General features: G+C 34.4%; 3 pseudogenes across 1 annotated transcript; 2 read left to right on the forward strand and 1 right to left on the reverse strand.

Moving 5' to 3' along the window:
* The first annotated feature begins 157 nt into the window (after window positions 1-157).
* Window positions 158-16,813, forward strand: LOC149547684 (RNA-dependent RNA polymerase 2-like; annotated as a pseudogene).
* A 17,115-nt stretch (window positions 16,814-33,928) lies between these two features.
* LOC149547685 (molybdate transporter 2 pseudogene) lies at window positions 33,929-36,274 on the reverse strand (annotated as a pseudogene). The gene has a single exon (XR_016353906.1). The product of XR_016353906.1 is annotated as a molybdate transporter 2 pseudogene (transcript).
* LOC149547686 (RNA-dependent RNA polymerase 2-like) lies at window positions 35,888-173,585 on the forward strand (annotated as a pseudogene).
* Window positions 173,586-288,358: the final 114,773 nt, after the last annotated feature.

Consider the following 288,358-nt stretch of genomic DNA (forward strand, 5'->3'; position numbering starts at 1 on the left):
ATTCTAGAAGGGACGATGTTATTATTATTAACAATAATGGCCTTTATGTTTGCTTAAGGGCTATTATTTTTCTACCTAAGTGTGAAGTCATTCTTAGCAAGTGCTTTTGGGTTTGGAAGGACAAGAGTGTTCTAGGGAAAACTGCACAGACTGAGAGATGGGTGGCAACCTTATGCGAATTGAGCCCTCCATGATTAAAGAGAATGCTAGGAAGTTGTTGGTGTGGTACATGCTAAAGGAAGGTGGTTTCATTCCGTTTATGGAGGCGTTAAATGGGTACGATGAAAATTGTTCCTTGCAGTTTGTCGATTCTTGGGAGGATCAAAAAGTCATGATTAATGGCATCTCATTTCATCTCTCTGAGGAACTCATCTCTCTAGCGACAAGACTGCCTATGAGGGGAAGGAAATGGCAAAAGGTGACAAGGGTGGCTAACGAAGCAATTTTTCAATGCTTCTTCTTAGAGTGGGAGGAACCTATTCGACACAAAGGTGGATTTATGCGGGAGAAGCTCCCCAAGCCATGAAATGAGGTCTATTTAATATTGATGAAGTACCTAACTCTAGAAGGGAGGTATGGTGTCTTTTATTACTATGACTTTCCTCTCCTAAACCATTTTTTCCACCATGACTTAATTTCCATTCCATTCTTTCTGTTGCATTATTTAGTGGATACGGTTACTAATGTAAAGGAAAAAATGAGGAAGGGTGTTAATTTTACCATTTTACATCAAGGGTTGATGTTTCGGCTGTATCAATTTCACCTTGCTTTGGTCCCCCTTAGGATTGTTGAGATTGATATTCCTACCCATCCCAACCCCCGACCCCAACTGGTCCCCCTTAGGATCATGGGTCCCAGAGCCCCTACCCCACAACCATCGCCTAGCGGGTCCCCTATGGAATTGAAGTCCACCCCATTGGGAAAAAAGGGAGACTGGATAAAGGGAAAGAGAAGTAATTGAAGGAGTTGGAGGATGAGGGGGGAGGAGGTAGGAGGGGGTTGGGGGGATTGCAAAATATAATGCGAAAAGGAAACCGAAAGCTTGGGCCTCGCAAGAGGAGTCAGATTCAGAGGACATGGGACATCTTAAATGAAGAATGAAAGAGAAGGTGTTGAATTTTTGCGAGGGGAGAATGGAGGAGGAAGAGGAGGGCTCAAAATCCTCACGGCCTGGCTCAGTAGAAGAGATTAAGGAGAAGAAGGAGATGACGCATGTTTCAGCCACCATAGGGTTGGGGTGTGTGGACTTGACTCAGGACTAGTTCCTTGAAATTGTGGATAGAGTGCCCTCCCCCATAATGATTTCCTCCCCTATTAGGGTTTCTTCCAAGGATAACGCTAACCCCCCGATTATGTAGGATGTTACTATGGTGTATGCAGATGACTATCTTTGCGACAGGCAGGAGGTCAACATGGTGATCAAGAAGACGGTTGGAAATGATGTATGGGAAAGAAATCATGTGCTAGAAGAAAGAATGTGACTTTTGACAAAGTTTACTATCAAAGTGACACATGCAGCTGCTACCACACTTCACCTACTTAAAGATCAAAAGGGAGACCTACCAAAGGAGGGCACCAAAATGTTATTTGACTTCCTTGCAGAAGATTGGACTAATATCCTCCTGGCGAAGAAGGAGGCTAAGAAGCCTTAAGGGCTCTCTCCTTCTAGTTTTTCATGTTGTTTTTCTATTGGTTGTTGAACTTGGCTGGCTTTAGGGCTTTTATGCCTAAGTTTTATATTTTTGTACCTTTTACAGCTCTAATATAGGCAATATGTATGTCATACCTGTTGATACTCTTTTAGTTAAGTTTCTGAATTATGTTTTTGTATTTTAAAGTGGTAGGGGGTAGTTTTGGTTGTTGGTAATCTATTGGTAGTTCACCAGTTTGACTGTTTAAGGGCCAGCCCCCTAGTTTTGGTATTCAAAAACATTCCAAAAATTGATTGACATATTTCAAAAGTATACGCTCAAAAAACATAACAAATAACTTACCTTGAATTTTTGCATGAATTGTCTCATGCTGTCAAAGATGTTGATGAGGACCCTATTAGTGTAGAAACAATTTTAAATTAATATTGAGAATACCAAAGAAGTTGATGAGGAAAAGAGACATAGAAATCCTTAAAAACAATTTTAAATTAACATGAAGAAAAATTCTCAAACTAAACTTCATCATTCATAATAGAGTTTGTTTTTATAAACAAAGATTAAACAAAATCCATTAAATAAGGAGTAGAAAATAGAAGTTAAAGATTGAATTAGAAATAATAGAGTTTGTTATTATAAATAAAGGCTAAACAAAATCTATTAACCGAGGAGTAGAAATAGGAATTGCCAAAACTAATAATTGTTATCAGAAAATATAAAATCCCACTGACAATTTTTTCATAAAAAATATAAAATTTGGGAGCAAAGCTCTCACATATAAGCCTAGCAACTTAAATATAGAAAATTAAAAATTATATATAGATTTTTGTTTTTTAATAAAGAATGATTTGGATCAAAATTTTAAAAAGTATAGAAAGTATTTGTGCATCTAAATTTTATTTTAATATTTCTTGAAATTAAAATTTAATTTAACTTTACAATATTCATATTTTAGAAACAAATTAATTTACATTAACTATCTAATATGAAATGTTTTAAAGTAAAAAAGACAAATAAAATAGAAAGATTGTTGACATTGTCTATATATCTAGATATTACTTTCTTATTTATTTTAAAATTATAATTACTAATTATAAATTTATTGTAAAATAATTTTATAAGTTTAATCTAATTTATTTTTATTAGATAATTATTATTATTAAATTAATTATTTAACATCGTATAATAAATATTTTATATATTTAAAAAGTTTTAATTTAATTTAAACAGGATTCACCTTAGATTCCAGGTTATCATTGAATTTGAATTAGATAAAATGAATGCTATACAATATGAAGATTATAACATATAAATTTAAAAAAATATCCTCTCTAGAAGTTTTTTTAGGTGCTCAAATCTTTATTAAAACAAAATCTAAAGTTAGATTGTTTTTATTAATCTTTTTAAAAAAAATCTTAAGTTACATTATTTCTATTTGGATGATCACTTTAGTATAATAGATTCTTTCTATTTTCTCTATGTTTCTTAAATTAGAATAAATAACATTATTTCAATTTTTTTTTGTGAGAATTTGTTTTAGAAATAGAAGTTTATGTGGGTTTGTAGAGTTAACAAATTTTAAAATCTCCTTGCAAACTATGAAATTAAATCTATAAAATGATTTTTTCTTATCTAGTTTATCATTGCATCATGATGAACATGAGAAGGCTAAGCAGATTTGTGCAATATTTAAGTAAGCATTTAAAGATTTTTTAAAAATAAGTTATAGTGTTTCTTGTAGACACACATGGTTTCCCTCATGGACTTAATTACTTTGCACTTTGCATTTCTATAACTGATTTCAATAGTACTTTTCAATGAAACTTGAACGCGGATGTTAGGAAACTAATCATAAATAGATGATGTGAATTAAAATGAGTTTTACATAGTATTTTTATTATAATAAAATTATCTTTTTATGAGGAAATTTATATTATATTTATAGATTGTAACTATCCAGAATAAATATGGGCAAGGTACATTATGAAATGGTTAGATATAAACTAACTCATATTTTAAAAATAAAAAATTGTACTCTGATTTAATATTGCAAGGTACCTTGTAACATTCATTTTATTGTATTTAGATGTAATTATTTATAGGAAAAATGATTTGTTATAATTTTTATTTAATATATTTTAGATTTTATTAATTAGTTATAAAAATGTGATATTTTCTATCGGTTGCATGCACGAAAGCATGACTCCTAGTTTACAAATAGTTAAATAAAAAATAACTCCATTAAAAGTAGAGAACATCTCAGACTAGACCTTGTCTGACTCTTGGAATCCATATGGTAAATCATTCGATGGTTTGGCAAGTTATATGACATTATATAACTATTTAACAATTGTCTCAAACTTTCTTGAAACATCTAGAATGAGTGCAATCTTATACGATATCGACCATATGAATTATTTTTTGGGGGATTTTTAATGTCATAAGCAGATATAGATATCTGCAATCTGTGATATATCGATAGATCTCTACAATCTTTGTCGTAGATTGTGATTTTGCCAGAGATTGTGATTTGGGTTGATATTTGGGTATAAACACTATGTTAGCTGCATCAATTAATTCCCCACTGCCTATGCCATCTATAAATATCATTAGTAAACATTGTGAATAGTATCCCACCATCGTTTCCTTTTTAAAGCTTTGTTGGAATTGTTAGTATCATAGCTATTTCTGATCTATCTTTTTCAACCAGGTAGTTCTTTATCTCTTATTCTCAAGTCAATCACTGGGTTTTAATTCGAGAGTAATATTATTGCTAAGTTGTTTTACTATATTTTCCATTTGTCTTTTGTCGGAGTGTGGAACTTGTCCCCCCCCCCACCATCATCTTAATAGTAGAAATTTGTGGCATCCAATAAATCACTCCACCATCCATGGCATCCACCGACAGTAGCAACTTTCTATCATCTTCATCGTCAATATTCAAAAGCATTACTTTCTGCATACAATCTATCTTCTCTGCCAAAAAAAACTATATTTACCCACCCGCTCTCCCAACACTACACAAACGCTTTATAATTCATTGGCGTGATAGCTTGGACAGAAATTGGGGAATGACCTCTACATATAATGTTTAAAATGAATTTGTAATCCATCTCAACTTCATTGTGTAAGGGAAGATCACTTACTTGTGTACTTCCTTTCCTATATATTAACAAACAATCCATTAAGTTACTGTTTATTCAACCTAAGCATCTCCTTCCCTGACTGGTAGTTTTAGTAGCATCAATATATGTTTTGTTTAAATCCAAATCTGGTTTGGTTTTTTCCCCCTTTTTATATATTGTACCTCCTTCGCATTTATTCCATACATCGTTGATACAATAATCCTTGTTCTCCCCTTTTCAGAAAACCTTTGTTCTCCATGAATAATAAATGTAGATTTAGGTTGTAGTAGTTTGGATTGCTGGGAACCTCCTCTATTTGTGGCTTGTGTGAACCTACACTTGTATATATTATTTGTGACCTGGTATTACAATTTAATATTTGAGAATAGATACACTTCATGTATTCCCATCTCCATTTGACCCATCAGACCATGATTTTACTGAAGTTTTCTATCTATTTGTCAAATCTAAAGCACCTTATTTTATAAGTCCCATCAGAGGGGGCTTCTTCGTAGGTATGTTGGTGGGTAAATTATATTACTGTGACTTCTCCACATATCTCTCTATTTTCAGCATCGTTCATTCTTTTGTTTTCCATTGTCTAAGAAAACATTAGTTTTATTCTGGATTATACCATTTTCCTCAAACATAAGTAGCAAAGAGTGTCCACCATGCCTTTTTAATTTGTGACCAAATCATGATCATCCTCATTGTGTTCTTCATGTACTTAAAGGAATATTTATAATTTGTTGAAGCTTGGATCTCTAATTAGAGATGTTCAAGACGTCACAATATGTAATATTATAGGTAAGTTCATTAAACCATATGATAAGTAGTCACATAAATTACTAATTCAAACCCTAGAAGAAAGTAATTAGAATCATTTAAAGTAGTTGATTGATTTTATTTCATCATTTTTTATTCACTTTAGCTTTACAAGGTTGCATGTTCAATCTTTATTTGTTGCAGAGAAAAAGGTAGACCATCTCATTTGATTTGCACAAGTGTCATTTCCTCTTATCGTCTTAGAAAATGGAAGCAATGAATGAGACAACATAATGTAAATCGCGAGTGTTTACTCTGAAGACATTAAGGCAATGAAGAAAGATTGTAATGTGATGCTTGACTTCTACTATAATCAGTTTCCAATCTTTGTATGCCTCTTACAAATTTTATAAAATAAAATTGGATGTAATGGCTCTTTTTTGGTTTGTTGTACTAAGTAATTTCAGCAGATCAGAGGACTGTAAACATTTGCAGTAAAGAAAGTTGAATGATGACTTTTTGTGTGGTGGTTCAGGAAACAGAGAAGTAATAGCTTTATATGTCATGTTGTTATTTTGTGTCTTTTAATATGAACATAGTAGCTGAGTTGGGTAGTGGACTAAGTAATTGATTATTTTTAGTTAGAAACATTATGAGTATTTGTGGCTTTTTAGTTTTACCCAACCATTAATAACTATTATAGATTGCAATAGGTTTTCATATATTAGTCTCTATTTTCTAATTTCTTATGAACATTCACATTTAATAGAATTATAGTTAAAAATATAACTTACAGAGTGGTGCAAGGGATTTAGTTGTATAATAATTTTAATAATTTATTGAATGTTCTCTCTTCATCAATGGAAACTCCTCCCAATCCTGCTGATCTTGTTGAGATTAGCAGTAACAATCCGTTCCCCGCAATACCAGCTCAATCACTGTTGTCAATCAACTGGACTAGCTTTCCTATGAATAGTCTATCAAAGTTTTCAAGTGGAATTGGTGTTACCTGTCTTAACATTCTACAACATGCAAGGAAAACATGTTCAGCAACCCGATGTGTACAAGATAGTGATGGAGGCAACAGTATTAGAGTTTCACGCAACCTGTGACATGCTAACTAGATTTTGTAACTTCCTACGAGATTGCATACAAATGAGTACTATGCCCTCAGTTGTGATCCTACTATCAAAGTTGCATTATTTTAGAAGTACCTAAACAATGTGTAGTACACATTTTATTCCCATGTATATGATATATCATATATAATAAAATAATACATGCCCAGGTGTGCACCTTTTTCTGGTTTCTACTAGAATTAACCCCCTACGAAGAGCTCTGGTCAAGCAAATTATGTTCAGATAATAAGGCTTAATTTCTTGATTCACACCGGACTTTTGTATTGTATGTATGTATGTATACCAATGCACTGGAAATTCGTTCAGTACTACATATACATCTAACTATTGTATGTATATTGACATTGTCCCAGATATAGAATATACAAGTCTTTGTTTACCATTGATAGAGGGCCACACCACCCTTACTCACTCACAATCAAGAAAGCAACAATATGGAGACCAATAAAAAAAATGCTTCATAAGAAATTTTATTATACTTGAAGATCCTTACAACACCCACAAGATGATATCAAATTTCTTCTTTAGCTTCCACTTCTCAAGCTTCTCCTTCTCGAGCTTCTACTCCTCAAGCTTCCCCTTGAGCTTCTCCAAGCTTCCCCTTGAGCTTCCACTTGAGCTTGATTACAAATGATAATAAGCCTTGCTTAAATAGGCACTTCTAACCCAAGACATTACAAACACAACCAATGTGGGATAAAAGGTAAATACAACTACCTTTAAATAAATATTAAATTCTCACCCAAATACAACTAAGCACCCAACAATTATTAAATACATGATTTATCCAAAACTTTCTAGAATTTCCACCTACACCTCGATTAATGGAATGACAACTATTTTTCTTATTTTTCTATTTTATGCCACCTATGCACCTCGAAAATAGAAATACTCTTTTCCTTTCTTTTCTCTTTTTTATTTTTTTATTATTTCTCCTCTAATTTTCGTCACTTTCTCTCTCCAATTTTTTTTTTTTTTTTTTTTTTTTTTTTTTTGCAATTTCTTTTTTTTTTTTCCAATAATTTTTTTATGCAAGATGCTCCTGCATCAGACTCCCCCGGTAGATAGAAAAGTGTGTCCCACACTTTGACGCCAAAAGAAAGATCTACCACCATCTTCATCTTCACCAAAGGCTTCCACCTCAATAGGGACAACAAAACCACCATGCAAATCTTCCACATCTGCATTACTCTATCAAACACTAGAATCTCAACCATCCAATCAACAAGCTCATGCCCAAGAACAAACTGAATGTAATGCTTCATTAGCAAACTCCCATTCACATCAACAACTAGTGCGTCCATACCAGCAATAACAAACTCCACATCAGAATCCACATGTACATTTCCATCAACACATGCCAAACTCTCAACACTAGAAACCTCATTTCTCACAACAAGATGCTCTGCAATACATAACTTACCTCCAACAACAACTGGATCATCCACGACTAAGTGCTCTGCAACATACAAGTCACCACCAACATCAACTAGATCATCCACAACCGAGTGCTCCACAATCTCCTCAACCAATTGATCATGAAAACCAACATCTGTCCCAACATCAATAACATTAGGAATATCTTTAGCAACAACCTCTAGTTGCTCTACAGGTTCTGCATTAGGCTCCACAAACTGATCAGCAAAACCATCCTCTTCCACCTTGACCTTCTTAGCTTTAGCATCCAACCGAGCAAACAGCTTAGAAAAATTCCTCTCCACTATATCATGGATTTTTGCAATCATCTTAGGGTCCAATCCTCTTGGAGCCATCTCCCAAGATCTTCGTAAACCCTCTGCAACAAATCCTTCCTACGCTCCTTATGACAACCTTGAATTGTTTGCAAGTCAAATCGCAACCTGCCACCTCGCACGAATAATCAGGAACCACATCACAAGTCTAGGACAACGGATTTGCAATCCACAAGCTCTGATAAACTTTGCCCAACCAAGGTCCTGGTACAAACTGCCTCACACTTCGGCGATCTACTTGTACACTCAGGATCTCCCGCTCTGATACCACTTGATAGAGGGCCACACCACCCTTACTCACTCACAATCAAGAAAGCAACAATATGGAGACCAATAAAAAAAATGCTTCATAAGAAATTTTATTATACTTGAAGATCCTTACAACACCCACAAGATGATATCAAATTTCTTCTTTAGCTTCCACTTCTCAAGCTTCTCCTTCTCGAGCTTCTACTCCTCAAGCTTCCCCTTGAGCTTCTCCAAGCTTCCCCTTGAGCTTCCACTTGAGCTTGATTACAAATGATAATAAGCCTTGCTTAAATAGGCACTTCTAACCCAAGACATTACAAACACAACCAATGTGGGATAAAAGGTAAATACAACTACCTTTAAATAAATATTAAATTCTCACCCAAATACAACTAAGCACCCAACAATTATTAAATACATGATTTATCCAAAACCTTCTAGAACTTCCACCTACACCTCGATTAATGGAATGACAACTATTTTTTTTATTTTTCTATTTTATGCCACCTATGCACCTCGAAAATAGAAATACTCTTTTCCTTTCTTTTCTCTTTTTTATTTTTTTATTATTTCTCCTCTAATTTTCGTCACTTTCTCTCTCCAATTTTTTTTTTTTTTTTTTTTTTGCAATTTCTTTTTTTTTTTTTCCTGCATCAACCATACTTGTAGTGCACTGATGTCGACAACTATTATGTCTATGGTAACTAATATCATGAATTTGGAGTGATGAGTAAATAATCTAAGTATAGTAAGGTTGATATAGCAGAGCTGATGACTGTCCACTTTCCAGAACTGCTACAACATGGCTGAATGGTTGAAACAACTTGCATTTTCAAGGAAGTTTTCTATATTGTTATTTCATGTATAATCTTTCTATCTTTCAATGAATAATTGAGAATATGTGGGTACTCCTTGTATGGGCCTTAAATTTGGGGGCATTACTGGTTCTTAAACATTGAAGCTTTTTTCCGTAACAAACAACTGAAAACAGTGAGATAGAAAGCTTGATGACAACTTCATCAAGTGACAAACAGAGCTTATGATGAAAAATGCTTGCAGCATGTGCATTTACATTAGATGGCAGTTGGTCTCCATGGATTTCACTGGGGATTTGCCTATGTCAATGAAAAAAACTGATTGCTTCACACTATACATGTTGTCTATTTATAATAATTATTCAAGTCAATGATCCTGACTGATTATTTTTCAGCAATATTCAACATTTTTGTCAACTCTAATTTTCCATTTTAGATAGGATTACAAATTATAGTGTTTGATTTGGATCAACAAAGTTTTGGCAGATATCTTGAACTCACATAATAGTTTTGTTCGGTCTTAAATTAAATCTCCCTTTAAGGCATGTTTTGCTTGCCTACTCTATAAACTTTTTTGTGTGATAATAATACAGCTTGAAAGACGTAAGAATGTGTTTATAATTTCACAAGCTGGAGTTCTCATTGAAATATGAGACATATACACTCACAATAGTAAGTAAGGTTTCTCATCATAAATATTAAGCAATACATGATCACCATTAAATTGATAGTCAATTGCCTTGTCAGTTTTATGTGCAAACTGTTTACAATGGTCAATGAAATTGAAATTGATGATTGAAGGATTCCATTAATATTTAACACCTCTGTATTAATGAAATTAAACTTTAAACTTTAATTTTCTCACTTAAAAGTGAATTCTGGAAGAAAAAAAAAATCCTCAAACACTTTCACTGGCACACATTGAGTTAATTAATTAGATTTGGGTCAAGCTTTTGGTTATTGATATGGTTAGGTCTTGCATCGTTCTTATGTTAAAAAATAGATAAGAGTTATGGTAAGGGTAATATTAAGAATTAGTATCTTCATATTACTATAAAAACATGAATTGAAAATTGAATGTAGAATATTTTATAAAATATAGTTGTAATATTAAGTCAATTTTATATATTATTTGTAACCAATATTATATATATACATAGTTTATTAGTATCTTTGTATTACTAGTAAATTACTTTTATAAATTATTTGTCAAATATATAATATATATATATATATATATTGGTGTGCCAAAAAGTGGCGATGTGAAAAAAATAGAGTTTGAAAATGTCTAAAAGCACTTCAAAATCCACTCTGATTTTTTTTCACCTATACAGATACCAAACCTGGAAAGTAAGGCCCAACCATTATCAGATATCCGATTTGATATCGGATACCTGATAACACTCAAAAATATATAATATGAAATATACATGAAACAATAAATTAGTTATTACATTATATAATTATAAAATAATAAATATATATTATATTATTTATGAAGATTAATATATTTATATTTTGAAAATCATTCACAAATATTAATATAAGTAAAATATAATAATATAGTATAGTATAATATAATAGTATAATATAATATAATTTAGTATAATATAATATTATATTATATTATAATATGATATAATATAATAGTATAATAGTATAGTATAGTATAGTATAGTATAGTATAATATATTATATAATATTATATTATATAATAGTATAATATATTATATTATAATATAATAATTATAATTATACTATACTATAATATTATTATTATTTTATTATAATAGTATAATTATATTATATTATATTATAATAGTATAATATATTATATAATATTATAATATAATAATAATTATTATACTATAATATAAGGGTATGTGCAGGATCATGGTGTGCCAAAAAGTGGCGATGTGAAAAAAAATAGAGTTTGAAGACGTCTACAAGCGCTTCAAAATTCGCTCTAACTTTTTTCCACCTATCTAGGTACCAAACCTGGAAGAAAAGGCCGAGCTTTATTAGATATCCGATTTGACATCGGATATCCGATCATATATCGGATATCCAATAATCAATGGCTTATAACATTATTATTATTATATTATAATAATATAAAAATATTATATTATCATAGTATAATATATTATTTAATAATATATAATATAATATTATAATAATAATAATTATTATACTATAATATAATAATAATATTATATTATAATGTATTATATTATAATAATATAATATAATATTTAATATTATAATATATAGTAATGTAATATAATATATATATAATATAATATAATATAATACATTATAATAATATAATAGAATAATATTATTATTATATAATATAATAATAATATTATATGATAATAATATAATAATATAAGATTTTATTTTATATTATAATATATATTAATGTAATATAATAAATATAAAATATAATATAATATAATATAAAATATAATAATTAAAAAGTAATATATTATAATATAATATATAATAAAAAAATAAAAATATATTATAAATTATAATAATATAATAATATATTATATTATAATAATATAATATAATATAATATAAAATATAATGTAATATATTATGTATAAAATATCATATAAAATATAAGATACATGTTATATGTTATATATGTTATATCTTATATAAAATATAATATGTCATTTGTATTGGATATCCGATATTGAATCGGATATCCGATATAATATCGGATATCCGATATCTGTAACATTACATAAAGAAAATCAGACCCGCGAGCCCTTATTTCGCATATTTGGAGGCCAGTAATTGCACCGTAATTGGATATCGGATATCAAAGTTTTTTTTATAGTTTTTTTAACTCATTTTTAACCTAAATTCAACATATTTTAGTATGATTTTGTTTGTTTTAGTTGAATCTAGGGTTTTTATGAAAAAAATGGTTAAAATTAAGGTTTTTTTAAAAATATATATTACGTTTTGCAATTCAATAGGAATGGCTGATCAGAATGATGACACTGAGGCAAGGAATAATATTCTTCGTAACCCCCCACCAAACGATCTAGTACCCCCACAAAACTGTCCACCAAATGATCTTCTACCCCCTCAAAACCCTCCTCGAATCGAGGATTTGATAAATGAAAATCTCACCGAGTTGAGAGGTTTGCATAGAACATATAATAATGTACCAGCATTGGCTCCTATGTTATCCACGTTAAACACCATAGTGGATAACATTGAAACCCTTATGAACCAACAAAATGTCGATCTTCATTGGCGTGATGAAATGCACGAGATGTTTGATGATGGTTTGGACTATGATGAGGTTGTGGCCCTCAACATAACCAAAGATGATTTGGCTAGCCTTTTTACAAACTCGAAAATAGGTTTACCAGTCGACCCAAAAAAATCCAAACTATCGATTAAATGGTGCACAAATGATGCCATACGTGCAAACTTTTGGAATTGTTGGTGGATGGTCTTTGATATCCCTCCACATGGAAATTTAGACATACCATTTTATTTCCTTAGAAAATTATATGCAGAATTTGTGTTGAAACTTAAAGTGAACTATTGGAGCATGAAGCCCAACATGGGCTTAGGACTAGGAGCTCCTCAAGATAGACCCTCTTCCTAGTGGAAGAAAGCTGGCACTTTTGTCCCCCCCATTGATATCTCCCCTCCTCCTCAAGTGCAGCATCCAGATATTATGACAGAGGCTAGCTCTCAGACCATCAGAGTCATTCATAGGTTGAGTAGCCTAATGATATCTCAGGCTAGGTCAGTCTTGCCTCCTCGTGTTGATGATGTTGGTGCCAGTTCATCATCGGCTAGCTCATCACACGTTTGTGTGTCTCACACTTGCATTACATGCAAGAATATTTGTCTGGGTCCCATAGGTGATCTTCCTGAGTATCATTTTGTATTAGATGAGGATACACCAGACACACGTGTAGAGGCTACAGAACCTGATGTGAGAGACGAGGGGAATGCAGAGGCATGGACTCCTTCGGTGTTGGTACGTGTATACATTTTTTTGTTATGACATGCGATTTAAAGTTAATTTTTATAATAGAGTAATTTTAATTTTTAAGCCATATTGACTTTTATGTGTATGTGATCTTCATTCATGTTTAGTTGATGACCGAGGAGGAGCTCAGACAGATTGATGATGCCATGCTCTCGGCCATTTCATTTGGCCTTGAGACATCTACGGTACATTATGTTGTGTTTGCATTTTTTTTCTATTTGATATTGTAGCATATATGGTTGCTAAACTTTCTTTTATCTTGCAGGTACCACCTATCCTAGGGGCACAAAGTGCAGGGGGTGAGCTAGCGCACATTGACAAAGGAAAGGTAATTAGGTGCTTTCTATTTGATTAAATATCGATGCATTCTTGTAACATGTTTGTGGTAATCCCATTTAATTACATTCTTTATTTTATATAGGGCGTGGCTATTGGCGATGAGCATGTACAGATTTTGCGTCGTAGACCATCAGGGATTTCCATTTGCATTGAAAGCCCCATTGTATGTATAAGTATCATTTATTTTTTATTATCCTTATCTTCATTAATAAATTCAAAACTGATTTCCATGATATTAACAACTACTATTTTGTATCTCATAGGAGACTCCTAGTGCACATGAGGTCCGACGAGAGAGTTATGTAGATTTGATGACACGACCACTCTTTCCTAAGGAGGAGCCTACAATAGTAAGTTGTAGTTTGAATTTATGATTAAATATGTTATAAATTTAGCATGCTATGAATTATAATGTTATAGTTTAAATTGTATATTCATCTAACAAACATATTTGAACATATACAACCCACAATCAGAGAGGTAGAAGCATTGCCGAGGGCATATGAGAGGACTCCTAACCAGCGCAGGAGGTCGATGAGAGAGGTATTTATTATAAAATTTTGATAGTATAAATCTTCATTACAAAAAAGATTATTATGCATTTGAGTAATTCAATGTTAGATACAAAGAATCATATAAATTTAGTAGTCTAACTTTGGGTTTTCCATTTTTGTTTATGTAGGATGCATTTGATCCACCTAGTGCAGCGAAGAGGCTACATTTTGATCATCCACCAACACCCTAGGATATTATAGTTGTCGTAGGATGCATCATGAGACATTTTGAGATGGCATATACCACATTGTATATTTCTAAACATTGATATTATACACATTCTGATGGCATGATCAACCACATTTTGTATATGGATCTATGTATTTTGATATATATATTTGAGTACTTTGTTTATGGATAAACTGGTCTATTTTGATATGTTAATTATTAATAAATGGTATATTATAGTTCAAATTTGTATTATTGATTCATATTATATAAGTAGTGGTTTGTATAGATTTATGACTTATAAAAATGTATGGTCTATTTAGCACTTATTGCATTCTGGTAATGCTAATATAGATGACAAAACTTCTTAAAAATCTCCATCCTTGCACTACTCTAACTCAAAACCTATTTAACCATAAAAATTTCAAGATCAAAATCAGTCAGTTCACTAACCCATTTAAAAATTATTATCATATGAATTCAATATTTATTCTCAACATCCCTGGCACTGGAAAAGTCTTATTCTGAGTGGTTGAGCTAACCAAATGCTTTTAACATATATTTTGTCTTTTAAACTAAACTGTAATAACATAAAAAAGATGTGTGACTTATACAGATAATAATAGGAATAGAAGACATATAAGTAATTTTTGTAACATTAAATACTAACACATGATGCTAGATTCTTGAAGAAGCACCTCAACCTTCTTACTTATTGTTTGTTGCTTAACCCTTTTCTAAGCATACTTACATGCTAACTTTCTATCACACCCACCTTTGATAACTAAGCATTTTTTCAATGAGGAAAAGGCAATTGCTATCACAAACTATAAAAAAGGTATACAATTTCTAAGGGATATCAAATTTTGCTGCTCAGACAAGGTTTTAAATTCACCTCCTATTTCACACGCAATTGTCTTTTTATAAAAAATATTATGGTGCTTACAGACTTGGAGTAGAATGCTAATAAAGTTAACATGTGATGTTTTTTTTTTTCGCAATGGCAGTTTGGTCCAAGAATTTTTAAGAAGGTTGCAGTGCAGAGATCATGTTTGATAGTTAACCAGGATCCTTACAAATTTTGCAAAGAGGACATTGAGATTATCTGGTGTAGGACAATAGATTTCTTAGCATTTTGTAACATTGGATAGTCAAATGCATTTTGTCTGAAACTTCCTGATGGTATCGAGCTTACTAAAATCATTGAAAGCTTGCCTCTGCATAGAGCAATGACAGAGCAACTTATTCTAGAAAATGGCATTTCATTTTCTCCCTTTCCACGTATGGTTCCAACTGTTAATGTTCCAAAGGGTGTTAATCTATCTTATGAGATACTATTTCAAATCAACTCTCTTATTCATCATGGGATACTCAGTTGCCCAACACTAAATTGCCACTTTTTTGATTTGTTAAATAATGAGAAGAAATCAGCTTTGCACATATGTCTGGCCTTAATAGAACTGCATAAATTGAAGTCGACATGTTTTGACCCAAAAACATGGCTTCAAAATCAAGTAAAGAAGCTGCAAACTAGTCAAAATTAGTTGAAGTCTCTAACAATTTCTGGACATAATGACACATTGAAATTCCATTGGGCCCCAGTTACTCTAACTAGGGTCTACTTTTTGGGCCCCGACTTGAATATTTCAAGTTGAGTGACAAGGCATTTTTCAAAGTATGTTGATGATTTCCTCAAAGTCTCTTTTGTGGAGGAGGACTTCAATAAGCTTCATTCAATTGCTTTGACTACAAAAACTGAATATGGTTTTAATGCAAGACCACAAAGATCACAAGTATATGATAGAATATTGTCAATTTTGAAGGAAGGCATTACAATAGCCAACAAAAGGTTTGAATTCCTTGGCTTCTTGGCCAGTCAATTGAGGGAAAATTTAGTCTAGATGTTTGCCTCAAATGATGAAGTTATTGCCGAGTCCATCAGAAAATGGATGCGAGATTTCCACTGTAAAAATGATTTAACCATACATGCCACGAAAATGGGTCAACCATCTAACTCTTTGAGGTAAATATTAAATGTTTGAGATCATGAAGTTTCCCTTATTTTTGATAGTTACGTTCGTATAGATGGTATCAACTACTAATATTCAGATGGAATTGGGAAGATTTCTGTACGTCTGGCAAAGCAGATAGCTCATATTTGTCGATTGAGTATGCCTCCTCCTTCAGTGTTCCAGATCGATGTGCCAAATCCAAACGGAATGTGATCTCTTGAAAATGAGATGGGTTATTTTAGGCCTCAGCATCACCATCGTGTAGCATTTGATAGTTCATTGATAGCCGTCATGAGCTCTGAGTTATGACCCTCGAAAGATTGACCTCAAAATGCACTTAGAGAACCTTGGGGACTCCTCAGTACGGGGTGGTTGCGGACGATGGATGGTCTCCATGGCTAGAACAAGGGTGTCACTAGGGTTCACTCACCCACCCAGAGCTAATGGCACTGACAATTCGATGCCAAGATCACCAGTTTCAAAGTTGCATTGTGGTGCACCTATGAACTGAGGCACACTACAAGTTTTGGCATCGAGCGAGATCATTGTGCCGAATCCAAACAGAATGTGATCAATTGAAAATGAGATGGGTTATTTTATGTCTCAGCATCACCATCCTATAGCATTTGACAATTGATTGATATCCTCACGAGCTCCAAGTTATGACCCTCGGAAGATCGACCTTGAAATGCACTTAAAGCACCTTGGAGACTCCTCGATACAGGGTGGCCGCAAATGATGGATGGTCTCCGTGGCTGGAACAAGGGTGTGACTAGGGTTCACCTGCCCATCTGGAGCTAATGGCACTAACAATTCGATGCCAAGATCATTAGTTTCCAAGTTACGCTGTGGTGCACCTATGAACTGAGGCACACTGCGAGTTTTGGCATCGAGTGAGATCATTGTGCCGAATCCAAACGAAATGTGATCTCTCAAAAATGAGATAGGTTATTTTAGGCCTCAACATCACCATCCTGTAGAATTTGACAGTTCATTGATAACCTTCACGAGCTCCAAATTATGACCCTCGAAAGATCGACCTCAAAATGCACTTAGAGAACCTTGGGAACTCCTCGGTACGGGGTGGCCACAGACGATGGATGGTCTCCGTGGCTAGAAAAAGGGTGTCACTAGAGTTCACTCACCCACTTGAAGCTAATGGCACTGATGATTCAATGCCAAGATCAGGGATTTCAAAGTTGCGCTACGATGCACCTATGAACTGAGGCGCACTATGATTTTTGGCATCGAGCGAGATCATTGTGTTGAATCCAAATAGAATGTGATCTCTCAAAAATTAGATAGGTCATTTTAGGTCTCAACATCACCATCTTGTAGCATTCAGTAGTACATCGATAGTCCTCACGAGCTCCAAGTTATGACCCTCAGAATATCGACTTCGAAATGCACTTAGATCACCTTGGAGACTCTTCGGTATGGGGTGGCCGCAGATGATGGATGGTCTTCATGGTTGGAACAAGGGTGTGACTAGGGTTCACCCACCCACCCGAAGCTAATGGCGCTAACGATTCAATGCCAAGATCAGCAGTTTCAAAGTTATATTGTGGTGCACCTATGAACTGAGGCACACTGCGAGTTTTGTCATTGAGCGAGATCATTGTGCCAAACCCAAATAGAATGTGATCTCTCAAAAATGAGATAGGTTATTTTAGGCCTCAACATCATTGTCCTATAGCATTCAACATTTCATCGATAGCCCTCACGAGCTCTGAGTTATGACCCTCGGAAGATTGACCTCAAAATGCACTTAGAGAACCTTGGGGACTCCTCAGTACGGGGTGGCCACAGACAATGGATGGTCGCCGTGGCTGGAACAAGGGTGTCACTAGGGTTCACCCACCCACCCAGAGCTAATGGCCTTGATGATTCGATGCCAAGATCAGCGGTTTCAAAGTTGCGTTGTGGTGCACCTATGAACTGAGGCACACTGCGAATTTTGGCATCGAGCGAGATCATTGTGTTGAATCCAAACGGAATGTGATCTCTCAAAAATGAGATAGGTAATTTTAGGTCTCAACATCACCATCTTGTAGCATTTGACAGTTCATCGATAGTCCTCACGAGCTCTAAGTTATGACCCTCGGAAGATCGACCTCGAAATGCACTTATAGTACCTTGGAGACTCCTCAGTACAAGGTGGCTGCGAATGATGGATGGTCTTTGTGACTGGAAAAAGGGTGCGACTAGGGTTCACCCACCCACCTAGGTGCACCACCTGGAAAAAGGGTGCTGCTAATGGCATTGACGATTCAATGCCAAGATTAGCGGTTTCAAAGTTATGTTGTGGTGCACCTATGAACTGAGGCACACTATGAGTTTTGGCATCGAGCAAGATCATTGTGCCGAATCCAAACGGAATGTGATCTCTTGAAAATGAGATAGGTTATTTTAAGCCTTAACATCACCGTCCTATAGCATTCGACAGTTCATCGATAACCCTCATGAGCTCTGAGTTATGACCCTCAAAAGATCGACCTCAAAATGCACTTAGAGAACCTTGGGGACTCACTCCACAAAAAATAAATTCCAAATGAAATAAAGCCATCTCATACAATCCTCATAATTTTCCACTACTACATCAATGATTTTGCAAATCATTTATGCTCAATTAGCCCTACTAACAAATAAGATCGATCAAGACTCCAAATTCCCTCAAGATGAAGAGACCATAAAAAAGGACTTCGCCCCAACTGTCTTCCAGTAAACTTACTCTACAACAATCTTGAATACAAGGAGGATCGTGTCTTCACAAGTACATGGCTTGCAAGGCTTTTGTTTTCCTTTAGTTACATGTTACTGTAGTGATATACTGGAACAGTTTTTCTCAAGTTTCTCAAATGGGGTCCGTGAGACATGGAGACAGAGAGGCATGATTGTGGAATGGCAAAATGTTCCTGAATTTTTCAGGACAACACGGATGGCTATTGTATAATTCAAACTAACTAGAAGAAGATGAAATTTTAAATTTAAAAAAAAAAAAAATAGATACACCTCGCTGAATTTACGATGGGAATCCTACCATTAAGTTCTTCAGGGCATTTATTTATTTCCTTTTGTGCGAAAGATGTTGCCCACAAGCCCTCAAGACATACAAGACAAAGGAATGTCACCAGAATCCCTGGAGACATAACCCCCTCAGCCACTGGGAATTATCGGTGATGATCTAAAAACAGGCACATGTAATCACACAATCACAAACAAAAGTTCATCTGTATTTACTCAAGGCAATGACCGCAATATGCTGAAGCATGTAAGAACCTGTCTTTATTAACCGTTCTGTAAAAAACAACCTGTTGATATCTCAGAATTATAAATTATCTGTTGAGCTGAACTTCTAAATATCCATGGTAATGTTTATATCTTCCTAACATCATAATATACAACGTTCCACATGTAGTTTGGACAGTGTCAATTTGAAATCCTTGGACGACTATTCTGTCAAAACGAATTTGTCTCAGATCAAAGTTTTCCTTTCAGTTTAAGCCCTCTTCTGCTCACAGTTGCACATTACACTCTTCTACTTCACACACCAAAGCTTTGAATAATAACAATTGATATAAAGGCCGATATATTGATGAATTTCATAGCTTAAAATTTTACCTCTATAAGAAGAAACTGTGCAAGTGCAATATGCATGCCCATTTCAAAAAATTGCATTTGCGAGGACAATCGGTTTTTTAGTAGCCCTTTGAACAGTTGATCCTGATTTTTTCTCTGAGTTAATACGAAAATGTTATGGTATCTTTCATTATATCTGTAGTTGTGATTAGACATTGCAAGTTGTTTCCCTTATGAGTCTCATTGGCCTGCTCGGATTATCCATGTACATTATTAACATTTATATCTTTTCTTTCTATAATGTCTGACAAGTGTTTTCCATGGATGAATGCACAGAAAATTAGGTCCAAATTCTTTAATAAACATCAAGTTTTCATAATTCATAAGATTCTCTTGAGGAGATTCTGGAAAAAACTATATTGCTTTTTGATGCATTGACCTGCTCTGATTATCCATGGACATTAATATTAAATCTCTTTCTTTCTGCAATGTCTAACAGATGTCTTTTACTGAATGACTGCAAAAATTTAAAACCAAACTCTGTAATAAATATCAAGTTTTCATAATCCATGAGGAGTCCCTTGGGAAAAACTGTGTTTGATGGACATCAAAATTAATCAAATAATTGCTAAGGAGGATTCGTAAAAGAATTTAAATTTTGTCAGAACATGGTTCAATTTAATTCCTTATTATGAATCTTAACGACAGCACATATTTAAATAGAGTATATGGGATGTCTTACATTCTACAGCCCCCGTGGAAGCTGTAGATATGGCAGAGTAGATCTGCCAAATTCAATGAATAACTTGGCTCTTCATTCATCGACTATAATAGTGGATTATGAACCTTATATCGACAGACTCAATTTGTTTCCCAAGTTGCTTGGTTTCAAGATCTATCGATTACCAGAAGTTGATGGGCAAAGAAACTGTCATTTTTGGTGATGCAACCCGTGCTGTTTCAATTCAATCACTAAGATAATTGTTGGAGAGATGGGGATTCATAAGAGTTCTGCAGGTACTTATTGCGAACACAATGCGAAATGATTCAAAGAGAAAATCCAAGGTTTCTGGGATAAAATACTTAATCACAATTGCAAAATCAAATGCAGTTTTTCGAGAAACCTTCACATTTATTACAGAGCTCAGTGCCTATCTTTTGTGCGTCATTTCAGAAAAGATATTCGTTTGACATTACAGAGAGAAAAATTATATTAATGTCCATGAATAACCAGAGCAAGTCAATGTATCATAAGTCAAACACGGTTCTTTTCCGGCAGCTCCTCAAGTGAATCTCATGAACTGTGGGAACTTGATATCTATGACAGTTTTTACTTCCAGAAGCTTTTGGTGGAACAAATTCTAGGTTCACCACATAGTATTCAAATTTGTATCATGAATATTTAATTAGTTAAATTAATAATGGAAACCGCTTTTTGACAAATGCCTCTTAATGTTTGCACACACATAAAAGGATAGTATAAAGCATTGTATGGAGATGCGTTGAGAATGTAAAGATGCATTACAAAAATCAAACATTGTCTTCCAGAAGCACCTCAGCTGAACCAAACTCTGTGTTCACCTCAATTAATAACGGAAACAGCTCTCTGACGAATGTCAGTTAATTTTTGCACGCCATAAAATGATGGTATAAGCCATTGTATGCAGATGCACTGAGAATGGTATTGGAAACTAAAATACCACCTTTGTAATATACTATTGGTGTGAATCTCCTTAATACTTCAAGGTTGTGGATGCTTTCTGCATCTCAACCTGCAAATGCATATGTGATTTAGATTTTTTAATAGATTCCAAGTTGAAATGAATTGTCAATATGGGTGGGCAAGAATCCTTAACATAAAGAAACCCGAAATTTTCTGCCACAATTCTATTGGGATATGAAGCCCAACAGTCTCACTAACTGTTTAAGCTTCCGTGGCTGTTCATTTGAAGGCTATATGTAAATATATAAATAAACATACACTATCATGTATTCTATTAGATCGGTTATTTGATCAGTACAATAGTTGCTCAAGTGTGGACGTAGCCTAAGTCACAAGGTTCGAATTCGAATTTTAGTTCGTGAATGATAAAATTTGGATGAAAATCAGCAAAAGATAAAATTTCGGGAAAAAATTGACATTAAATATAACTTATATAAATTTATTTATTTTTAAATATAAGTAATATATCCACAAAATTGTCAAAATAGTTTGACACTGCTAAATAATTAAACTAAATAACTCAATATTATATCAAAATAAAATAATATAATTATAAATAACGGTATTATATTAAACATAATAAAAATCAGATGAAGTTCGAAAAGGTTAAAAAACCGCTGAAATTCGAACTTCATGAATGAAATTCGGCAAATCCTATGACTTAGGACATAGCCACAATTGTGGTGAACCATGATAAATATCTGTATTCTTGCATTTTGTCTTCTAAGTTTCTATGTTCATCTTTTCTTTGCTTGTTTTCATATTTAAAAATCCTCCCTACATGTCACCACTGATTAGCACTTGAAATTGTGCAGCTCATCTTGAAATTACAATAACTTTCTTACTTTGATTCTTTCTTTGAAGTTTGCACAATTCCTCTCACCAACTTGACCATGTTTGACTCTTACTGGTGAAAAGGAAAAAGAAATTCTTTTAATGTTTAGGATTTCAACAAAAACACAATTACGCACCTTTCTTAACTTGGTCAAATGGTGGAAGTCTCATAGTAATCTAGTGTCATACATGAAAGAAGGATGGCGAGCGGGAGGGGGAACGGTGGTTTGGGCGGGAATTTGATTTTGAATTTGCACAATCTGCGCCAAGTCTGCGATCACTGTTTCTGGAGATGTTGTGGATGGAGGTACGTCGGAGGACCCGGGAGGAGGCGGGCTTTTGGAGGACTCGAGAGGAGGGCCCAAGCCGATTAAAAAATGGTCGAGCTTGTTTGGAGTGTGCCCCACTGGAAAATCTAGCTTCCCGCCAGTTAAAGATACGTCAACAAAGGATAAAGGTAAGTTTTCCATTGAAATCCCTTACCAGATCATTGATAAAAACATTCCAAGCATGGATTCAACTCTGGTTGGAAGGTTTATTGGTGCTAGACCTAACATTGATGTTGTGAGGAGTTTTGTGCGAAAGAAATGGTGTTTGAAGGGTCAACTTGATGTTTCAGCAATGGCTAAAGGGTGTCTCTCTTTTTGTTTTACCTGTGATGAGGATAAACGGGATATCCTTTGCAACAGTCCCTAGGTGATGGGGAGGCATACATTGATCCTCCAGAAATGGTCTCCCAATCTTTATGCTATGGATGACTCTGACATTCAAGCCCCTGTATGGGTTCGGTTACCTGGCCTCCCCCTTGAGTTCTGGGTGGAAGATGTTTTCCAGGGTATAGCCAATACTTTTGGTGAGCTGCTTTCCTTAGATCCAGCGATTGTCTCAAAAGAGGATGAACTATGCAAGATTTTGTGTCGGAGTTTCGCAAGGGGTGGATATGCCTGAAACAATTTCCTTAAAATCCAAACTGGGAATATGGGATCAACGTATTGAATTTGAATCTTTCCCCTTTGTCTGCTTTCACTGCAAGAAAGCGGGGCATTGGGCCAAGAAATGTCCCTCCTTATGAGATAAGCCCAAAAAGAACAGGAAAGTGTGGATGTGGAAGGATATTATCAGGGCAGGCGGATCCATCAAGGGTGATGGGGTGAATTCAGATGGGTCAACCTCTCTTAAAGAACAGAAAAAGGATGCAAAGATTGTTAAGGCAGATGGGGTGGTGGCAGGTGAGAGCTCTGCTTTGAAGGAACAGAGTTCTAGACTAAATAAGGATGCAGGTAATGAGGAACAAAGTTCTGGCCTAAATAAGGATGCAGGTAATGATGGGGTTGAGATGGTTAGGCCTCCTCACCAAAAGCAGCAAAATAGTTTAGTTTGTGAAGTGGAGGATGGTCAATCCAGGCTGGATTCATCAAAGGTAATGGAGAGAAGTTTGGAGATTAATGCTCAGAACATGAAGGAGATCTCTAATAGAGATGGCTTAAAGAAGACCCCAAAGGATAAGGATGTTAATCCTAAGGATGGGTTGGGTCCTGCAGTTGTTGGGACCCAAATGGAGTCTGTTTTGCCCTCGGGTCCTATTGTCAAGGATTCTTTCAAGAAAGGAAACTTTGTTAGAGGTGTAGTTGAGGACCTGCTTTTTGTTTCTAAAGATAAGGAAGCCCAGTGGGAAGAGGAGGGCTCTATTGCTGATTGGATTCCAATTGGTTAAAAAGGCAAGGGCAAAAATAAGGGCAGGAAAAATGAGGGGGAGACTGCGCCTTCTAAGAACATGAAGAAAGGCCCCAAGAATAAAGCGAAAATCCTACAGAGTAGGTCAAATGGACTCTCATCTAAGTCCCTTGGAACTACGCTTAAGAATGGGGATGTTGGGTCTTCCCCCTCCTCGGTGGGCAGACCTTCCAATTTGCAGAAGAGAACAGCTGAGACCAACAGGAGCATTGCTGATGGTAGTCAGAGAACCATCCTTGAAGCCAAAAATTTCCATAAATTATGAAGCTAATTTCATGGAATATTCGAGAGTTAAATAACCCTCATAAACAAGATATTATGAAGAATATGATAAGAGAAAATAGGCCTGATATTTTGGTTATTCAAGAAACAAAGATGCTCAAGAATAAGGTGGAATGTCTTCCAATTTTCAAGGGTGGAAGGATTATAAGAATTGATTCGAAGGGTTCTTCAGGTGGTATGGCTGTTTTTTGGAAGAATAGATGGATTCAAGGGGAGATTATTTCCCAAAACACAAATATGATGAATATTATATTCAAAAACTCTATGGATGACTTTAGCTGGGTTCTCACTAATGTCTATGCTCCCAATTCTAAATGGGGTAGGAAGGCCTTATGGGTTGAAATCTCTAATCAAAGGAATCTTTTTGCTGAAGAGAATTGGATTGTTATGGGGGACTTCAATACTCCGCTAAAAGAAAATTAAAAAGGGGGGGGGGGGCGAAGCCAGACTAATCTGGACAATAGAATTGATTTAATGGAGTTTATTGATCAGCATCTTCTACATGATATTGATTTGCATGGGTTTAAGTATACCTGGACTAATAGAAGGACTGGTAAGGATCTTATACAGGTCAGGTTGGATCGTGCTCTCATTAGCAGTGACTGGCTCCTAAAGTATAAATGTAATCTTAGTGCCCAAGTAAGGGTGGGATCGGATCATTACCCCATTTTTTTGGTTGCTGAAAAGATAAATTTTCATAAGAATTTCCCATTCAGGTTTGAAAAAATGTGGACTCTTCATCTTGGCCTAGAGTCTCTCATTAAGGAGTGGTGGGGTATTCAAGTTGAAGGCACAGCAATATTTAGAGTTGCTGCAAAACTGAAAAATGTTAAGAAAAATATTAAGATTTGGAACAAAAATACATTTGGTAACATTTTTGAGAACAAAAAAAAGATTTTGGAGTAACTTAAGGACATCCAAGATAGGATTCAGAATGAGGGTTATGTGACTTTTACTAGGGAAGAGGAAAGTGGCAAATTGGTTGAACTTCATGACATCATCTCTAAAGAGGAATGTTTTGGAGACAGCGCTCTAGAAAGGTCTTTTTGAAGGATGGGGATCGTAATACTAAGTACTTTCATGTGACTAGTCTCAAACATAGGATGGTAAATAGAATTTGCAGACTCAATAAGGATGAGGCTCATACAGATGATGAAGAGGCTATCAAAATAGAGGCAATGGATTTTTTTTAAAATCTGCTACAAGGCTCCAATCTGGACTTGGAAAAGCAAGAAGTGTTCCTCGAGTGCATCCCTTCTTGTATCTCTGAGGATTAGAACAGGTTTCTCTCCTCTATCCCGTCATCTAATGAGATTTCTAAGGCTGTTTTTTCCTTTGAAGGAGACAAAGCCCCTAGTCCTGATGGATTCCTGTTCCTATTTTTTCATAAATACTGGCATATTATTGGGGAGGATGTTTGTAATGGTGTGAAGGAATTTTTTGGGTCTAGGAACATCCTTAAAGAGTTGAATGGTACCTTCCTTGCTCTTATTCCTAAAAAGCCAGGTGCAGATAGTATGGATTTCTTCAGACCTATCAGTCTGTGTAATTCATTTTATAAGATCTTTTCTAAGGTTCTTACCCTAAGGATTTTGTCTCTTCTTCCTCTCATTATTTCTAGTCAGCAAAATAGGTTTGTTCCTGGTAGACAGATTGTGGACTCCATTATTACGGTGCATGAAAATCTTCATTCTCTCTCGGTGTCTAAAAAGGAAGGTTTTTTGCTCAAGCTTGACCTCTCTAAAGCTTATGACAGAGTGGACTGGCACTTTCTTCTTCATGTCCTTGAATCTTTTGGCTTTAATAAGAGAGTTTAGGATCTTATCTTTATGCTGGTGTCGTCGGCATCTTTTTCGGTGCTTGTGAATGGTTCCCCTACCTCTTTTTTCAAGGCTTCCAGAGGCCTTAGACAAGGCAATCCTATTTCTCCAATTCTTTTTATCATTCTGGCTGAATGTTTGGGGAGATTTGTTGATAATATGGTTCGTGAAGGGGACTTTGTGGGCTTTAATCCCTCCTCGTCGGTTGATGACTCTATTGTTATGGGAGAAGCCTCGGTGAAGAATGCTAGGAATATTAAGAAGGCTCTAGTGGACTATGCTAATGCTACTGGTCAAATTATTAATTGGAATAAAAGCCTAATCTATTTTATGAATGTCAGTGTTGAAAGACAATTGAAGAGAAAAAAGATTATTAGCTGCAAGATTGGATCTTTGCCTGGTTCTTATCTAGGCTTACCTTTGGGCTTATCCCCTCTTAATAGTTTCTGGAACTCATTGATTGATAAAATCCAGTCGAAACTTGCGGGCTGGAAAGGATCCCTTCTTAGTCAAGCAGGTAAGGTGGTTGTTTTGAAATCTATTTTGCAAAGTATTCCGCTTTATGCTTTAAGTCTTTTCAAAATTCCTAGAAAATATGCTCTTGCTATTGAAAAGATCCAACTTTTTTGTGGACGAGTATGGAGAATAAAAAAAGACTCCCTCTCATTGCTTAGGAAAATGTTTGTATGCCTCTTAAGAAGGGAGGGCTTGGTTTTCAAAGGTTTACTTGTATGAATGAGTTTTTATTGGCTAAATTTATGGAGATGGCACAAAGAGGTTGGGGAATGGAAGAATATTTGGAATGATAAATATAACATAGATAACTCTGATTTTGACCACTTTCTTAATTGTAATAGGGAGCAAGGGGGGTCTATGATTTGGAAGAATGTTCAGAAACTCAAACATATAATTAGAAAAGGGGTAAAATGGAAGGTTGGTAATGGTAGGAGAGTTCTTTTTTGGGAAGATATTTGGATTTTGGATCACCCTCTGTGTGATGATCCAAGATGGAACAGGTATATGGAGCTTTGTAAGACTCAAATTGGAACTCTTGTTGCAGATTATTGGAAAGAGGGAGAATGGGTGGACCACAATAGAGTGGATCCCAATTTGGTCGAACTCAGAAAGTGTCTGAATGCTTTCTTCCTTAACCAAAATGAGGATGAGCTGATTTGGAAAAATCATCTCAGTGGTGTTTTTTCTATTGCTTCAGCCTATGCTGATTCCTTTGATGTTGTTGAAGAACCGTGTTGGGCTAAGGCTTGGATGAAGGGTATGACACCCAAAGTCAATATTTTCTTTTGGATCCTTTTGCAAAATAAAATTCTCACTCTGGATAATCTTAAAAAGAGACGGATTATTATTAATAGATGTGTTCTCTGCAAGAATGATGGGGAATCGGTTGACCATATCTTTTTGCATTGTCCTTTCTCTAAGATGATTTGGGATAAAATTTGCTGCTTATCGAATGTTGAATGGGTGTTCCCTTCCTCCATCCAGCTCTTCTTCACCAGTTGGAAAGCTCCCTCAACAAATACTCTGATTATTAAACTATGGGACTTCATTCTTCTGTATGTGAGTTGGGGTATTTGGAAGGAGCGTAATGATAGGATCTTTAGAGATGTGGAATCCAGTCTAACTCAAGTTTTCCATAAGATAAAGATTCTTATGATAGAGAATATTAAAACTTTGGGATCGGAACAGCAACCTTGTAATGATTGGGAAACCAGTGTTCTTTAGAATTGGAATTTGACAAGTATGAGTAAGGGTGTTCATAGACCTAATCCTAGGGAACATGCAAGATGGGATTGTCCTCCTGACAATTGGTTTAAGATAAACTTTGATGGGGCCTCGAAAGGAAACTCGGGTAAAGCAAGGTGTGGTATTGTGATTAGGAATTCCAATGGAGATAATATGGGAAGTATGGCTATACCAATTGGAATTCAAACCAATCACGTTGCTGAAGCCTCGGCTGCTCTTCATGGTCTTATCTATGCTAAGAAAATGAACTTGAATAATATTTGGGTGGAGGGGGATTCACTCAATATTATTAATTGTCTTAACAAAGTAACAATACTTTCATGGACAATTAGTAATATTATTGATGAGGCTATCCATATCATAAATTCCTTTGACACTTGTATTATTTCTCATAATTTTAGAGAAGCTAATGGTGCTGCTGATTGGGCAGCGAATGTGGCTTGTAGAAATGATCACGCTATTGTTTGGGGAAGTCACAATCCCTTACCTCTGGATGGTCACCAACTTTTTAATCATAATAAATGGAGGTCTTTGCCAAAGGTTTTTTAATTATGACAGGGCCAGTACAGGGTTATCATGTGGAGTTAAGTGACCGCGGGATTTGGGCTTTTAATTCCAATGATTTGTGCTTTGTTTCGCACGGATTCTGGGTCTTTTGTGCTATTTTTCTTTTGGTTTTCTGGAAGACTCTTTGCTTTTGGGAATTGCAGACGACAAAGCTTTGGTTTTTCAGTGACAAAGATATGGGAGGAAAGAGGAAAAGGGTTGAACTAGTGAGTTGTATGGAGTCGACGAAGGAGGAGGAGGTGTGGGATATCCTAAGGTGGGGTAATTTTACTGACTATATGGAGAGGCTTAGTGGCAATAACCTAGCCATCACGCAGCAGTTTATCAAAACATGGAAAGAGGGCTCCATTATGGTTGGCTACCAGCGTATGGAGATTTCAGAGGAGGTGATTGCAGAGGCCACGGGCTTGGAGCTTGAGAGTGTCAATTTCTATAGGGAGCGGAAACTGTTGGACAGAGCTATTAAGGAATTCGTGGAATCTGAACAGAAGAAGAGTTGACTGATCAAACTTGGTAAGTTTTATATCAATCCGACCTCTGTCTCGTACCCATGGCGCTTTGTTTTGTTTGTGATTATGGAGTATTTGACCCTAGATGGGAGGTTTAAGAAATGTTATGGGTATCACTTTATGCTGGCCAACTACTTTAGGCACAGTGTGAAGATTAATTTCCCTTATTATTTGAAGCAGTCTCTTAGCATTTCTGTTCAAGCCATTCAAAAAGACCTGAATGGCGAACATGTTTGTCATGAGAGCCTCATGGTCCTCATCATGAATTTTTTAAAATCCAAGAGGATAGTAAGGAGCAAAGGCCGCATGAAGGATGCTGATTATGATACGGAGGGGAGCATCCAGGAGAAGGGTTATGACTCTGAAACCCAGGATGAAGCTGAAGGGGGTGAGGAGAATGTGAACAAGGGCACTGGGGGCAATTCAAGGAAGAAGAAAAGAGGGGTTGGTCACTCTAATTCAGAGAAGGAGAGTGATTTTGTAGAATTGGTGAGGGATTATAAATAAAAAAGTGAGACTAAGGGTAAGCGCATTTAGGGCAATTCAGTTGGGAGGGCTTCTTCCCCCTCGGATGATGAGACCTTAGCTCGCAAGTTGGAAAGGAAAAGATTTCCTTCAAGACATCTTGAGAAGCATTTGGGACATAAAGGAGACTCAGGAGATGAGGATTCTGAGGAACAGGGGACCCTCCCCGATTCTGGTGAGAAGTATGGTGGTACTCCAGGGGCTTTGAAAGGGATGTATGGTAACCCTGGCACTATTCTGAAAGAAATTGGGGTTATGAAAAATCAAATGCAAACGCTTGGTAGGGATATGGAAGCTTTAAGGAAGGAAGTTGGACATGCCTGCAAGATTGCCCGCGGAGAACGCACTCTTGGGCAACATATTGACAGATTAATGGAGGTGGTCGGGAGTGCTGAGGATGTCAAAAACCGAATGCAGAAGATCCCACAGCTGGAGGCTAAGAATAGGGCAATGGACAAAGATTTTACTGCCAATCAGGGAAAGATCACAAAAATAGAATCCAAGATGAGCAACCTTGAAAAACTGATTAAACAAATGGTTGACAATGTCACTACTCTATTGAAGAAATTGGAGACGGAGAAAAGTCAGAATTCTCCTTAGGTTGTGGAAAGTCAAAGTCCCAGCAAGCATACCAAGGCTCACTCCAAGAAGACTGAAGACACGGGCAAAAAGGACGAGGTGAAGGCAGTGGCTGGAAACATGCAAATTCTGGTGGACAAGGCGTTGGACCTGATCAAGGCTACTTAGCTGGTTCTTTGATATCTTGTTTGCTTTCTTTTTGCTAGCTTTTTGCTGTCCTTTTCAGCAGATCTCTTTATGACCTCCTTTTTGTTCTCCTTGGAGGTCTGTTCCATGTTTGCTCTTAACTGCTATCTCGGTTTCTAGCTAGACTTTTTGTATTTATTAAAAAAGTTTCAGGTCCTTTAAAACCTGCTTTTACTTAATCAAAACTTGGTCAAATGGTGTACGAGGAAGAGGTTGCTCAAGCTGTTCACAAGGAACCTGTGTGCAAGAAAACTGAAGAAAGACTTAACCTCGTCCCCTAAATCTCAAGGAATTTCAGTGGTAGTCAACATCTTCAGTTTGATTCATGTTTTGCTAGCAAGCAATATTAGAAAGCAAAATCGTCCTAAGAAATTTTGTTTACAAAATTTCCCATGTTGACATCTTTAATAAGGAAAAAGATGAAGAGAAACCAAGAAAAAAAGCATGCACCAAATGGTCTAATGTTTAGTTGTTTTATTCAGAGATGTCCTTTTTTATACATTTATATTCTGTTGGATTAGCTGAGAGGTGTACTAGCACATATAGGAAAATAAAATCTAAGAGCTCTTTAAGAATCAGTTTACTTGGTTTTCTTTGTTGTGACGACCAACAAGTTTTCTTTGTTGTGACGACCAACAAGCTTATCATCTTTTCACTACTCAGCATCTTGTGTCCAAGTGCTTTTGGACTTCCTGCACAACTCAGAACCAACAACAAATTATATTTTACACTTCAGTCGAGATGCTGAATGTTGAACCATTCAATATTTCTAAAACAAAAATATAATGAGCAATCCTACAGAATAGAGACTTAATGCACCTAAAATCTCCCATCTTGACATCTTTAATGAGGAAAAAGATGAAGAGGAACCAAGAAAAATAGCAGGCACGAAATGGGCTAATGTTTAGTTGTTTTATTCAAGGATGTCCTTTTGTATAAATTTATACTCTGTTGGATTGGCTAAGACATATATAGGAAAAGAAAATCAAACAGCTCTCTGAAAATCACTTTACTTGGCTGTCTTTGTTATAATGACCAACAAGTTTTTCATCTTTTCACTGATCATTATCTTGTGTCCAGCTGCCTTTAGACTTCATGCAAAACTCAGAACCAAAACCAACTTATATTTTACAATTCAATCAAGATGCTGAGTGTTGTACCATTCCATTTTTCCAAAAAAATATATAAGGAGCAATCCTAAATAATAGAGATTTAATGCCCCTAAAAACTCCCATGTTGACATCTTTAATAAGGAAAAAGATGAAGAAGGACCAAGAAAAATAGCAGGCACCAAATGGGCTAATGGTTAGTTGTTTTATTCACGGATGTCCTTCTTTATACACTTATACTCTGTTGGATTAGCTGAGATTCATACCAGCACATATAAGGAAACAAAATCAAACAGCTCTTTAAGAATCTTTGTTTTCTTTGTTGTGATGACCAACAAGCTTATCGTCTTCTTAATGCTCGTCATCTTGTGTCCAAGAGCTTTCAGACTTCTTGCACAACTCGGAACCAAAAGAAAATTATATTTTACACTTCAGTCAAGATGCTGACTGTTGTAACTTGTACCATTCAATTTTTCGACACAAAAAAAATATAATGAGCAATCCGACAGAATAGAGATTTAATGCACCTAAAATCAATAATCTTAAGGACTTGGAATCATAGGTGATTATAAACTGAATCAAGCTCACAGGATCTCTATGCCACTCATTCATAAGCAAGTACTCCACAAATTAAATCCTGCACATAGTAATGTTATAGAAAAACACAGCTACAAATAGTCCACTTGACACTTTGGCTAGTAAATACCTTCTGCAGAGTATAGACGTCTAAACTTATAGGATCAGAAATACATGCCAAATCATTTTTCTATCTTACAGGCAGAGCAAACTTAAAGGATCTTCAACTTGGATCAATCATCGTCCTTTTCAATGCCAAGTGCAAACATGATTTGGCTCCATTTCGCAATACTATTTAGTCAATACTGAAAAATAAATAGCAGAAGGCAAAGATGAAGCAAAGCCAGAGGATTCACCATTTGATGAAAGAAGGTAAATAAGAGTAAGGAGAGCAATCTCAAAATGAAGTTCCTAAGGTAAATATTCTAACGAAACTTAAGATGCTCGTGTTGAATTCATAGAGCAAATTTAGATGGATTCAATGCTTGGAAGATATCTGGAAAATCGGAGAGGAACCAAAAATAGGTCATTTAAATACTATCCATAAAATAAGATGTTTGGGTGCTCAAAACATGACCACTGACTTCTAAAAATTTAATGAAATATGATAAACATGTTGGAAAAGATTGAGCTTTTCCTAGTTATTGTTCAGAGCATAAATGTGCTACTGGCAGAGTACTTAACCGAGTTGCAAAAATTGGCCAAGTTTTTTGGCCCGATGAGTTTTTACGACTTGTACTGGCACCAAAAGACTCACCGAGTTTTTGGCAAACTCACCGAGTACTTGTTGAGTTTTTGTTAAATATTCAGTCATAATTTTCTAACAGTACTTAAAGGCAAAAAAACAGCCCAAATTCATTTCACATTTCTTCACTTGTATTTTGCTAAGAGGGGGTAAATAGTCTTCCAAACACTTGCAAACTGGTTTTAATTGATTTGAAGCAGAAATGAGGTGGATTTGAAGTGGATTTGAGGTGGTTTTTGTAGAGGACAATTTGAAGTGCATTTGAGGAGGATTTGAAGCAGATTTGAGGTGGTTTTTGAAGAGGATGACATCAATGAATTGGAGAGGCAGGTTATGGAGAAGTGGGGTGGATTTAGTATCACACTGGATGACATTGAGTTGAATGAGTAGTCATTGCTAGTGCCAGGAGAAGCTAGAGGCATAGCTACATCCAAGTTGGACGATGAGCAACAGACTGAGTTAGACATACCAAGTGGGGAGACACAATCGTGACCAGTGCAAAATTCTAAGACTAGATCCTCAAGTTCTACTCTCCCTTAATTTTTACTAGAGCTGTGAAGAGGAAAATATAATTGTAATGATGTGATTACTTTTAGCTTTACATAAATTATTTACTATTTTGCTTATAGCCATCACCATTCCACACAAGAATGCAGTTTTGTACCCACTGTGAGTTTATATATGTCTAGACTAAGCTTGTTTCTTTTCTGTTCTCATTTATTGACTCATTGGATGCATCTTCTCATTTGAATTTTGCATTTCTAATTAGATTCATCCAACATTCTAAGTTGCCAAAAAATTTAGTGCTGAAATCTGACCGAGTTTTTCCCAAATATTTTTCCAGCCCTTGACAAGTTTTCCAACTATTGTTCAGAGCTATAGAGTACGCTCTTAGTGTTAGGATATCCAAGAATCTTCATAGTCTTCAGATATCCAAGAGTCTTCAAATCTACAAAATAATTCAAAGAAATGATACTGCATTTGTATTGCAACCACAAAAATCATTATTTACGATAAATACTGGCCCTGTTCTGGAGATCCCCTGAAAGTTTAATTATGAAGTGTTTACTCAGCCAGTTGTGTGGTAATGGCGGGTTGTAGTGGAGGCTAAGAAACTGCCTTGCAATTCATGATGCCCCGTCTCTTGGCGGCTTAAGCTTCAGTGTATCTTCTAAAGTGTTACTATGCCTACGATAAATACAGATATACATGGTGAAAGTTAAGAAAACAATTCACTTAAGCTATTGTTTTTTAGTGACTACTACTAGCCATTGTTTCTGAGGGCTTTCTTCTACTGAATTGGAAAAGCTCAATGCCATCATCATAATTGAACTGCCTGAGCTTTAGCAGAATATATAGAAGAATCCCACATCCAAAGCCAAGGGCTGCACTAGATCCAGTTAGTGAAACAGCCGTGCACATGAGCATCACAAAAGAATCCTGCTTAGAATTCATGTCACGAGAAGCCATGGCCAATTCTATTCCCGAAAAGAGCAGTAGCACACCCAGTAAGCCGATTGGGAATTGGGTAAGGACTTTTACAAGGGAGCTGCCCAGTAACAGTCCCAAAACCATCTTAGAAGTGCCCAGAAACACCACGGAGGCCCCACTTCTTGCCCCAAATCGATACTGGCCAGCAAGCCCTCCCGCACCATGGCATACGGGCATTGCCCCAAACCAACATCCCACCAAGTTCATCACTCCCACACTAGCAGAAACAGAAGTTGCAGTCACCTCCTTCAGTGGAAACAGATCATGAGACAATTTACAGACTGCTATGACAGAATTCAGTACGGACAAAGGTATCTGAGGTATTGCTGCCCTCAGGAACCCTACTTTCCAATCATTTCCAGAAATGCTAACTACATGGAGCCTTGATGGTCCTAGAGTCAATTGTTTTAGAATAGCAGGATGTCTCCAAATAGCAATAACGATCCCAACCAAGAAAACAATCAGAGCGGAGGGAATACCACTCACCATTCTCAGATATCGATTGGGCCTTCTTTTGTCTCTATCGGAAACCCTATCTTCATCTCCAACCAGATTGTCTTGCCTCTCATCACCAGATCCTGTCACCATGACAATGAAACAGAAACTCACAAGTGCCAAAATAAGCCCATCCCACCCAACCCAAGCTCTGTCTCCCTCTGACTTGCCAGTAGCAAAATTCTGATTCTTCCTAATATACTTAACCGCAGTGAAGGTAAAGGACAGCCCCTGTGATAACTGCACACCTCTAACTACAGGCAGAGGAAGTAAACGGTAAATAACGCCCATTAAACCCGTAACACCAAGTACAAAGAGTATTCCAGCGGTGCAGATGCCAGCTGCCATAATCTGCGGAACAGTGAGATGCTCCCCCTCGCCTATAGCCACCGCAGCAATGGATTTCATAGGCTGAACTGGCATTGGGATTCCCCATATTAGCCCTGTGATTATATTGTAGATTCCCGTGAAGATTAGAGTAGTGCCCAGATCAAGGCCGTTGACAAGAGTGAGTGCAATTACTATCGGTACAAACGTGCCCAGGTCGCCAAGTGATCCACTCACCTCAGACCATGCTCTTTTGCATCTCAAATTCTGTTTCAACCTTGCAGGCAGAGAGACGGAGCCAGAAGAAGCTGAGCTATCTGCTTCTACAGGTAAAAGCCTTTCCCGCGTTCGATCGTCTATTTGTTCTTCCTCCATGCTTGCAAATCTTGATTGTAAGTTGTTTGGTAAATTACTAATTTAAAGGACTAATATTGCTAGTGTTGAAATGACGCCCTGGACCTTGCAGAAGCCAATTAGGGAAAATCCCTTGGCCATCTACTGTGACCAAAAGCCAGACATAACATTTCTGAAAGATCCTTTTTTATGGATTAGGGGAAACGGAATTTTTGTTTGCTTCTTTCGCTTACGTAATTGAGTGGTAATCAGTCGAGCCCACAAAATATTCAAAATTAGCGATTGATGGAGTTGGATCGTTGAAAACTGCGCTCCTGGACAGAATTTTTACTGCAGCGGGCACTGCTTATTTTGAGGGTGGATAATTTTTTAATGAATCGGAGCTTTCAGATACGATTTTTTTCTAGGGCTGGTACCTACAGCTTACTTTGAGGTTGGGTTACGTTTTTGTCGATCTCGTATTTTGCTTACATCGGTCAGAGAGAAGCAAACGCACTTCAAACGCTTATATCGCGGGTTAGAAAGAAGCGTACGCATTTTACAAACAAGTGATGCAAAGTGTCAAAGTTAGGCGATGTCTCGGCATCAAATCGGCAATTTTTAAATAAATTTAAATTTTAAAAACAGTTTAAAATGATTTTTAATTTAATTTTTAAATATGCTTGTCATTTTTTAAATGTAAAAATATTTTATGTATGTTTTAATTTTTTTGATAAGTTTCATATTAGTTTAAAATGAATTGGATGGGATGAAGTAATATGAAACTTATCAAAAAATTAAAAACATACATAAAATATTTTTACATTTAAAAAATAACAAGCATATTTAAAAATTAAATTAAATTAAAAATCATTTTAAATTGTTTTTAAAATTTAAATTGTCGATTTGATGTCGGCATAGACATCGCCCATCGCGCCATGTCGGCATCAAATCGGCAATTTTAGGATTGGATGGGATGAAATAATATGAAACTTATCAAAATAATTAAAACATACATAAAATATTTTTACATTTAAAAAATGAACAAGCATATTTAGGAAGAAGGAAATAGATAGATTTTATGATGTCTAGTATTTGTTTGATTTGTAAAGTAAAAGACACTTTGAATCTTTAGAAGAATATGTGAGAAGAAAATGAATAGGGTCAATTTTTTTTTTAAATAGATTTCATATTTGAAAAGTTTAGTCATATTTAAATTTTAGAAAGCTTACAATAAATATTTTTAATAGATTCTTGTTGAATAAAAAAATCATCAATTAATTGAATTTTTTCAAAAAGAGTAAATTGCATAGGTACTTGCTAACCATGTATGCATAAAAGGTATACTAGGAAGAATAAATAGCCAATGTCTATGTTGGCATCAAATTGGCAATTTATTGATTTTAAAAATTAAATTAAAAATCATTTTAAATTGTTTTTAAAATTTAAAATTATTTTAAAATTGCTGATTTGATGCCGACATAGACATCGCCGAATAAATATAGATATTCTCATGATTATTACAAGTATATATGTGTGTACTATTGTGAATGATATATATAGTAGTAAGATGAAGTACATATACTATCATGGCAATTATTATGGTGGCTTGTATTAAGACAAAACCAAGTGGGTGTCAGTATGCAAGAGAGTTGCATATCAGACAAATTAATTTTTCAATTAGATTAATATGTATAAAATTAAACTATAGATGTGAAGTGCAAAGCCGAAAAAATTGTAAACAACTTAAATTATTTCTTTCAGTGGCAAAGCCAAGAATTTGGGAATGGCATGCATGACATACGTTACCCACTCATAAAGAAGCATAATAGAAAGTCATAAACAAATCCCAATGCTAGCAAATTAGTGTACACTATTGTGAGTAGCATTAAAATCTTCTACAATCAGCATCCTTACATTATGTTCTCCTAATTAGTATAAATTAAAATAGTATTTTATACATAATACAATCATAAATTCATATCTAGAGAATCTAGGCTTCACACTTGTAACACATACTCGCCGATTATTATCGACTTTAGAAAATTTTCTACATTCCACAATGAACGTGATTGATAAGCATCAAGAGAGAAAATAATTTAATAAAAAATTAATGAAAAGATGAAGCATTTTTTAGGACACGACTATCATCCATCCAAACTGTACAGTTGACCAATTTTCAAAAAATTGAAAACATCATAGATTTTTCTAAGATTTTCAACATTTGATCTTAATGATCTTCATAGTTTGTAGTCAAAAACAACAAAAAAATTGGAAAAAAAATCATTACGTTTTCATGAATCTGGAAAAAAAAAAAAATTGACTTTGTTTTGTCTTTAGTGCATTTTGAATGAAGATTAGTATGTCCCATTTTAGGAAGCTAATTACAAGTGGGGCTACAGAAAAATACTAACTAGTAGCACATGATGTGAAGAAATGTATAGTTTAGAACAAATAAGAAATGAAAAAGTTAAGGGAAGTGCATATAGCATCTGAATTGGCACCAAATCAGAATAAAAACTTAAGTATGTTGAATGAAAGGAGGAGGAGATTCGGAGGCATGGGGAAATAAAGTGATGTCAAAGGAAGAAGAGGTTTGGTTTCTTAATGAAAGGAGAAGGGAAGACGTTACATTGATATGTAGATTTGAAGCGTGTAGGTGACAAAATAGAGGCACTCTAAAACAAAGATGGTGAAAAAGATGGACATTCTCAAATAGGGATAGTTTTGCCCATATGAAGCAAGGAATACATGGAGGAAATTGTCAATGAGGAGTGATGTGTATAAGTTCAAATTTATAGTGGCATTCAAGTATTGGGAATATTATTTTTTGCAGTATTAAAAGTTATCAAATTACAAGTATATAAGGACTATTTAATACCATTTTTTTGCTCATGTTTGATTCCTTGTCTATGCTATTATGTGTAATGCCCTACCAAGGGATCCAAAAGAATTAACCTAAAGTTTTACTAAGTTTGCCAAACATTTTTATTTTTAAGAAAGAATAACTTACACATCAATCATAAAGTAGCGGAAGCAATAACATACAATCATACATAAGCAAACACAACTAATTACATTCCTTAATGATCCCAAGACATTGAGTCGCATTTAAATTTAATTAATACTAAGTCTAACAAATACCACATCCACATGAAAGAATAATTATAAGTCCAAGTCCATTTAAATAATATACATTTGTTCCAAATGTCACTTGGCAATAAAATTCAGAATACTCAATCATCCACTGTACATGTTGCAGGGTATGAAAGGCTAAAAGAATATATATTTATAAAAATGGATTACATTATCCCTTTCAGATCCATGAAATAAAGTACAATCCAATAAGTGAAATCATCCATCATAAAGATATAACCATATATCATAATACACAAAGATAGAATAAAAGGAAATGTAGACAAGGAACTCCAGCTATGACATCAACAAACGGATCTCAATGGTAAGAGTAAAAAACACTACCACCCGACCGCGTGGTAAACCAAAAAGGCCCACTCCCACCACGCTAAGGAGATAGTCTCAAGTCCCAAATAGGATATCAATCCCAAAATCAAAAGTAATCTCTATGTCGAGGAAACCTTAAAAGTAATCTAATTCAAAGGTTCTAAGATAAATTGACATCTAGACCCAGAGGCACACAAAGACACGTAGGGAATCTGGTATCAAAGCTCAAGTTATACATTGGGAGCTCTAGGCATTTTGGAACACCACTAGTTGTTAACTAGTTGAACTAAAATAAAATTTAAACTGTTATGTATATCTATCTCAAATTGAAACTTGAACTAGTTGAACTGAAACAGAACTTAAACTTTTAGTTGAATATTTTCAAACTTGAACATTTAGACTTCAAACTAAAATATACTTAAACCTAAAAGGCAAAACTGAAAATTGAACTTATACTATTTTCAAAACATGTGCCTTTTGTGTATGCCTTACAGTAGTATGTTTTATGGTTATTATAACATCTTGTATTTTGGATGTTATTGTTGAAGTGTTCTCAGTAGAGTCATATCCTCCTACAGGGGGAAAGGGTTCAATGGGACCCACATGGTGAGTTCTTTAGTTTTACTAGGTTTCCAAGAGTAAGCCCAAGTCTAGGGGGTGGATGTAGTGTCTGCCCCTAGTTTACATTTTTTTATCATTGCCAAACTCTTTTAGGCCAGTTTATGTTTGATGATTAGTAGCACTATCTTTCAGATTATCAGATATTGTTTCGTATTCAGTTGGTTTTATGATGAGACTATTTGGTACTATTTACTTCATGTATGTATGATGATGATTATTACAGTGATTTTAGTAATTTGATGATGATTAGTTAGATGGATTATTTTATGTGTTTTCTTATGGATACTTACCCCATATTGCATGTGTATGGTGTGCATGTTTATTTTCTTTATGTATGATGTTTATGATTTGGTTAAGGAAGGGAGTCGTAGTCACTAGCTAGTCAGTATCTACATGATGTACCACTTCCTGCCATTGCTTGTTTAGTTTAGTATATATGTGTTTGTACATGCATGGATTTTATGCAGATTGCAGGTACCGAGTATCAACTTCTTTGAATTGCTAGGATGAGCGTACCCTATCGCATTATCTCAATGGTAAGAGAGGGGAGATAAATTATTGAGTTTAAATCCTAAACCTTTAAGCCAATTGTCTTAGAAAATTAGGACAAGTATCTGAGATAATTACCTTCTGAATGCATCATATGATGTAAATTTGTGATTATAACCCTTTAGTCTGATCTTGCATGTGGTATTTTATGATGCGTTTTCGTATTTCGTCTTTTAGGTCTATGGTGATTTTTCTATTAATCAAGTCAGATTAAAAGACTAAATTAATGATTTAATTTAATGAAAAATTATTATGATATTTTTAATATTTAATTTTATTTAATTAATTGGGAAATTAATTAAATAAAAAGAATTAAATTTAAAGATAAAATTATAAGTTTAATTATAGAGCGTAATAATATTTATTTAATTTAATAATAATAATATTTAGGAGATCATTTTTAAATAAATGCTAAATATTATTATTACTTAAGTTAATAAATATTTGATCAACTAACGCTTAAAAAATAAATTAAAGAGTGAAAAGGATATTAATTTATTAAAGAGTTTTTAAATTGCATAAAGTATGCATGAGTTTAAGATATAATAAATTAATTTTTAAAAAAGAGAGAAGTCAAGTAAATTTAATAAAGATATTTTAATTGCATAAAGCGTGCATGAAAACATAAAAGAAAAGATAATAGAAAGTTAAGAGTTGTGAGCAAGGAGTCCTCTCGGGTGATTGCACAATTAGTGCCCTGAATTTAGGAGAGAACTCCTTATCAATATTTGAGGGTTCATTTTCAAAGGACAGAAGTTTTGGGAAAGAACCACGAATTTTAGAGAAGGAATTTTGGGAGAGAAGGTTTTGAGAGAAAAGATTTCTCTCACAATCTTTTGGGTGTTTGCAAATTTAGCATTAGAACTAGTTAGATTCTTGTGTTTCAATCATCCAGTCAAATACGTTATTTAAATAATCTTGTCTTCTTTGTGACTGTGTATTGTTTATCTGAATATTCATTGTGAAAATCTTTTATATTTCATTTTGAAATTACTGATATGCATGTTGACTTCATCTGTATACGAGAAGATTAAGAGATCGGTAGAATCCTCTTTCAATAGATTTTAAAATTGAAAATTAAGCCTAGAAGAGTTTTGAAAGGGAATGGAAAATTTAAATGAAAAAATTGTTTAGTTCATCGTAATTCCTCTATCAGAGTATTGATAGCATTCTGTATTATATATATATATATATATATATATATATATATATACACACACAAAAGTTTATATGTTTAGGGGGAATCATTTTGAAATGAATTTTATCAACTTAAATAAAATAAAATTTAAAAAAATGATGAGGTGGGCGGGGGCCACCAACCCCCCATCCCCTCCTTCTTACCTTACCTCCCACCAGGGCTGTCACATGGTAGGCCCCTATCGTGTACCACAAGGTACCTACTGTCATGACAGGCCCTGCTATGAACAGCAATACCTATTGTCACCGTAGCGAGGCTACCGTGAACAATGATTCTTTTAAAAATTATTTTTTATTTAATTTTTATAAAAATTAAAATGTACTTTAATTAAATTATTATTTATTAATAATTTTTATTAATATTTAATTATTTAATAAGTAATAAATGAATATTAAAATAAGTTGTTTAATTTATAATTATTAATTAATTAAAATAAATTTAGTTTAATTAAGTGTGATTATTAATAAATATTATTTAATGAAGTATAAAATATATTATTATTATTAATTTTGATTGTTAATAAGATTGTAATTATTTTATTAAATAACCAATAATTATTATTTTAATAATTTAATAAATAATTACCCTTAAATTATTTTGAAATAATTGACTTAAAAACAAATAGGGTTAATAGTGTATTTTATTCAAACATAAGGATGGGTTAATTTGTAAGGGTAAACTGTAAGTTATATCTACTTGAAACATACATTAAAACAAAAATGTTACCTTACTATTAACTCAAAACTATGTACATTCAAATTCAAACCAAACTATGAAACTACTTTTTTATTTGCATGTTGTCTATGTTTTGGGTTTGGGTTGACTAGAGTGTTGACTAGTTATAGAATGTCTACCAGAGGCTTTGGGAGTTTTGTGTTTGTGATATTATAATGTTTTGATCTCGATCTTTTTAAACTCAACCATGGTAATGTGTCTGATATGCTCTATAATGAGTTTGAATTTATTGTTCGTTATTGCTTTTCAATGTTCTTGTGTGAAGCTGAGGTGAATGTTATGACATATTTCACTTAACCAGTTTGAGTCTTCGATCAATATTTTTGGGGATGCTTTCTAGTTACTCGTAGAGAACTAATGTGTTATTGTGAATTATCTTTTGATGCTTTCCAATCACTTGTATAGGGCTGAGGTGAAATTTGTGATTGTTTGATTTATACTTTTATGAGCTTAGGGTAGGTTATCTATATGTAATGTTGGGAAGTGGCTTGCAATGGAGGTTAGGGCCCAAAGTGGTTGTCAGGGTAACCCATTGTAAGTTGGTTAATAAGTGAAAACACTACACTAAATGAGAATAAAATAAACCTAATAAGAGTCTTTGTATGTTCTCACCCATGCCTCGAGTGCTAGTACAAACTAGGATGAGAGTAGAGAGAATGGTTGGTTGCGACCATGCATCGTTAGTATGCCTTGTTAGTATGAAAGGATACTAGTGTCGCATAGAGTCACTAGGGGGTCGAGGTCAAGTTAGACTGCTAGGGTAACTCTAGCATTGATTTGTACAATGACACTTGTCCACTTACATAGTAGATTCCCTATGTGTCTTTGGTTGCCTTTGTTTATAGATGTCGATTTATCTTAGAACCTTTGAGTTAGGTTACTTTTAAGGTTTCCTCGACATAGAGATTACTTTTGATTTTGGGATTGATATCTTGTTTGGGACTTGAGACTATCTCCTTAGTGTGGTGGGAGTGGACCTTTTTGGTTTACCACGCAGTCAGGTGGTAGTGCTTTCTACTCTTACCATTGAGATCAGTTCATTGATGTTGTGGCTAGAGTTCCTTGTCTACATTTCCTTTTATTTTATCTTTGTGTATTATGATATATGGTTATATCTTTATGATGGATGATTTCACTTATTGTATTGCACTTTGTTTCATGGATCTAAAAGGGATGATGTAATCTATTTTTATAAATATATATTCTTTTAGCCTTTCATACCTTGCGACATGTACAGTGGATGATTGAGTATTCTGAATTTTATTGCCAACTGACATTTCGAACAAATGTATATTATTTAAATGGACTTGGACTTATAATTATTCGTTCATGTGAATGTGGTATTTGTTAGACTTAGTATTAATTAAATTTAAATGTAACTCAACGTCTTGGGATCCTTAAGGAATGTAATCACTTATGTTTGCTTATGTATGATTGTATGTTATTGCTTCCGCTACTTTATGATTGATGTGTAAGTTATTCTTTCTTTAAAAAATTTTTTTGGCAAACATAGTAAAACTTTAGGTTAATTCTTTTGGATCCCTTGGCGGGGCATTACATTATGCCACCTATATAAGACATTCAATAGAAAAAAAACACAGTAGTGTTGCTGCTGATTGACATGCTAGAAACTTACCATAGGATGCATTCATAAGAAATTTGTAAGACATGACATTTCTAGCCAACCACATTTTGGAAATCATGTGTGATAGTGTCCTGGATGCATGGAAATTGTTTATCAAAATGCTTGAGCTAGATGAATTCAGCTGGAAAGATGGTTACAAGATATGGTCAGTGTAATAGGCTATAGGATGTGCACCAATTTTTCTTTGACGAATTGATGCAATCAATGCAAATATTTTCATTTAGGTGAACCCTAAGTGATTTGTTCACTTTTTTTGACATTAAACTCATATGGTTGTGAATTTGACAAATTGTTATGGACTTTGTATAGGGTGCAAAATAACATTTTCTAGCTAAAAAAATCTATTTTATTTGATGATTAGAGGTAAAAATAAATTTGATGCCTTACTAATTTTAGGGATTTTTTAGTTACTGAACCATTTGGCGCAGAAAAACACTATCTCCATTTGAGCTTGGCCAAATGACACCTTTGATGTGTTAGAGTGTCAACTTCAATCTCTTGTTGAGCCCAAAAAACAATATGAAGACATATTTTGGTCCAAACAAACAAATTCAGGGCCACAATTTTTTTCTATAAGCTATGGATTTTGAAGAGCACATGACTTACAGGATAGGTTCATGGTTCCCCCATTTAGCTTTGTAAATAATAGATTCCTAGCTCCTCCATTGAGCTTCATAAATTATGTTATTTCTTTCTTTCTTTTGTTTTCTTTATTTTCTAGAGAGTTGAGTTGCTTAGCATAAATCTTGCTCAGTAGTCTTCATAGCACCACTTTTTAGTACAAGCTCATTCTTTCTATAGGTACCATTGCTGCATGGGGGCATTGCATATGCTTCAAACCTTGAAGCTTTCCAATTTTGTTTCTCTACTTCAACCAGTTTTTATGCTTATTCGCTTCTACTAATTTTCGCTGCATATTCTCTGCTTCCGAATTATTTCTTATTTTTTGATACATGAGCTTCTAGATGCTTCCTATAATTCGAGAGGCTTCCTCTAGTATTAGTAATATTATGACATTTTTTTAACTAATGGCCTTGTTCCAAATTTTCCCTATTTTTCGATTGAGAATAATTATTTTTCTCACTACTATTTTTTGGAGTAACCAATGAGCTTTTAAATAAATAGGATTTATTTATTTGAATAAATATAAGAAAATTTAGAACTTTATTAAAAATTTAGGGCTTCAAAAAATTCTTGAATTATATTAGCTGTTCAAAAGATTTGAATAAATTTTTATGGCACTATTTAGTAGGAACTAATAATATTAAATCAATACTGGTAAATATATGTTACTTAATATACTAATTTTTATATACTTGTATATATATATATATATATATATATATATATATATATATATATATATATATGTATGTATGTATGTATATATATATATGTATGTATGTATATATATATGTATGTATATATATATATGTATGTATATATATATATATATATGTATGTATATATATATATATATATATATATATGTATGTATATATATATATATATATGTATATGTATATATATATATGTATATATATATACATATATATATATATATATATATATATATATGTATATATATGAGTACATATGTATACATGAGTACATATGTATACATATGTATAGATATGTACATATGTATATGTATGTACATATGTAGATGTATATACATATGTAGATGTATATACATATGTAGATGTATATATATATGTAGATGTATATATATATATATATATATATATATATAGTAGTTGTGGTGCGATATGGAAGATAGTTTATGATTTCTAATATCTATATATAAGCTAATAATAGTTGTGGTGTGATATGGAAGATATTTTATGATTTCTAATATCTAAATATATGACGATAAGGGTCATTGTGATTATGATTAGTGTTAGTAGTAGAGTTACGGTTAAGGTTAATGTTAAGGTTAGAGTGTGTAGGACTAGAAAATAGGTGTAAAAGTATACTATGAGCAACCACAAACTCAAATACATATACTAATCTATTCTAATCTAATATAAGATGAAAATCATTGAAAATAAGAAGATTGAAAACAACAAAAACCCATTTTCAAGTGTAATTCTCATGTCCTTATTTCTTTTCCATTGCTAATGTAGCTCCAATTGCCTATAGTGCATGTTGAATGTTATCGAGAATACTAGAAGCGTAGTTTGGGTGTGGTTCAAGAGAACATGGTTGTTAAGGATAATGGGTTGAAGACCAAAAATGAGTGCAAGATGGCTCAATTTATAGCCAAAATGCAAGAGGTTAGACATAAATGAGGAAATGGATATTTGTCAATTCAAATGTGCAACTTGGTACAATATTCCTTGGAATATCTATGACAAATATGATGCAATATGCCACATATAGGATTCTATGACACATACAAGTTGACGCGGCTATAAGTGGAAGAGAATCTATGACAAGCTTATGACACATCAAAGCCACTTGTAGACAAGAATCTATGATGAATGTGGCTTATTATAGTCATGCATAAGGAATAATATATGCCAAATATGACATAGATTAGCCAAGTGTAGAGAGAGGATCTATGACGCATTATGGCCACGTCTTAGGACTAGGTGGAATATTTGAATTAAATTTTCATAATTCCACACAAATGGAAATTATTAAATTAGAAAATAGAAATGGGAAAATAGGACTTAGGAAATTGAGAATTCCCATAGTTCACAATGATGGACCAATTAATTAATAGTTATTAATTAATTGAGAACACTGGTTAATAAGAATAATTAGTAAAAGTGGGATGAAAATTATTGAAATGACATAGGAATAGAGTATGGGTTAACTAATCCTATAGGAAAAATTAGTAAATGATTAGCCAATTTGATGTATAAATGTGGGATAAACCTTTTGATAAGATGTGATGATTATATAGATCAACTAGGATGATGGTGGGTAGATCAAAGCCATGATCAAATGTATTGACTAATTAGGATTGATAACATGTCAAGGACATATAACATGGATTAAGGACATATGACATTTAACAAATATTGTAAATTCCATAGGATCAAAGTTGATTGATAAGATTGATCATAATAACATCAACGGACTTTGTCAATGTTATTAAAAATATTGGATAAAGCCACGATCTGACACTGAGGGACTCATGGCACAAGGAGGAGATGGAACAACTAGGGCCAAAGGCACACCCAACCATCCAAACCACCTTGTAGATTAAATACAACGAAAGAAAAACACACAACGAACAACACCAAGGAGAGAGAGAACACATACTTATATTGATTCATCAAGTTATCAGCATACATGCCCAGCTGTAAGCCCTTCTAGGTTACAACTAGATACAAAATATAACTCCAACATCTGTATTCAACTTCAAACTCGCAACATCTTCTCTAACTCTCTAGTTCCCTACCTCCCTTCTCTCTAAACTAAACTAAATACCTCTACTTACACTTGCCAAAATGGCTTATAGAAGATTCTAGAACATTACAAAGAAGAAAGGCTGACCTCAAAATGGTCAACACTCATCCCTAGACAAGATCCTATTATTAAATTTATGATCCAAATTAAATACAAGCGTTGGCTCCAACTAAGAACCAAAAACACAAACAACTTGATCAAAAAAGGACCTGAGCATCAGCAACAATAGGTTCACTCAGCACATGAAGGATCACTCGGTCATCATAGAATAACTTGACTAACACTGCAGGACTCAGTTGACACTGAGTCACTCAATTGACACTACATGGCTCGGTTAGCAAAGAAGAAACTTGGTTGACAGCACAATCTTGGTTAACACTAAAACAACTTAGTTAACACTGGAGAGCTTGGTCAACATAGTTGAAACCCGGTAAGACTACTAGAATGAATAAGTGTAGGATTGCAAGGAAACCCAGGATGCTCTTGCATCAGACAACTAGGGTTAAAAGAAATGATTACCCTGAATCATGCAAGTGTCACAACCTGAGTTGAATCTAACTCAGATTGAGAAATCCATATAACATGTTCAACTGGTCTATTTATCCACTTTACTAAAACTCACAGTAATTTTTTCTTCTTGTGCTCTTACCAAATTTATAATCCAATGCATGTTCAACCTCTTCAATCTACCTCTTAGGATAATCATCTGGTACAACAAATTCATCATCTGACTCATGATACTTATACAAATCAGCAACATTGAATAGAAGAGATATATCCATGTCATTAGGTAACTCAACTTTATAAGCATTTCCACTATCAAACTTCCTCAAGATCTGACAAGGTCCAAACTTCTTCATCTTCAACTTATTGTATGTTCCAATAGGAAATCTACCTTTCTTCAAATGAACCATCATCTCATCATCAACTTCAAAAATATGATGTCTTCTAGACTTATCAACATTCTCCTTATACTTCTAATTACTTTGTTCCAACTTCAACTTCACTTTTTCATGCAAAGACTTCATAAAACTAACAAATTCTTCTCCTTCAGCACTTCTTTTCTCTTCACCGGCAACATCCCTCAAATGTGGTATTCCTCTAGGCTGCATTCTAGTAACAATCTCAAAAGGTGTTTTCCTTGTACTCTTATTCACAGAATAATTATATGCAAACTCAGCTTGTGTCAATACTAGCTCCTAATTACTTTTCGTATCTCCAACTAAACATCTCAACAAATTACCCAAGTTTCTATTCACAACCTCTATTTTTCCATCATTCTATGGGTGGAATGTAGAACTAAACCTCAACTCAATACCCATCTTCTTGCACTAACTCCTTCAAAAATAACCAGCAAACTTAATGTCTCTATCAGAAATAATACTTCTTGGTAATCCATGCAATCTAAAAATCTATTTGAAGAAAACCTCAACAACATGCACAAGATCTAATGTCTTCTTTACATGGTATGAAATGAGTCATTTTAGAAAATTGATCCACAACAAAAAAAAAAAATGGAATCATATCATCTTGTTGTCTTAGGTAATCCAAGAACAAAATCCATACTGATGTCACTCCAAGGTTTCTCAAGAATAGAAATAGGTGTATAAATCCAATATTCTAACTTACTCCTTTTGCAACTTGACAAAATCCACAACTCTGTACAAACTTCTGAACATTTGTATACATCTGTGGCCAATAATACTTATCCTTCAACAAACTCAATGTCTTATCAATTCTAAAATGTCTAGCCAATCCATCAGAATAATTTTCCTTAATCAAATTAACTCTCATAGAACTTTTTGGTATACATAACCAAATTCCTTTTAACAACATACCTTCTTGAATGAATTATTCTTCATACTTACTCATGTGATCTGATAGATTTGGTGCTCTGCACTCTCTCCGTGCCTTAGAAAAATTAGGGTCAGTATCATACAATTCCTTCATTTCATCAAAACCAAGAACTTCAACCTTCATCTCAATCAACAAAGAACATCTTCTACTCAATGTACCAGCAACTTGGTTAGTGAATCCACTCTTATTCTTAATCACAAATGTGAAAATTTTGCAAGTACTCAACCCACTTCATATATCTCTAATTCAATTTATGTTGATTTCTCAAGTATTGTAAATCTTTATGATCAATATACAAAACAAACTCCTTAGGAGTCAAATAATGTCTCCACTTCTTCAAGACTTGAAAAATAGCTTAAAACTCTTGATCATACACATAATACTTCCTTTTAGCATCATTCAATTTTTCACTAAAGAAAGCAACAGGTTTACCTTTTTGACTCAACACAGCTCCTACTACACTACCACTTGCATCACATTCAACTTGAGATACCTTATTGAAATCAGGTAAAGCCAATGTAGGTAACTTGGCAACCTTTTGTTTCAAAATCTCAAAAATCTTGTCACCTCCATGTGTCCATTTGAAATCCTTTTATCTCCTCTCATTGTCTTAGTCATATCATTACAAATAGAACTGAAATTTTCTATGAACTTTATGTAGATACTAGACAAACCATGAAATGATTTTACCTCACCCACATTCTCAGGTGTAGGCCATTCCAAAATTTCTTTTTAACCTTCTCAAGATCCATTCTCAAACCATCAATTGAAATCACAAATTACAAATACACAATCTCCTCTTGCATAAAAGAACACTTTTTCAGGTTAAACATCAACTTCTCCTCTTTTAATCTATGTAATAGTTGTCTAACATGCTTAATATGTTCTTCCTTAGGTTTACTAAATGTCAAACTATCATCCAAATAAACGATCACACACTTACCCAAAAACCTTTTGAGAACTTCATTCATCAACCTCATGAAAGTACTATGTGCATTAGTCAAACCAAAAGGCATTACCAACCATTCATACAAATCATCTTTCATCTTTAAAGAAGTCTTCTATTCATCATCTTCTCTTATTCTTATCTAATGTTAACCACTCTTCAAATCAATCTTGGTAAAATACTTTTCTCAACTTAAATAATCCATTATGTCATCTATCCTCGGCATCAAAGACCTATATTTCATTGTAATCTTGTTAGTAGTTTTGGAACTAGTACACATCCTCCATTCTCCATTCTTCTTAGGTGTTAATACAGTAGGTACAATACATGGACTCAAACTTTCTCTGATCAAACCTATGTGCAACAAATCATGCACTTTTCTGTTAAGTTCTTCATTCTCTGTAGGTGTCAATCTATATGGTTTTTTATTTGGAAAACTAGCTCCAAGAATCAGATCCATAGAATGACTTATACTTCTTACTCGTGGTAAGCCATCTAGTATGTCCTCTACAACAATATCTTTATACTCATTTAGCAAAATTTCAATTGTTTTTGGCACTCAGTCAACACTACCAACTTTTGTTGTCATTCAGTTACCACTAACCTCTTTCACTCGATTACCAATATTGTCTAGCACTCAGTTATTACTAGCATAGCTTGGTCCTTTAGGAATTATGGAAAAACAAATTTGATTCAAATTTATTTCTTTATAAAAAAAAATTCATTAACTATGCAAATTCTCATAGTAGTACATTTAACCTCATCTGGACTTTCAATTAAAGGTAATAATATTTGCTTTCTCCCATTCACCCAAAGAGTATATTGATTCAATCTTCCATTGAAAGTATAGCATGTATACCATATTGCCAAGGTCTACCCAACAAAATATGACAAAAATCCATAAGCATAATGTCACAAAGAACTTCATCAAAGTAATGTTCAATTTTGAACTTCACAATACATGTTTCACTTACCAATATCTTATGCTCATCTTTGATCCATGAAACATGATAGGGTTTAGGATGCTTTAGCCTCTGCAACTAAAACTTTGTAATCAACTCTTCTGATGCCAATTTTTTTGAAATTCCACTATCAATGATCACTTTGCAACATTTTCTAGCCATCATACATCTAGTCTTGAAAAAAATTGTCCTTAAGATGAGTTCCTCATCAATTGCCTTACTACATGAAGTTCTCCTCACCATCATATTTTCTTCAGCCTCAGGTCTGCTTGGTGAACCCTCAATGTCTCCTTGAATCATAGAATTTTTTTTATCTTGTTCATTGTCAGAGGATTTACACTCAAAGGATCTATGCCTTTCTTTGCCACATTTGAAACAATTACCATGAAAACTACCTCTAGAATAATAATTACCTCTTCCTTGGTAAGAACTAGTACCTCCTCAGTAAGAATTACCACCTTTCCATTTGGTCTTGCCTTTTTCATCATTCTTGCATTCAAATTTTCCCTCATCTTGCATAGAATTGTCAGATATGCCACCTTCTCCATAAGATCTAACTCTGCCTCTCTAGAATCTACCACCTCTACCTCTTTGTCTTTGTTTATGATTCTTCACCAAGATCTCCTCATCTTTCAAGGCATATCGGTATGCTTCTTCCACACTTTCCAGTTTCACAAAGCTTATTTCATCTTGGATTCTAGATCACAATCCATTTAGATACCTTGCAACTTTCTCAACATTATCATCCACATGTCCATATTTGATGTCCAATCTATAGAATTCCTCAATATACTCCTTCATAGTCATATCCCTTTGTCTCAAATTTTACATCTTTCTCAACAAGCTAATTTGGTTATCTACAAGAAGGAACTTATTCTTCATCTTGTTCACCATTTTTAGCCAAGTCCTGATCTTCTCCTTTCCTCTCCTCTATCTATCAAATTGTAAATGCTCCCACCATAGTAAGGCATGACCTTTCGACCTAGTGACTGTAATTTTTACCTTCCTATTATCAAGATTATTTTCAAATTCAAAGAACTTCTCCATATCATAGATCCAATCCAACACAACATTCGTATCCAATTTTCCATCATAACAAACAACTTCTACAATAGTCTTTGAATGTGCCCTAGACAATACTCTCAACAATATTTCCTCATCTTGATCTTCCTCAAGTTCTGGATTAGGGTTTGGTGCTATTGCTTCATCATCACTCACATCATCAAGATATGTTCCTCTCCTCTAGGGTGTCTCCACAACATCGAATCTAGCTGCATTTTTCTCAATGTATCCAACATGGCATTGTCAATATTTCCTCTACCTGTAGGCATCTTTATAACCAAGTTCCTACAAGATCATAACCCTCTGCAAGTTATAGTTCAAATCCTCAGATCTGTCATCCTACAACCAAATTCAACTTAGGTTTTTACATGATCCAATCTCCACAAGGATGAACCTCAAACTCTAATACCACTTGGCACAAGGAGGAGATGGAACAGTTAGGGCCAAAGGCACACCCAACTATCCAATCCACCTTGCAAAGTAAACACAATGAAAGAAAAAACACAGAGAAAAGCACCAAGGAGAGAGAGAAAAAATACTTTTATTGATTCATCAAGTTATCAACATACATGCCCAGCTATAAGCCCTTCTAGGTGATGGCTAGATACAAAGTATAAATCCAAGATCTATATTTAACTTCAAATTTGTAACATCTACTCTAAATCTCTAGTTCCCTACCTCCCTTCTCTCTAAACTAAACCAAATACCTATACTTATACTTGCCAAAATGGCTTACAGAAGATTCTAGAACATTACAAAGAAGGAAGGCCAACCTCAAAATGGTCAACACTCATCCCCAAAAAAGATCCTATCATTAAATCATGACCAAAATTAAATACAAGGGTCGGCTCCAACGAAGAACCAAAAACATAGACAACTCAGGGAAAGAAGGACTTGAGCACTAGAAACAATAGGTTCACTTAGCATATGAAGGATCACTCAGTCATCAAAGAACAACTTGACTAACACTACAGGACTCAGTCAACACTAAAAATCTCCCAGGATGCTCCTGCATCAACTTGACAATGTCGATGATCAAATGATAAAGATGACAGATTGACCTAGCATTCAAGGACAAAGCAATACTAAGGTCATATTTGATAGGTTTGATATATTGGCAAGGCATTGAGGGACATGAAAATGCCTAGGGTTGGATAAATAATGATTGATTAAGGATGTTTGGCATATTTCATATTGATTATGGTTGACTCAGAATGGTCCAAGGTTGATTTGGGACAATTTTGGGTTGATTGGGGACAATTTTGGGTTGATTAGAAAGGATTTTGATGATGTTAAAATAGTTTAGGGTTGACTGGATGAGATTTTGATGATGTTGAAATGATTTCAAGTCAATTCTAAAAGGTTTAGATAAAACAGGAACTGATTCTTAAATGATCTATAGTTGATTTAAAAAGGGGTGTGAATGATTAAGAATATGTCGAAATATACTCAAATGATGATCAAGTTGGCCAAAATATTAGAAATAGTGAAATGAGAAGTGTTAGTATGAAAATGTGATTAAATAGTAGACGTGAACCATTTTTTATCGTCTACATTTTTCCCCTCTTTGATACAATTTGATTTAGAGTGTTGTCTCAAAGAATAACTGGTGAGGAAGCCACAAAAATATGCCCCAGTAGGGGTGGTATATATGGGTGCCCCATTGAGAAATTGACCAAAAAATGGAAATGATAGGTAAATTTATCGACAATGAAGAGATGAATCCATAGCAATTGATGGATTGAGAATCAGATGTATTATTTTGGACTTATTTTGACTTTTGACATATGCAGGATGCAAGATGAGGATGTTTTTGGTGTATTAGGGTATGAGACCATGGTAGTAGCAGACAAGATGGACGTTAGAAGAGAGAGGATATGATATGAGGACCAGTTAGTATGAGGTGAGGACTTTTTTCTTTCATAGTGTACACTATATGTCAAAAGGAGTTTTATTTTGATATGTCAAATGAAATGCAACACATCATGGCATAAAGGGCCAAAGTGCAAACACAAGCCTTTTGTGTAAAGAACCATGATGTAGAAAGAGAATGATCTTATCCCAACTAAGGCATATACACATGCCCCAAACTCTCAAAGGGACATTTAATAGACAAAAAAGAAAAAGAGGACCATGAACCATTCCAACCACTCTCATAGATTAGTTTATTATATCATCAAGTGACATAGGAATGCGAGATTAAAGAAAAAAAAAGAAAAAAATAAATCACTCATTAAATAGTGTGAGACAACAACTATTTTCATCCATTATTACTTTATTTTTTAGTGTCTTTGGTTTTCAAAGAGTATTTTTTAGATTAATTATGTGGTAGGTTTGATTATTTTTTCTATTGATAGGATCATAATGGCAAGTTGAATTGATTGTTGGTTTACGTTTTTGAGAGGATATTCCAAGGTGTGATTTTTGTTGAAGCTTAGTGCCTTGAATTTTGGTCTACAAATGTGAAAGTTTTTATACAAAAGGGTGATTATCCACAATGATTACTTGCAAGGTTTATTGTAAATGTTTGGTGGGTTTTGTGATTTTTAGGGTTTTTGAAGGTATTTGATGTTTTTGTGTTGCTATTTTTTTCAGGATATTTTATGATTTATAGGTTTTATTTTAGGAATTTTATGATATTTAGGGTTTTTTCAAAACTTTTCAAGCATGTACAAAGCAACAATTGTCCCCAAGATCTAGCAAGGCAAGCCTATTATGGACGCATGAGTAGAAAAGGGTTACATAGAATGTTTTTTAGGGTTCTTGGGTTGCGAAGGAGTATCCATAGAAATGGAAGGACATTGTTTTATAACTCAAAGACTAGATATGACAATGATAGGATATTGATATTTTATGAATTGGATGAAAGGTGATGCGTGTGGATGGACATGCCAAGAGGTTTATTTGGAAATATGTTGTGCATTTTTGTACATTCTTGTTTTCATCAAGACCAAGGTAGGGATTATGATGGAAAAATGATAGGATGCAAATAGGATAATTAAGATCAATAATGGACCAGGGGATACAAACTGGAGGCTAATATAAGATAGGAAAATTTGGACCAAGGGGATGAGGATGGTGTAAAGAGGACAAGAAAAGATAGCTTCTAGGGAGATCTGTATCCTTGTCAAAATCAAAGTTGGGAAAAGGGAAGTGTGGAATGGTGATAGGATAAGTTGTATAATGGAAATAGGATGATGGAGGAAATGTGATGCAAGAGCATCTTGGGTTACCTTGCTATCCTGCTCATCTTTTTTAATTTGTCTTGTTAATGTTGAGTTCCCGAGGTTATTGAGTTGTAGTCATTGCCGAGTTTTTGTATGTGTCGAGTTGTCTAGTGTTGGCTGAGCATTTTTGTATTTGTAGACTTGTCTAGTATTGTCCAAGCGTTCTTTCAAGTGTCAAGTGAGATTGATGGTTGTTGATGTCAGGTTCCTTCTTTGACAAAATTCATCTATGATTTATTCTTAGTTTGAGCCCACTTGTGTATTTAATTTGGATCATGAATTTAATGTAAGGATCTTGTCTTGAGATGTGTGTAGATCATTTTAAGGTTGGCCTTCTATTATTTAAAGATATGGAATCTTCTATATGTCATTTTGGCAAGTATAAATAGGGTTGTTTAGACTTTGGTTAGGCATCACTAAGAGATTTTGGATGGGAATGTGAAGTAAAGAGTTGGAAGTCCAAATTAAGGACCTATAAAAGTTCTAAGTCTGGGATTTTGTAAATCTTTTTGGTCATAATCCAAAGGGCCTCACAGCCGAGCATGTATGTTGATAATTGGATGAATTAATGAAATGTTTACTAGACTCTCTCTCCTTGGTTTTGTTCATCGTGTTATTTTCTTTCGGCATGTTTATTCAACAAGGTGGTGGATAGTTAGGTATGCCTCTAGACCTAGCTTTTCAATCCCTCCTTACATCAGGTGATATCAAAGATTGAGGTTCATCCTTATGGATATTGGATCATGTAGAACCCTAAGTTGAATTTGGTTGTAGAGTGGCAGATCTATGAATTTAACCTATAACTTATAGAGGGTTACGATCTTGTAGGAATCTATTTGTAAAGTTGGTTTGAGGTAGAGGAAATGGTGACATTGCTATTATGGACATGTTGAGACAAATTATAGCAAGACTAGACACTATGGAGAAAAATGAGAGGAAAGGAGCACATCTTGATGATGTGAGTGATGATGAAACAATGGCACTAAACCATAATCTAGAACCTAGGGAAGATCAAGATGAGGAAAGATTGTTGAGAGTATTGTCTAAGGCACATTCAAAGCCTATTGTAGATGTTTTTCCTTATGATGGACACCAATATTGCGTCAGATTGGATCTCTGATATGGAAAAGTTCTTTGAGTTTGAAGGCACTCTTGATAATAGGAAGGTGAAGATTGCAGTCACTAGGTTAAAAGGTCATACTTCATTGTAGTGGAAGCATTTGCAAACTGATAGGCAGAGAAGAGGAAAAGAGAAGATCAAGACTTGGCTGAAAATGGTGAAAAAGGTGAAGAAGAAGTTCCTTCTAGTTGATTACCAAGTTAGCTTGTTGAGAAAAATGTAAAATTTGAGACACAAGGACATGACTGTGAAAGAGTACACTAAGGAATTCTATAGATTGGACATCAAATCTACACATATGGATGATGAGGTTGATAAATTTGTAAGGTACCTAAATGGGTTGAGATCTAGAATTCAAGATGAGATAAGTTTTATGAAATTGAAAAGTGTGGAAGAAGCATATCAATATGCCTTGAAAGCTAAGAAAATATTGACAAAGAAGAATGAACAAAGACAAAAAAAAAAAAAAGAGGTGGTAGATTTTAGAGAGGCAGAGATCGATCTTATGGAAAAAGTGGAAAATCTAATAATCCTATGCAAGATAAGGAAAAATATGAGTGGAAAAATGATGATAAAGGCAAGACCGAATGGAAAGGTGGTAATTCTTATTGAGGAGGTATTAGTTCTTATCAAGGAAGAGGTAATTCTTATCCTAGAGGTGGTTTTCATGGTATTTGTTTCAGATGTGGAAAGGAAGGGCATAGATCCTTTGAATGTAGATACTTTGGTGAAAATGGAAGTACTAGGAGAAATGTTGTGATACAAGGTGAATCTGTGCACCCTTAGACTAATCCTGAGTTTGGAGAAAGTTTGATGGTGAGAAGAACTCTATATAGTGAGAGAATTGAGGATAAAGAACCTAATCATAGGAGAAGTCTATTTAAGACCAAATGTAATATAGCTGGGAAATTTTACAAAGTGATCATTGATAGTTGAAGTTCCCAGTGGTGAAGAGTCTTCAATAAGACCTGACAACTCTGTAAGTTATTTCCTTGAATATGAGTCTAACTCAAAACAAGGTGGTGGAATTTATACTACTCTTGAAGATCCTTCATGTACGATGCTTACTAGAAGCAATCGCAATGACAAGTCTCTTGTTGCTCAATCCTCTTCCATACTAGCAAGAAAATGGTATGACCAAACAAGACAACGCAAGGAGGATTTCAAAGCTCAAAAGAACCCTATTCAAGAGGTGAAGTTCTTAAAAAAGCTTGAGTTTGAATCTGTGTTTGACATTGTTGAATTTTGTAAGTCTTCAAGGATCCAGATTTCTCCTTTTGATTATTTGAAATCTAATCCCAATGAATTTGATTGATTGATTCAATATGTTACATGTCATGTTCCCTCTAGTTCAACTAAACAAAACATTTTAGTGATAACTATTAAAGCACCCACTGAACCCATAGAAGAACCTAACATTGATAAGTCTTATATTCATGCCAAAACCACTCAAACTAGCTTGATGGTTGAAAAATCTAATCCATTCTATGTGTCCTTGTTCATCCATGGTTATAGATTGAGTAATTGTAGCATTGACTCTAGAGCCTCAGATAACATCATGCCAACTACAATAGCCAAAGCCCTTGATTTTCCCTTGGCCATGGATTCCAAGCAAGTCCCCTTAGTGGGTCAAATAAAAAATGCTCATTTTTTTTAGCCAAATTCCCTGATAAAAAGAGTCAAATTGACTATCTTAATTGTCGACATCCCAGCTAGCTATGGAATGCTCCCGAGAAAAACTTTTTGCAAAGATTTGGGTGGGGAGGTTAAATGAGATTAGTCTTACGCTACTATACCTATTAGGGATAAAAGGGTTATCTTGAAACCAAAAACCAAAGCCAAGTACACATGTTTTCCATCTAAAGATCCCAGGCCACACATCTTGTACAATGAGATTAATTTTACTAATTACCTGGTGTTTTCTGAAGAAAACATTGTAGTAATAGAAGAGATGGTAGATAAAGAACTATGGACATTAGTGTTTGATGGTAGTTGCACCTTAGTTGGTTCTGGAGCAAGATTTTTTCTCATCACACCTTTAAGCAAGATTATTCCAAAGGCCTTTAAGCTTGATTTTGAAAATACGAATAAAATTACTCAATACGAATCCTTTCTTTTGGGTATTGAGGAGGCTAAAAGAAGAGGAGTTAAAATATTGAGAGGCAAAGGAGATGTCAAAATCATTATAGGTTCAAGACATTTTCATCATAAATAATTCAAGTCTTAAATATTACAAAAATAGGGTGTGGGATGAGCTCGAAGGTTTTGAAACCTTTTCTATAGAATCCATGCCCAAAGAATATAATGCTAGAGCAGATGTGTTAGCTAGTTTAGCTTCTCTCATCATTTTTCATCCTAGGTTTAATGATGATGTATATCCCATTGAATTGACTCATCGCCCTAGTGTACTAGACAATGTGACCTCTTAATAGTTCTTTGACAATGACTCACATATCAATACAATTCTCCAAGGAACTAGGCAGTTTCAATCTTTTTACTCCAAAGGTTCAATCTAGAAGGCCATGAACCTATTTTAGGTGCAAAAGAGAATTATGGTGAAAATATTATTCAATTAAATGGAAATCATATTTTTTGAGTTTTGGTAACCTTATAATCATTATCTGATAGGAAGGATTGTTGTTTCAGCAAAATTATCGTTATAAAAGAAGAACTTTCAAGGCAATGCAAGAAGATCAATATTGGTACTGAAGACAATTCAAAGCTAGTTAACTTAGGAAAGTGTTGCAATGAATATAAAAGAAGTAGATTCTTGAAATTGCTAAAGGAGTTTGGAGATGTGTTCAAGTAGTCCTACAAAGACTTGAAGGACTTTCACCAAGGGAAGTTCAAGCATCAAATTCCTTTAAAACCAGACACAACTCCTTTTCGCTAGATATTGAGGGACTATAATTTTAAGGTAGTTGGTGTAATTTTCAAAGAAGTGGACAAAATATTGAAGGTACATATAATATAAATGATCCATCATTCTACATGGGTAGCCAATATAGTTCATGTCTAAAAGAAAAGTAAAGAAATTAGAATTTGCATAGATTTTAGGAACCTAAACTAGGCTTGTTTGAAAGACACTTTTTCCTTACTGCATATGGATCATATTATGCAAATGGTAATAGGTTCAACTATGATTCCCATGCTTGACAGGTTCTCAAGATACAACCAAATCAGTGTAGATCCAAAACATTAGCAAAAACTTGCCTTCACTACCCCTAGACTTATCAACACAGGTGTCATGTTCTACACGGCTATGAACTCATCTTTCAAACATCTATTAAACAAGATAATAGTCATATATCTTGATGATATGATAGTTTTATCAAGGAGGAGAAAAAAGAATCTATGTGAATTGAAGCTAATTCTTCAAAGATGCAGAGAACATGATGTTTCCCTTAATCCCAAAAAATATGTATTTTGTGTCATTAAGGGAATTTTTTTAGGACACCTTGTGTCGAAAAATGGAATTAGAGTAGATCTCAAATGAGTTCAATAAATCCAACAATTATGTCTCCCTTCTAACCATAATGGCATCTAGTCCTTCTTTGGCCAGATCAATTTCTTAAGGAGGTTTGTGCCCAATTCACTGAAATCACTAGGCCTATTGTAGATTTGCTTAGAGAAAGGCTAACTTTTAAATGGAGTGATGAAGATAGGAAGGCTTTTTAAAGAGTGAAGGTTATTATTGCAAATTCCCTGGTTCTTGCTCACCTTGATTACAAGAACGATTTTATTATGCATTGTTATGCTAGTGAGCATACCATGTCTATCATTCTACTATAGAATGACGCAAAAGATTTAGACATTCCAATATTTTTCAAAGTAGTGGACAAAATGTCAAAAGCACATATAATATACTTGATCCATTATTCTACATGGGTTTCCAATATAGTTCATAGTCAAAAGAAAAGTGGAGAAATTAGAATTTGCATAGATTTCAAGAACCTGAACTAGGCTAGCTTGAAAGAAAAAAATTTATTACCACATATGGATCATTTTTTGAAAATGGTAATAGGTTTAGAGATGATGTCCATGCTTGACGAGTTCTCATTATATAACGAAATTAGTTTGGCTCTAGAATATCAGCACAAAACTGCCTTCACTAACCCTTAGGGTACTTTTGCCTATAGCAAAATGTCATTTGGACTTATCAATGCAGGTGCCATGTTCTAGAGGGATCTCATCTCATCTCTTGAGCATCTGTTGAACAAGATAATAGTCATATATCAGGATGATATGATAGTTTTCTCAAGGAGGATAAAAAAGCATGTGCATGAGTTGAAGCTAGTTCTTTAGAGATGTAGAGAACATGGTGTTTCCCTCAATCCCAAGAAATCTATATTTTGTGACACTAAGGGAAAATATTTAGGACACCTTGTGTTGAAAGATGGAATTAGAATAGATCCCAAATGAGTTCAAGCAATCTATCAATTATGTCTCCCCTCTAACCCAATGGCATCGGGCCCTTCTTGAGCCAAATCAATTTCTTAAGGAGGTTTGTGCTTGATTTCACTGAAACCACTAGGCCTATTGTAGATTTTATTAGCGAGAAGATAATTTTTAAATGGAGTGATGAAGCTAGGAAGTCTTTTGAAAAAGTGAAGGTTACCATTGCAAATGCCCTGGTTCTTGCTCACCCTCATTACAAGAATTATTTTATTATGCATTGTTATACTAGTGAGCATACCATGTTTGTTGTTCTGCTATAGAATGATGCACGAGGTTCTGAAGTTCTAATATCTTTTATGAGCATGCCTTTGAAGAATCATGAGTTGAGGTACTCACTCACAAATAAACAAGAATTTTCAATAGTAAAGGTAGTGAAGCACTTCCAATATTACATTCTTCATTCTCACTTCACAGTCTTTGTTTCGAGCATGACTGTAAAAAATATTCTTACCCAACAGGAGGTAGTTGTGAACAACAATGCAACTTGGGTTTCAAAGGTTCAAGAGTTCAATTTGAAAATCAGGCCAACAAAATTGGTGAGAGGTCAAGGATTGTGTAAGTTAATGACAGAAAATAAGGAAGGAGCTTTTGAAATGGAATCACTAATGCTATTAGTAGGACTGAAAGATAGTTGGTTTTTAGATATTTCCTATTATCTTACTTATGGTGAATGTCCTGAATATCTTACTCGAAAGGAAGAAAGAAATTTGAAGTTAAAATCCACCAAGAATGTGATTGTTGATGATGTTCTCTATAAGAGAGGCCTAGATGGTATGTTCCTTAGATATGTAGATGAGGATCAACAAGACAAACTCCTTCATCCTTTCCATGATAAAGCTTGTGGTAGAAATTTTTCCTCTACCATCATAGCTTTTTAGATACTAAGAAGTGGGTATTATTGGCTTGGCATGTTTGCAGACACTTATAAGTGGGTAGGCAAGTGTGATAAGTGCAAGTTATTTTCTAGTAAACCTTGTTAGAATAAATAATTATTATTTACGATTTATTTAAGTTTACTTAGGTTAAATACATTATTAGTTGTCACCTAGGAGTAAGCATACCTTTACATGTTGACTCGTTGACAACAAAGAAGTTTGTACCTTATTTATGTACATGTTGTCAATACCTTGTCATACTTATCGTCTCACCTACTTGGAGGGTAATCTAGTTTTCATGGACGTATGCTTAGTTGTCATACTTATCTCCTAGCACTTTCTAGCTTATTCTAGAAGCTTCCTAGAGGCCTTTATATATAGACTCTCCTATTGTATTCTTGTACAACAATTTCATTTTTCATTGTTGGAATATATTTTCTATCGCTCCATTGAGTTTCTCCAAGCCCTACCTTTCATTCTTTGGTTTCTCTTCAACAGGTTATTTGCATGTAGGTGATCTTGGCAAACTATGAAGTTGGATTTCACAACTTCTACTTGGTATCAGAGCCTCCCTACTACTTCCTAGTTTGAAGGATTTATGAAGACGCAATTTGGAGACACAAACCCTAGTTTGTTTGTGATTTTTTCTTCAATCAGGAGGAAGTGATTTTTTTTGAGGCACTTTGGGCCTAAACAAACATTGCCATTACGCTCAGAAGGCTTGTTACAGTTAGAATTCATATAAAATTTTTGAATTTTGGACACTGTAGCTTCTAGCAAAACAAAATTTGGCCTCCTAAAGGGTTGTATGGACGATAATCAATAAAAAAAAAAAAAAAAAGTTTGCGGTCATAGCAGCTGCTCTACCACTATGGCACCACCGCCACATCTCCTACACTCAGCCCAGGCTCCATCACAATTGGTTGTATAGCCGCCACCTGGCCTCCATTAGCAAACTACCCTCTGGCCACCACCATCAAACCTAGCCACTGCTACCACCAATGGCACTACCCCAAGTAGCACTTGCTTGCCACCTAGCCATCACCCTAGGGTGACATCAAAAAATGGGTTGCCTATGTCACTATGATGTTAGTTTTCCTACCATACATGTCAGCTTTTTGGCTGTACATGTCATCATTTGGCCCATTTTTTGCCCCTGGTGACATCTTTTTTGGTAGGGTGGTGTCATTTATTGGTTGCTAATGTCAGCATTACGGAAACCATTTTTTTTCTGGTGACGATACGACCATCAAATTTTTTGTAGTGACTATAATTTTCTAGTGAGCTTGTCTTTATGAGCAGGAGTTGGTTTTTTGGCCATAACTTGAGCATACAAAGGTCTTTTTCAATCCAAAAGAAGTGCTACAAAGCTAGTTTTGAGATGGAGAAAATGATGTTGGTTTAATTTTGTTTCGAGTTCATTTGAGCTCTCATTTTTGGTGTTGAAGTAGAGGCTTCTATTTACTCCTTCTCTACATTTAGAATCTAGGTTTTTTTCTCAATTTTTGTGCTTTCTATAGTTTTTTGTTTGGTATTTGAGGGATATCTTTATACGTTGTGGGGGGGGGGGGGTTGGTATTTTCTTTTCTGTAATTTATTTTAGACTAGACCCTTCTGTGACCTAGTTGACGCCACACAACTATAACACCTAGAAAGCACAAATGACTAGGCTTCTCATGTCATGAGGCTTATGGTCATATATGGATGAGAACCAACCTATTTTACAACACCCCTTTAAGGTTATTCATCACAGAAATAAAATGGATGAGGTCATGGGATTGGTTGCACTAAACATCTCTGATAGTCTACTGTTTCACTTGGATGGTTTGACCACTCCTAGGGTTATTTGGACCAAGTTCCACAACTTGTTTGGCTTAGTGAATGAGTTCTAGGCATGACAACTTGATGTAGAGTTGACTTCTTTGACTCCAATTGACTTCCCCACAATTGAATACTTCTTGATAAAGTTCAAATCTCTACGTACAATTTTGTAGGGATGTGGGAAAAATAAAACAGATGATGAGTGTATCTTTTTTGATACTCTCAAAGTTGTGAGGACAATATTAGATCTTTTCTTCCACTTTCTACTCCACTATGAATGCCTTGGGTAATAGACATATGATACCCTCTTTTGAGATATTTTGTGACAGGTCAACTCATGAACAGTCCAAGATCACTCAGATAGATTCACTTCCAGGTTCATAGTCATAGGCGTTGCTTGCCAAGGATACATAGGAGCAGAAGACAAAGAAGTTATCTAATTCCTCCTCTTAGCACTCTATTTTTCCATCCTCTTCTTCTATGAAGAAGGAGAAAATGAAGACTGAGACTCCTACCTATTATCAAAAGGGACCTCATGATGAGTCACATTATTTTTAGAAAATATTTGATGGCTATGAGAAACAAATTGCATATTTGCAAGCTCTTCTTTAGAAGAGCACTATTTCCTCTCCATCCTCTTCTACCTTACAGGGGTCTGCCTTTCAATCTTCTTCCATAGCTTTGACATCTATACCAAATCTTAGAAAGGGTCATGCATTATGGGCATCCATTGCATCACCTTCACAGGTCCCTTGGATACTAGATTCAGGTGCTTCTCACCATATGACATCTTCTTAAGGTGTCTTCTCTACTCTTGAGGCTTCTCATATTCCTCATATTCTCATGGGGAATAAGACTGCCCTACCAGTTTGTGAGAAAGGTTTAGTTGGCATTCAGGATGGCACTTTTAATGATGTATTGTATGCTCCCTCTCTATTTGCAAACCTTCTCTCGATTTCTTAGATTACACACAGTGGATCAGGGAAGACAGTTGAGTTTACTACAGATTCAGTCTTCATTTGGGACCATGCCACAAGATGCCTTATTACTATAGGGACAGTTGATTCTTTCACCCGTCTCTACACCTTCTCGCACTTTTTCCCACCATCTCAATTATCGGTGCACGACTCTTCTCTTTTGCAAGAGCATCATGTGGTGCAGTCAAGATACTTGAACCTTTGTATTGTTCCTAAGATCCCTATTTTGACTTCCACACCACATGTAGCTAAGGTCTTTTCTCTTTAGAAAGATTCTTCTTCCACTCTGCTTGATCCTCCAGCTCCATTCATCAAGCCTCTAGGTGCACTTGTTGCAGATTCTACAGAGGAGATTCATGATAGTGTCATCACACCTGCCTTAGGGATTCCCTTTTAGGATCCTCATATTTTCTACTTTGAGCATCAGCTAGGCCTTCTAGTTTCCCCTCTCATTCAGGAGTTCCCTTGTGTTGTTCCCTTGTTTCTTCTACATTGGAGTTTCATTGGTTCGATCCTTTCTTCAAGGGCTCCATTATTCTAGGGGGGCTTTGGTGTCTTTTCTATCTCTCATGGGGGACTAGTTGTACTTATGGTTTTGAGAGAATCTCTTGAGCCATTTCTGGTGGAAGTTGTCCTTGGGGGGTCTTGTTGTGGCCTTCCTTCCTTCATGTTTTTTCAACATGTTTGTACTTACCTCTTTTTGGGGGAGGGTTTTTCCCATGAGGTTTTCACTCTTTCCCTCTTTTCAGAGGTTGCATTTCTTTGCATTTGTACATGGGTACCTAACATGACCTTGTTGTTGGGAACCATTATGCATTTCATTGTAGTTGTTGTAAGCTTAAGTGTGTTCCCCTAAGTTGCGCTTAAGGGGGGTGTTAGAATAAATTATTATTATTTATGGTTTACTTAAGTTTACTTGGGTTAAATGTATTATTGATTGTCACTTAGGAGTAAGCATACCTTTACATGTTGGCTTGTTGACAACAAAAAAGTTTTTACCTTATTTATGTACGTGTTGTCAACACCTTGTCATACTTATCCTCTCACCTACTATGAGGGTAATCCAATTTTCATGGACGTATGCTTAGTTGTCATACTTATCTCCTAGTGCTTTCTAGCTTATTCTAGAAGCTTCCTAGAGGCCTTTATATACAAGCTCTCCTATTGTATTCTTGTACAACAATTTCATTTTTAATTATTGGAATATATTTTCTCTCACTCCATTGAGTTTCTCCAAGCCCTACCTTTCCTTCTTTGGTTTCTCTTCAACAAGTTATTTGCATGTAGGTGATCTTGGCAAACTGTGAAGTTGGCTTTCACAACTTCTACAAATCGGAATTAGCAACTCTTCTGTTAAGGCTTGTGGTTATAGAAGAGCCTTTCAAATAATGGGGTTTGGACTTCATAGGACCCCTGAACCCAACTTCTAGTGCAGGACATACTCATATCCTGACTGCCACTGATTATTTTACCAAATGGGTTGAAGAAACACCTATAAAGAGAACTATTTCTGAGGTTGTGAACAAGTTTTTGATGGAAAATATATTAGTTAGGTTCGAAGTCCCAGAGAAGTTAGTAATAGATAATGCTCAGAGTTTTTCCTCAAGAGAATTTCATTTTTTCATTTATGACAATGGAATCTCTCTCTCATTTGTTTGATTATTTTCCACAAGGAAATGGTTAGGCTAAGTCTTCAAAACTTGGTCTCTATTATGAAAAATTTGGTGAGAGAAAATGCTAAAGACTAGCACAAGAAACTCTATGAAGCATTGTGGGTAAACCACACAAACCCTAAAAGAGAAATTGGTATTACTCCTTTTGAACTAGTGAATGGAATTGAGGCTCAATTATCTCTACTTCTTGAACTAGCGGATATCAAACTTCAAAAATTAATTAAAGATAAAGTATTCCAAGATGCTTTAGAAAAATGGATTTCTTGTCTCATGAAGATAAAATAGGAAAGAGAGAAGTCAGTTGATCATATTACTTCTCTTCAAGAATAGGTAAAAAATATTTTTGATTGTAAGATGAGACCCCAAAAATTCATGGAAGATGATAAAGTGTTGTTATCAGATAAAAAGAGAGAACCTAAAGGATCACACAGGAAGTTCAAATCACTCTGGAAGGGACCTTTTGAGATTAGCAAGGTGTCAGGAGCTAATTCTTTCAAACTAAGGTATTTAGATGGAACCCAAATGCCCGTATCCTATAATGGGTAGGATTTGAATCTTTATCAACTTTAGTATTTGTAATCTGTATATAAAAAATTTGTTGTGTCTTAGCATAGTCTTTTCTTTCTTTTTCTATCTTAGTTTAGTTTTATCTAGCCTTTTAGTTTTAGTGCAAAACTAGAGATGTCTGAATTCCTTTCCAGTCCTTTACACTCTAAATCCCTAATCAAATATAGTTGTTACCCATGTATTTTCCATGTCATATCCAATTGTCACATGTAAAATCAAAACCTCCATTCCATTAATAAGTTTCGAGCATGAACCAAGAAGTTCAGAAGTTCACTAGTCTAAAGCTTTTGAGGCCCTTTCTCTTAAGCATTACCTTCCTTGCTAGACTTAAGGTTGAATTTGAACTCTAAACATAATGTGTTCAATGTTAAAGGTTCATCAGTTCATAGGTTCAAAGCATTAGGCCAATTTAAGCTTAGAATAGTTATCAACCTATCACACCTTTCTACTCATTATTGAAGTTGAACTTTGAACACTCTATGTTCAAGTTCAAAAGTTCAATCGGTAGATTTTTGTCTTGTTTTTTTTTGTTTTTTTAGAGGGGTAAATGCTTTGACTTGGAGCTATGAACCAATGAGGCCACAAATAGGGGACCTCATCCCCATTAGATTTGAACCTTAATGGCAACGATAAATACTCAACAACTTAACCATCACAAAATGCCACTATTGGCTATAGATTTTTGTCTTTTTATCTTATGAGCATCAGTTCCAATATTTTATGGCCGAAAAACTTGAAAATTGAACTATTACTATTGGTTCAATAGTTCATAGTTTACAGGCCTAAACATTCACCTTGGTAGAGACACATGTCCAAGTAAGCGGCAATGCAAAGGATGATTTTTCTTTCTCGAAACCTATGGGAAAGATACATATTAATTGGTGATTCATGGTAATGATGACAAGACATGCTTTGGTATGTGCAAAATTGAAAGAAACATTTAATGGTGGAAAGTACATTATCTTTTCAATTATACTCTCTTCCATCTGCACGTATTTCTCTCCAAGTTAGATGCATTAAAAAGGTTGTTTTCTTTTCATTCATATTCCCTTTGTTGTTTAAGTTAAGAATTTTGTTTTGTCTAGAGATACAAGAAGATAGCGTTAGGCCTTATTACCAACAAATATTTTATGCAGCCAACATGGTGAGTCCTCCATTTCTTTTCTTTTGCTTTTTGTTTCTTTTCCTACATATTAAATTTCTATCTATGTATTTGCTTTTGGTCTTTTCTCTAGATGTGGCTAGTCAACCCCAATTGTTAATGGTTGTATTTTGCCCCAAATTTCCAGGGGAGATTATAAGACTCATTTGTGGTGAATTAGTTTTTCATTTTATTAAAAATAGTAACTGGCAAGGGGGAAAAGCTATTCGCTAATAGTTTTTGGTGAATTCCACTAGGGAATAACTTATTTAATGACATATAATGGTCTTCCCTCATCAAGAAATTTTCCCCATTCTCCAATAAAGCTTAGGTTTTGATAGCACCCAATAAGATATCATCTCTGATCTAAACACATTGGCTTGGAATAGAAAAACTAGTACTGAACAATACCTATGGGTTAGTGAAGTCCTTGAAGATGAAGAAGAATGTACAGAACTAATATGAGTTGTACCTATTTCTCAAGAAGCAATAGTGGAAAAAATATTGGCTCAACAGCCTAAAGTGAATAACCATAACTCGGTTCAAAAGCTAAACCCTCAAACTTAGTTCAAACAGGCTAGGAGGGAGTTAGTATACCCAGAGCAATAAATATAAGGGTTCCATAGATGAACCTTATGAAGTCAAAATAAGTTGAATCAGAGACATATGAAGTGGGTTGATTATTTATAAAGTTTCACATTTGTGATAAAGAATAAGAGCGGAGTCACTCACTGACCTATTGATGCATTGAGCAGAAGATGTTCTTTATTTACCGAGAAGAAGGTTGAAGTTCTTAGTTTTGATGAAATGAAGTAGTTGTATGATAGTAACACTAATTTTTTTGAGGCATGGAGAGATTGCAAAACACCAAAACTATCAATTCAACTAAGTATAATAAGTATTTCATTCAAGAAGGTATGTTGTTCAAAGGAATTCAATTATGTATACCAATAAGTTCTATGAGAGTTAATTTGATTAAGGAAAAACATTGTGGTGGATTAGATGGACATTTTGGAATTGATAAGACATTCAGTTTTCTTAAGGATAAGTATTATTGGCAACATATGTATAAGGATATTCAAAAAAACTTATGGAGTTGTGGAATTTGTTAAGTTGCAAAAGGAGTAACTCAAAATACTAGATTGTATACAACTATTTTTGTTCCTAAGAAACCTTGGAGTAACATCAGTATGGATTTTGTTCTTGGATTGCCTAAGATAGCAAGAGGGCATGATTCCATTTTTTTTGTTGTGGATAGATTTTCTAAAATGGAAAATTTCATAAAATGTAAGAAGACATCAGATGTTGTGCATGTTTCGGATATTTTCTTCAAAGAGATTGTTAGATTACATAGATTACCAAGAAGTATTATTTCTAACAAAGACAGTAAGTTTGTTGGTTATTTTTGGAGGACTTTGTGAAGGAAGATGGATACTAAGTTGAAGTTTAGTTCTACATTCCATCTAGAGATAGATGCACAAACAAAGGTTGTGAATAGAAGCTTGGCTAATTTGTTGAGATGTTTAGTTGGAGATAAGCTGAGTAATTGGGATATGGTTTTGGCAAAAGCTGAGTTTGCATATAATAATCATGTGAATAGGAGTACACGAAAAACACCTTTTGAGATTGTTACTCAAATGCAGCCTAGAGGTATATCAAATTTGAGGTATGTTGTTGGTGAAGAGAAGTGTTGAAGGAGAATTTTTTTTGGTTTTATGAAGTCTTTGCATGAGGAAGTGAAGTTGAGATTGGAACATAGTAATTAAAAGCATAAGGAGAATGATGATAAGTCTAGGAGTCATCATGTTTTTGTAGTTGGTAATGAGGTGATGGTTCATTTGAAGAAAGGTAGATTTCCTATTCGAACATATAGTAAGATGAAAATGAAGAAGTTTGGTCCTTGTAGAGTTTTGAGGAAGTTTGACAATGGTAATGCTTATAAAGTTCAACTACCTAATGATATAGATATATCTCCTATATTCAATGTTGCTTATTTGCATAGGTATCATGAGAGAGATGATGAAGTTGTTGTACCAAATGATTATCCTAAGAAGAATATTGAATAGTTTGAACATATATTGGATCAAACAATTGGTAAAAGCAACCCAGGAAAGGATTACTATGAATATTTGGTGAAGTGGAAGAACATACTAGTTGAAGATGCTACATGGATTTCTCAATCTGAGTTGGATTTAGCTCAAGTTATGACATCTCAATGATTCAAGAGAATCATTTCTTTCAACCTCAATTGTCTCATGCAAGAGAATCTTGGATTGCCTTGCTATCCTACTTATTTTTGTTCATTTTTCTTGTTAATGTTGAGTTCCAGTGGTTGTCGCATTACAATCATTGCCGAATTTTTGTATGTGTTGAGTTGTCCATTGTTGGTTGAGCATTTATGTATGTGTCAAGTTATCTAGTGTTGGTTGAGTGTTATTTCATGTGCTAAGTGAAATTGATGTTTGTTGATATTTTGTTCCTCATTTCATCGAATTTTCCTATGATTGGATCTTAATTTGAGCCAATTTGTGTATTTAATTTGGATCATGAATTTAATGTAAGGATCTTATCTTGGGATGTGTGTAGACTATTATAGGTCAACCTTCTATTATGTAAAGATCTAGAATCTTCTATAAGTCATTTTGGTAAGTATAAGTAGGGGTGTTAGGGCTTAGATTAGGCATCACTTAGAAAGTCTTGATGGGAATGTGAAGTAGGGAGTTGGAAGTCCAAATTAAGGACCTGTAAAAGTTCTAAGTCTGGGATTTTTGTAAATCTTGTTGGTTGTTACCTAGAAGGCCTCACAAACGGGCATGTATGCTGATAATTGGATGAATCTCTCTCTCTCTCTCTCTCTCTCTCTCTCTCTCTCTCTCTCTCTCTCTCTCTCTCTCTCTCTCTCTCTCTCTCCCCTTGGTGTTGTTCTCTATGTTGTTTGCTTCCATTGTGTTTATTCAACAAGGTGGTTAGATAGTTAGGTGTGCCTCTAGCCCTCTCTTTTCAATCCCTCCTTGTGTCAAAATGATAGGGGATAAATGAGTAAAACCTACCCCCATATATTGAATGCAAGATGTGCATAGACTACTCATGACACCTGTTTACCAAGTTTTCACTTTTGGACAAAATAATTTCTCTTTATTTTATTTTTTTGACATTTTCTCAAAAAAGAAGAAGACCTTTTGACACTTTTTGGGAGATAATTGACAAATCATGATATAGATGAAGGAGTAAAGAACCTTATCATTTCAACATTTCTTTTGAAAGTTATGTAATAATGGACCATGAATATGGTAGCAAGCTCATAGATGTTGGTAGGATAATGAAAATGGGCATCAAATGGATTTTGGCAAGGGATTGGATAGGCTTGATGAAAGGATAGGAAAAATATGTAGGAGGATAGAGGGAGTGAAAGAAGGATTGATGTTTAGTCGATGGAAGTGGATGCAAGAATAACATTAGCACACATCTTGAAGGGTGATGGAATGATGGAGGAAGAGGAGATTTTAAAATTGGGAAGATGATAAGATATGGATTTTGGGATACAAGGACACAAAATAGATTTGGAAGGTGGAAGACTTTTTGATGGAGGGATAGAAATTTTGGATGCTAGCTTTGATCATTCTTTAATGCTTTATGCTTCAAGAAGCTTCTTGGGAATCCACATGGTCTTTGTCTTTTCTTTCCTTTGTGGTTCCTTAGATTGCATTGTTTGTAAAAGAGATTTAGGAACACATATTGCTTTTGAATTTTATTTTTGATTGATGAGACTTTGTGGCCATTTTGATTTTTCTTTTTCTTTTTGGATCATATTTTTCTTTGTTTTCACATGTCAATTAAACTAGACATATTGATCCTTGACTAAATGTGGATTTGTTGACTTGAGGACCTTATGCTTGGACTCCAAATTAATTAGACATGGAACAAAATTCATGGATGGATAGGAATTGTGTGGAGGAATTTTGGATGGGTAAAGGGTTCTCTAGGATGTGTGCATTTCAGACTTGCATATGGGAAAGGGTAAGTTGACTGTGAACTAGTGGATGGAGAAACATATGGACCTAAAATGGATGGAAGGGGTGAAGGAGGAGGTATAGGTTTGGATTTAGGTTTGAAAGGGCTACCAACATCATGAGAGTGAGCTTTAGGAATAAGGTCATGACCTTTAGGATTCTCTTTGATATGAAATGGTTTTGACATACTTTATTATTTAATGTTGGACCCTTTGACTCAATAAATCTTTTGACCAGTGGGATACTGTCCACTAGATGTGAGTCCATGTTTAGGTGTATATGATGTAGAAGAAGTGTAAGGATCAATAATTTGACTATACTTGATAGAACTAGAGGAACCCATTTGAAGTGGAAGGGGTTTGTAAGAATTTGGTATAGCTCTGCTACCATGTAAGAATTTGCCTTGGGTAAAAATGACACCAAGATCAAGAATCTCAAGAGATAGCACAAGAGAGACAAAATATGATCAAATTAGAATGGATATCATATAATTGGATAATGGATGATTGTATAATGGATGAATACATCATAGAGGGTGCCTGTATATAAGGGCAACCGATATGTCTGTATATAAGGGCAACCGATATGTCTAGAAGTCACACAAGAGATAAGGATTATAACTCAACTCGTGTCCACCAAAGGTGGATTATCTTCCATTGAGCATAGGATTTTGTGCGATGATGAGAGGATAAGTTTACATAGGGGTATCTCATAAAGAGATGTTGTAGACACCATGTACTCAAATAAGTTGCTAACTCTTGTGTTGTCAACAAGAAAACTCATATGACTATGCATATTCCTAAGTAAAATTAAGTAAAGTGTAACAATAATTAATCATTTACACTAACACCCCCCCCCACCCCTTAAGTGCAACTTAGGGGAATGTAGTTAAGCTCACAAAGCTAAATGCAAGATGCAATGTGGGTCCTGGCTATTAGGCCATGTTAGGTACCCATGTACAAATGCAATGAAATCTCTCATAAAGTGGAGAAAGAGGGAAAACCTCATGGGAAAAACCTCCTCTAAAAAGAGAGAGATGAAAAAATACAAGATGCATGCAAGCATGGAGTAATCAAGACCCCCCTAGTATGACATACATCATGCATGTACAAGCATATATCCCACATAAGAAAAATACATGATGGTATCCCCCCATATTGAATAATCTTCTGCAAGGATGTCATGAAGACAAAAAAGTATCCAATACCTACACATGACATTTCTCCCTTTAGGAAGAAGATACACCAAGTATAGGTGCAAGTATACTTCACATTGTGGATAGGAAGATGGATGAGGAATCCATATGTAGTATGCTATGGATGTTGCCTCTGAAGTCTTCTCATATGTTGACAAGTCCTTGATGAATGTAGATGCCACAAGCCAATCTAGTGGATGCCCAAAAGAAGGTGGAAAACAAGGTAAGATGTCCATGTATGAAAGTGAATCAAACTCCAAAGATAAGGAATCATCCTTATAGGAAGATATGGGGAGAGAAGTAATGTAGACTCCCCTCAATGATGAATGCACACCCATGAAAGAAGCTCCTTGATTACTGAAGAAGCTGCACCATGAAAATTGAATGATGTTCCTCCTTGTAGGAAGAAGTGGTGCCATAGGTGTAGTAGAGAATGATCCCCAACTAGTAGGAAGAATTCTCAAAAGATATGATATCTGAGGAAAATGGAATACAATCTCCAAAGACTGATATGTCTCCTCCATAGTAAAAGAGTCCTCCTCCAACTGCTGAAAAAAAGTGTGCGCAATCATGTTAGTCTCAAAAGGAAGATCAAGTGGTTGAGGTTTAGAGTGTTCCCTCACAACAAGTGAAGAAGAATTCTCCTCAACAAAGAGAAGGTGGATGTCATCAATAATGTCTACCACATCTTCAACATAGGACTCCACAAACAACATTGTAATGTTTGGAAGGAAGTCATCCCATGAAGCTGAAATAGGAAGACATGGTGTTTCCTATTGTATTGAATTAGGAGCATCTATGGATAGAACTGGATCAATAGAAGCAATAGGAGCATCATGAGGTATGATCTTAACTGGAGGGTGTAAGTACCATAATCGGGGTGATTGGATGAAGAATGTCCCCTGGGAATGGAGGGACTTGTGGATCTCCATATGCTTTCCAAAGACACATCCAAAGTTCATAAGGATTACTTGCCTTTCTGAGGACAAAAAAAAATCCATACTGATATTTATTAAAATAGCTTGAAAATTCATTCTAAGAACCATCTAATCAATAGAAGAAGGCAGTTCTTTGGAACATAGATAAGGAAATACTTCCTTACATTCTCTTAGATGATCATGTTGGAATTCTTTAGAATAACTAGGGTTGAATCAATTACTCAAGATCCTAATGTACTAATAAAACTTTTCTTTCCTTAGCTCAGTGAGCCCATAAAACATTCATATGCATGCAATCACTAAAACTTGTAGCTTGTTGTTAAATTAACCATACAGAAATGTAGACATGAAACATCAACACATTTGACACAATGATCTAACGTTGAAACTCAATTTGGGAAAAACCACAAGTAACATGCTACTCATTTCTCACTCTTCTGAAATGATGCCCCGTGAAAGGCCAACCTTGTTAAAGGTTACAATACACACTATTAAATGTGACCCGATTAAGTGATTTTAATCACCCTGTTAAAAGTGAGCCGTGTTAGATGACTTTAGGTCATTCACTTGGAATGCCACCCTGTTAAAGGATTTTCCAATGACTATTAGGTAAACTTTAATCCAAAGAATTTTACCCTAGACTGATACAATTGTGAGAGAGTAACAATAGAGCTTGATCTAATTTAACATATAACATCTCTTATAGATTTTAGATCACAATTTAGTCCTCAATTCAGCTTGGCTTTCAATCTTTGTAGCTCTGACAACTTGTTCTTCCTTCAAGAATATGTCTCCTTAAGCCTTCTTTCTTGGTATGCCAATGAAATCACTGCCTTGGTCACTTGACAAAGTAGAGTCCTTGTCTTTTTTCTTTCCTAATCTTTTTTGACCTTCTCAATATCTCCCCCAAACTCTTCTATTTGCTTCTTGATTGGACATTTCTTAAATAGGAATTTGGAATACTTTGTCACTTTGTTCTCCATCGTCCATTCTAGGGTTTGGATGGATTAGGTAGGATATAATGTATCTACCCCATATCTTGTCTCTTCTAGAAACTTCTCATAGAATCCATTTGAATTCACCTAGAAATGGTTTACCTCAAATTCTATGCCACCAGCTCATCATCCTTATCTTCCACTTGGTTCAAAAAATTCAAGAAAACAAACTTGTCAGCTTAGATTCGGTGATTTTTTGATCTTTTGAATAATGCAGTAGCTTGACATTATTAAACTTATGATGCTCGGCACATACTATGTTGCTCGACATCAACTGTGTAATCATTCAGCATCAACTAAAGTTTATTGGCACTCGAAATCCACTAAACTTTACTCAACATCTATTATTCTACTCGACATACACTAGAATTTTCTTTACTTGGCACCAACAGATTTTCTGCTCGACTTGCACTAACTTTTCTCAGCACCTACTAACCAACTCAGTCAAGCTTAGCAGACAATCTTTGAGTAACTTGTTCTTCTAAAGTTTCTAAGTGTAACTAGACTTTGCAACCTTAAGTAGATTATCAATACATCATGTTATCACTATCTTAATTGATCCTTGCACATCATTACATAAGCATAACTCAACCTTTCATCCAGGTGCTATTGTTACATCTTATTGATCAAATCCTCTTCATCAATCAACTAAGTGATAGCACTTGAATCTTATAAGAAATTGTCTTACCAGCACAATAGCAAGTTTGACATCAGTGACAAAACAATGATTGAAATACATATTATGTTTCAATAATCTTCCTCTTTCAATAATTCTCTTTCAACATGATCTTTTCAATCAGTTATCAACAATCTCCCTCTTTGGCATTGATGGAAAACCAAACTGATCAACCAAGTCACCTAGATGGTAAAACAATTTGTTCAACGAAATTGACTAGGTTAAAATAGTAAGACAATACCAAAAAGAAAACTTGTATCAAAATTGCTCCCTCTATCAACAACTTCATTCTTTTGATTAGGTTACAAAACTCTTTCTTACGACTCCCTCTGAGTTTCTTTCTTGTAACTCCCTATCTTTCTTGTAACTCCCTCTTACTAGGTAGATTATGATTTCTCCCTCATCATATATGTGTCTACCTCTGATCAACAACATCAACAATTATCTCCCTCTGAGATAACAATCTCTGGTATTCTTTTTCCTTTCTTATCAGTAGAATCTTTCTCTGATATTCTAACTAAATAGTACTTACTCCCTTTTTCTTGGAAAAACCTCTTTGTCCATTGATTAGTAGAGTATCTCCCTCTTTGACAATAATGCCAAAGACATATCATCTTTACATCTTAACATGCAGATATAGACTGTTGTAGTTTCAACATTTTTTTCTAACTTCTCCCTCTGGCACCTTGCTTGTGACTATTTTGGAGTTTTCAGCATTCTAATTATTTTAGGCGGCTCTTAAGGTGATATCTTCTGCATCAATTTATAACATCTTTGAAATCATCTTGTTTGATGAAGAGCAGTCCTCTTGTTACTTATATTGCCTTATAGGCATATCACCCCTAATTTACCTCTTAGGTATTCATGTACATCCTTAGGTAATGGTTTTGTGAATATGTCAGTAATTTGTTCCTTTGTATTGACACATTCCATCTTCACCTCTTTATCTTCTACTAGCTCTCTCAAGTAAAGATACTTGATAGCAATATTCTTTGTCTTTGTATGCATTACTAGATTCTTTGATATATTTATAGCATTAGTAGTATCACTAGAGCTATGATCTCTTCCTTCATTCCTTTGAGTAGTGTTGTGGTATCCACAACAGATGCCCCATTCCTCACTAGGAATGGGGACCCCCTACTTTCTTCCAACTCCCAGGCTCATGGTTTGAAAATTGGAAGAAGGAGAAAGTCTTGTTTAAATCAATTAGAGGAAAAAAGAAAAAAATTTAAATAAAAAAATTTGTGCGTGCGCATATCGAGGCGCATGCGCTTTGTAAGAACAAGCAAGGAGAGGGCGTTATAAAACCCCCTCCTTCCTCCTACTCATTTCATTTTTCCACTACCTTGTTTGGCTAAGGAAGGAAGGTGAGGAAAAGTCTTCCCCCCCCCCCCTCTCTCTCCATTCACGCTGCGCGCGCCCTTTAGGGTTGCGCACGCGTTGCACCACCGCGGCGCCCTTTTAGGCTCGTGTCGTGCCACCACGTCGCCCTTTTGGGAATGTGGCACTGCACGTGCCTTTAAGGCCGCGTGCACGCCACACCACTGCAGTACCCTTCTTGGCGCGCGGTGGGCGAGCGGCGCTGCGCAAGCCTTTGAGGCTGCTCACACGTGGCACTCTGCTGCGGTGCGCGCGGCTGGGGCCACCGCCCTCATTTTTTTATTTTTTATTTTTTTTTTAAATTATTATTTTTATATATATTTGATCAAAAAATCCAAAAAAAAAAAAGATTAAAAAATCATAAGTAAAATAAAAATTGGTTTTTGAGTATCATTTTTTTTAATGTGTTTTATGTATCTACTAATTAATTATTTTTTCTTTTTTTTTGTGACGTGCAAGTAATACAATCAAATGGTGTCCACATCTGGATCAATAACAAAGCCAGTCGTATACAAGTTCCAAGGTGTAACCCTGAAGTCACGATTGCACAATGAACACTCTGAGATCAAAGACATAGAACTTGGACACACGAACTTGGGAGAATTTCTGAGGGTTTGTAACAACCCAACTGAAAGATCTTCTTTGAGATCCGCCTTAATATAGTCTAGATTGGTAAATGCAGCATCACATCCTAGGACTGTTCAGTCAGCTGAATTGATCATGACCTTATCCCGACATTTTGTTCTTGAGGAAAGGGTGGTAAAGAGTGTCACTGGGGAAGTAGTCTTGGATCTACGACCTGATAATATCGAGAGAGTCTTTCACTTACCTAGAGCTGATCAGTTTATCAGGCTTTCATATGAAGTAGTTGAGAGGTGGCATAAGGATCATCACCAGGAGGCCATGGACATCATATATTCCTCATACTTCATTGAGAAACCATCTCGAGGAAAGACAATCAGCAAAGTAGATATGGCTCGAGGATACATGAGGGATGACATTGGATATTCAATCATTCTCTTGAGCAGAGTTATGGGATTGCCTGCAGCAGGTCATCTTGCTCCATTCATGGTTAACTTCATTGAAACCATTAGACATGCAAAGATGCCACTGGATTGGGCTACCACACTTAGTGAGAACTTGTGTGATCAGTTGCGGACAGTAAAGGACAAGAAGAAGTTCTATATGACTTCTTATGTGATATATCTACTTGCAGCGAGAGCCACCAACTATCTCGGGTTGTACAAAAGGGGCAGTATGCAGGATCCTAACGCATGGCCTATATAGTTTATCCTTAGCTAGTTAAGAAAAAGCTCTCGCCGCAAAGCAAAGAGTACCAAATTGTGAATGATGCCTTTATCTTTGCCATCATTCAATTCATCGAAGGCAATTATGGAAAGAGATTGTCTGATGAGGCCAAGGCAAAAATCATAGCTCTCGATGCATATTTTATCCAGTTTCGGACATTCACATACATTCAGGTTGGTGGTGCATCTATCCATCCAAAGAAGCTCCCAAGGTACCCAAGTGATAAGTTGGTTCTGATAGAAATTTCTCGGCAGATTGAGTTAGCCTATGAGAGGATCAAGAAACAACAAAGGCCTTGTTGGGATTGGCCTTTTGTAATAGGGGCATACCAAGTAAAGAGAAAGCATGATATCCTAACCTTCGAGTGGGAGTGGGAGAACTATCCTCTTGAGGAATATAACTCTCCCCGACCATTATTTGATAGTGTTGGTAAAGTGGAAAATTTGGCAGGAAAAGAGTTCTACCATGAGGACGCCATTGAAGATCATTAGATGAATGCCACAAATGACTATGATGTGCATATCAGGGACTATTGTAGAATGACTTTGTATTTAGTAGAGAAGGCTCTCCATTTGACCATCCCAGATGAGATAAGGATACAAGATTCGCAGGAGCTATTAGATCCCTTATTCAATATAGATAAAGTTGGCGAGAGGCCCATTCTGAATGCAGAAATTGATAGAGAGGAAGGAGATGATATTAATCATCGAGAAAGACATGTCATTAGAATGACAAAGAGTTGGATCAAGAAACCCTTTCCACTTGATCCAATTCTGGATACAGTGGTATTCCATATACATGCTTGCCCAGAAAAGGTAAAGGGGAGGAAAGTCACAGTTCCTATCTTTGCGCTCTAGTCTCCTATCAGGCTAGAAATGGTCTACCAGCTTGATCGTCCAGTGGGATATTACCATCCACCAGAGAAGAAGAAAGAAAAGAGGAAGAGAGCCTCTCCTTAGAGGATTCAAATAGAGCATGTTTAAGAACAGGCCCCTTTGCAGCAACATGAATCTACTCCCCAGGACCCCCAAGACTCTGGGATTTCTCATATCCAGGTTGATTTTCCATTGCCTCCTGTTTTGTCAAGCCAGCAAGAGGAGGGAGAGATTCTAGAGACATCCATTCCTTTGATGCATCAAGAGCTCGCTTCTCCTATGGTTCCACATAAGCAAAGGAGGGTCAAGGTTAGAATGAACAAGAGGCAGAGAGTTCATAAAAGATTAGTGCCTAATCCATCTGTTCCTGAAACCATTCTCAAGGAAGAATCAGATGAGAATGAAATAGAGTCAAATGGGGAGGAAGAGCAAGTGCCTCTACAAGGAAGAACCCGACTTGACAAAGCTACAAAATTGGAAAGAAAGAAGCTCCACAATTCAGAGGTGCGTCGACAGTTGACTGCTAGTTTCAAAAATAGCACTTTCCATGCATTGGAAACACATTTTGATGGCAAGTTAACTCAGACACACATCAAGTGAAGGGCCAGCTACTATTTTGGGTGTCTCCATGCACTTCTACTTCGACTGATGGCTTCCTCCTTCTTTCTCTCTCATGCTTTCATTGTTTTTGACATGTAAAGGGCTCATGCATCCAATTAATGAATAAAATATGGATGGAGTCCCTCTAAGCACCAGTTAGATTACCAATTTGTATATATTTAGTTTGTTTTAATGTTTTAAAAGCATTTTATTGCATTAAGATATCTCTCACTCTCAACACAAATTGAGGAGACAATTTCTAATAAATACCCCATTGTAAAATGTAAAAAGGGCCGCCGTTATTATGAATTAAAAATATGCTTTTGGTGCTAGCATTTGGAGTGTAGTTATTCTTGCCTGAATATGTCATTGTTTTGTGGATTTATTCATGAGATTCTGATTGAGCCAAAGGTTTATGGCATTGTTTCTGGTTGTGCGATCTTTTAGTTCTAGTGTTTGCTACAGATATATGAATTTTGTTGACGTAACGAGCTTGAGAAGAGATCACCCGATTGTGTCTACATAGCTTTTTGTCTCACATGAGCGCACTTTTCGTGGCATTGCGATTTGATGAAGAGTGAAACATCATTTGATTTGTTATAGATTCTCACTGATGATTGCATCAGTGGATTCTAGGAAGCGATGCTCCTATTTTCATTGGTTGCCTACCGATTTCTTCAAAGGTTTAACTTGCAATGTGTTGTGTTCTATAGCTTATGTCCATTTAGGAATTTCACTTTCAAGTTATTTGATTTCATGTTATTTGCTTTCAGTTTTTTTATTTGCTTTGCTAACCCCCCTATTAGAATAGGACCTCATAGTAGTTGCATTGTTAGAGTTGCATTCATTGAAAAAATAGAAAATATAAAAACATTGTTCTTTTGGTGTGATATTTTGAGACAGCGAATAGATTTTACTTGATTCCAAGGTAAAAGAGTTTTTGGAACCAGCAAAGGCCTCCTCATGAACATTCACATTTATCTTCTACTGAGCGGATTTTGGTACGTCGCAAGACAAACACTGAACCTTGGAGTGGATCCTTTAAAAGATTTGCTTTTCAAGAGAGGAATTACACTATGGATTCCTGCCGTTGACCTCGTGCAAAATGAATGCCCAACAGAAGTGGCGCTAGAAGGAGGGCCCTTACAAAGAACATACTATTGAAAACAAGAAAGATTTGATCAAATTTCAAAAAAATTTCACCCTTGCAATAATCCTACACTACATAAAAAGTTCAGAAATCACTTTTGAAATTTTCAAAAATTCAGGTCCGCAACTTCGCAAAACTCTGTGGTCTGCAAAATTCAGAAGAAGTGAGGAAGTGTGCTTCTACAGAGGTGCGCTTTTCCCAGAATTGATACAAGCTAGAAGATATTGATCCTAGATCCCCATTCCAACGAGCATTGAGATCTTCACCAAGTGCCCAAGAATTTCTAGAGCTTACTCATTTTCGTAAGCCACGTAGTGACAGAAAAATACCCCAAATTCAACCACTTCCATTTGACATTTCATCATCTTCTTCTACTCCACCACCCATTCAACCACTAGGTGGACCTCCACATATTCCAACACTCTCATCACCTTTCCACCTGCCTTTAGGTCCACAAAATCCTCCAATGGCCTTTTTCGCAAACGCAGTTGATTCACCCCTTAGCTTGAGAGGTGCCCTCCATGACCTCCCTAAGAATCTCGAGAAATTTTGTCCAAGGTTTATTTATGGAGAAACAAGAGCCACTGAAGATCACGTCAAGATTTTTAAGGAAATTTGCAATCGGAAGCAAATTGCTAACGAAGATGTGGTTCTTCATTTATTTCCCTACTCTTTGGGGGAGATTTCCTTCAATTGGTATGTGAACCTACCACCAGGATGTATTGGAGACTGGGATTCTTTCAAAAAATCATTTTTGGAACAATTCAAAACATTCATCAATCCAGCAGTGATACATCAACAATTCATATCAATAAAAAGGGGCCCAGCTGAAATGGTCTCACACTTCAATCATCGTTTTCATATGGCCTACCGCAAGTTGGAAACACCGTACACAATTTTGGTTGAAGCTGCCATCCAAGTTTATTTCAATGCCATGGATCCTCTTACTACAATTTTTCTAAGGAGACTCCTTGCAACAAATATTGACACATTGGACAAAGTCTTTGTAGAAGCAATTATGTTCACAAAGCAAGCTAATCCTAATGGAGGAGGAATGATGTTTTCTATGCAGGCAGTCCCTACAATGCCAATGGTTCCTGTGGGAACACCCACCGTACCTAGTCAGTTCATACCTATGAACCCAGTTCCATTACAATAGGTACCAGCTCTACAAACTTAGGCGATAACATATCTAAGGTATGAGCTGTCGAAAATAGCCTTCTTTGAGCAAAAGGCGACGGTTCCTGTGGATGCAAATAACAATCTCCTATCAGAAGTTGGTCAGATGAAGAAAACCATGTCGCAAATGAACAATGAATTGACGCATCTTAGATTGTCTCAAGGACAAAGTAACAACTTCCAGAGAAACAATGCAAGCCCCTACAACAACTATTTTGGCAAAAATTACAATAGGAACTTCAACAATAACAGCAACAACAATGTAGGAAACAACGGGGGAGGAAACAATTTCAATCCTCCTGATCGCAACAATGGCTTTCAAAGACAAAATCGACAATGGAACACTAGACCAAATAATGGAAGCATTCCTGCTGATAACAACAACATTCAGTATGCCGACATTAATCAGTATGATGATAGCCAAAATATGCCTAGCAATGATGGTGCATACTACAATGGTAATCAGGATGTGAATCAAAACCCACCAATGAATGATAATTCTCCTCCTGTTCAATTTAACGCAATGCTATTAGAATCTTACGATTCTACCCAGAATGTACAAGTGGAACAACAAGAAAATGAAGAATTCTCATTCCCTTTTAGTCAAGAAGCCGATCTTCAACATGATGAGATGTTTTCCTTTCAAAATGATAATCGAAACACATATAATCTCATAAACAAAAAGGATCCCTTGACCGATGGAATTCCTCCTGGTTTGCAACCAACCCCACCTGATCCTAGAGCAAGCAACAATCCACCACCAGTAAGGCCAGCCCAAGGAGGACCACAGTATCAGAATCAAGTAAACATACTGACAATACTGAGGAACCCTACTTGGTCTACTAAAAAGTATAATGCGGTTGAAGACCTGAAGAAAACAAAAGCCAATATGTCCATGTTCGACATGTTGCAGAATTGTCCACAATAAAGAGAAGCACTCATGAAGACATTGGATAATAAAAAGGTTTCCCATCATATGAATAATGTCCCCCAAAAGACGGCACCACAACAAGTAAATACTACAAAAGCAATGCCTACTATGTTCAAGGACAAAGTCGAGGTACCCCCATTTTTGCTGAGCATAAGGATATATGGAAAGAATCTACACAATTGTCTTATTGATTTGGGAGCTTCTTGTAATGTGATGCCATTATCAATAGCTCAAAGGCTAGGAGTTAATCCTCAACCCTCTAACCAAGTGGTAATACAGTTGGATAAAACAGAGGTAAAAGTCATTTGAGTATTGAAAGATGTGCGGATATAGCTAACAGTTGATCCTCAGATCCAAGATATTGTTGACATACATGTGGTTGACATCCCAGAGACATACAAATTAATCCTTAGCAGAGAATGGACAAAATGTCTTAGAGGATGGTTCTCTACAGATTTCACTCAATTATGGTTGCCATGGAAAGTTTTGAACAATCAAATCAAGATAGATGCTGAGCCCAAACTGAAAACAATGATCACAGATTACAATGCCCCGAATGAGGTAGCATTCTTACAATCTGACTTGGGGTCGTACAAAGTGATGGTATTGAATATGGTCCCAAACAAGACATCTCAAGATGAAAACGAAGAACCTAAGGTGTTGGTACCCAAAAGTGAGACTGTAACACAATTCATAGAAAGTTTGGTGACTAATCTACAATGTTTAGGAGAGGAAGCTGACCCTAGTATCCTCCTCCTTCCAGGATTTTTCTAGTTGCACAAAGTTAGTCATCCAGAGTTTGAATGTTCAACATGCCAAGAAGTAGTAGCAAAGGTTTTGACACAAATAATGGAAAACAAGAATACAAAGACCTCTAGTGATGAAATTATTGAAAGTCGAGATTTAGCAAATTCATCCAACCTTATTGAAAAAACTAAGGAGGAAAGTGAAGACCTAAATGTATCATACATTGATACCTCTTCAGATGGTGGAGGTTTATAGTCTCCTCCTCCATAGATAATTAAAGTTCAGAGAAGAAGACGGTATGTTAAAGGTAAAGGATGGACTTCAGTAGTCATTCATCCTGAACCTAAAGTCGAACAAATCAATGAGCTAATAGGGAAAATTTAGGAGGAGCAAGAAAAACACACTCTTCCTCTATCCATGGGATATGAAGGAGATTCATCAAGCCCTACATGAGAAAAGTTACAATGGGTTCCTAAGAAATAGTCGTTCAAGACTCAAGTAAAAGAAAGGTTAAGGACAAATAAGCACAAAGTCAGAAAACCCATGGAAAATACAGTTTGGAAACTCCGCTTCGATGGTTCTAGATGCAAATCAGGAGCTAGTGCAGGTATTGAACTAGTCAACCCAAAAGGTAGCTCTTTCTATGCCGCATATCGATTACAGTTTAGATGTACTAATAATGGCACAGAATATGAAGCCTTGATTCGAGGACTTCTCTTTGCATTGGAAAAAGGAGTTACTGCTCTTATAATCAAAGGAGATTCTCAATTAGTAATAAGACAATTAAAATCCATATACTCATGCAATGACAAAAGATTAATCACTTACAGGAAAAGGGTATGGGATATAATGGATGACTTTGAAGCTCTAAACATCAAATCCATTCCAAAAAGAAGGAATGTGGTAGCAGACACCCTTGCAATTTCAGCCAGCGCTTTACAACCAGTAGAAAGAACAAAGTTGAAAAGATTCTCAGTTGAATTAGTCACCATTCCTGCCATTCCCAACAATATCACGAACTGTCAAGTCTTTCAAGATGATCAACATATACTCGAGTTTATTATGTGCAGTCGCCATTTCCAAGGACAAGAGATTGATGATACACTTGAAGACAAGCTTGGAGATGATGAGCTTGAGGATGATGATGGAATCCTTAATTTGAAAACCAACAACATTTCGAAAGGGATGGTTGAAATTGAGTGCATCTTCGACCGTGACGAATCAGCAACTCATAGAAGGGAAACTCAAGAGAAAGGAATCGAAGAATGTGACTCGTACAATTTAGGCATTGATGAAGAACAAAAAATGGTGCAAATAGGAAAAGCATGCAACCAAAAGGAATGGGATGACATGCTCAAGTTGCTCATTGAGTATAAAGATGTCATTGCTTGGAGCTATGAAGAATTAAAAACTTATGATCCTGAGATTATCACACACGACATCCCGTTGAAACTAGATGCTAAACCTTTTCGGCAAAGACAACGATCAATAAATCTGATAATCGAACCACTGATTATGAAAGAAGTCAAAAAACTACTGGATGCTAAGATCATATTCCCTATTTTTCATTCCACCTGGGTAGCAAATTTGGTTCTTGTACGAAAAAAGACTGGAGAGATTCGCCTTTGTGTTGACTTTCGTAACTTGAACTTGGCATCTTAGAAGGATAACTACCCCCTACCCTCATTAGATGAAGTGTTGCAAATCATTAATGGTTTAAAGATGATGTCATTTCTGGATGGTTACTTAGGATATAACCAAGTGATGGTCGATGAAGAAGATAGGCTAAAGACTGCTTTCACGACCAAGTGGGGAATGTTTGCATACAGAAGGATGCCTTTCGGGTTGATTAATGCGGTAGCTACATTTCAATGAGCAATGGATGAATCCTTCAAAGGATTGATAAATAGGTGTATAGTCATCTACATGGATGACTTGATTGTCTTTTCGAAGGATTGAAGTACTCATATTGCTGATCTAAGGCAGGTATTCAATAGATGTCGCAGGTATGGCATATCACTTATAGCTTCTCTCCAGTATTTCAAAGCAACATTCTTCTCCATGATGTGTGTTCTGGCACAATCTATTATAGACTAGTTTCTTCTTTTAGCTATTCCATTTTGTGGAGGTGTTCTAGGTGCAGATGTTTGTCTTTTGATTCCTCTATCATTATAGAACATCTCAAATTCATTTGATGTGAATTCTCCTCCTCTGTCTAATCTGAAGCATTTGAAACTTTTTCTTGTCTCTTTTTCAACTCTAGCCAAGTTACACTTAAACATTTTAAATGCATCATATTTATGCTTTAGAAACATGATAGTCATCATTCTAGAATAATCATCTACAAGTAGCATTATGTACTTGTCTCCCTTGTAGCTTTTCACATCAATTGGTCCACACAAATTAGTATGAACAATCTCTAGTCTCTCCTTAGAGGTATATGTTTTGCTTTTAAAACTTAACCTTGTCATCTTGCCTAGCTAACATTGTTTGCATATTATATTTTTAGGTTTTTCAACTTAGGAAAACCTCTAACCTTCTTCATGTTACTGATATTAATCAAGTTGTGAAAGTTAACATGACATAACCTTTTGTGCCAGAGCCATACATCATCAAATTTTGTAATAAGACAAGTAGCATCCTCTATATCAAGGTAAAATAGATTGCTTCTAGTTTGATCTCCTTTTCCTATCAATATCCCATCTATGCCATAGATCTTTGCAATCTTGTTTTAAATTCAACTCTACATCCCAAATTGTTTAGTTGTGATACACTCAATAGATTATAGTTCAATCCTTCAACATAATAAGCATTATCCCATGAGATCTTGTCTATGAGTTTAATGGAATCTTTTCCTTTTATCAAACATGGAGTATCATTGCCAAATCTAACACTATTTCCATCATAATAGTTTAAGGTAACAAACTTACTTTTGTCTCTAGTCATGTGATGTGAACATCCATTGTCAATGATCCATCTATCATTTTTGTTCACAAATGTCACAAGTGTAGTCACCTCATCTTCATCAAATTCATCTTTCATTGCAACATAAACAACTTCATCATCATGTTCATCTGAATCATCCTCTTCAGCAATGTAGCACTTCTTGCCTCTGTCTTTTTAATCCTTGTTGTCTTCATTTATTTTCCCTTTGAACTTGTCACCACCTCTATAGTTTTTATTCTCCAGACATTTAGCAGCAATATGACCAATTTCATTACAGTTGAACCAAATGATGGGCAACTTACCTTTGAATTTGCCTTTTCCTTTGTAGAATCTTCTTGCCAACAATGCTTCCAATTGTTCAACATCTTCTTCATATGTGTCACTATCACTAGACACATGTTTAATCCTTATTTTATTCTTTTTCTTCTTCTCATTATAATTTTTTAATAACAATATAGCCTTGAAAGCAGATTCAAGACTCTCTGGTTTGTAATTTTCATAGTTAGATAGCTCAAAAGTAGTGAGTCTACCTACCAGACCTTCAAGAGTTAGGTTGTTCCCTGGAATGCATCTCAATTATTGGATTTCTTATACTCTAATAGCATAGACAAGCAATAGTGTTCTTAAGACTTTTCTTAGAATAGTGTCATCATCTATTTGACTAGTTGCACCCTTAATTGCACTAACTACTTCTTTTATCCTAGCAACATATTGAGCAATGTTTTCACCTTCTTCCATTCTCATATCATCAAACTTACCTCTCAGACTTTCAAATTTGGCTCTTTTTACATTCTTGTTTCCTCCATAGATGGTGTGTAGGGAAGACCACATCTTCTTTGTAGTGTCATAGCCTTTGATTTCATCAACCTTGGCATAGCTTAGGGAAGAGGCAATCTCCAACATTTCCTAATTGTGTTCCTTCTTCTTTTTCATATCTTCAGTAGTAGGAACTCCAGTACGGTCAACATGTTCTATTGTGATGGTAGATTGTGCATGATCTCTAATCCCTCCAAGATGTAGCTTCATCAAACTTTCCATGCAAGAAAGTTGTCTCTATTTAGCTTTGGTACATCTCTCTTTGACATCTTGATCTTTGTGCTTCTAGTACCTTTAAACTAGTCTTCCTTAGCAGATTGCTCTGATACCAATTCTTAGAATTCTTTAGAATAACTAGGGGGTGAATCATTTATTCAAGGTCCTGATGTACTAATAAAAAATTTCTTTCCTCAGCTCAGTGAGCCCATAAAACATTCATATGCATGCAATCACTAAAACTTATAGCTTGCTATTAATTCAACCATGCAAAAATGTAAACATGAAACATCAACACATTTGACACAATGATTTAACGTAGAAACCAAATTTGGGAAAAACCACTAGTAACATGCTACTCATTTCTTACTCTTCTAAAGTGATTCCCTGTGAAAGGCCAACCCTATTAAAGGTTACAATATAGACTATTAAATGTGACCCATTTAAGGGATTTTAATCACCCTATTAAAAGTGAGCCTTGTTAGAGGACTTTAGGCTATTCACTTGGAATGCCACTCTATTAAAGGATTTTCCAATGACTATTAGGTCAACCTTAATCCAAATTATTTTCACCTAGACTGATACAATTGTTAGACAGTAACAGTAGAGCTTATTCTAGTTTAACTTACAACCTCTCTTGTAGATTTCAGATCACAATTTAGTCATCAATCCGGCTTGGCTTTCAATATTTGCAGCTCTAACAGCTTGTTCTCCCTTCAAGAATATGTCTCCTTAAGCCTTCTTTCTTGGTATGCCAATGCAATCACCCTCTTGGTCACTTGACGAAGTAGAGTCCTTGTCTCTGTTCTTTCCTAATCTTTTCTGACCTTCTCAATATCTCCCCCAAAATCTTCTATTTTCTTCTTGATTCAACATTCATTAAATAAGAATTTGGAATACTTTGTCACTTTGTTCTCCATCATCTATTTTAGGGTTTGGATGGATTAGGTAGGATACAATGTATCTACCCCATAGCTTGTCTCTTCTAGAAACTTCTCCTAGAATCCATTTGAATTCATCGAGAAATGGTTTACCTCAAATTCTATGCCACCAACTCATCATCCTTATCTTCCACCGGGTTCAAAAAATTCAAGAAAACAAACTTGTTGGCTCAAATTCGACAAATATTTGATCTTTTGATTAATGCAGTAGCTCAGCATTATTAATCTTCTTATGCTCGGCACATACTACATTGCTCGACATCAACTGTGTAATCACTCAGAATCAACTAAAGTTTATTGGTACTTAAAATCCACTAAACTTTACTCAACATCTATTATTCTACTCGACATACACTAGAATTTTCTTTTACTTGGCACCAATTGATTTTTTGCTTGGCTTGCACGAAATTTTCTCAGCACCTACTAACCAATTCAGTCAAGCTTGGTAGATAGTCTTTGAGTAACTTGTTCTTCTAAAGTTTCTAAGTGTAACCAGCCTTTACAACCTTAAGTATATTATCAATACATTATGTTATCACTGTCTTAACTAATCCTTGCACTTCATTACATAAGCATAACTCAACCTTTCCTCCAGGTGCTATTGTTATATCTTATTGATCAAATCCTCTTCATCAATCAACTAAGTGATAGTACTTGAATCTTATAAGCAATTGTCTTACCAACACAATAGAAGGTTTGACATTAGTGACAAAATAATGATTGAAATACATTTTTTTTCAACAATCTTCTTCTTTCAATAATTCTCTTTCAACATGATCTTTTCAATCAGATCTTAACAAATCAATCATCAAAGCACTCCATTTTCGATAGTTCGTTTTTGTCAATTTAAATCTTAAACCAAACGGACACTTGTGACATGACTCCATGAGATCAAATAATGTATGCACCCCCAAAATGTGAAAAAAAAAATCAAAGAAACTATGCTTAATGCATGACTTGGTACTTTATATTTAGTGCGATTACAGTGGCCACTTGCCAATTTAGGTCACAAGTGGACTTCTAATTTTGATGGTTACAACCAAAAATATGAAGCTATATTAGACTCAATAAGATAAGACACAAGACCTCTTAGGGATCTAATTAATTACAAGTGTCAATAGGCAAAAATGAGACCAAAATATGAAAATACTATGTCTACTCAAAATTACTCCAAACTGATACTAGATCTAGAAAGTAAACAAAAAATCATGGACTTTCAAAAAATAGCACTTGAATATGTGTCCAGATGAGCTTGAACTAAGCCTTTAAAGTTGCAAAAATTGGGATTTGCAATTTGTAGAAAAATTCAGGAATAGGGATTGCAAACAACTTGCAACAATGTGTAGATCACGAAATTCTACCCCAAAACAAAAAAAAATTGCTCACAAAAAGGAGTCTGTATGAGGGAGATATTGTTGTTTGAAAATGACCTCTGTAATTATTTTTCCTAAATTGTTGTCACTACACCTTCAAAAATCAAATGACTCTAGATTTCACCTCAGATGTCTGATTTTGATGAAACAAACGTCGATTTGGGGGTTTTTTGACCTTCTGAATGTGATACCAATATCTGATTTGCACCAGCAAGCTCCAATCTTGACCTACAAAAAAATCTCTTCAATAGCTATGGAATGAAACTCATATGGCTCTAATAACATGTAAGAATTTGGTATAGCTCTGATACCATGTAATACTTTTCCTTGGGGCAAAATGATGCGAAGATCAAGAAGCTCAAGAGATAGCACAAGAGTGACAAAATATGATCAAATGAGAATGGATATTAGATAATTGGATAATTGATAATTGATAATGGATAATGAGATAATGGATGAATAAATCATAGAGGGTGTCTGCAGATAAGGGCAACCAATATGTATAGAAGTCACACAAGAGATAAGGATTACAACTCAGCACATGTCCACCAAAGGTGGATTATCCTCTATTGAGCACATGAGTTTGTCCGATGAGAGGATAAGTTTAGATAGGTGTGTCTCATAAAGAGATGTTGTAGGCACCATGTGTTCAAATAAGTTGCTAACTCCTGTGTTATCAACAAGACAACTCATATGACTATGCATATTCCTAAGTAAACTTAAGTAAAGTGTAATAATTATTAATTATTTACACTGACAAGGTTCATGAACATCTTGCACAAAATTGTTTAAACCATTAGGGGGATTAGCATGAATAATAGGATCCTTTAATTGAATAGGAACATTGATAGGAGCATCTAGTAGGATAAGATCTTGTGGAGGATTTGGAGGGATGAAATGATCTCAAGGAGAATCTAGAGGTAAAATGGGATCATTTGGGAGACATAAAGGAATGATGGGATCTTTTGGAGGATCTAGGAGCGAAGGCATACTTTGATCTTGACTTGGATTGGGATAATTAGGAAATATGGTAGGATACTCTTGATCTTTCTTAGGAAGGGAAAGGTCAAGAGGAAATGGATCATCTTGGATGATGGGATTATTGTGAGGTTCATGGGAAATGAGTTATTGGTCAAATATTGAATTGAATTGGACATTAATAGGATCTTGATCTTGATTAATTTTAGGATTCATTTCTTGGCTCTTTGATTCATCTTCTTGACATGAGGTATGTATTTCAATATGTATAGGAAGATTTGAAAAGGGGTCGATGTTTGGTTATAATGTTTGAGAATCATGAAAAGGACTTCTGTCAAGGATGGGACTAGATTGAAGTTGTTCTATGGATAGCCCTTGAAAGGTATCATTATTGGAAATGGAACTTGAGAGTGATGAAGAAAAATTTTGTTATGAAGCTTTGGGTAGTGAAGGACTAGAGGGAGACATGAATGTTTTTTGAAGGTTAATTTCTTGAGTGGAAATATGAATTGCATCCATGCAAATTTTTTGGGATGAGTCACTGCTAGACATGGCTGAATTGTTATCCTTTTCAAATAATTTTTGAAATATTTTATTTGAAGTATATGATTTGGATTTTTTTTTCTTGTTTGATCTTGTTGGTGTTATAGAGTTGATATGTCCATGTTGTTCAAGTTTGTTTGGTTAAAGATACTCCTCAAAATGAATGTCATTGATTGTGTTTGTTTGATGTGAAAAAGTTGACATGTTTAGGTTTGTGCTTGTTTGAGAAAATATTATTGGATTTGTGGACATAAGTTTTGTTGATCACATGTTGTTAAAGGCAAAGTTGTTTGTGGACTCGGTGTTGGTTGAATTGTTTGCACACAAGGTTGTAATGTTGTTGCAGGATCACTTGATTTAAATGGAATTGAGATTTGTTCAGAGTTAGGGGTGGCTCCCATTGGATTGTTCCACATGTTTTTTAAGTGTTTGGTTGAAAAAAAATGTTGCATGTGTCATTTGAGGAAGATTGTGCATGTTTTGAAATAGAATTGGGTTGATCATATTCAAGGTCTTCATTGAGAAGTATTTGATTGGATTTTTTCTTTGCCTCTACGAGTTGTGCAATAAGTTTTGGCATTTTTTAATTTATCCATGAGACATTTTATGTGAGTGTCAAAAAAAAATTTTAGTGGAAAATTGTAAAGATTAGCCATGTCATAGGCTCTTTTTGTGATGGATTCTATTTTCTTTTGAACTTTTTTAGACTCCCTATCTAGTTTATTTTGAAAATTTTCATAAGGAGCATGTGAGATTCAAGTGATTGATCATAAGATGTTGAGAGTGTCATTTTCATTTGATCAAAAGAAGTAACTTCATGTGAAGTGTATGTCATGTTAGGGTCAAAACCTTGTGTTATATCAAAAGGTATTTGTAAAGTGTTCATGATGTTTGAGTGAAAAACTTATTTTTGTACACGTATGTCTTGTGTTGGGTCAATAAAATGTTTGTGTTGTTGTCACTTCTTGGAGGATACATGCTTAGTGGTTCCACTTGTAATGGTTGTGAAACTTTGGTTTGACTTGGGTCAAAAGTTTGTTGAGGTTTCTTGATTTTCTTTTGTCTTGGATGAGTTTTTGTTTGTGTTTGCTCTTGGAAAAATAATGGTTGATATAGGTCTTTAGGTCTTTTAACTAATTGTGTCCTTGTGAGAGCTAACATGATACCTAAGTATGTAGATGCAATGGGGGATTTTGGAATGGGCTTTCTATCTCCCAAATGTGCACCTAAAGTACCAACCATTCCCAAATAGTACCAAGTTTGCCCCTAGGGTGTGCACTTGGAATCTAGAAGGGTGCAGTTGGTAAATGAGTTGTTTGGGTGACAAAAATGAAAAGTATGTATGTTCTATGTGTTTTTAGGGGTTTTTTAGGTTATACACATGCAATGCAAGTTGTGAAAATGTAGTTTGGGATTCTTGAAACTAAAGATGGACTCCCAGTCACCAAGTGTGCCCTAAAACTACCAAGTGCACCCCTAGGGTGTGCACTTGGTAAAATAGGTTGAAACTTGGTATTTTCAAAGGGGTTATGCAAGATATGACTTTTTTTTGGAATTTTTGGGGTTTAGGTATGTGATACAAATTGTGAAAGTGCAAATTGACCTAGGGTTATGGTATGCAAGGCGTAAATGACCTAAGGGGATGATGTACACATGCAAATGCAAGTGACAAATCTAAATTTTTGATTAAGGGATATGAAGATGATCCTAAGGTATGCAAAAATGCATATTGTTTTGGACCTAAGACGTAGGATTTGTTAAAATGAGACTAAGGGTTGATGTATGTAACCAAGATTATATTATGCAGAGGGGTTATGCTAGGGTTGATAATGATGTTTAGGACATGCAAGATATGGATGTGGGATTATGGAAAGTCTTTGATTTGAAAAATGATTACAGACTTGGGAAAGTTAATTGTTTGATATGTTTAAGGCATTTAGGAGGATATTGATACCTGGAGGAAATGCTAGGGTTTTGGACTATGTAAGGTGAAATGATTATACAACTAGGGTTTAATCAAAATGATGTTTGAGGAGACTAAGAATGTGATAATGCTATGAAAAGTATATGCAAGGTTTGGACTTAGAAGAAAATATTTGAAAAATACCAATCCAAGAGTTTAACCTTGTGAAGATGGACTTTGAATCTTGACCAAAAGAGACAAAAATACAAAAAGATCAAGTTGATAAAAAGTACAAGGTCAAATTCATCAAGACATAGATAGAATTTGACCCAAGAAAAATGATAAGAAAGATGACAATAAGACCAAGGTCAAGATCCTTCATCCATCGACATAAGGAGATACTCTAAGACTCATACTTTGTTCTAATTTTTTATTAAGTTCAAAGGGGTTCTAGGTTCAAAATGATGTCTATAAGGGGATCAAAATGAGGAATATACAAGATGGGTATGCAAAATGCAAGGATCCTAAGGTGCAAAATGAGGTTTAAGACATGATCAAAATGAGGACCTATGCAAGCATCTAGGGAAAATCTAGGGTCTAATAGTGCAATCTAGAGGTCAAAGTGGCATGTTTTGGCAAGTGAGCACACACAAAGAATACCAAGTGTGCTCTGATAGTGCCAACTTTGCCTATGGTGTAGTTGGGGCCCAGAAGGGAGAAATTGGTAGTGTAAGGGCATAATTTGTAAAGAGGGATGCAAATTTGGGGTTCTAAGGCTTAATGGATTTTAGACTATTATGTTGGAAAGTGGGTTGACTAAGGATGATGTTATGATTAGAACAGGGATGCAAAATGAGGGCTAGGATATGTAAAAATGCAAGTTAGAGGATGAAAGATGAAGACTAAGGGTTGAAAGGTGAATACTAGGAGATGCAAGGTGGGGACTAAAGGATGCAATATGAAGGCTAAAAATGCTCTAAGGGGAATAAGGAATGCAAAATGAGGGCCAAAAGATGCAAGTATGAGGATCAAAAGATGGAAAAAATGAAAGTGTCCTATGCAAATATGAATTCTAAATCATGCCAAGGACTCCTAATGCCACAAATTTTCATGTTTGAAATGTTCTCAAGGTTTTGACAAAAATTTCTCAATGTTTTGACAAAGTGTATGTTTGAAAGTATCAAAGGTTCAAATTTGTTTGGTGGGACTTTGTAAATTTTTCATTATCTTGATTAATGTTATGCACACACACAAGACACGATAGACAAGAATAGTTGTTGTTAAACTTTAAAAAAACATCACAACCTAGGCTTTAATACTATATCCATTGAATTCCCACTTGAACCAAAGTTCATTCATGCTTATCTAGAAAAGATAAACCTAGGATCTTGGCATCACAGGTTCCCCCTTATAGCGCACTCACTTCTCGGGGCTACCAAGATCCACCTCCCAAGGGTCATTACTTCCCAAGGGACTATTACCTCTACTAAGGACCACAAGATTGTGGGATGTCTCCATGGGCATGGGCGACCCTTTGAGCTAGTGGATAGAAAGGATTTTGGCCAATAAGACATGGTATTTAGTTTAGGCACTTTGTTTGTCAAGTCGATGATAACTTTCTCAAAAGGTCTCCCAGCTTCGAAAACCAAAGTTTGATGCACCACAAGGGTACTAGAGGAGAAATATCACCCAAAAATATTATCAATAGGGCATTAACCATATCGAGTCTATTATAGTGACTGGAGTGTAGACTTGGTGTTGGCCTGCTACCACTTTTAGGTCAACCCCTAGGACCCACCAAGTGGTGAGTCTTGGTTCCAAGGCAGGCCTCTCTAAAAGATATTGCATGGATTTTTGTTACACCCAAGGTCCATGAATGGCAAGGGGAGAGGATACATCCATGCAACTCATTGGGTTCTAAACAATGTAGAGACAACAATCACAGAAGAAACTTTATTTTAACCAAGTGTTTGCTAATCTAAAGAAAACCACACACATAAGTTTTTGTCAATGTCCTACACCAAACACATTAGTAGTTTTCAAGTGATTAGTATTCTCCCAATGAATGTCATATGTTGCAAATAGATCATCAGTAATGACAAAACCTATATTCTAAGTTTTGAAATAAAAATGAAACCAAACTTGACCTTTCTATGAACCAACTTTGTAGTGACAGTACCAACTATACTAGGGAGGGCTAGAAACCTCTTAGAAGGCTCCCAAGTGCAACTAGATTGTACCAAGTGTTCTTGTGGTGTAGTTGGGGCCCAAAAGGGTGCAGATGGTTACCTAGGTGCTAGAAAACTAAAAGTTAGACAACTAGATTGGGCTCTAAACAAGCATCCAAGAACCTAGACATGCAAAAATAGGAGGGTCACTTCCCAACTAAACCACTTGTGTACTTAGGGCTCATAAGGGTGCAGTTGGTAGTTTAGGGTGTAGTTTGGGACCTGATAACTAGAAAGGGTAACATAGAGTCAGAATGGTACCTACAATAGACATAATTCAAACTAGGGTTACCAAGTGCACCTAAATAATACCAGCTATGCCCATGGTGTAGTTGGGACCCTGAAGTATGCACTTGGTCATTCAGGGGTGTAGTTGGTCAAATTAGAGAAGTAGACACAGAAAATTCTAGGTCCTAAACATCTAAAAAAACTTCTTAAGGCACCTAAGTACACACTAACAGTACCAAGTGCACACCTGAGATAGAGATCTTAAAAAATGTATAAAATAAAATAAATCTTGTTATGGACCTCCTAATTAGGCTAGGTTCGATCATAATGAACAAAAATGTGTTAAACTCCTTCAAATGAGCTCCCTCCTTGCACCTACAAGCACAAACAAAGAAAACCCAAGTTAGTAAGCATGTTTTATGTCGGGTTCACCAATTGTAGGACTAGAAAATAGGTGTAAATGTATACTATGAGAAACCACAAACTAAAATACATTTACTAATCTATTCTAATAGACAATGAAAATCACTAAAAATAAGGAGATTGAAAACAACAAAACCCCTTCTCAACTGTAATTCCCATGTCCTTCTTTCTTCTCCATTGTTGATGTAGCACCAATTGCCTATAGTGCACACACAATTGAAAGCAAAAGGGTAAAGTGATGTGATGAATTATATCAAGAATACTAGAAGCGTAGTTTGGGAATGGTTCAAGAGAGCATGGTTGTTAAGGCTAATGGGTTAAAGACCAAAATGAGTGCAAGATAGCTTAATTTATAGCCAAAATGCAAACAGGTTAGACATGAATGAGGAAGTGGAAATTTGTAAAATTGAGTGTGCAAATTGACACAATATTCCTTGGAATATATATGACAAATATGACACAATATGCGACATATAGGATTCTATGACACATACAAGTCAACACGACTAAAAGTGGAAGAGAATCAATGACAAGCTTATGACACATCAAAGTCAATTGTAGACAAGAATCTATTACAAATATGACTTATTATAGTCATGTGTAAGGAATAATATATGCCAAAAATGACACATTATCCAAGTTCAGAGAGAGGATCTATGATGTATTATGGCCATGTGTCAAGACTAGGTGGAATATTTGAATTAAAATTTCATAATTCCACACAAATAGAAATTAGAAATTAGAAATGGGAAAATAGGTCTTAGGAAATTGATAATTCCCATAGTTAGCAAAGATGGACCAACTAAATAATAGATAGCAATTAATTTAGAACATTGGCTAATAAGAATGATTAATAAAAGTGAGGTGAAAATAATTGAAATGGCTTAGGAATATATTATGGGTTGACTAATCCTATAGGACAAATTAGTAAATGATTGGCCAATTCATGAAATAAATGCAAGATAAACCTTTTTGATGAAATGTGATGATTATACAAATTGAATAGGATGATTGTGGGTAGATCAAAGCCATGTTCAAATTTATTGTGTGATTATGATTGATAAAATGTCAAGGACATATGACATGGATTAAGGATATTTGACATTTAACAAACATTGTAAATGCCACATTATCAAAGCTTATTGTATAAGATTGATCATAATAACATCAATAAACTTTGTCCATGTTATTAAATTGATTGGATAAGGCCATGATTTGACACTAAGGGACTCAACAGTGTTGATGATGGGTAGATAAAGATGGAAAATTGACCTAGTGTCAAGGGACATGGAAGTGCTAATGTCAGATTTGATAGGTTTGATAGATTGGCAAGGCAGTAAGGGACACAAAATGCATAAGGTTGGATAAATGATGATTGATTAGGGATATTTGACATGTTTTAGATTGATTAAGGTTGACTCAGAATGGTTTAGGGTTGATTTGGGACAATTTTGGGTTGATTAGGTATATTTTTGGGTTGCTTAGGGATAATTTTGGGTTGATAAGAAAGGATTCCAATGATATTGAAATAGTTTAGGGTTGATCAGACGAGATTCTGATGATATTGAAATGATTTAGAGTTAGTTTTGAAAAGTTTAGATAAAACAAGAGCTAATTCTAAAATGATTTTCAATTGATTTGAAAAGGGGTTTGAATGATGAAGAATATGTTGAAATATGCTCAAATGACGATCAAGTTGGCCAAAAGATCAGAATTAGTGAAATGAGAAAATGGGACATGTTAGTAATAAAATATGATTAAAAAATAGATGCAAACCATTTTCTAGCATCTACAGAGGGAATGCTATGATAATATATGAATTTTAATCTTTAATCATATAATGGTAAGGGCTAGTGTTACGTATAGTATTAGTATTATGATTAGTGCTACTATCATTTAGTTAAGGTTAAAGTTAGGGTTAAATTTAAGGTTAGGGTTAGGGTGGTGTAATTAGGATTAGTCTTAAGGCTAGTGTTAGGTTTAGGGATAGTTAACCTTGGTGTGCTTCTAAAAAAAGCTATCACCTAGGATAGTGTATCAAGAAGTGTGATGAATGAGGGTTTTAAATTGGTTAGTGGAAAGTATGATGTGTATTGTTTCATGATGAAGGTAAATGTAAATTTATAGTACCATGGGAGATGAGAACACCCAATATTACACACTACCTCATATTTTAGTTGTTCATAGTGAAGAAGTAAGAAATTCTTAACAAGAAACTTGCATCTGGCACTGTGTTCTAATATAGCAATGTCGAACCAATAATATGCATCATCTACTTTTTTATTACTCTATGTGAACTACTAAAGGATCATCTCTATAAAATGTTGTTTTAGATCCTCTAAAACTCTACAATATGGTAATGTGTTTCATCCTTAGTATAATATTCATTTGTAACTTTTTTGATGACCAATTGAGAGTCACCAAAGATAAGAAAGCTCTTAATGTTCAAGTTAATAGCTTGATGAAGTCTTGTCACCAAGGCTTCACACTGAAAAATATTGTTTGTATAAGGAAATTAGAGTTTTAATACTTCAAAATTTGAGATATCATTGTGGTGTGATAGGCAAGATTCATGCCCATAACCCTTTTTACATGAAAGAGAAATTTCAATAGAGCTTCCACTATATACTAGGGGTGATAGTCATTATTAGCTCATCTAGAAAATCAACTAAAATAGGGATGTGCTCCTGGGAGAAGATCTTCTAGTAGTTGGTAAATGATAACATGTCCTTTGATAGCCTTGTGGTCTACATGGACATTTTTGAATTCACTAAGAATTAGAACCCATTTAATAGTGTGATCAATAAGTACAACTTTAGATAGAATATATTTGAGAGGATCCATCTTGGAAATGAGTTGTGTAGTATGATTAACCATGTAATGGCACAAGTTCTAAATGTAAAAAACTAAGGCTAAACAAGCTCTCTTAATGGAAGTTTAATTCAAATCATAACCAAATAGTATTCTACTAAGATAGTAGATAAAATATAATTTTCCATCATTATCTAGATGTGTTAAGCAAGTACCCAATTCAACTTTGGTAGCTAAAATGTACAAGATTAAAGGTCATCTCAAAATAGGCAAGCTCAATACTTAGAAATTATCGGGATATAACTTTCCTTTTTCAAATTCTTTTGACATTAGAAATCCCATATTAACTTGATATCTTTCCTGAGTAAATGTGCAAAGGGATAGACCTTATCTACTAGCTGAGATACAAATATTCTGATAAACTATAACTTTCCTTGCAAACTATGGAGTTTTCTCAATGTAGCAGGAGCAGGCATATCTCAAATAGCTTTCACTTTGTGGAGGTCAACCTTTATCCCTCTTCTTGATACTATGTAACTAAGTAGTTTTCTTGATTACACACCAAATGTATATTTTATAGGATTGATTTGCACCTTGTACCTATATGCACCCTAAAATGGTCGCCTAGACTATGGGCCCCCATTATTCAATTTATCAATTTATCAAATTACCTGAATCAATGGTTTGCAATATTTTATTAAATCAATTCAAATTAATTTCTTTGATCAAATTCGATTATTTATTTTTCCAAGGTTGATCATTTTATCTTAAGTCTTATTTAATTAAAAGAAAATCTTCCTTTTAATTAAATAAAATAAGTTCCCATTTAATTCAAAGAAAATCTCTCTTTTAATTAAATAATTAATCCACTTTTAATTAATTAAGAGAAAAACCTCTCTTTTAATTTAATTAAATATTTCCTATGTAATTAAAAGAACTTGCTCCCTTTTAATTAAATAAAATTCCCACTTAAATATCTCTTTGTGATGAAAAAGGAAATAGATAAATAAAAATTAAACCCACTTGAAAAAAGAAATTAAATAAATCTTTTTTTAATTTTCTCTACACTTAAATCAACATATTTCTAAGTGGTAGTCCTCTTTTTCCTCTTTCCACTTTCTTCTCAAACACTCCTCTTTTCTCATTGGTGGAATTTTGTCTCGCATGGATCAAACTCTATTAACCCATATTGGTTGTGAGAAAACTCTCACCTCCATATTTTTCTTTATAAGGGAGAGCCCTCTCCTCATTTTGGACATCCACAATTATACATCCACGATTATGCTATTGTTGTGCTACAAGTTTAGAAAGCGATTTTAGAGAAGGAGTTTGAGCATTAAAGCTTTTTATGGAGAACTTCTATCTTCTTGTCTTATTCTCTCTTGCATCCATGGCTTCCATCATGAGGTTTCATCCTTGCATTTTCATATTAGCTTAGATCCATATTTGTTTTCATAGATTAGTATTACATTGTTATTTTTTTCCTTTCTTGTATTGTTTTGCATTGTTATCATATAGATTAGTTTTCATCTCCATTTGCATGCATTTTGGATCCTTGAATCTCTTGTTTCATGGTGTACTTGCATAGGCACAAAATAGTTCAAACTGAGGGCCTCCATTACAAACCCTTGCACTCCATGAATAGAGAGCTATGAGCTGCCATTTGAGACCTCATCTTTGAGCAATCTTGGATATAATAACTCATAGAAGTGTGCCCAATATAATGACTCATTTCTAAAAGAAATTGAAGATGGTTTATTGATCATTGTAATATTTTTTTTTGACATCATTTTTGGAGGTAATGATGAAGCTAGTGACGAATTTTCTGAAGATATGAAGAATGAATTTGAAATGAGCATGATAGGAGAAATGAAGTTTTTCCTAGGATTGCAGATTTCACAGAATAATGATGTTATATTCATCTCACAAACTAAGGACCTGAAAGACTTGTTGAAAAGTTTGGTTTGGAAAGTTGTAAAATTTTTAACCTGTTGGTACACCCATGATAATCAATCATGAGTTATCTAGCAAAGATGAGACATCTATAGTAGAACAAAAGAAGTATAGATCAATGATTGGAGGTTTGCAGTATCTAACTCACACAAGACCAAATATAGCAAATGTAGTTGGGATAGTAGCCAGATTTCAAGTTGATCATAAAGAATATCATTTTGCTGCAGTAAAGAGAATATTCAGATATCTAAAAGGGACATCTAACTATGGAATTTGGTATGATAGATCAAATGATTTCACTATGCATATACTTATATTGATTGGTCAGGCAGTATGGATGACAAAAAGAGCACCAATGGTAAAGCATTTTTTCTTGGAGGAAGATTGGTTTCTTAGTTAAACAAGAAGCAATATTTTATTTCATAAAGTATAGTTGAGGTAGAGTATGTTGCAATAAAAAATAATTATAATCAAGTTATGCGAATGAAACAAATGTTAAAGGATATCATAATTAAGATTGAAGAACTTGTTATCATTTACTATAAGTATGTCTAAGAATTTCTTGTATTATATTCTAAGACTAAACTTATATCGATTAAGTATCATGTATTGAAAGAGAAAGAAACAAAAAAGGAGATTAGATTAGAGTATGTAAGTATCAAAGATCAGAATACAGATATCTTTATGAAGCCTTTGCATAAAGATACATTTGAGTACTAAAGAGGTATGCTTGGGGTTATGCCCTTGCCTACTTTTGAGTAGGAGATACAGAGAGGGCATCAATCTAGTGGTATAAAGAACTACTATTTGACTAAAATGAATGTTGATGCTTCCTAAATGGCGGAGTATCTGGTATGTACTAAGTCAGGGAGGACTCTTGGTATTTGGTATATGGTATTGGATAGTGTCTTTGGACACTCGAGTTGGTTTATGATTTGAGCAGTTGATTAGAAATTGGTATTGGCACCTTTGACATTGATGTCAATGGGGGAGAGATAGGCATTAAAAAAATCTCCTAAAGCATAGAGGAGAGTGTGCATGAGAAGCTATTCTAAGCAACTGGGAAGAGATATATTTTTTAGAGAGATTTAGAAAGATTCATGTAAAGATATAGGAATATGCACTTGATGAAGAGGATTTGAGAATATGAGAACAACATGCAACAGTAGAAGTTTACTTGATATTCTTGGGAGTTAGATAGTTTTTCATCTATGTTGCCATCAATTTTGAAGGGGGATATTGTTAGCATGAATGATAATGATACTACTTTGGGGGAGTATCCTAAGCATTGGAGAGTATTTGATATGTTGCATTCATGACTGTATTTGTGATTGATGTCAACATAACATTGTTTCTGTAGAGACTAGAAGAATAGCAGTCAGAGATCTTATGTTGTGTAGTAAATGAGTAAGGGTTAAGTGATGCACAGTTAAGAACATGTTCTTGAGAGTGTCCTGATGACGTTGTTAAGAGGACGAAGTCAGAATCAAAGATGTAGGACAGTTGTGTTTGATTTACTTTGAGTAGCATAGAAACAAAGCATCTGTTTGACAATTTCTAATGTATGTATTATATATTTTATCCAATATATAATGAGGTGATGCATAGTCAAACAGTGACAAAGGACAATTAGGTGATGACATTAGCAAGTACATAAGACCTGGAGTCACACATGTAAACTTTTGTATAGATTGTGAGCCAACAATGCTATTGTAATTGTAATTAATTATTATCTTATTTTAATTAATTAGGAAAGCCTCAAGGCTGACTCAAGGAATTATTATGAAGGTATGGTATAAAGGGAAGATGTTTTCCTGGATTGTAAGTGTACCAAGTATCTATTGTGCATTATATTTGAAAAGTGTGAAAAGGAGCATAATGTTGATTGAATGCATGTAAATGATCCAAGGGATTATTGGATGTGCAGTTTGTGATCTGGTTACAAGATCAGAAGGAGTAGAAGTCTGGTTGACAAGAAAGAGTCAAACAAAGGAAGTACAATTCAGTTATATTACTCTGCAAGGAATACTACAAAGATTATTTGGATAGTGGGTTCATTGGTCTTGCCCTCAAAGATGTTTGGGCAGTGGGTCTAGCTATCTTCCAAAACTCCTAACAAGGTTGGAATCTCCTAACAGGGATTCAAAGTCTCCAAAGAGGGACTCATATGTACTTAATATTGTAATAGAATCCTAACAAAGTTTATCCTCTAACAAGAAATATTTATATTAGTACATCATCTTCTGGGTACCATCCCCATTAGGGTTTTCCCTCTGATCAAGGGTTTTGTTATTGTGTATGAGTATCTTGTGCTGGTTTCAGTTTACATTACTCAAATGGTTAAGATTGTTTAAAGTTGTTATTGGTGATATTATTCATATAATTGATTCACCCCCCCAGTTATATCAGTGGACTATATATTCTAACAATATGCATGCTATATTTTATAGTATTTTATTTATTGGTAGTCAACACATATAAAGATATAGAGTTAAGATAGTGCATGAAATGTTAAATTGACGATGATATGTTATATAGACCAAGTGGGTATCTGAGATTGATTAAGTTGTTTGAAGTTAGTAAAAGTTGAATTGGTGCATCTGGACCTAAGGATAACTAATTCACCCCCTCCCCCCACCCCTTCCCCTTTATTCTAAATCATTATAACAATTGGTATCAGAGCATTGGTGCTTGCAAGGAAATTTTGAAGGGACTCAAGCCAAATATCAAGATATAAGAGAGAGATGCGTAAGTTGAACAAGGAGAACTTCCCAATATGGAAAAGGCTAATGAGATTGCACTTATCTTGTATTGGAGATTCCACATCTTAATACTTGTACAATTAATACATTGAGGTGCCTAGACCTATGACAATTGAGCAAATGAAAGAGAAGAAAGAACACAACCAAATGATGATTGAACTTGCAATAGTCCTAAGTTATGCATAATTTGATGATGTGAAGGAATGCACTATTTCTAACAAAATGTGGGACAAGTTGGCGAAATCCATGAAGGAGACAAGAATGTGTTGTAAGGTAGAAAGTTTTAGAGGAAAATTTGATGACATGAGAATGAAAGAAGGTGAAACTATAGCACATTATTGTGGTCAAATCAAAGAAGTGGTGAATGCTAGTAGAGGAGATAGAGAAGACATGTCTGATGAGACTGTCATAGGTAAGGTATTGAGGACTTTATTTCCTATCTATGCAATTAGAGTATCTTCAATTCAAAACTACAATGTACATCTGGCAATGATTCAACATTGGATAGTCTGATTGGTAGACTTACTGCATTTGAATTATCATACTTTGATCATTATTCCCCTGGTAATGTTGAATCTACATTCAAAGCACAACTGACCCTTGATGGATCCAAGAAAAAGAAAAAGAGAAAGTAATAGTGGATTTAATGATGAACTTGATGAGCTTGAAGAATTGTTGGCTAGAAGATTTCCTAGAGGAAAAGGAAAATAAAAAGGTAAACTTCTTATTATCTATTTTGCATGTAAAAAAGTTGGTCATATTACTACTAGATGTCTTGACAAAGATGAAAAGGATTAAAGGAAAGACTTCAAGTACAAAGGAAGGAGAGATGCTAGAGACAACAGATGCAATAGAGACTACAAGGATAAAGGTAAGAAATCTTGCTATATTGTTGAAGATGGTGGTTATGGCAGTAATTCTAATGGTCATGATGAAGAAGTTGTTTATGTTGCAATGAAAAAGGACTCTAATGAAGATGAGAAAACTATATTTATCTCACATGTGAGTAAGAATGATAGATGGATAATTGATAGTGGTTTCTCACATCATATGACTAGTGATAGAAGTAAGTTTGATAGGCTAGAACATTATCATGGAAATAGTGCTAAGTTTTGTAATGATGCACCATGTTACATGAAAGGTAAAGGATCAATTAAACTAAATGATAAGATCAAATGTGACAATGCATATTGGGTTGATGGTTTAAACTATAACTTGTCAAGTTTGGCATAGTTGATGAATTCAGGCTATACAGTTGATTTCCAAAACAAGAAGGCAAAGAGCTAGGATGCTACTGGTGAACTAGTTGGAAGTAAAGAGAAAATAAGAGCTAACTTGTTCTATTAAAATCTATCTAAAGATACTTGTCTATTTACACAATGAGAAGATGTTTGGCTATGAAATAAGAGGCTATGTCATGTGAACTTTGATAATTTGGTAAGCATTTGTAAGATGAAAAGAGTTGGAGGGTTACTAAGACTAAGAAAACTTGATAAAGTGATGTGAAAACAATGTCAAATGGGTAAAATGACAAAGTCTAGCTTCAAGAACAATACTTATTCTTATGATGATATTTTGGAGTTGGTTCATATTGACTTATGTGGTCCTATTGGAATATAGAGCTATTATGGTGATAAATATTTCATTTTGTTTCATGATGACTTTTCTAGAATGATGCATGTGATGTTTCTTAAGGAACAATTTGATGCATTTCAAATGTTTAAGTGGTATCTGGCTAGAGATGAGAAGGAAACAAGAAAGAGTCTAAAATGCTTGAGATCAGATAGAGGTGTTGAATTCATCTCAAATGAGCTCAACACAATTTGCAATCACAAATGAATCAAGAGACAAATGAATGCACCAAGAACTCCACCACATAATGTTATAGCTAAGAGAAGGAAAAGATAAATTATGGATTATGCAAGAACATTAATGATGGAGAATGATGCTTTACAAAAGTATTGGAGAGAGGTTGTAAGTACTACAATCTACGCTCTGAGTTGATTTCAAGTAAAGAAAGGGAAAAAAAAAACACATTTTGAACTCTAGTATGGATATGCACCAAATGTGAATTATTTTAAAGTCTTTAGAAGCAAGTGTTACATATTGAAAGATGCAAGAAAAGGTAAACTTGGTGCAACAAGTGATGAAGATATATTTCTAGGTTATTTCACTAAGAGAAGAGCTTATAAGTGTTTGAATTCTAACACTAATAAAATTGTGGAAAGTGCAAATGTTAGAGTTGATGAATTTATAGAGAAATGAAGAAGAATGCAAGAAAGAATCTGAAGACTATAGAAAGTTTATCTATATCTATGAAGGTGAACCTAGAACCTTGAACCAAAAAAGGTGGTTGATGAGCATCAGTACCCAAGTACTATGGAGGTTTTGTAAGAGAGTTGTAGTCAAAGAAAACAAAAGATGTTGAACATGCTAAATCTAGTGAGCAACAACAAGAGGAACCAAGACCTGAACCTATATTAGCAAAGTATGTGAGAAGACATCATGCACTAGATCAAATTATAGGAGACAAAGATTCAAGAGTCATGACAAGAAGAAGATTGAAAAATGATACATTCTTATTGTGTGGTTTTTAGCCTAAATCTGTCAAAGAGGCTTTGGAGAATGAAGATTGAATCAAGGCGATGAATGAAGATATCAAGCAAATTGAGAAGAACAAAATATGGACATTGGTACCCAGACCAAAGAATAAAAATGTGATTGGAACCAAGTGGGTTTTCAAAAATAAGGTGAATGAGAAAGGTGAAGTCATAATGAATAAGGAAAGACTAATTTGTAAGGGATATGCACAAGAGGAAAAGTTTGACTATGGTGAAAATTTTGCCCCATTTTCAAGGTTGGAATGAGTGAGAACTTTTCCTACATGTGTTTCTTACAAAGGATTCAAATTTTACCAAATGGATGTAAAATCTACATTTCTGAATGGAATTCTAGAGGAAGAAGTCTACATTAAACAACCTAAAGGACTTGTTGATCCAACCAAAAGGAATATGATAGTGAATTACACAAAGCTTAATATGGTTTAAAGCAAGCCCCTAGAGCATGGTATGAAAGGTTACACAATTATTTGGTGAAAATTTACTTTGCAACAATTAATGACAATAGCAATTTGTATCTAAAAAGAGAAGTTGAAAACAAGATATTGCTACCTGGAATTTTTGTTGATGACATCATATTTGGAGAAAAAGATTCATTGAGAAATTCATTTGTTGATAAAAAGAAAAAGGAGTTTGAAATGTCAATGTTTGGAGAGATGAAGTACTTTTTTGGTTTGCAAGTGTATCATATGAATAAAGGTATTATCATCACTCAATCTAAGCATATCAAAGACATTTTGAGGACTTTTGGTATGGAATACTCAAGACTAGTTGGAACACCTATGGTGTTTGGACACAAATCGTCAAAGAATGATGGTTTTGCTAAGGTGTTTCAAACCTTATACAGGTCAATGATTAGAAAAATACAATATGTTGTACATAAATGACTAGAAATTACATTAGCTATTGAAATTATTGCTAGATTTTGTGCTAATCCTGGAGAAAATCACATGATCAAATTAAAGAGAATATTGAGATACCTAAAAGGAATAGAAGACTATGGCTTGTGGTAGAAGAGACGTGACAAATTTGAATTGACAGTATACAAAGATGTTGATTAGGCATGAACTATTGATGACATTAAAAATACAAGTGGAGGAACTTTCTTCTTGGGAAGAAGATTAATTTCATGGACAAGAAAGAACCACAACTATATATCACAATCTACAGTAGAGGCTAAATATGTTACTGCAACAGTGAATTATTCAGATATTGTATGGATCAAGCAATTGTTGAAAGGAATGAAGGAAGAGATAACTGAACTTGTTGTGATATATTGTGATAACACAGGTGCTATAAACATATCAAAGATTCATGTGATGCATACAAAGACTAAGCATATTGAGATCAAGTATCATTACTTGAGAGAGCAGGTACAATATAAAGAAATGAGATTGGAATATGCGAACACAAGAACATTTAGTTGACATATTCATCAAGGCACTACCTAAGGATGCTTATGAGTACTAAGAGGTAAGTTAGGGGTCATCTCCCTACCTAAAGAAAACTAAGCAGAGATGTTGCATTGCATCAAATATTGTAACTCATAATATCATATACATTGTTGCAAGAAGTCATACTTTAGGAGCTCCTAAAAGCCATGGAAAGTAAGACACTAAACTATGACTAAATGAAACTACAAAGAGTTAATGTTGAGATAAATTTGTTATGTCAGTCAAACTATGTGACATGAAGAGATGTGTGTATGGTTAATGTCTTTGACATTGTTTCCAAAGAGGAAGAGTATGATTAAGTTACCATACAATATTGATCAGTTAAAGAGGGAGAGTAAGACCAGGTTACCATACAAGGATATATACCATTCATATACTGAGGGAGAGAAGTTGTGCAAAGAGAATGATTGTTGACAAGAGGGAGATGTATGTTGCTCCATATGTTATCATAGGTTGAGGAGTTGCTACAGTAATAGACGGAGCATCTTGAAAGTGATTTAATGAGAATTAGAATGAAATTAATAAAGAGAGAACACAAACACATAGGGAGCTGATAGTAAACAGTATTGAAGTTTTTTGGATTGTATAGTAATTAATGAAACATGAGTGGTGTTGCCATCAATGCCAAATAGAGAGATTGTTGGAAACTACAACTGGAGCAATTGTTATGTGGTCATTGATGTCAAACCTATTGGAGAGACATTTTACTAATAGTGTAGGGTGTCATATCATTTGATTGATGAAGAGGATTTGAAAACAAGAAATCATGAGATCACCTAGTGAAAGGTTGAGTTGAGATGTGTTACGAATCATGGAAACACAATGGGCACTTGATAAGTTAGTCCTTGACAAGATATTGTGTTGTTCAATCAATACATGAAGTGAAGAAGAGAGTTGGATGAAGCTAAGGGTTCAAACAAGTATAAAGGATAAACTTGACCAAGTATCAACATTACATGGTCAATGAAGGAGCCGAAGTAGAAGATTAAGGAACTTAAGTAGAAGTTAAATGAAATAATTCAAGCCAAGTGTTAGTTATTGCCAAGAAAATGTATGAAGAAGTTTTGGTAACGATGGAGCATAGTAATGCCTAAGTGAGCATATTGATGCTGAGTGAGAAAGTATAGTGTGTGTCAAGCTACATAGTGATGACCGAGCAAAAGACCACAGTGATTGGCAAGTGATAGCAAAAGCTACAGTTTGAGAAATTTGAATTTGAGGCTGACACAATTGGAATTTTGAATTAGTCAAAGCACATGGAAAATAATGATTTATGATATAGCATATTTAATGCATGAGGATATTTTGTTAAGTGATCAAAGACAAGGATTTGATCATAAGTTTCTAGAAGAAGGAGAACAAAATTATGGAAGGATTTTATGAATTTGACCTAACCCTAAGATCAATAGTGATGTTTAAGCAAGAAAAGATCAAAATTACTTATTTAAGGAGGCATAAGGAATGAATTTGAAGGTTGGTTTGTAGTTGATTGACAATCTTAAGGAGAAGTTGTGTGGAGTCAAACAATAGAGGTGAAGTGTACGTAAAGAGTTTGGTGAAGAGCGATTTCTTGAGGAGACGTCAAGTAGATCAATGATGGAGATGTCAACGAAGGCGGTCAATGAACTATTAGATGACTAAATGAAGATCTAAATTTAGAAAGTGAGTTGTACTTTACAGATCAAACCTATGGTTACATTCTAACCATTGTATCAGTCAAAATCCTTTAATCAAGGTTGACCTAACAATCATTTTGTAAATCTTTTAATCAAGGTGACATTCTAATGGAATGATCTAAAGTCCTATAACAAAGCCACTCCCAATAGGGTGATTAAATCCTTTAACAAGGTCACATTTAATAGCATATTGTATAACCTTTAACAGGGTTGGCTCTTAACTAAGCTCACTTCAAAAGTCTAAAAATATTGTAGCATGTTACTTAGTGATTTTTCCCAAATTGGGTTTTCACATTAAATTCTAGTGTCAATGAGTTATTTTCATGTGTGGATGTTATTGTTATGCATGCTATATTTTATAATAGTTTATTTTTTGGTAGTGGACACATATAGAGACAAAGAGTTAAGATATTCCACGAAATTTTAAATTGTTGATGATATGCTATATAGATTAAGTAGGTATCTTAGATTGATAAAGTTATTTAAAGTTAGCAAAAGTTTAGTCAGTACATCTGGACTTGAGAATAATTGATTCACACACTTCCCCCCCCCCCCACCCGCCCTCTCTTAGTTATTCTAAATCATTATAACAATATATATTTTCTTTAATTGATCTATAATTTATTTAATTAGGAGACTACAACTTGAACCACATTGAATTCCTTTTAATTGTAGCTATTGGGCATGTCAATCTTCGTAGTAATTTCATCTATTTTATTTTTGTAATGGTTTATATACCTCTTTTCTTTGTATTCATATTTTCCAAATGGTCAACCTTAGTGGTATGGGCTATTGTGGAGATAATTATATGTGTGTCATTCTCCTACAAGTTATTGTTTGAATAAGATTAAATCAAGAGTCACTATAGTTGCATTATCAATATAATTCTTATCCTTGAAATTGTTGCATCATTAAGGGGAATGTAGAAAGAACCTTAAAGTAAACATTTCATTGTGGTTTAAGTTATAAAATATGACTAGATATCGACATTGGATATATACTTAATCACGAGAAATAAAAACATTTACATATAAATTAGAGAGATTTCTTAAATGTGTGTATATATATTTGAGTGTATATTATTGCATCAATCTAAATTAGAATGTGAATAAATCATGTTGCATAGTTCCATAACTTCCCTTAGTTTTTCTTGTTTAGATTCCCTTAATGTTGTCAGGATGAGTATCTTTCATGTCAGGGTAGATTCCAAGGAAGCTTAACAACTTCGTGATAGGATGGTAAGGCACTCCTACAATATTCTTGTTATTTTGTGTTCTTGAGTAGATTATGGAGCTCCTATTAGCGTGGTCATCATGTTTAGAACATGCTGGTATTTTTCTAACTAGTTTATAGTCTCTTTTAGAACTTTTTGTTTGATCTCATATCTTCATACTTGTACATATATATTTATTTCTTTAAATTTAATGATAATTATAATTATTGTTAATAATGACATTTAAAATTAATGTTAACAATAAAAATTAAAATTATCGTTGACTGATCAATATTCAAATGACCTTGACTCTTTTGTAGACTTTCTGCATTTTATAGAAATTTTATACGTGGCAATTGTTTTGAAAGTTTAGTCCCTACATAAACTGTAAATTTGAAGAAATGGAGAGCCATTGCAAACAAAAAAAATCAAGATATATGCCTACCAATCACCTGTGGGTGTAATACAATAAGCCACACAATATTAATTTAATAATTCAAGAGCTTCCATGCAAACTTAAGTTGCACATATCCTACAATTGTTACATTCCATGAGCAAGCATCTCTTTGAGGTTACTAGGGGTATTAGGTTTTATTTGTGACAACTGCAATTGCTTGAAAGTTCTATGCCTCAATGAATGTAAATAAACTACACTAAGGATTCCATTTGGGTGCAAAGAAGGGCATCAACTTCCTCCATACCTGCTAAAGATCCTCGCAATCAAACTCATTAGTGTCTAAGTTATTATATTTCTTGTACGAGTTCACGGTGACTGTATAAGAGCATGTTCATTCAGACCAGACCATACGTGAAGGAGGTAAGGAAGGAAAGCCATCCTCTTGTAGTATTGCAATCCTAATTAAATTTCTCAAGCTAACTCGAGGTAAATAAAATAATTGTAAGGTGAGAATGGATTCCCTAAATACATAACCTGGGTCCCGCTCCAACTTTATTTCTTCTAATTTTGAAGTTTATCAAACAATGGATTTCCATTATCCTCTTGAACATTTTTAGAAATTATCAAGCCTATAAATCTATTTGAAATGGCTGCATGAATTAACAGCATAATGGTTATTTCTTCCACGTCTCAAACACAACCCAAATATACTTTTTTCACAATGTTTTTTTCTTGTTTCAAAAACTTTTCTCATGTGGAGCATTGATTTTTAGGTTAATGTGCAATTTGTGTTTTCTTTTTACTCTCATTAAAGATCATTTTTATATATACTTTTCAATTATTGTGTTTGTTTTGCTATTGCTTTATATAAGTTTAAGATAGAAAATTTAGTTGAAAAAATAAATTCCTAAGATTGACATTATGAATTAAATGTCAAATTTTTATTAAACAATGTTGAAACTGTGCATTTTTAAAACAATTTTGATTAAAAATGGACTAAGTATGTTTGATTTTAATATTTGATTTCTCAACTGAGATTCAAAAAAATACCATGGTAATATTAGTTATTTTCTATACTTGATTTACCATGAAATCAATTATATTTAACTTGAGACATTTATCTACAATCTTTTTCTATTTGTGACCAACTGTAGGTAATTTTTTGCTAGTAGTTTGAAGTACTTTTGTGCAATTTGAAGTGGATATCGAAGTGGAAATTATCTTTGTAAGATATATAAACAACAATGTCTTCAAAATCCCACAATTAACTCTCCAAATCCAATTTTACACGAGAAGAAAAATAATCCAAAAAACATAATTTTTTTAAATGACTAATTCTAACTAGTTGAGGACCATATTATTTGCTTCTTTACTAAGCATTCCAAAATTAGTTCTAAGAAAAATCGTAGAGTAAAAGTGCAAAAAGAGCTTACAAATTGTTGAAGCAAATGTGAATCTATATGTTGTGCAAATGAGTTTTTAGGAAATGATTCATGCTATAGCATTTAAATGTCCATCGATAACCTCCTTTCTAATGAAAAATGTTCAATTATGGTTTGATCTTATAAACAAATGACACTAGTACTCATGAGGATAAGGAAGGTTGTCATGGCATCCAAACCCCAAATTCGAAACCTTTTAATCCAAATTATAAAATGGACCCCAAACTATCTCTTTGCCTCCACTCAAACTATTGTCAAACTATATTTTTTAATATCCACCTATAAGTGGGTTAAACAACAATCTCTTCAAAATCCCCAGTTCAACTGAAAACAATCTCTAATTCAATAAAATTGGACCAAAATAATACTGTCAATTTTAAACAGTATTATCCCCCAAATTAGATCTACATCAGTTTCATAACTATCGAAATCTATCACCCACTGTTGAAAAATATTATCTACTTGTCATATTCTTATAATAATTCTTTCTTTTTTCATAAAATTACATTATAGTAGTTTTCTTTAGTTATTTCATTTCTTAGACAAACAAATTTTTAAATTCTAATTTTATACTAGATCTCTATTATACTTATTTTTTCAAATTCTAAGTTATCATTACATAAAATCTAAAGACTTAAGAAAAAAAAAATCTTTAAATTATGAAATTCTATGAGACATTTATCAACATATTTAATCATCATTGTAAGTATAAACACCAAAAGTACATCTATTTGTTAGGATCAATCGTTTATTATTAATTTGAAAGTCATCATTTAATATCCAAAAAATATCACCATTCAATCTTTAAAAAATTATTTTATTGAATCATATAGATAGAATAAATCCATACAATCTAGAGAACATTTTTTCTTAAAAAATGGTACAAAAAAGAATGCTTGTGTATTCCTTGAATCAAACAATTTCTTATTCAATAAAATTGGACCAAATTAATACTGTCAATTTGAAAGTTACCATTTAAAATCAAAATGATGTCATCATTCAATCTACCAAAAAAAAAGAATTTATTTTATTTAATCATATAGGTAGAATGAATCCATCAACAATCTAAAGAAAAAATTTCATACAAAAATGGTACAAAATATAATGCTTTACATGTTCCTTCAATCAGAGAACAATAAAATTGGATAAAAAACAATATTCTAATAGGCTTAGCAAATTATTGCAAAGATAATGAATTATTTTTAAAAATAGACTATATGGTTGTAAGCTTGAAGAAAGTATTCTATAATAAGTGTTGTCAATGTCATAAGATTAAGAGAAGAAAATGCAATTGGTTGGTGTAAAGCTAATCCTACACCTTTTCCACCGCCCCCTACATGTGTCAAAATGGAAGCTTTAAAAATAGGGATTAGACATCCAACAAAGCGTAGACAAAATGTGGAAGTATTCTTTGAGAGAAAAAAAATTGTAAAGCAAGATTCAACAACCTTTTTGAGCATCCTTCCTACATGTTAAAATGGGAGATCTAGAATAGGTTATGGACATCCATCAAAGCATGGTGAAGGCTATGAAATGATTATAATAACATAGAATAAATAGAGATTTTATATTTCAATCTCTTTTGTTGTCATCCTTTGGTTGTAATAGGCCAACAATTAGGCTTATGTTGTGGATATTCAAAGAGGACATTGATTTGCCTATTCTCATCTTGCATTTGTTGTCATCCTTTAGCTAAAAAAAAGCCACCAATCAGGCATGTGTTGTGGATACTCAATCAAGCATGTGTTGTGGATACTAAAAGAGGATGTTGATTTTCCTATTCTCACCTTGCATTTTAGATAATACTCCTAAATGAATATTTTTCACCAACCAAAATATCTATGGTCAAAATTCAAAAGTTGAAAAAGTAGTGCTTAAAATTTGTCTCTTTTTCTTCTTACATAGTTATGCATTTTATCTATTTACTCAAGCTACAAATTTTCTTCCAAAAATTGGCACACGAATAGACAAGTTTTAAACACTGAGTTTTATTTTTGAATTTTGACTTGTATAAGTTAGATGTATTGATCAAGTGTCAAAATTTTGAAAAAAAAATTGTATTAGTATTATTACAAAATATTCTTAGAATCAAAATATTAGCACACTACATATCAATACATATTGATAAAATTGAAATTATTCATAAAATTTTGATTAGTTTGACAAACATGCTCATAAAGTAAGTTTATTTGATTAATGTCAAGAAACTACTAAATACAAAATATCTGAACTCAACATTGGGTAAAGGGAACATTTTAACATCTAAGAGAATGAAGGAAATATGTTACTCTGGAATTACTATCTAGACAATGTTTTATACACAAAAGAAATGGTGTAGCCTTATATGTTTGCATGAATATGATGATTGATTTGGCTCTAAAATGAAGTGATAGTTTTAGCATATATGTCATTGAAGGAAGTACATCACTTTACATTACTTGAGCTAAATGAATGTTCCAAACTTAAATATTTCAATGAATATAATGAATTATCTTTCTTAAGAATATTTGACAAAAATCTTTTGAAATACTAATTAATAAATTGTATTTAAATTTACCAATTATAAGAATATATTGAATTTCATAAATTAAGTTACAACAAATTACAAAATTTAAGCAATCGTTCACAATTTTTCAATCTAAAATTGAACATACAATGTTTTGTAACAATCTAAAACCCAATATAATTTTTTTTGCATTTATATTTATAAATACCATATATAAATGTTTGAAATGGATCATTAAAACTCTTCCAATAATATCTAACCATCGACTTGAAGAAATAATTAATGATCGATTGGATTGCTAATTTGCTTAAATTGGTCATTCAATACCCATATGGTTCATTTGGCATTTTGAGTCCCTAAATTTCTAAATGTAGTCTTGAAAGCACAACCCTTACGAATACTCCATCCTTAAAAGACTGTAAAAAAAAAACAAATATAGAATTGAACAAACGCTCCATCATTGCACTTGTAAATCAATAGGTAATCAGATGGTCTTCAAGGATAGTTGTCATTCTCTTAATTGTTGTGAAGCCTTACTTTGCAATGTATTTTGTGCCTATCACATTATATAGCATTCCTTTTGAGACATTTTATCAAATGGTCATATGCCAAAACTTATTATGTGTTAAGTGGAGTTCGTCTATTAATGAAGTATAAATAATTCATAAAGAATATATATGAAATTACTTTTTTTTAGGTCATATATGAAGTCCATTATGTCTATAGAAAAGTTGAAATGAATCATTAAAATAATAGTAGAATGTATTAGACTTGTTGGAGTTGTTTCTAGCTTAGATTGCATGGTAATTTTTACATCAATGTTTTAGATCATGCTATGATCTATCATGAGGATGATCAAGTATTGTAAAGAACAAATTAACACATAATAATCATGATGAGGATGGATAATAGAGCACAATCCAAAATGTTGATGTCAAAAATATCACACAACCTAATTTAAAAACTACTATTCCAAGTATGGTAGGAACTATTTTTTTCTTATCATATTTAAGTGGATCATTTTGGGTGGTGAAGTTGAAATGGTGAACAAAAAGGTTTTTTACAAATTAAGTTTTTCTATCATACAGGATAATGTGGAAAAATTATTAGGTCCGTTGCTCAAACACGATTGAACTTCATCATGGTCAAAGTTTAAGAATTAATGCATATAATCATTGCAATATGCAAGACCACATTTCTTTGAGGACTTTAATAGATTTAGTTCAATAGATGGAAAATTCAAAAGATCTAACTATATATATATATATATATATATATATATATATATATATATTGAAAGTAAATGATTTTGTTAAGCTAAACAACCAAAGAATGTTAAAATCATTGAATTCTCCAACTGTAATTTCAAGAACCAAACATACATATTGATCAACAACTACAATATCAAGCCATCATTATGTAATTTCATTAGGTCTTCAAGACAAAGACCACCAAAAAATGTACTAAACATGACCAATGTGTTAGAATAATGATGAACTTATCTCATAAGATTTAAGTTAGTTTTCCTCTTAGATTACATTCAAATTACTCAAAATTTCCTCCACACCTTCCACTATATTTCCTAGGTATATCTTCCTATTGACGCAACCATTGCATCTTATTGAAATGAAATTGCTAATATTATTTTTATCTGGAACACTTATTCAATAGACAAGTATGACCTATTTTTCACAACAAGTCAAATTGTGATATTGCTATCACGATTTAATTGTGTAGTTTTTGAGTCAAACTCATTGATAATTTTTTAGTCAAACTCATTGACCCATGTTTCATGAATAGTGATTCATACAAATCCTTCTCTTATTAGATTAAATGGAATGCTTAGCACTCATTGGATCTAGGTGATCTCCTCACATAGGTGAAGCACAAGACTTCAAAGGAGGTCACCCATCCTAATACTTATTCAATAGGAAAAAAAAGAGTGTACTCACCTACATAATACCAAGTTCATTTTTAAGCCGATAGGCTTATTTATGGGAGCTTTGCTCCTGAATTTTACAATTTTCCATCAGAAAATTATCAACCTCCCTCATATTTCATATTTTCTAACAATAGGTAAATTGTGTAGAATCTACTTTTATTAAATGTTTGTGATTACATATATAAAAATAACTAAAATTGGAGTGTTACTTATATATGCAGCAATAAGATTTAACAATAAGAGCTTTAATGAAATTTTTTTAATCTAGATTTGATATTAAGACCTTGAATAGAAAAAATTAGTTATGCTTCTTAACAAGTGAGAAAAGTTGAAAAATAAAATGATAACTAGCAATCGTTTGCTTATGCATTGAATGCGAGTCGATAGAAACTTTGAAATTTGAAGTCTATTAGAAAATAGTGAGCTATAGAATTCCATCAACATACCAATACAATATTATTTCTAGGTGTCTCTATTTTCCAAAATTTCTAGGGACTCAAATGATTTCTAAAAAATAATTTTGTTAAAAAAATTGTTAAATGTTTTAATTACTTCTTAAAAATTGTTAAATATTTTCTAATGACAAAGTTTCTTAATTTATTTTAAAAGGAATATAAATCTATAGAAAACTAATTTTGTTTTTTTCCTAGTTATTTTTTATTTTGAATAGTTTTCCCTCCTCAAATGGTAAGAAATTTGAAATATATTCTATTATTAAAAAATATATTATAGTAAATTATTTAAAAAAAAGATATATGCTTGTTTATTATAAAGTCATTTAAAAAAAATTCTATTAAAAATCTTTCAACATTTAGAGTTTCATTTTTATTAGAGTTTCTATTTGTATAGATTTTGTTTCTATTGTTGAAATACTAAAATATATAAAATATTAAATCATTAAAAATCTTTCAAAATTTAAAATTTCTTTTTTCTTAGATTTTTTACTTTTATAGAATTTATTTCTATTGTTGAAATACTAAAATATATAACATTAAAAGTGGTCATTTTAATTGTAAATACACTTTTTAAAATTTTTAGCTTTTTCAATTTGTTCAAATTAGTTTTATAATCTTCCATTTCACTTTTTTTTGTGGCATGCCATGTATTTATAAAATTGCTAATAAGAAACATCTCAATAAGACATTCTTAGGTTTGAATCTATTGTAATCCATATATTTTTAGCTATCCAAAAAGAAAAATAATTTTCTAAATTTTTATTTTATTTTGAATTATTTTTTGGCATCAAAACATAAGAAAATTAAAATATATTCTATTATTAAAAAAATACTCAGAAGTTATAGTAAATTATTTTTTAAAAAGATGTTGTTTTTATTATAAAGTCATTTTTTAAATTAAAAAATCTCTATTTAAAATCTTCTAAAATTTGAAAATTCTTTTTTATTAAATTTTCTATTTTCATAGATTTTGTTTCTATCATTGAAATACTAAAATAAGTAAAATATTCAATAATACAAAAATACAAAATTTAAAATTTCCCTTTTATTAGATTTTCTACTTTTATAGAATTTGTTTTTACTATTAAAATATAAAATATAATATTAAATCATTAAATCGATACAAACTTCTAAAATGCTCAAAGTGGGCATTGTAATTGTAAACACACTATATTCACTTTTTAAAAGTTCATCTTTTTTAATTTTTTCAAATTAGTTTCATAATCTCCTATTTCACAATTTTTGTAATGTATTCAATATATTTAAAATTATTTTCCAATCATGAAATTTGGAGAAATACTAATTAGAAACATCTCAATAACACATTCTTAGGTTTGAAACTATTGTATTTACTCTATTAAAGTCACCCAAATATTTGTAGATATTTATCTAACAATTTGTGCTAATATGATTGTTCATGTAATACGTTTGAATTCACCAAGGAAAAATTCTGAATGAATGTATACAATAAATTAAGGAAAATATAATCATTGGGATATTAATACTTTTAAAAATGTACAACTTATTAGATACCACATTTGACATTAATAAGCCTACATGTCTAAAATATATAGTTTATTGGATCTCAAAGATGTAATGAGGACCCCATTTAAATTTATAATAGCATTTGGAGCCTAAATTGTATGTTTCACCAACAATGACACATAATATCAAAAATTGTGACCCTCTGAATCTTGATCATGCTCTGATAAGGAAACACAAAATATGCAGATTTCATGCTAAATATTGGCAACAAAATATTAATGCTCTAAAAATATACTAAATATTAGCATTCCATAAATTGAGAATTATTTAAAAAATTTGTGGCCTACTACTAGTTGGCAGATTGGACAAAGTTATGAAGGAAAAATGGCAAGGAGGATTGGAAAAGGTACTTGTGATAATAAAATGGCATGGGCCAAAAAAGAAAGAATTTTGAAGTCTGAGATGAAAGGCTTTTTAAATGGTTTGAGAGTTTTGGGAATGATGGAAAAGATTGGGAGAAAGATAGAAGCAGTCGACACGTGACATTAAATTCTAGAAGGGATGATGTTATTATTATTAACAATAATGGCCTTTATGTTTGCTTAAGGGCTATTATTTTTCTACCTAAGTGTGAAGTCATTCTTAGCAAGTGCTTTTGGGTTTGGAAGGAGAAGAGTGTTCTAGGGAAAACTGCACAGACTGGGAGATGGGTGGCAACCTTATGCGAATTGAGCCCTCCATGATTGAAGAGAATGCTAGGAAGTTTTTGGTGTGGTACATGCTAAAGGAAGGTGGTTTCATTCCATTTATGGAGGCGTTAAATGGGTATGATGAAAATTGTTCCTTGCAGTTTGTCGATTCCTGGGAGGATCGAAAAGTCATGATTAATGGCATCTCATTTCATATCTCTGAAGAACTCATCTTTCTGGCGACAAGACTGCCTATGAGGGGAAGGAAATGGAAAAAGGTGACAAGGGTGGCTAACGAAGAAAGTTTTCAATGCTTCTTCTTAGAGTGGGAGGAACCTATTCGACACAAAGGTGGATTTATGCGGGAGAAGCTCCCCAAGCCATGAAATGAGGTCTATTTGATATTGATGAAGTACCTAACTCTAGAAGGGAGGTATGGTGTCTTTTATTACTATGACTTTCCTCTCCTAAACCATTTTTTCCACCGTGACTTAATTTCCATTCCATTCTTTCTGTTGCATTATTTAGTGGATACGGTTACTAATGTAAAGGAAAAAATGAGGAAGGGTGTTAATTTTACCATTTTACATCAAGGGTTGATGTTTTGGCTGTATCAATTTCACCTTGCTTTGGTCCCCCTTAGGATTGTTGAGATTGATATTCCTACCCATCCCAACCCTCAACCCCAACTGGTCCCCCTTAAGATCATGGGTCCCAGAGCCCCTACCCCACAACCATCGCCTAGCGGGTCTCCTATGGAATTGAAGTCCACCCCTTTGGGAAAAAAGGGAGACTGGATAAAGGGAAAGAGATGTAATCGAAGGAGTTGGAGGACGAGGGGAGAGGAGGTAGGAGGGGGTTGGGGGGATTGCAAAATATAATGCGAAAAGGAAACCGAAAGCTTGGGCCTCGCAAGAGGAGGAGTCAGATTCAGAGGACATAAGACATCTTAAATGAAGAATGAAAGAGAAGGTGTTGAATTTTGGTGAGGGGAGAATGGAGGAGGAAGAGGAGGGCTCAGAATCCTCACGGCCTGGCTCAGTAGAAGGGATTAAGGAGAAGAAGGAGATGACGCATGTTTCAGCCACCATACGGTTGGGGTGTGTGGACTTGACTCAGGACTAGTTCCTTGAAATTGTGGATAGAGTGCCCTCCCCCATAATGATTTCCTCCCCTGTTAGGGTTTCTTCCAAGGATAACGCTAACCCCCCGATTATGTAGGATGTTACTATGGTGTATGCAGATGACTATCTTTGCGACAGGAAGGAGGTCAACATGGTGATCAAGAAGACGGTTGGAAATGATGTATGGGAAAGAAATCATGTCCTAGAAGAAAGAATGTGACTTTTGACAAAGTTTACTATCAAAGTGACACATGCAGCTGCTACCACACTTCACTTGCTTAAAGATCAAAAGGGAGACCTACCAAAGGAGGGCACCAAAATGTTATTTGACTTCCTTGCAGAAGATTGGACTAATATCCTCCTGGGGAAGAAGGAGGCTAAGAAGCCTTAAGGGCTCTCTCCTTCTAGTTTTTCATGTTTTTTTTCTATTGGTTGTTGAACTTGGTTGGCTTTAGGGCTTTTATGCCTAAGTTTTATATTTTTGTACCTTTTACAGCTCTAATATAGGCAATATGTATGTCATACCTGTTGGTACTCTTTTAGTTAAGTTTCTGAATTATGTTTTTGCATTTTAAAGTGGTAGAGGGTAGTTTTAGTTGTTGGTAATCTATTGGTAGTTCACCAGTTTGACTATTTAAGGGCTAGCCCCCTAGTTTTGGTATTCAAAAACATTCCAAAAATTGATTGACATATTTCAAAAGTATACGCTCAAAAAACATAACAAATAACTTACCTTGAATTTTTGCATGAATTGTCTCATGTTGTCAAAGATGTTGATGAGCACCCTATTAGTGTAGAAACAATTTTAAATTAATATTGAGAATACCAAAGAAGTTGATGAGGAAAAGAGACATAGAAATCCTTAAAAACAATTTTAAATTAACATGAAGAAAAATTCTCAAACTAAACTTCATCATTCATAATAGAGTTTGTTTTTATAAACAAAGATTAAACAAAATCCATTAAATAAGGAGTAGAAAATAGAAGTTAAAGATTGAATTAGAAATAATAGAGTTTGTTATTATAAATAAAGGCTAAACAAAATCTATTAACCGGGGAGTAGAAATAGGAATTGCCAAAACTAATAATTGTTATCAGAAAATATAAAATCCCACTGACAATTTTTTCATAAAAAATATAAAATCTGGGAGCAAAGCTCTCACATATAAGCCTAGCAACTTAAATATAGAAAATTAAAAATTATATATAGATTTTTGTTTTTTAATAAAGAATGATTTGGATCAAAATTTTAAAAAGTATAGAAAGTATTTGTGCATCTAAATTTTATTTTAATATTTCTTGAAATTGAAATTTAATTTAACTTTACAATATAAATGATTTGGGTGAGGTTTATATTCATATTTTAGAAACAAATTAATTTACATTAACTATCTAATATGAAATGTTTTAAAGTAAAAAAGACAAATAAAATAGAAAGATTGTTGACGTTGTCTATATATCTAGATATTACTTTCTTATTTATTTTAAAATTATAATTACTAATTATAAATTTATTGTAAAATAATTTTATAAGTTTAATCTAATTTATTTCTATTAGATAATTATTATAATTAAATTAATTATTTAACATCATATAATAAATATTTTATATATTTAAAAAGTTTTAATTTAATTTAAACAGGATTCACCTTAGATTCCAGGTTATCATTGAATTAGAATTAGATAAAATGAATTCTATACAATATGAAGATTATAACATATAAATTTAAAAAAATATCCTCTCTAATTCAATTTTTTTTAGGTGCTCAAATCTTTATTAAAACAAAATCTAAAGTTAGATTGTTTTTATTAATCTTTTAAAAAAAAATCTTAAGTTACATTATTTCTATTTGGATGATCACTTTAGTATAATAGATTCTTTCTATTTTCTCTATGTTTCTTAAATTAGAATAAATAACATTATTTCAATTTTTTTTTGTGAGAATTTGTTTTAGAAATAGAAGTTTATGTGGATTTGTAGAGTTAACAAATTTTTATAATCTCCTTGCAAACTATGAAATTAAATCTATAAAATGATTTTTTCTTACCTAGTTTATCATTGCATCATGATGAACATGAGAAGGCTAAGCAGATTTGTGCAATATTTAAATAAGCATTTAAAGATTTTAAAAAAATAAGTTATAGTGTTTCTTGTAGACACACATGGTTTCCCTCATGGACTTAATTACTTTGCACTTTGCATTTCTATAACTGATTTCAATAGTACTTTTCAATGAAACTTGAACGCGGATGTTAGGAAACTAATCATAAATAGATGATGTGAATTAAAATGAGTTTTACATAGTATTTTTATTATAATAAAATTATCTTTTTATGAGGAAATTTATATTATATTTATAGATTGTAACTATCCAGAATAAATATGGACAAGGTACATTATGAAATGGTTAGATATAAACTAACTCATATTTTAAAAATAAAAAATTGTACTCTGATTTAATATTGCAAGGTACCTTGTAACATTCATTTTATTGTATTTAGATGTAATTATTTATAGGAAAAATAATTTGTTATAATTTTTATTTAATATATTTTAGATTTTATTAATTAGTTATAAAAATGTGATATTTTCTATCGGTTGCATGCACGAAAGCATGACTCCTAGTTTACAAATAGTTAAATAAAAAATAACTCCATTAAAAGTAGAGAACATCTCAGACTAAACCTTGTCTGACTCTTGGAATCCATATGGTAAATCATTCGATGGTTTGGCAAGTTATATGACATTATATAACTATTTAACAATTGTCTCAAACTTTTTTGAAACATCTAGAATGAGTGCAATCTTATACGATATCGATCATATGAATTATTTTTTGGGGGATTTGTAATGTCATAAGCAGATATAGATATCTGCAATCTGTGATATATCGATAGATCTCTACAATCTTTGTCGTAGATTGTGATTTTGCCAGAGATTGTGATTTGGGTTGATATTTGGGTATAAACACTATGTTAGCTGCATCAATTAATTCCCCACTGCCTATGCCATCTATAAATATCATTAGTAAACATTGTGAATAGTATCCCACCATCGTTTCCTTTTTAAAGCTTTGTTGGAATTGTTAGTATCATAGCTATTTCTGATCTATCTTTTTCAACCAGGTAGTTCTTTATCTCTTATTCTCAAGTCAATCACTGGGTTTTAATTCGAGAGTAATATTATTGCTAAGTTGTTTTACTATATTTTCCATTTGTCTTTTGTCGGAGTGTGGAACTTGTCCCCCCCCACCATCATCTTAATAGTAGAAATTTGTGGCATCCAATAAATCACTCCACCATCCATGGCATCCACCGACAATAGCAACCTTCTATCATCTTCATCGTCAATATTCAAAAGCATTACTTTCTGCATACAATCTATCTTCTCTGCCAAAAAACTATATTTACCCACCCGCTCTCCCAACACTACACAAACGCTTTATAATTCATTGGCGTGATAGCTTGGACAGAAATTGGGGAATGACCTCTACATATAATGTTTAAAATGAATTTGTAATCCATCTCAACTTCATTGTGTAAGGGAAGATCACTTACTTGTGTACTTCCTTTCTTATATATTAACAAACAATCCATTAAGTTACTGTTTATTCAACCTAAGCATCTCCTTCCCTGACTGGTAGTTTTAGTAGCATCAATATATGTTTTGTTTAAATCCAAATCTGGTTTGGTTTTTTGCCCCTTTTTATATGTTGTACCTCCTTCGCATTTATTCCATACATCGTTGATACAGTAATCCTTGTTCTCCCCTTTTCAGAAAACCTTTGTTCTCCATGAATAATAAATGTAGATTTAGGTTGTAGTAGTTTGGATTGCTGGGAACCTCCTCTATTTGTGGCTTGTGTGAACCTACACTTGTATATATTATTTGTGACCTGGTATTACAATTTAATATTTGAGAATAGATACACTTCATGTATTCCCATCTCCATTTGACCCATCAGACCATGATTTTACTAAAGTTTTCTATCTATTTGTCCCATCAGAGGGGGCTTCTTCGTAGGTATGTTGGTGGGTAAATTATATTACTGTGACTTCTCCACATATCTCTCTATTTTCAGCATCGTTCATTCTTTTGTTTTCCATTGTCTAAGAAAACATTAGTTTTATTCTGGATTATACCATTTTCCTCAAACATAAGTAGCAAAGAGTGTCCACCATGCCTTTTTAATTTGTGACCAAATCATGATCATCCTCATTGTGTTCTTCATGTACTTAAAGGAATATTTATAATTTGTTGAAGCTTGGATCTCTAATTAGAGATGTTCAAGACGTCACAATATGTAATATTATAGGTAAGTTCATTAAACCATATGATAAGTAGTCACATAAATTACTAATTCAAACCCTAGAAGAAAGTAATTAGAATCATTTAAAGTAGTTGATTGATTTTATTTCATCATTTTTTATTCACTTTAGCTTTACAAGGTTGCATGTTCAATCTTTATTTGTTGCAGAGAAAAAGGTAGACCATCTCATTTGATTTGCACAAGTGTCATTTCCTCTTATCGTCTTAGAAAATGGAAGCAATGAATGAGACAACATAATGTAAATCGCGAGTGTTTACTCTGAAGACATTAAGGCAATGAAGAAAGATTGTAATGTGATGCTTGACTTCTACTATAATCAGTTTCCAATCTTTGTATGCCTCTTACAAATTTTATAAAATAAAATTGGATGTAATGGCTCTTTTTTGGTTTGTTGTACTAAGTAATTTCAGCAGATCAGAGGACTGTAAACATTTGCAGTAAAGAAAGTTGAATGATGACTTTTTGTGTGGTGGTTCAGGAAACAGAGAAGTAATAGCTTTATATGTCATGTTGTTATTTTGTGTCTTTTAATATGAACATAGTAGCTGAGTTGGGTAGTGGACTAAGTAATTGATTATTTTTAGTTAGAAACATTATGAGTATTTGTGGCTTTTTAGTTTTACCCAACCATTAATAACTATTATAGATTGCAATAGGTTTTCATATATTAGTCTCTATTTTCTAATTTCTTATGAACATTCACATTTAATAGAATTATAGTTAAAAATATAACTTACAGAGTGGTGCAAGGGATTTAGTTGTATAATAATTTTAATAATTTATTGAATGTTCTCTCTTCATCAATGGAAACTCCTCCCAATCCTGCTGATCTTGTTGAGATTAGCAGTAACAATCCGTTCCCCGCAATACCAGCTCAATCACTGTTGTCAATCAACTGGACTAGCTTTCCTATGAATAGTCTATCAAAGTTTTCAAGTGGAATTGGTGTTACCTGTCTTAACATTCTACAACATGCAAGGAAAACATGTTCAGCAACCCGATGTGTACAAGATAGTGATGGAGGCAACAGTATTAGAGTTTCACGCAACCTGTGACATGCTAACTAGATTTTGTAACTTCCTACGAGATTGCATACAAATGAGTACTATGCCCTCAGTTGTGATCCTACTATCAAAGTTGCATTATTTTAGAAGTACCTAAACAATGTGTAGTACACATTTTATTCCCATGTATATGATATATCATATATAGTAAAATAATACATGCCCAGGTGTGCACCTTTTTGTGGTTTCTACAAGAATTAACCCCCTACGAACAGCTCTGGTCAAGCAAATTATGTTGAGATAATAAGGCTTAATTTCTTGATTCACACTGGACTTTTGTATTATATGTATGTATACCAATGCACTGGAAATTTGTTCAGTACTACATATACATCTAACTATTGTATGTATATTGACATGTTCCCAGATATAGAATATACAAGTCTTTGTTTACCATACTTGTAGTGCATTGATGTCGAAAACTATTATGTCTATGGTAACTAATATCATGAATTTGGAGTGATGAGTAAATAATCTAAGTATAGTAAGGTTGATATAGCAGAGCTAATGACTGTCCACTTTCTAGAACTGCTACAACATGGTCGAATGATTGAAACAACTTGCATTTTCAAGGAAGTTTTCTATATTGTTAATTCATGTATAATCTTTCTATCTTTCAATGAATAATTGAGAATATGTGGGTACTCCTTGTATGGACCTTAAATTTGGGGGCATTACTGGTTCTTAAACATTGAAGCTTTTTTCCGTAACAAACAACTGAAAACAGTGAGATAGAAAGCTTGATGACAACTTCATCAAGTGACAAACAGAGCTTATGATGAAAAATACTTGCAGCGTGTGCATTTACATTAGATGGCAGTTGGTCTCCATGGATTTCACTGGGGATTTGCCTATGTCAATGAAAAAAACTGATTGCTTCACACTATACATGTTGTCTATTTATAATAATTATTCAAGTCAATGATCCTGACTGATTATTTTTCAGCAATATTCAACATTTTTGTCAACTCTAATTTTCCATTTCAGATAGGATTACAAATTAAAGTGTTTGATTTGGATTAACAAAGTTTTGGCAGATATCTTGAACTCAAATAATAGTTTTGTTCGGTCTTAAATTAAATCTCCCTTTAAGGCATGTTTTGCTTGCCTACTCTATAAACTTTTTTGTGTGATAATAATACAGCTTGAAAGGACGTAAGAATGTGTTTATAATTTCACAAGCTGGAGTTCTCATTGAAATATGAGACATAAACACTCACAATAGTAAGTAAGGTTTCTCATCATAAATATTAAGCAATACATGATCACCATTAAATTGATAGTCAATTGCCTTGTCGGTTTTATGTGCAGACTGTTTACAATGGTCAATGAAATTGAAATTGATGATTGAAGGATTCCATTAATATTTAACACCTCTGTATTAATGAAATTAAACTTTAAACTTTAATTTTCTCACTTAAAAGTGAATTCTGGAAGAAGAAAAAAAATCCTCAAACACTTTCAATGGCACACATTGAGTTAATTAATTAGATTTGGGTCAAGCTTTTGGTTATTGATATGGTTAGGTCTTGCATCGTTCTTATGTTAAAAAATAGATAAGAGTTATGGTAAGGGTAATATTAAGAATTAGTATCTTCATATTACTATAAAAACATGAATTGAAAATTGAATGTAGAATATTTTATAAAATATAGTTGTAATATTAAGTCAATTTTATATATTATTTGTAACAAATATTATATATATACATAGTTTATTAGTATCTTTGTATTACTAGTAAATTACTTTTATAAATTATTTGTCACAAATATATAATATATATATATATATATTGGTGTGCCAAAAAGTGGCGATGTGAAAAAAATAGAGTTTGAAAATGTCTAAAAGCACTTCAAAATCCACTCTGATTTTTTTTCACCTATACAGAAACCAAACCTGGAAAGTAAGGCCCAACCATTATCAAATATCCGATTTGATATCGGATACCTGATAACACTCAAAAATATATAATATGAAATATACATGAAATAATAAATTAGTTATTACATTATATAATTATAAAATAATAAATATATATTATATTATTTATGAAGATTAATATATTTATATTTTGAAAATCATTCACAAATATTAATATAAGTAAAATATAATATAATAGTATAGTATAATATAATAGTATAATATAATATAATTTAGTATAATATAATATAATATTATATTATAATATGATATAATATAATAGTATAATATAATAGTATAGTATAGTATAGTATAGTATAATATATTATATAATATTATATTATATAATAGTATAATATATTATATTATAATATAATAATTATAATTATACTATACTATAATATTATTATTATTTTATTATAATTGTATAATATAATTATATTATATTATAATAGTATAATATATTATATAATATTATAATATAATAATTATTATTATACTATAATATAAGGGTATGTGCAGGATCATGGTGTGCCAAAAAGTGGCGATGTGAAAAAAAATAGAGTTTGAAGACATCTACAAGCGCTTCAAAATTCGCTCTGACTTTTTTCCACCTATCTAGGTACCAAACCTGGAAGAAAAGGCCGAGCTTTATTAGATATCCGATTTGACATCGGATATCTGATCATATATCGAATATCCAATAATCAATGGCTTATAACATTATTATTATTATATTATAATAATATAAAAATATTATATTATCATAGTATAATATATTATTTAATATTATATAATATAATATTATAATAATTATTATTATTATACTATAATATAATAATAATAATATTATTATTATTATATTATAATAGTATAATATTATACTATAATAATAATATTATATTATAATGTATTATATTATAATAATATAATATAATATTTAATATTATAATATATAGTAATGTAATATAATATATATATATATATATATAATATAATATAATAATAAAAAAGTAATATATTATAATATAATATATAATAAAAAAGTATAATAATATAATATAATATAATATAATACATTATAATAATATAATAGAATAATATTATTATTATATAATATAATAGAATAATATTATTATTATATAATATAATAATAATATTATATGATAATAATATAATAATATAAGATTTTATTTTATATTATAATATATATTAATGTAATATAATAAATATAAAATATAATATAATATAATATAAAATATAATGTAATATATTATGTATAAAATATCATATAAAATATAAGATACATGTTATATGTTATATATGTTATATCTTATATAAAATATAATATGTCGTTTGTATTGGATATCCGATATTGAATCGGATATCCGATATCTGTAACATTACATAAAGAAAATCAGACCCGCGAGCCCTTATTTCGCATATTTGGAGGCCAGTAATTGCACCGTAATTGGATATCGGATATCAAAGTTTTTTTTATAGTTTTTTTAACTCATTTTTAACCTAAATTCAACAGATTTTAGTATGATTTTGTTTGTTTTAGTTGAATCTAGGGTTTTTATGAAAAAAATGGTTAAAATTAAGATTTTTTTTTAAATATATATTACGTTTTGCAATTCAATAGGAATGGCTGATCAGAATGATGACACTGAGGCAGGGAATAATATTCTTCGTAACCCCCCACCAAACAATCTAGTACCCCCACAAAACTGTCCACCAAATGATCTTCTACCCCCTCAAAACCCTCCTCGAATCGAGGATTTGATAAATGAAAATCTCACCGAGTTGAGAGGTTTGCATAGAACATATAATAATGTACCGGCATTGGCTCCTATGTTATCCACGTTAAACACCATAGTGGATAACATTGAAACCCTTACGAACCAACAAAATGTCGATCTTCATTGGCGTGATGAAATGCACGAGATGTTTGATGATGGTTTGGACTATGATGAGGTTGTGGCCCTCAACATAACCAAAGATGATTTGGCTAGCCTTTTTACAAACCCGAAAATAGGTTTACCAGTCGACCCAAAAAAATCCAAACTATCGATTAAATGGTGCACAAATGATGCCATACGTGCAAACTTTTGGGATTGTTGGTGGATGGTCTTTGATATCCCTCCACATGGCAATTTAGACATACCATTTTATTTCCTTAGAAAATTATATGCAGAATTTGTGTTGAAACTTAAAGTGAAATATTGGAGCATGAAGCCCAACATGGGCTTAGGACTAGGAGCTCCTCAAGATAGACCCTCTTCCTAGTGGAATAAAGCTAGCACTTTTGTCCCCCCCCCCATTGATATCTCCCCTCCTCCTCAAGTGCAGCATCTAGATATTATGACAGAGGCTAGCTCTCAGACCATCAGAGTCATTCATAGGTTGAGTAGCCTAATGATATCTCAGGCTAGGTCAGTCTTGCCTCCTCGTGTTGATGATGTTGGTGCCAGTTCATCATCGGCTAGCTCATCACACGTTTGTGTGTCTCACACTTGCATTACATGCAAGAATATTTGTCTGGGTCCCATAGGTGATCTTCCTGAGTATCATTTTGTATTAGATGAGGATACACCAGACACACGTGTAGAGGCTACAGACCCTGATGTGAGAGACGAGGGGAATGTAGAGGCATGGACTCCTTCGGTGTTGGTACATGTATACATTTTTTTGTTATGACATGCGATTTAAAGTTAATTTTTATAATAGAGTAATTTTAATTTTTAAGCCATATTGACTTTTATATGTATGTGATCTTCATTCATGTTTAGTTGATGACCGAGGAGGAGCTCAGACAGATTGATGATGCCATGCTCTCGGCCATTTCATTTGGCCTTGAGACATCTACGGTACATTATGTTGTGTTTGCATTTTTTTTCTATTTGATATTGTAGCATATATGGTTGCTAAACTTTCTTTTATCTTGCAGGTACCACCTATCCTAGGGGCACAAAGTGCAGGGGGTGAGCTAGCGCGCATTGACAAAGGAAAGGTAATTAGGTGCTTTCTATTTGATTAAATATCGATGCATTCTTGTAACATGTTTGTGGTAATCCCATTTAATTACATTCTTTATTTTATATAGGGCGTGGCTATTGGCGATGAGCATGTACAGATTTTGCATCGTAGACCATCAAGGATTTCCATTTGCATTGAAAGCCCCATTGTATGTATAAGTATCATTTATTTTTTATTATCCTTATCTTCATTAATAAATTCAAAATTGATTTCCATGATATTAACAACTACTATTTTGTATCTCATAGGAGACTCCTAGTGCACATGAGGTCCGACGGGAGAGTTATGTAGATTTGATGACATGACCACTCTTTCCTAAGGAGGAGCCTACAATAGTAAGTTGTAGTTTGAATTTATGATTAAATATGTTATAAATTTAGCATGCTATGAATTATAATGTTATATTTTAAATTGTAGATTCATCTAGCAAACATATTTGAACATATACAACCCACAATCAGAGAGGTAGAAGCATTGCCGAGGGCATATGAGAGGACTCCTGACCAGCGCAGGAGGTCGATGAGAGAGGTATTTATTATAAAATTTTGATAGTATAAATCTTCATTACAAAAAATATTATTATGCATTTGAGTAATTCAATGTTAGATACAAAGAATCATATAAATTTAGTAGTCTAACTTTGGGTTTTCCATTTTTGTTTATGTAGGATGCATTTGATCCACCTAGTGCAGTGAAGAGGCTACATTTTGATCATCCACCAACACCCTAGGATATTATAGTTGTCGTAGGATGCATCATGAGACATTTTGAGATGGAATATGCCACATTGTATATTTCTAAACATTGATATTATACACATTCTGATGGCATGATCAACCACATTTTGTATATGGATCTATGTATTTTGATATATATATTTGAGTACTTTGTTTATGGATAAACTGGTCTATTTTGATATGTTAATTATTAATAAATGGTATATTATAGTTCAAATTTGTATTATTGATTCATATTATATAAGTAGTGGTTTGTATAGATTTATGACTTATAAGAATGTATGGTCTATTTAGCACTTATTGCATTCTGGTAATGCTAATATAGATGACAAAACTTCTTAAAAATCTCCATCCTTGCACTACTCTAACTCAAAACCTATTTAACCATAAAAATTTCAAGATCAAAATCAGTCAGTTCACTAACCCATTTAAAAATTAATATCATATGAATTCAATATTTATTCTCAACATCCCTGGCACTAGAAAAGTCTTATTCTGAGTGGTTGAGCTAACCAAATGCTTTTAACATATATTTTGTCTTTTAAACTAAACTGTAATAACATAAAAAAGATGTGTGACTTATACAGATAATAATAGGAATAGAAGACATATAAGTAATTTTTGTAACATTAAATACTAACACATGATGCTAGATTCTTGAAGAAGCACCTCAGCCTTCTTACTTATTGTTTGTTGCTTAACCCTTTTCTAAGCATACTTACATGCTAACTTTCTATCACACCCACCTTTGATAACTAAGCATTTTTTCAATGAGGAAAAGGCAATTGCTATCACAAACTATAAAAAAAGGTATACAATTTCTAAGGGATATCAAATTTTGCTGCTCAGACAAGGTTTTAAATTCACCTCCTATTTCACACGCAATTGTCTTTTTATAAAAAATATTATGGTGCTTGCAGACTTGGAGTAGAATGCTAATAAAGTTAACATGTGATGTTATTTATTTTTTTCGCAATGGCAGTTTGGTCCAAGAATTTTTAAGAAGGTTGCAGTGTAGAGATCATGTTTGATAGTTAACCAGGATCCTTACAAATTATGCAAAGAGGACATTGAGATTATCTGGTGTAGGACAACAGATTTCTTAGCATTTTGTAACATTGAATAGTCAAATGCATTTTGTCTGAAACTTCCTGATGGTATCGAGCTTACTAAAATCATTGAAAGCTTGCCTCTGCATAGAGCAATGACAAAGCAACTTATTCTAGAAAATGGCATTTCATTTTCTCCCTTTCCACGTATGGTTCCAACTGTTAATGTTCCAGAGGGTGTTAATCTATCTTATGAGATACTATTTCAAATCAACTCTCTTATTCATCATGGGATACTCAGTTGCCCAACACTAAATTGTCACTTTTTTGATTTGTTAAATAATGAGAAGAAATCAGCTTTGCACATATGTCTGGCCTTAATATAACTGCATAAATTGAAGTCGACATGTTTTGACCCAAAAACATGGCTTCAAAATCAAGTAAAGAAGCTGCAAACTAGTCAAAATTAGTTGAAGTCTCTAACAATTTCTAGACGTAATGACACATTGAAATTCCATTGGGCCCCAGTTACTCTAACTAGGGTCTACTTTTTGGGCCCCGACTTGAATATTTCAAGTCGAGTGACAAGGCATTTTTCAAAGTATGTTGATGATTTCCTCAAAGTCTCTTTTGTGGAGGAGGACTTTAATAAGCTTCATTCAATTGCTTTGACTACAAAAACTGAATATGGTTTTAATGCAAGACCACAAAGATCACAAGTATATGATAGAATATTGTCAATTTTGAAGGAAGGCATTACAATAGCCAACAAAAGGTTTGAATTCCTTAGCTTCTTGGCCAGTCAATTGAGGGAAAATTTAGTCTAGATGTTTGCCTCAAATGATGAAGTTACTGCCGAGCCCATCAGAAAATGGATGCGAGATTTCCACTGTAAAAATGATTTAACCATACATGCCACGAAAATGGGGCAACCATCTAACTCTTTGAGGTAAATATTAAATGTTTGAGATCATGAAGTTTCCCTTATTTTTGATAGTTACGTTCGTATAGATGGTATCAACTACTAATATTCAGATGGAATTGGGAAGATTTCTTTACGTCTGGCAAAGCAGATAGCTCATATTTGTCGATTGAGTATGCCTCCTCCTTCAGTGTTCCAGATCAATGTGCCAAATCCAAACGGAATGTGATCTCTTGAAAATGAGATAGGTTATTTTAGGCCTCAGCATCACCATCGTGTAGCATTTGATAGTTCATTGATAGCCCTCATGAGCTCTGAGTTATGACCCTCGAAAGATTGACCTCAAAATGCACTTAGAGAACCTTGGGGACTCCTCAGTACGAGGTGGTTGCGGACGATGGATGGTCTCCATGGCTAGAACAAGGGTGTCACTAGGGTTCACTCACCCACCCAGAGCTAATGGCACTGACAATTCGATGCCAAGATCACCAGTTTCAAAGTTGCATTGTGGTGCACCTATGAACTGAGGCACACTACAAGTTTTGGCATCGAGCGAGATCATTGTGCCGAATCCAAACAGAATGTGATCAATTGAAAATGAGATGGGTTATTTTATGTCTCAGCATCACCATCCTATAGCATTTGAAAATTGATTGATAGTCCTCACGAGCTCCAAGTTATGACCCTCGGAAGATCGACCTTGAAATGCACTTAAAGCACCTTGGAGACTCCTCGATACAGGGTGGCCGTAGATGATGGATGGTCTCTGTGGCTGGAACAAGGGTGTGACTAGGGTTCACCCGCCCATTTAGAGCTAATGGCACTAACAATTCGATGCCAAGATCATCAGTTTCCAAGTTACGCTGTGGTGCACCTATGAACTGAGGCACACTGCGAGTTTTGGCATCGAGTGAGATCGTTGTGCCGAATCCAAACGAAATGTGATCTCTCAAAAATGAGATAGGTTATTTTAGGCCTCAACATCACCATCCTGTAGAATTTGATAGTTCATCGATAACCTTCACGAGCTCCGAATTATGACCCTGGAAAGATTGACCTCAAAATGCACTTAGAGAACCTTGGGAACTCCTCGGTACGGGGTGGCCACAGATGATGGATGGTCTTCGTGGCTAGAAAAAGGATGTCACTAGAGTTCACTCACCCACTTGAAGCTAATGGCACTGATGATTCAATGCCAAGATCAGGGATTTCAAAGTTGCGCTACGATGCACCTATGAACTGAGGCGCACTACGATTTTTGGCATCGAGCGAGATCATTGTGTTGAATCCAAATAGAATGTGATCTCTCAAAAATTAGATAGGTCATTTTAGGTCTCAGCATCACCATCCTGTAGCATTCAGTAGTACATCGATAGTCCTCACGAGCTCCAAGTTATGACCCTCAGAATATCGACTTCGAAATGCACTTAGATCACCTTGGAGACTCCTCGGTATGGGGTGGCCGCAGATGATGGATGGTCTTCGTGGTTGGAACAAGGGTGTGACTAGGGTTCACCCACCCACCCGAAGCTAATGGCGCTAACGATTCAATGCCAAGATCAGCAGTTTCAAAGTTATGCTGTGGTGCACCTATGAACTGAGGCACACTGCGAGTTTTGTCATTGAGCGAGATCATTGTGCCAAACCCAAACAGAATGTGATCTCTCAAAAATGAGATAGTTTATTTTAGGCCTCAACATCATCGTCCTATAGCATTCAACATTTCATCGATAGCCCTCACGAGCTCTGAGTTATGACCCTCGGAAGATTGACCTCAAAATGCACTTAGAGAACCTTGGGGACTCCTCAGTACGGGGTGGCCACGGACGATGGATGGTCATCGTGGCTGGAACAAGGGTGTCACTAGGGTTCACCCACCCACCTAGAGCTAATGGCCTTGATGATTCGATGCCAAGATCAACGGTTTCAAAGTTGCGTTGTGGTGCACCTATGAACTGAGGCACACTGCGAGTTTTGGCATCGAGCGAGATCATTGTGCTGAATCCAAACGGAATGTGATCTCTCAAAAATGAGATAGGTAATTTTAGGTCTCAGCATCACCATCCTGTAGCATTTGACAGTTCATCGATAGTCCTCACGAGCTCTAAGTTATGACCCTCGAAAGATCGACCTCGAAATGCACTTATAGTACCTTGGAGACTCCTCAGTACAAGGTGGCTGCGAATGATGGATGGTCTTCGTGACTGGAAAAAGGGTGTGACTAGGGTTCACCCACCCACCTGGAGCTAATGGCACTGACGATTCAATGCCAAGATCAGCGGTTTCAAAGTTATGTTGTGCTGCACCTATGAATTGAGGCACATTGTGAGTTTTGGCATCGAGCAAGATCATTGTGCCGAATCCAAACGGAATGTGATCTCTTGAAAATGAGATAGGTTATTTTAAGCCTTAACATCACCGTCCTGTAGCATTTGACAGTTCATTGATAACCCTCATGAGCTCTGAGTTATGACCCTCAAAAGATCGACCTCAAAATGCACTTAGAGAACTTTGGGGACTCCTCGGTTCGAGGTGGCCACAGACGATGGATGGTCTTTGTGACCAGAAAAAGGGTGTCACCAGGGTTCACTGCCCACTCGAAGCTAATGGCACTGATGATTCAAACAGTTCTAGCCGTTAGGAGTTAGATTTTGAAAAGCTATCAAGAAAATTGGCAATTTTTGTGCTAAGACAAGTTTTATTGCAAATTTGATTGCAAATGGACTCTACAAACTCCTAGGGACCCTAATAATGTTCTAAACATCTAGACTTACCTAAAAAGAATGGAATTTATCAAAAATCCACTTTATTGGACCAATTGATGGCCAAGGCTTATAGTTTCACCATGGGGTCTTGTGTCCATTACAAATGTGGATGGTCACAGGGAGATCATTAGATCTATCCCTAGACCTTATTACATCAAGAAAAGAAAAATGATTAGGTGTTTTGCACTAGCGTTCCCTGTATTTCATTAATGTTATTGGACTAAGAACCAGTTTTCCTCTTAGTTGGAAGGGTGGCCCTAAGGGTTCAAGACTAATGGGTGATGTTGAACCACCTTGGCAATGACTAGTTCATTTGGGGAGGCTTGAGACTGCATGCAAAGAAATTCTTATCGATTTTACTCTTGTATCAAGGGGTGGGCCTAAGAGCTCAACATATTAGAATGATGTTAAATCACCATATTAATGAATAGCTCATTTGGAGATGGTAGCTAACCAAAGCTTAGATGATTATTTTTATAGTATTGTAAAAGTTTTTTGTGAGAACCTTGCTACTAAAAATTCAGAGTATATGCAATTTTCCCAATGATTCTAAGCATGGTAACCAATGGAGGAAGAGTTGGCATATGCATGGTAACCATGATGAACCAACAAAAAGGAGAAACACTATGAACCATGATGCACTTGAACATAAAGATGATTATGGAGAACATCAAATGCAACATGTTGCTTCAGTCCCAAATGTTGACAATATACAAGTGATGCAGAGGATAAGGTGATGGACCCAAGTAACAACCTAAAATGACCAAATTTGTAACAATGTGCCAAGTGACCCTTCTAGGTCCTGATGGTCAAATCTCACAAATGGTCAACTCTAGGAGGTTTTAAGGCTTCAATGAGTCTTTTTTGACATATTCACCATGTTCCAATACTTACCCTTGAGTTTCAATACTTTTCAAGCCAAAATTCACAACATGCCAAAATGTTGTCTATGCAACTTTACAATTATGTGACAGCAGCAAGACAAATAGGTGGATAACTTTTGTTTTTTCCAAAAGAATCTTTGAATAAATGAATGTTTTGGATACACTTTATCCTTTCACAAAACATATATAAGAATTAGATAGCCTTCCTTAGGAAAATATCAATGAACTTTCACACTTCTATTTTTTAACAATGTAGAAAAAATGCATTTACAAAGCAACCACTAGAAGGACTTAAGATCTGCACTCCAAACTTTGCATAGGCTCCTAAAATGACTTCAATTAGACAAATCCACTCTCAATTTCATTCTATGGGTTCCCAAACCCCAAAAGCCCCAGTTCACCTTCTCAAAACCCTTGTTCCTAGGGCATCACCAATCCCACACGTGCCAAGCCTTCTTCGACTAATTCAAAATTCATACATCTATGTTTCATCACCATAAACATGAATCAACTCACAAACACTGCACTCTTTAAGGAAAACCTCTTCCTATAGGACTATCCCCTCACTTTCAACCCTTGTTTTCACCCTTTTATGTTTAGTGGCAACCAATTATTCTGGTTAGTTGATCATTTCAGAGTTAGAAGACATTATACATGTTAGGAAAATGGCATTCCATGAAGAATCAGGTAAGCATTTCATGGAATGACCATTATTAGATGAAAAAATTGTCAAAATGCTTATGAAAAGGACTACTATAGCTAACAATCAGCAAGTTAGATGAATAACCCTTAAAAATGAAATCAAAACTTGGTCCTAAACTTCCTTACAAATCTTAGAAGATGCCTCAATGTATTAGAATATCATAAAGAAATTAGAAACTCCAAAGAACCTTCAAATTGCTATTATAATCCAAGATTTTTTATTCAAAACTCTAAATCAGTCCATACTAACTGCCCTTACAGTCCGTACAAACACTATTTATAAGTTTCAAGGGATGATTAATAACCCCCTCAACCACCTCCAGTCAGTTTCACTTCCTATTCCTTCATAAAATTTATTTCCCTCCAAAATGCTCATGTAGCTGTTACATTCAAGATTTGAATTTTCTAAAGCAATAAGCTAAATTTTAAGTGACTTATTGAATGTTTCAACTTATGAATTGACTTGAGATTATTATCAAACCTTATTAGGACCTATCTAATGACTCACTTACCCTATGCAAACCTAGCCATTACTAAAATTCAAATCTCATGGTCCTTTACAACTTGTCAATATGAAAGCCTTTCAAAACATTATACAATATTATGACTCTTTATGCTTTCAAATGCCATGATTGGTTGCAAAATGGAAGAAAACAAGTATTCTAATTTTTCATCTGTACTTTCTAGATTTTTCTTATTTGATTAGTTTGATAAAAATAGTTTTAATAATCATAATGTCAGCTTTATGTCAAATAAGGAAAAAGCCAAACTTGTAATAAGATATCCGCAAGCAATTATCTTTCATATAGTTATAAATGCTCTTAAAATTGTCCTTATAGCCTTGTATCACATGCAAATATGATTTGCAAGAACTTTTTTCAATATCTTCCTCTTATAATTCCTTACAAAGAACCTACCAAAATACAAATTAGAATGTGCAACTAATTTAACCTATCTTTTTCATTATTACAAAAACCATATACTAAAAAACTTCATATTTTACATCATAATATATCATAAATCTTAGGAATTCTCCCCAATACCACCCCCCTCCAACTCTTTATGATGTACCTACATTCCAATATCATAAAAAAATTAGTAACTTATTTTATTAAAATGGATAATCATTAGTTCATTGAATCATTATGAAGAAAATAACATAAGAAGTAAATATACCTAGTCGAGTGTTCCAATAGGGTCCTCTCTTTGTTTTAGGTCTCCAACAGGGCTTCATGATCAGCATTAGCAATAGTAAAAAGTTCTTTTACTTTTGGTCTTCCTTGATGCTTCAACAACTTTACATTTGTTGCTATAATAAGATGCGAATATATGAGAATTATTTTGTGCTTCTGATAGTCTTTGAATGCAGGAATTTCGTTCCTTCTAAGCATGTATGTTCGCAGCCATGTTCCACCAACAACCACTGAACTAGTAGGATATGTGAATCCATCATCATTTGTGATCGATCGTGTAAGTTTTTGTTTACCTCTTACACAATGTGCTAACCAATAATCAAATTTCTCATCATTCTCTTATGGTGCAACCAATGCAAAGACATGTCCTAGCTAAAGTAGATCTGATAGATGGTTATGCTCAAGTGAACTTACCATGTCATCATTTCTGATAGAGGGTATAATAGACAATGGAGTAAGTTAATGTGGAGCCCATGTGTCCACCCATTCACTTGACTCACAGTGATCCCAATCACACTGAAAACAACTATGACAAAAATAAGCTGGTCGTCGTGTCCAAATGGTCCACGTACTAGAATCAGAGCTCCGGAATGAATGCATTTTTGATGAGTCTCTCATTGTAGCACAATCTAATCTATCAGCTTTGGACCCTTCCTCAACCAACCAAAAGAACCTACGTACCACTGAATCAAGAGTCCCCCCTTGTGATAATGCTAAACTACACTAATCAACAATTCTACAAGCATCAACAAGCTCTACTGTTGAAATCTTCAATTGCTCCTTAACTAGAGCTCTCTTCAGACATGCCCCTGCTCCATCATGTTCCCCTTTTCCATGGCCAGACTCAAAAAAACTCCAAATATGAGGCACCCCTCTCTCTACGTGCATCTTACACAACAAATAAAACATTCTTGAATTGACTTGTACAGTTACCTGACCAAATGATATGTCTATTTATAGCAATTGCATGCTCATGTAAGAAATCAAAATAATTCTCGAAACAATGTTGCACAAACTCATGAGAGTGAGATCTATCATCACTCATATAAAAATGATACTCTCTAATAATCTTTCGATTATCTTCCGCACTATCAAGGGCATGTCTATATGTTATGTGAACAAAAATAGCAATCTGAATGGAGTTGTAATACTGAGATTGTGTCTCATTTTGAGGTTGCAATGTGTAGTTCTCAGCAAAATCAACAATTGATATAATAGTGCCAATGGGAAAAGTATTCTTACACATTCTAAATTGTTGATCCAACCACTAAGACCTATGCCTATGTCTTGCATACTTGTAAAAAAAAAATTCCTTGAAATCTAAAATAAAACTAGCCACACTGATATCTTTTCCAACCAATTCACATCTAGAGCTCTCACCCCCACTCTTCAATATTTTTTTCACTATTGTCTTTACAAGATCTTGTTCGCACCCCTCATGGAAACATGTGTCAAACTTGGATAAGCCACCACATTCTGAACACTTCTCATTTAAGAAAGCATTTCTATAAAAGAAACAACCATCAACTCTATGACATAAAAGTTGATCTAGCAAGTCTCTTGATGATTTTGGAAGCCCACTAGCCCCACAATCCTCCAACATTTCTTTACTATGCAAAGTAGAACTGATGGAGTGTAATAGTTCATGGTGCATAAAAAACTGAACATGATATTTGCAACAACATGTATTTTGAATTTTGAGTGGCACACAATAAAATGGCTTCAAAGATTCAAAGACTCTCTCTAAATTGTTTGAACAACATAGTTTGACTTACCTCCAAATAGTGTTTAAAATGTGGCATGCGGTCTCTAATGCCAATTCTCAACTTTAACACATCTTTAGCATTGGGTGATACTCATGAGTTAGAGTGCCAAAATTGTGTAATTTCTTCCTTCACATCATCGGATAGCTTCTTATCAAAATGTGGAAGTCTCCCACCAAATGCCCATGTTTCATTTTGAAGAGGATCATCAATTTTGTCTCGTTGACTAAGTGCTCTTCTCAAAGTAGTACGATTTAGATTCAAATCAATACAAGTTTTTCTCATATATCTACCCTTTGTCAAATGATGACTTACCAAAGAGGTTGTAATAACCCTTCGAGTAGCTCTGTTATCCTTCTCCCTGCTATTTTTCTATAATGTCCCATTTTTTGGGAGGAATTAATTATAAAGTTATCAATTATAAATTAAATAAAAAAAACTTCTAGAGGTTGCTAGAAGAAGCGGAGAAAAATTAAAAAGGGAGGCCGACCTATCAAGGGAAAAAGAATAAATAGGCATTGAGGGCTCATTGCCTATCATCAAGATTTATTATTGATGTTTGCTTATGTGCGTTGTGGAGCCTAGGGTTTTTGCAAATAGTCACAATTGGCCATTGAGCATGAAAACTCGCAATTGGTACCCAATTTTGAGGGTGTGAGAGATCACCTGAATTATTGCAGCTGTGGGAAGGATATTTCAGTCCTTTCATCTGTGCTTAATTGTTGATTTGGAGTTTCCAGTGGAGTTGCACTTTCACCATATCATCTTTAGCAGTCAGTCTCCAGTATCTAATCAATCCAGGTTCTCATTTCAGTTTGTATTTGTAATAAGTTCTCAATTGTATACAGCCAGTTAGGGTTATCTGTAATGTGCCAGGTCATAATGTTTTAGTGCTGAAAATTGACATATCATTTGTAAAAACATTTGATTTTCATTGAATGAATACATTGGCACTATTATTTCTTTTATTTCAGCAATATATTTTAGCGGTGTATTAAATTTAGGGTTTGTTTAGTGGCCTACTGGTACGGGCCATTACAGTGGTATCAAAGCGATTTTCTTCCAGCCTGATAGGGTTACCCAGCCACCATTTAATTTAGTTTAAAAAGGAACCAACATAACTAAGAATATGGCAGAGAGACATTCTCAAAGTCCATCCAGAAGTGTACAAAATGATGAGACTTTACAGCAACAGGAGAGGCTTCTACAGTCAATAGAGGCAAGTACACAAGCAATGATGTTTATGATGCAACATTTGAATGGGGAAACTAGGAGGAATAATCATAATAATGACTAGGATGACAGGAGCATAGCAGGATCACAACATAGGACACGGTTTGGAACAACTAACAAACCCACACATCCTACATTTAGAGAAGAAACTCCAGCACGCACACTTGATGCCATGGTAACAGATATTGTAGATGAACTTTGACAAATGAGGAATGAGTGGGATTCATTACCAGAATATGTATTGGATGGATGGACATTTGACAAGTACCTGAACTATAGAGCTGTCAGGCAGAAGCAAGTAGATAAACACAATGAGTTGCAATAGGTCACCAACAAGTTGGTATTACCCACATTTGATGGCAGTGGAAAAATGACTACTCGTGCTTGGATTCATAAGGTGGATACTTTCCTATCTCTAAAGACTATGACAGAATTTGAAGCACTCAAGTATGCCACTTTGCACTTAGATGGGGTAGCACACGATTGGTGGACACATGGCATGATCACATTGCAACACAATCAAGTAACCACTTATCAGGAGTTTGTGGATAGATTGATAGAAAGGTTTGATAAAAAAAAAATCTTGAAGTTTATTTCTGGGAGTTAGCCCAATTGAGACAGTCAAGAGGCTTAGAACAATTTATCAATGACTTCCAGAAGCTTGCAGTGATGGTCCCTGACATTTCAGAAAGGAGGCTAGTCATTTTATTCATAGAGGGATTAACTGAACCACTCAAGGGGTGGGTAAAGGCCTTTGATCCTCCTACATTACAGGAAGCCATGAAGAAAGCCCACAGTATGGAACTTGCAGCTCCGGCAAACCAATTTAGTTCAAAGAGTTCTTCATAATTTAGAGATAACAAAGGGGAATTCAGCAAGGGTAAAGAGAAGGTTAGTGACTCAAAAGACAAGCTAGCTACACCTTGGGATAAGGAAACACTTAATGACCTGCGTAGGAAGAAGCTATGCTTCTTTTCCAAAATTCCCTATGAGTTTGGTCATGATTGTCCTATGAAGCCTAAGGGGAAGGCTAACCGAGTGATGTGGTCTTATTATGAAGGTTTAGATTAAGACATCTCAGAGCACCATGATGAGGATCCTAATGAGGTAGAGGCTTACCAAGAGGTAGATAGTGCTAAGAAAAAAGAGGCTCCAGAGATACATTTATAGGAGGCACATTTGTCTAGTATTCAAAGAGAGGGATCTTTCATATTTCGAGGAGTCTTGGCAAGACAAAAGATTATTACTCTATTGGATACATGTGCCACACATAATTTCATTGATGCATGATTTGTGGAGAGGCGTGGACTCATTACTAAGGAGTTTGAGGGACTAAGAGTTAAGGTAGCTAATGGATATACACTTCGTTGTGATAGGATGGTGCGAGCTCTACCTTTGCGCCTGAACAACTATGAGTTTAAGGTAGACTATCATGTTGTCAACATGGGTGACATGGACATAGTACTTGAGATGCAATGGCTACATTCTTTGAAGGAGGTTACCTTGAGATTGGAGGATATGGAGATACGATTCGTGGTGGATGGTAGGACTCATGTGTTGAAGGCTATATGTAATGGTGATGTTAGGACTATCTCATTTAGGCGGTTGGAGAGATTAGCCAGGCATAATACTATAGAGTGGGCAGCAATATGTGCCTTGATGCCTACCCAGGGGGAGCAACATAAGACTGAATATCATCCAGATATTCAAAAATTGAGAAACAAGTATGGGAAGGTATTCAATGAGATTCCACCTGGCAGGCCACCAGACAAAGGTATTGAGCACATTATCGAGTTGGAGGAAGGTGTTGAGCCTATCATGATCACACCATACCAGCACCCAAAATGACTCAAAGATGAGACCGAGAGGACCATCAACGAGTTGCTAGCAATGGGACACATCAGACCAAGTAAGTCACCTTTTGCATCTTCCTTTGTTTTGGTAAAAAAGAAGGATGAAACTCTACGAATGTGTATTGATTACAGGGTGTTGAATAAGAGAACTATAAAGAACAAGTATCCCATCCCATGCATCGATGAACTAATAGATGAATTGCATGGGGCTTGTTATTTCACAAAAATTGATTTGAGATTAGGCTATCACCAGATTAGAGTTCAAGAGCGGGATATTGAAAAAATTGCTTTCAGATGTCATTATGGGCATTTTGAGTTTGTAGTCATGCCTTTTGGTTTGACTAATGCACCTGCCACTTTTCATTCCACTATGAACAAGGTCTTTCACCATCAATTGAGGAAATTTGTGCTAGTGTTCTTTTATGATATTTTGATCTATAGCAGGACATGGTAAGAACATTTAAAGCACTTGGAGACAGTATTAAGCATTTTACAGAGCGAGTCCTTGTATGCCAAGGAGTCCAAATGTCACTTGGGGATGACAGAATTTTTGTATCTTGGACACATCATTAGTGCATAAGGAGTGCAAATGGATCCTGAAAAGATCCGTGCTATTGTTGATTGGCCACCACCAGAGAACCTTACACAGTTAAGAGGGTTCCTTGGTCTATGTGGATTCTATTGCAGGTTTGCTAGTGGCTACTCACAACATGCAGTTCCCATGATAGATTTGCTGAAGAAAGGGGCATTTGTATGGACTCGGGAGGCACATGAGTGTTTATGTGTTTCAAGAAAATAATGACTACATGCTCAGTATTAGGATTACCTAATTTCACGAAGCCATTTGAGCTTCAATGTGATGCTTCTGGAGAGGGAGTTGGTGTTGTACTCATGCAGGAAAAGCATCCTATAGCCTATGAGAGTAGGAAACTCAGAGGAGCTGAGAGATCATTCAGTATATACGATAAGGAGATGTTGGCCATCATGCATGCCTTGGCCAAATTTAGATAGTATCTTTTGGGCAACAAATTTTGTATTAAAACTGATCATAATAGTTTGAAGCACTTTTTGGGATAGCGGGACCTAAATGCTCGTTAGCAGAAGTGGGTGAGTAAGTTACAAGCATATGATTTTGATATCACATATGTTAAAGGGACAGAGAATATTGTTGCAGATGCTTTATCTCGTAGGCCACACCTCACTTCTATGATTCAGATATCAGAGGATTGGCGACACTTGATTGTAGCAAAATATGCCAAAGACATGTGGGCCTCTTCTATAGTGGAGGGGACAACAATCGACACCAGATACACTATTATAGATGATTTGATCATTTACAAGAACAGGATTTACTTAGTCCCAGGATCGAAAGTGAAGTAGTTGATTTTTAGAGCATTCCATAATTCACCTACAGCAAGCCATCCTGGGTATTTCAAAACTTACAAGTTAGTACGAGAATGATTCACTTGGAAGGGACTTAAGGCTAATGTTTTTGCAGTATGTACGTGAGTTTCATGTTTACCAGCAGAACAAACAAGAGCACACTTATCCAACAAGGCTCCTACAGCCACTTCCTATTCTTGACAGAAAGTGGGAGTGCATCTCTATGGATTTTATTATGGGCTTGCCTAGGGCCCAAGGACATGATTGTATCTATGTGGTGGTGGATAGGCTGAAAAAATATGCTCACTTCTTCCCTATCACTACTACATACTCAGTAACTCAAGTGGTAGAGGTCTTCTTTAGGGAGATTTTTAGATTACACGGTTTGCCTCGAAGCATTGTGAGTGACAGGGACAACCGCTTCATGAGTCACTTTTGACAAGAGATATTTCAGTTGTGTGGTACTGAGCTTACACCTAGTATCAATTATCATCCACAGAATGATGGTCAAACAGAGATTGTAAACAAATGGGTGGAAGGGATTTGAGGAATTATGTGGCAGATCAACAACGAGCTTCGGTTAGATGGATATATCTCTATGAGTATTTTTACAATACTACATATTATATGACTATACAAATGACACCCTTCATGGCACTTTACGGTTATGAGGCACCTAGTTTCTTAGATTTGTTGTTGGGAGACAGTCGAGTACCCCGTGCAGGTGAACTATTATAGGAAAGTAAGGATATAGTTGCTACTCTTAGAGACAACATTGCTAGAGCTCAGAACCAGCAAAAATAGTATGCAGACAAGAAGAGGATTGAGTGTAGTTTTGAGGTAAATGATATGGTTTACCTCATGTTGCAGCCATATAAGCAGTCCACTCTCAAGAAGAGTGGTACAGAGAAACTCAAGCCACGCTATTATGGACCATTCAAGATCATCAAATGAGTTGGTGAGGTGGCTTATGAGTTGGAGCTTCCCACAGATAGTTGAGTGCACAATGTGTTTCATGTATCACGTCTCAAAAAGGCGTTGGGTCAGAATGTGATGCCTTCTACAGTATTACCTCCCTTGGATGATGAGGGGAAATTGATCTTAGTGCCAAAATTCATTCTAGATAGTAGAGAGAAGCAGCTTCACAGGAGAGTAATTAGAGAGTATCTAGTTAAGTGAAAAGATTTACCTATTGAAGATGCTACTTGGGAGGGAGAAGTGATTTTGTAGCATCTAGCATTAAGATTGCTTGAGGCCAAGCAATTTTAGGAGGGGCGGACTTGTAATGTCCCATTTTTTGGAGGAATTAATTATAAAGTTATCAATTATAAATTAAATAAAAAAAACTTCTAGAGGTTGCTAGAAGAAGCGGAGAAAAATTAAAAAGGGAGGCCGACCTATCAAGGGAAAAATAATAAATAGGCATTGAGGGCTCATTGCCTATCATCAAGATTTATTATTGATTTTTGCTTATGTGCTTTGTGAAGCCTAGGGTTTCTACAAATAGTCACAATTGGCCATTGAGAACAAAAACTCTCAATTGGTATGCAATTTTGAAGGTGTGAGAGATCACCTGAATTATTGTACCTGTGGGAAGGATATTTCAGTCCTTTCATTTGTGCTTAATTTTTGATTTGGAGTTTCCAGTGGAGTTGCACTTTCATCATATCATCTTCAACAGTTAATCTCAAGTATCTAATCAATCCAGGTTCTCATTTTAGTTTGTATTTGTAATAAGTTCTCAATTGTATATAGCCAGTTAGGGTTATCTGTAATGTGCAAGGTCATAATGTTTTAGTGCTGAAAATTGACATATCATTCGTAAAAACATTTGATTTTAATTGAATGAATACATCGGCACTGTTATTTTTTTTATTTCAGCAATATATTTTAGCAGTGTATTAAATTTAGGGTTTGTTTAGTGGTCTACTGGTACGGGTCATTACATTTTCCCAATGCTATTGAGAGCATTGACAAGATTCTTCACAATAATGACATTTCTTTCCAACTTTTTATTGCCATGAATCTTCAATTTGGAAATCATAGGTCTCATCTTTTGCATCTTTAATAAGTGCATGAAAAGCTAACATTGCTCTACCACTGTCTTGTTGCCAAAAAACATCTAATATAGTCTTGAAGCCCATAACCGAATGGTTCTTTCTAATTTTTTTCCTTCCAAACTAGTAATAATCATTTCATCAATTTCAATTATCCATTTTGGTGTTTTAGAACCATCATGTCGATTATAACTAGGAGATATGTAAGGTTCTTGTACATTAGGTTCCTGTGCATTGTCATGTTCGACATGGTCAATTATGCAATTTGGATTATGACTTGGTAGCATTTCGTCTTCAAATTTTTCATTCTCTAAATTTTCAATTTCGGCATTAACCTTTTCAATAGGTACATTTTCATTCCCCAACTGTACATATTCATTATCTAACTCTATGATTTCACCTTTGACTAATTCATCGTCAACTTGACTGATATTTAGCATACCTTGTCTTTTTCTTCGATGTTCCATTTTGTCCCTTTCCCTATATGCCGCAATGTCTTCATTGGATATCTTCCTTTTCCGTTTAGCCTTTCGACGACTGTTTCTCCCCATTCAAATGACACTATCAAACACCTAATGTTATATTTTCAAAAAAAATTCGATTGGTTGGGCCCCAAAATGGGACATTTTGTAAAACCCTTTAAAAAAAACTCAAAAAGTGATGTTGTCGGGGCTGCAGGGACAGGGAATATGTTGGAAATTGATGCCAAAAATATCGGATATCTGATATGCCCCCAAGACTTTTGGAGGGAAAACCGAGTTTGGGAATTATAGTTTATGATTTATAAATTATTTCAGTTATATTACTATGTAAAGATGTATTATTATATATATATATATATATAATAACGTAACGTCAAGATATAACATATAATCTATTAATATATAATAATATATTATGTTATTCTTATGATAATCTATAAATATATTTTATATTATTATTATTCCTATATTTTTATTAAATATAATAACGTAATGTATTATATATATATGTATGTATGTATGTATGTTATTAATATATATTATTATAATCTATAATATATTATTATTATGAGCTATGTTATTAATATATAATAATATATTCTCTTATTAATATTATGATCTATAAATATAATATGACCCCCTTTGACTCATAAAAATGATTCTAATATGTCCCTAGGGGTCCTAGGACCCCTAGGGACATATGTCGTCATGTAATGGGTCGAAAGGGGTCATAGGTCAACCTATGAGCCCCTTTGACACATATGAACAATTCTAATATTCCCTAGGGATCCTAGGACCCCTAGGATCAAATGTCATCATTTAATGGGTCGAAGGGGGTCATAGGTTGACCTATGACCCCGTTTGACCTATATGAAGCATTATAATATGTCCCTAGTATGTCGTCATGTAATGGATCAAAGGGGGTCATAGGTCACCCTATATCCCCCCTTGACCCATATGAAGCATTCTAATATGTCCCTAGGGGTCCTAAGACCCCTAGGGACATATATCGTATGTAATGGGTCGAAGGGGATCATAGGTCAACCTATGACCCACTTTGACACATATGAACGATTATAATATGTCCCTAGGGGTCCTAGGACCCCTAGAGAGATATGTCATCATTTAATAGGTCGAAGGGGGTCATAGGTCAACCTATGACCCCCTTTGACCCATATGAAGCATTCTAATATGTCCCTAGGGGTCCTAGGACTCCTAAGGACATATGTCGTCATTTGATGGGTCGACCTATGACCCCATTTGACCCATATGAAGCATTATAATATGTCCCTAGGGGTCTTAGGACCCTTAGGGACAAATTTCATCATGTAATGGGTCGAAGGGGGTCATAGGTCAACCTATGACCTCCTTTGACCCATATGAAGCATTCTAATATGTCCTTAGGGGTCCTCAACCTATGACCCCCTTTGACACATATGAACTATTATAATATGTCCCTAGGGGTCCTACGACCCCTAGGGACATATGTTGTCATGTAATTGGTCAAAGGGGGTCATAGGTCAACCTATGACCCCCTTTGACCCATAATAACTATTCTAATATGTCCCTAGGGGTCCTAGGACCCCTAGGGACATATGTCATCATGTAATGGGTTGAAGGGGGTCATAGGTCAACCTATGACCCCCTTTGACCCATATGAAACATTCTAATATGTCTAGGACCCCTAGGGACATATGTCGTCATGTAATGGGTCGAAGGGGGTCATAAGTCAACCTATGACCCCCTTTGACCCATATGAAAAATTCTAATATGTCCCTAGGGGTCCTACATATGTCATCATTTAATGGGTCACAAGGGGTCATAGGTCAACTTATGACCCCCTTTGACCCATATGAAGCATTCTAATATGTCCCTAGCAGTCTTAGGACCCCTAAAGATAAATGTCATCATGTAAAGGGTCGAAGGGGGTCATAGGTCAACCTATGACCCCCTTTGACGCATATGAAGCATTCTAATATGTCTCTAGGGGTCCTAGGATTTCTAGGGACATATGTCATCATGTAATGGGTCAAAGGGGGTATAGGTCAACCTATGACCCCCTTTAACACATATGAATGATTCTAATATGTCCCTAGGGGTCCTAGGAACCCTAGGGACATATGTCATCATGTAATGGGTCGAAGGGGGTCATAGGTCAACCTATGACCCCCTTTGACCCATAAGAACGATTCTAATATGTCCCTAGGACCCCTAGGGACATATGTCATCATATAATGGGTCGAAGGGGGTCATAGGCTTTAACCCATATGAAGCATTCTAATATGTCCCTAGGGATAAATGTCATCATGTAATGGGTCGAAGGGGGTCATAGGTCAACCTATGACCCCCTTTGACCCATAAGAATGATTCTAATATGTCCCTAGGGGTCCTAGGACCCTTAAGGACAAATATCATCATTTAATGGGTTGAAGGGGGTCATAGGTCACCTTATGACCCCCTTTGACCCCCTTTGACCCATAAGAATGATTCTAATCTAGGACCCCTAGGGACATATGTCGTCATTTAACGGGTCGAAGGGGATCATAGGTCAACCTATGACCCCCTTTGACCCATATGAAGCATTCTAATATGTCCCTACCCCTAGGGATAAATGTCATCATTTAATGGGTTGAAGGGGGTCATAGGTCAACCTATGACCCCCTTTGACCCATATGAAGCATTCTAATATGTCTCTAAGGGTCTTAGGACCCCTAGGGACATATGTCATCATGTAATGGGTCGAAAGGGGTCATAAGTCAACCTATGGACCCCTTTGACCCATAAGAACAACTCTAATATGTCCCTAGGGGTCCTATGACCCCTAGGGACATATGTCATCATTTAATCGGTCGAAGGGGGTCTTAGGTCAACCTATGACCCCCTTTGACCCATATGAAGCATTCTAATATGTCCCGAGGGGTCCTAAGACCTCTAGGGACAAATGTCATCATGTAATGGGTCGAAAGGGGTCATAGCTCAACCTATGACCCCCTTTGACCCATATGAAGCATTCTAATATGTCTCTAGGGGTCTTAGGACCCCTAGGGACCCTTTGACCCATATGAAGCATTCTAATATGTCCCTAGGGGTCCTAAGACCCTTAGGTACATATGTCATTATTTAATTGGTCGAGGTGACTTATGACCTCCTTTGACTCATATGAAGTATTATAGTATGTCCTTAGGGGTCCTAGGACCCCTAGGAACATATGTCATCATGTAATTGGTCGAAAGGGTCCATAGGTCAACCTATGACCCCCTTTGACCCATAAAAATAATTATATTATGTCCCTAGGGGTCCTACGACCCCTATGGACATATGTTATCATTTAACGGGTCGAAAGGGGGTCATAGGTCAACCTATGACCCCCTTTGACCCATATGAAGCATTCTAATATGTCCCTAGCGATCCTACGACCCCTAGGGACAAATGTCATCATGTAATGGGTTGATGGGGGTCATAGGTCAACCTATGACCCCCTTTGCCCCATGAGAACGATTTTAATATGTCCCTAGGGGTCCTATGACCCCTAGGGATAAATGTTGTCATTTAATGGGTTGAAGGGGGTCATAGGTCACCCTATGACCCCCTTCGACACATAAGAATGATTCTAATATGTCCCTAGGGGTCCTAGGACCCCTAGGGACATATGTCATCATTTAATGGGTCAAAGGGGGTCATAGGTCAACCTATGACCCCCTTCAACCCATAAGAATGATTGTAAATGATTCTAATATGTCCCTAGGAGTCCTAGGGACATATGCCATCATGTAATGGATTGAAGGGGGTCATAGGTCACCTTATGACCCCCTTCGACCCATAAGAATGATTATAATATGTCCCTAGGGGTCCTAGGACCCCTAGGGACATATATATATATATATATATATATATATATATATATATATATATATATATATATATATATATATATATATATATATATATATATATATATATATATATATATATATATATATATATATATATATATATATTATAATACTAATAAGATAATATATTATAAATTATAATAATAATATATATTAATAACATACATTATTATATTTTAAAAAAATAGGAAAAATAATAATAATATATATTATATTTATAGATTATAATAAGAATAATATAATATATTATTATATATTAATAGATTATATGTTATATCTTTACGTTACGTTATTACATATATATAATATATTATAATATTATTTTACATAGTAATATAACTAAAATAATTGATAAGTTATAAACTATAAATCACAAACTCGAGTTTCCCTCTAAAATGTCTTGGGATTTGAAATTTCCCTCCAAAAGCGAATGGGGGCTCATCGAGCCATATCAGATATCCAATGTCAAATTGAAAAATCATCGGATATCCGATTAGGCTTGGTATTTACCAAGCCTACCCAGTCAACCCAAAAAATGTTTTTGAGGACGGTTTTAGTGACACTCAAACTTCGGGTAGCCATCTGACAATGTTATTTTGATTGAAATTGAATGAAATGAAAAGAGTTTTTTAATATCGCTCTCGAGATTCCATCGATATAATTGCTGTCAAATTCTGAGTTCGATAAGTATTTATTATTTAATTATCAATGAACATTATTGCAAAGTGTTGATTGACATACTGATTGAAAAATAGCTATAACTTTCAAATGGTATAATATTTTTGAAATCTAAAAGTTGCGTCACATTCTATACTTTGCCTAGTATAAGAAATATAAATAAAAAATTAAATTTGGTAAAATTTTCTATTAGTTAAGGTGGTCAGACACAGGAGTTTTTTTTTTCTAAAAAAGTTTTGGTAGAAAATTCATATTTAATTATTTATTTAGAATAAAAATACCAAAAAATATGTGTCACATCCGAGCATGAGTCTACTTTTTATATCTATAATTATATTAAAAAAATATTATTATTTTATTTTGATTAAGGTGGTCAGACATACACCTACTTTTTATTTTTGCCCTAAAATTTTCGTAGTACTGCATTAAAATCCAAACTTTTGACCAATCAATTTTTTTTCTCCTAATAAGGCCTAGTAGTTTAGAAACTACATTCAATTTCCTACAAATTATTTTCTTACAACTTTTTGATATAAAGTCCATAACCACTTTAAAATTATGTGTCAAGTTGACATAACCCTAATTTGCTGATTTTTCACTGCCACTTAAGGCCATAGTTTGGTACACCATGATCCTGCACATACCCATAATATTATTATTATATTATAATAGTATAATATATTATATAATATAATAATATAATAGTATAATATAATATAATATCACATAATAATATAATAATATATTAATATAATAATATAATAATATAATAGCAGTATATTATAATATAAAATATAATATATAGTAATATAATATAATACACTACTTGACCCGCGAGGTGTTTCGAACTGCAGGATGACATGGCAGATATCGGATATCCGATATTATATTAGATACCTGATATCTGTCAGTAGTTATAAAAAAAAACACAACCCATGGGCTTATTCTCAAAGGGTTTTATTGTGTTCAATGCTCGAATATCGGATTCAAGATCGGATATACAATATTAGGTTTTTTATAATTATCAATTTTATTATAAATTTAATAGATTTTATCATGAATTTGTTAGTTTTAGTTGAATTTAGGATTTTTTTGATAAAAATTGTTAAAATTAAGGCTTTTTTTAATATATATTATGTTTTGCAAATTAATAGGAATGGCTGATCAAAATGATGACACTGAGGCAAGGAATAATATTGCTCATAACCTCCCACCAAACAATCCATTGCCCCCACAAAATCATCCACTAAATGATCCTTTATCCCCTCAAAAACCTCCTCGAATCGAGGATTTGATAAGCGAAAATCTTACCCAATTGAGGACTTTGCAAAGAACATATAATAATGTACCTGCATTGGCTCCTATGTTATCCATGTTAAACACCATAGTGGATAACATTTAAACCCTTACCAACCAACAAAATGCCGCTCTTCATTGGCGTGATGAAATGCATGAGATATTTGATGATGGCTTGAACTATGATGAGGTTGCAACCCTCAACATAACCAAAGAGGATTTGGCTAGCCTTTTTGCGAACCCGAAAATGGGTATACTAGTCAACAAAAAAAATCCAAACTATCGATTAAATGGTGCACAAATGATGTCGTACGTGCAAACTTTGGGATCATTGGTGAATGGTTTTTGATATCTCTCCACATAGCAATTTATAGGTGACATTTTATTTTCTTAGAAAATTATATGCAAAATTTGTGTTGAAACTCAAAGTGAACTATCAGAGCATGAAGCCAAACATGGGTGTAGGAGTAGGAGCTCCTCAGGATAGACCCTCTTCCCAGCAGAAGAAAGCTGGCACTTTTGTTCCCCCTACTGATATCTCCCCCCTTCCTCGAGTGCAACATCCAAATATTATGGTAGAGGCTAGCTCTTAGACCATCAGAGTCATTCATAGGCTGAGTAGCATGTTGATATCTCAGGCTAGGTTAGTCTTGCCTCCCCGTGTTGATGATGTTGGTGCTAGTTCATCATCAGCTAGGTCATCACATGTTTGTGTGCCTCACACTTGCATTACATGCAAGAATATTTTCTTGGGTCCCATAGGTGATCTTTCTGAGTATCATTTTGTATTAGATGAGGATACACCAGACACACGTGCAGAGGCTATAGACCCTAATGCAAGAGAGGAGGGGAATGCAAAGGCATGGACTCCTTTAGTGTCGGTACGTGTATACATTTTTTTGTTATGACATATGTGATTTAAAGTTATTTTTTATAATAGAGTAATTTTAATTTTTAAGCCATGCTGACTTATACATGTATGTGATCTTCATTCATATTTAGTTGATGACTGAGGAGGAGCTTAGAGAGATTGATGATGCCATGCTCTCGGCCATTTCATTTGGCCTTGAGACATCTACGGTACATTATGTTGTGTTCTCATTGTTTTTTCTATTTGATATTGTAGCATATATGATTGCTAATCTTTCTTTTATTTTGCAGCTGCCATCTATCCCGGGGACAAAGTGCAGGGGATGAACCAACACCTATTGACAAAGAAAAGGTAATTAGGTATTTTCTATTTAATTAAATATCAATACATTCTTGTAAAATATTACTGGTAATTAAATTTAATTACATTCTTTATTGTATATAGGGTGTGGCTATTGGCGATGAGCCCATACAGATTTTGCATCATAGACGCTCAGGCATTTCCATTCGCACCGAGAGCCCCATTGTATGTATAAGTATCATTTATTTTTCTTATCTTCATAAATAAATTCAAAATTGATTTTCGTGATATTAACAACTACTATTTTGTATCTCATAGGAGACTCCTAGTGCACATGAGGTTTGAAGGGAGAGTTATGTAGATTTGATGATGTGACCGCTATATCTTGAGGAGGAGCCTACACTAGTAAGTCGTTGTTTGAATTCATGATTAAATATGTTATAAATTTTACATGCTATGAATTGTAATGTTATAGTTTAAGTTGTAGATTCATCTAACAAACATATTTGAACATACACAACCCACAATTAGAGAGGTACAAGCATTGCCTAGGGCATATGAGAGGACTCTTGACCGGCACAGGAGGTTGACAATAGAGGTATTCATTATGAAAGTTTAATAGTATAAATATTTATGAAAAAAAGATCATTATGGATTTGAGTAATTCAATGTTAGATACAAAGAATCATATAAATTTAGTAGTCTAACTTTGGGTTTTCCTTTTTTGTTTATGTAGGAGGTATCCGATCCACCTAGTGTAGCGAAGAGGTTGCATTTTAATGATCCACCAGCACCTTAGGATATCATAGTTGTCATAGGATGTGTCATGAGACATTTTGAGATGGCATATGCCACATTGTTTACAAAAACATTGATATTACACACATTCTGATGGCATGATCAGCCACATTTTGTATATGGATCTATGTATTTTGATATATATTTGTGTACTTTGTCTATGGGTACATGATATTTGATATATATTTGTGTAATTTGTCTATGGATACATGTATTTTGATATATATTTTTGTCATTTATGTGTACAATGATACACATATTAATTTAGTATCTAGTATTGTTTAATTTATTGTGGATCATGTGTATCATTCATGTTTATGGAATATCACTAATTTTGATCATGTTTTTTATATTCAATTCAAATACAATAATTTTTTAATAAAATTTTAACAACTTTTATTATCAAATTTGGATGCAATGTTTAATTTGAAGTGTTATCATGACATAAAGACACTTCTTAACCTCGTACACAAGGTTCACATAACCCATACTAATCCACTTAACAAAACTAGCTTCATTAATGCATGCTATAATTTCACACCTTATATACGTATTTTCAACCTTGTATGGTCGTGCTCAAACCCCTAACTGACTCTTTGCACTCATTTTCACTTTGCAAGAAAAAGTTGCAAAAGTTACAAAATTGCAATTTTGCAACTTTTGCAATTTTGAACAATTTTTGATATAAATTAAAAATCCTAATTAGATAAGTTCACCAAACTTGGTAAAGGGTTATTCATAGCCCTCACGAGCTTCGAGTTACGACCCTATGAAGATCTACCTCAAAATGCACTTAGAGCACCTTGGAGACTCCTCGGTATGGGATGGCCACAGATGATGGAGGGTCTCTGTGGAAAAAAAAAGGGTTTTAATAGGGTTCACCTACCCATCTGAAGCTAATGGCGCTGAAGATTGGATGCCAAGATCAGCAGTTTCAAAGTTATGTTGTGGTGCACCTATGAACTAAGGCACACTGCGAGTTTTGGCATTAAGCGAGATCACTATGTTGAATCCAAAGGGAATGTGATCTCTCAAAAATGAGATAGGTTATTTTAGGCCTCAGCATCACCGTCTTGTAGAATTTGACATTTCATCGATAACCCTCATGAGCTCCAAGTTACGACCCTCGAAAGATCGACCTTGAAATGCACTTAGAGCACCTTGGAGACTACTCGATACGAGTTGCCCACAGATGATGGAGGGTCTCCATGGCCAAAAAAAGGGTTTCAATAGGGTTTACTCACCCATCTAGAGCTAATGGTGCTGACAATTTGATGCCAAGATCAGCGATTTCAAAGTTATGTTGTGGTGCACCTATGAACTGAGGCACACTGTGAGTTTTGGCATCGAGCAAGATCATTGTGATGAATCCAAATGGAATGTGATCTCTCAAAAATGAGATAGGTTATTTTAGGCCTTGGCATCATCGTCCTGTAGGATTTGATGTTTCATCGATAGTCCTCACGAGCTCTGATTTATGACCCTCAGAAGATCGACCTCGAAATGCACTTAGAGCACCTTGGAGACTACTCGGTACGGGCTACCCGAGGATGATGGAGGTCTCTATGGCTAGAAAAAGGGTGCCACCAAGGTTCACTCACCCATTCAGAGCTAATGGTGTTGATGATTCGATGCCAAGATCAACGGTTTCAAAGTTACGATGTGGTGCACCTATGAACTAAGGCACACTGCGAGTTTTGGAATCGGGCAAGATCGCTCTATTGAATCCAAATGGAATGTGATCTCTCAAAAATGAGATAGGTTATTTTATACCTCGGCATCACCATCCTATAAAATTCAACGTTTCATCGATAGTCCTCACAAGCTCCAAGTTACGACCCTCGAAAGATCGACCTTGAAATGCACTTAGAGCACCTTGGAGACTACTCGGTATAGGCTACCCACGGATGATGGAGGGACTCTGTGGATGGAACAAAGGTGTCACTAGGGTTCACCCACCCATTCAGAGCTAATGAAATTGACGATTCAATACCAAGATCAGCAGTTTCAAAGTTACGCTATGGTGCACCTATGAACTAAGGCACATTGCAAGTTTTGGCATTGAGTGAGATTGATGTGCCGAATCCAAATGGAATGTGATCTCTCAAAAATGAGATAGATGATTTTAGGCCTCGACATCACAATCCTCTAGAATTTTACGTTTCATCAATAGCTCTCACGATCTTTGAGTTACGACCCTCGGAAGATCAATCTCGAAATGCACTTAGATCACCTTAGAGACTACTCAGTACGGGTTGCCCGCAGATGATGGAGGGTCTCTGTAGCTGGAACAAGGGTGTCACTAGGGTTCACTCACCCATCCGGAGCTAATGGCACTAATTATTCAATGCCAAGATCAACGGTTTCAAAGTTACTTTATGGTGCACCTATGAATTGAGGCACACTGCGAGTTTTGGCATCGAGCGAGATCATTGTGCTAAATCTAAATGGAATGTGATCTCTCCAAAATGAGATAGGTTATTTTATGCCTCGACATCTCAATCCTATAGAATTCAACATTTCATCGATAACCCTCACAAGCTCTAAGTTACGACCCTCAAAAGACCAACTTCAAAATGCACTTAGAGCACCTTGGAGACTACTTGGTATGGGCTGCTCACGGATGATGGAGGGTCTTCATGGCCAAAACAAGGGTGTCACTAGGGTTCACCCATCCATCTGAAGCTAATGGCACTAACGATTTGATGCCAAGATCAGTGGTTTCAAAGTTACGTTGTGGTGCACCTATGAATTGAGCCACACTACGAGTTTTGGCATCGAATGAGATCGTTGTGCCGAATCCAAATGAAATGTGATCTCTCAAAAATAAGATAGTTTATTTTAGGCCTTGGCATCACCGTCTTGTAGAATTTGACATTTCATTGATATCCCTCACGAGCTTTGAGTTACGACCCTCGAAAGATCGACCTCAAAATGCACTTAGAGCACCTTGGAGACTACTCGATATGGGCTTCCCGCAGATGATGAAGGGTCTCCATTGCCAGAACAAGGGTGTCACTAGGTTTCACCCACCCATCTAGAGCTAATGGCACTGACAATTTGATGCCAAGATTAGCAGTTTCAAAGTTACGTTGTGGTGCACCTATGAACTGAGGTATACTGTGAATTTTGACATTGAGGGAGATCATTGTGTCGAATCCAAACAGAATGTGATCTCTCAAAAATGACATAGGTTATTTTAGGCCTTGGCATCACCGTCCTGTATAATTTGATTTTTCATCAATAGCCCTCACAAGCTCTGAGTTATGTACCTCAAAAGATTAACCTCGAAATGCACTTAGAGCACCTTGGAGACTACTTGGTATGGACTGCCCACGGATGATGGAGGGCCTCTATGGCTATAAATAAGGTGTCACTAGGGTTCACCCACCCATCTGGAGCTAATGGTGCTAACGATTTGATGTCAAGATCAGCGATTTCAAAGTTACGATGTGGTGCACCTATGAACTAAGGCACATTGCGAGTTTTGGCATTGAGCGAGATCATTGTGCCATATCCAAATGAAATGTGATCTCTCAAAAATGAGATAGATTACTTTAGGCCTTGGCATCACCGTCTGGTAGAATTTGACGTTTCATCAATAGCCCTAATGAGCTCCGAGTGATGACCCTCGGAAGATCAACCTTGAAATGCACTTAGAGCACCTTGGAGACTACTCAGTACGAGGTGGCCATGGACAATGAAGGGTCTCTGTGGCCGGAACAAGGGTTTCACTAAGGTTCACTTGCCCATTCAAAGCTAATGGCAATGGTGATTCAATGCCAAGATAAAATATATGAATGAGATGGTAGCTAACCAAAGCTTAGAAGATTATTTTTAGAGTATTATAAAAGTTTTTTGTGAGAACCTTGCTACTGAAAATTCAAAGTATATGCATTTTTCCTAATGATTCTAAGCATGAATGCTAGATGGATCCATTTCTGAAATGCATTCAGCAGGTTGATAGTTGTTATGAACTTTGAGCTACCTTAACAAAAGGAGGGGACTCCTTGACCGTGGAGGAAGAGTTGAAATGGTTGTAATTATGCATGGTAACCATGATGAACCAACAAAAAGGAGAAACACTATAAAAATCGGCAAATCAAGCTTAAAGTTTGTGCTTTCAAGAGACTGTGCAATCGGGTATTTTTCCCAGCTCAAGTCAAGGGAGGAGTCACCATTCAAACTAGCACTTGAACATGAAGATGATTATGGAGAAGATCAAATGCAACATGTTGATTTAGTCCCGAATGTTGATACTTTCAATCAACAATGTGAATTAAGTCACACCATTTTCATTCCTTAATAGATGTTGCATCAAACAATTCAATACTGTTCATTTATCCATATTTTGGTATTTGCCTTCAAGCATGTTAATCATGGCACTTTTAAGAATAAAGTCAACTATTTTAGCCAACCAGTGAATGAATTTATTTAGCATTTGTCTTGTTACTAGGTAGGGTAGAGTAGGTTAGTTTTCAAGCTTGCTACAAGTGTTACCTTTGGATAATACTTGTCAATTGTGGAGTGTACATTAAGCCTAAATTTGGCTCGTTAATATCTTTCCTTTCTTGTACATAGATTCAATAGGAATTTTGAATTCAAGCTCAACATTTTTGGGTAAGTATGATGATGTGTCACTACCATGTCTCTCTTATAATAAACCAACATGGAAAAAGGTTGAAAGGTGAAACACTTATTTTAATTTGAGACATCTTTAGAGATGTTAATTCACCCCCCTTAGGATCATACAACCAATAGGCTTTACTAGAGTCATAATAACCAATAAGGATTAATTTTTCAATGTTATTATCATAATTCATTGTCTTCTCTTTTTGGGATATGTTAAGCCAGGTTGACTGAGTCTAGAATAGGTTAACCTAGGTTGACTGAGTTTAGAATAGGTTAACCTAGGTCCAACTGTTCCAAAATAGGATGACCTAGGTTGACCTATTCCCTAGGGGCTTTGGGTCCCAGTGCAATTTTTTTCTTAGAGTTGTAAATTTGGAATTTGGGTGACTTGTAGTGATGTAGAGTAAGCACAAGGAAGCACCAAACAATCAACCTTCTACCCCCAAACCTCCAAACTCCACAAGGGCTAGGCAAAGGCTATGATTCACTTCCAAATGGATACTACTCTAATATTACAACTTTCCAACAAGGTCACAAACTCAATTCTCCAAAGAAGACAAGAATCCAACTTCTTCCTACTTGGATCAACAATGGACTACTACCCCCCAACTAATTGGCAAAAGTGGGCTTATGGTGTTCCCAACCTTTCTAACATCAATGATGGCTTGAGGAAACCTTAACTTGACCAAAACAAGGCAAATCACTCATCAGACCTGCTACTGATAACCCACAAAACAAAATGCAGCATTTGACCTACTAGGCAATTAGGCCTACGAGTTCAATTTTTCAGCAACAACTCAAAACTCTTCCAATGGACTTGGCCAACAAAGTATAGTTTTAGTTACCCTTTTCCAAGGATTAAAAGACTTCAAAGTTTGAAAACTTCACTCCACTCTAGCATGCCTTAACCCCAACCATGCACTTAGGCCTAATTAGCAACTTTAGGCGTGGTCTACAAGGTAATGGCCAAGAATGGGTTCATGGAATCAATCTTCCAACTCCAGAGTGTTCTCCTAACCTAGAAAAAAGTTTCTTGCTAATTAACCAAGTCCTCAACTCCTTTTCTTCACCTTACTCAACCAAATTGCACAAACAAGGTCTAATACATGGGTAATATTAGACCTAGGGCTTGCTCCCATAAATCTCTGCTACAACCTCCTGTCTCAAGACCTTTAAAATATGATAATTCATTGCCCTAACTTGATCCATACAAATTTGGAAAAATTTCCAATGGTGGAGTTTCAAGTTAGGGCCATTTCTTTGGCCAAACCCTTGTTTTGAGGGTTTCACAAGGCAGTGACCAAGAAAAATCAATAACTTGATTATCCTGACTGATGAACACTTGAAATAAAAACCAAAACTTCATAAATAAGTAGGGTTATCAAATCATTACAAAAATTTTCACTTCCCAGTCACTGTACGCCATACTATACAGAAAAACCAGTCAAAATAGTCTAGAAACAGTAGATTTTATTGATTCCAAAGAGTAACTACATATATTTCTTCATGTTATCTCTCCCCTTGGGTGTCTAGAGCCTTTATAGGCCATTAAAAATGGGTAGAACCACCCCATGGTAGTTTTAGCCATTGGGAGTGGTTTTTTGAAAAAGTTGTCAAATTATTGCAAAAGTTGCTAATGCAACCTTTTCAATTTTTTTGCAATTTTTGCTATTTTGATAAACCTTCTTCCTAATTCCATTCTAACAATTCCTAAATGTTATTCTAAGACTCAAAACACCTAAACTATCCTAACAAACATAAAATAAACCAAAATTCCACCTTTTGGACCAAGTGATGCCCAAGTTCATATTAACACCTTAGGATCTTATATCCATTACATGGGTGGATGGCCTTAAGGAGATTTATTAATCAATCCTAAGGCCTTATTACATTGAAAAAAATGAAAATTTTGATTAGGTGCTCTAATCCATGTAGGCTTGCTTTGTTTTTTGCCATTGTAGAATTTGAGCAATATAAATTCATGAAACCCTGAAGAACACATGTATGCAAGAACTTGTCACTGATAAGTAAAGAGAAAAAAAGACAAGGGTTTAACTTTGACAATATACAAGATCACATTATTAGAATAAAATAATGAGTAGAATATAAAATGGGTATATATGGACAACAATACTTTGAGTTCATACAAATAGATTAGATAAATGTAGCAAAGCACACAAGTGTTTCAATAAGTTTATGTGATTGTTTTCACACAATTCGAGCCTATATAATATATAGAACCCAAAATTTCACTTGAACTATAACAACCAACTTTAATAAAGTGTAACAGAACCACCCTAGCATTCCCAAGATATAGAAAAACATTATCCAAATCAACTATTTCTTCCACCCATCGCTCTTCTTGCACCACAAGTCTTTGTTTATAATAACCTAGAGATGGAAACCTCACACCATTAAAAAAAAATGAAATGCATTCATAAGACTTGTAGTAAAAGCCTTACACAATATTAGCATCATAAAAACACTTCTTGTTTAAATGCTCTTAAAATTTTCCTTATAGCCTTGCATCACATGCAAATATGATTTGTAAAAAATTGTTCAATATCTTCCTCTTAGAATTCCTTACAAAGAACCTACCAAAATACAAATTAGAATGTGTAACTAATTTAACCTGTCTTTTTCATTATTACAAAAACCATATACAAAAAAACTTCACATTTTACATCATAATACATCATAAATCTTAGGAATTCTCCCCAACACCCCCACACCCCCCCCCCCCCAACTCTTCATGATGTACCTACATTCCAATATCATAAAAAATATTAGTAACTTATTGTATTAAACAAGATAATCATCGGTTCACTGAATCATTATGAAGAAAATAATATAAGAAGTAAATATACCTAGTCGAGTGTTATAGTACAGTCCTCTCTCTGTTTTAGGGTCTCCAACAGGGCTTCGTGATCAGCATTAGTAATAGTAAAAAGTACTTTTACTTTTGGTCTTCCTTGATGCTTCAACAACTTTACATTTGTTGCTATAATAAGATATGAATATATGAAAATTATTTTGTGCTTCTGATAGTCTTCGAATGCAGGAATTCCATTCCTTCTAAGCATGTATGTCCGTAGCCATGTTCCAGTGACAACCACTGAACCAGTACAATATGTGAATCCATCATCATCTATGATCGGTTGTGCAAGCTTTTGTTTACCTCTTACACAATGTCCTAACCAATAATCAAATTTGTCATCATTCCCCTATGGTGCAACCAATGCAAAGACATGTCTTGGCTGAAGAAGATCTGATAGATGGTTATGCTCGAGTGAACTTTCCATGTCATCATTTTTGATAGAGGGTATGATAGACAATGGAGTAAGTTAATGTGGAGCCCATGTGTTCATCCACTCACTTGACTCACAATGATCCCAATCACACTAAAAATAACTAGGACAAAAGTAAGCTAGTTGTTGTGTCCAAATGGTCCATGTACTAGAAACAGAGCTAAGGAATTAATGCATTTTTTATGAGTCTCTCATTGTAGCACAATCTGATGTATCACCTATGGACCCTTCCTCAACCAACCATAAGAACTTGCATACCACTGAATCAAGAATCCCCCCCTGTGATAATGCTAAACTACACCAATCAACAATGCTATGAGCATCAACAAGCTCTGTTGTTGAAATCTTCAATTGCTCCTTAACTAGAGCTCTCTTCACACATGCCCCTACTCGATCATGTTCCCCTTTCCCATGGCTGGACTCAAAAAAACTCCAAATATGAGGCACCCTCCTCTCTACGTGCATCCTACACAACCAATAAAACATGAGAGCATTCTTGAATTGACCTGTACAATTATCTGACAAAATTATATGTCTATCCATAATAATTGCATGCTCTTGTAAGAAATCAAAATAATTCTCGAAACAATGTTGCACAAACTCATGAGAGTGAGATCTATCATCACTCATATAAAAATGATACTTTCTAATAATCTTTTGATTATCTTCCACACTATCAGAGGCATGTCTATATGTTATGTGGACAAAAATAGCAATATGAATGGAGTTGTAATACTGCGATTGTGTCTCATTTTGAGGTTGCAATGTGTAGTTATCAGCAAAATCAACACCTGATATAATAGTGCCAATGGGAAAAGTCTCCTTACACATTCTAAATTGTTGATCCAACCACTGAGACTTGTGACTATGTCTTGCATACTTGTAGAAAATATTTTTCTTGAAATCTGAAATAAAACTAGCCTCACTGATATCTTTTCCAACCAATTCACATCTAGAGCCCTCATCCCCACTCTCCAATGTGTATTTCACCGTTTCATATACCTTTTTTTTACTATTGTCTTTCCAAGATCTTGTTCGCACCCCTGATGGAAACATGTGTCAAATTTGGATAACCCACCACATTCTAAACACTTCTCATTTAAGAAAGCATTTCTATAAAAGAAACAACCATCAACTCTACGACATAGAAATTGATCTAGCAAGTCTCTTGATGATTTTGGAAGCCCAATAGCACCACAATTCTCCAACATTTATTTACTATGCAAAGTAAAATGGATGGAGCGTAATAGTCCATGGTGCATAGAAAACTCAACATGATATTTGCAATAACATGTATTTCAAATTTTAAGTGGCACACAATAAAATGGCTTCAAAGATTCAAAAGCCCTTTGTGATATATGAAGACTTGGATGACTCTCTCTAAATTGTTTGAACAGCATAGTTTGACTTACCTCCAAATAGTGTTTAGGATGTGGCGTGCATTCTCAGATGCCAATTCTCAACTTTAACACGTCTTTAGCATGGGGTGATACTCATGAGCTAGAGAGCCAAAATTGTGTAATTTCTTCCTTCACATCATTGGATAGCTTCTTATCAAAACGTAGAAGTCTCCCACCAAATGGACATGTTTCATTTTGAAGAAGATCATCAATTCTCTCTCGTTGACTAAGTGTTCTTCTCAAAGTAGTACAATTTAGGTTCAAATCAATAGAAGTTTGTCTCATATATCTACCCTTTCTCAAATGATGACTTACCAAAGAGGTTTTAATAACCCTTCGAGTAGCTCTATTATCCTTCTCCCTACTATTTTTTCCAATGCTATTGAGAGCACTGAAAAGATTCTTCACAATAATGGCATTTCTTTGTAACTTTTTATTGACATGAATCTTCAATTTGGAAAGCATAGGTCTCATCTTTTGCATTTTTAATAAGTGCATAAAAAACTCACATTGCTCCACCACTGTCTTGTTGCCGAAAAACATCTTATATAGTCTTGACGCCCATAACCAAATGGTTCTTTCTAATTTTTTCCCATCCAAATTGGTAATAATCATTTCATCACTTTCAATTATCCATTTTGGTGTTCTAGAACCTTCATGTTGATTATAATTAGGAGATATGTAAGGTTCCTATGCATTGTCATGTTTAGCATGGTCAATTATGCAATTTACATTATGACCTAGTAGCATTTCCTCCTTGAGATTTTCATTCTCTAAATTTTCAATTCTGACATTATCATTTTCAATTGGTACATTTTCATTCCCCAACTGCACATATTCATTATCTGACTCCATGATTTCACCTTCGATTAATTCATCATCAACTTGACTGAAATTTAACATACCTTGTGTTTTCTTTCGGTGCTCTATTTTATCCCTTTCCTTATATGTCACAATGTCTTCATTGGATACCTTCCTTTTGTGTTTAGCCTTTCGATGACTGCTGCTCCCCATTCAGATGACAATATCGAACACCTAGGGATATATTATCAATTTTTTTTTTATTGTTTGGGCCCCAAAATGTGACTTTTCCTAAAACACATGAAAAAGGCCCACAAGAAGTGATGTTGTCAGGTCTACAGTGACATGGAATATTTTCAAAAAATAATACCAATAAATATCGGATATTTGATATTGGCCAGGACAAAATATTGGATGGAAAAACAAATTTATGAGTTATGACTAATGAGTTATGACTTATCTAAAAATATATCACATATATTAATATATATATATATATATATATATATATATATATATATATATATATATATATATATATATATATATATATATATATATATATATATATATATATATATATATATATATATATATATATATATATATATATATATATATATATATATATATATATATATATATATATATATATATATATGAAATTATATTATATTATATTATTATTATTATTTAATATAATAACGTAACTATTAATATATAATAATATATTATGTTATTATTATTATTATTATCTATAATCATAATATATATATGATTATTATGCTTTATTATTATTTTTACAATATTATTATATTTTTACTATATTATTTGTATTTGTTACTATTACAAAAAATAATAATTGTTTATATGGGTTGAAAGGGGCCATAGGATGACCTGTGACCCCTTCGACACATTTCATGACGACATATGTCCAAGGACCCCTAAGGACATATTATAATCGTTTATATGGGTTAAAAGGGGCCATAGGATGACGTATGACCCCTTTCGACACATTCTATGATGACATATGTCTCTAGGGGTCCTAAGACCCCTAGAAAAATATTAGAATCATTTATATGGGTTGAAAGGGGTCATAGGATGACCTATGACCCCTTTCGACACATTCCATGATGACATGTGTCTCTAGGGGTCCTCAAACCCCTAGGGACATATTATAATTGTTTACATGGGTCAAAAAGGGCCATAGGATGACCTATGACCCCTTTCGACACATTCCATGATAACATATGTCGGATCCCTAGAGACATATTATAATCATTTATATGGGTCGAAAGGGGCCATAGGATAACCTATGACCTCTTTCGACACATTCTATGACGACGTATGTCTTTAGGGGTCCTAGGACCCCTAGAGACATATTATAATCATTTATATAGGTCAAAAGGGGCCATAGGATGACCTATGACCCCTTTCGACACATTCCATGATGACATATGTCATTAGGGGTCCTAAGACCCCTAGGGACATATTAGAACTATTTATATGGGTCGAAAGGGGCCATAGGATGACCTATGACCCCTTTCGACACATTCCATGACAACATATGTCTCAAAGGGTCCTAGGACCCCTAGGGACATATTAAAATCGTTTATATGGATCAAAAGGGGCCATAGGATGACCTATGACCTTTTTTGACACATTCCATGATAACATATGTCGCTAGGGGTCCTAGGACCCCTAGGGACATATTAGAATCATTTATATGGATTGAAAGTTTCGACACATTCTATAATGACATATTTCTATAGGGGTCTTAGGACCCCTAGGGACATATTATAATCATTTATATGGGTCAAAAGGGGCCATAAGATGACCTATGACCCCTTTTGAGATATTCCATGACGACATATGTCTTTAGGGGTCTGAGGACTCTTAGGGACATATTAGAATCATTTATTTGGGTCGAAAGGGGCCATAGGATGACCTATGACCCCTTTTGACACATACCATGATGACATATGTCTCTAGGGGTCCTAGGACCCCTAGGGACATATTATAATCATTTATATGGGTCGAAAGGGACCATAGGGTGACCTATGACCCCTTTCGACACATTCCATGGCAACATATGTCTCTAGGGGTCCTAGGACCAATAGGGACATATTATAATCATTTATATGGGTTGAAAGGGGCCATAGGATGACCTATGACCCTTTTTGACACATTCCATGATGACATATGTCGCTAGGGGTCCTAGGACCCCTAGGGACATATTATAATCATTTATATGGGTCAAAAGGGGTCATAGGATGACCTATGACCCCTTTCGACACATTCCATGACGACATATGTTTCTAAGGGTCCTCGGACCCTTAAGGACATATTAGAATTGTTTATATGAGTCAAAAAGGGCCATAGGATGACCTATGACCCCTTTCAACACATTCCATGATGACATATGTCTTTAGGGACATTATAATCATTTATATGGGTCAAAAGGATTCATAGGATGACTTATGACCCCTTTCGACACATTTCATGACGATATATGTCTCTAGGGGTCCTAGGAGCCTTAGGGACATATTATAATCATTTATATGGGTCAAAAGGGGCCATAGGATGACCTATGACCCCTTTCGACACATTCCATGATGACATATGTCGTTAGGGGTCCTAGGACTCGTAGGGATATATTAGAATCATTTATATTGGTTGAAAGGGGCCATAGGATGACCTATGACCCCTTTCGACACATTCCATGACGACATATGTCATTGGGGTTCTTAGGACCCCTAGGGACATATTATAATAATTTATATGGGTCAAAAGGGGCCATAGGATGACCTATGATCCCTTTCGACACATTCCATGACGACATATGTCACTAGGGGTCCTAGGACCCCTAGGGACATATTATAATCTTTTATATGGGTCGAAAGGGGCCACAGGATGACCTATGACTCTTTTTGACACATTCTGTGATGACATATGTCTCTAGGAGTTCTAGGAACCCTAGTATAATCATTTATATGGTCGAAAGGGGCCATAAGATGACCTATGACCCCTTTTGACACATTTTATTACAAAATACCCTGGGGACATATTACAATCATTTATATAGGTTGAAGGGGCTAGAGGATGACCTATGACCCCTTTCGACACATTTTATTATAACATATGTTGCTAGGGGTCCTTAGACCCCTAAGGACATATTACAATTGTTTATATAGGTTGAAAGGGGCCATAGGATGACCTATGACCCCTTTCGACACATTTTATTACAACATATGTCCCTACGGGTCCTAAGACCCCTAGGGACATATTACAATCATTTATATGGGTTGAAAGGAGCCATAGGATGACCTATGACCCCTTTCGACACATTTTATTACAACATATGTCCTTAGGGGTCCTAAGACCCCTAGGGACATATTACAATCGTTTATATGGGTCAAAAGGGGCCATAGGATGACCTATGACCCCTTTCGACACATTTTTATTACAACATATGTCTCTAGGGGTCCTAGGACCCCTAGGGACATATTATAATAGTTTATATGGGTCAAAATGGGCCATAGGATGACTTATGACCCCTTTTGACACATTACATTACAACATATGTCTCTAGGGGTCCTCAGACCCCTAGGGACATATTAGAATCATTTATATAAGTTGAAAGGGGTCATAGGATACCTATATCCCCTTTCGACACATTCCATGATGACATATGTCTCTAGGGGTCTTAGGATCCCTAGGAACATATTATAATTATTTATATGAGTCAAAAGGGGCCATAGGTCCTTTCAACACATTTCATGATGACATATGTCTCTAGGGGTTCTAGGACCCCTAGGGACATATTATAATCATTTATATGGGTCAAAAGGGGTCATAGGTCCCTTTCGACACATTCCATGATGACATATGTCTCTAGGGGTCCTCAGACCCTTAAAGACGTATTAGAATTATTTATATGGGTCGAAAGGGGTCATAGGATGACTTATGACCCCTTTCAACACATTCCATGATGACATATGTCCCTAGGGGTCCTATTATAATCGTTTATATGAGTCAAAAGAGGCCATAGGATGACCTATGACCCCTTTCTACACATTCCATGATGACATGTCTCTAGGGGTCCTAGGACCCTTAGGGACATATTAGAATCATTTATATGGGTTGAAAGGGGCCATAGGATGACCTATGACCCCTTGCAACACATTCCATGATGACATATGTCACTAGGGTTCTTAGGACCCCTAGGGACATATTATAATCATTTATATGGGTCGAAAGGGGCTAGAGGATGACATGTCACCCCTTTCGACACATTCCATGTTGACATGTCACTAGGGGTCCTAGGACCCCTAGGGACATATTATAATCATTTATATGGGTCAAAAGAGGCCATAGGATGACCTATGACCCCTTTCGACACATTCCATGATAACATATGTCTCTAGGGGTCCTAGGACTCCTAGGGACATATTATACTCATTTATATGAGTCGAAAGAGGCCATAGGATGACCTATGACCCCTTTCGACACATTTTATTAAAAAACATGTCCCGAGGGGTCCTAGGACCCCTGGGGACATTTTATAATCATTTATATGGGTCAAAAGGGGGAACCCTTAGGAACATTTTATAATCATTTATATAGGTCGAAAGGGGCCATAGGATGACCTATGACTAATGTAATGGCTACTCTTGCTTCCATGTTACAAATGCCAAAGAGTGATCTTTGACATGAGTTCCTGGTGGAAATGTTACTCTACTCTACTTATAAAAAATACAAAAAAATTGAAAAACAAAAAAGTGTCACTGATGAAAACTTGGCAAATAGGAATCATGGTAGCAAAAATAGAATCTTTGCCAAGAAAGTTGTTCTAACTATGTCTACCTAGTGTCACTTGTGTCACTATTGAGATTCCTCTAAGGGAAGATCTCTCGCATTAATCACCAGTTGTTCTAACCACATTTGCATACTATCACTTGTGTCACTTTTGAGATTCCTCTCACTGAAGATCTCTCGTGTCAGTCACCAATTGTTCTAACTATGTTTGCCTACTATCGCTAGTGTCACTCCATAGATTCCTCTCATGGAAGATCTCTTAAGCTTCAGTCACCAGTTGTTCTAACTATGTCTGCCTACTGTAGCTTGTGTCATTTTTGAGATTCCTCTCATAGAAGATCTCTCATGACAATCACCAGTTGTTCTAACTATGTCTGCTTGTTGTTGCTCATGTCACTTTTGAGATTCCTCTCACAGAAGATCTCTAATGTCATTCACTAGTTGTGATAACTATGTCTACCTACTATCACTCATGTCACTTTTGAGATTCCTCTCATGGAAGATCTCTCTCGCGGGTGTCACTAGTTATCCTAACTATGTCTGTCAACTATCGCTCAGTTTCCTATTAAGGTTCTTCTTACTAAAGATTCCTATTTGACTTTAATCACTAGTTGTTATAATTGTATTTGTCTATTGTTGTCACCCTACTGAAGAGATTTCTTTCATATATATTATGAACATTTACACTTGGTATCAATCCTATAACACAAAAAAAATGAACTCAAAACGATGAACTTTTTTGGGATATGCTAAGCTTTTTTTTTTTTGCTTTTGCTTTATCATGTCTCTTCAAGCTACTAGATGATGTCTCTTTTGACTAGAGTAGCGAGGACTGGGGGCATGATCTTTTCTTTGCTTTTTGTTTGTTGGTCTAGTTCCAATAATCTGAAGTGTCCATATAAAAGGGGTGTCCACTATAAGAGCCTTTATCTTGTGTTGGATGGGCATGTGTACCTCGACTCATTTTATATGGACTCTTCATTGAGGTTGATTATTTTCCTTGCCTATTTGGGTGAATTCTCTATGCTACAGTTACTATTGATACTCGTGCTACTAAGTGAATGTGCAGGTCATTGCAAGTATACTTAGCATGCTTTTGTCTTAGGTTACGAACACAAGTGTCGTTATGAACAAAATACTTACTAATTACTTAACATAAGAAGGATCTCTTGTGTGTCTAGTGTGTCTGCACACAAGAAATATTCTAGTCATCCTAGCATTTATGCTTTGATGCTTATGTTCACTTGCTACATTAAAAGGGACAAATGTTTTGGTCATTTTGGCTTCTTGTGCCTCATTGCTTACATTTAATCCCAAAAAAAAGAGACAAATCTCATATTCATATTCTCATGATTGTAATGTCAGTGAGAGTTGTATGACATTTGCATTTTTGCTAAACACTCAATGATGATAATTTTACGAGCTTGGTAACTAGACCTATAGTTGCATCTAGTGTAGGACTACATTGCATAAGCACATGGTTCAATCATTGATTTACTTGCATCCTTCATGGTGAGGGATTGTTGGTTTCTTCAACATATCACATTTCATTTTAACTGCACAAGTGATCAATTAATCACCCCCTTGGCTAATCTATCTGCCTTGAACTCATTTTGGGGATTGAATTTGAAATCTGACACACTCAAACAACTCAAATCCACACTGTAAATTTTTGGGACCGACACAATCGAATGCTTGTGAAATTCATTTTTACTAATACTTTGCGAATCTTGAAATATTTTCAACTCACATTTTTCTTCAAATTTTCTAAAATTTTTGGAAAAGTCAACTCTGGTCAAATTTGGTAAACTTTGGTCAAACCTTGTCTTTTGGACCTCGAAATCATTTTGAATCAACTTCAAATTTTCTTTAGAGTCTTCTAATCTCTTCTACATTCTTTCTAATCTCATATTTCTTCTATATCTCTCAATATACTACTCTACATCATTGATCTGGTGTGTTATCTTTTGATTTCACTCCCAAAGGTGGTAGGATGATTACATCATTGAATCTTTCAAAACTGGATTCAACTCAATCTGAATCTTATGTCCTCATCACTTGGGGCATTTTTTTCCCCTCTATCTGACATCATATGTCATCTATCTCATATTTTGATCAATTGATCACACTTATAACGATCCTTATCATAACTCAATGGACAGGTATCGAGACAGTCTACCCCGACTCGTAAGGATCAAGCCTCGTCCTGGGGATGATTCTATGACTCATGATAGGTCTTGTTATCTCTTTCATGGATTAGTATTTAGGTGTTCTATATGGACTCTAGATGGTTAAGCTTCGTTCTAGAGATGATCCTAACTCTTGCTGAGAATTAAGCTTCATTCTGGAGATAATTCTAGGCTCTTGCTTTCAATCACTATTCAATGGATAGGTATCGAGATAGTCTAACCCCAACTCTTGAGGATTAAGCCTCATTCTGTGGATAATTCTATGAATTGTGATTAATGTTGTCATCCTCTAATGGATAGGCATTGGGACAATCTAACCCTAACTCCTGAGAATTGAGTCTTGTTCTAGGAACAATTCTATGCAGTTTGACAATATTTGTTCTATCAATTTTAGTATCTAGGTGTTCTATCTGGATCCCTTAAGGTTAAGCTTCATTATGGAGATAACCTTAAAAATCTTATCAATCTTGGTATCTAGGTGTTCTATCTAGATCCCCTAAGGTTAAGCTTCATTCTAGAGATAACCTTAAAAGGCTTATTAATTGGTCTTTGTATCATCAATTTTGAAACCAATCTCATTTCTTGATCTATGCTTCATATTTTTTATTTCTTTGAATCAAATGTGTTACTCGCACATTCATTCAAAGAGGGGCAAATGTAATACCCCAAAATTGGCATGTTGCCATGTGAAACCAATTCTGGTCTATTTAATCAATCCTAAGTCCTATTTTATTAGGCAATTTTGATTCTGATAATCTCTACTCGACCTAAGTGTCAAATGCATAAAATCATAAATCTGTATTAATCACTTACTTTAATTAATTCCTAAAAATTCATTGAATTAGCTAAATTAAAATTTTAATTGAATTAATTTAAGTCCTAGTACTTTAATTCAATTAAATTCACCCCTTTTGGCTAATATACACGAGAAATTAAATATATTTTATTTAATTAAATATTCTCATTCTAATTGTTGAATTTAATTATTCAATTTAGAATGCTCAATTATAAGGTCATGTTTAATTTCCTTAAATCAAATATCTTCTCTATTATTCTCTCTTTAGTTCAGAAATGGAAACTCTGAGTGCATAGAAATCAGAAAAGGAAAGAAATCAGTTAAATCCCTATTCCACTCAAAAGCAATCAGTTAACTTCCTTTTCATAAGGAAACTTGAATCTATTCTAACTAAATCTTCTCCAGATCTCAACCACCTGTTCTATTTGATCTTTGACTGTTGATCAATTTCTTGGTTTCTATTTAAGAAGCCCTCAATTCATCATTTTAGAGGTTGGCAATTGGTAGTATATAACTTATGTTGGGTTAAATACTCATTTCTCTTATATGCATAGATTTTCATGTTCTTGCACTTTAATCTTATCTTAGCTTAAAAATCCATACATTTAGTATAAATTTCTCTCTTTATTTCTAGATTAATATTGCATTTCATCTAGATTAATCTTGCAAATCATTTAGCTTTAAACAAATTCTTCATTCTAGATGTCTAGTTGCTAGCTTCTCAATCTAAGAGTAATAGCATAATCATTCTAGTTAGGGGGCAACAGATTGGCTTGTCAAGTTGTTTCGGATGAACAATTCAATGTTCATTCCATAATGATTCTTTATATAAGGATCATGTTGACGTGTGGTTGATTAACATGCCACAATGAAGGATTTGTAAAGCTAAATGATGTGCAAGATTAATCTAGATGAAATGCAATATTAATCTAGAAATAAAGAGAGCAATTTATACTAAATGTATGCATTTTAAAACTAAAATGAGATTAAAGTGCAAGAACATGAAAATCTATGAATATAAGAGAAATGAGTATTTAATCCAACATAAGTTTGATACTATAAATTGTCAACCTTTAAAATGAGGAATTGAGAACTTCTTAAATAGAATCCAAGAATTGATCAACAATTGAGATAAATTTGAATAAATGATCGAAGATTTGAAGAAGATTCTATAGCTGACCTAATTTTAAAAGCTCTTTGTATATATTTGAAAGTCCTGAAAAAAATCATTATCTTGGTAAAAACCTAACAATAGGCACCTTGGTAATACCAAAAACATTTGAAAAACTATAAAAATTACAAAAAAATCAAAAAGTGAAAAAATACAAAAAAAACAAAAAAGTGCCATTGATGAAAACTTGGCAAACAAGCATCATGGTAGCAAAAATAGAATCTCTACCAAGAAGGTGAAAAGCCCCTTTTTTGAATGCTAAATGTTGTAGCTCATCTTTTGGCTCCTATAGAATTTCTGTCCTGCTTTAGTTTCTTGCTTTTGCTCATACATCCATGGATTGAATCTTGCCATAACTCAGAGGCAACACCCTACAATGTCATAGGAAACTCTTGTGTCAGTCATCAGTTCTAACTACGTCTACCTATTGTCGCTCATGTCACTTTTGAGATTCCATGGAAGATCTCTCTCGTGCCAATCACCAGTTGTCCTAATTGTGTCTGTCTATTGTCGCTCAATTTCCTACAAAGGTTCTTCTAATTGAAGATTCCTCTTTGACTCCAATCACCAGTTGTTCTAACTATGTCTTTCTACTGTTGTCACCCAACTAAAAAGATTTCTTTCATATATGTTCTAAACATTGACACTCGACATCAATCCTATAACACAAACACTAAATTGAAAATGTTGAACTTGTTTGGGATATGTTGAAGTTTTCTTTGCTTGTTTGATTTTTTTCTTTATCATGCCTCTTTGAGAAACTCGATGATGTCACTTTTGACAAGAGAAGTGAGGACTGGGGGCATGATCTTTTCTTTTCTTTCTATTTGACAGTTTAGTTCAAATGATCTGAAATATCCATATAAAAGGGGTGTCCAATATAAGAGCCTCTATCTCATATTAGATGGTCATGTTTACCTTGACTCATTTTATATGGACTCTTCATTGAGGTTGGTTCTTCTCCTTGCTTGTTTGAGTGAACTCTCTATGCTACAATAAATATTGATACTCGTCCTGCTAAGTGACCGTACAATACTGTAGAACCAGAATCAGTATGCAAAGAACATTAACAAATGAAGTAAACATTCACAAACCAAAAACTAAATTCACATATATGCTTAGACAAAGGAAGAAAACAAGAAGTGCAAACCTCACAAGAAAAAGCACTCCATGCTTTCTTGATTCTGTAGATGTGTCCTTTTTCTGTGGATGTATGCTCAAAAGCTGCTTCAATGGAGATGGGTAATGGCAAATTGGTAGCTTTGTGAGCTCTCAATTTGGCATTATAAGGGTATGGTTGATGGCTTTGGTTCTCAAAATAGCATGGTAACTTTAGCTCAAAGATTGTTGATGAAATGGCTTGGGATGGGATTCAATTTATAGGCTAAGGGGTAGAGAGATGGAGGGCTTAGATGCAAGGATGGATGAAGGCTTAAGGAGGGCTAAGATGCACTCAAAGGGGAGCACATGGATTGTGCTTGTTTAGCACCAATGGGAAGGTGACACTTGTCACAAGGAGGATGAGTGTGAGAGGGTAGGGTTAAGGGTTGGTTAAGGGCATGATGAGTGGGGTTGAGTATGTAAGAGGGATGTAAGAGGAATGAGTGTGGAAGAGGGAAGAGTGTGGAAGATGGGTGTAAGAGTCATGAGTGGGCTTGTAAGAGTCTTTAAGTTTTGTAAGAGCACTCATGACTTAGTGGTTGGGTTTTTTTGAGGGGAGACTTTGGTTTGGATTAGGAAAGTCTTAAACTTGTTTAAGGAATGTGACAACATTAGGGGGTGGATTAGGCTTGGGTTTAGGATTAGATTAGGGATGTTAGAGATGTGCAAGTGGATGGCATTAATGAGGGTGGGTGAGTTAGTGGCTAAGCTTGGTTAGTATGGGTGGATGGGGTGGATTAGGCTAAATGGAGGATTAGAGATAGGTTAGCGGTTTTTGAATTTGAGGATTTCATTTATCAAATAGATTTATTTAATAAATGGGGATTTTTGGAATTAGATAGAAGAATAGGATTTAATTGATAAATAATAGATTATTTGATTTATCAATTAGGACTATAGATGATTAATTAAATTAATCAACTAGGGGATGACAAAGGATTAATTAAATAGAAATTTAATTAATAATGCCTTTTTAGATAACTAAATAGGATTACTAAAATAGTGTAATCAAATTTAGGTGTCTACAACTACAAGTATACCTAACACACTTATGTCTCAGGTTACGAATGCAAGGGTCGTTGCAGATAGAATATACGTTGATTACTTAGCATAAGAAGGATCTCTCATGTGTTTGGTGTGTCTATACGCAAGAAATATTCTAGTCATCCTAACATTTATACTCTGATGCTTACGTTTGATTGCTATATCAAAAGGGATAAATATTCTGGTCATTCTAGCTTCTTGTGCCTCAAATGCTTACATTTAATCCCAACAAAACTAGAACATGTGTCATTTTCATATTGCCATGATTGCAATGTCAATGAGAATTGTACAACACTTGGGATTTAGCTAAACACTTGGTGATGATAATTCTATAAGTTCAGTAACCAGACCTAGGGATGCATCTAGCATAGGGTTACATTGCATACTCCACTTGCATAAGAGCACAATTTGATCATTGCTTCACTTGCATCTTCTGGCATGAGAGGTTGTTGGTTTCTTCAAAGTATCATGTTTCTTCATGTCTATACAAAATGATTGATTAATCACCATCTTGGCTACTTTAGTTGCTCTAAACCCATTTTCGGGATCAAATTCAAAATCTAACACACTTAAACAACTCAAATTCACACTTCAAAATTTTGGGACCGACACGATCGAGCGCTTGTGCAATCCAATTTTCTAATACTTTGTGAATCTTGGAATATTTTCAAATCACATTTTCTTCAAATTTTCCAATTTTTTTTGGAAAAGTCAAATATGGTCAAATCTAGTCAACTTGGTCTTTTGGACCTCGGAATCACTCTGAATCAACTCCAAATTTTGTTCAAACTTTTTTGATCGATTCTACATTCTTCTAAAACTCTGATTTCTTTAGTTTCTTTCAATGTACTGCTCTGTATCACTGTTCTAGTGTGTCATTTTTTCATTTTGCTCCTGAGGGGGTAGGATGATTACATCATTGAATCTTTCAAAACTAACTTCAACTCAATCTGAATCTTATGTCCTCGTCACTTGGGGCATCTTGTTCCCCTCTATCTATCATCTATGTCATCTATCTCATCTTTTGATCAGCTGATTAATCAGAGTTTGATGAACAAGTATCAAGAGAGTCTAACTCTAACTCCTGAGGATCAAGCCTCATTCTAAGGATGATTCTATGACTCATGATAGGTCTTGTTATCTCTATCATGGACCAGTATTCAGGTGTTATATCTGGACTCTAGGGGATTAAGCTTCATTCTGGAGATAATCCTAACTTTTGTTGAGAATTAAGCCTCATTCTGGGGACAATTCTAAGCTCTTGCTTTCAATCACTATTCAATAGACAAGTATCGGGATAGTCTAACCTTGACTTTTGAGGATTAAGCCTCATTGTGAGGATAATTCTATGAATTGTGATTAATTTTGTCATTTTCTAATGGAAGGGTATTGAGATAGTCTAACCCTGACTCCTAAGAATGGAGTCTCGTTCTGGGAACAATTCTGTGAAGTTTGACAATCTTTGTTCTATCAATTTCAATATCCAAGTGTTATATCTAGAATCCCTAAGGTTAAGCTTCATTTTGGAGATAACCTTGAAAAACTTATCAACTTTGGTATCTAGGTGTTCTATCTAGATTCCTGAAGGTTAAGCTTTGTTCTGGAGATAACATTAAAAAGCTTATCAACTTCAGTATCTAGGTGTTCTATCTAGATCCTCTAAGGTTAAGCTTCGTTCCAAAGATAACCCTAAAAATCTTATCAATTGGACTTTGTATCACCAATTTCGGATCCCATCTCATTTCTTGATCTATGCTTCATACTTCTAATTTATTTGAATCAAATGTGCCACTGTCACATTCATTCAAAGAGAGGCAAATTATGTAATACCCCAAAATTAACACATTGCCATGCTAAACCAATTCTAGTCTATTCAATCAATCCTAAGTCCTATTTTACTAGGCAATTCAGATTCTAATAATCTCTACTCGACTTAAGTGTCAAATGCAAAAAATCATTAATCTGTATTAATCACTTACTTTAATTAATTCTTGAATATTCATTGAATTGGCTAAATTAACCTTTTAATTGAATGTGAGTGTTAATTATGGCCTATTAATCAACCACACTTCAACATGATCCTTATATGAAGAATCATTTTGGAATGAACATTGGATTACTCATTTGAAACAACTCGACAAGCCGATATGTTGCCTCCTAACTAGAATGATTATGCTATTGCTCTCACACCGAGAAGCTAGCAACCAAACATCTAGAATGAAGGATTTGTAAAGCTAAATGATGTGCAAGATTAATCTAGATGAAATGCAATATTAATCTAGAAATAAAGAGAGCAATTTATACTAAATGTATGCATTTTTTTAGCTAAAATGAGATTAAAGTCGAAGAACATGAAAAGCTATGAATATAAGAGAAATGAGTATTTAATCTAGCATAAGTTTGATACTATCAATTGTCAACCTCTGAAATGAGGAATTAAGGGCTTCTTAAATAGAAACCAAGAAATTGATCAACGACCAAGATAAAATAGAACAGACGGTTGAGATCTGGAGAAGATTCAGTCAGAATAGAAAGTTTCCTTATGAAAAGGAATTTAACTGATTGCTTTTGAGTGCAATAGGGAGTTAACTGATTTCTTTCCTTTTCTGATTTCAGTCCACTCAGAGTTTCCATTTTTGAACTAAAGAGAGAATATTGGAGAAGATATTTGATTTAACAAAATTAAATATGACCTCATAATTGAGTATCCTAAATTGAATAACTAAATTCAATAATTAGAATGAGAATATTTAAATAAATCAAACATATTTAATTCCTCGTGTATATTAGCTAAAAGGGGTGAATTTAATTTAATTAAAGTACTAGGACTTATAATTAATTTAATTTAATTAAAAGGTTAATTTAGCCAATTCAATAAATACTCAGGAATTAATTAAAGTAAGTGACTAATACAAATTTATGATTTTCTACATTTGACACTTAGGTTAAATAGAGATTATTAGAATCAAAATTGCTTAGTAAAATAAGACTTAGGATTGATTAAATAGACCAGAATTGGTTTTGCATGGCAATGTGCCAATTTTGGGGTATTACAATTCTAAGAAGACGTAATAGAAAAACTCTTTCACGTGACAAATTACTAGTATAGATATGAATGACAACATCGGGGGTCAGGACATATACACGGATTCATTTGGATTCTTGGTGCACCTGACATTGACAAACTTGACTGCCAGAATCATGAAGAAGTAGAGCAAGTGAGATCATTCTTTGACAAATATGTGAATGCATGGAATCCACACATTCCATCTTGTAGAAACAATACATGACGTTGATCTTTGCAAAAAGATCCTTGCTTGTTGGAAACAAGTGATATATTTTCTAGAGATATGTGTATTGACTATGAGAATTAATTAGTCATGTCTAATGGCACACACAATATACTGAAGCAAAATGCTTACACAAATGAGGTACCATTTTAGAGTGTTGCTACAAAGCCCCTTGGTTTGAAAGTGCTAGCTCATCCTTGGCCGGTGATGATTCTAGAAAAAAAATGTATGGTCCAACCCGGAATGATGATAGGTTAAATATACACAACCTAGATATGATTTCAATATAGAGAGCCAACATGGATTGCCAACTAGTTGTATCAAAGATGATTGTTCTTAAATATATAGCAAAATATGCATCAAAGGCAGAAAGAAAATTAGAGAGTTGTATCGAAATGCTAACACACATATGCAAACAAGAAGTAGGTGAAGATCACACAATATTAGCATATCATAAGTTTATGTTTGAGATTATTGTAGATCATGATATTGGCACACAAGAGACATGCCATATGTTACAAAACTTACCACTTGTTTTTTGTAGTCACTCTTTTATAACACTAAATGTTGGACATAAAATTTTCCATCAGATTAACAAAAATCCAAGTGATAATAAATTACTAGTGAGTTATCTCCACTCGTACATACAATGACTCACTGAGATGGAATTAATTTCATTAATTGAAACTGCTAAATTGTATTCATTCTTAGCTACCCAAAAAGGGTGCAAATGGAAAGCTAGGAAACATAAGGCAATTGTCAATGTTTTCCCTTGTTTCTATTATATACTTGGTGAGGAATCAGAACAATTCGAGACATTTTGTTGGAGTGAGCTTCTATTATACAAGCATTACCAAAGCATCTCTATAGATATTGGTCTCACTAAAGATGACATTATTTCAAACTAGGATCAAATGAAATTAAATGACTACCATGTTTGTCATGTGGAACATGGACCACTTAATAGATGTACAGGTTGATCATGAAAAGGATTTGGATGATACAAGTGAAGTGGATGTGAGATATACAAATGAAATGAGTGAATGAGAGTCACTACCACAAATGGGGCTTGTTGGTGGTGAGAACTTGAATACCCTTGAAATGCTTGGTCAACGTGACTTTGATAATATCAACAAATGGGATGAATGTTCTATACCTTCCTATTTGCAGAACACTGCAGAATATTTCATAAGTACAAACAAGACATCCCAGATAGATGACCACTCCATATTACGAGAGCATGCTTCACTATATCCCTTATCTCCCAAACAAGAACTAACACTTTCCACTAAGAAAAAGTATTATGATGATATTTCCTCCAATAAACCCCTCCAAATGATCATACAAGGAATAATAAGGACAAGGAAATCATACTTGATACATTATATCAGACATGCACTTTGGGTGTTAACATCTAAAAATAATAATCCACTCCTTACTGTTGCTCCCACATGAATTACAACATTCAACATGCATGCCTCAACCATACATGGTACCCTTAGAATACCAATAAGAGAAATGTACCCACTACATAGACAATCTCTATTAATCTTTTAGGAAAAGATGAGAGATGTTCAAAATACCTCCTTATTGATTAATTTAGCTTTATAGGACCAAAACTTCTTTTGAAAATAGATATTAGATTGCGAGAAGCTTTCCCCCATCAACAAAAAATGTGCTTTGGAGGTACATCTATTATTCTTGTTGGTGACTTAGCCCAACTACCCCTATCATGGATAAGCCAATCTATGCATCACACTCAAATGCCAAATACCTTTGGGAGAAATTCACAATGGTTATCACATTTACAACCATATTTTGTCAACAAGGTGACACCAAAATTCAAATAGACTTTTGTCACATGTTGCAAAACATGCGCAATGCAAAATTGACTAAACAAGATTAAGAATTACTAATGCAATGTATAAACAAAACATTATGTGTTTCTGAACAAATTGCATTTGACCAGTCAATTCACCTTTACTCTACAAATATGTTAGTTGGGCTACACAATAGAAAAATGCTTAAATTACTCACTATTCTCGTTGCACTTAGTATTGCAGTAAAAACACACCTACAACCAAACCCCGATATTGATGTCGATCGAATTCCAAGAGAAATCTTGCTATGTAAAGGCCAACAAACAATGTTAGCAAAAAAAAATTGGATTCAAATATGCCTTGTTATTAGATCGCTTGGGGAGGTGGTAGATATTGTGTATACATTAGGTTGTAAACCCCCATAACTACTGCTATATATGGTTACCAAATTTGATAATTACAATGGCCCACCTTGGGACCAAGATGACCCAAATTTTTTACCTATAACACCTATAACCTTGGGTAATCATTGACAAATACCACTATCCATGTCATGGGCACTCACTATACATAAATCCCAAGGGTTGACACTTTAGAGAACAACATTGATATTGGTACAACCAGAATGGCAAGGTTTGACTTTTACAACTATATCAAGAGTTAAATCACTCAACAAACTTCGTATAGAGCCACCCTTCCCCTCTAAATGATATATTCAAGAATAAAAAATTATCCATATACCATTATCAGAAAAAATGAAGAGTCTCAATTGGAACAACTCTCACTCTAGAGGGGATAGGTACAATGTGTCATACTTTCCCTTAATATATAAAGCTTTATGTATGTTTACTTCATCAATTTTTCAATTGGCTACATTTAAGAAATTCAATATCATCTTTTTCCCTAATGTATAAAATTATTTTTGTAATAGGTATGGTGTATTTGCATATATCCACTGTTAGCTATTAATGATGGTGTTTATCATATTTTCAACAATTGATATTGGTACAACAAAATGACAAAGTTTGCATTTTAAAGCCATATCAAAAGTTAAATCACTAGACAACTTTCAGATAGAGCCACCATTTGCCTTTGAATGATATTCAATAATGAAAAACAATCCATATGTTATTATCAGATACATGAATAATCTCGATTGCAACAACCCTCACTACAGAGCATCATACTTTCTCTTCTTATATATAAATTTATGTGTGTTTACTTCATCAATTTTTAAAGTGACTACATTTAAGCAATTCAATATCATCTTTCCCTAATGTATAAAGTTGTTTTCTAGGTATGGTAAAAAGATGTCGCTTATGGCAATGCAATGCATTTTGTTGATTGATGCATATTTGTATATATCCAATGTTAGCTATTACTGATGGTGTTTATCATATTTCTAAAATTATGTTTATATTAAACGAAACTGATTATTAAATATATGTTTTGTGGAGAGACTATTTGTAACATGCTTTGTGTACATGGTTTGAATTACAATTATATTAATTTAAAACTCCCTACCAAACCTAGTTGATGATTGGTTATGCCAAGTTAACATTGTTTACTTTATTTTCCATTTTTTTACATTCCTTTCATGTCATATAAATATTTGGAAGAAACATGATATGTAGATGTTATCATGAACATACCTCATGCTTCTTCGGGTGCACATGCTAGTCTAATAAGATTCTAAGACTAGCAGTTGCACGTTTATGTACGTGCAATGATTAGCCGATAGGAATGATTTGTGTAATTGATTAAAAGGAAAAGAAGAAGTATTATGGTTAATTTTAGGATTATAATTAGATTAGGTTTTCAATTTAACGTAATGTTTTATTAGGGTTAGAATTAAGTTTGAGGTTAGGTTTCAAGTTGGATAAGATTGAAGTAAGAATTATCATTCAAATATATCTTTAATTTTTAATTTCATTTAGGATTAGGCCATGGTACACAAAAAATTCTTAAAATGAATTATATGGTGTAGGATTAAGATTAACTTATTTAGATTTTAAATAGTTAGGATTGAATTTGGTTTTGTGTAAGTATTAGAGTTAGGTTCAGAGTTTGATATATTGGAGAAGATTTTGGAAGGTATTAAAAACTCAATTTTTTTAGGGTAAGGGTTCAATTTCTACTTATGATTTGATAAATCTTAATGTTAGACTAATGGTTAAAATTTATTAAGATAGATGGATTTTTTTTTAGTAGGTGAATACAGTTTTCAATCCATACACAAAATCAAATTAAGTTAGGATTCACATTATGTTTAAGGTTTAAGCAATAGTTAAGTTCAGATTGTAGTTACATTATGATTAAAGTTACCAAGGTTTAGCCTAGAGTTAAGTGTCTAAGAAAATGATCAAGGTTAGAATTGAAATTATGGTTAGTTAGGATTGGGATTATGAGAATATAATGGCCCTAGAATACTTTATTATAGTATAGGTAAATAAATGCCTATATTATGTATTATGTTGGCATTACAATAAATTAATTTATTTTAAATGAATAAACAATTGATATAATTATGAAAATAAAAAAGGTAGAAATTAATTTACATATATGATAAACATTTCCAAATTTCAAATTTTTTTATGTGAAAAAAAAATTCAAATTATAAAATTAAACTATAAATTTGAAACTAAAATCTAGATACAAATAAAATCCATGTTTATATATATAAAAGATATGTAATTTTTTTCACATCATCTCATTTTTATCTTAATAATTACTAATTTTTAAAAATGGAAATAAAGTTAAAAAATAGAAATAAATATGTATAACATATATTTTAAATTTTCTTCTTCCTTGTAAATCATTTTAAATTTTAAAATTATACAAAATTCAATTTCTAATTTTTAAAAATGAATCAACATAAATTGAAAACTAAAAAACTAAAATCTAGACTTAAATGTAAACTTTCTATATTTTTGTGAAAATGTAATAAGTGTTTCTATTCTATTTTATATTTTTGCATGATTTCAAATTGTAATTGATATGAAAATTATTTTTCTATATTCTTAATATAAACAACATGGTAGATGGTAGAAATAACAAACTTCTCTAGAATTTAAATCACTTTTATGTAAAAAATTATTAAATGATAAAATTAAACTATAAATTTAAAACTAAAATCTCAATACAAAGGAAATCTATATCTATTGAAGATATGTAAACTACACTTTCTTTTGCATGTATTTTAATTTTATCTTCAATAGTATTTTTTAATTTTTATGATTGGTAAGAGGCCGAAGCCAAGATTTATTATTATGGTGTTGTGATTACTTATTTATTACTAAGTATTAATCTTGAGTAGATTCGAGCTCAAGACATTCCATATAGGAGGCTCACAATTTATCATTGTGTTTTAGGCTCTTGCCTAATTTTATATTAATAGTTACTAAATATAAAAAATAGAAATAAATAAGCGCAAACCATATATTTTAATATTTCTTCTTGATTATAAATCATTTCAAAATTAAATATTATATAAAATTATATTATCAATTTTCTAATATGAATCAACTTAAATTTAAATCTAAAAAACAAAAAATCTAAACTTAATATAAACTTTCTATATTTTTCTAAAAATGTAAGTATTTCTATTATATTTTATGTTTTTGCATGAATATCATTTCAAATTGTAATTGTTATGAAAATAATCTTTCTATATTTTTTTTTATAAACAACATTTCTATCAAATACTAAAATCTAGATACAAACGCAATCTTTTTATTTTATTTTTAGAAATTTTGTTTTCTATTGTATTTTTGCATTTCAAATTCTAATTTAAGATAATTTAATTTTTTAACTTTTGAGATAGAGCAATAAGTAGGTTAATCATTAATCTAAAATCAAAATCTAGATATAAATTGATAATTATTATATTTAACATTTGTAAAAAGCATGAACCATTGTCAACATATGTGATAATAAAAATAATACAATTTTAAGATCTTTCATAAACAATATAGATTTACGAGCACATGACAATTGTAGAGAGATGGATAAATTTGCAAATCAAATCTAGCCTATCAAAAATGATTTGAGGATAAATTTGAAACAAACCTAGAGTTGAATGAAATGAAAGAAAATTTATCATTAATATGATTTAGTTGTGTTTACACTTCTTTTTTGTCATGCATGTATTACCATTTCCATTTGCTTCCTCAACTTCTCTATAATCTATATACATGCATTTTGTAACTACTCATTATGTATTTATTACTTAGTCGCTGGGCTATTTGTGGGAACTTTGTTCCTGAAAATTGAAATTTTGACGAAAAAGTTGTTAGTTCGTTGGGAAAGTTGTAGTTGGTCGAAAAAGTTGTTAGTTTGGCTAAAAAATTATAAATGCTTCCTATTAATTATTTACCTGTCAAATTTCACTGCACTTGCTAACTCTTGTTTTAATATTTATTAGTTGTCATCTCCACTTTTAACTATTATTTTTCTTTTTCTATTCATTTTAAAAAATAATTACGTGATCTACATTATTTCATGTTGTGATTTCTATTTATTTAACTTTTGAATTTTTTAATTGATTTAGATTTTAACTTTTAAATTATTAAAAAAAAAAATTTATTAGTTTAGTTTTTTCTTTAATATATATTTTTAGTTTCTATAATTTATTTAGTCAATAGAATATTTGTTAGAGATGTTGCTGTTTTTTCATATTAATTTTTAAAAAAATTCTTATTAATTTTTCATAATAGATTTTTTGATGGAATTTTTGTAAATGATTAATTTTCTCATATTTGATCAGTTGAATATAAATAAATAATATTTATTAATCTATTTAGAAGATCTTAGTAAATATTATGTTATTTAAATTTAAAATTATTAATAATCTAATTTGTTCACATTAGATTATATTTTAAATCTCCAACTTTAATTATTATTTTTATTTATTTAAAAAAAATTACTTGTGATCTCCACATTAGCTCATATTGTGATCTCTATTTATTTAACTTTTGATTTTAAAATTGATTTAGATTTTAATTTTTAATTTTTTAATATTAATTTAGTTTTTTCTTTAAATATTATTTTTTAGCTTCTATAATTTATTTAGTCAATAGAATATTTGTTAGAGACGTTATTTTTTCATATTATTTTTTTGTATTTCTCTTATTAATTTTTCATAATAAATTTTTTGATGAGATTTTTTTAAATGATTTTTTTCATATTTGATAAATTAAATTTTAATAAATCATATTTATTAATCTATTTAAAATATTTTAGTAAATATTATGTTATTTAAATTGAAAATATTTAATAATCTAATTTGGTCACATAAGATTATATTGAAAATAATAATTTTATTATCGAGCATCTATTGACTTATCATTGCAAGCACAAAAGTGTGCAACTGCTAGTTATGTTAAATTTGTGAAACAATTCAAACCAAATATAAATTTGTGGCATTATAATCTGTGCATATATGAGCAAAAATAATAGACATACACAAAAAAAGAAAATAAAGATATTGACGATAATAAAAAGAATCCATTAGAACTTTCACAATGTCAGAAGTGAGATAAAAAAACTCTTATAAATTATAAATTAAATAGAAAATAAATTGACAATGCTAAAAGAAAATTAAATTTAAAAAATAGTTCTTTTACATAACAAAAATCATAAAACCGACAAGTCTTACAATATTAATATTGAGTCTCACAACATTTCATTTCGGGTAAAAACAAATTTGGGAGCGAAGCCTAATCGGCTTAATTAGGGTAAGGTTACGTCGTAGCGATTAGCTTTTCAAGTTTTAGGGCAAACTAGGTCTGTATATATCCCATACAGCGCATGATCTCCACGATAACTAGGTTTAGATCAGTCCTTTGTTATAGTTGAATTCTCATTGAAGTTGCACAGAGTTCTGCTAAAAATCAAGCATTATTATTGCAATGGTTTTATAGCTTTTATATGTGCAAACAAAAAACTCAGGCGCCTCACTGCTTAAAAGTTCTCCTTCCTTAGCGAAGTGGAGGATTTTTCAATGAAGAGGCCCACATTGCATTACAGGTTACTCAGAGCTAGCTTCTTCACCACATCCTTTTGCTAGTTTTTTCGTCGTTCGATTTGGACTGAAAAAATAAATTTAGTTTGACATTCACCATGAGAATAATGCCGTATGCGTTTTAGGGTTTCATAAATGTAACATCTGGAGATTTCCAAAACATTTTTAAAACAATAATCAACCTATATATGCGAAAAAAATATGGTGCGTTGTTTTTTACATCTTACTTACATTTTCTTATGGTCATTTTGAACTGGTTGCATGATGGGTACGCTTTGGAATCCATTATAGAATGTTTCAATGGGCACGCTTTGGAATCCATTATAGAGCATTTCCTGTTCCGTCTAAGTTTTTATTTTAATAAAATTTCAGTTATTTTGTGCTTTGTTTTATTTATTTATTCTCGGTTAGGATTTGGGGAATTAGTGTGCTATGTCTCCTCTTAGATTCCTGAAGGCATCGAACTATCACGCACAATTTTTGTCAGATTATTGACTCGAGAATGCAGAGAAATGTACATAGGGCATCGAAACTGTAATGTTCCGTTTTCAGATTACTTTGTATTTTGCCTGCCTCGTGAACAATATCAGGTTCTCATTTTATCTTGTTCCATATTATTCTAGTCCTTGTGCTTATCTTTGTTCTAATTTAGTAATAACTAATGCTTACAAAATTGCCTCATAGGGCTGCCCTAAATCAGTTTAAAGGCTTTTTCTACTTCTGCGTCATAGCTCTTCTTAATTTTTCTCAAAACTCTGCCCAAATATTTTATTATAAATTTGCACTTAGATCTGATAGAAGTATTTACAAAGATTTGATTTTTAGTAATCTATCTACAGGCCTTCTGCCATACCCACAATATCCATTTTTTCCCTGCTCAAATGGAACCATTATCCCTTTAACCTCTCTTGTACCTTCCACAAGAAACACGACATGATCTCCACAATTAGCATCCTAGAGAACGAAGTTATTCATCTCTCTTTTATATCTCATGTTTGAGGTAGACAACTTTTTAGTTAATGCCTTTCGTCCATTAATTTAGCTAACTTAATTAAATTAAATTATAATTTTGTTCTTTAATATTTTATCTTTAATTGAATTGTTGTTAGTTAAAAAAATGTGATAACTTTTATTTAAACATCTCTGATCATGCCTGTAAGCCACTAAGGCCCATAAACAGGCATCACGTAAAAACAGATTACCGAACTAGCAAAATGCCACCTTGTGGCATGTAAAGCTAGGAACTTCTAAATTCATCATAGAAGGCCTTGCAAATAAATAGGTTATTGAAGCAATAGTTGTCCACTCCAAAATGGAGATAGACACTCCATTATTCTTCTTTTTCCTTTTTCTTTTCCTTTTAACCTCTATCCATTTTTCTTTTAGAGTTCTAGTGTTGAGACACTCCTCATGCTTCTATGAGAACCAGCCTTTAAACAGCTCATTGAAACAAAATAAGCAGTCTGCATTTTTAGAGTGCGAGTGCACCTTTGTATTGATTTGATAGTAAGTCCTTCCACTGCTCGACCTCTTCCACTCTTTTCTCCTCGTTTACTTAGTTGAGGATCACTTAATGCTGCTTTCTTTGCCGCAAGAAGCGGACCATGTACCCTTGCCATACCTTCCCCTATCTCCACCTTGGACCACAACTCTCTTGTTTCCCATACCTACACCCTCTATGAATCCTCGACCAACCTCCTCTCCACCTCACCCCCTACTTCGGTGCTATCTCTTCACCTATTCCAACATTTGTGAGGTTGTCAAATTTATGAGAAGTAGGAAGGCAATGAATGAGAAAGGGTTCCAAGAGGAGCTCTTCAAGCTTGGTATCACTGTTTTGGGGTCCTTTCTCATTGTACTCTTTAATAGAGTGGTTTGCATTGATTTTTTGGACTATTGGCTGTGACACGTTATTTTTCTAATCCATAAGACTCGGACCATCATGGTTGGGCATATATTTGCCAAACTTTACGCCATTATGCTGAACACTATTTTATCCATAGAGTTTGATTGACCATAGATCAATCAGTGAGAAGGCATGACACCACTCGACCAAGGTTTATTGTTGCTTTGTTAATTTTTGCGAAGTTTTTGATACCATTTCTCAGATAGCCCCCTTCCAAAGACTTAGGGACATAAGGATTTTAGACTCTTTTAGCAACTACTATGAGGATGTTGTGGGTGGGTTTAGGACTCCATAGGGTTTTTTTAATCCTATCTAGACCACTTTAGGGGTGAAGTAGGGATGCCCTCTCCCTAACTCTCTTTGGTATCTATATTGATGAGCTCAAGACCTTCATCCGCGACTTGTAGTGCCTTGACAAGTGTCATTTGTGCAAGGTTTTGATCTCTATTATGTTGTTTGCCGAGGATGTGGTTCTTTTGTTCTCCTTCCTCGAGGTCTCTAGTGACTCTTGGATGGGTTGGCCTCCCTTTGTGACTTGTGATAGTAAGCTAGGCAAGACCCAAGTGATGGTCTTCAATTGTTAGAAGTCCTTACATCCACTTCCACTTTCAAGGCGTTGAAGTTGAGATATGTTCCTTTGGGTTGTGCTTTAGCTTGAGACTAAAGATGCAACCTTGGGTTAACAAGGGGTTCAGTTCTTTGGCCATGCTTGAGAGACAATGCTTTAGTTATCTCTTTCAAGGTACCACGACCAAGATGTCCCTTCTGGACTGCTTGGTTAGACTGACTATCCTCTTCAACTTTGTTGTGTGGGAGCTCTCTCTGTTGGCTCTTGACTATGCTTTGGTTGAGAGAGTCCAAATTGTCATCCTTCAGAGTATTATCAGATATCATTGGGGTATCACCCCGATAGTATCATCTCCATTGAGTTTGGGGTCCATCCTTTCAGACTTGAGACCTTCTTTGACTTGGTTTGGTTTCTCCATAGGCATAGGTATTCTTATATGTCTAATTGCTCCTATGAGGAGGTAGCGGCCTCCGAACCTATTGGCAGGGCTTAAAGCTGTTGGTTTGCCCAAGCATCTACTCTTCTCGGCTTGATTGGGATTGTAATGGATCGCCTTCCTCCTAGTTCTCCTTGGATGCCCTTGCTCGCTTCCTTCCCTCTCAATAGGAGCTGAACAAGCACGTGAGGCTTGACATCTATAGACAATTTATTATAACGACATGGAATAACCCTTTGGGGGGATCCACCTAAGGATGGCCTTGTATGTCGAGCACTACATGGATATCTAGGATGCAGTTATTGTGCGCCCTTGGTACCTCACTAGGCGTTGGACTCATGCCATGCACATCTCTTTAGGGTCTTTTAGAGTTGGATCTCATCAGCTATGCATACAGACCGATCACTAGATTGAGAGAGAGGATTGCAAGATTTTGCAACTTTAAGCTGCAAAATAAATTAAAAATCTGCTAAAAGAATGAAGCCAAATTGCAGATCAAAAAAGCAAACAGAGCTGCTAAAACAAAAAATCTCTTTCTCATTGATCGATTTTAATCTGCATTCATATGCATGATTTATACAATCTTAACTACCGTTTTATTTAAGACATCATGGTGAATAACTATGAAATGAGACTAGGTTGATCTGCTGTTCTCAATAGAGAGTTACGCATGTGGGTAATCATCCGCTGTTAAAGCTGAAGTTAAACAACTACCTATCCGTAAATTATGGAAAAAAACAGACTTAGTGTAGAGTTGGAAACATAATCATGCAATAGAATTAGTCACCAACCGTCCCCCCCTCCGCCCCCCCCGCCACCCCCCTTAATTCTAACTAAGGAGAACAGAAAAATCTAAACAAAACAAAGAGGAAAGAGGGAAAACCTGGTGGGAATTAAAACCCCCGTTCAAACTATATGCTAATAAAGCATTAAAACTACCATACTACAATTTCTTTGACCCCAAGAAGATCTTTGAGAAAGTGAAATGGAAGAGAAGATATATCCCTCCATGGTGTGTAGTGAATGGTAGATGCTCAACATTGCATGCAGAAGGTGGTCCACGATCTTTGAACAACATTCTTCCCTTTAGGAAGAAACATAACTGAAGATGTATGAATGAAGTCCTCCCCAATCCTGAAAGGAATATGTAGGAAGAAATCTCAAGATGTATGATGCCTCTGACAATTGCTCCATGGTCTCTATATAGATCTTGAAATGGCTATGATCTTTTAGGAGGGAAGAAACAGAATTGGAGATGTATGAATGAAGTCTCCCCAATCTTGAAAGGAATATGTAAGAAGAAATCTCAAGATGTATGATGCCTCTGAAAATTGCTCCATGGTCTTTGTATAGATCTTGAAATGGCTATAATCTTTTAGAAACTGTTGTAGAACATAATGAAAAGACACATTTTTCACCTCAAAAGGCAAATAGATCTCCTTAGAATATTGTGCAAATGTATCCAAACTCGTATCAATTTGTGAAGAATGACTATGTAGAGAAGGAAGAAGAGCGCCAAGAGGCTCCCTCACAACAACTAAAGAAGAGTCACCTTCATCAAAGAGAAGATGAATAAAATCAATGTTGTCATCTAGATCCAAAATGAGGGATTCTACAAACAAAAATGATATGTCTGATAGAAATCTATCCAATGAACTAAATCCGGAAGACACAAAAGATCCTGCTGCAAAGAAACATTGGAAGCTTTTGATGAAGCAACTCTAATCTTTGAAGAAACAACAAGAGCACCAAGGTTATCAATAAATTGATCATCTAAGAAGGATGTGTCCATACAAGATTGAGGAATTGAAATCTTAGCATCATCCATAGAAGCCTGGTTATCCAAGGAATCATCACTTTTAGATGAAGAGTCAATGTCTCCATACAATTGCTGGATGATGGTCCAAGCAATGAAAGGGCAATTTTCTGTTCATAATTGATGGGCTCAGAAATGAGTCGAAGGAGATAGGGTAAAAGATCTTGCTCAAGGCAGTGATTCTCTATCTCCTTTTTCCAAGACAGATAATTCTCTGAGGTTAGCTTGACAACAGAAGGATGAAAATAAATACTAGACGTCATTGATCTCCCCCATTTTTTAAATTTATTTTTTGTTTCTCCTCACGCTCTCATACCATTTAAGATTTTGGAACCTAAAGCTGCAAAATAAATTAAGAATCTGCTAAAAGAATGAAGCCAAACTGCAGATAAAAAAAGTAGAGTAAACAGAGCTGCTAAAACAAAAAATCTCTTTCTCATTGATCGATTTTAATCTGCATTCATATGCATGATTTATACAATCTTAACTACCGTTTCATTTAAGAAATCACGGTGAATAACTATGAAACGAGACTAGGTTGATCTGTTGTTCTCAATAGAGAGTTATGCATGTGGGTAATCATCCACCGTTACATTAAAGCTGAAGTTAAACAACTACCTATCCGTAAATTATGGAAAGAAACAGACTTAGTCTAGAGTTGGAAACATAAATCATGCAATCTCATGTAGATAGAATTAGTCACCAACAAGGATAGGGTTTGCCTCCTTTGTCATCTTGGGGAGAAAAAAACTGAGACTCCTTTTCTTTGACATTGCTCCATTTACTATGAGATTAGGGGGAGATTCTATTGCATGTTTAGAGAGCGCACGTCCATCTCTTCATTTTTAAGATACACTAATCAATGGTGCCTTGCACTTTATCTTGAGTAGACCATGTGGCTTGTGGACTATACTTTGCAGCTTCAGTATCTGACGAGGCTGACTTCAGACGAGCTCATCATTTCCTTTTTTGCTCTGGTGTCTCCTGCCTATGGTACGAAGTGGCAAATCGACTTGTCTTCTGGACATACTAGGTCTGTGAGATCCTTCAAAGGGCCTACTCGACAGCATCTGTCCCACCCTGCATCTATTATGCTCTCACCCCAGACTGTATCCTTTGGTGCAAGGCTACTTCTCGTCTGTGAGGACCTTGTTTTGTTTTGTTGGTTCCTTTGCTTTCGTGTTTGTTCTTTCCATGGACACTGTTTGGTGCTCCCACTTCTGGCTGTGGCCTTGTTGTATGTGTCTTTCAGTCCCTTAGACCCTTGAGATCTCTTGTTGGACATAATTTTTTTTTTATCTTATCTTATTTAGGTGTTCGTTTTAAACATTACAAAGCTTTTTTAATCCTGTATACACAAATGTTAGAAATTCAGAAACATATCATCAATATAATCATTCCAAATAACTTTCTTAACATCCATTTGTTTCCTTTCATTTTGAGCAGTTAAAGCCAAGACTAATTTAACAAGGGGACAGGACATGCATCCATGTGTAAGATAGATGATTTGATTCATCTGACACAAGTAGATGAGTTTTCTTTGCCACGTGTAGTGGGTTAGATTTTCTTTAAAACAATCACATAATTTTTAACTTCTAATTAGGATGTCGTTTTTCCCATCAATTAGGATTTTTCTATTTACAATTTGGTTTTTTGGTTAGTTTTTTTCAAACTAATCACATAATTTTTTCCTTTTAATTAGATTTATTTTTCCATGAATTAGGAATTTTCTATTTATGATTTGGTCTTTTAATTGATATGATCATACTATCTTAACCAATGTCCTTAAAAACTATATCCAGTAAAAATGCATATGATATCTGTGCACAGGCAACATAACCAAATGCCTTTAGATGAACAGAATCAGACCCAGCCTGTTTGGCAGTCATTCCATAAATTGCTTTTGTAGGTCTTCTATTTAACAAATGAACTGCTATCGTAACTGTGACTGCCCAAAAGCTTATACCTAGGTTCATTTGTTTATCCTGCTATTAGCTATTCCTGTGTAGTGTGCACAGTGGTAAACTTTCTTTGAATCCCATGTTGTCTATAGAAATTACAGAATACATTGATATATGTGCTCCTTCAGTAACTGGTTTGATTAGTAACTGTACTGACCACTCTTTTTTGTCCAACTAACTTTTGAATTGAACAAAATAGTTAAAAACTCTGATTTTTCAGTCAAACAGTAGATTCAAGTTTTATGAGAAAATCATTATTGAAAGTGAAGAGTGTTCTTAGATTTATTTAGTGAGAGTTTCACACAAATCAATATGAATAATTTAATGTGCAACGTTGTTTTTTAAACAAACCTTCTTTACAAATTTCTCCTTTATTCTTAGGAAAGGGTACTACTTTAACAATACTTCGTGTGTATAATTGTATGTGGGGAACATTGTTTTGGTTTGGGGTTTCAATCTTTTTTAGGTTGACTCATTTGCTACAATTTGTTTTGTTTTCAAACCAGAATATATTATAACAACAAAGAAAATACAAATTCTGAAAAGAATAACAGAGAACACAAAGAAATTATCCTAGGAAAAACCATCCTCGCTGACGGAAACAACCTAGACCAGAGAAAGAAAGATCCTTTATTTAGCTTTTGAAAAATCAATTACAACATCTCTGCCATTCGTCAATGATTTCAAAATTCTATGATCAATCAGTGACCAGAAATTTAAATAACAAATGGAGAATGATATACGATACACACAGGATCGTCTCAGATAAAACTCAACCTGTAAAATGAATTGATAATATTATTAATGAAACTCAGTTCTTACTGACCACAGTTAATATGAAGAATGTGAATTGCAGAGACAAAACTTTCTTATGATTGTAAACTCTGATCTCAGAAACTGCAAATGAATTACCAATTAAAAATACTTTGATTGCAGATGACACACACTAACAGGCAGACACAGAATTTCCACAAAACTGAAGTCTCTCAACCAAAATTGCATACACCAAGCATCCACATCCACGATAATAGAGTTCTATTGGAAATGAGAGCGGGGAAAACTGGACCAATTCCTCCATGCACAAGTGGCAGCTGTTACAAGAGTAAAGAAGTGGTACACAAAACAAGTATTAAATGGAACATAAACAGTCACCATTGGGCATGAGAGGGAATTGATGCCACAAGATAACAGCTGGAACACAACCACCCAATGCAGCTGAGAAAGCTTTCAATGTTGCGAACTCAATAGGTCATGGGGCCATGTACAATTCTATGGGCCCTGCCAAGATAGATAGAGCCACCTGCCTATATATATAGTAAAGGGCCTCTGCACCAGCCCATAGAATTGTAGGGAGCCAGCCCATGCATGCACCAGAACACTTCTGCACCACCAAGCGAGCTCCCAGCGGGCCTCTGCATGCATGCACCAGAACATTTCTGCACCAGCCGTCACATGATGAACTTAATCACATCTGTCAACTGACACAAGACAGAGCCCGTAGAGTAAGAACTGGCTGAATGATCTCTCTCGCACTTACACTATATTTAATACTCTCTCTTAGCAAGAGAGATATCGCATATGACAGCGTGTCTCAACCTTACAACCACAATAGAGCTGCAACCAAAAAAGTGTGTAACAAAATCTCATCGCAAATTCTCTCAACATAATAGTGTTATCTCAGTATAACAACATTCACCATAGCTGCTCCTAGAGGGTGAATTGAAAAAACGAAAAATAAAAAATAATAAAGTCATGGAATCACAAATGACTTCCACCATGGCTACTTCTAGAGGGTGGATCCACGATAGCTACTCCCAGGGGTACAACAAGGGATTTCACCTTGAACTTCTCTTGCATAGAAGAACTCATTAATAAGGGATTTCATCTTGAAATTCTGTCACAGAGAAGAAATCATTAGCAAGAGATTTCACTTCAAACTTCTCTTACAGAGAAGAACTCATTAAAGCACATAAAGGATCATGTAAATGCCGCACCTCCTCCTCAGCCGAGACTCTCTCAACACGAGCAACGTTCTCATTTTCTTTGTCACAAGAGAAGGAAGCTGGCTCGAATGTTTGTTAAATAATGAGTTTTACAGTCATGCACTGCTACAAAAGCTTGCTGATCATCTAAAAAGACATGGAATTCTGCATCTGCTATTCAAGCTCTCTCTGAATCTGATTCTGCAGCTGAATGGTTTCCCTCTGAATGTGATTTCTTCCTCTTCATAGAAACTAATTGGGATGACAATCTGAATAGGTTCTTTCTATCAAATTTCTATCAGCATGCACTGAGCAAAAATTTCTCAGTATTCAGTAGTCCAATCGAAAGACATATTTGACACTCAGTAGTCATAAAAAATCTTCCAGAATTCAGTTTTCCAATTATGGTTTGGATCATTTCCTCAGATTCGATCTGATTCCATGTTGAGTTTTTCAACCAAATTATATTATAGCAACAAAGAAATACAAACTCTCAAAAGAATAACAGAGAACACAAAGAAATTGTCCTAGGAAAAACCATCCTCACTGAGGGAAATAGCATAGCCCACAGAAAGATAGAATCCTTTGCTCAGCTTTTGAAAAATCAATTGCAACATCTCTGCCATTCTTTGACGATTAAAAATTTCTACGAGCAATCGGTAATCAGAAATTAAAACAATCAAGAGTGATACACAATACGCACATGTATCTGCTCGGACATAACCTTAATATGGAAACAGGCGTGTAAATATTTTTGTATAAAACTCAGTTTTTACTGACCACAGTCAAGACAAAGAATGTGAACTGCAGAGATTAAACTTTCCTATTATGGAAAACTCTGATTCCAAAAATTGCAAATGAATTACCGATTATGATGTAGGAGCATATTGCATGGGAAAATTTATTTAAAAAAATTGAGGAGAGAGAAAGTGATGAAAATTAGTGGAAAAATAAAATAAAAATAAAAAAGGGAAAAAGGAGGAAAAAAAAAGAATTTCTATTTTCGAAGTGCATAGGTGGTGGAAATAGAAAAATAAATAAAAATGTTGTCATTCCATTTATCGAGGTGTGTAGGTGGAATTCTAGAAGTTTGTGGACATTTTAATAAATCATGCATTCACATGGTGGTGCTTACTTGTCTTTGGGTGGGAATTAAATATTTGTTAAAAGGTAGTTGCATTTACCTTTTATTCCACATTGTTTTGTTGGTAACATCTTAGGTGGTAAGTGCCTATTTAAGCAAGGCATATGAGCATTTCTAATCAAGCTTCAAGGTGTGATATCTTCTTAGTAGAAGCTTGGAGAAAAAGAGAAAGCAGAGGAACGAATTTTCTTGACTCTGTGGACAGAACGCCGAATGTGAGACAGTTTACAGCAGGATTGTGGTGGAGTTGTGAGTTTATAAGAAGAGCTAGTGGCTGCGGTTTAGAAACAAGGAGATTGCTTGGTGGCTTGCGAGCACAAGTTGAGATCTTGGAGGTTTCTACCAGAGTGTGGATCTGGACTAGCTAGTGTTTGGGTTGGATCTTGAGGGATCTTGCAAAATTGTTATTGTAACTGCTATTGCATTTGGCCGTAACCGGGAAGGCCTTACAGCCCGGTAACAGTTATTTTATGAATAAAGAGTTGATATTTGATATTAGACCATGCATTGTTATAGTGTTTCCGTTGTGTGGTTATTTGCTGGGGTCTAGGACATCTCCTACCTTGCACTGTGTCAAATTAAAAATACTTCGATTGCAGGACACAAACTAACAGGCGCACATAGAACTTCCATAGATCTTGAGGGATCTTGCAAAACTGTTATTGTAACTGCTATTGTATTTGGCCGTAACCGAGAAGGCCTTACAGCCCAATAACAGTTATTTTATGAATAAAGAGTTGATATTTGATATCAAACAGTGCATTGTTATTGTGTTTCCACTGTGTGGTTATTTGCTGAGGGATAGGACATCTCCTTTGGGGATTCTCCTACCTTGCGCTGTGTCAGATTAAAAATACTTTGATTGCAGAGACAAGCTAACAGGCACACATAGAACTTCCACGAAAGTGAAGTCTTTCAACCAAAATCGCATACACCATCCACAATGATAGAGTTGTATTGGAAATATCAAGAGAATATGAGAGCAGGCAAAACAGAACAGATGCCTCCATGCACAAGAAGCAGCTGTTACAAGAATAATGAAGGGGCACACAAAATAAATATTAAATGAAACATAAACAGTCACTGTTGGGGCTGGAACACAACCATCCGGCACATCTCTCAACCCACGCAAGAGTATGATCTCTCTTGCAGCTATACTATCTTTAACACAATTGAACGGAACTAAGACTCCTATCTTCCTTCCAATGGCAACTGAAACTTCACAATATGAATACCAGCATTTTAGCCTTGACAAATTTTGACTGTCATAAAGATGTTCTTCTTATTGGGGTATTATGATCAATGCTTCTAGTGCTATTTGGGACTGATCAGTATTCATCATCATTTCTAGTCAATTATTTTCCTGTACTTATGTACTGCAGTTTTTTCTGTACTTCCATATGTGGGAGGTTGATATAAGTGCTCCTTGAGAGTTATGTTTATCTTCACATGTTGGTTGAAATTTGAAATGGATTGACTGGGAGGCATTAGTAGACTTGAGGTAGCTGTTGGATACATGTATCATGACTATTTTTGATGCATAAAGTTTTGCAGTTAGAGGATGCCTCCTCTGCACTCTTTTGTCCAAAGGTAGCCATCACCACCTTGTCATGACTGAACCTCACAAGATGCAGAGGGTATGGTAAATGGTGATCTACATTATGCTAATGTTTCTTTAGAGTTGTTGACACTTGATTGGCTAGGGTGTTTGTGTGGTTGATGGTCTCTCAATGAATCTTCACCAGCTGAGGTATTATTAAGATCTGGGAGCTGATCTTCCTCCCCACAAATAGAATAACTATGACTCGGTTGATGTAGGGGAAAGACTTTTGCTTCACATTTTCATAAAGAATATTGCTGTTCATCGGGTTCAGCACAAAATCATGAATAGGCGCTACCAATGATTGCCAAGCATTTGGTACTAGGTTTCCTCCTTTCCTTGTGGCGAAGATGAAATAAACATGCCTAATTGTAAAAGCCATGAGAGGTTCAAGCAGGGCTACACATTGCCTTAGGTTTATAATTTACCAACTTGTGGATCTTTTCTTCCTTCTAGACTTAATATTGACTATTGAATCTTCAAGTATTAGAAATTGGTTGACAACAAATTGTTTGTAAATTTGCAATCAAAGGAGAAGTGGTCAAACTTCCATTTTATTGTTGGTTCCCTGGGCAAATTTCTTTGAAGCTGAACAGCATTTTACTGTAACCCTTGATTATGCGTCCCTCCAAAGGTCCCTGGATTGCTTGGATGCTTTGTCAAATTGTTTTCAAACAATCTCTCAGTATTCTCATTTTAGGGTTCATCAGGGGATTAGCTTCAGACGTCACCATGAATTGGGGAGTTGTAATTTGGTTTGTTATGCATTTTCATTTGGACGAGCTAATTTGTCTTTATACTCAATTGTTAGTTGCAGTAAGTCATATTTTATGTAGGAAGTCTGCTATATGGTAGATTATTTATATAACATCACAAACTTGTCACACCAATGGGGGCAAGTCTAAACCATCAAGATTCTTTTAAATGGGGTTTCACAGCATCCATTTTCAAGTCTCAATTCCTATTGTTCGCTCTAGGAATGTCAACTGGTAGAAAGAGCATGAGTTCATTTGTTACAGGCAGCTTAATAAAAACTGCACGGAGTTAACTGATTTGCTGTTAAACTTAGCAAGATAAATATGGCTTTAAAAAATGTAATATAAATGGTTATTTAGGTGAAATACCAGTCTATAGTGACTTTCATTTGTTATAGGCAGCTTTATAAAAACTGCAAGGAGTTCATTGTTCTGCTGTGAAACTCGGCAAGATAATTATGGTTACAAAATGCAATATAAATGGTTATTTAAGTGAAATAACGGTCTTTAGTGGCTTTAATGCCATAGTTAAGAATGAAAACTTCTCAGGTTGCACATAATCCATTTACCATGTTCTCTTCAGTTTTTACATTTATTAGTCTTATAATTTGGATGCTGTCTGTTTTTACATATTAATTGATGGCCTTGTCCTGCTATTCTTTGAACAATTTGAATCAGTTTTATTGTACCAGGCTATTAATTATCTCGGCTTAAAGTAGCTTCCTCACAAACCATGGCATCATACTCTTACTTCTTAATCCGAGTGAATTGTAGTTATGAGCATTATGCTTATATGGAGAACAGTTATGCCTGTTATATTTTAGGATCTTTTAATCCTGACGAACCTAAAATGAAAACATCTTGAGGTGATCAGATAAGATAATGAAGAGAAATCGAGGAGTGCAAATTCTAATTATCACTAGCCAGTCAGTGCACTGTGATGTTTTAAAAAATCTCACTATATCATTTGCTACATAATTGCAGGTTGTTACTGCTCATTCTTATGCCTGATTCCATGAGAATCAGGCAAACAACAATTGTTTCATGGTTTTTAATCACTACATCAAAAGCAATCAGTTGACTAAAAGAGTTGCCTCCCAATATTCTAATGGCAAATTTGGAAGCCTAAGCTATATGGGAACCCTGTCAATGTCTTCTCTAGATGCAAGAAGGTTTGAACTCAGTCTTCCTTGTTTCAAAAGGAGATATAAAAGACACCCCTCATCATATAGATTCCATTTTTTAAGAACATCAATATTTGTCGTAGTGGCTCCAATAAATTTCTCAACAAGAGAATTTGCCAATCTAGAAGATGACTTTGCAACAATAGGTTAAGGATTCAAAGCAAAAACAGTAGCAATCCCTATTGTAACCAATAACATAAACCATGCAGGAAAGGAGCTGACCTTTACCTTCAGCAACATGAATCTGGGGAATTTTTTTAATGTCAACCCCCTGCAACCAAGACCCTTAGTGTCAAGTCTACGGGAGCATCTTTAATTCCATTTGTTTTGTGCACGTTCATTACTTCCAAAAGGGAATGCCCTTGGGAACCTGATTAGAAGTTGGTGGAAGAAAAGAAGTCCGATCTTTGTAAAATACGGCCATTTAACTGCCAAAAGTAAAAAGACTATACTGTGAGACAGGAAGGATGTTATGGAAAGCGAAAAAGCAGGTTTTTCCCTTGGTCTGATTAAAACTCCGAGTAATTGAATTCGATTCCATTTATATCTTGTAAGCCATCTGGTTACAATTAAAATAATTTCTGTACACTCCTTGCCTAGCACACATAATGCCATCTATTAGAACAATTTATTAAAACATTCAGCCTTTTTTAATTCTACTCTTTTTATATACATAAGCTACTAGCCTTCCCAATTTTTTAAAAAAATGCCATGGGAATCTTGTGTAGGCCCTAACCATATCTCCTCATTAAATGACCTCGAATTACACATATTTGATCAATAAGGAGTACTAATTTTACAAAAGTTTGCGATGCAGTGAGAAAAAGGTGTGCACAGTCTCCAACAGTAAAAAGATGCATGCTCCAACAACATAAATTGTTCTCCATGGTCTTGAACAATGGTCGTCAGCAAATTCAACAACCATGACAATACTTTTGCTATGGTCTTCTCTCACTTCAGCAAATGGATCCTCGTAGCTTCTGCTAATGTGTTTGCTAAGGTGGCATTTTTCTCACCAAAGGAAGGGGAGCCACAGGTCTTACTAGAAGAGTGGGTGGAAGAATCGTCTGTGGCTTCCACAACAGAAGTATAAGACTCCGTGCACTCATTTTTCTTCATGGCCTGCTTGCATTTTTCTTTTGCAATTCTAGTAGACCTACGGGCACCTAGGTTTCAATGTGATATCTAGGGTCAACTATGAAAACATCTTTTTTGTTTTTTAAAGGCGATTTGTTGGGTTTCGTGCTAATTTTTTCACTAAAACCAAGGGTAAGGAAAACTCAATTTTTGTCCTTTTCCTACTGCTGTCAGCTTAAGAGGGACCAACTTCATTGGTAGTGCTCGGGTGGGGTGTAGCATGTTGCAAAGTAATGACAGGCACATTAATTGGGGGAAACAAGACACAATGAAAATTAAACAACCTAAACATGAGGGCCTGGTGCAAAGTGCCATTTTCCTTGCCCTTACGAATTACCTTAATATTAGTCTTAATTGAGTGAAACAAGAAAAATGGAATGAAAATCAGGTCTTTATTGTGCAAATAATTGAGGAAAGGGAGATGATAGAAGTAGAAGACAATAAACTTAACCTTCCAGAGTGAAATACTTCATGATAATGTGGCAAATTTGGGGCCAGATACTAGGAAGGTTCTCCTTGCTAAACCCTCCTTGCCTCTTAACAAAGTTTTCATCGGGCGAACTGAAGAATTGGTTGAGGGCATCATAGTTTGATGTTATGCTAATTTTTTCCCATTTTTGCCCTTTCATGGAAAGCCTGGTAGCCTTCACAATGACCTCTTCAATTAATTCAAAGCTAATGCCCTGCACCATAACTCTTCTCTCAGACCAAGAAGAGAAATTGTTTGGAAACAATTTCGTCGTGCCCACCACTCATGCGCTCCATCAATGACAATATTCTTCCTTCTAAGTAGATGAACATTCCTTTAGACTATTCTTAAAGGTCTCGTCAATTTTGTTAGGCTTAATACAAAGCTTGGCTCCACCCATGATCGCACAATGAAAACACAACTGAAATCGTTTGTAGATGAAAGTAGCAAGTTAAAATAATAAAGCCCAAAATGCCCCTTTGATGGTTGATGTAATCATGACTTCTATTTTAATAAATACCTATGGGAAAGTACCGCCTCATCATCTGTCCCATTCAATTGTACATGTATGAGTTTCAAAATTTGGGTTGTTTTTGGTACAAGCCCCAATATTCTTATAAATATTGGCCTCGGGAATGATGACATAATTATTATTTCTGTAATGCCAACACTTAACATACCTTGTCATAATTAAATATTGTCAATACAAAATCAACTTGTCGTAAACACTCCAAGTCATCATTAAATCATCCCAAATGTCACCATAATGAGTAATCCTCATTAAATTGATGTGGAAAATATAACCATAATTATTAGTACCCTTATTTGAAGTCCCCTCAATCATTTTATTGGTGGCCTACATGGCTAACATTTTTGGCATTGTGTTCTTTCCTTAAAAGGATTCGAGTATCCTTTGACAATTGATTGTCTACCCTACAACATCTTAAATCTTCTAGTTGTAACCCAACAACATCCATTGAGCTAGCAACAACATCACCTTTCCGATATATGTGTCTTATGGTGTAGCTTTGGAAGCAATTTAAAAAGTTGATAGAGTCATTGAGGATTGCACTAACTTTCTAGCTCACGCCCTCCCCACCTTTGATAATGTCCTCAATAATTTTTTAGTCTCCTTCCACCTCAATCCTGGGAACTACTATCAAGTTGGCAAAGTTCAACCCCCAAAGGAGGGCCATGCCTTTAGCCTGATTGAGCATATAATCCTTTACTGGTCCAACATAAGCAACCATGAGTTGCCCTTGATGGTCCCTAAGAACACCTCCTGCAACTTGCATATCACTTATGGTTGCTCCATCAAAGTTGAGTTTGCACCACCTCGGAGCTGGTGGAGACCATTTGATAGTGGCTCTTGCCAAACTTTTAGTGTTGTCAAACTTGTCAAATCCCTACAAGAAGTTCCAATCTGTAGCGATTCCTTGGTCTAGAAGCGAGGGGGATGAGTTTGCACATTTCCAATTACAAGTCACATTGTTCTTTGTTAGCATGCAATACCCTAGGTAGAGAGTGGTGCGGTGATTTCTTCATTTCTGAAGATCCTATTATTCCACAAAATTCTAATGAGGGGGTGTCTAGAGGTGCATTGCCAAGTGACAAATTGCTTTATGTCTTCATCTATGGCTCAAGTCAGATTTAGATTTTTGAGGATATATTGCCAGATGAAAGATTCTAATTTGCAATGTATAAAAAGGTGATTAATGTCCTTAGTTGCCTTTTTACACAAGATACATATGTTGGCTAGATTAAAACCATGTATAATCAGGTTATCTTGTGTCAAAATTTTCTTATGGAGGAGGATCCACTAGAAAAAAAATGATTTTGGGAATTAGACGAGGGTCTCAAATCTTGAGCCAATTGTAGTTGTTATTGGTGGATGTTATAGTTAGGTCATAGACCAACTTAGTGGTGAATGGGCTAGAAGTAGTGGGGGTTCATATGATCCTATCATCTTGGTGAATTTGAGGGATTTTAATGTGTTGGAGAACATCTAAGAGATCTTGAGCAACCTTTTCAGTACTCATATTATCATTTGCCAATTGAACCATGTTAGACCACCTTCCCTGGCTTATGTACCCCACCTTCTCCCCCAGCACCAAAGTAAAAAGGTTCCACAAATTGAGGAATTTGTTGTGATCCAGAGCCCTGCCATCTTTCCAGTTATCTAGCCAAAACCTCATAACTTCTCCATTACCAAATTGCCATTTGATGCCCTTTTGAAGTATAGTTTTGCACTTGTTGAATGTGTTCCAAATTTTTGACCCTTGACGTAAGTTCCCAACCATGAAATGCTCACCGAAAGAGCCACTATTCAAGTACTTGGTCTGCACAATGTGACACCAATCCTCTTTCCCTTTGATGAGTTTCCAAGCCACCTTACAGTTTAGTGCTTTTTTAAGATTATTGTTTTTCTGTAGTTCAAGACCATTGAACTTTTTATTGGAGAAAACAATATCCCAGTTGACTAAGGATATCTTCTTTTTCTCCTTTGTCCCCTCCCAGAGGAAGTTGTGTAGGATCTTTTCATGTTTTTCCACCATGACTCCCAAAATTTTGAAAAGAGAGGAAATACATAGATATTCCTTGGAGCGAGGACTTTAGCAGTTGGAGTTTCTCTAGGTGGCTCAAAAGTTTTCCCTTCCACCCTATGAGCTTCTTTTGAGTGTGTTCCAGGATAGTAGACCAAAAGTCAGCTTTAACCTCTTTGACAATTAGAGGGAACCCCAGATAAGTGGAGGGGAGACTAGCCCACTAACATCCTAAGATACTGATGACCTTGGTTTGAATATCCATGCTAGTGTTGAAAAAGAAAATACTACTTTTTTGAAAGTTAATACTTTCTCTCGACACCTCAACATACTCAGATTATGTGACCATTGAGGACATGAAAAGGAAAAGGTTGGAAATGGAAGGATTTTAAGGACATGAACCTCTCACCTAAGGAAGCAGAAGATCTAAAAGGAACCTTATCAAACAAGAAATTAACTTTCAATTTTGACATGGACAAATGGATGTGGGATAGAAGGAAGAGAGAGACATACAACTCGAAGGAGTGGTATAATTCCTCAGGTCTCTCTAGATGAACACAAAGGACTCCCTCCCTACAACATTATGTTGGAATAAAACTTGTCTACCTAAGGCGATATTTTTCACTTGGTTAGTTCTAAATAGGAAGGTCCTTACCTTAGAAAGTTTTGAGAAAATGGGATACCAATGCCCAAGTGGATACATCGTTTATGCAAAAATGAGGAAGAATCCATTGACCACCATTTTTTCCATTGTCCTTATTCGAGTCAATGTTGGAAATGACTTTGTTCACAATTTGGGTGGGTATCACCGTTTCCAAGAACTATAATGGACATGCTACATGTTTGGCACCTCATTCAAAATAACAATATTTATAGCTCTTTATGGATATCTACACCTTCCATGGTCCTATGGAAATTATGGAAGGAACGCAACTGAAGATTTTTTTTAGGATAAGAAGATGAATGTAGAATAACTTCTAATTAAAATTGAGACTTTTGGCATTGGACTTACCAACAATCGGGTTTTGAATAAACAAAAGGAGGCTCTAATGTTTCATTGGGATGAGAAAATGAGAGGCAAGTGGATAGGTCTAAAATTACATCCCTTTGTAGGAATGTGGGGGGGACTTCAAAAAGTAAATGAGAGATGTGTCAATGGAAACCACCCAAGGAGGAATGGTTTAAACTCAATTTTAATGGAGCTTGAAGAGGGAATACAGGCAAAGCAGGCATTGGTTGTAGTATCCATAGCTTAGAAGGCATGAAGATAGAAAAGTTAGCAAGATATATAGGAATAGAGACTAATAATTGGGCATAATTAACAACTTTATTTGAAGGACTAGAGTTGTGTAAAACTCTTGGTTGAAAGAATGTAGAGATTGAAGGAGATTTTGCAACTATAATAAATGTTATAAGGAAAGGATCCCTCATTAATTGGAGTTTGGAATCAATTTTATTCAGAGCCCTCTCACTATGTCACACCTTTGACAAGATCACAATAAATCATATATATCGGGAGGACAATCAAAGAGAGGATTAATTAGCTAATATAGGTATAGAAGAAGATCAGACATAAGGAGTTGAAAATTCAATATAGGGACTCCATTTGAATTAGAGATGTTTTAGATTTTTAGAAATTCAATCATAGCTAACTTCTCAATATGCCAAGGAAGATTCAAAGGGCTTTCTTTATCTTTTATCCACTCCCTACATCTCACATCCTAAGACAATACAATTGGATTAAAAAAATCATTGTGGAAAATGGTGTTGGATCCCAAGAATTAGGTGAATTTGGAGGTTTTGGAATCATCTAGTTTGGACATGATGGAAATTCAAAATGATGAGGAGCCTCTTTTCCCCTATTTTACACTTGTTGAGTAGCATGGGTTTATTACTGTTGCATTTTTATGTAACTAAGATGACAAAACACCCTTCAATGTAACAAACTAATAATCGTGTTGGTCAAGATACGTTTTCTCAGTCAAGGAATGACTAATTCACTCTATTAATATATTTTCTTATGATTTAGATGTATATTTAATTTTTGTTTAAGAAAATTCTTTTATTACTTTACATTTCATTTCTATGTCATTTTTGCATTCATGTTTCGTGACTTTTCGGAGCTTTATCCTTAATATAAGTGCAAGATGTAGGGCTTAGATTATATATAGATCCTTATCAGAGACATAATAAGAAGGGAAGGATGAAGAACAACAACCTAGAAGGAAGTTGAAAAATGTAACTTGGACAAATAGCTTATTATGTGGATGTATCTATGTACTTTATGATGCATCAAGAGTTAGATTATTTACCTGTTAGAAAAAAAACAAATTACAATAATATCTTCAAAAAGATTATACAATGAATTTAAGATTACTTTTTATATTAAAAATTAAATTAAAAAAATTCCCAATATTTTTATTTTGATAATGAAACAAATATCATCTATTTAGTTAATTTAAAATACTTACGTAAAAATTAGCAATAATAATATTTCTAAATCTCTATTATAACAAGTAAAATATATTTGTATAAGGTAAGAGCCTAGAATACAATGGTAAATTGTGAGTCTCTTATCTGGGAGGTCTTGAGTTGAACTAATAATCATAATAATCAATTACAATAAATAATAATAATTACACACACATATGTATCTATATTTGTATATGTATATGTATGTATGTATAATGTATTAATTGAAAAAAAATGATTTTATTTTTTACAATAAAACCAAAAAAATCTTATTATCTATTTTTCATTAATTTTTTAAAAAAATCGGTAAACGATTGAAGCCTTATATACTATATTAATAAAGATAAAATTACAAATGTCTTTGTTCAAATGGGCACTGGTAGGAAAGAGCAAAGAAGAAAACCTCCAGTTTTGCCTGGGACCTTAGTCCTTCACAAAGTACATAAATAAAAGGGGCATTCCTTAGTTTAGAGTTTGATTACAACCTTTCTATGCTAAATTACTCCTTTATCTATGATTTAATAACTAATTCTCTGATACAATTATATTTTGGAAGAGCATTCTTCCTTTTCATATATTGTGGACTTGTTTTTTAAAAATTTGCCAGTGTATCTGATCAAGGTCATAATCATCATCTTAAATCTCTATTATACTTTACGCTCTATTGATGAAGTATTTCTTATTGATTTCTGCAACTACAAACCACACAACACTTATTTTTCACATTTTAGTACTTTTTGTCAATAAATAATTTGCTTTTGATTAAAAAAAATTGAAATCTAGATCTAATTTAGGACTACTTTTAGACTTGATGTTCAAGAGCCTAGCACATATTAAGTTAATTTAAGATTCCATTACTTAAAGGTTGATATTTATTAACTAAGCTCTGACCTATCTTCTACATTTTTTAAAATCAAAGGTTCTAATTGACTTGAATTAATTATTTTATCCTTATATTAGTTATATACTTCTTACTAAATTATATTATATGATCTCAGATATTATTCCTCACCACTTAGAATCTAAAGACCTTCTATTGAATTCAAGAAGAAAGTATACTTAAATTTCCACAATAAAATTAATGACTAAATGTTTAGGTCTACTTATTAATTTTTAAAGTTTATATTATGATTCATTACCATTATACTTTAAAGTTCTTAACTGTTTTAATATTACTCTTTTTTCTCCCACTCTATTTACCTATTGATTGCTTACCTATTTAAATGCAAGGTTGACCACCAGGGGGGATTTGAATTCCCCAAAAATAAATGTTGGTCGTAAAGGTCCTCCCCTCGAAATAAATGACCCAAATGCATTGAGAATCACCCAATGAAGGACTAAAACACAACTGTTGATGTAGATGAGCTTTATTTCTAGTGGACGACTGAGATGTCACGAGGAGACTCCTCCCAACGAAGTAAGAAAATAGCATGAAAGTTGAGGACCCTCGCCATGTTGCACAATTTTGGATCTCAGAGCCTCACGAAAACACTGCAGAGTGAGGAAACGTCAAAAAGGCGATGCATGGCAGCATGGCGCAATTTCAGCCTTTAGAGCATGAAGAAACAATGTAGCATGAGGAGGCACTGGAATGGAGATGTGTCGCAACATCTCACACAATTCTAGGCTTTAGAGTCTTGCAGAGACACTGGTGTACGAAGAAATATCATGATGATAATGTGTGACAACATCTTGCACAATTGGGAAGATGGTTAGATAGCTCACGGAAACACGAGAGTTGTTGATCACCACAACATGAATCAACTCGACCAAGAACAAACCAAGCCATATCAGTGATGGGTTGAATGGGGGGGCAGGGGGGGAGGCGGGGGGGTGTGTGGGGCAAAAATGGCCAACACAAACCTCCATTGCATGGTACAAACAGATGGTAGAATCCATTCTCCCCCTCAGACACAGAACACCTAACAAGCTTTGACGAAAATGACACAAATAAACCCAAAGTTGTATATAAAATCTTTAACTCAGAGACCCTAGAAAGATCTAGAAGAACATAATACCATACATCACCTATTGATCATTATTAAAAATTGTGACTTTTGCTAAACGTCTAATTCATAATTGCAAGTCTAGATCTATATCGTGATCTTACTTATTAATGCGATTTGTTATTTTATATTGCTATGCTTTGTTAGAGTTTAAAATGATCCCAAAAATGCTTATACTTATGAAAGGGGAAGCAAAACCACATTAATCCTATCAGTTATGAATAAATAAGATGATGCATTATATATATAGCCCAAATAGTTTTATAAATTGATGACCGTTGTCTAACGTTTTAAATATAATCAAAAGGTAGAGTAAGGGAAATGTTAAAGATGATTATTCAAAGCTTGAGTGATGAAATTCTCTCCTTCTACACCTTTGTTTGCTACACGATCTACTTTTGTGTTTTCTTCCCAATAAATGTGTTGTATTCTAGTTTCTTCAAATTTATCAATGATGCTAAGAACATTCTCTAGCTTTGAGTTCATAATCCAGATAGGATTTTTTCTATTTCTTAGAGCATTTAGAATAATATATGAATCCCCTTCTATGATTGGTCTCCTTATTCCAAATTGAAGGCTTAACTTCAGTCCTTCCTGTAAAGCTTCTAGTTCTTCCATATTATTGATTGCAATTCATAATGGTTTGGCTGTTTTGATGATCCAATTTCTAGAATCATAATGTATAACTATGCCTGCCATACCTGGGTTACCTATAGATGCTCCATCAAAGTTTAATTTTATCCACCCAAATGGTGGTGGTTCCTATCTACATACTTCTCTTGCTTTCTAGTTTTTCTTATGATAGACTAATGGAGGATTGATAAGGTTGACCCAATTATTTTTCATTAAGGCATCCCATTCATAAAAGGTTGCTTCTTCTTTTGATGATCTTCTTAGATGATTATTCATGACTTTTGTTATGCTTGCTTCTACTCTATTAAGGAGAGAAGCAATACTAAGCTCAATGTCACTAAATATCTGCCCATTTTGTTATTTCCAAATCTCTTGCATCATAATAGAGGGAGATATGTTCCATAATTTATTATAAATCTTGGAGTTATTACTATTTGGCCATCCATTTAGTTGATTGTCTAGGTTCCCAGCTATAGGAGAGGTCCAACTTAGCTTTTGATGAAGCCAATACTAGCATTCTTTCGCATATGGACATTGAAAAAGAAGGTGATTAGTTGTTTCCTCATTTTCTTTGCATAAGTTGTATCTTGAAAGGCCTTCAAAACCCATCTTTCAAAATCTATTAGATGTTATGATACTTTTCTTGTGAAGCTACCCATAAAAAGATACATGCCTTTGGCAAGAAAGCTTGATCCCATCATAGTTTAATAGGCATACTGATCTTTGCCCATCTTTGATAATTGATTATAATGTTATATCCTTTCTTTACCTTGTACTGCCCATCTTTTGAAACTCCCCATATGAGTCTATCTTATCTATCTTTATGATTGACCTTTCTCTATTTAAGAATTTGATCTAAGGCCTCTTTTTCTGTACAATTCAGGCATGTTCCTTCTAAAGATTTATGTGACCACCTCCCCATTCAAATTCTCTAGTTGTTTATAATTAGCTACCTGTTTACCCCATAAATTTACTAAAGTGTTTTTGATGTTAGGGGAAATGTTGAAATTGTCTATAGTTGGAAACCCATTTGAGGAGTCTTCCCAAAATAGGATTTCTTCCCCTTTCCCTATATCCCAAGTTACATATTTACTGATCAAGGCTCGACACTTGATCATAATGTTCCATGCCTCCAATCCTTTGGGTGGATTCTTGGTTCTCAATAATGAGGATGGATCTTCAATATTCAAGTATTTATTGTATAATATTTTTGCCCATTTACTATCTCTCTCTTGATACATTTGCCAAACTAGTTTTGCTCCTAAGGCTTCATTTTGTTAGTTAAAATTCTTAATTCCTAAACCACCTAATTCTTTTGGTCTATAGATCTTTTCCCATTTAATTAATGAAAATTTCTTTTTATCCTCAGTTCTACTCCAAAAGAATTTTTTGAGTTTCCCTTCTAATTTTTTATTGATATTTTTGGGTAATGGGAGACATGAAAATTGATATGTTGGAATAGTTGAAAGGATAACTCTAATTTTTGTCGCTCTTCCAACCTTAGTTAACCATTTTCCTTTCCAACTTTATGTTTTTTTTGTTGGTCTGGCTTTCACTTAAAATTTATCTTAATGCATCTCTAAGCAAATGTTTCAAGTTCCCTTTGTGAAATTAGGGTTTTGTGTTTTTAATTTGGCTAACCCTAGAATAATCCTAATTTTTTGTTTCACTAAGTATTTCCCTAGAAAGCCTTTGGATTATGTTTACGTAGCATGCCCTTTTAAAAAAAGGATGCATGGGAAAAATCTTTTAAATTCCCTTTTTATTTCTTCCTGGGTACCTTTTAAATTTCATTTGCATAGTCTAATATTTTCCTAAGTCCTTGAAACAATTTTAACCCAAGCTTTTATCTTAATATTCTGTGGGTTTATGTTTTTATTTGAAAAAATTGATTGAATAACGATAACCCTTGATCTTCTTTAAGATCAAGGGTTGTCGCTTTGTTGCCAAAAAAAATTACAAGCTATTTACTCCTAGCAACATAGTGATCAGGCAATGCTTATTTGCAGGACCTAGTCAAAAGAAACAAAGTTTCAAGCATAAAGTTTGCACTATCAGATCATCTCAGGATCGACGGTGGTTGCTTTTTTGCCAAGAGAAGCTAAAAGGTTTCTATCCTTGGCAACATTGTGACAACCCGCCACATGGATATGTGTCGGGACCAACCTTTGAGGAAGATGTGGTTTCCATGTCATCAAAAGGTTGTCGGGTTGTTCAGATGTCATATTTTTAGATGTCACAAGGGATTCACTTTGAAGGAGATAATATGTTGGCCTGCATCATCAGATCTTCTCATGATCGATAGTGGTCGCTTTGTCGCCAAAGGAAGTTGTATGATCTTTATCCTTGGTGACATAATGACTTGAAGGAAGTGCCATAGGCCCACATTGTGCATAAGGCAATTATCATGTGTTTCCACTGTCCGATGCATGGTTGCTCGATGGTGGTCGCTTTGTCGCCAATGGGAGTTGCTCGACTTTTACCCTTGGCGACATAGCGAGAACACGACACGTGTCTGGAGGCATAAATGGGTCCTATGCAAGCTGCCACCAAGGAAAGAAAAGGCTCTCGTGGAAGGATTTAATTGGGTTGACTGCTAACTAGGAAGGTTGAAGCCAACTCATAAAATATTTTATTCCTTGATTGTCAGATTTTTCAAAAATCAACGACCTATTTTCAAATTTGAAGGAGAGTGCCATTTTGTTTCTTTGTGATCTATTTATGAGAAATAAAGCTCCCTTTGCAAAATAAAACATGAAATATATCACAGAAAGTCAAATAATTTCTTCATGCAAATGTATTTTTTATTTTCTGGAGCTAGAACCTATTGAAGAGATTATTTTCTTGCTTGGTTGAATTGTGAAAACCCTCTATATCAGCGATTCATTGCAGCATTTAGAGAAGAAACAAGAAAGCCAAGTAAGTATCAAAATCCGCATATAATTCACAGATTTCTAGTTTCTCTGCATTATTGTCTAATATGCCTCCAAAAAAGCATTTTTCTAGGAAGGTAGAATATGCTAGTAGAAATATCCATGACGATTTCTTGGAACAATTGAGTGAATCCACAAACGAATCAGCCAAATGAAGAAAATAATTCCTATAAACCCTATACTCCAAGTTGCAGATGGATTGTTTGATAAAGGAAATTGGACCAGGGATGCCATAACTTCTAAAATAGGGCTCTAATTGTTTAAGAAATGGTTCTCAGAGAGGAAATTGTTTGCTCCCCACGAGAATATTTGGAATTTTGATTTAGTTAAGTTAGTAGTTCCTGGGGTTTTCTGGACTCAAATCTTCTCATAGTTGTAGCCCTAAACTATAACCCAATAGCCAGGATGGTGAAGAGAATAGATGGGGATTGTTTGATGAAAATCATTGCTGAAGAAATTCAGGTGGTTTTTGGAATGGAGCCAACCACAGAGTATCATGAGGTCATTGATTTTTAGGGATTAGAGAAGGTGTATTTGTCTCATAAAGATCAAATTAGACAAGGGGCATTGAGAGGACACTTGGCTACAATTAGAAATTTGACTTTTGTTACAGCATCAATTAGAGAGCCTTTCAAGAAACATTTTTTCAATACTAGGGCCATAGACATCTACATGACTTTATGTAGGGTTTTTGGTGAAGATGAATAAGAGTTTATGCCAATAAAGTTCATGTATATGATGACACAGATCTCTTCTTTTGGTGTGGATATTATTTTTTATTTTTCATCCTATTTAGCAGAAGAAATTCACACAAGTCTAATTGGAATTGCAAAGGGTGAAATTGAGAAAACCTTTGGCTACTATTCTTTATTGATGCATATGTTCTTGTATAAAGGTGTTACCTTCTCTGAAAAAGAAATGGTGTTGAATAGAGAATATGGGGGAGAAGCTATGCCAGTTCAATTATGGAGTGCAGATATGACCTGGGATGTAAAGGAGGCTAGTTTTGTGAGATTTGATAGATACTTCACATCAAGGTTGAGGAGCCTGTTGTTAAAGGATAATCCTACGATACATAAAGTGTTGCTAGACTTCATCAAGCCTATGGATAACCCTACTGGTTTGAAGGTATCTCATAATTGGACATATATCATACCATACCATGTGTCTATAGTATTCAGAGTATATGGATTCCAATGAACTCCACATGTACTTCCCTACCAAGTACCTCTGAAGGTGGGAATACCTTAAATGTTATAGAAGATAGGTGGATTGGAGGAAGCACAACTAACTAGTCAGTCTAGGGGTTCTATTTTCCCATATTGTATAGCGGCCCATCAGTTCATAATTACAAAAGGTGGTTGGTTGTTTTTGCATAAATTCTTAGACCAATACAAAATGGTTGTCTCTCATGATCATTTCAATGATAGTGAAGGATTTTTTGATATATTTGTAAGAATTTTTCTTAGGGAAAAATTCACCCAAGAAACAAGAACTCAAACACAAGCACAACTGTAGACCAGAAAGAGAGAGTATGATTAGAATGATGATATATTCATTCAATATGCATTAAGAGTACACTAGGAGTGCCTATATATAAAAGCCTCTAAGATGCATCTAGAATGCCTCAGAATCAGCTACATGATAAGTCATACAACTAGGCACATGCCCACCAAATATAGGTTATCCTCCATTAAGCATGGAAGTGAGTGCGATGATGAGAGGATAAGCCTACAAGGGTGTAACATGCAAATCAGTGTTGTAGACATGTGCTAAAAAGGGAGTGTGAATAACTATGTTGTCAACATGACAACTCAGTGAATGATGAAAACTCCAGTGTTGTAGACACCATGTGCTGAATTAGAGTTACGTACTTCTGTGTTGTCAACATGACAACTCAAAAAGGTGCACAAACTCCTAAGTGTCTTACAAAATAAAATAATAAAATAATGCAATATAATTAAATAATGCATTAACCTAAGTAAACTTAAGTAAGTGTAAATAGTAAATACGTATTTACACCAACCCCCCCCCGCCCCCCCCCCCCCCCCCTTAAGTGCAACTTAGGGGAATGTCCTTAAGCTTATAAAAACTAGGATGAAATGCAAGATGGGTCCCAGCTACAAGGCCATGTTAGGTACCCATGAACATAATGAAAATGCAATCTCTCATAAAGCGGAGAAAGAGGGAAAACCTCATGGGAAAAACCCTCCCCCAAAAAGAGAGATGAAAAAGGATGTATGGATGGATGGAGTAATCAAGACCCCCCCATTATGACATACATCCAGTATATACATAAGTGAAGAAGGAGAAGAAAAAGACCTCATAAGAGGAAAAAGTCCCCTCCCCCCCCAATAAGAAATAAGAGGAAGAGAGACAAGGTAGTCCCCCCCCCCAATGAAGAATGTTGACCAGTGATTGCTGCTCCAAGAAAGAAGCTAGTCCAAGAGTGTAGAATGATGTTCCTCCCCTTTGGAAGAAACAATGTAAAAGGTACAATCTTGAAGATGTATGGTGGCCCTGAAACTTGCTCAAGTATCCCTATGTTGATATTGATGGTCGCCCCTTCCAATTGTGCTGAAAAGAACAAATGCAAATCTAGCAAGGATGTTTTTTGAACCTGTTCCAAAGAACCATCTGTCTCCTCAATTGATTAAGAGACCTCCAAAAACTATTGTTCATAAGGATCCACAATTACGCCAACCTGTGAAGATTGATCATATAGAGAATGCACATGAGGGTCAAAGTGAGCCCTTGCAACAATTGTAGAAGGATCACCTTCATCAAAGAGAAGATGCAAATCATCAAGGTTGTATCCCAAGTCTATAGTGTGTGACTCCACGAACAAACCTGCAATGTTTGCCATGTAGTCATCAACTGAAGCTGGAGCTGGAAGACATGTACCCTGCTATGTTGGACCTTTCATTGTGGAAATATAAGCATGTGGACTATACTGATGATGTGACCTCTCACTACAACTATCGATAGAACCCCACATGTCTGAATCTGTTGAAGCACTATCGCTGGTGTCACTATTAGTTTCCATTATGTATAAAGTGTGAAGAGGATTAGAGGATAAGTTGGGTGAACTTTCCTCAAAGTGAACATCCTTCTCCACAAAAATCTCGCGAGTCTCTAGATCCATAAGTCTGTAAGCCTTCACATTGTCTTCATAACCGATGAAAGTACAAGGCCTAGGTGAATGTGCCTTGCATCTCCTGGAAGATAAGTTTGCCCATGTTGGACAACTGAAGACTCAAAAGTGACTCACAACTAGTTTTCTACCACACCATGCCTCAAAAGGAGTCTTCCTGTCTAGGGCATTATGAGGAGACCTGTTAAGTATGTGAGTGGCACTGCTAATGGCTTCAACTTCAAGTGTTGGATCAAGAGCCTTGGCTTTTATCATGCAACTTGCCATGGTCTTGAGAGTCCTAATCCTCAGTGCTGCAACATTTGTCTTGTGCGGACTGAATGCTGGTGGATTCTAAAGATCAATTCCCTCAAGCTTGCAAAAGTCCCTAAGTCTTCAGTCTACATATTTGTTCTCATTGTCCACCCGTAGAACCTTGATGGCTTTCCTTGATTTGTGTTCAACATGACTCTTAAAGGCTTGAAGCTTATGAACCACTTCATTCTTGTGATGAAGGAAGTAGACCCATGTGAATCATGAAAATTCATCAACAAAAGTAAGGATGTAGAGGCCTTGATTGACTGAAGTCACTACAAAAGGTCCTACTAAAACTATGTGAACCAACTGGAGAACAACTGGTGCTCTAGAAGACTTGCCTTTATCATACTTCTCTTCGAGATGAATATCCACTAAACATGATGAACACTCTCCCTTAGAAAAGTTGATGTTAGGTAGACCTTTGACCATGTGTTTTGAGAAAAGTTGTTGAAGAGAGCAAAAGGCAAGATGACCAAACCACTCATGCCATAGTTTGGTTTGTGAATGTGAGTGAGTTAACAAGGCTTGAGAAGGAGACTTGGGCACAAAGTAGTAGAAGGAATAAAGCCTCTTGTCATGATTGACTTTCCCCACTGCAACCAATGAACCATCTCTAAGATTGTGCACCATCATTGAATCTGGAAGGAACTCAACTTTATGACCATCTCCAAGGTGAGTGATTTGGTAAACTGAGAGGAGATTAGAGCTAAGGTTTGGAACATAGAAAACATCTTTGAATTCCCCATTTTCCATTTCCACATGTCCTTTTCCTTCAACTTCCATTTTAGTATCATCTCCCATGAAGATGTGTGGTACCTTTGACTACTTCAATGAAGAAAATCCTCCCTTTGAAGAACCCATATGGTAGGAGGCATCTGAGTCAAGTATCCATTCCAAAGAAGAACCTGAATTTGCCATAAGTGCTCGCCTTTTACCCTTTGAAGAGGTTGGAGTTGAATCCTTGGAAGTACTTGGCACTTGAATTTTGTTCTTCCTGAGTAGGTTTTCCAACTCATCAATTTTTTTAGTTTTGCAATGATGCTCATCATGATTTGGCTTTTTGCAGTATGCACAAAAAAGTTTGTCCTTTTTTTCATTACTTCCCTTCTTGTTGGAAGAAGAATTGCCTTGCTAAGAGGAGGATTATTGTGTCTCAGACTGTGATTTCTGCTTCAACTGCTTCTTCTTCTTGTTGCTATAACTTTTCCCTCCTTGACTTGATTGGTGCTCATCACTAGCCGCCAAGGCTTTGGTCTTTGATGTCATGAGAAGTCCTAAATCCATCAAGTGAGATTGTTCAACAATCAACATTTCTATGAATGCATCAAATGAAGGCTTCTGGTAAGTAGTTCCCATGGTCAACCTATGAGTATTAAAACTCAAAAAAAATGAAGCATACTCTGAAGGTAGCCTTTTCAAGATGTGATGAATCAACTTGTCATCCTTCATGGGATTTCCACAATCTTTAAGTAGTGCCTTATACTCATTGGCTTTGTTGATATAATCTTGAATTGTGTCAAAGTTCTTTGGATCCAAGAGAAGTAGATCATCCTCAATCTAAAATCCTTTTTCCTCTTCCACCTTACCATACAGTGATTCAAGTTTGTCCCAAGTTGGTTTGGATTCTTTACAACTGGCAATGTGGAAGAAGAGACCTCTATGTACACAACTCCTGATAATTCTTAAAGCATGTTGGTCTTATTTTTTCCATTCAATAAGTTCTTTATCATCATTAGGTTTGGTAATTGTACCATCAACATACAAACTATAACCTTTTTCCATTAATCTACTCCAAGCAGTATCTTTCCATGTAGAATAATTGTGTGAAGTTCGAGGTCGACATTTAAATGAACCCATGATGTAGAAAATGAAAAGAGCACACAAGAGAGACACAAAAAAATAGTACACTGCCCCTCCTTTTCACTCAATCAAAAGACCCTCCCAAAAAAGATGCTTTTGACACTTTATAAGTAGTGCGTGTACAATGGGCCACTTGTTAAAATGAACAAAGTGGACTTTCTAATTTTTCTTTTACAACTACCTTTTGAGGCCCAAATCTGTCACTAAACACTATAGCTCAAATGTACAACAATTTTGAGAAGTAATCAAAGCTTTACAATGCAGAAAAAGCCCTAGTTCTGAAAGTGAGAAGTTTGTCCACACAACCCTAGAATTTGACTTTAGATCTGGAAAGTAGACAAAAAATAATGCACTTAAAAAAAAAATAGAACCTTAAAAAGTGACTAGATGTGCCCGTACGGAGCGTTTGAAGTTGCAAAATGCAGGATTAAGCAGCTACAGTCACCAAAAAATGCAATTTTTGAAAAATCCTTGCACCAAAACTAGAAAAGAACACCACCACTAGAAATATCAGGAAATTCTACCCAAACTCAAAAAAATTGCACCTGAATTGGAGTTCGAATGACTGAGTTATTGGCTCACAAAGTCAGGCTGCCAAATCAAAAAGCAATCTAGAGAGGGGTCTGGCAGAAAAATTGCGTGCTTAAATTTGATGTTCAAATAGCCATCGTAGCAGTTGAAAAATGACTAGGAATGACAATTAGATGGTCATCAATTTTAACCTAGTGAAATACTGAAGTCAGCAAAAAAAGAGCCAACCTGTGACATGGCAGATGACTAGACCATATGGTCATACGAATGTGACATGTGTTTGTACAAAAATCCAACATGGCACTGGTCTGCGTGGAGGTTGACGTGTCAAACCTGCATGGAGGGCACTGACATGTTGGTCTACGTGGATTGTAGACGTGGCACTATGCTAACGAGGCAACAAATTACGTGTAATTGCATAGGGGTCTGCTGAGCTAGACGTTGATCGGGTTGGATGACGTCAAACCTGTGCTGGCAGGTCATCTGCGTGGCAAGACTTGCACAAGCTGCATAGTGAACTTCAAAAAAACATGAAAAGTAGGTGCTGTCGTAAAAGGAAGATCAACACTAGAAAAGTGGTTCTTGTGCCATCGTCAGAGTTCTATGGGTTGCTAGATTTGTTAAATAAAATCCCACATCGCTAGTGGGTTGCAATGCTGAGTGTTATAAATGAAATGCTACCGCAAGGCTTGATAAAAAAAAGTCATCGGTTGATTGTTAAAGCTGGAAAGTTAGATAATGAAACTCACTGAAAATTGGAATATTCCACCAAAATATTCTCTTTGCAAGGCTGGGATCTGATAGCTTGGTGCTTGAAAAAAAAATCTTTGCTCACTGCGCGGAGGGAAATTTTTTTCTTTTCTTTTCTGAAAATAGAAATTTGAAATAATTGCAGAGATTAAATAAAAAGACCAAATATGAATTAAAAAATTGTAGATCTAAAGATCATACCTATGTTGCAAATCAAGGCCTCTGGGTGTCAATTTGCAAAAAAAAATTGCCTCACTGTCGACTTTGGGCCAAGGTAGTCAAATTTATAGTCGATCTTCACTGAATTAGTGTTTTTCATGCAATGGTGAGGTCAGATCTGGCTCTAGACGCTCCCAATTTCTACAGTACTCTGGATTCAGGCTGAGGTGTTGAAGAAACAATGGTCTCGAATGGCTATGTGAAGAGAAAATCTCCAAGCTTTGATACCATGTAAGAATTTTCCTGAGGGAAAAATTCACCCAAGAACTAAGAACTCAAACACAAGCACGACTGTAGACTAGAAAGAGAAAGTATGATCAGAATGATGATATATTCATTCAATATGCATTAAGAGTACACTAGGAGTGCCTGTATATAAAGGCCTCTAAGATGCATCTAGAATGCCTCGAAATCAATTCCATGATAAGTCATACAACCAGGCACATGTCTACCAGATATAGGTTATCCTCCATTAAGCACGAAAGTAAGTGCGATGATGAGAGGATAAGCCTACAAGGGTGTAACACACAAATTAGTGTTGTAGACAACATGTGCTAAAAAGAGCGTGCAAATAACTGTGTTGTCAACATGACAACTCAGTGAATGATGCAAACTCCAGTTTTGTAGACACCATGTGCTGAATTAGAGTTGTGTACTTTTGAGTTGTCAACATGACAACTCAAAAAGGTACACAAACTCCTAAGTGTCTCACAAAATAAAATAATAAAATAATGCAATATAAGAAAATAATGCATTAACCTAAGTAAACTTAAGTAAGTGTAAATAGTAAATATGTATTTACACCAACAATATTCAGAGGGATAAGACGGGTGCTAAAAAATGTCAACCCTTTTCCTTGAAGATATAATAAGAAATTAATTCTCTCTCCAAGAACAAGAGATCAAAAAGGAGAAATGGAGAGTTCGTTCTAGGGTTTTAGAGTTTATCAATTTTTTTCATAAAGATTATAAGCCTTTGAAAGATGCAAAGACAATTGTAGATAAGATAAATAAATTGGTGATCACTTTTCCATAGATCATGGAGGCCATGAATGAAAAGAAAACATTTTTATCAATTCTTATCCTAGCAAGGCCCACAAAGTAATGAAAAGGTTATCTTTTACCCTTGCAATAGGATCAAGGCAATGGGTTATTCAGAGGAAGTCTGGCTACAATATCATTAAGAAAAAAGCACATGCAGTTGACAAGGGTAAACAAATAGTTGGATCAACCAGTACTATTTTGGAAGAGAGACTTGAAGAGCCAAATCCCAAGAGGCAAAAGATAGAAGAAAAATTGGTATCCCTAATAGAAGAATACTCACCCACTCAATCCCCACTGCATGTAGGAGATGAACAACTCGCTAAGGAGAAATTGAGCAATTAGGATCCCAAGGGGGAGTTTTTATTACTATTTCAAAATTAGAGGAAGGAAATCCTTAAGAGCCTCCCATGCCTAGCCTTGAGCTAACAATTGCTGATTACAGTGGAAGGGAATTGGACCCTGTGGTGGAACAAGCTAGTCATAAATTTATTTCTGATGACAACTTTGTCAAATCTAGAGCTTTCTACCAGTTTGCATGGAGGACTAACATTGAACTATTTGAAGAAAGGTGTAATAAGAGAAAGGCAAAACATCTTGAAATGGAAGAGGCATCCATACAAGATCAGATAAAGGATGAGATGATGCAAGAGTTTAAAAGCTTGATCATTGAAGATGGGAGAAAAATGATAAAATCATCTAGGGTTTTGCTCTTGCCAAATTGGGCCATTATAGATGCAATGGTTTTTAACACTATTACTAAGCAGTTAAATGTAGATGAAAAGGTGAAAAAGGAACTAAAAGGTGCTAAGTTTAGTAAAGATCATGTTGCCTTAGTTATTTGGTCTATGAGAAGAGGATCCAGAACTAGTTCATCTCAGCATGATGATATTGGCATGATAGGAAACTTGATTGTAAAAATGGTAGAGGATACTCCAAATGAGGAGGCTATAGAGCTAAATGTTGAAATAGCTAGCCTCACCCTAGCCACAACTAGGAAGGAGAAACTGCAAAAGTTAGAATTGCAAGAAAAATATGAGAAGGTTCTGGAAGCTTACAATAAGGAAGTGCAAAAAAGAATGGAGCTTGAGACTAAGATGACAAGACAACCTAGAAGACCTAGGATTACTTATCCTCATCCTCCAGTTGAACCTCTTAAATAAAATCCTCTTATAGAAATTCTAGACACCCCACAAAGACCTCAGTATTATACTACAGAGGATTTTGAAGAAGAAAAGAGCAAACTCTAGGCATTGCATGTGGAATTAGATATCCAGTATGAGGACAAGTTGAGGAAATCAATTATGTATTTGGTAGATAAAATTGGTTGGCCTACATTCTATGAACAATTGGTAAAAGTAATAAACATATGTAATGAGCTGGAAGGAAATGAGGATGCTCTGAAGCAAATTGTCAATAAATGGAACAACAGGGATAAAGATGTCACTCTTCTATGTTTTTCAGTTATCATTTTATCTTGTGAACAAATAAAAAATACTTTTGGCTTGACTATTGATCTCTTTGAGTTTGATAATAAGAGAATTGCATTACAGAGGAGAACCATAAACTATTTGACAAAATATAGGAGTAGGAACTTTGAACTTTTTCTCCATGCTCTGAATAAAAAGGATAATTAAAAGATAAAGAGGAATGGGCCTAGGAATTGGATGATCTATTATGTCTTAGGATGGATAGGGTCATAAATGAAAATGGACATGCATGGTGGATAAATACAACTGAATAAGTTGTTAAGGTGCAAATATTTTATGATTCTTTGAGAGAAGAGTTTATTGAAATTGATAAACTAGGAGAATATGTTTTGAAGAAACAACATGAGATATTGAATTTTGATTGGCCATATGACACACTTTTTGATAAGTGGATGTTAGATTTTGTATATGCAAAGCAATTAGAACTTGGTGAAACTAATGATGAAATGGAACAAGATGAGTTGCAAGCAACTGATGCCTCAATAAAAGAAGAAGACAAAGGTAAACAACCAACTACAGTCACAAGCATAGAAACCCAAATTGATGACTTAGCAATAGGACAATCAAGTGTAACTGTCAATTTTTTAGTACAAGATGACATGGATGGAGAACCCTGAGTTCAACTCAGTTTTCAAATGTCAAAATAGGGTCCATCTCAAGCAAGTCCAATGGCCACATGTTCCGAGGAATGACAATTATAAACTCCTTAGCAACAAAGAAGTGCATCAGAAGTGGTCCCCACAAAAGGAATGTTCATGATACAAATCATTCTATTGCACCCATTTTTGTCTTTTATGATAGTAACTTTTGTAAATATATTTCTATCTTAAGGACATCTGTCGGTACTCTCTAGGACTGAAGCTTGTTGCATCTCATATTATATAAATGAGATTCCAAGGCTAGAGAAGAGCTTTGAACATTTGTGCAATTTTAGTTTTTTCTAGTTTAATTTTAGTCTAGTTTCCTGAACACAAATTTTATGATGTATTTACTCTGCAAGTCTGAAAATACATTAACATTCTAAGATCATGTCGTCCTATCTTGAGTTGTTTTCAGTTTTATCCCAATGTTATATAATTTTCAAAGAGAATTAATACAAAGATGAAATGTCACCATATCTATTTTCTTTGAATCTTGTCTCCATTGTTATTAACTAGTTATTTTGACATTGTATGAGCAAAGCTTGTTCAATTTAATGCAACTAGGATAGGTTGTATGTTAATTCAATATTACTTTTGATTCAATGAATTGAGTAAATGCTTTAGTGATATGATAGGATTTCCAGGAAGTAAGAAGGATATGCATAAGAATGAGTTTTAGGGAGAATTGTTGATGATATTGATTGTAATGTAGTTAATTAGGCCAAGAGGTTGGGTAGACTCTGAATAACAATGGATGAGGCATTGATCAATTAGTTCAGTTTGCATATGAAGAAATCATGGATAAGCATCAAGCAAAATCTTAAAATAAAAATCAATTTTACTTTAAATATATGAAGAGTATCATAGCTGGTCAATACTTGATTTCATTTAATATATGTGTCTTATTTAGTTGTTGTTTCCCAAAATTACATGCAAATCTAAGAAGACTTATGACCAAAGATCTACTATAAGGGATAAGTATTATAATAGAATATCAATATATAAATGAAGTGTGAAGATAGTATCAAGTTTTGAATCTATTTATCCCTTAGGTGTACCCACCTTGGTTTTGCAGAGCCTAAAGAGTAGAAAATCTTTATGATTTTGTTGAAGTTGGGTGCAGATCTGAAGATGTCTTAGTTGAGTATAGGAAATAGCTAATCCTTAGACTAAATTTCTCTTCACTATCTTGGTATCAAGTATTTTGTTGCTTGGTAGTGTAAAAACACCAACATGTTTATTGACTCTGTCCAAAATGTTGCTCCAGGTTTTAGTTTTCCTTGTCCCTTTTCCAAGTATATTCCTAAGTATTTGCACGAAAAGGATCCACTCATGTATCCCATGCAATTGCAAATGAAATCTTCCATTTCAAGTGGTGTGTTTAGGAAAACAAATTTTGATTTCTTAGCGTTCACATTTTTCTCTGATGCTTCCATGTAATTTTGTAGAATTTGTTTAAAGTTTAGGGCTTCTTCTATTATAATCTCTCCTGGTAATATTGTGTCATCAACAAATTGTTGATGAGTAACATGTGTGGTGTTTTCTGCTATAGTGATACCTTTAATCTTACCTCCATCGTGGACTTTCTTTATCGCTCTACTGAAGGCTTCTACCATGATGATGGATAAAAAAGAGCAGATCAGATTGCCTTGGAAAATTCTTGTAGAAGTGTTGAAAAAGCCTTTTGGAGTACCATTTATTGAAAGTGAAATTCTTGGAGTTGATATACATTTGAATATCATATTAACCCATTGATGAGATATTCCAAAGGTTTCTAATATTTTACATAAAAATATCCAATCTACCATGTCATAAGCTTTTTGATTATATAGTTTCATGAGCATACATGCTTCCTTGTTCCTGATTGATGAGTGAATAGTTTCATGAATGATCAAAATTCCATCTAGGATAGATCTACCTAGGACGAAACCATTTTGTTCTTTTGAAATGAAAATATCAAGCTTAAAATAAAAAATTATAAGATTCCTAAATCTATAGAAAATAAATAAATAGATTTATATTAATTGAATAAAACATTAATTTTAATTTTAATTTTGATAATAAAACTTTTTAAAAATATGTTATCCATCTTTCGTTAATTAAAATAATCATTTTTCTATTAAATAAAAATACCAAAATTAAAATAAGCAATAATAAGATTCCTAAAATAAATAAAAAGGAAACTTTGTCTATTTTTTGAATTTTTAAACTTTCCTAATAAATTAGGCATAATTCTTCTTTGTGTTGAACTCCTGCCTATAAATATATGGGCAAAGCATTTGAAAGAACTGCAAATTTGAGAATACTCACATACTAAAAAATATTTGACATATTAATTTGAATGAGGTACAAATAGAGGCTATACCAATTGGCTTAGAGCATTTAATGAAGACCTATCCCATGTGATTTCTAATTCAACAACCAATTCCTATTGTTCTTGGGTTTCCCCAAGAAGCTCCCTCAAAGTTATGTTTGGCCCATCCCAAGGGAGGGGAGATCATTTGTAGTTATCCCTTTTCTTTTTTTATGTGATCTCCTCCCGTACCAATAAAAAGTGGAAGCTTTGGACTTGGTCATCTATTTCTCATGGCCCCATCCCATTGTGTCATTGGTTGAGATGTCTCATTACTGAAGTTGAGCTTGTTGTTAAGAACTTCAATAATTAGTGTTTCTATTTTTAGAGCAAGTTGATTACTATACATACTCTAATTTTAAAAAATTATCATATTCCTTTCTTTCCAAAGTTCCCATTAAATGATAGATTGAGTAGTAATCCATAAACTTAAAGATGTTATCCCTATTTAATTTAGACCAAGATTGGAACAATGAACAAATGGATTGAGGGAGGGCCAACTTCATGTTCATTTTCCTAATTAGGAACTAGTTCCAACATTCATTAGCATATGTACAATTCAAAAAAATGTGATTGACTTCCTCTTCAACCTTTTCGCAAAGAGGGCAGTGAGAAGGTCCAACATATTTGATTCTTTTGAATTTATTAATTGCGAGAATATTGTTTTGGAGAGCAAGCCAGGAAAATATGCTTTCTTTTGGCATACAAATAATGTTCCAACATAAGGATTGGGGAATTTCCACCTTATGATAGTTTCTCCAGCTTACAAGGTAATTGTAACCATCCTTTGAATTATATTCCCCATTCTTGGAGCCACCCAGATTAGTTGACCCTCCTTCCTAGAGAGATAGTTTTCTATCTTTAAGCATATTCGTAAGAAGCTCGATTTCATCAAAAAGTATTTAATAATTGCTAAAGAAAATCAATCTCCATCTGTCAGGGATTGAGTCATCTAAGACAACATAATTGCATAAGTAAGGTCCCAACCTACTTTCTAAGGTTGCTTTCACTATTATGAGATTGTCCATATTAATAATAATTTGATAACCCTTCTAGGAATTTGATAAAAACCTTACTTTGGTCTCATTGCCAACATTCCATGTAATCTTATTTGAGATAATAAATCTGTAATCAAGCATAAAGTTCTAGATCCAGGAGCCTCTAGGTAAGGATTTAGTCCTCAATAGGCTGAGAGGGTTCTTCAGATTAAGTTATTTATTATAGAGAGTCCTATCCCACTTCAGTTGTGGATTTTGTACTTCTTATCCTAGGCCATTAAGGAAATTTCATGTTTATCTTTACTACCTTTCCAAAACAAATTCTTGAACACCTTATTAATCTTATCTCATTTGTGAATTGGTAAGTTGGAAAGTGACATATGGTAAATGGGGATACTATTAAGAACTATTTTTAATAGATTTTTAATAGGGTCACCCTACCACTAGAGATAACCATTTACCTTTCTAGGATAGAATTCTAGACTAACTTTTCTCCGAAATGCTTTCCCAATTTTTAATTTTCAATTTTATTTTTTTCTAGTTTCAAGTTGGAAACCAAGATATTTGCAAGGGAATTCTCCAATCCTAACATTGAGAATATTGTTTATGACCTCTTGTAGGTGTGTTGATGTGTAAAAAAAAAATATTTTTGACTTTGCTAGATTAATTTACTGCCCATAAACAACCATGTTACAGTTAATGGTACCTTGGATTGTTCTTGCCTCCTTGACACTAGCTTCCCCATAAAGCATAGTATCGTTGACAAATTGTTGATGGGTAGTGGGATTGTCCTCCTTAGATGATTGGATGCATCTAAGAACCTTATTTGAGTGATTAGCTTGAAATTCTCTATCTAGGGCTTTCAACATTAGGATGAAGAGGAAGGGGCACAAAGGGTCTCCTTGCTTAAGTCCTCTGGTTGAGGAGAAGAATATTTTAGGGGAGCTATTAACCAAAGTTGAGAATTTAGGGGCGGAGATGCATTCAAATATCAAATTTAGCCATTCCTTTACAAAAGGCTTGCATGAAATTACACAAAAATATCCAATTGAGCTTATCATAGGCCTTACTAATTTCTAATTTGATCAACATTCCCAGGGTCCCACTCAGATGTAGAGAATGGATAACTTCATTTGCTATAATTAATCCATCATATATAGATCACCTTGAAACAAAGCCAAATTGTTCTTCGCTAATTGAAAGTGATAATAGCTTGAGTAAATGGTTAGCCAAAGTCTTAGATAGTAGTTTATAAAGAGTATTGTATAGGGAAATAGGTCTATAATCCTTGAAACTATCAATGGAGTCATACTTTGGGATTAGTGCCAAAAAGTTGTGATTGACTTCCTTTAATAAGCTTCTTGAATCCCTGATCTCTTCAAGGGCCTCTATGACCTTATCCCTGCAAAAATGACAACATCTTTTGAAGATGGATGTAGGGAAACCATCTAGTCCTCGAGATTTGTCAGGATGCATTTGGAAGAGGGTAATGGTGACTTCTTCTTTTGTAAATTTTTTCATCAGAGTTTTATTATGATCATTAAAAATCATCGTAGGGATGTTCTTGAGGAATTTATCTTGGCATAACTTTGAGGAGCTATTGTTAATAATATTTGTTGATATATGATCAAAAAGATCATTTGAGTGGAAAGATTGTTGAAGGAGACTATGTGTTTCAATCATTGTTTTGTCACTGATGTCAAACCTACTACATGTTGGTAAGACAATTACTTATATTTTTCAAGCACTATCACTTAGTTGATTGATGAGGATGATTTGATCAACAAGATGTAACAAAAGCACCTAGAGGAAAGGTTGAGTTATGATTATGTATTGAAGTGCAAGAATCTGTTAAGATAGTGATAACATAATTTATTGGTGATCTACTTGAGGTTACCAAATGACTAGCTACACTTAGAAAGTTCAGAAGAATGAAGTTAAACAAAGTTCATTTGCCAAGCTTGACCAAGTGGTTAGTAGGTGCTGAGCAAAGTTAGTGCAAGCCAAGAAAAAAGTCAGTTGGAGCCGAGTGAAAGAAAATTCTAGTGGATGTCAAGCAAGTTAGTAGATGTTGAGTAAAATTCAGTTGATGTCGAGCACCAGTAAAATCTAGTTGATGCTGAGTGATTTTACAATAGATGTCGAGTAACATAGTATGTGTCGAGCATCTGAAGATTGATAATGTTGAGCTGCTACATTATGAAAAAGATCAAAGATTCACCAAATAAAAGCCAACAAGCTTATTTTCTTGGAACTTGTGAATTAGGAGGATGATAAGATTGATGAGCTGGAGGCACAAAATATTATGTAAACCATTTTGAAGGCGAATTCAAATGGATTCTAAGAGAAGTTTCTAGAGAAAAAGATATCAGGTAGATACATTGTATCCTACCTAATCCATCAAAAACCCTAATTTTGGTGATGCATAATGAGTGGGAAAAGTGTTCTAATTTCCTATATGTAGGGATGTCTGGTCATGAAGCAGAGAGGTTGGAGAGTTTGGATGTGAAAATCTAATAAGGAGAAGGAAAGGGATTTGGTTCATCAAGTGACCCAAGAGAAGAAGTCTGCAATAATGTACTAAGCAAGAAGGCTTAAGGAGGATGAATGCTTGAAGGGTGAAAAAGCTATCAGAGCTGCGAAGATTGGAAGCCAAGAAAAGTTAAGGACTGAATAGTGATCTGTAATTTGCAAGAAAGGTTGTAAGTTGTATCAGATCAAAGTTGTACTGTTACTTTCTAACAATTGTATTATTCTAGGATAAATCCTTTGGAGTAAGGTTGACTTAACAGTTATTGGAAAATCCTTTAACAGGGTGGCATTCCAAGTGAATGGCCTAAAATCTTCTAACAAGGCTCACTTTTAATAGGGTGATTGAAATCCCTTAACTGGATCACATTTAATAGTGTTTATTGTAACCTTTAATAGGGCATCACTTCAGAAGAGTGAAAAAGGAGTAGCATGTTACTGGTGGTTTTTCCCAAGTTGGGTTTCCATGTTAAATCATTGTGTCAAATGTACTGATGGATATGTTGTGTTTTATGCTTTACATTTTTGCAAGTTGATTTGGTAGTAACATATCATTTTTTGGTAATACACAATGAATGCATGCATAGTTAAGAAAGTTTTATGGGTTCACTAAATTTTGAAAAATTTTATTTGAACATCTGGACCTTGTGTATATGTGAAAACCTAACCTGTTGGGAGCACGTGTAAACAAGAAAATGTTAGTTGTAATATGTGCATATGAAATATTAGAAACAAATGGAAATACAACTAAAATCAGCTTGAGTTTAACAACTTATGCAACCACAAATTAAAGTCCTCACATAAGCTCAAAGCATCTCAACAAGGGCGCCCATAAGAGGGCTTTTTGGTGTGCTCAAGTGTGAGGGATGTAGATGTGCTCTCCGAAACACAACTATGGAATCCCTTGTTGATGAAAATGCAATATGTAATGAATCTATGATAAGAATGTGTGTGAAATACCTTCAAGCAATGGCTATGAGTAAGCCACCCTCAAAGGATTCCATGGATATGGAGGTGAATGGAATGCAATGAAGAAAGAAACCTACAACATCATACTACCATGAAACTAATGAAAAAGCTAGAAATCTAAGTAATGCAAACAACTACCAAAGGTTAGTTCTAAGCATAAAATCTCTAAAAATCTCTAGAATGAAACTAACATGATAACAATGCATATGGAGGAGATTGATCTAATGCTATACTAGCATGATAACAATGCATATGGAAGAAATTGTGTAAATTCTTGAGACAAGGGCTCTATTTATAGGTTTGAGAGAGGCCTTGTGGAGGTGGCACTTATGTGGCATCATCATAGGAGCCACATAGGAGACACCTAAGCCATGCAAGGGTGGAAAAGGAAATTAATAAAGAAAGGGAGATAGTGGGATCAATTTAAAATTAAAGGTAATGGGGACATGTCATAGTGGAGGAATAAGAAATGAGGAAAGTGGAAGACATGTCATAGTGGAGGAATAAAGAATGAGGTGAGTGGAAGACGTGTCATAGTGGAGGAATAATGAATGAGGTGAGTGGGAGACATGGATGAGTGGGGTATTAAAGAATGAGATGAGTAGGAGACATGGAGGAGTGGGGGATTAAAGAATGAGATGAGTGGGAGACATGGAGGATAAATGAATAAAAATTCATTTTGAGGGCTAGATGGATAAAGGGGGAATAAATGATTTTCAGAAATCATTTATTAAATTTGATGGAGGATGGATTAGGGTTGAGATTAATTTAGATTAATCTTAATTAGGTTTGAGAAGATTAAGCATGTGGAGGATTTAAATAAATTGAATTTATTTAAAAGGGAATATATGATGTCACTATGCATTAAATGAATTTAACACATTAGAGGGGAGTATTTGAATTCAATTCAAAATACATTAGGGAAGTGAACTTATTTAAATAAGTAAAATTAATTAAATAAGTAGAATAATATGACAAAATATAATTAATTAATAATTAATCATAATGTCAAAGGAGATATTAAATTAATTAATATAGTGTTTTAGGACTGCTTTAGGTGTCAACACCTTGAATAATTGATTCACCCCCCCCCCCCCCCCCCCCCCACCTGCCTCTCAGCTATTCTAAAAGAATTCCAACAATTGGTATCAGAGCCATCTGCTTAAGAGGATTAGTTTTAAGGTACTAGAAGCACAAAGATCAAGATGTCAAAAAGAGAGGCACCCAAGCTCAACAGAGATAACTTTCCTGCATGGCAAAGTTTGATGAAGCTACACCTTGGAGGACTTGGAGATTATGCACAATCTTGCATTTCAATAGAACATGGTGATCTAGTAGGAGCCCTAACCACTGAAGATTTGAAGAAAAAGAAAGAACACAATTAGGCAATGTTGGAGATTGCCTCTTCCCTAAGCTATGTTGAATTTGATGATATCAAAAGCCTTAAGGATGCAAAGCAGATGTGGGATGCCCTAGACACCATCTATGGAGGAAACAAAAATGTTCAAAGAGCCAAGTTAGAGAACCTTAGAGGTAAGTTTGATGACATGAGAATGGATGAAGGTGAGAATATTGCTCAATATGTTGCTACAATAAAAGTTGTTAGTGCAATAAAAGGTGCTATTGGTAAAATAGATGATGATACGGTGTTGAGTAAAGTCCTGAGAACATTGTTGCTTGTGTATGCCATTAGAGTATCTGCAATCCAAGAGCTAAGATGGATACCAGGAAATGATCTAACCCTTGAATGTCTGGTAGGGAGACTCGTTGCTTTTGAGCTATCTAATTTTGACAACTACAGACCAGAGAGTATTGAATCAGCTTTCAAAGCAAAATTGTTACTGAAGGATTCTAAGGAGGTAAAGCAGAAGAAGAAGAAGAAGAAAAGGAAGATGAAATATGCATCCAGTGACAGTGACATAGATGAGGAAGACATTGAACAATTGGAAGCATTGTTGGCTAGAAGATTTCATAGAGGAAAAGGAAAGTTCAAAGGTAAGTTACCTATCATTTGTTTTAATTGCAATTAAGTTGGTCATATTGCAGCAAGATGTACACAGAAAAAGAACTTCAGAGAAGGGAAAAAGCACAAAAACAGAAGAGAAGATGATGGAAGAGACTACAGAGACAAAGGCAAGAAATCATGCTACATTGCTGATGAACATGACTCTGATGAAAATGACGATCAAGTGGTATATGTTGCAATGAAGGATGAATCTAATGAGGATGAGGCAACTCCACTTATGACTTGTGCGAACAAGAATGACAAATGGATCATTGATAGTGGATGCTCACATCACATGATTGGAGACAAAAGTAAGTTCATTACCTTGACCTATTATGATGGAAATAGTGTAAGATTTGGTAATGATGCACCATGTTTGATAAAAGGAAAAGGGTCTATCAAATTCATAGACAAGATTTCATGTGACAATGCTTATTATGTTGAAGGATTGAATTATAACTTGTTAAGTGTGTCACAATTGAATAAATTGGGATGAAAAGTTGAGTTTGAAAATAAATCAGTCAAAACATATGATACAAATGGAAACTTGATTGGAAACAGTGATCAAACTAGAAGTAATCTGTTCTATTTGGATATGGAAGATTTTACTTGTCTTATTGCAAAATTTGATGATGTATGGCTTTGGCACAAGAGATTATGTCATGTTAACTTTGATAATCTGATTAGTATCGGTAACATGAAAAGAGTTAGAGGTTTTCCTAAGTTGAAGAAACCAGAAAACATAATGTGCAAACAATGTCAGCTAGGCAAGATGACAAAGTCAAGCTTTAAAAGTAAAGCTTATACCTCTAAGGAAATACTTGAAATTGTTCATACTAACTTGTGTAGACCTATTGAAGTGCAAAGCTACAAAGGAGATAAGTATATAATGTTGTTTGTTGATTATTACTCTAGGATGATGACAGTCATGTTTCTAAAAAAAAATTAGATGCTTTTCAATTATTTAAATGGTACTTGGCAAGAGTGGAAAAGGAAACAAGTAAGAGTTTGAAATGCTTGAGATTAGAAAGAGGAGGAGAATTCACTTCAAATGAGTTTGTGATGTTCTGTAATGATAGAGGAATCAAAAGATAGACATCTGCACCTAGGACCCCTCCACAAAATGGAATTGCTGAAAGAAGAAATAGGTCTATAATGGACTATGCCAGAACACTCATGATGGAGAAAAATGTTGCTCTAAAATACTGGAGAGAAGTTGTAAGTACTATTGTATACACCTTGAACCATGTGCAAGTCAAGAAAGGTACTCATTCAACACCTTTTGAACTATGGTATGGTCATCCACCTAATGTGAAATACTTTAAGGTATTTGGAAGCAAATGCTATATTCTTAAAGATGTTAGGAGTGGAAAGTTTGATGCAAAAAGCGAAGAAGGTATATTCCTTGGTTACTTCACAAGAAGTAAAGGTTACAAGTGTTTAAATACTAACACTAACGAAATTGTGAAAAGTGCAAATGTGAATTTTGATGAGTTTACAGAAGCACATGAGGCTGAACCTACAAAAGAACCAGAAGAATACAAATCATTTGTCTACTATTATGAAGGAATGTCTGTTGAAGAAGATGCTATAAATCATGCAACAAACCAACAACATGTCTCAACAACTACTGAGTCACATCCTGTGAATGTTGAGTTGCATTTAGATGTTGAGTTGTACAATGAGGAAAATGCACAATTTGACTTTGAGATTAGCACACATGAAAGAGATGTTGAAATGCCTGATAGAGATGTACACAGTGATACTAAAGCTAAGAGACATAATGTAGCTACAAGAATTGATTCTAGACTATCCAAATATGTCAAAAGACACCACCCTAGAGATCAAATCATTGGAGACAAAGATGCGAGGCCAATGACAAGAAATAGGTTGAGAAGTGAATGATGTTTTTTAAGCATGAAGGAACCTAAGATAGTGAAACATGCATTGGAAGATGATGACTGGTACAAGGCTATGGAAGAAGAAATTTACCAGATAGAAAAGAACAAGACTTGGAGTCTAGTTCCTAGACCAGAAGACAAGAATGTGATTGGCACAAAATGGGTATTCAGAAACAAGTTAGATGAGAATGGTGAAGTGACAAGAAACAAAGCAAGACTAGTTTGCAAAAGGTATGCACAAGAATAAGGAATTGACTATGGTGAAACATTTGCACCTGTTGCAAGAATGGAAGGAGTGAGAGTTTTGCTTGCTTATGCTACATACAAAGGTTTCAAAGTTTATCAGATGGATGTCAATTCTGCATTTCTAAATGACTTATGAGAAGAAGAAGTCTACATAGAACAACCAGAAGGTTTTGTTGATAAAAATAATAAGAACATGGTATGTAGACTACAGAAAGCCCTATATGGATTGAAACAAGCACCAAGAGCATGGCATGAGAGATTTCATACTTATCTTGTTAAGATTGGATTTGAAAGGACATATGATAACAACAATTTGTACATGAAGATAGATAAAGAAAAAGGTATATTATTATCTAAAATATTTGTTGATGATATCATATTTGGAGGACAAGATGCTTTGTGTAAAGACTTTGCAAATCAGATGAAACAAGAATTTGAAATGTTAATATTTAGTGAGATCAAATTCTTTGTGGGACTACAAGTTTATTAGATGAAATATAGTGTATATATCACTTAATCAAAATATGTCAAAGTGATATTGAAGACATTTGGACTAGAGGATTCAAAACCAGTAAGTACACCTATGGTAACAACACTCAAGCTATCAAAGAATGATGATTCAGCTGAGGTGAATCAAACATTATACATATCTATGATTGGAAAATTGCAATATGTAGTACACATCAGACCTGATATTGCATTAGTTGTGGGAATAGTTGCAAGATTCTCTACTAATTCTAGAGAGAATCACTTAATGGCTATGAAAAGGATAATGAGTTACTTGAATGGAACAAAAGAGTATGGTTTATACTATAAGAAGAATGAAAAGTTTGAAATAAAAGCCTACACTGATGTTGATTGGGCTGGAAATATTGATGATAGGAAGAGCACCAGTGGAGGAGTATTCTTCTTATGCAGAAGACTTGTTACATGGACTAGCAAGAAGCAGAGTTGTACTTCCCAATCTACTGTTGAACCAGAGTATGTTGTTGCTGCTATTAACTACACAAACATTGTATAGATCAAACAGCTACTTAAGGGAATGAAGGAAAAAATTACAAAACTAGTGACACTTTATTGTGATAATACAAGTGCTATCAATATATCAAAGAATCTTGTAATGCATACACAGACAAAGCACATTGCAATAAAGTATCATTATGTAAGGGAATCGGTTCAAGATAAAGAGGTGAAGATGGAATATATTAACACAAAGAAGCAAATTGCTGATATCTTCACAAAAGCATTACCTAAGGATGATTATGAGTATCTAAGAGGTAAACTAGGGGTGATACCCCTATCAAAGGCTATGTAAAAGATAGAGGGAGTACCCTGCATCAAACAAGCTGACACTCATTTCATACAAATTGATTCAGTGGATCTTACTTTAGGAATTTCCTAAAGTAATCATAGAACTGGAATTACAAATCAGTCACAAGCAAGGTGACAGAGGGAGAAAATTGAAGAACCTACAAAAACCTATATCTACATTTAACAAAGATGTCAAGTATTGAGTATATGTATTTGGCATTGTTGTCAAAGAGGGAGAAAGTACATTAAACTGATTAGTTTGGTAAGAAAGAAAGAGGGAGAAAGCAGAAAGCAATCAGAGGAAGGATCATAACAAAAAGAGGGAGATATTCTAATATTTTGTTGATCCATGACAGAAGAGAATTAGAAAAGAAGGAACTCAAAGGGAGTTATATTTTGTAACCTAATCAGAAGAAGGAGTTGTTGATAGAGGGAGAAGTTTTCTTTTTGGTATTGCCTTACTATTTTAACGTAGTTAGTTTGATGGTGTAAGATGTTCATCATTTGTTTGACTGGTTGATCAATTTTGTTTGCCATCAATGGCAAAGAGGGAGATTGTTGATATATGATTGAAAAGATCATTTGAGTGGAAAGATTATTGAAGAAGACTGTGTGTTTCAATCATTGTTTTGTCACTGATGTCAAACTTGCTACATGCTGGTAAGACAATTACTTATATGTTTCAAGCACTATCACTTAGTTGATTGATGAGGACGATTTGATCAACAAGATGTAACAAAAGTACCTAGAGGAAAGGTTGAGTTATGATTATGTATTGAAGTGCAAGAATCAGTTAAGACAGTGATAACATAGTGTATTGATGATCTACTTGAGGTTACAAAATGGTTGCATATACTTAGAAAGTTCAGAAGAATAAAGTTAGACAAAGTTCATTTGCCAAGCTTGACCAAGTGGTTAGTATGTGTAGAGAAAAGTTAGTGCAAGCCGAGCAAAAAGTCAATTGGAGCTGAGTGAAAGAAAATTCTAGTGGATGTCAAACAAGTTAGTACATGTCGAGTAACATTTAGTTGATGTCGAGCACCAGTAAAATCTAGTTGATGCCGAGTGATTTTACAGTAAATGTCGAGTAACATAGTATGTGTTGAGCATTAGAAGATTGATAATGCCAAGCTGCTGCATTATGACAAAGATCGAAGATTCGCTAAATAAAAGTCGACAAGTTTGTTTTCTTGGAACTTGTGAATCAGGAGGATGATAAGATTGATGAGCTGGAGGCACAAAATCTTATCTAAACCATTTTGAAGGTGAATTCAAATGGATTCGACAAGAAGTTTCCAGAGAAGACAAGATATGAGGTAGATACATTGTATCCTACCTAATCCATCAACGACCCTAATTTTTGTTATGGATAATGAGCAGGAAAAGTGTTCTAATTTCCTATATGTAGGAATATCTGGTCATGAAGTAGAGAGGTTGGAGAGTTTGGATGTGAAAATATGATAAGGAAAGGGGTTTGGTTCATCAAGTGACCCAAGAGAAGAAGTCTGCAATAATGTACTAAGCAAGAAGGCTTAAGGAGGATGAATGCTTGAAGGGTGAAAAAGCTATCAGAGCTGCGAAGATTGGAAGCCAAGAAAAGTTAAGGACTGAATAATGATTTGTAATCTGCAAGAAAGGTTGTAAGTTGTATCAGATCAAAGCTCTATTAATACTTTCTAACAATTGTATCAGCCTAGGGTAAATCCTTTGGAGTAAGGTTGACTTAACAATCATTGGAAAATCCTTTAACAGGGTGGCATTCCAAGTGAATGGCCTAAAGTCCTCTAACAAGGCTCACTTTTTATAGGGTGATTGAAATTCCTTAACCAGGTCACATTTAATAGTGTGTATTGTAACCTTTAACAGGGCATCGCTTCAGAAGAGTGAAAATGGAGTAGCATGTTAATGGTGGTTTTTCCCAAATTGGGTTTCCACATTAAATCATTGTGTCAAATGTGCTGATGGATATGTTGTGTTTTATGCTTTACATTTTTGCAAGTTGATTTGACAGTAACATATCATTTTTAGGTAATACACAATGAATGCATGCATGGTTAAGAAAGTTTTATTTGTACATTTGGACCTTGAATAACTGATTCACCCCCCCTCCCCCCCCCCCCCCCCCTCCTAGTTATTCTAAAAGAATTCCAACAATATTTTCAAAGAAATATATCACCTTAGAGGCAACATCAACAAGGTTATCAACTTGGATTCCTTCACTAGTCTTAATTTGGTTTACTTTATTTAGTGTTATTGTGGAAAAAAAATTATTCTTATCTCCCTTTTTGAGCCACACCTCCCTTGATTTCTCTCTCCAATATACTTCCTCCTTAGCTAAAATGTCTTCTCATGTTATTTTTAGTTTCCTTTCACTCATATAAAGATACACATCCATCCCTCTCTAAATCACTTCCCCTTTCTTGTCAAAGATGTTCCCAAACTTTTCTTAATTCCACCGGATGAGATGCACCTTATTGATTTCCTATTTTTGTACTACTTTATATATTTTAGATCAAGACACTCTTGCTTCCTTCCACCATTATTTGATAAAAGGTTATAGGGAATCCTCCTTTATTCTTTGCTTCCTTAAAACACATTTGTTCAAATTTAAAAGGGTTCATTACTAGGGATTCTCCCATATTCATCCTAAGAAGGACAAGGTAGTGATTAGAGCTAGAAAAAGGGAGAGTTTTAGAGGTGAGAGGAGAGACTTGATTAGGTATGTTCCTTGAGATAAAGAACCTGTCTAATTTTTTTAGATATGTGGCTAAAACCTTGTCTTTTGTTTTTCCAAGTTAGTGCATTATCCTTGGAGGTAACCTCCAATAAAGCATAATGGATGATCCAATTATTTAAATCCATGGATTCCTAAGATAATTTAAATAATCTCCCACTTCTTTTTGATATTGAAGTGATGGCATTAAAGTCTCCTCCAATTATACAAAAATTTTGGTGGGACTGTAGATGGAAACCAACTTTTGACCACATATTCCTTTCATCAATATTTGAGGTGGGTCCATCTAGGTTAATCAAGGAAAACTCCAAATTTTGATCAAGAAATATTGCATGAACACTCATCCAATACCTTTCCACAAATAGGGGAAATACTATTATTTTAGGGGTTCCAAATTATAGCCAAACCCTAGAGACTCCAACTACCAGTCTACCACACATATTTTTATAACCCAATTTCTTATTTAAGTTAGATGATTCTACCATGTTCATTTTAGTTTCTTGTATAAAATTAATATCTGGTTTAAGTTTGTTTAGGAAACTCTTGAGAAGGTGCTACTTGTTAGCGAGCATTGCGGCCCCTAATGTTCTAGGTTAGAACTAGCATGTCCCCCTAGGAAGGAACTTCTCCTTCGCTACATAAAAAAGATTAGTTAATTTTGTCCACCCTTCGACTTTAGTTGCTTGTCATTTGAGCTCATTTAGTGATTTCCTACCACTTTTCCTAAGGGATCTATTCAAATTAGGCTAGGAAAAAGAAACTTCTAATTGTTCAATTCCTCTAATCCTATCATGTTCCTCGAATTGGATCAGATCATTCCTAATATCATCTATAGTATAGCCCTGTCCTCCCAAAGCCATGATTTTGTTAATAAGCATCTATTTGTGATAATCCATGCCCTCCTTAACAACATCCTTTGTAAATATATTAATTAAATCCTCTGTAAGTGTATTGTAGAGAGATTATTTTTCTTCCTCACTCATCCCACAACTAAGAGATTTCCTACTTCTAGAGGATTTGGTCCCCTCTTCTGAGGATGGTCGATGAAGAGCCTACACTTGTAGTTCTTGGAGAATCGACTCCGAAGGAGATTGAGGGACTACAATCATACTTTTAACTAAATGTTTCTTAATCTCCAAGGTAGGAATTGGAGAAGCCAAAGGAGCCTCCTCCATCTCTTGCTAGATTGGATCATCATCCCTTTTGTTCTACATATCCTCCCAAGGAGGACTCCTATTGTCAACCTCGCAAGGAAGTAATCCTCTAGAAACAATGAAACCTCCTTCTTGTGGATTGTTGGATATGGTCAAATTAGGATTTGGGCAAGACCTAAATGAAGGTTGGGTGTTAAAAATGAAGTCCCTTGTAGTTTCCTTGGTTCTCAAAGAATCCTTCTAGGGGAGATTTTGGGTATTAGGGGAACAATAATCTAGAGGTGGGTTATTGCTAGAATGTTTAGAATAACCAAGAGTGGGGTGGGGGGTGTGAATCATTTATCCTTAGGTCCAGATGTACCGATTCAACTTTCACTAGCTTCAAACAACTTAAACAATCTCATTAAATCATTTGGTCCATATAGCAACTTATTAGCAACACACTATTGTGTTCACTGCTTCACTCTCTATTTAGTATATGTCGACCAATAGTAAAATAAATCATAGTAAATAGCATGAATCATACATATATGACACCAAGATTTAACTTAGAAACCCAATTTGGGAAAAACCACCAAGTAACATGCTACCACTTTTCACTCTTCTGAAGTGATCTTGGTTAAAAGCTAACCCTATTAAAGGTTACAAAATACACTGTTAGGTGTGACCCTGTCAAAGGATTTAATCACCCTGTTAGGAGTATCATGGTTAGAGGAATTTGCATCATTCCATTAGAATGTCACTTTAATTAAAGGATTTACAAAATGACTGTTAGGTCAACCTTGATTAAAGGATTTTGACTGCCACTATGGTTAGAAAGTAACTTTAGGTTTGATTTGTAAAACATAACTCACTTTGCAAATTCAAATCTCCATTTGGTTTATTGATTGGACTTCGTTACCATCTCCTTCACCGATCTACTTGACAACCCTTCAAGCAATCACACTTTACCAATATCTTCACTTCTCTGCTACATTATTCTGCACAAGTCCTCCTTAAGATCGCCAATTAACAACAAACTTGTAATGCCCCAAAAGGGAACCCAAAATAAATTAACCTATTATGTCACTAAGTTTTCAAAACATTTTTTAAATTAAAGATTAAGACAACAAGAGATAACATAGCAAAAGCAATAACCCACATACATACAAAACAATATATAAACAAATTACATCTCTTAAGGGTTCCATGACGTTGAATCACATATATAAGTTTTAGTAAGATTAAATATGACACATAACAAAATTCACATCATAGAATAACCATAAGTATGAATCAAATGAAATAATATACAAATACATAAGATGCCACATGGCATAACCAAAATGCATAATCATCCTTTGTACAAGTTATAGGGTATGAAATGCTAAAAGAATATACATCATGAACAGATATAACATCTCAAAAGATCTCCAATAATCAAGTATAGTACATTAGAGTATGCCCAAAGAACATAATCACAAGATCAAAAGAATAGAACAACTACACAAGTACATCTAGCAACGACATCCAACTGTTGGATCATAATGGCATAAGAAACGCTACCACTAACCTTGTGGAACCTAAATGACCTAATCCCACTATACTGAGGAGATAATCTCAAGTCCTATATGGATAATCAATCCAAAACTCATAACCATAATCTAGGTCAAGGAAATCTTGATAGGGATCTATCTCAAAGGTACAAAGACATATATAACATCTAATCCTAGAAGCAAAAAAGACATGTAGGAAACCTACTATATAAGTGGGCAAGTGTCATCACATGAGCCAACTCTAAGGCTACCTTGGCAGCCTCTCTAGACTTCTATCTCCTAGTGACTCTATGTGGTATCAATATCCTTTCTTACAGACAAGGCATACTAACAAGGCAAGGTCACAACCGAGCATTTCCTCTACTCCCATCCTAGCCTATACTAGCACTCGAGGCATGGACGAGGTAATCCACTGACTCTTATTAATTCATTTTTAACCCATTTAATGAAATATTATCACTTATTAATACAAACTACAATGGGTTACCCATGCAACCTCTTTAGTGCTTCGGTTTCCATTGCAAGACACTTCTCAACATACATAAAGATAACCTACCCTAAGCTCATAATAAAAAAATTCATCAAGCCTCAATGACCACATCAGTCCTATACAAGCAACTAGAAATCACAATATAAACACTGATCAATACCTCAAAGGTCATTTTACATTAATCATGACATTCACACAACATCATAAAACAAAACTCCCAAGCCTCTGGTAAACATCCAAATTGGTCAATGTACTAAGTTAAAACCAACCCCAAAATGAAATAGAACATACATCTCATCAAGTATTTAAACAAGTGTAGTTAAATAGTTAATAAGGTTTGTCAATCTATTATCATTAAAATTCGATTCACAACATGGCCTCAAGTTTTCATTTTCAAGTGTCACATTTGATAAAGTTTTCAAATTACAAAAGTATTTCAAGTGACCAATCAATCCATTAAAAACACTTTAGTAAAAAACCCATTTTCATATAAATGAACTTTTTCAAAAACAATAATATGAATTTTAAATAAAAATTTCTCTTAAATAACTGAAATTACAACTATTCATTTTTTTAAAAATATATATTTATTAAATAATAAACTATATAACAAAGTCTTTTAATTAAATATTATTAAATAATAACTATTATTATTAAATTATTAATAAAATAATATATATTAATTTAATAATATTATTAAATATTAAAATAAATAATATAATAACGATTAATAATAATAATAATAATTATTATTTAAAATTATAATAAAAAAATAATTTAATAATAATAATACCCCAAAATATGGGGTGGTCGCTTAGCGGCCTTGCTGCGTTAGTAGCCTGCACTACCAAGAGTAGTGTCCACTACTTTTGCAGTTGCTGCCTTGGCCATATGCCAGGTAGAGGGGGAGGTCATTGGCCCTCCTCAAAATTTTTTTTTTTAAAAACCTTGTGTATATATATATATATATATACATATATATATATATATATATATATATATATATGTATATATATATATATATATATATATATATATATATATATATGTATATATATGTATATATATATATGTATATATATGTATATATATATATATATAACATCCAACATTATATTATTTATAATAAAAAATCTACTAGTACAGGCTTGGTATGGAACATTTTCTAGCAATTTTTTTAAAAATAAAATAAAAATAAAGATAACAATGATTTTCTCAAATCAATTACCAATTTGATACATATCTGATTTTTGAAAATAAACCCTAGCTATGTTGATAATCCAAACATAAATTCACAACACTAGGGGTTCCAATTAGATTTTTGTTCATAGTCATTTCAATAACGAAGAACAATAATTTTTCAAACAAGGGTTTCAACCAAAATCGATCTATGAAACAAGATGTACAAACAAACATGAAGAAGACAGAGAGAAAATTCAAAGCAATCTACTATGATAATCCCAAACAAAATTCTAACCTCGATTTAAGAGATTGCAAGAATTTTTGTCTTTCGAAACCCTTTCCGAAAATTTGCTCCTCCAAACCTATGTGTGGAGAAATGAACACTAATTTCTTAATAAAGAGCTTCCTCTTCTAGGGTTTCGATTTTACGAACATGCAAAACCTTTTCTTTATTATTTTATTTCATGTGCAAACTTTTTGTGTTTTAATTAAAATAAAGTTTATTTAATTTATTTTATGTTGATTTTATTAAATAATAAGACATTTTTTAAATTATATTTATTAATTTAAATAATAATAATGGTTAGAGTTCATTATTAAAACAAAACTCTTAAGTTAATTATTATTAAATTAAATAAATATAATTACACCAATTTTAATCTTTAATTAAATCTTTTAAATTTAATTCTTCTATTAAATTAATTTCTTAATTAATTATATATAATTAAAAATTGATTTTTCTTTATTAAAACATTTGTTAAATTAAATCATTTAATAATATCTTTATTTGATTTAATTATAATTGAAAATCATAATAGACCCACAAATCTGAATAAGAAAACCTATCTATAAAACAAAGTATGGATTCAAACTTAAGGGCCCAAATCTCAAATTCATGTCACTTTGACGAATTTGGAAGGGTGAATAACTCAGATACTTGTCCTATATTTAGGACAATTGGCTTAGGTTTAGGATTTGGACTCAAGAACTATCTCCCCTCTTTACCATTAAGATACTGCAATAGGGTACACTCATCCTGGCAATTCAGGAAGTCAATGTTTGGCACCTACAATTTGCATAAAAGTCGAACATGTACATATACATATAAATTTGAACTTAATAGTAAATAGAGGGGAGTGACATTGTGTCGATCTTGACTAGTAGGTGACTATAACTCTCTCCCTCAACCACATCAGAAACATGAAACATAAAGTAAAACATACATGTACACCATACACATGCAAGTATGGGGTAAGTAACCATAGAAAACCATATATAAATTATTCATCTAACTATCATCATGAAAGAACTGAAATCACTATATGAACATACGAAGCATCATCAAATATATAAACTAATTATGTAATAACATCCAATCAAATCAAGTAATTGAGTACCACTAAATCATTAAATATAACCATAAAGTTGGCCTAAAAGAATTTGGCAATATAAGATTAAGAGTAAATTAGGGTTAGGCACTACAAAACCAACCTTAGAAAACATCTCCTATGCCTCCTTAAATAGGTAATTTTGATCTTTTGTCTCTTAAACATCACTATAGATCTTAGGGTTAGGTTAGATACATTGAATCTATCCATCATTTTGTCCTTCTACTTCTTTCTTGATACTTATAGAAATTTCTCTTTAAATCCTTGTCGTTGACCATATAAAAAACTTAATCTGTGGGTTCCAGCTAAAGATGGTAAATACTCTATTAAACTAGGATACTTGGCTCTCCAACACAACCAGTATAATTAGACCACATATCATGCTTTTGAATTATGTGGAATAGCTCAGTTCTGCCAAAAGCAAGATGCTTTGCATGGCTTGCACTAAAGAACTGAATTTTAACTAGTGATCATCTTCATAGATTGAACATTTTTTATCCCTTTAACTGTGTGCTCTGTCTACAAGTTATAGAAACAACAGATCACATCCTCTTAAACTGCCCTTTTGCCCAAGATTGTCGGCATTTTTTCCTTGATAAGATTAATTTCCACTTGCCATTACCTAATTATCTATGGGATTTATTCCAAGCATGGCCAGTCTTATACTCTAAATCAATGTTTTCATGTCTTTGGAAGTACATCCTTGCATCTGTAGCATGGGCAATTTGGTGGGAAAAAAGCAAGAGAATTTTTAGACGGACATCATCTCCAATACCTCAATTTTTGGAAGGATTACAGAGATCAATTGTTGAGCTTGTTAATGCTTTAGTAAGTAAATATAAGGGTAAAAATGTTTTTCCTCCTTGGGATGGTTATGTTATTTGGCAATGGAAGGGTTTACTTTTTCCTCATCTTCCTGCTCCATTGTGTCCATCCAAGATTCCTCTTATCTGAGCACAAAGCAAGTCGATTCCTCCAAGTGAGGGTTATTTCAAACTCAATTTTGATGGGGCATCTAGGGGAAATCCAAGAAACTTTGGCTATGGCATTGTCATTAGAGATTTTAAAGGTCATGCAATTGCAACAAAATCATCTTCTCTCCCTCAGTGTACTAATAAGAAAGTTGAGGCCTTGGCCTTTCTTTTTGGTTTGGAACTTGCAAAATCACTTTCTATATCTAAGTTACATGTTGAAGGGGATTCATCCATTATTACTAATGCGTGTATTAAATGTCATGTATATAATTGTTCCATATAGTATATTACATCAAGTATGGTCTCTTCTTGATTCAATCTCTAAATGTTACATCATGCATACTTATAGAGAAGACAATCTTTTAATTGATTGTCTAGTTAATTTGGGTACTAACGGGGTTTATATTAACTCTTTACTTTCCCCACTTAATCTCCTTGATCTCCCCAACTTGGTTAATATTATGACAAAAGAATATGTTTAGAATAAGGCCGAGTCCTCATATTTTTATTTGATAGTAAATCATGACTTCTCTACGATTTTACATGTTTTTTCTTTTATGGACCTCATTTTTTCTTTTGAGATATTATATGCAGGTCAGGGTCTTGGATTACACTTGCATCAGATGGCTTTCTAATATCATGGTCTTAATTGAAGTTTTGGATGTAGATTAGTGATGGTAATCTCTGTGATAGTTTTTGGTTGGGCTTTGCATCTTGTCTCTGGCACCAATCAATGAATTGTATTCATATGAGTTTTGGGCTCTTTGTAATTACTATATTCTTGATCTGGGAATCTCTAGGACAAGATTCATTAGCGTTGATAGATACTCTCTCTTGATGCAGTATTTCTTCTTCTGCATCTCTTTTTTGTATCAGGCAATGACCAAAGTTTTTCTTTTCTGGTTCTTTTCTCCGGGAGATTTTTTGAACCAATTATTATTAACATAAATATAATTTTTTGCCAAAAAAAACTTAATCTGTGCATTAAGTACATCATCTCATCAATCCTTATCATCCACATGTTTTGACTAATCCAAAAATTCAACTATGTCAGCCTCAAACTCAATTCATTCACAAACTATAATTATGCTAACACTCGGTCAATACTCTATAGTTTAGTCTCTACTGCTATGTCTCATTCATCTTTCACTAGCTCTCTTAGTCATCACTATGCTCGGTCTCTACTATACTTTGCTCCTTCATCTTGCTCGGCTACAACTAGCACTCAACTAATATTGTTTTCTCGGCTAACTCTTTGAGTTCATTAAATCTTCTAGGTCAACTCCTTCATTGACCAACAACATCTAAGTAGTATTTTCTTGTGTTTGACTCAACACATCCATACTTATATGATAATTGAACAATACAACATCTTATCAAAGCCTAATTAATCAAGTACCCATTGTAATTTCATCATACTTTCTCCTCTTCACTCAACAACTTCATTAGTTCATCTAGTTGTCTCTCTTTTCAAATCATCTTCATTAATCAACTGATATGGCACTCCACATTATTAGTAAATGTCTCTCTAGTAGGCTTGACATAAATGAAAACATAACAATTTTTCCAATTATAGTTTCCAACAATCTCCCTCTTTGGTATTGATGGCAACACCTCTAGTTACCATGCAAATGCAAAAGACATTCTCATGATTTATCAATAACAACTCCCTCTGTGATTTGATACATATCTTCATTAATATCCTTAGTTTCATTTTTATTACCATATTGCACTTCTCCCTCTATGACACCAATTGAATATTTCTTCAATGTTAACACCAATTATAATACCAACTGTATTGACAACACCTATATCATAGCAACACCTCTAATCATATTTTCCTTTTGATATGCATCCAACATCATATGTTTCCCTCTTTCATCTCAACACCTACTCTCCACATGGATATAAATGGTAACTGTACAACTTCTCCCTCTTTGATAACAATGCCAAAGACATTATCCATTCACATACACAACATCCTCATCTCATTGTCTAACTAATATTTCAAGATCACTTTCTCTTTCATCTTGATCTTGAGTCTTTGAAATCTCACCTACTTCATGCTTGAGTCCATCTTTTCACAATATTTAAGTAGCTCCTAAATTGTGACTTTCTACATCAATGTGTAAGATATTTTGGTCATAACATTTGATGCAATGCAACTCTTATCATCTTTCTTTTGATAGGGGAATCACCCCTAGCTTACCTCTTAGATACTCATAAGCATCCTTAGGTAATGCCTTAGTGAATATATTATCTATTTTCTTCTTTGCGTTCACATACTCTAGTCTTACTTCTTTGTCTTCTACCAACTCTCTCAAGTAATGATACTTGATAACAATGTGTTATATGTTTGTGTGCATCATAGAATTCTTTGATATATTTATAACACTTGTGTTAGCACAATATATCACAACAAGTTTGGTAATTTATTCATTCATAAGTTTCAACAATTGCTTGATCCACACAATGTTTGAACAATTTATTGCTACAACAACATACTTAGCCTCTACTATGGATTGAGAAATACAATTTTGCTTCTTGTTTGTCCATGAAATCAGTCTCCTACCTAAAAATAAAGCACCTCCACTTGTACTCTTTTTGTCATCAATTTTTCCCACCTAATCAACATCAGTGTACACTTTTAGTTCAAACTTGTCACTCATTTTGTACCATAATCCATAGTCTTTTGTTCCTTTGAGATATCTCAGTATCCTTTTCACAACCATCATGTGATTTTCTCTAGGATTAGCAGAAAATATAGCAGCAATATTAACTACTAATGCAATGTTAGGTCTGTTATGGACAACATATTATAGTTTTCCAGTCAGTGACCTATATAATGTTTGATTCACTTTAGTAGAATAATCATTCTTTAACAATTTATGACTAGTAACCATAGGTGTTCCAAATGGTATTGAGTCCTTCATTCCAAAGGTCTTCATTATCTCATTGATATACTTTGATTGAGTAATATAAATACCCTTCTTCATCTAATAAACATGTAATCCAACAAAGAACTTGATCTCTCCAAATATTGACATTTCAAATTCTTTCTTCATCTCATTAGCAAATGACTTACTCAACAAATCATGTCCTCCAAATATGATACCATCAACAAAAATATCAACTAGAAATGTCTGGTTCTCATATTCACTTTTCAGGTACAAATTTCTATTGTCATTAGTTCTTGCAAAACCAATTTTTCACCAAATAAGTGTGTAACCTTTCATACCATGCTCTAGGGGCATGCTTCAAACCGTATAAAGTTTTGTGTAGTTTATATACCACATTCCTCTTGGTGGGATCAACAAATCCTTCAGGTTGATCAATGTAGACTTCTTCTGCTAAGATTCTATTTAGAAATGTAGATTTGACATCCATTTGATATACCTTGAATCCTTTGTAAGTAGCATGTGCAAGAGAAGTTCTCACTCCTTCGAACCTTGTAACTAGGGTAAATGTTTCATTATAATTAATTCCTTCCTCTTGTATATATTCTTTACAAACTAATCTTGACTTGTTCCTTGTGACTTCACTTTTCTCATTCAACTTATTTATGAATACCCACTTGGTACCAATCATATTATTATCCTTTGGCCTAGGTACCAATGTCCATGTCTTGTTCTTTTCTATTTGATCAATTTCCTCATTCATTGCCTTAATCCAATCTTAATTTTCCAAAGCCTCTACCTCACATAGTAAACATGTATCATTTTGCAACTTACTTCTTGTCGTGACTCCTAAATCTTTTCTTTCAATGATTTGTTCTAGTGTATGATTCATCATTACATACTTTCCTAAGACAAGTTCAGATCTTCTTTCCTCTTCATGCATTTCACTTGGTTTTGCTTACTCATCTTCTACAAGTGTCTCTGGCTGAAACTTGGCTTGGTTTGTCTGTTGTTTGATTTCTTCTCTTCGATGGTCAACTCCTATTATCTATAACTTGACTCTTATAGCCTGATGCTCGACATAGCTCTTCTGTTGAACCTTGGTAGTGCTTGGCTACTAATGCTTGACAACCTCTTTCTATGGTTTAGGTAAGGTGCTAGGTTCACTTTCATATATGTAAACAACAATTTTGAAGTCTTTAGGCTCTTTATTGCATCCCTCATCATTCTTTTATGCATATTTATCAACTTTAAAATTTACACTTTCCATAATTTTGTTAGTGTTAGAATTCAAAAGTTTATATGCCTTGCTTTTAGTGGAATATCCTAGAAATATGTCTTCGTCACTTTTTGCGTCAAGCTTTCCTATCCTTATATCTTTCAATATGTAACATTTACTTTCAATTTTTTTGAAATAATTCACATTAGTTGCATAGCCATACCAAAGTTTAAAAGGTGTTTTGTTTGAGCCTTTCTTCACTTGAACTTGGTTCAAAGTAGAGACTTTAGTATTTAAAACTTCTCTCTAGTACTTTTGTGAAACATTCTTCTCCAACATTTGTGTCATTGCATAGTCCATGATTGATCTATTCCTTCTTTCAGTTATCCCATTCTATGGTGGAGTCCTAGGTGCACACATTTGTTTCTTGATTCCTTTCTCATTACAAAATATGTTGAACTCATATGATATGAATTCACCCCCTCTATCTGATCTCAAGTACTTCAGACTCTTTCCTATTTCTTTCTTAACTCCAGCCAAATACCACTTAAACATTTGAAGAGCATCAAATTTTTCTTTTAGAAACATCAAAGTCATCATTTTAGAAAATTCATCAACAAATAGAATGAAATATTTGTCCCCATAATAGATTTTCACTCCAATAGGACCACATAAATTAATATGAACCAATTCAAAAATATAATCAGAACAATAAGTCTTGCTCTTGAAACTAGACTTTGTCATTTTTTCCATTTGACATTGTTTTCACATCACTTTATCAGGTTTGCCCAATCTTGGTAATCCTCTAATTCTTTTCATCTTACTAATGCTTACCAAATTATCAAAGTTTACATGGCATGGCCTCTTATGCCATAACCAAATATCTTCAAATTATGCAAATAGACAAGTGTCTTTAGATAGGTTTAGATAGACTAATTTGCCTCTTATTTGATCACCACTTCCAATTAGTTCACCAGTAGCATCATAATATTTTCCTTCCTATTTTAAAATTCAAATTGGTAGCCTAAACTAATCAATTGTGCCACACTCAACAAGTTATATTTTAAACCATCAACCCAATATGCATTATCACATCTGACCTTATATCATTCAGTATAATTGATCCTTTACCTTTCACATAACATGGTGCATCATTACCAAACTTAACACTACTTCCATCATAATGTTCTAACTTTTCAAACTTACTTGTATCACCAGTCATATGATGTGAAAAACCACTATCAATTATCCATCTGTCATTCTTGTTCACATGTGAAATCAATGCAATTTTCTCATCTCCATCAGATTCATCTTTCATTGCAACATAAATACTTCTTCATCATTTTCATCAGTCTTACTATCAAAACCATCTTCTTTAACAATATAACATAATTTCTTACCTATGCCTTTGTAGTCTTTGCTACCTTGGCTATCTCTTTTTTCTCTTCTTCCTCTATATTTTCTATCCTTTCTTTCTTCCTTCTCATCTCTGTCAAGACATCTTGTAGCAATATGATCAAATTTTTTACATGTAAAACATATAATAGGGAGTTTACCTTTGTATTTTCCCTTTCCTCTTGGTATCCTTATTGCTAATAATGCTTCAAGATCATCATCTTATTCACTAATTGATGCAAGGAGGGATTGAAGAGCTAGGGCTAGAGGCACACCTAACTATCCAACTACCTTGTTGAGTAACACAATAGAAGAAAATGACATAGAGAAAAACACCAAGGATAGAAGGAACTTCAAAATGATTTGTTAATTCATAAAATTATTTGCATACGTGGCCAACTGTAAGGCCTTTTGGGTTATGACCAACAAAATATAACTTCAAAATCCACAATCCAACATCAAATTTGTTGTTCTAGGAACACCTACTCTTAACTCACCAAGTAATTAGCTAACCTAAACCTGAACACCCTTACTGATACTTGCCAAACCAACTTACAAAAGATCTTAAATCATTACATAATATAAAGGTCAACCTCTAAATGGTCTACACATATCCCTAGACAAGATTTGAACATTAAATTTTTGATCCAAATTAATTACATAAGTTGGTTCAAACTAAGAACCAATCATAGACAAAATCAGTCAAAGAATGAACCAAGCATTAGTAAATATCAAGCTCACTCGACACAGGAAGGAACACTTGGCCAACACTAGATAGCTCGACCAATACAAGATAGCTTCAATAACTCAAGCAACACTAGCTTTTAGGATTAAGCTCAAAAAAAAAATAACAGTTACATGTAAATATAACCAATATCATAAAATAATAGATCCCACAGAAGAGAACATGTAAGAAACCAAGATTTAACGTGATTCACCCAATCCCTAGGCTACATCCACCAACAACAAGTCCAATATTATTATTATCCAATGATTACAATTTGCAATCCCTTTCAACTCAATACCACCGCAAGAAGCTACATTATCACCATTACATTATGAAATCCCTAACCCTAAGCATTTTTATACAAGCTTTTAACGCTTACAAAATTAGGGCTAGAATAAGTTGTCCAATAGGAAATATAGTAGTCGATGCCTTTTACAATATAAGGGCACTGCCCCTTGACCTCATCTTTGGAGTGTTGCCCCAAAACCCCTATAGAAATAATATGGGGAGAAAACTATACTAAATAAACCTCTGAGTCTGATTAGGCTCCACATCACAACAATATCCCACTTGGAGATTGATCAAACTCCACAAAAATAACCTCCCACTTGGAGACTAATCATAGCACTACTAAACCTATAGCTCCTACTGGAATATCAAACCACCCTAGACTTTGTTGTTCTTTTATTCTGTTTAGTCTATAAGACCAATTGAAGCTAAAGAGGAGTTCAACTTCACCCTTGTTACTACCTTGGTAAACATATCTATTAGATTATCATCTATATGTATCTTGTCCAGCTTTAACTATCCATAATCCATAACTGACCAAATGAAATGGCACCACAACTGTATGTGTTTTGTCTTTGAATGCAGAGCTAAATTCTTCGCAAGATAAATGTCATTATATCTATAAACAAATAATTATCCTTCTGAGGGTGTCCCAATTCTTCCAAGAAGAACTGAAGCCATATCATCTCCTTGGCTTCCTTTGTAGTAGCAACATACTTTGCCTCTATAGTGGATAAAGCATTAACCTCTTGTAATTGAGAAACCCAACTCATGGCTACCCCACCAATAGTAAATACATAACCTGTAGTACTTTTTTGGGTATTAATATCCCCTACCAAATCTGAGTCAACGTATCCCTATAAATTATTAGTAGAGCCCCCAAAGTGTAAATACTTATTGGATGTACCTCTCAAATATGTAAGAATCCATTTTACTATATTCCAATGCTAAATTCCTGGATGACTTGTGTATCTGTTAACAACTACCACTGCATGTGTAATATCTAGTCTTGTACATACCATAGTGTGCATCAAGCTTCCTACAACTGAAGCATAGTGATACAGAGCTTGCAGCCAAAAGCACCTAATTACTCTCCAAATTCCAAATAACTCTTCAACCCTCTTCAATAGTTGTAGACTAATCCAAAAGGCTCTAACAAAAGGTATCCTCTAGCTTCCAAGTGGACTCCACTCTTTCAAGCCTAACCCTCACACCTAGGGTTCTTGACAAACTTAGATCAACTACAAACTTTTTAGGGACTCCTATCTCCAATAGGACCTCATAAGGCAAACTCTTCTTAGATAGTTTTGAAACTTAACTCTCCTAGTAGAAAGGACTTATAAGGACCTAACCTACCAATACTCTCCCAAATTTGGAGTTCTCAAACACCTAATATGTGATTTACATAAACTTTACCAGCATTCCTAATAGGTCTAAATCTTGTTTTCTTTGTCAAACTCCCAAAATTCCCAAAGGACCAAACTATCTCCTTACCTTTTTGGATACCCTTTAACCTTCTCTTAAAGACTCCAAAATATTAGACTCTAACTCTGCTCTAGCACAAACTAACACTCACTTTGATCGCAGACCTAATGAGCCAAATTAAGTTGGGTTAACAAAGGAAGTGCATGTAAATGGGTTCACAGATACAACTCCACCCCTTGGAACTCTTCCTCTCATCAAAAAATTCCTTTTACACCCCTCACATAGGTTGAATCAACTGGTTTGGGAGCTTGAACCCTCCTTCTCATTCAATTCTAGACTAGACATATGACAATGTTCAGTCTAGGGTTGGCTGGTAAAATTAGAAAACCTGCTCCTAGAACTCTGAGTCTTTTCCATCCTTGAGTAACCTCCCCTAACTTGCATTCCCCAAAGGGGCATTGGAATCCCACGGCGGAGTTGCAAGTTAGAGGGACATCTTTGTGAAACCCTCAGATTTAGGGCCAAACAGACTACCTTCTACAAAAACTAGTATAACTACTGTCAATGAATAGATAAAGACTTCAAATCAAATGCATTAGAAAATTGATTCATTACCCTATCCAACCATGCCAAAATTTCAACCCTACCAATTCATAAAGCCCATACAAAATTGAAAAAGTAGAGAAAATGACAGAAAATCAAAACTTTTATTGATGCTTGCTATTCCCCCGTCCGTACAATGCATTTCTCATAATGTAGAAACCTTAAATACATCGCTACCAATGGTCACAACCAATTTTCAAATGGTTATGGAGACTGTACAACTATTTTTTATTTTTAACAACATTTTTGCGAAAACTATTGTTAGCAACTTTTTTACATTTTTTGCAACTTTTGTCTTTTTAACAATTTTTGTCATAATTGTCCACCTAGGCTTCAATATAAAATGACTACTAGGACACCTAGAACCTACTAGGAAACAAAAAATTCCTTATTTTCTCCTAAAACAACTTAAATTGATTACTATTGACCTTGGTTCAAATGGCATCTTGGTTTATAATGATACCTAGGATCCATTTGACCTCACATATGGTCTTATCTTTAAAAGTCCTTCAAGACTCCATCACCTACCTATTAACATGCCATTTTGTCTTGGTGCCTTGCACCACATAGGGTACCTTGGACATCTTATGCAACCCTTCTTGTGTCTTTGGATACATCTCCTTAGTCAACTTCAAATGACCAGGTAAAGGTGTTCTGATAGCTTTAGCATTCCCCATAGAGAAACGTTGCAACACCTTTGCAATAAAATTAGCTTGAGATAATGTCAATTTCATGTTCTTCCCATCTCTGCAAATCTTCATACCAAGGATTTGTTTTGTTGCCCCCAAATCCTTCATAGAAAATGCATGTGCTAACTGGCATTTCAACCCCTCAATGTTATCCATGTTAGACCCAGCTACAAGTGTATCATCAACATATAAACATAAAATAATGTAGTTGTCATCATCCAACCTCTCAAAATGAACACAATGATCTGAATGACACCTACTGTATCCATGCTTATGCATAAAACTGTCAAATTTTAGATACCATTGCCGAGGTGCTTGCTTCAAGCCGTATAAACTTTTCTTCAATCTGCACACTAAGTTCCCCTTACCTTTCACCTCAAATCCCTGTGGTTGTGCCATATATATCTCTTCATCCAAATCACTGTGAAGGAAGGTTTTTTTAACATCAAGCTACTCTAAATGCAAATCTTCAGTAGCCACAATGCTTAAAACAATGTGAATAGAAGTCATTTTAACAATAGGAGAAAATATCTCATCTTCAATGCCATTTCTCTATGCAAATCCTTTTACCACTAACCTGGCTTTAAATCATTTATTACCTCCATCCTCTTCTTTCAACTTGTAAACCCATTTATTCTATAAAGACCTTTTACCTGCAGGCAACTTGCATAATTCCCATGTCTTATTTTTCATCAAAAAGTCCATTCTGTCTTTCATTGCAGACTCCCACTAAATCTTAGTATCCACCTACACAGCTTCATCATAACATTCAGGTTCACCAACATCAATAAGTAAAATAGAATACAAAGAGGGAGAAATTCTCTCTACAGGTCTACTTAGCCATGTTGACCATCTAACAGTCACTGGTGTGTGTGGTATTTATTGTTACAGTTGTTGTAGATCACAAGAAATTGCTAGAACATCATCTTTTGGAGTATCATCCAACACTAGATAATCATCTTCTTTCTTCTCATGTTGCTGCAATAGATCTTTGTACAACACTTTCTCATTGAATATGACATCCCTACTTACAATTTTACAATTTTCAAATTTCCAAAACTTATAACCAAATTCATCAATGTCATATCCAAAAAATACACATTTATTTGACTTAGCTTCTAGCTTGGTTCTATTTTCAGAATCTATATGAGCAAATGCTTCACAACCGAAGGTTTTGCAAAAAGAATAACTCACTTTCTTACCAGTTCATGCTTCCTCTAGAATACCACAACTAAAGGAGTAGAGGGACCTCTATTAATCAAATATACAACAGTATTGACAACCTCCACCCCCATGTTTAAGGACAACTTGTAACCTCATGCTCCTTGTACACTCCATTACAGTCGAGTTCATGTATTCAACCACTCCATTTTCCTATGGAGTCCTTGGAACAATTTTCTATCTATGAATATCATTAGTGGAGCAATAATCTTAAAATTCATGACATCAATTATCACCACCATAATCAGATTTGAGATATTTTAATTTCTTACCAGTGTCATTTTTCACCAAGCATTTTCATTTCTTAAAAGTTTTAAATAGATTAGATTTTTGTGTAAGGAAATAAACACATACTTTTCTAGTTGCATCATCATTAAATATAACATAGTAATGAAAGCTACCAAGGGAAAATACCTATGCTGGTCCCCATACATTTGTATGCACAAGCTCTGATCTCTCACTTTTCTTTTCCTTGCCAATCTTCACAAAACTCACTCTCTTTTGTTTTTCATACACACAACTTTCATAGAAATCCATATTAACACATTTCAGACCTAGTAAAAATTTCTTTGAATGAAGTGCTTTCATACCTTTCTCACTCATGTGCCCAAGTCTATGATGCCATAGCGTTGTATTGGAATCTACAATGACTATTTGTTCTCCATGCTCAACTGCAACAACTATTCTTGAAAATTCATTTTTCTTTGAAACAATCAAAGTAGAAAGAACAATATGACCTATACAAATATATAAGGTGCCTACTTTCACACCTTTTGCTACTATAAGGGAACCTTTTGAAACCATCCAATTTTTTTCATTAAAAGTAACTACACAACCTTCATCTCTAAGTTGCCCTACTAAAATTAAATTCCTACTTAGCCTTGGAACATGTCTTACCTTATGTAGTAGCCAATGATTTCCATTCTACAACTTAATCTTAACTTTTCCCTTTCCAACAATCTAACAGGGTTCATTATCCCCCAAATAAATAAGCCCAAAATCCCCTTAGACATAATCAATAAAATAACCTCTATGAGGTGTAGCATGAAATGAATCACCATAATCTAAAACCCATGAATTGTCAAAACTTTCTAAAGACACAAGCAAAGCATCCTCTTTGAATTTTTTACCACATTTGCCTCCTTGTTCCCTTTTGGTTTATCTCCTTCATTGTTCTTTCAAGTCCAACAATCTTTCTTCTTATGCCCTGGTTTACCACAATACCAATGATCTCTTGGTCCTCTAGATTGAGACCTCTTCCCTTTTGACCTTTCTCTTGATTTCCCATGATTTCCAAAATGATTTCCTCTCTCAATCATTCTGCCTCTGCTTTGTGCATTCAAAGAACTTCATGATGTAGATCCACCTAAGGTTTTCCTATGAGTTTCCTGATTTAGAATAACACCAATCACATCATCAAATTTTAGGGTATTAGATCTAGAAATGGAATTACTCATAGCCATTACCAAGCCATTCTAGCTTGTAGGAAAAGAACACAAAATCAAGAGAGCCCTAATTTCTTCATCAAAATTAATTCCCATAGAAGATAACTGACTAGTAATAGTATTAAACTCATTTAAATGATCCACAATAGATCCACCTTCTGTCATTTTCATATTAAATAAACACTTCATGAGAAAGACCTTATTTGAAGCAGAGGGCTTTTCATACAATTTCACTAGAGTTTGCATCAACTCTTCTGTCGTATTTGTTTCTGTAATGTTAAATGTCACCGGTTGTGCCAAACATAATCAAATGCTTCCAAGTGCCTTTTTGTCTAAAATCTTTTAGTCCTCATTTCTCATAGTTCCCTGATTCTTGGTTTTTCCTTCCAATGACTTCCATAAATCCTTCTGATAAAGATAGTCCTCCATTTGGATCTTCCATAACTAAAAATTCTACCCATTAAACTTCAAACCCTTAGCTTACCCTTGTCTTCCATTGTTCCCACTCAATCATGAGACCTTCCTGTAGAGGATTGCTAAAAAAAATGATGACGGTCTAGCTAAAAAAAAATGATGACCGTCTGGCTTTGATACCACTTGTTAGGATTAATCTCAGATAGAAATAATAGTTACATGCAAATATAACCAATATTAGAAAATAATAGATCACATAGAAGAGAACACAAGATACCAACATTTAACATGGTTCACCTAATCCCTAGGCTACATCCACCAATAACAAATCCAATATTATTATTATCCAATGATTACAATCTGCAATCCCTTATAGCTCAATACCACCATGAGAAGCTACAATATCACCATTACATTATGAAATCCCTAACCCTAAGTCCTTTTATACAATCTTTTGTCGCTTACAAAATTAGGGCTAGAATAAGTCATCCAATAGGAAAAATAGCAATCGATGCCTTTCACAATATAAGGGCATTTTTGGCTTCGGGGGTGCTGCCCTCAAAAAACCCCATGGGGGCATTGCCCCTCGACCTCACCCTATACTGTGATAGGGAGCGCACCCGAGGTGCTGCCCCTTGACCCTATCTTGGGGGCACTTCCCCCAAACCCCTATATAAATAATATAGGGAGAAAATTGTGTTGAATAAACATCTAAGTCTAATTAGGTTCCACATCACAACACTAGCTGCAGTAACTCAACCAACATTGAACAACTCAGCAACAACAACAAGAAGTTGGAAACCACTGGCACTTGGCTCCAACAAGAAAAATGAACAAAGATGAGTAGGATAGTAAGACAACCCACGATGCTTCCACATCAAAAAATTGGGTTTGAAAAAATGATTCTCCTAACTCATTGAGAAGTCTCAATCTAAGATGAATCCAACTTAGATTAAGAAATCCATGATGCATCTTCAATAGGTTTGTTTTTCCATTTTACTAAATATTCATGGTAATAATTTCCTCTCATCCTTTTACCAACTTTTTGATCTAATATCTACTGAACCTCTTCAATCTGCTTCTTAGGATAATCAGTAGGTACAACAACTTCATCATTTAACTCATGCTACTCACACAAATCAACAACATTTAATATAGAAGATATATCCATGCCATTAGGTAACTCAACTTCAAAAGAGTTACCACTATCAAACTTCCTCAAGATCTTACAAGGTTCAAACTTATTCATTTTCAGCTTATTGTATGTTCTAATAGGAAATCTTCCTCTCTTCAGATGAACCATCACCTCATCACCAACTTTAAAATATGATGTCTCCTAGACTTATCAACATTCTTCATGTACTTGTGATTACTTTTTTCCAACTTCAACTTCACCTCCTCGTGCAAAGACTTCATAAAATCAAAAAATTCTTCCCCTTCAACACTTCTCTTTTCTTCACTATCAACATCCCTCAAATTTGATACTCCTATAAGCTGCATTCTAGTAACAATCTCAAAAGGTTTTTTTCTTCTTGTACTCCTACTCATAGAATTATTATATGCAAACTCAGCTGGTGCCAATACCATATCCCAATTAGTCAGCTTAGCTCCAACAAAAAATCTCAAAAAATTACCCAAGCTTATATCCATAGCCTCTATCTATGGATAGAATTTAGAACTAAGTCTCAACTCAATACCTATCTTCTTCCATAAAGTCCTCCAAAAATAACCAAAAAACTTATTATCTCTGTCAGAAATCATACTTTTTGGTAATCCATGTAATCTAAGAATTTCTTTGAATAAAATCTCAGCAACATGCACATCATCTAATGTCTTCTTACATGGTATGAAATGTGTCATTTTAGAAAATCTATGCACAACAAAAAATATGGAATCATACCCTCTTGTTGTCTTAGGTAATCTAAGAACAAAATCCACACTCATGTCACTCCAAGGTTTCTTAGCAACATAAATAGGTGTATCCAATCTAGTATTATGACTTACTCCTTTTGCAACTTGACAAATTCCACAACTCTTTACAAATTTGTGAACATCCTTATACATTTGTGGCCAATAATACTTACCTTAAGAAAACACAATGTCTTATCAATTCCAAAATATCTAGCCAAACCACCACAATGCTTGTCCTTAATCAAATTAACTCCCATAGAACTTCTTGGTATATACAACAAAATTCCTTTGAACAACACACCTTCTTGAATGAAATACTCATCAAACTTACTCATTTGATCTAATAGATTTGGTTCTCTATACTCTGTCCACACCTCGCAAAAATTAGGGTTAGTATCATACAATTCCTCCATTTGATATAAACCAAGAAATTCAATTGTCATCTCAGTCAACAAAGAACATTGTATGTTAAATGGATTAGCAACTTATCTAGTAACTCAACTTTTATGCTTGGTCACAAATGTGAAACTTTGCAAATATTCAACCCACTTCATATCTCCCTGATTCAACTTATGTTGACTTCCCAGATATTGTAAAGCTTTATGATCAGTATAAAACACAAACTCCTTAGGAATCAAATAATGTCTCCACTTCTTCAAGGCTTGAACAATAACATAAAACTCTTGATCATACACATAATACTTCCTTTCAGCGTCATTCAACTTATCACTAAAGAAAGCAATAGGTTTACCTTCTTGACTCAACATAACTCTTATTGCACTACCACTTGCATCACATTCAACTTAAAATGCCTTTTGAAATTAGGCTAAGCTAATATAGGTAACTCGACAACCTTTTGTTCCAAAGTCTCAAAACTCTTGTCAGCTCCATTTGTCCACTTGAAATCCTTTTTATCTCGTCTCATTGTCTTAGTCATAGAATTACAAACATAGCTAAACTTCTTGATAAAATCTTTGTAGAAACTAGCCAAACCATGAAATGATATTACCTCACCTACATTCTTAGGTGTAGGTCATTCCAAATTTTCTTTAAGTTTCTTAGGAACCATTCTCAAACAATCACTTGAAATCACAAATCCCAAATACACAATTTCCTCTTGCATAAAGGAACAGTTCTTCAAATTAATCAACAACTTCTCTTTCAATCTCTACAATACTTGCCTAACATTCTCACGATGTTCTTCCTTAGTCTTACTAAAGATCAAAATATCATCCAAATAAATAATCACAAACTTACCCAAAAAACTCTTGGGAACTTCATTCATCAACCTCATGAAAGTACTAGGTGCATTAGTCAAACCAAAAGGCATAACCAAACATTCATACAAACCATATTTTTCCTTAAAAGTAGTCTTCCATTCATCACCTTCTCTGATTCAAATACGATGATAACTACTCTTCAAATCAATCTTGGTAAAATACTTTGCTACACTCAAATAATCCATTATATCATCCATCCTCAGCATAGGAAACCTATATTTCACTGTGATTTTGTTAATAGCTCTGGAATCAATACACATTCTCCATTCTTCATTCTTCTTAGGTGCTAATACAATAGGCACAACACACAAACTCAAAATTTCCCTAATCAAACCTTTTCATAACAACTCTTGCACTTGTCTATTAAGTTCTTCATTTTATATAGGTGTCAATCTATATGGTTCTTTGTTTGGTAAACTAACTCTAGGAATTAGGTCCATACAATGACTTATACTTCTTACTGGCAGTAAATGATTAGTTATATCTTCAACAATAATCTCCTTGTGCTCATTAAGCAACTTGTCAATTTCTATGCGCACTCAGCTAACACTATTAGCTTTTGTTGTCACTCGGCCTCCACTAGCTTCTGTCACTCAATTATCACTATTTGTTGTCACTCAGTCACTACTACCACAACTTGGTCCCTTAGGAATTACAACAAAACACACTTGGTTCTTCTTCAGCCCCCTTTCAAATTGTTTCCCATTGACAACACAAACTCAAATTGTAGTACAATTAACCTCATCAAGACTTTTAGTCAAAGGCAACAATACTTGCTTTGTTCCATTCACCCAAAGAGTATATTGATTCAATCTTCCATCATGCATAACATATCTATCATATTGCTAAAGTCTACCCAACATAATATGACAAAAATCAATAGTCATAACATCACACATAAGTTCAAAAAATCATTTTCTAATCTTGAACTTCACCACACATTGTTCACTTACCAAAAAATTATGTTCATCCTTGATCCATGAAACATGATAAGGCTTAGGGTGTCTCAACCTCTGCAATTGTAACTTTGTAACCAATTCCTCTGATGCTAAATTTTTTGAACTTCCACTGTCAATAATTACTTGCAATATTTTCCATCCATCTTACATATGGTCTTGAAAAGACTTCTTCTTAGGATTGGTTCCTCATCAATTCCCTTATTAAACAAAGTTCTCCTTACCATCAAATTTTCATCAATTTCAGGCCGACTCGATGAACCCTCAAGATCTTCTTGAATTACATCATTTTTATTATCTTGTTCATGACCACCAAAATATCTACGCTCAAAGGATATATGCCCTTCTTTACCTCATCTGAAACAATTACCATTAAAACCACCTCTAAAATAAGAATTACCTCTTCTTGATGAAAACCAGTCCCTCCTCAATAAGAACTATTACCTCTCCATTCAATCTTGCCTTTGGCATCACCTTTCCACTCATATTTTCTCTTACCACCTTGCACATAATTGTCATATCTACCATTTTCTTCATAAGATCTACCTCTGCCTCTCTGGAATCTACCACCTTTACCTCTATGTCCTTTTTCATGCTTCTTTATCAAGATCTCCTTAGATTTCACGGCATATTGATATGCTTCTTCCACACTTTTCAATTTCACAAAACTTATCTCATCTTGAATTCTAGATCTCAATGCATTTAAATACCTTACAATTTTCTCAACCTCATCGTCTAATGTCTAGATTTGATGTCCAATCATTAGAATTCCTTAGTATACTCTTTCACAGTCATGTCATTTCCTCTCAAATTTTGCATCTTTCTCAACAAGCTAACTTGGTAATCAATAAGAACGAACTTCTTCTTCACTTTGTTCACCATTTTTGGCCAAGTTCAGATCTTCTCTTTTCTTCTTCTTTGTCTATCAATTTGCAAATTCTCCCACCATAGTGAGGCATGATCTTTCAATCTAGCGATTGCAATTTTCACCTTCCTATTATCAAGAGTGCCTTCAAACTCAAATAACTTCTCCATATTAGAGATCCAATACAACACAAAATTGGTGTCCAATTTTTCATCATAAGGAACAATTTCCATAGTACGCTTTAAATGTGCCCTAGACAATACTCTCAACAATCTTTCCTAATCCTGATCTTCCTCAAGTTTTGGATTAGGGTTTGGTGTTATTGCTTCATCATCACTCACATCATCAAGATGTGCTCCTCTCCTCTAGATTGTCTATACAACATCTAATCTAGCTACAATTTGTGTCAACATGTCCATAATAATAGTTTCAACATTTCCTCTGTCACAGACCATTTTTACAAATAGTTTCATGCAAAATCGTAACCCCTATGCAAGATATAGGTCAAATCCACATATATGCCACTCTACAACCAAATCCAACTTAGAGTTCTACATGATTGAATCTCCGCAAGGATGAACATCAAGAATTGATATGAACTGACGCAAGGAGGGATTAAAGAACTAGGGCTAGAGGCACACCTAACTACCCAACTACCTTGCTAAGTAACACAACAGAAACAAACAACACATAGAACTACACCACGGAGAGAAGGAACTTTGAAATGCTTTATTAATTCATCAAATTATTTGCATACATGCCCACCTATAAGGCCTTCTGGGTTACAGCCAACAAAATACAACTTTAAAATCCATGCTCCAGCTTCAAATTCTCTACTCCATGAACATTTTCTCTTAACTCTCTAAGTAATTACCTAACCTAAGCCTAAATATCCTTATTTATACTTTCCAAAATGACTTATAGAAGATTCTAGATCATTACATAATAGAAATACCAACCTTAAAATAGTCTACACACATCCCAAGACAATATTCGAACATTAAATTTGTGATCCAAAGTAATTGCATAAGTTAGCTCAAAATAAGAATCAATCATAGACAAACTCAGTCAAAGAAGGAACTAAGCATCAATAAATATTAGGTTCACTCAGCACATGAAGGAACACTCAACCAACATAGGATATCTACAGTAACTCGATCAACACTAGCTATAATAACTCGACCAACACTAGCTATAGTAACTTGGCCAACACTAGCTACAGTAACTCAACCAACGTTGAATAGCTTGACAACAAAAACAACTTGGAAAGCACTAGCACTTGGCTCCAATAAGAAGAAAGAACAAAGATGAGAAAGATAACAAGACAACCCAATATGCTTTTGGATCACTATCATTGTCTATGTGTCTATTTTTCTTTTTCCTCTTAGATCCATGAAGGGTTAGTTGAGATTTGAATGCACATTCAATACTAGTAGGGGAATAACTATCAAAATTTGACAACTCAAACACAGTAAGTCTACCAATTATACTATCCAAGGTTAGATCAGTATTGGGTGTACATCTTAATTCTTGAAATGCAAATACTTAAATTGCATAGATGGGCAGTAAAGTCCTCAATTCCTTCCTTATCACAGTTTCATTAGATATGATGCCTCCAACTCCTCTAAGACCATTTACAACCTCCTTGATTTGGCCTTAATACTACGCAATAGTTTCACCTTCTTTCATTCTCATGTCATCAGATTTTCTTCTCAAGCTTTAAAATGCTCATATAAAAGTAGTAACAAACCCTTGTGGAAGGTAGGGTTAGAGTAAAATTTCTTCTTATAGTCCATTATACTCTTATTAGTAGAGAAAAATAGATAGTAGGGAATGGAATCTTGGTGTCATACCTAAAATGATTAAGGATTACGAAATGGTGGGTTTGAATCCTATCAAACCTGGTGTTAAGCATAATATAAGATATAATTTCCCTTAGGATAAACCTCCACAAGTTCTTAATAGATGCAGGCTTGTAATAGGCACATGTCTTCACAAGATCCTTCATTTCCTTTGAATCCCTAGCAATATCCTTAACCACATTCAGGGAAATTTTCTTGTCCCTATAGAATTTAATTCCTTAGTTTAGGTAGTTTATCATCTCAGAAATAACCTCTTCATTGATCTAAAAGTCCACCCTATCTATCTTCACCTTCCCCTCTCTCCATGTCTTCACCATTAGCTCAGTAATTTTTTAGTCCCAGCCATGAATTTTTTCAATGAAAGATGAGATACCTCCTTCCCTCAATTTCTCCCACACCTTCAATCACCTCTTCCACTTCTTAGCTTCCCCCTAGCTCCCTTCTATGCCTCTCCCCTACCATGTTGTTGCAAATAGAATAACAAAGCCTCAATAGAATAATAGAGCCTCTGTATTTTTTCGTTCACCTTTCTGAACACCTTGAGCCAAGACCTAGTTTTTCTCCCCAAACTTGTACTTGACTCTGCCCTTGGAAAAGAAAAAGATATAGTAAATACCAAAAACACTTAAGATCATCCACAAAATGTGCCAATCAATTCTCCAATTAAGAAGCCTTTGGATTGGCTCGTGTCATCCTCTTAGTAATATATACGACATATTAACAACATTAACTACCATTATTACCCTTAATGATGCCCATTTTTCCCTAAACCCTTTTTAGTTTCATAATACTTTTTGCGTCTGCCAGAAAAACCTCTCCTCTTGACCGTCTTTTGGTGTCTCCCTCCTTACTATCTCATTCACCATCTAATTAGTAGCCTCGTTACCTTCACGGTACACATGTGACACAAAGACCTTTCTGAAGGAAAGAAAACTATTTTTCGTTTCCTCTATTATATTCTTTATACTCCAAGCAAGATGGTGATCACCCCTTAGACATTTGATAATTTTGTTAAAGTCCCCCTCCAACCATAGGCACTTGACCCCAATATCTTTAGCCAATTTCATTGTTTGAAGGGTAGCACTGGCCTTAGCATAATGGTTTGTTTGAAAGCCTAGGGGGAAAGTGACCACCACAATCCCATACCCTTGACTATTTCTTATCACCCCTCCACATCCTACCTCTCCCAACTTGCCTTTAGTTGCACCATCAAAGTTGGATTTGTGCCAACCTTTTGGAGGAAAGGACCAGAAATACTCCTTTCTTTTAGTCTAAGAATCTATAGTTCTTTCTTTATCACCTGCAAAAGGGTTAGTTCCTTTTATAAACATATAGTTTTTCAACAGGGCATTTTGAATTTTATCAGACTCAATTCTAGCTATAAGGTTAGCATCCCTAAATATCTTGTTGTTACGTTCTTTCTAGATACCTATAGCCAAAATGAGGCAAGGCCCATTTAATAATAGTATGGGGTCCAGATCCCTTCCAATAATTATCCCACTACCTTAAGAAATCTATAGTTGAGTTGGGAACACACCAACTCATCCCAAAATCTTGACTAAATAAAGACCAAACCTCTCTAGAAAAGATCAATGTATAAATAGATGATCCACTATCTCTGCCTGGTTTTTGCAAAGGACACACCTGTTAGGAATAGGATGTCCCCTCTTGCACAAGTTATCAATAGTCAAAATCCTATTCTTGAGTAAAAGCCAGAAAAAAATATTGATTTTTGGGGTAAGACCAAGTTACCAAGCTTTAGCCCATTCTAGCCTCAGATCCTACTTCATAATAGCTTGGTACCCTGAGGTCGCCGAATAGGTACCATCCAAAGAATTCTCCCAAAAAATCTTATCCTGGTCTTCATTTACAACCACCGAGAGCATAATATCCATAAGGGGTTTAAGGTCCATAGAAATGACAACAAGATCCCTCCAACCCTGGTCTTGTATATACTCTGATACAAATCTCCCCATCTGTTGGATGCAAATGTAGGCCCATCTCTCAAATTCAAGGATGGTAATAAGAGGCCCTTGAATAAGCCAATTATCCTACCAAACTAGATTTTCCTCTCCACTCCCAACACACCATTTCATCCCATTGATAGTAACATCTCTTAGACTTAGAAGTCCATTCTAAATATTAGATCCTCTTAGAATAGAATCACTAAAAAGAAAATTCCTAAAAGAAGGTCTAAAAAGATACTTATCTTCCATAATGTCCCTCCACTCCCCTTTACTAGAAAAGATTCTCCATACCTATTTAGCTTGGAGGGCTTTATTGAAAGGATGCAGTTTCCTTATCCCCAAATCACCATTCTGTTTTGGGAGACACACATTATCCCAAGCCACCAAGTGTAAATGCTTGTTTCCTTCTGACCCTAACCAAATAAAGTCCCTCTGGATCTTCTCCATGTCATTTGCAAACTTACTAGGAATCCCAAAAAGACTCAAAGCATAGGTTGGAAAGTTTTGAAGAGTAGCTTTGACCAACTAAATCTTGCCAACTTGGCTTAGAGTGACCCCCTTCCAACCAGCTAGTTTTTTGTTAAACCTATCTAAAATATTATTCTAGAAAGAATCTGGGGGCCTCAAAACCAAGGGAAGGCCCAAATAGCTTAAAGAAAAACAACCCATATCACAGCCCAAAAAAGCAACAATCTTCCTTTGACGCATAGGTGGAGTATTAATGAAGAATACATAACTCTTGTTCTAGTTGATAACTTGCCCCAATCCCCTTGAATAAGAGCTCAAAATCTTTTTCATTGCCCTAGCTTCACCAACTGTAGCTTTCCCACCCATAATAGTGTCATCAACAAATTGTTGATGGGAAAAAACCAAGGGGGCTGAAAAAGGTTTTATACTAGTCAGAGCACCCAAAATTATGTTACTAGAAATCATCCTTCCAAGAAAAATAACCAAAATAATGAAGAGAATAGGGGATATTGGATCCCCTTGTTTGAGACCTCTAATAGGTTTAAAAAGGGCTAGGGGGAACCATTAACCAGCATAGCCAAGGAGGTAGTAGTAACCAACTGGCCAATAAGTTTGATAACCCTAGATTTAAACCTAAAGGACCTAATAACATTGAAGAGAAAGGTCCAATTCACATGATCATAAGCCTTAGACAATTCAAGCTTAAGGAGAAACCCTTCTCTCTTACCCTCCTCCAAAGAATGGATCACTTCATGGACACTCATGATAGAGTACAATATTTGATGTCCAAGGACAAAACTAGATTGTTGGGGAGCTATAATAGAGGGGAGAACCTGGATTATCCTTGAAGCCAACACTTTGGAGATAATCTTATAGAAAGAATTAAATAGGCTGATTGGTCTAAATTGGTCCATAGAGTCCGCCCCTAATTAATTACTGAGTAATTAAGAGGGGAGGGATGAATCAATTACTACTAAAACAAATCCTAGATCCCTTAGATGTCAGTACAAAATGTAAACAAATAATTGAATACTGTTGAAGCTTGGCAAACACACAGAATGTTGTAACTCAATAGTAACTAGATTAGCTTAGTAAAAGATTAACACATAAATCACTAGATGTTATTTGTGATTACCATTACTTTAACTTAGTTGGAAACACATAAAGAAAATAGCATGAACACATTTGACACCAGGATTTAACATGGAAACCCAATTTGGGAAAAACCACCAATAGCAACTAGTTATTGATTTTCACTCTTCTAAAGTGACCCCTATTACAAGCCAACCCTATTAAAGGTTACAAAACACATTGCTAGGTGTGACCCTATTAAAGGATTTAATCACCTTGTTAGGAGTGGCCTAGTTAGAGGTCTTGAGAAAAATTCAATGGAATTGCCACCTTGTTAGAGGATTTGCAAATAGCTATTAAGCCAACTCTGTTAGGAGATTTAGATCACTGCTACAATGGTTAGAGAGTAACAATGAGATGACCTAATTTGAATGCAACTGAATTGCTAATTTTCAATCTCTATTCTGGCTTGTACTAGATCCTTCCTAGTCAAATATGGCTTTGTTGAACCACAAGGATATTCTACTTATCCTTCAAATTTGCTTCATCTACTCATCAATAGATCTTCAATCACATCATCACAATACACACATTCACTTGCACACTTTGAAATCACAACTTGACCTTATACTTACATCTTCCACTTTGTTAAGTCGGCTCAAATACAACTTAAAATAATCAATATTCATCACTTTAGTCGATTGGAATCAATAAATAAATCAATTAAGCTTAATACAAAAAAATAAGAAAATCTTTCATTAGCTGACCTTGCTCAATAAAAACTAACTTTGAAATGATTTCCTTCATTAACCACCAGAAGCTTGGTTAACACTGCAAACTTATGAAAATCCTTTGGCAACCGAGTGAGCTCGGTTAGCACTAGTTCCATCCAACTTTCCTTCATTACCCAAGTGAGCTTGGTTAACACTCACTTTCTGCAATTTTTCCTTTGACACCTAAGTGAACTCGATAGACATTGCCTTCTAAACTAGGCAAACACAGGAATGCTCTGTAGACACTAAGAACTGTCTTCACTGCCTGAGTGAGCTTGGCATATACTGATTAATAATGATTATGACATTTGTGTAACATCAAAGAAAACACACAATTAATCAATTGTATCCAACAAGGAAATCCCCATACTAGGATTATCACCTCCATTGAGTATAGACTCTCTTGAGATAGCTTCCTTCTCCTTTTCCTCCCTAACCTTGGGAGTATGAGATATTTCCTTTGCTACTACTAGTTCAAAACTCACCTTTCTAGGATGAACCTTTTGGATAACTTCTCCCTTAGGAGATGACAACTTCAAATTTTCTAGATCCTCTAGCCCAACCCTCTACTTCTTAGTTACTAGCCTTTATGATTCCTTACTGATAATTTTAGTACATGCTAGTTCCATCCCTAGGGCTTCCTCTTCCACCATAGTTGGAGCAGCCACTGATTCCTCTCATTGCTACTCTAGGCTTGAATCTTTATTAGAAATTCCCTTTCATTTCCACACTTACTCTCCCTATTTTGAACTATCAATTATGTCCTTTGTTAATCCCTTTGCCCTAATCTTTTTCTAGTTCTATTTTTTTGTTTTCTCCTCCAAGATCCTTGGGCAATTCTTAGCCATGTGGCCCACCTTTTTACAGTGGAAACAGGCAAATGAGACACTTTCAAAATCTATCTTTTGAATATGGGTGCCCAACTTTGAGTGTAGGTACACCACTTCCAGCATATCTCTATCCTCGCTTACTCCAACACATATTCTTGTGTAAGTTAGCCTGCTCCTATAATAGGGTCAATGGATAAGAGCACCCCAAAGGATTTAGCTATGCCATCAAAAACATCCTCGTATTGAAATTCCATTGGAAGTTCTAGCAACTAGACCTAAATAGGAGCTTGAACAAAGAAGGAATCATTAAGATCCAGCTTTGAAGTCCATTTCTGTAGGGCTAGCATTGAACGTCCAAAGGACCAAGATCTAGCACATAGAATCCTTGTGAGATCCTGCATACAAGAGAACTCAAAAGAAAGGAAACCCTTGGCCATAAAAAAAATCTCCACATGCCCTTTTAGCTCCCATTTATTTCTTTCATAGGTCCTCACAACATCAATATTCAGCCTTGGGTCTATGAACTTCCCAACTAGTGAGGATGCCATTGACACTATGTTATGATCTACCAGTTCATTAAGGATTTCAATAGTGTACTTGCCCTTATCTTTGTCTAAGATGTCTTTGATCTCTAGGAAAGAGGACTTACCTATAAGTTTAATCCCAAAGAGAGAAGACCATTTCCCTTTTGAGCTCAAGTCAGGGACCCTCCTCTCATTCTGTGGGCCCAGCAAGGTCCTTCCTGATTCCAAAACTGCCTTTCTTGGGAACTTACTTGATTCTTGTGGGCCCTCATTTCCCAAGGAAACAATATTCCCCTGGCCTTACTTCGCCTAGACATCCCTAGAAACCTTCTCTACTCCATCCTAGACAGTTCCCCCCAATGCTGAATTCAAATTTCCAATTTCTCCTATTCTTGCTCCAACACCCGCTCCCTCCCCACGCCCCATCAAAAAATATTATTTGATGATTGTTGCAATAATATAACTTAATACATACTCTCTTATGAATCAGTAGAAATTTGAAGATAGAGATTATCAACTCACTAGAAGTACCCTTAAGTAGCTTTATTTTAGAAGTACATTATGACATGTTAAGGTTGTTAGGGTATCATGTACAAGAGGTTATACTTCTATATTGGGATGAGTTATTTGGTTACTCAAAATTATGGTTTAAATCATAAATATTGTGTGTGTGTTCTAGGATACATTTTCATAACTAGGTGATAAAAAGTTATGGACTTAGATGATTATGGTGATGGATATGAATTAAGGTTTTATGGTTTAGGTGTCCTAATGGAAATTGAGATAAGTTGATATGTTCATGTTTTGATACCCTGTGATTCAAGACTTACTACATTGGTTGATTGTTTAAACATTGATTTGTACTAACAATGCTATGAAGTGTTTCACCTTATGATGATGATTTTATTTATGACACCTTGATGATTAGGCTATATGCATTTAGATAATTTAGTATGCTCTATTGATGATGGTTATGATATTTATATGCATGCATTATGATGATTATTTTTAGTATTATAATTTGAATTGATGAATATGATATGGTATTTCAATTATGTGTTATCAAGTGTAGAACTAGAAAAGTTTAATAAAATGAGAATGTAAAATGTTCAGTAAATTGATTATGCAATTTGGTTTATACACACACACACACACACACACGTGTAATTTTATTGAGTTATTGATGTTCAAATTGAGTGTGTAGGAAAGTTACCATGGAAATTATCAAAGAAATAGTAACCAACTATATGTGCAAACTGTAAAGCCAAGGTTGAACATAATGAATAGAATTTAATCTTGTTGTTAAGTGATTTAATTTGTATGTATGTGTGTATGTGTTAGGTAATTTCACTATGTAATTAGCGACATGTCAATGTTGTGTAATGTGATTTTACATTGTCACTTGACACTTGTCATGTGTATATGTAACAACATGTCTGCTAAGGTTGGCAATGTAACCCTAAAACTGACTGACTTATTAGGAACCTAATTAAACCCCCTTTTGATTGGGAGATACTTGTAAATCCCCACCAATTAGGTTATTTAAATTAAATTTTTTATAGTCTTTTATAGAGGCTAAAATGTGGTCCTAGGGGCTAATTTTAGCATAATCCAAGTACCTAAGTGTTAAGGTTATGAGTCAAGAACATTTCTAACACTATTATAACCCCCTAGTGGCCTTGGGGACCCTTTTAATATCGCATTTACCACATGTTGCAAAAATTGAGTGGACTCTTGACCTTTACCCAAACTCATACTCCTTTTCAATCTTATATTTATGATAGGGGTAAAGGGAAAGACAAAGGACTCAATGGTCAATTCTAAATTTAATGTTGGTGGGTGGGTAGAATTTAGAGGCCCTTTGAGGAGTTAGAGGGTGTTCACTCACTCTCCACTTTTAAAGACATTATGGTTTTGGATTGAAGAAAGCAAAAGGGATTGGGCTCTTCTCTAACATCATTATACCATAACAATTGTGAACATTGGTCACCTCCTTTGCCATGGAATTATTGTTCTTGTTGTAAATACATTAGTATGTGATTTCATTCTCTTGCATATGTGCTTCATGTATTTTTTGTTGTTGAAATGTAAGGGGATGATATTTTGGCTTGATTTCATTCTTGTTTATGTTCATTTTCTTGGTTTTGTATTGAGGGATTTTGAAGGGTGTAATGACATTATTCACCCTTCAACAGGGAAGAAGTGGCCAAGTATGGAGGAAGGAGTGGGTTAGACTTAATGGATTTGTAAATTCTCTTCTCTTGGAGAGAAGAGGGAAAAATTGCAAGGTGTATGGGCCCTTGCATGCCAATATTATTGATCTTGCTTTGGGAAAGATAAGGGGAAGAAAGTATGGAAATTATATGTGGATTTTAGCCTTGGAAAAGGCATGTTTCTTGTATGTTTTAAATTTGACATCTCCTACATGGTAGTCCATTTTCACCCCTTTGTCATGGGTTCAAGGCAAATCTCATTGTGTAAACCTTGGATGGGTGTTATTATCGTGTTTGTGATATTGTGTATTGAAATTGATTATCACCCAGTTGGCTATAGTTTCTCCAAGCTCAGTGGGTGGTCTCCTTAAGGCCTATATTAGGAGGTGAGCTCTCCATGTTTGGTTTTATGTGTATTTTTAGATTTTGGATAGGTTCATATGATGGAAAAAACTTGAATTTGGAGCCTTGATGGTGTTTATTGAGTCACTTGTATTGGAGACTTCTCCTTCGAGATATCTTCTTATTGCATCTTGTATTCTTGAAATGAAAATAGATTTGTAACTTGATGAAGATCTATGGAATGGATCAAATGTTGTAAACTCTAAAATTGATAATAGAAATGTAGTTTATTTTATGAAAATAAGCATGTTACGTAATGAAGTTTCATTGAATTGCAAATCATATCTCGCCTTCAAAGTGTGTTGCTTTGCATAGTTTTGAGTTGAATAATCCCTAGTTCCTTCTTTGAAATCTTGGTTTATAAACAATGTGATCAAAATTTCATGTTATAATATCTTGTTTTATGAAGTATTTAAATTATAGTTACAATAATTCATCCTTAGGATCATGAGTTTTAATCCAATGATCAAATAAGATAGATTAAATCCAATGTTGCATCTTAAACTCTACCTAGTGAAATCATGATAGATCAATGGATTATTAACCATATTGCAATATATTTAAAACTACCTATTATCATGGCACTCTCGACTATTGTGAAAACTAGGGTTTCACCTCCCTACAATCTGCCTATTAGTGATCAAAAACATCAGGCTCTCTCCCCTCTGGATTTGAATGGAAATGTTTAGGATAATCATGGTGCTAAGAACATGTAGGGAAAGGAGAAATGGAAGAACATAAAGAAGGATACGGGACACATTTCTTTTGCAGGCGACAGTGTTGGTCCTCTCGCTAAACAGTCGCCCTTCAAGGCTGATGGATCTAGGGGCCTGGGAAAAGGTGGGCCAGGGATGTTAGCTATGGAACTTGGCTTGGATGGCAAACATAGGGTTTCATAGGTCCCAGGTGCAAATGTCAGTTACTGCCCAAATGTTGGTAGGCATTTTGATAAGGTAGGGAGTTTCGGCAGAGGTATATGTAAAAATGGAAGAGATTACATTGATGAAGGAGTTAAGGGTAGAGTGGGAAGCCGGTTTGATGATGATGGTGGTTTTGGTGCTGTCAGTGAAGACTCTGCTGGTGGTGGTAATAAGGGAGGCATTTTGGTTGGGGATGGAAGCCATGATGACCAAGGCAAAGGATGCAGTGGGGATGTTACCTTTAGACCCCCTGTGCAACAAAAAAAAAAGGAGGCGTGTCAATAGTTTTAGATGCATGTGTAGATGAGGAAGTTCTGCATAATGTTTTAGTCATTTCTAAGTTTAGAATAATAGGAAGGTTCAGTGGGTTGTGGCCTAGTTTGAGTGATCTGCATAAATGGACCTTGGAAAACTAGGGACCCTTACTATCAGGAACAGTCCAGATTTACCCTGTAGCTAAAGGATTTTTTATTGTTGTGTTTGAGAATATCCAAGATAAAAAGATAATCATGTGTGATCATTTTTGGTGCTGGGAGGATCAACATGCCCTTATGCTAAAGCCATGGCACCCAAATTTTTGACCTGATTCAGAAAGTTTTGAAAAGATCCCTATCTGGGTAAGACTCCCCTACTTTCCTTTACAATTATGGTTTAACTCTTGTTTGGAATATATTGGAAATTTTTTAGGTGATTTTTTGATGGTAGATGAAGGCTCTTCAAACCTTTTACATTCCACCTATGCTCGAGTTTTAGTAGAAATGAATATTTCACTTGGGCTACTGGCAGAAATTGAGATTAAAACTTCAAAGGGTTGCTAGGTTCAACCATTGGATTATTAAGGCATTCCATTTAGGTGTAGGAGATGTCATCAAGTGGGACATCTGGTTTCAAAATGCTCAAAAGTGAGAATCCAGTAGGAAGCATCTTGGTGGAAAGATAGTGAGGAACAACACTACACGGTTTTGAAGAATGTGGATGGGGGTGAGAAACAAAAAAGTTTCTCTCAAGTTGTTATAGAATCCCCGCAAAGGATATCTCCAAAAGCTACAAATGAGCCTCCAAAAAGGACTGGTAAATTTTCAGCAATAGGTGGAAAGTGTTTACAGGCTTATGAAGGCACATGTACACTAGAAGGAAAAGAGAAGTGGAAGCAATATGATCATGACGTAGCAAAAGAGACATTATAAAGAAATGATAATGAAGAGGTTTCTCCTACACAGATGGAGATGGCATGGCAGACCAAAGATGCAATGGTGGAGGATGGATGGTAGGTTGTGAAGAGCAAGAAAGAGAAGTGAGGGGTAAAAGAGCCCTTTGAGATGATCCTTTGGTCTCAGTCTCAGGGTAAAGGAAAGTTATAGGTCCTAGCCCATATTCTAGATATAGTTTCCCCTTTGTTTTGACTCTCTTCGAGTTGGGTGCATACCCTTTTGTTACTGGTTTGGGCCAAGGATAACCCATTTTTATATGTTTTATTACAAAACATCTATTACAAATTTTTAAAAAACTACCTATTATCAATGCTTAAATAATCAATCCACTTAATGAATTGAATAAAATAATAATCCATTATGCCACTATAAACTCCTAAAAAGAAACCTATTGCTAAGAAGGAGGAATAAAAAAATACAACTCCCATACATTTGAGAGAGCCAAAAAGGCACTCTGGAAAATGAATGGGAAAAATTTTAGTTCCCATTTTCTGATAGAGAATATTTCTTAGATTCTCTCCTTATTTTCCCAAAAAAACTTTATTCAAAAGAAATATAAATGCAAAAATATTCCTATGTAAGTTTACCCTTCTCCACAAATACCCACCTATAAAACTTTATGCATTAAACTCCACCTCCTCCAATCTCTTCCTTGTCTACTCCAACACTCCACCACATGCAAAACCCTGCCATGCATACTTGCCTATGCTCCTTGGGCGTTGACTTGGCAAGGGAGTTGGTGCATTTGAAAAAGTTTAAATTTTTAAACATGTAAACTTTACCCTTGCACTTTATAATGCCATCACTTACCTTTTTGCTTCCCCAAGTGTTCCAAAGAGAGAGGATGGCCTTGCAAGAAATGGGCAGTGTGTGGTAGGTATGGGACAACTTACTTGTCCCTTGGGGAGCACCCATAATGATGGGAAAGGACTAGGCAAGTTGCCAAGTGGGTATAGGGGTGTAGGTAGGTATAGGGTGTTTAGGAGATTATTGGTAGTTAAATATAGTTAATTAGTAGCTAATAAAGGTAGAATGTGTTTAGTAATGTAGACTAGGAATTTATAACTTTGTTTAGCCCTTTATTAACTAGGATTAGTTAGGAATAATAAAGGTAGGTTGCTTAAATGGTTTTTAAATATAGTACTTAGGAGATAGAATAGTATTATTTTTGTCATTTTGTTTAAGTTGAAATAACTTAATGAGTTGATGGATTTTGGAAATTTTATTCTTTTATGTGGTAATTAGAATTTTATAAATTTAATTAAATATAATGATTTTTTATTGAGTAATAGTCTTTAGGTGAAGTAATAGAGATAAATAGTGTTAGGCGTTAGAAGTTACGTTTGAATGTAAGGGTTATGGTTTAGTTTTATTATAATTTTAGAATATTATATGAAACTATAGTATTTTATTAAGAAAAATAATTTAATAATGTTTTTATGTATTTAACTATGGGTTTGGTAAACTCGAATTGCTTATGTTAAAGGTTTTGAAGAGTTATTGAAAGCATCTTGTATAGACAACTATTAGTGATATAGGATTATGTTTAAATGATAAGATGTATGTCGTAAATGAATTAATGATGAATATTTAATAATTTATTTGTTCTAAATGGTTATGTTATAGTTGGGATTAAGTGTAAAGGCATCAAATCAACTTAACCTAACTTATGTTCTACGACCATGATGTGACACTTTATTAAACATGAAACTAGAGTTTAATCAACTGACATAATTGACCCAACCTAAATGTTCATGTAGTACTAAGACTTTGGGTTTCAAACCTGTGAAGCAAGTTGGAATACTAACTCTGCATCCTCATTTGATGTAACCCAAACTTAATTTTTTCCTAGACCTTGTAACTCAAACTAACTTCATCATGTTGTCACATTTCTGCAATGTATTCAATATTATTTTGTGTCAACATAGTTGTTATTACCTTTAGAGAAAAAAATGTTTTGTCTTCACCCTAGTTTTGGGCATGACATCTAGATAGTACAATGCAAAATCTCCAACTCTAGATAGATGCAGTTTCATTAGTTGTTGGCATGCTAGGAAGTTATCCTCTTTCAACTTAGGTACCTCTCTCATGTACATCTTGATCTCTAGCTTAAGTCCTTCAAACTTTCCTTATAAGCACCAAAATCTCTAATACCAATTGTTAGAATGTTTAGAATAACTGAGAGGGGAGGGAGATAAATCAATTATCCTCAAGTCCAAATGTACCAATTCAACTTTCACTAACTTCAAACAACTTAAATGATCTCATTAAAACACTCAGTCTATACAGCAACACAATATTATGTTCACTGCTTAACTCACTATTTAGTATATATCGACCAATCGCAAAATAAATAATAGTAAATAGCATGCTTCAAACATATAACACTCATGCATATATGACACCAAGATTTAATGTAGAAATAAAATTTGGAAAAAACCACCAAGTAACATACTACCACTTTTCACTCTTTTGAAGTGAGTTTGGTTAAGAGCCAACCCTATTAAAGGTTACAAAATACATTGTTAGGTGTGGCCCTTTTAAAGGATTTAATCACCTTTTTATGATTGGTTAGAGGAATTTGGATCATTCCATTAGAATGTCACCTTGATTAAAGGATTTACAAAATGATTGTTAGGTCAACCTTGATTAAAAGATTTTGACTGGCACAATGGTTAGAAAGTAACATCAGGTTTAGTTTGTAAAACACAGCTCACTTTGCAAATTTAGATCTCCATTTGGCTTATTTGCTAGTTCATTGACTAGATTCCATTATCATCTCCTTCACTGATCTACTTGGCAACCCTTTAAGCAATCACACTTCACTAATCTTTTCACTTCTTCTTTACTACATCGTTCTTCATAGTTTCTCATTAAGATCGCCAATCAACAATGGTCTAACTTTAGAAACATCTCTTATGCCTCCTTAAATAAGTAGTTTTGGTATTTTTTTGCTTAAACATCACCTTAGATCTTAGGGTTAGGTTAGATCCATCAAATATATCCATTATTTTGTCCTTCCACTTCTTTCTTGATACTTCTAGAAACTTCTCTTTAAATCTTTTCCTTTAATCATTAAAAAAACTCAATTAATGCATTAAATATGCCAACTCATCAATCCTTATAATCCACACAAATTGACTAATCCAAAAATTTAACTATGTTGGCCTCAAACTTGATTCTTTCACAAACTATAATTATGTTGACCCTCAATCAACATTGTGTAGCTTGGTCTCTACTATTTTTTCTCACTCACCTTTCACTAGCTCACTTGATCATCACTATGCTTGGTCTCTACTATACTTTGTTCCTTTATCTTTCTCGGCCATAACTAGCACTTAGCTAATACTATTTTCTCAGCTAACTCTTTGAGTTCTTGAATCTTTTGTTTCAGTGCCTTCATTGACCGACCAAATTTAAGTAGGCTTTTCTTGTGTTTAACTCAACACATCCATATTTCATATGATGATTGATCAATACATCATCTTTTTAAAGAATAACTAATCAAGTGCCCATTATAATTCCATCATATTTTCTCCTCTCTAGTCAAAAACTTCACTAGCTCATCTAGTTATCTCTCTTTCCAAATCATCTTCATCAATCAACTGATATGGCACTTTGCACTATTAGTAAATGTCTCTTCAATAGGTTTGAAACCAATGACAATATAAAAATTCTTCCAATTGTAGTTTCCAACAGGTTATAGTATCTTATCACAACACTCCAAGAGAGTTCTATACAAAGAAACTTATCATTCACCTCACCCAAAACTTGACTATGAGGATACCATAATATAGTACCCTTGAAACTATCTGAAAAGACTTCAAGTGTTAAGTAGTAAATTGAATGGCTCATTATAATCTTAAATGTATTTAATTTATCCTCTAAGCACTTCAATTCTATCAAAATTTTAATATTGGAAGAGGAGAGGTGGTTTTTCTCCAAACCCCTAAATCCACCCATGACATTGCCAATTTGCCTTAAAGTGTCACTATACAAGAGTTCAACAAAAGATTCCTAAAGAGAACCCATTTTAAAACATAAACATTATTAAAATAAATTAAGATAAAATTGTTGAAAAAAATTATTCAATTGTATATCGTCATTCATGTTACACAAATGTTACACTCTAACTGAGCATTGCCAATAGTAACCAAGCTCAAAAGACTCTAGTGTTAGTCAAGCAAAAATTTAGAAGAAGCCAAGTTTGATGATCAAGTGCAAACTGAGCTAGGTTGGTCATTGAAGGATTTAAGTGTTAACCAAGTTAGGTCGGTTACTAAAAGTGTTTAGTGTAAGCTGAGTCAGGTTGGTTACCAAAAAACTCAGTGGTAACTGAGTAACCCAGTTTCAGTATCAGTCAACTTATAGAAAAACAATTTTGATTATTATTTTATTTATGTAGGCTAACTTAGTGTATGTTAATTGTTTATTTGTAAAATTATTCAAGCTGACTTGACATTGTGTTTCATATATATAAAAGATCAAGTTGTGGATTGAAATATGGAAGTTGTGGAAGAAGATAAGATGCAAATAAAGAAGAATATTTGATTAAGAGCAGAACATCCAAAGAGCTACAAAGATTATTTTGATTAGGGAGGATCCAAAGGATAAGCCAGAAGAGAGATATAAATTTTCAAATTAGTTTCTTTATTAATTGGGCCAACCATTGTTACTCTCTAATAATTATAGTAATGAAAAAATCTCTTAACAAAGTTGACTTAACAATCATTTTGTAAATCCTCTAACAAGGTGGCATTTCTATATTGAAATATCTTAAGACCTATAACCAAACCAATCTTATTAGGGTGATTCAAATCCTTTAATAGGGTCACACCTAACAATGTGTTTTGTAAACTTTAACAGGGTTGGCTCCTAACAAGGCTCACTTCAGAAGAGTGAAAAGTTGTAACTAGTTCCATTAGGGATTTTCCCAAATTAGGTTTCCACATTAAATCTTAGTGTCTCATATGTTCATGTTATTTGCTTACTACTTTATCTTTTTGCGACTAAATTACTAAAGTTTAACATACATTAAAATCTTAAGATTACTTTGTTAACCGAGTTATAGTGAATATCTAGTTCTAACCAAGATGTGAAAGGATTTGAATTAATAAAAAGTTTGTATTGGCATCTAAGGGATTTGAAATTGTTTTAGTGTTAATTGATTCACCCCTCCCCTCTTAGTTACTCCTCTTATATTTCCAACAATTGGTATCAAAATTGTTGGTGCTTGCAGAAAAGGTTTAAAGGACCTAAGCTAAAGATCAAGATGTCTTATAGAAGAGAGATTCCTAAGTTGAACAAATACAACTTCAACGCATGGCATGAACTTATGAAACTACATTTGGGAACCATTAGAGATACAAGCCTAAGCTTCTTGGAGAACTAGTATGTGTCACCTTCTAATCCTTTGATTGTGGATCAAATGGTAGATAAAAAGAATCACAACACAATGATGATTGACATTGTTTCTGCTCTTAATTATTCTAAATATGATGAAGTCAAAGATTGTCTTACTACTCATGAAATGTGGAACAAGTTGAAAAAGGTCTATGGAGGATATGACAATGTGAGAAGATCCAAAGCAGGAAGTCTAAGAGGCCAATTTGATTAGATGAGAATGAAAGAAGATGAAAATATTTCCAAATACAATGGAATAATCAAAGCAAGTATGAGTGCAATCAGAGTTGCAGGAGGAACAATCAATGATGTGGCAATGGTTAGTAAGGTATTAAGAACTCTTCTTCCTATTTATGCAATTAGAGTTTCAAGTATTTAAGAGATGAGGTGTGATCCCAAAAATGATATAACTTTGGATGCACTAGTGGGAAGGTTAACAACTTTTGAGTTGGATAACTTTGATGAATCATCATTCAAAGGAAAACTAACTCTTGGTAGAAAGGGAGGAAACTCAAAAAGCAAACAATTTGATAGTGAAGAAGAAGAAGAATTAGATGATGACCTTGAAGCTATTGAAGCCCTGCTTACAAGAAGGTTACCAAAAGGCAAAGGTACATATAAAGTCAAAATTCCACCGATTTGTTTCTCTTGTGAAAATTTTGATCACATTGCTACAAGGTGTCCAAATAAGAAAACCAAAGATGATAGGAAATTCAAAAAGTTCAAAGGAAAGAAAGATTTCAAAAGCTACAAAGACTACAAAGATAGAGGTAAGAAATCTTTTTATATTGCTAAAGATTCTGATAGTGATGATGAAGATGAAATGGTATATATTGCTATTAAAGATGAGTTAGATGATGAGGATAATGAAAAGATGGCACTTATTTCTCATGTTAGCAAGAATGACACATGGATAGTAGATAGTGGTTGTTCTCATCACAAGACTGGTGATAAAATTAAGTTTGAACACTTGGAGAACTATGATGGTGGAAGTGTTAAATTTGGAAATAATGAACCATGTTATGTGAAGGGAAAATGATGCATTGCATTAATTGATGAAGTCAAATGTGACAATTCTTACTAGGTTGAAGGATTGAGACACAATCTTCTAAGTGTGGCACAGCCGAACAACATTGGATACAAGGTAGAATTCATGAATGGGAAGGCCAAGCTACTAGGTGGTAAAGGAAACCTAGTTGGAATTGACAATCAAACAAAAGGTAATTTATTCTATCTATATCTCACTGAAAGTTCATACTTTTTGGCACAACTAGAGGAAATTTGGCTATGGCATAAAATAATGTGTCATGAAAACTTTGACAATCCAATTACTATAAGTAAGAACATAAGAGTAAGAGGTATTCCAAATCTGAAGAAACCTAAAATGACCATGTGTAAACAATGTTAGATTGGAAAGATGGGTGAAAATAGCTTCAAAAGTAAGAATTACAATAATGAAGAATTCTCGGAACTAGTTCATACATATCTTTGTGGACCAATAGGCATAGAAAGGTATAGTGGGAATAAATATTTCATTTTGTTTGTTGATGATTATTCTAGGATGATGGTAGTAATGTACTTGAAGGATAAGTCTGAAGCTTTTCAAATGTTCAAGTGGTATCTGGCTAGAGTTAAAAAAGAAACAAAGAAGAATTTAAAATGTCTAAGCTCATATAGAGGAGGAGAATTCATCACTAATGAATTCAATGAATTCTGTAAGGAAAGAAGAATCAAAAGACATGTATTTGCACCTAGTACACCTCAACATAATGACATATCAAAAAGAAGGAATAGATCCATCATGGGTTGTACAAGAACACCAATGATAGAGAAAAATGTTGCATCCAAATACTAGAAAGAAAAAATCAACACAACAGTTCATACCTTGAACTGAGTTCAACTAAAGAAAGGTACAAATTAGACACCTTATGAATTATGGTATTCCTATAAACCTAATGTATGTTATTTCAAAGTATTTGGAAGCAAATATTATATCTTGAAAGAGACAAGGAAAGGAAAATTTGATGCAAAAAGTGATGAAGGAATATTCCTAGGGTATTCCAACAAGAGCAAAGCATATAAATGTTTAAATCTTATTAATCACAAAGTTGTAGAAAGTGTACATGTAAAAAATTATGAGTTTTTAGAAAAGAGTGAAGAACAAAGCAGTAAGGAACCTGAAGACTACATAAATTTTCTTTACTTTGACCCTGATACTTTACCAAAGGTACAAACAAATGTGATTGAGCAACAACAATCAACACCACCCAAGTCACCTAAGTTTGCATTTCAGCCTGAGTTGCAGCCATTGCAATTTGATTTGTAGCCAGAGCAACCTGAGTTGGACATAGATCAAACTGAGTCCTAGAAAGAGGAACCCAAGTCACAGATTATGGGAACTAAGTCTCAGAGAAGGGAAATAGAACAAATTTTAGAGCTTCATAGAACCTTTAAGCATGGTGAACCAAGTGAAACAAGTCTATTATCTAGAAGAAAGGAAGTTGTACTTGCTAGATATGTCAGAAGAGATCATGCACCTAAACAAATAATTAAAGATTAGATAGAAGGCGCAATGATAAGGAAAGAATTAAAAGGTACATGTTTGCTTACTGAATTTGAACCTAGAACTGTTAAAGATGCATTGAATAATGAAAGTTGGATAGAGGAAATGAATGAAGAGATTGAGCAAATTAAAAAGAACAATACCTAGACTCTTATTCCTAGACCCAAGGACAAACATGTAATTGGAACAAAGTAGGCATTTAGAAACAAATTGAATCAAAATGGTGAAGTATCAAGGATTAAGGCAAGGCTAGTGTGCAAAGGTTATGCTCAAGAAGAAGGTATAGACTATGGAGAAATATTTTCTCTTGTTGCTAGACTTTAAGGGGTCAGAAAACTACTTGCATATGTTGCATTCAAAGGATTCAAAATGTATCAAATGGATGTAAAATTAACTTTCTTGAATGGAATTCTAGAGGAAGAAGTTTACATTGATTAGCCTGAAGGTTTCATTGATCCAAATAAAAGAGACATGGTATGTAAGTTACACAAAACTTTGTATAGTTTGAAACAAGCTCCTAGAGCATGGTATGAGAGGCTACATAGATATATGGTAAAGATTGGTTTTCAGAGAACCAATGATAATAGTAGTTTGTATATTAAAGAAGGACCACAAAATAAGATATTGTTAGCAAAAATATTTGTGGATGATATATTATTCATAGGTCATGATGACTTATGTAAATCATTCCCTAAAGAAATGAGGGAATAATTTGAAATGTCAATGTTTGGAGAGATAAAATTCTTTGTTGGTTTACAAGTTCATCAAATGAAGGATGGCATTTACCTTAAACAAAATATATCAAGGAGATATTGAAGACCTTTGGAATGGAAGATTTTAAACTAGTTGGAACACCTATGTCTACTAGACACAAACTATCCAAGAATGATGATTCAAAAGAGCTAAACTAGACTACCTACATATCTATGATTGGGAAACTTTAGTATGTTGTTCACACAAGACCTGATATTGCATTAGAAATTGGTATAGTTGCAAGGTTTTCTGCAAGCCCCAAATAAAATCATATGATGGTAGTCAAAAGAATTATGAGATATCTAAAAGGTACTCAAGACTATGGTCTATGGTACAAGAAAGGAGGAAACCTTGAGTTGAAAGTCTTTATTGATGTAGATTGGGTTGGAAGCGTTTATGACACAAAAAGCACCAGTGGAGAAGCATTCTTTCTTGGAAAGAGGCTAGTGTCATGGACCAGTAAGAAGAAAAATGACATCTGTCAATCTTCAAAAGAGGCAGAATATGTTGTTGTAGTAGTTAATTGTTCCAACACAGTCTATATCAAGAAACTATTGTTAGGAATAAAGGAAGAAATCAAGGACCCAAGGGTTATCTACTGTGATAATAGAAGTGCAATCAACATATCCAAAAATCCATTGATGCACTCTAAGACAAAATACATTGTAATCAAGTATCATTTTTTTATAGAATTAGTTCAAGATAAATATGTTAGATTGGAATATGTGAACACAAAGGAGCAGGTTGCTGACATATTTACCAAACCATTACCTAAGGATGTATTTTTTTATCTCATAGGAAAGCCAAGGGTCATTCCCCTATATGATGCTCAGTAGAGTACATATTAGTGATGCATCAACCAAACTGCATTGAAGGTCTATCAAGTTGATGCAAAGAATTCAAAGCTCATTACATATGAATTAGTACATAAGGTATATTACAAATGCATTATGTCAAGTCTTTGGCATTTGATGTCAAAGAGGGAGAGATTGAATATGTCATATTTATATCAAAAGAAAAGAGGGAGAACTTGATTAGATGGAGTCTGAAGTTAAGATGTCAGAAGGATAATCTCAGAGGGGGTTCTCATAGATGAATAATTAGAATGAAACTAAGGATATTATTAAATCTTATAAATCATTTTGATTTCTCTAATTTTCATTTTCTTATGACATGTTGTGTTGCCATCAATGCCAAAGAGGGAGATTGTTGAAAATATTTATTCAATTCTATATCTTCATTTATGTTACACAAATGTTACACTCTAATCAAGCACTACTAGTAGTAACCAAGCTAAGAAGACTTTGGTATCAGCTGAGCAAAAGTCTAGAAGAAGCCAAGTTCAATGATCAAGTGCAAACTGAGCTAGGTTGATCATTAAAGGATTTAAGTGTTAACCAAGTCAGATCAGTTACCAAAGGGGTTCAATGTAAGCCAAGTTAGGTCGATTACCAAGGAATTCAGTGATAATTGAGTGACCTAGTTTCAATATTAGTTGACTTACAACATAATTATTTTATTATTTTACTTTTTATATAAGTTGACTTAGTGGATGTTAATTATTTATTTGTAAAGGTATTCAAGCTAGCTTAACATTAGGTTTCATACATACGAAAGATCAAGTTGTGGATTGAAATATGGAAGTTGTGGAAGTAGATAAGATGTGAATAAAGAAGGAAATTTGATTAAGAGAAGAACGTCCAAAGAGCTACAAAGATTATTTTGATCAAGAAGGATTCAAAGGATAAGCTAGAAGAGTGATATGAATATGCAAATTAGTTGCTTCATTAATCAAGTCAATCATTGTTACTCCCTAACAATTGTAGCAGTGAAGAAATCTCTTAATAGAGTTGATTTAACAATCATTTTGTAAATCCTCTAACAAGGTGGCATTTCTAGATTGAAGTGTCTTAAGACCTCTAACTAGCTCACTCCTAACAAGGTGATTCAAATCCTTTAATAGGGTTACACCTAATAGTGTATTTTGTAACCTTTAACAAAGTTGGCTCCTAATAGGGCTCACTTTAGAAGAGTGAAAAGTTGTAACTAGTTGCATTGGTGGTTTTCCCAAATTGGATTTCCACATTAAATATTGGTGTCTCATGTGTTCATGTTATTTTCTTACTACTTTATCTTTCTACAACTATGTTTTGAAAGGTTAACACACATTAATATCTTAAGATTTCTTTGTTAATCGAGTTACAGTGAATGTCTAGTTCAAACCGAGTTGTGCAAGGATTTGAGTTAATAGGAAGTTTGTATTGACATCTAAGGGATTTGGAATTATTTTAGTGGTAACTAATTCACCCCTCCCCTCTTAGTTACTCCTCTTATATTTCCAACAATAATGAGGTCCCCATTCTATAAATTTAATCTATTGCCCTTCGAAAAAATAAGGTTGCCCAAATAACATATCTTCCTTAATTGTCAACGATTTACAATGTAAAATGTAATGCCCACCCATTGTTTGCTTTATATTATATATTTTGAACTCTTTTAGGCCTATTTCATACATGTGTTAATTTTAGAGATATATGGTATGATGTTATTTTATGACTCCAAAATATCACTTATGATTACATAGTTGATTATATTTCACGCTTTGTCTAATGATTATGATTACTTACATGTTAAAATTGCTTTAATGATTCTTAGTTAGTAAATGTGATTGCTTTCATAATGATGTTAGATGATATGTCTTTAATGATGATTATTTTACATTCATAGTAATGCATTGTTATATTTAAGCATTTAGTGAGTTGACTTGTGATTCATTATGGTGCTTACCCCATACTTGCATGTGTTGGTGTGCATGTTTATTTTACTTCTCTATCTAACGTGTTTGATGTGGTCAAGGGGGGGATTCATAGTCACCTATTGGTCAGAATCTACATGATGTTCCACTCCCTGTCATTTCCTATCTAGTTTAGTTATATATATGCATATGTGCATGCTTGTCTTTTATGTAGGTTGTGTGTATCAAGCATCGACTTCCCTAAATTGCTAGGATGAGCGTGCCCTATCATAATAACTCAATGGTAAGAATGAGAAGATAATGATAAGGTCAAATCCCAGCCATAGCCTAAACACTTGTCCTGCAAAGAGGACTTGTATTTCACTCTCTACCCCTTTTTAAACCTACAAGTTTGTTTTTGTGTGTGTTGTTTGAGTTTGAGTTTTCAATGGTTTTGCTTATGTGGATTTGACTATGTTATTTATTTGGTAAAAGGTTTAATTGTGATATTTAGATCAATCACATAATATTGGAATTATTAAATATTATTTAAATGGAAAGAATAATTATTATATTAAAATATTTAATTAAATGGGAAATTAAATTAATGAAATATTTGCTTTTTTATTTCTTAAAAGACTTGATTTTAAAAAGTCTAAATGTGAAAGTTGGAAAAATGATAAATTAAAATATGAAAGACTAAATATTAATTTATCATGAATATTTAATGAATGATAATAAAATTAGAGTTGCACATAATTAGTGGGCTTTAATTATTATTAACGATTAAACTTTATATGCAATTTACTTGCACATTAAATAATCAAATTAAAATAAGTTTTTTGAGTGGGGAATAAGTTATTTAATTTAAAAGAAATTATAGTTACTTATTTTATTATAAAAAAGATAAATCTATTTTGTGAAAAGAAATTAAATAAATAAAGATTATTTATTTATTTAATATTAAAAGAAAGAGAAAAAAGAAAAGAAATTGAATATTTCTCTTCCTAAAAAAAAAAGTGATCTTATTTGTTTTAAAAATCTAAGAAAACAAAAAAAAACTATTATTTTATTTTAATAGTTGAGTTACCTTCTCTTGTAAGTTTACTCATTTTAGATACTTTAGTTTTATTAGTTTTATTTATTTATTTTTCTTTATTAAGAGTTCATT

This window comes from Cupressus sempervirens, chromosome 7 (genome assembly GCF_028749045.1).
Source record: "Cupressus sempervirens isolate cs-2001-9-10 chromosome 7, ASM2874904v1, whole genome shotgun sequence".
NCBI classification, from domain to species: domain Eukaryota; kingdom Viridiplantae; phylum Streptophyta; class Pinopsida; order Cupressales; family Cupressaceae; genus Cupressus; species Cupressus sempervirens.